General features: G+C 40.2%; 8 protein-coding genes across 8 annotated transcripts in view; 4 read left to right on the top strand and 4 right to left on the bottom strand.

The window, feature by feature from the left end:
• The first annotated feature begins 9,946 nt into the window (after positions 1 to 9,946).
• Positions 9,947 to 80,737, top strand: homer2 (homer scaffold protein 2). The gene is made up of 11 exons (XM_072465202.1): positions 9,947 to 10,036; positions 10,126 to 10,311; positions 32,396 to 32,552; positions 45,624 to 45,755; positions 47,658 to 47,750; positions 49,704 to 49,781; positions 55,983 to 56,119; positions 60,133 to 60,289; positions 62,617 to 62,727; positions 69,329 to 69,409; positions 78,813 to 80,737. Exons 2-11 carry the CDS (start codon positions 10,307 to 10,309, stop codon positions 78,999 to 79,001), a joined length of 1,140 nt encoding a protein of 379 aa, XP_072321303.1. The 5' UTR covers positions 9,947 to 10,036; positions 10,126 to 10,306; the 3' UTR covers positions 79,002 to 80,737.
• An 8,189-nt stretch (positions 80,738 to 88,926) lies between these two features.
• whamm (WASP homolog associated with actin, golgi membranes and microtubules) lies at positions 88,927 to 111,378 on the bottom strand. The gene is made up of 11 exons (XM_072465089.1): positions 110,713 to 111,378; positions 108,065 to 108,238; positions 106,572 to 106,722; positions 105,255 to 105,424; positions 100,818 to 101,028; positions 100,174 to 100,355; positions 98,870 to 98,956; positions 97,948 to 98,043; positions 95,336 to 95,756; positions 91,788 to 91,930; positions 88,927 to 90,210 (listed from the first exon to the last, which is right to left on the bottom strand). The coding sequence occupies exons 1-11, from the start codon at positions 111,292 to 111,294 to the stop codon at positions 90,070 to 90,072; spliced, it is 2,358 nt and encodes a 785-aa protein (XP_072321190.1). The 5' UTR covers positions 111,295 to 111,378; the 3' UTR covers positions 88,927 to 90,069.
• Positions 111,379 to 112,066: 688 nt separating this feature from the next.
• On the top strand, positions 112,067 to 116,792 carry LOC140381058 (neutral cholesterol ester hydrolase 1-like). The gene is made up of 5 exons (XM_072465080.1): positions 112,067 to 112,260; positions 112,979 to 113,210; positions 113,611 to 113,680; positions 114,162 to 114,333; positions 116,036 to 116,792. The coding sequence occupies exons 1-5, from the start codon at positions 112,120 to 112,122 to the stop codon at positions 116,651 to 116,653; spliced, it is 1,233 nt and encodes a 410-aa protein (XP_072321181.1). The 5' UTR covers positions 112,067 to 112,119; the 3' UTR covers positions 116,654 to 116,792.
• A 1,157-nt stretch (positions 116,793 to 117,949) lies between these two features.
• LOC140381157 (fibronectin type III and SPRY domain-containing protein 2) lies at positions 117,950 to 136,766 on the top strand. The gene is made up of 13 exons (XM_072465179.1): positions 117,950 to 118,103; positions 119,100 to 119,347; positions 119,958 to 120,053; positions 120,301 to 120,534; positions 121,204 to 121,226; positions 121,299 to 121,420; positions 126,411 to 126,575; positions 127,297 to 127,431; positions 129,976 to 130,129; positions 134,287 to 134,420; positions 135,004 to 135,136; positions 135,716 to 135,892; positions 136,445 to 136,766. The coding sequence occupies exons 2-13, from the start codon at positions 119,111 to 119,113 to the stop codon at positions 136,692 to 136,694; spliced, it is 1,860 nt and encodes a 619-aa protein (XP_072321280.1). The 5' UTR covers positions 117,950 to 118,103; positions 119,100 to 119,110; the 3' UTR covers positions 136,695 to 136,766.
• Positions 136,767 to 137,636: 870 nt separating this feature from the next.
• On the bottom strand, positions 137,637 to 144,731 carry LOC140381078 (KH homology domain-containing protein 4-like). Its single transcript, XM_072465099.1, has 14 exons — positions 144,590 to 144,731; positions 143,369 to 143,564; positions 143,175 to 143,294; positions 143,015 to 143,091; positions 142,551 to 142,603; positions 142,297 to 142,478; positions 140,928 to 141,136; positions 140,697 to 140,757; positions 140,377 to 140,434; positions 139,692 to 139,924; positions 139,037 to 139,138; positions 138,476 to 138,543; positions 138,246 to 138,385; positions 137,637 to 137,881 (listed from the first exon to the last, which is right to left on the bottom strand). Exons 1-14 carry the CDS (start codon positions 144,616 to 144,618, stop codon positions 137,760 to 137,762), a joined length of 1,650 nt encoding a protein of 549 aa, XP_072321200.1. The 5' UTR covers positions 144,619 to 144,731; the 3' UTR covers positions 137,637 to 137,759.
• An 887-nt stretch (positions 144,732 to 145,618) lies between these two features.
• pde8a (phosphodiesterase 8A) lies at positions 145,619 to 259,750 on the bottom strand. Its single transcript, XM_072464962.1, has 22 exons — positions 258,730 to 259,750; positions 204,983 to 205,039; positions 197,711 to 197,901; positions 194,353 to 194,409; positions 192,114 to 192,168; positions 190,390 to 190,478; positions 189,721 to 189,799; positions 186,923 to 187,063; positions 185,687 to 185,775; positions 185,540 to 185,591; positions 185,434 to 185,470; positions 184,219 to 184,296; positions 183,245 to 183,315; positions 168,490 to 168,654; positions 164,505 to 164,553; positions 163,757 to 163,892; positions 162,105 to 162,303; positions 159,371 to 159,588; positions 156,824 to 156,956; positions 149,949 to 150,113; positions 149,746 to 149,875; positions 145,619 to 149,007 (listed from the first exon to the last, which is right to left on the bottom strand). Exons 1-22 carry the CDS (start codon positions 258,883 to 258,885, stop codon positions 148,901 to 148,903), a joined length of 2,454 nt encoding a protein of 817 aa, XP_072321063.1. The 5' UTR covers positions 258,886 to 259,750; the 3' UTR covers positions 145,619 to 148,900.
• A 14,467-nt stretch (positions 259,751 to 274,217) lies between these two features.
• On the bottom strand, positions 274,218 to 278,720 carry gatm (glycine amidinotransferase (L-arginine:glycine amidinotransferase)). The gene is made up of 9 exons (XM_072465232.1): positions 278,514 to 278,720; positions 277,607 to 277,828; positions 277,154 to 277,349; positions 276,894 to 277,084; positions 275,664 to 275,801; positions 275,253 to 275,417; positions 275,113 to 275,176; positions 274,911 to 275,027; positions 274,218 to 274,685 (listed from the first exon to the last, which is right to left on the bottom strand). The coding sequence occupies exons 1-9, from the start codon at positions 278,580 to 278,582 to the stop codon at positions 274,573 to 274,575; spliced, it is 1,275 nt and encodes a 424-aa protein (XP_072321333.1). The 5' UTR covers positions 278,583 to 278,720; the 3' UTR covers positions 274,218 to 274,572.
• A 5,251-nt stretch (positions 278,721 to 283,971) lies between these two features.
• Positions 283,972 to 288,358, top strand: part of LOC140381390 (long-chain fatty acid transport protein 2-like) — a 27,263-nt gene continuing 22,876 nt past the window's right edge. The window contains exons 1-2 of the mRNA XM_072465439.1: positions 283,972 to 284,479; positions 285,959 to 286,168. Of these exons, the coding sequence (XP_072321540.1) occupies positions 283,987 to 284,479; positions 285,959 to 286,168 (703 nt within the window). The 5' untranslated portion in view covers positions 283,972 to 283,986. The remainder of the gene's footprint in view (positions 284,480 to 285,958; positions 286,169 to 288,358) is intronic.

Below are 288,358 nucleotides of genomic sequence, written 5' to 3'. Positions count from 1 at the left end.
GGAGCAGCAGCATCACAGAGAGGGAGAGGAAGAAGCTGGACAAAGTCCAGCTCCGTCCTGGGCTGTGCTCTGGACTCGGTGCAGGAGGTGGGGGACAGAAGGGTCCTGGCTAAATTCACATCTATGCTGGGCCATGAGTGCCACCCCGTGCAGGACACTCTCTCCGCTCTGGAGAGCAGCTTCAGTGAGAGACTGATCCACCCTCGCTGTGTGAAGGAAAGGTTTCGCAGGTCTTTCCTTCCTGCTACTGACTTTATAACAAACACTGCTAGCAATGAAAACGTGCAATACTGACTTAACCATGTGCAATACCGTCATATTCATGTACAATTACTGTCGTACTCACACGCAATAATGTCACATTCATGTGCATATAACTGATGTAAGTAGTGTTTATTTTACTATTATTATTAGTATCATTTTGTCTTACGCTAGCTGTTTTTATTTTATTTCATCTTTATTTTTCCCCTCCATTCCTTATTAAGAAATCTGTCTATAGGAGTTTTTGTTTATAAGAGTTTTGTTTATGAGAGTTCTTCTATTAAGAGTGTTTTTTTTAAATTCCTATAAGTTATCTGTCCTTTTCCTCTGTATCTACCTGCGTTGCAACAATGAAATTTCCCCATGTGTGGACAATAAAGGAATATCTTATCTTACCTCCTCCATCACCATGTGGTACGCTGGAGCCACAGCCAGGGACAAACAGAGACTGCAGCACAGTGTGTGCCTCTGCTGAGAAGGTGATCGGCTGCGAACTTCCATCTCTGCAGGACCTGTAGGTCTCCAGGGCTCTAGGAAGTGCAGGTCGGATCACAGCCGACCCTTCTCACCCTGGACACGGACTATTTGAGCCACTACCCTCAGGCAGGAGGCCACTCCCCTCAGGCAGGAGGCCACTCCCCTCAGACAGGAGGCCACTCCCCTCAGGCAGGAGGCTACGGTCCATCCAGACCAGAACCTCCCGCCACAAGAACAGTTTCTTTCCCTCTACCGTTGGACTCATGAACACTTCTTAAACACTGTCACTTTAACCATAATCTAATCACTCACTGCACTGTTCACTTTCTGCACTACATCTGTATATCTGTACAACTGTAAATTTGTGGACATATTAAGCCTATTTTTTATCTTTTTTTTTCTTCTATTTTTTTTTTTTTAGTTTATTGTTATGACCAATTCACTGTTATTGTTTTATTGTTTTGTGTCGCATCAAACCACCAAGACAAGTTCCTATGTTTTTTAATTTTGTTCATTGACACAGTATGCATTTTCAGAATTATGATTCTAATTCTGAAAATGCATACTTTATGTTTTGATTTATTTTTGTGTAAAATCTTTCGCTCACTTCCTCCCTGTTGGTCTAGTGCTGTGTCGGGCCTGTGTCCCGTTCGCGTCGATGTGATGTGACAGCTTTGAGACAGCCTTCCCCCGGACATGTCCTTGATAGTGAACTCATGCGTCACGATGCGTCTGAGCGTGCACAATGCACTCACACACACACAAAAGCGCCGGCAGCTTCTTCTGACCTACATCTGCGCAGAGGAGGAGCGAGAGGAGCGAGAGGAGAGGGGTGCGTGACTGGGGTTGACCTGGGACAGTGGACCCCAGAGGACAGTGTTACAGAGTTTTCAATCTGCTGTTTTTGAGGAATAAAATTGTCAAAAGCTGGACCGTAAAATGCAATAAAATGTTCTTTGATTTTGCCAGTGAGGGTCATTTTATATCTAATTATTATAATAATCAGAGCATTATCATGTCAATTCAACCTTTTATCAAACAAACATGAAATATCAGTCAAATGAATCACAAAAGTGCTTCAAACATTGCTTCAAACGTTTTGATCAAAATACATTGCATTTTAATCAGCTTTTTAGTAGCATTTAAACAATAGACTTGATATTCAAATGTTGCATACCTTCAAAACAACACTCAAAGTGAGGGGCCAACTAATACCCATAGGGTCCAGATTCTGATGCTACGCCCCTGCTATGGTGGCCTCTCGACTCTTGGCTTATGTTGAGCTCAAACAAGATTTTGGAGCATTGGATGAATGTGAATGAAGCCAGTGACATTACATTAACTTAAATGTGTTGAAATATAAGGCCCTAGTCCCAAAACTCCGAACTTTGAATGTATGGGCTTTCATTGATGAGGTGATCCATGCTGAAAGAGGAGTCAGAAAGTTTGTGGAAGTTTGTGTTTTATCCTTACGTACACTTTTACTTAGAAGTTCTTGTAAAGCTTTATAAATGAGACGTCACCCCAGATCTTAAAGGAGAAACCTGGAGGGAGACACAATTCCACAGTAGGGTTAGTGTAAGGAGCAATGCAAGCTTCTTTCTGTGATTACAAGCATTCAATCACATTTTACAGGGGCCGTCTCTGGACATGGATTAGTCACGTCGACAGTGGGAGGAAGTGGCTATTTTGTTTCTGTCAGAGGTGCATTTAAATCCTGTTGTTGATGATGTATCAAACCTGAGAAATCTACCACCACCTACTCACAAAGACATACATCAACATAACTAAACCTTCAGAGTGGTGCTTAAACCATGAAAATCATGACTAGACCAATCATCTCATTCCTATCAGCTATCATGACCCCAAAGCTTTCAATCATGGTTTGCATTAATACACTCTCCCACTCACTGTTAATGATCATGTATGTCGGCTACAATATTCAGATTTCTTCATAGTTTTGTTCTTCAGTCTTTAATATGGATGTGGTGGGCGGCTAGTCTCAAACTGCTGAAAGTGGGCAGCGATGAATCACCAGCACTTTCACTGGGTCTGAAATGCCCTGTTTTATACCTGTGTCGCATCAATGTGCAAACCCAGCCATTCAAAAGGGTTTTAGTTTTTCAGCTCAAGGAACAGATTTTATTGCTTGGCCCCAGCTCTAAAACGAGACACAACATAATCTGTGTGGATTTGCACTGGATTTAGAAAAAAAAACAAATCAACACTAGACAGTAGCATGGGTGTTCCATCAGTTTTCAAATCAATGTCTAATATCTACAAATCTGTATTTATTTAAAGGTGCAATATGTAACTTTTCTGGTGGTTGGTGCTGCTTGTCTTCATGGAATGTTCCTCAGTAAGGCATTAAACTGACAGTATCTACCTTGAATTTATGTAATTACGGGTGTTTTTGTGGCTCAAAAACCATGCATTCTTACGATGAGAGTGGCAACTTCTCCGCAGATCTGACCTGTAATGTGGCCGGCAAGTTTAATGCCATATACTGGAACATTCCTGTTTATTCTAGCACATTAAATATACAATATTGTTTGGGATAGATTAACTGCCATCAACCCAATCAGTGTAACAATAATCCCTTCAGGCTGTACTGATACTCTCCATAACTGCACATCTGGTAAAGCCTACACATAATCCTGAAAATGTCCTTTATCCAACGCTTTATCCAACTACTGATCAAAAAGTCACTCAATGTTCAGTTTATATTCTTGGCATCAGATTATGGCTCATAAAGACCAGGGTTGAAAATGTAAAAAATCTGCCTTGTTCCATATTGTTAATCAACAGCCTGTTGACAGTCTCTTTATTGACAATATTATCATATCAACAATAGGATTTTTGATGTGATAAGTATGTAAAATGATGACTACCGTACATTACAATTTAATTTAATTTGACAAAAAAGGGAAACTACATTTATCCTGGAGGTTATTCAGCTCAGAAGAAGACTGATAATTGTGCAAAGGAGGAAGCCCGCTAAGCCATTTAATTATTTATGCATGTCATTAATACATTATTGCTACACGTTTCATTGGCCACAGAAGACCTACGCCCCTTTTTATCTCTGTATGTGGGTTTCAAATGTCACAACACTCTGTAACCTCTACAGGGTTTCATTGAAATGAGGAGCAAGTAAAGTGCATTACTCTTTAATGGTGGTCAAAAAGAAGCTGGACAAGCCATCATTTTTGTTTTTTACATGATCAAGCACGTATGAATGACTACTGGTATATGGTTCAAAAAGGGACTTCCAAATATTAAATTAAAGGTAACTCGTGACATTTTTACTCCCAAAAATGTTATAATATGCTTTTTTATGTTTGTTTTATGGTTGAACAAACATATAGACTACACGTTGCTCATTAAATAGAGGGGAGATACAATACAGGGAGATTTTTATACTAAAAAACTTAAAATGAAAGCTGAAATGAAAGTTTTACTGAGGTTAGACCAGACTCTACTCTAGCAATGTTCAAAACTAGGTTCTAAACAGTTCTATTTAGTTGTGCTTATGACTGATAATTCATGTTTTTATTTGTTTGTATTGTAATTTTATATTGTACTGTGATTTTAATACACAAGATTATTCTGTAAAGCACTTTGTATCACTTCATGTACCAATTGTTCTGAAGAAATACATTTTGCTCACTTGCCAGAGGCTACAAATAATTGAATTTGTTTAGTGAACAAACATAATACATTCGATCATATTGGATAAACATATGCAAAGAAAAGACTACACAATCGGTGCCTGAGGATTTGACACTCTAACCCGCTCTCTTGACGAATTCTGGCATCTTTTCTGTGGAGTTGTTGCTATTTCTGGACTTTGGCTGAGACTGGGTGAACAGTTGATTTGGGCCCGAGCCGTGCAATCAGCTGTGATGATAAGCAGCAGCTGAGGCGCGCGTGGGGGTGGCACTTGGCAGGACGGCGAGAGACACGGGCATTGGAGCTGTAATCAGTGTAAATTAGAAGAAGTCCTCACCACTGACTGTTGTGTCAAGGCTCATTCAAACAAAGATGAAAGAAGTATGAGAGTCTGAAATTTAGATAATTGCTTGCCTTTCTAGTGTATATTGACTGTAAATAAGCAAGATAGGAATGACTTATCATCGTATCATATTAGATGTTGAAGTCATGCAATAAAAAAACAAACGTTTAAGAAAATATGTGTTTATTGAGTTCATTACTACATTATGACAGAAAAATACAGTCATCTTCTGTTATTTCATTGCCTGCGATGTTTGTAAAATTGTTGAGGAAAACAATAACACCACAGTAGTGCTTTTACATGTTAGAATTACATGATATTATACGAGAAACAAGGGCGTATAGTATTGGAGTCTGTACGTTGGGATGTTCGTTTTTTTTCCAGTAGCATTAACATTCCTACACAAGTAACAAATAATTTCAGTGCAGTCGTGTTTCCTATAAAGGTGGTTTTAAATGGTGATGAGAAAAATGAATGGTATATTTTGCCCAACAAGAAACACTAAACTAGCTTTTTGGAGTAACAAGTCATGACTCCATCAGGTTTTCTCAACCTGAAACGCAGGACCCATTTCTTTTATATTTTAGTTTGGATGTCACCATTAGACATGGTAGTTTGGCAAAATAAATGAAAATACAGCAGAAAAGATGGTGCAGTTCTACACGGCCATCATTGCCACACCCAGGGACAAACAGACTACAGCGCATTGTGTGCTCTGCTGAGAAGGTGATCGGCTGCGAACTTCCATCTCTGCAGGACGGATCACAGCCGACCCTTCTCACCCTGGACACGGACTATTTGAGCCTCTCCCCTCAGGCAGGAAGCTACGGTCCATCCGGACCCAAACCTCCCGCCATAAGAACAGTTTATTTCCCTCTGCTGTTGGACTCATTTCAAAGCTATTCCTATCTTATAGTAAATTTAAATTGTTTTTCTTCAATTCATGCCCCACTTATATATGTTGTTTTATGTTATTTTTGTATGTTGCGCCCAATCACCAAAGCAAGTTCCTATGTTTGTGAATTAATTTCATTGACAATGGCAATAAACCTTTTCTGATTCTGATTTATTTTTCCCACCACCAACACTGACTGAGAATAAAACAAAATTTCAGAAGACGCTTCATAAATCATGATCAGGTTGAATGAGTTAATAACAAAAAGGAGAATGCACAGTAAATACTAAATTAGTACAACATTTTTGCTCATGAAACAATACACGATTCAACTGTTGCACAGTGCGCTTTATCTATCTGTAATACGAGTTTAAAGTCCTTATATAAATACTGACGCACGCAACCTGAGATCTTAGTAGCGGTCGTATTGTGGCCTCTGGCTGTAACCCTGACTGGAGCCCTGAGAGTGGGACTGATGCCCTCCGCGGTACGCCCTGTCTTGGTCCCTGTCCCAGGACCTCTCTCCGCCTCTATGGGGCGATCGGTCTCTGTTTCGGTCTTGATCCCTGCCATAGGACCTGTCTCTGTCCCGATCGTGCCAGTGCTGCTGACCGCGATGCTCGCCTCTCGAGCCGCGGTCATCGCCGTAATCTCTGCTTCCGCCCCAACCACGACTCCCATACCCCCGGCGGTCCTGATATCTAAAAAACAAGACAAACATTTAACATTTGAATTAGATACAACATGAAAGAACAGACACTGTCATTTTGAGCTCCTTGTCCTTTTAAGAATCATGGCAAATTTGAGTATTAAGGATGTCACAATATCAACTTTTATTGTTAAGATAACACTTTTGCGATTGTTCATGATTGCCAACACCATGTCCTCCGGTCACATCATCATTCAAAATGTTTGATTGTATTTGACAAAATAACGTGATAAAAACAGACTAATAAAATATATTTTAGATTTAGCCTTACTTACCTAAATTTAAGGGAGTGTCTGCAGAGCCGCGGCGCGCGGCAGAAAAAGCCATGTTATTTTTGTGCCGGCTGCGCGCCGCGGCTCCTGAAACTGCGCCGCTATTTGACCGCGTTTTAGCGCCGTTTTAGACTGCGCAGGGTTAAGGTTAGTGTTAAGGTTAGTGTTAAGGTTAGTGTTAAGGTTAGTGTTAGCCATGAGGCTATAAGGGAAATCCCGCGGTCCCTGAAACTGCACGGCCATTTGACCGCGCCGCGGCTCTCCAGCCACGGCCTAAATATAAATGTCTTGCTTCAAAAATGGTCACAAATAAAAATGTTAAGTGACCAGAATAATCACAATTATCTACAGTATATTATTACAGTATATATATCTTAAATTACTTCTGTTTTTCTGATGGCTCTTGAGTGTGTGAAAATCACCATTTCAAAAGTTTTAATTATCATTTTGAAGCCCCAGACAGAACATAAATATGTCAGTAGGGCTGATTGACTAACTAACAAAAAATTATTTTAATAGTCGACTAGTCAGCAATTACTGATTAGTGGATTTGTAAAACCAGTATGTCTATTGTAATGTTACACTGAAATTTTAAAATACAATTTGAACCAAATTGGTTGATAAATGTGATGAATATGTAAAAAGAAAGCTTCTAAGCTCGACAGTACTAATGTCATATGTATGGAGTGTTTCAATGTTTGTATTTCTGTCTCCACTAATCTGCTAATGGCACTACAGGGGAAAAGCCTGCACAACTCTGGCACATTTACATGTTGAATTAACACATATGGATGAATGTGCACTGTCCAATATTAATAGAATATTTACGATCAAACAGAATTTAAATTTTTCCATTTTGAATTTATAATCCCACCATCTTTGTGAGGAGTATTTTTTATCAATAACAGTTGGAAATATTTGAAGTCAACTGGTCATGATTATTCTGATCAGAAAACTTAGCGTTAATTGTTGCAGCTCAATTTGAACTTGTTGAACCCTTTCAGAGAGCAGCACACAGATCCTTTCACCTGAGCCCACAAGCTGTTGGTGTGTAAATGATTCAGGAGACGCACCTGTTGTCTCTGCCTCTGTTGTGTCCTCCTCCACGGCCCCTCCAGTTCTCCACCATGGGGGGCGGATCGGGCGGTCTTTTCAAGTACTCCTGGTACTCGTGGTCCTCTGAGGTAAACCTGTGGGCGAACATCTCCTCGTAGTCCCCAAACTCCTCCGTTGTCTGAGCCTTCTCTGTGGTTTCAGCCATGCTATGACAACACTTTGATTAGACTTGTTACATTACCAACACCTACTTTTCACGACAATCCATGTGCCGTCGTGAAACATATTCATGTGCAATTACTGTCGTGATCACATGCAATAGTATTTATGTATTTATTTTTATCTTTATTATTTTTTCCACTCCATCCCTTGTTGGGTTTTGTCTATGGGAGTTTTTGTTTATAGGAGATCTTCTACTGAAAGTATTTTTTCAAACTTCCTATAAGTGATCTGTTCTTTTCTTCTGTATCTACCTGTGTTGCACCAATGAAATTTCCCCATGTGGGACAATAAAGGAATATCTTATCTTATCTTACTTCAGACTAGACTTTACGTTACACAATTGAATCGGTCACGTGACTGCATAAAGCATAGGCTTTGTGACGTTAAATGTAATACTATCATGATCACTGAGACGTACGGAGACGTACGAAGACGTTAATGGCGCATGGAACAGTTCAATGTGGAACTTCCATGATCATTTGCTTGACAAACACGAATTAATGGTTCTTTACTCTTTTTCTCAGGCGTGGTGCCATCTCCCTTTCTTTCTTTCTTCCCCTTTTACGATACAACGTAAAACACATACAACAACACGAATATTCCGATCAGCGTTTGTCGATTTGTTGTTTATTTCAGACAAACAAAGTTCCCCTATTAGTTTACATCCAGAGTTTGTCTGTAAACTCTATTTACTCTAATGTATTACGCAGTCACTCAATGATGAATGAATGAGCAGCTCTTTCATGTGAGATCTACAACACGAGAAACTGTTAAAATTATACATAAAGCTAAATCAGACTCTAATAAACAACATCACAAGTAAAAAAAGCCACAACACCGCAAACGACGACGAAATTTTACCTGGATTTGACGTAAGAAATATAAATTTACGACCTCAAACGCAAACTATAACTGCACACACTGCTCGTCCGTCGACGGAAATGGTCCCCTGGAAACACGTTAGATAGTTTTAAGGTTCCTAGTAACGCACACTTCACAGACCTGGACCCTGGAAAATACTATTATAACATATTATCTTGATGATTAATTATTGTTCCAACTATTAACTAATAAAAGACATGAATTAAACGGGCACTATGACGAGGCTGTTGTTTTTCCTCGAATGTTCACAAAATGGCAAAAAACTCCAATCTCCATGGAGACAAGAAGGTAACTGGTGACTCCACCAATAATATAACTACCAAAGTAGCAGTTCATCGTCTAATCACATGTAATTGAATAAATACTTTAAAGAAAATGATGTGGCTCATTGCATGCAAAGCAATAATCATGAGACAACCACCAGAAAACTCACATTACACCTTTAAATTAGTTTGGCATTGTTGGACCCCCGTTGCTATGGATACATTCAGTCCATTATATTTACCAGACTAAATCAAAACAGAATTTCATTAATGTAGGTGATGCTTATTATTATGGCTGTAACTAGACAAGAAGTCAACTAGTTAGCAATTAATTTCCCAATAAATAGACTAGTAAAACGACTATTATTGTATATTCGATTAAAAAGTATATGTATTTTTAAGTAGGTAGAAAAATTACATTTATTACATTTATTTATTTTATGTCACTATTGGTTTGCGTTTTAGAGTCTGCAGAGTCAAGATAATGATTATGATGATCAAAACACGAATACAATCATTTTAATAGGCAATTAGTCATGATGATTATTTAAATTAATCGTTGCAGTCGTACTGCATAAACAGGTCGCAGACGCCGAGATAAAATGCCACTGCAAAACCCACATGACCCAAAGTGTGGGTGGCTTGTGGGTACAACAGATGAAGTGTGCGTGAGCGGATGAAGTGTGCAGCGTGAGCAGATGAACCGTGTGTGAGCAGATGCCGCGTGCGTGAAGCGTGCGTGAGCAGATGCCGCGTGCGTGAGCAGATGCCGCGTGCGTGAAGCGTGCGTGAAGCGTGCGTGAGCAGGTGGAAGCCGCTCCGTGTCGCCACCGTCTCATTTGACTCGGCGCAGCTCCATCGGGAGGATCGAAACTCCACCGCTCCGACCGCGAGGAGGAGGAGGACTTGACAGGCGCAGATCAACTTCAATTCTCTGCGACTGAAGAATATCGCGGATCATCTCATTCCATCAGTTCCGCGCAGGTGCTCAAACTTCTTGGCAACGCGGTGAATCTAGTTTTTTTTGGGGGGGTAACGAAGTGATCTCACGTTACACACTTGTCTGTCGGCAGCAAGCGGAGCGAGACCCGGGGAAACGCCGCCTGCCGCACCGGGAATAAGTCACTGGAGATCTGAGATAAGAACCACGCGCGGACTTTGCTTTGTGACAGTTTCCAACAGTCGGACTCGGTCTTCTCTTCCGCGGCGTTTTCTTCTTCTTCTTCTAAGGAGTTGTTCCTGAAGTCCGCGGCCATGGGGTGAGTCTGGAGACACCTGCACTGGGGGAAATGTGTCCAAAATGCCTCCTCAAATCTGCTCATTTGACGCACAATATTCTCATTCATTCCGCTGTTTCCCCCACGGTTTGCTTGCTTTGTTGCACGAGCAGAGGATCTCCCCCCAATATAGCCTGTCCTATTTATGGATCACAGGCATATTGAGGAATTTTCTAGGATTTCTCATTGACTTTCTAATGGTACTAACACCAGGCAAACTATATTCACCAGCTTTCCATTTTAATTCAGTCATTTATGCATTTTTATGACACCTACTTGTCATAGTCAATATATCAGTCGTCCTCCTTCCACACTTCTGGCATTGTTTTGTCCACATGCCTACTGGGGACAGCACATTATTTTGCCTCCATGCCTGGTGTGAGTGTCCAGTGGCTCATTGTCACTGTTATGCAATCAGTATAAAAACCTATACACATCTTGTTTGTTGTGGAGACATTTCCGGGCCGTGTTCTGTCTAACCAATGCAAAACCCACATTTTTTCCTTCCACAACCAACTCTATAATAAACCAAGAAGACTCTTTAAGTGCCACGCCAAGCTGCAGACTTGCCAAATAAACATGAACTTGTGAGAACATGGCAGTAATATGAATAGGTGCAGTCATTCAGTGCAAACCCTCTAGTTTCCATGTGCTGCATTTTTTCCAACCGGTGTAACAAACCAGTCTAACAGTGTGGACTCGTCTAGAAATGGGCAGAGTGGTGGAGCAGGTTTGAAGAGGGAAAGAGAGTGAATGTGTTGTATGTATGAGTTTGTGTGGCCAAGCAGCAAGAGCAGGGCAAGGTCACACCTACAGCAATGGCATGGCGACGGGCTTGTTTCTAGTTTCAGTCCACGCCGGTTTTTAGTTTCACTTGAAAGTTGGCCACGCAATGCACACACTTAATTTATAGTGCCCCAGTTTGAAATGTATTCCAACATTGTTCAGTAAAGAATTTATAGACTTTTATTTAGAACGTAATTGTCCCAGAAAGGAGCACTCGTGGACAGTGTTTATAATCATATATATATATATTTTACATTTAGGTTTGTTTGGTTTGAAGTAGCTTAAGTATTGAGCTTTTATTGAACTTCAATGTTGATTTTGACAAGAAAATGACCAAAATGATTTTATAGTTTTAGTGAAGTTTTAGTCCAATCATTATTTTAGTTTCAGATTCAAACAAATGCCTGAATTCATAGTAGTTAGTCAACCAAAAAGGAATGACATAGGACAGTCCCAAAACAAGTGCTAGTGCTACAGTTTATCCAACATTTTGCATTTCCTTGTGACACATTTTTCCAACAGAATTCTTTCCAAACATGTGACTTTGTGGTTCTCCATTGAGCTGAACATAATATATTTTCCCATTCTTCGTTTGTCAAAAAAAAATTACCCTTATTTCCCATTTAAGTTTTTCGTGCTTTGGAAAGTTCATGGACATTTTTCTTGTTGACATGTTCTTTGCTTCAATTCATTCCACAGTTTCATTTTTTATAACCGATGCCCACGATTTGAACCGTTTCGAAGTGTCAAAGTGCAGATGTTTTGCTTTGTTGGTTATATTTTAGCAAGTAAACACATGATTCATTAAACAAGTCTATGTCCTCTGTCAGTTACACAGCAAACCGATCGTTATGCGACCCGCCGGCTCTAAGTGACCAGTCAGTCGTGAGCGGTGACTATAATTTCCTTTCTCGTTGTCTATGAGTTGACATCCTGACCCACAGCGGCTCCGCTCCGATCCTGCATTTCCCTCTGAGACTAATTGAAAAAGGGATTCGGTGAAGCCACAAGTTTAGAGCCAGAGTTTTGATTTGAATCCCTCTGCGTCGTCCAACAGTATTATTTGTCCTCCTTTGGGATTTAGATGTGATTAAGTGTGAAGTTGAGCGTCTATTTTAATAAATTGTTGTTGTCCGTTTATTCGCAGTTGTGTGGTTTTGAAATTAGTGCTACTTTGGTTGGAGGCGAAGCGTGTTCTAGATCAGATTACATTTGAATTGTGTGTGTGTCTTTGCAATGCTCTCTATTGTGGCTGTAGTCGACTTTCTTAGTGAAAGACATGGGGGTGTGATGTTGCCAGAAGCTTGAGAAAATATTAGAATCTCAAGCAAAAAAATACCATGTACAGGGAAATACGAGTAGATAGCATCTTCATGAGTAAAAATACAGATTACTGTATGTCCAGTTGCTCTCAAAAACCCAGAAGTCACATGATTTTTGCCAAATTTGACACAGATGAAGCTGAAATGAAGCCGTTTGAGGAGCACATTTATGGACTACATAGTGTTTTCAACAAATACAATGGATTTACACATTTTCCACGTAATTTTCATGAATTTACAGCTCAATTTCAGTAATAAAAATGTATTTTTTCAATTATTAGATTACTAAATTAGTTGACTAATAAAGAATTTGGTCTAAGACACTACTGCCCAATTAATCAACAACTAAAGAACCAACTCTATATACTAGAATAGTATTAACAAGACCACAGCATAACTTAAAAATGAAAGAACTAATAAAGTGCACCTTTGCCCCTTATATGGTATTGAGCATTTTCATAACTGACACAAAGACTCGCTCTCTTTGTCTTTTGTCAGGAGGTTTCATTAAAGTGGGATTAAATACAAATTAACTTTACTTTCTTTCTGTGTTCTAGTCCTGTACATGTCTTGTACACCATCTGTGTACAAGACATTTCAATAGCCCTCTCTGGGTTTCCTAGTCCTGTTTTTGTTTTTAAAGTGCAAGTTGACTTCCTCCTCCCTCACATTCCTGTAGGGCTGGGCGACATCTTTTGGATTATCCCACTGACGATATTTTGTCAATCCAACCGAAATGTTTTAAAACGTGTCTTTAAATGTATTAGTTGAAGTTTAATTATTGTACAAATGTGAAAATAAATCACAAAAATGCCCTTTTACAACATCATATATACATTTTAATTTCTGTTTTCTTTTTGTAGCTTTTTTTTACTATAAATAATATACTCAATATTTCCTCTTCGAGGCATTGCTCAGTTTAACCTCTTGTTTGGACTGTGGCGGTGGCAAAGTTAAGGTGTTTATTTAGTCCCACTTTAATCCAGTGTAAAACATGAGCTAAATTGGAACACAAACCGCTGCATTGTGCTCTAGTATAGTCCGCTTCATTGCAGCTATTATTGCTTGCATATGGGAAAAATATGCTGATAATCAAAGTAAACTTCACCGTTAACTCCGTAAAAAGCGAAGAAATTGGTTTGTATGGACTTGACCACTTGTATTGATTTTTCAAGAGGCTTCATTACCTCCTCAGATCTGTATCTTCTGTCCTTTGTGCTCATAATCGCCCCTCTTGCCACTTTCACACTGATTGCTGAAGCAGCTACAGTGCGGCATGCTGGGAGAGAGTCTAACACAGGGATCTATGGAGCTTAATCCAGGCTGACTGGGGCTGGAGCGCTGAGGGCTTAGGGCTCATTGATTAGCCCAGTGACATGTGACAGGGCAGTGGCACACTTAGCTGCCCGCAGACCAGTACCAGGGCGTTTAAGCCTTTCCTCATATAATTATGTGGTTTTTTGGACTGTCCCAACAACGATTGTCGGACGATATTATGCCAAGTGTGTTAAAACGTCTTTAAACGTATTAGTTGTGGTAATCACAAAAAAGTAAGTTTACAACCTAACTTTTTTCAGTTTATTTTTTTTAATCAGTACTTTTTTTTGCTTTTTAAATTTTGTTTTTACATGATATACTCCATATTAAAACGTTGCATATTTTCAAAAGTACATTCAAAATATTACATTAAAATGTATTGCCCACCTCAATCTCATAGAAACTTGTAAGTATTTAAAATATTTTTTTATTCATTGATGAGTAAATTGACTTAATGTTCAATAAATAATGCTCTGGAACAATATTTTATGCGGCTCAATATTTATATATTTGTCTGTGGGAAATGTTTTGTATTTATTTTTGTACAGCTGTAAATGGTTCAATTAGTTATATACTACACTAACTTCGTCCTATTGAAAGGTTTGATTCAGGGCCACATTGAATCATGATTACAATTATTGTTCCAATCACTAAACATGTAATTCAAAATGTTTTAGACTTTGAAATGATATAGTGTGGAAAGTTAACTTTTCAGTTTTACCCCAAAAATCCTCATTAAGATTTTTCCCTTTTATAATTCGATGCACTAAAGCGGGACATGGGCACTGATATTTGTAAATGTATAATATTTTTCGGTCAATCGATAATGACAAATGTAAAATTGCATTGTTGCCTTTTAACACTGTATTGTACACGGTATTTTTTGACGTAATGGAAACTGGCAGGACCTTTTTTAAGCCCGTCCTGAGCGGGGCTTGTAAAGGTGAAAGAGGGGCGTTCAGGCAGGTTTAAAAACCAAGGACAGACCGGAGCCAGTGGGACGTCCCAGCAGCAGATGGAGCAGACCTGGGAGCCCATCTGCCCCTTCAGCACCTCGCCCTTATGGCCACACCTCTCAGATTAACGTGGGTTTAGGACTAAATCTGAATGCTTGATGTAAAAACGCTATTTGAGATGTTGAATTGAAATGAATTAATGATGGTGTTATTTGAAATCCCACAACAAAGATAAAGCTGTAGCTGAGATCCATTTGATCAATTCGTGACAAATAAAAAGTAGATTTACTGTAATAGAAGAGATTTAAATGGAAATAAACCGGGATTAAATCAGGACTAATTAGGAGTTAACCAGGACCAACTCACAAGTCAGGACTAATACGGGTACTAAATACTGGCACTAAATCAAGTCTACAGACAAGTGCCTCTGACAGGTTGACACACTAAACCAAAATGCAGTTAAGATAAATATATATTTAAATGTTTAGGTTTATACTTTTACTTCCTGGTTGTAACTGATGACATCACACCAGGAAATTACCCAGCAACCACTCGCCAAAACTCATCAAATGCCACGCTTTTTTTATTTGACGAATAAGATTATGTGAGCACCTTTTATTTTGTTGAATTAATGTTAAAGGTCAAAAAAGGTGTTTATTTTGTGTAGAATATCATGCATAAAAATGATGAGTGTCCCTAGTGTGATGTCACTTCATATAATTTTCTACAGATTTTTCAACTTTCCTCCACAAATAGTTTTATACCAATCTAGTAGCTATTATCTATCTTTACAATGGGTATAAATAACAAAATGAAGTCACAATCATAGAAACATACGCACTTTAAACTTGGACTAAAACATGTGATTAAAGCTGTGTTTATAAGGCTGAATTAGATTATTACAGAGCACGTTTATTTTGTCTGTGTGACGTTTAAGTCCCTCAGAAAAAGGAGCATAGTATCATTCCAATATGTTTCCATAAATGTCACTTATTTCCCATTTCCAGTGTGGACTGTGTTTTGCACTTGACTCTGTTCTCGCTGAAGTTGCTGGTTTGAATCTGCTCATGTGTGAATGTGTAATTATCTACTAACATAATGTGTGATGAGCTGTGATGACCGATAATAATGGTAATTAATTATCAAGTGGATTAATGGATTTGTTAAACTGTCGCATTAAACATTTCACGATCGAGCTAAATATTTAAATTACAATGGCCCCACATTAAATGCTCCAGATACTACGTCTTCAGAATTGTTGTCATTTTAAAGTGTATTTAATTTTAGCTTTTAGTCTTTTTTTTTGGCCTCTTAGCAAACCTGAGCGTCATTTCTTACACCAGATGCCCTTCCTCCCGATGTGGCTCTCTACAGTCTGGTAAATTGCTGATTATTGGATGACAAAGACAGACCGGATGCAGAGAAACAGATTAGTGTTGCTAACTTGGAAAATACTTGATTCTCCAAACCGATTTCGATACCATGATGAGGATTTAAAATGCTCTTATTTAGTCAACGTTTAACACAATAGACCAAACATTTTGACCACAAAATAATAATAGTGTATGTGCCTTGTCATGATGGTTACTAAATCGACTTATTCTTCAATAAATAACTGCTGGATCAACACTTTTGGAGCTCAATATCATGTGTGCAGCTGTAAAGGGTTGAATTAGTTCCTTCTAAACTAAATAAGTGTTTCATTTGCCATTTGTTTTTTATATTACCGTAATACTATACATTTAGAAAAGGATTTTCCGGGATTCTCCTGCTTTTGAGTCGTGACAGTGGCAGTATTATAGTTTATCATGATATTTTGTAGCAATATCTTGTGCTTTGTTCTCATGATATAATAATGTTACTTCTGCTGAAGTTCAAGATCATTCTAAAACTGTTTTGGAAAGGCTTTTTTTCAGTTTTGTTTATGTATACTTGTTCAAATGACTATCTAGTTTATTTTTGACAACCCTTGATTAGACTTTTACACAGGGCTCATTTCTAATTGTCGAGCATTCAGCTTGTTGAGGCGGCGAGGTGGCTGTAGCAGTAAGATGATCGACTCCCAGAGCGGAGTTTGTATGTTTCTCCATCTAATATTCTGAATCGTGACAATTTTTCATTCAATCTATTGCCCAAAAAATACCTAAAATATGTGTTTTGTCAGTCACAAACTGGAGGAACAGTAACATGTTAGGCCGGGAATGAGAGAAAATTAACAATTTCACATTTTTTATGTGAATAATTATTAAATCGTGATGTTTTGTCTCACAATAATCGTAACTTGACATTGTGACATCCATAGTCCTGACCAAGCCAAACTCAAGATCTGGAGAGAGGTTCCTGGGCGCTGCACTGCTCCTGACAAATTGAAGTATGGGTCAAATGCAGAAAATAAAGTTAACCTCAACCCAGTCCTCAGTCAGTAAAAGCATGTGGTTTGGAGCAGAGTTCAGACTTTGGAGGAATAAAATTATTAAAAGCCTGTAACATTTATTTTCCGGAAAACAATGTTTAACGCCATTTTATTTTGTTTTAATAAGACAAAGTAAAAGCCAAAATTATGATTGATCAATATAAGGAAATACAATTGTGGTTAATTTTCTAATTGTATCACCCACTCACCTTTTTTGTGGTGAGAAATGCAGAAGAAATTCATGCAGTCTTAGCTTCACATTGTTTCAAAGGAAAGCCTGTGCATTATTCCACTCTTGCACATTTTATGCCCCACAGGAAACATGAAATCTCAGGTGGTGTGCGTGCAATGAGGTCCTCGTGCGGGATCTACGCTTTCTAGCAAACCTAATACTCAGCTCACTCGTCAGTGGAACCGGCACTTAACCTGACTCCAGCTCACATGCGACTCCAACTCAGTATGACATTAAGATCTGGTGTGTGTGTGTGTGTTGTAATTTAGTCTACAGTTTAATTTATATTTCAAGAGGGTTTTTGCATGACTTTCTATCTGACTGGCTTGAGACATTTTGCAAATTCTGTTGTTGATTGTGAGATAGGGCCAGATACGTAAGCAACAAGGGGTCAGTTCAGGAATCCAGAATTGTTGGATTTAGTGAATTTGTAAAAGATTGTATTTGGCTCAATCTATATAGTATTTCCACCCTAAAATCCACTGTTCAAGTCCTAATCCCGGCTAAATTGATAGACGTCAGTGCTGTTGATTCTTCAAGTATTTTAATGTCTATTATGGTTCTGTACTTGGACTGTGTTGCATTTTATTTTATTATATTGTCTTTCTTCCATTTTGTATCTTAAATGTATTTAACAGACACACATTATACATTATTTCTGTATTGTTATTGGCTTTTAAATGTGCTCTTGACCTACTTAACTTTGGCATGTCATGTTTTAAAACCTAAAATAAACGTATGCATACAGTTGGTGTTAGCACTCCATCTACTGGCTGCAGAAAGAACTACCATGTGGAAAGAAGCGGGTAGCTTGCAACCACATTTATACATTTATAGATGCAGAAAATTGTAATGAATGGGATTTTCAGAAAAGAGTGTTTCATGAGTGTTCAGAATGGATCCGAGCGAGACGACCTTGTAAACAGGATTCATGAAACGAGTGTTACTTAAGATGAATAAAGTTGGAGGTTTTTATAGAGGGCACAATCTTATGTAAAAAGTAAAATTGACAAAAGTGTATTTCAATATTCTAGGTATGCAATTAGATTAAAAAAAAAACTATATTTGTATGATTCTGCTGCTACTAAAATGCTCTTGATTGTGGGACAAATGTCTTATATTTGTCTATTGAAGCTAGAATAAGGAAGCTGCTGGCAGTTTCATGCTTCAATAGAAGTCTATAATGTCAAAAATTTAAATTGCCTTTTTTTATTCTGTCAAAGTATTAAATCGCCACCTTTTCTTATCACATCTGAAGTCCATTGTATCTGTATTGTGTGGAGCGATGTCGGAGAAAAGTGCGGGCGCCTGCTGCCAGATTCCATTATCGGCAGCGTGTGACGTGGGCTCCGTGACGCCTTTTCAACAGAATTATACCCACTGTACGTGTCAAAGCTCTTATGTAATGGCAAATGAAGCAGCACTGATTATCCACGACACGCGCCTTACGCACTCGACAGGCTGCAGACAGGAGGCGTGGTGGGAGAGCGGAGGAGTCTTACATGACCTTTTTTAAATGCAAACTAGGGCTGCACGATATGGGGAGAACGTTATTGTGATGAATGTTGTATTAACGGTTCGCATTTTAAACGTGTCCAGGAGGATTCACAAAAAGACTGAGCACCAGGCCTAAAAACTGACATGACAAACGAAAAGAATCACATGTATTTAAGAAAACTGACTATTTTGTTGTGTTGTTACTTAAATAACTGCAGTTTTTGTGATCTGCTGATTGCGTCTATTCAAATTGCCTAATGTCTATTTGATTTGTCATCAATCTTGTAGCACAAACGTCTAGGTTTAAGCACAATAATGTTATCTCAAGGCACTTAAGGAAACTACCTTTTTGCGAGCACTTGAAGGTTGAGAAGAAAACATATAAAAACATCCTCAGGCACAGGAAAACACAAGGATCAACTGGTTTAAAGTACTAGAAATAAGGACAGGAAAGGTTTTTATTAACATTTGAAACAATCAAGTGGCTGTGGGTTATGATCTCTAGATACAAATGGTAAACAAAAGTAATAGTAGTGTAACAGGTAGGGCTGGGTTGAAAAAAATAAATTTTCCGATTTCTAATCGATTCGCATATTAATGACCGATTATCGATTCGTACGTCCAAAGATCGATTAAAATTTTTTTTTATTATTATTATTTTTATTTTTTTGGAAAAATGCTCAACGTTTCCATTTTATACTTCCAGTTTCAGTACTGGCAGTGTGTGAGCAGTTTTAAAATAAAAATGCTTTTGGTAGCAACCGCTTTTGGGTGAATTCTTAATTATTTTCAAGCATAATAATAATGCACTGGTTAGTTTCCCAGTAGAATCCACTGTTGCAGATGTAGTCACCTCAATGATGTCCTCCATTTATTGTCCTGGATAATCTTTCTTGAAGGTAGATTGACCCTTAACCTTCATCAGTCTTCCAGCCATCAGTAACTACCAATACTTGTAAGATTTGCTGTTTAATATTGATATAATACTAGTTTTAATATGTTGCTTCTCTACACAGTCATGAAGTGAAGGAAACGGTTCAAATACATTTTTCATTTTTAATAACATTAAAGGTGGTATGGACGATTTTTTTCAGCAAATTTTATCATATTTCCTCGTGGCGTGGATAAATCATTTGTCCTGCCACGTATCAATCATAAAACGCACCTACCGCTCACCTGCAGCCGCGTCAGGCTCGTCCCCACGTTTCCGCGTGCCTAAGCGCATGGATCTATCATAATATAGTTCCCTCAGTGTACGGGGCAAAATGAAGACGGAGAAAGACAGTTCGAGCTGACGCAGAAGTGGACAGAAATCTACGGGAGACGAGTGATGCGATGTGATCCGTCGCGCTAATAAACAAACGCACGTGTGTGTTGTATCAGTCCGCACGGGGGAGTGGCATGAGCACTTCAACCTGCGTTCTCAAATCGTCCATACCGCCTTTAACCCCCGGATCGAATCGAAATCGGATCGAATCGGAAATCAGATCGAAATCGGAGCGAATCGGATGGAATCTGAGAAAATCGGAAAAAAACTATTTTGAAACGTAAAAATCGGAATCGATTCTTGAAATTTGAATCGAAACCCAGCTCTAGTAACAGGGTTGTTTTTGCCCTGTTGTCTCTGCTAACTATAATAACTAATCTGCTGAATATAAATAGTTACTAATACCTGAGAGTTGGTTGTCTGTCAGTGTCAGCCACTGTCACTACCGGTAATTGGCTCTTCGGTTCTCCTGCTTTCACTCGTAAAATAAAGTGGAGGCAGATTATTGAAGGGAAATCATTTTTCAAGTTAAAACAGTCGGATGTTAAGATTCAAGAAGTTGTTTTTGCGTAATTGCCACGAGGTAACACGGTTTGGAGGAATTGCTGGCAAAGTAAATGGTTTGATCTAGGGCTGTGCAATTAATCAAGCTTGTGATTTAAAAGAGCCGTGCTGATTGGCTACTAGAAATATTCAGTGATCAGCTCTTTTAAATCAAGACGTCCACAGCCAGTGGAGGAAATCTGATGAATAGAAAGTAACATATGTCATGCACTGTCCCTACCACCAACAAGTAAACACATTTGTGATCAAAAATATTTTCTATTATTATTGTGTACCAGTAAATAACAATCATTCAGTTACATTTCATCTTGGATTTAAGGTGCGTTCATGGGAACTAAACTGAAACTAACTGTTCAAAACCAGGACTAAACCAGGACTAACCCAGGACTAACCCAGGACTAACCCAAGACTAACCCAAGACTAACCCAAGACTAACCCAGGACTAACCCAGGACTAACCCAGGACTAACCCAGGACTAACCCAAGACTAACCCAAGACTAACCCAAGACTAACCCAAGACTAACCCAAGACTAACCCAAGACTAACCCAAGACTAAACCAGGACTAGAACAGCATTAAACCAGGACTAAACCAAGACTAAACCAAGACTAAACCAAGACTAAACCAAGACTAAACCAAGACTAACCCAGGACTAACCCAAGACTAACCCAAGACTAAACCAAGACTAAACCAAGACTAAACCAGGACTAGAACAGCATTAAACCAGGACTAACCCAGGACTAACCCAGGACTAACCCAGGACTAACCCAGGACTAACCCAGGACTAACCCAGGACTAACCCAGGACTAGAACAGGACTAGAACAGGACTAGAACAGGACTAGAACAGGACTAGAACAGGACTAGAACAGGACTAGAACCAGGACTAAACCAAGACTAAACCAAGACTAAACCAAGACTAAACCAAGACTAAACCAAGACTAAACCAGGACTAAACCAGGACTAAACCAGGACTAAACCAGGACTAAACCAGGACTAAACCAGGACTAAACCAGGACTAAACCAGGACTAAACCAGGACTAGAACAGGACTAGAACAGGACTAGAACAGGACTAGAACAGGACTAGAACAGGACTAGAACAGGACTAGAACAGGACTAGAACAGGACTAGAACAGGACTAGAACAGGACTAGAACCAGGACTAGAACCAGGACTAGAACCAGGACTAGAACCAGGACTAGAACCAGGACTAGAACAGGACTAGAACAGGTCCAAGAAAAAACAGTGAATGTGTAACTAACTATATAGTTTATTGCATTCATTCTATTTGTGTTTTTTTCTAATGTCTCATTATCACGTTCGCTCTGCACTTTGAGCTTCTCATAACTTTAACATAACAAAGTAGATTTATACTTCAGTGAATTGACATGCAAAAGGTGTCGTAAGAAAACCAACCACAAAACTTCTGAACACGAAAACTGCTGACGCCAGTGAATCTATTGCTGCCATATTTTGTCCAGAATAACACCCAGGCTGAGTTGTTTTAGGCCTGTGGGGCTTTGTAGAGAGAATCATGCCTCTGAACAGGCCACTGACCTTCTGCGTCCCCCTGGCACAGAGCTGGAGTGTGCAGGGCTAATGAAGAGATCCTATTATGGAGACACACACTCATTCATAACACTGCCCCGGGCGGCACTCTCGGATGTGGTAGAGATGTACAGTTTGTTCAGTCCCGCTCTCTCCTCTTGTGTATTAGGGATTCTGTACGAGCTGAGCATTTTATCCTCTGTTACGGCGGATGTGGGAGCTTCAACTAATCTTAACTGGTTTCACCTTGTGTTTCCGAGCGATCAAATTCTAGCACTTTTGCCATAGCGATGAACAACTCAAAGTAAAATGTTATATATCATTTGAATCATAGAAATGTATAGATGTAAAATGATCTTGCTCAGACCCTAATTCACATACAGTTTAATGGTGCAGCCAATGCTTCATAATATTTATGTCATTCATCTGCTCTCCACACGAGTAACATGTAAAACGGCAAGATCAGAGGGCTCTAGACGCTTACATAAACACAACAACTCTCAGCTTAGATTAGTCAAATGCCACTTTTACACATGAATTATTATCTAAAATAAACCCCCAAAGGGTCACACAGTCAACAATGCCTTTTAACAAGACTTTGGCATCTCGTAAATGTGAGTCGAGGGGTTGATTCCTGCCCAAACACTTTGGTTTGTGTTTGTTGTGGGCCACTGCGAACGGTTGCAAGGAAACAATAGACTGTCCGTCCTGCGAGGTTTAAAACGATAGACATTTTCAACACAAACTAATATCACAGCTGAAGCTCAAGATCATTCTAAAACTAAAACTGTTCTGGAAAGGCCAAATTTTGTTCTGGTTATGATTTTTCTCTATGATACGTGTCTAGTTTCAATACTAGTTTCAGAATCGATTAGTTTCAGATTTTCGATACCTTTTGACAAACCCTAGTTTAAAGGTCAAATAATGCCTTCGGTTGAACGTCATATTTCTAGAATGGATACGCTCCTGTCGCCACAAGACAAATGTCATGAACTCAACGTGACTGAAGTGTCTTGCTGAATTAATGTCCACTTGCATCATATCTGATCCTGGACCCGACGGATTCTTATTTCTTCTGTTTGTAGACGTCTTTTGGAATATTCTAAACCGTGTCGGTAATCGCGTTACACAACATTTGCCTCCTTCCCTCTTGAATCTGTGTGGCGGGTTCAGTCTCGGTAACGTGATGTTCACTTCCGTAAGAACGACAGGAATGCGGCGTCGCAGCTGAAGAGGCGGTTTTGCGATTGATAGATCACCTCCGGCGTGATGTTGAACTCTTCTCACGACAATGCTCAGTTTATTAGTTTAGCGTTCGCACCGTCCTCGTGGTAGAGCTGATTGAGACGGATGGATTTGTTTAGAGGGAATGAGCCTGCGGAGGATTCCTGAACTCTGGAATGTGAACCAGGCAGTTTTCCCACTCGTCTGCCTGAGGGATCAACCTGCTCTCGCCGTGTTGCAATCGAAAGTTAATCGATGAACAGATTTAACCGTGTCCTTTCAGAGCATGCGTTGTTTGAGATGCTTGTGACGATGTTTAATGCCACCCACAGTAACACAAGTACACGTACTTGGCGGTGCGTTGTTGCAAAGGTAGTTTTATTGAAGTATTTGCGGTAAAAGTGCAAACGTGTTCATTTTATGGTTTTGTTCAAGACTTGAACCTCATCTAAGACATTTACAGACGCATTTCAGGACATTCTTGTTGCTTTGTTAAAATATCGTATTAATACTGTCATCAATAAAATGCAAAAAAGAAAAAAATCACCATTTTATTGGGACCAAATCACACTTTCGACTTCATCACGTTACATGAAGAAATGTATCGTAATAGCTGTTTTGTAAATACGCAAAATTAGAATATTCTGTGTGAGAATTAAAACTGTGAAAAAAAACTGTGAAAAAGACAGAACGCTGAAGGGTAAAGTGTCACTTTTCGGGTTCTTTTTAATGTCCTTTTACAATTTGCGAGTTGAACCTGAACAAAGATATATAAAGACACATTTTGCACATTAAAAACAAAACTACCGAATCACGATGTGTCGATTTGACCAAAATGGCAGAATGTCACAGGAATGAGATCACGATTCGATTATTATCACCATTTGGCCCAGCCCTGGTTTTGACTGAAAGTATTGTCCATGAAATGTTACTACTACTGCAACTGAAACATCTTTACTACTTATTTAGTCATGTGTGAATGTGCAGAAAGTAAAAGAGGAGTCCTCCTTTTTTGGAAGTTGTAGTCGACTTTCTTGCAGTTTTCACACTGAGCTCTTTGGGGAAAAGCTTTGTGGGTTGCAGGGGATTCGCTGCATTGCAGTGTTTGTGGTTTTCCAAGTAAAAACTGTTAACAGATGGTATGTTGTTTGTTGTATGCTTACAATACACCCATTAATACAACTACTACAAAATGAAATGAACCCCGTTTACATAAACAAGCACAGCATTGCATTATTTAATTTGACACATTTTCTGTACTTTTAATTGTGCACATTAAGTCTGTTTTGCTTTTCCTGTAGTTTTTGTAATACCAGTTTAATTATTGAAGCAAAAGACAAAAAAAATAACTCTTTGAACCTTTTATGAACAACTCTCTTTGCTGTTCATTGTAATTGTAATTTATGCAAACATGTATTACAAGTACCATTCAAATTCTAACTCAAATTAAGTACTAATGAATAGTCACAATACTCTGTGCTGATTACGATAAAACAATGATAATGTCTTCTTAATGTCGTCTAATTTTGCCACTAGTATCAAATCTAGATACACTTTGGAGCAAGTATCGATACAGAGTACAGTATCGATACTTGCTCCAAAGTGTATCTAGATTTGATACTAGTTTTTGTATTATTGATTAGTGTCTGATACTTAATACTTTTGATAACTGAACTACAACCTTAACGTTAAGTAGTAAAAAGTAAAATTGGAGTGGCAGTTGGCTTAACATTCGCCATTGAACCAGAGGGTGGCCAGTTCGATTCCTGTCCCTGCGTTTAAGCCACTTCACCTTCATTACAATTTGACATAAACGTTTCCAGATGTGAATATCAAAGTTATCAGAGTTCCACGTGGTAAACCTGGATGACACCATTTCAAATTTTAGTCCAAAGATTAATGTGAGAAACATAAACGATTTAACAATTATTCTCAATTATTAGGATCACGACCAAAACAAGAGTCATTTTCTTTCTTTCTTGTTTTCTTACCACATTATAGCTCCTCAGTAACTCCTGCTTTATGAAATCACATTTTATGTACAATCAATTTGACATATACAACAAAATAAAAAAGTACTTCACATTTCACTTCACTTTTTGAGGAAAAGACTGCGCAGAAAGGACTTCATTTTGCCTCTAAAATCGTCCCATTTCTTTATATTGAAGTAAAACAGGCCCAATTTAGTTGTTGAAAATGTTCATATTTTATAAGTTGAATTAAACAAACTTTTTTTCTTCTTCTAAAAATCACCATTATAGATGAACCAAATCATCTTGACATCCCTAGTGGTAAAACTGGTTTGAATTCACTATCGTAAATCTCAGAAATAATTCACTCAACCCATTATTACCCTCCCTTTTTCTGTCATCGCGCCATCATCCTGCAGACTGATGGATGTTTACACACACACAGCAAACCCTCTTCCAGCTCTCAGCGAGTCTTTGAAGGTGTGCATGACTCCCACTGGCCTCGGGAGATCGCACAAACCCAAACCTGTGAATTATTTAGCGTCTTTGCTCTACAGTCGCCGGGACAAAGCCTGGCAATTGACACGCCACCCAAAATATTCCCCAAATGCCATCTACTCTTATCCCCCGAAGCATCAATCAAACTAATGCGTTTCATCGGTCCAAAGGCGATTGTGTGGCGTTTCCAGTGGCCTTTCGCGGCTGCTGTAAAGGTTGTGCAGATAAGCGCCGCTCTGATCGCTTTAATGGCTCGTGTTGTTCCCAAAAGCAGATGACGAACGAGATTAGGATTATAAAATGGACAGTGAATTTGTGAGGCTTTGATTTCAGTGTAATCCACAGGAGAATAAGCGCTTTATTAACTTTTGAGGACAAACCAGCGTGTGAAATGTTGTTCATTTGCACAGGTGAATTTGCAGAAAACTGTATGAAATGAGACCAATTTTGATATAATACCTGAGAAAATAAAGAACATTTGTGAACTTTACTATGACTTCACTTAACTGTACTGCAGGCAATTACTGTGTGCTGGAATTGGCTGATAATATCCCTAAAAAAGGACTGTTTGCCTGAGAAAATCACATAAGAAGGACAGAGTTGGACGTGTCCTTAGAATTATATTAATTTTCATTGGAATTAAACAACAATTTTTAAAATAATGCACAAAATGGGACAATTATTCAGAACTTAATACGCTCTAATTCCTCTTTTTTTATTGTTTTTAAATTGTTATTGTTTCTCTGATGCAACTCCCTTATTTTCTACTTGTTTCGTTTTTTTAGAGGTTTTATTAATTTGTTCCCTGTTGTTGTTGTGTTGTTGTTTTTGTTGATATATAAGTAAATTACAACACATAGTAAAATTACAATGTATGTGTATAAAAGGACGTTGAAATTGTTTTATCACCGTGGCGCCGAAGTCCTTTTTATTTATGACACTATCCTTTATTTCACCACTTTCTATTGTTAAATAATAGTGATATTGACAAAAATTGGGATTATGGCCATCACGATTCACTACACTTCAGAAATGTGTTAAAATGTACTTGTAAATGTCGTGGTTGAGGTTTGAGTATCACACAAACGTGAATGGACCATAACATGATAAATATCACCTTTAGGGATGTCACGATGTTGCATTTTAATGCTGCAATCACGATATAACGATTATTCCCGATTATTCATAAATAACAAAATAATTTAATTTTCTTTTATTCTAACACCCATAGGTTCGAGACCAGTTTATAAAAATCTAACTTTCTAAATGCAGAACTAAAGTTATTATTATTATATAAACAGCCAAATTAAACGCACTTTACATTTTCCTTCTAAAATGGTAAGTTTTTAGTTCTTACAATTACATTGTCACAACATCACAACATCGCACAACTCCAAAACAGCAATTGCTGTATTATTATTTTTGATGCATCTGCCACCTCATAAATAAAATGAAATATAGAAAAGTAAAATAAAACAACACATTGGATAAAACCCTTAGTTTCTCACACTCTGCTCACCCTCTCGTCTGCTCCTATTTTCTCTCCCTCGTGAACATTACAGTTAATTACTTCTCGTCTCGTGAAGATGTCGGTCTCCTGTGCTCACCTTTTATAATGAAACTGCCGCAGCTGCCCAGGTCTAAAGCCGCGTGGAACATTTTAAGTGATTTTTACACCTTTGAAATCCTTCCTTTGCTGTAGAGCTGATGTGATTGGAGTCTTCCTCTGTGAATTTCTAATGTGATATTATCTCTACTTGGTGTTGCAACAGTTTTGAAGGTAATAAAAACAATCAAATTAGTAACTCTGCTTTTGCAATGCTTTTTTTTGCATTGGAAAGTTATTAAAAATTGCATATTGTTTCGGGAGTAGTTACATTTATGACTTTGGAGAATGCAGTAGAGTGAAAGTCATTGTCTGCCCACGTCTTTGTCACAGCAGTGGTAAATGTATGTCGCAGAATTAAAAAAATAAAGTATGAACTACAATCAGCTTAAAGTTAAGATTAACAATTTGGGAAAAATATCCGATGTTGATATTTACCACTAAACTACAGAGTTTGCAGGTTTGAATGCAGAATAAAACGTGATATTTTAGTGTTTGCAGAGGAAATTATGGCACTTTCAAGTTGCTTCTTTGATTCGATTGGGATCTGGCTGCTCTAGTTGAAAGTTCTACCTCTTTTACCGCTCATATTGTGGCGTCACTGTTTCCCCCGGCATAACCACTGGTCTTAGTATTAGAATATCAGTATTAAAATATTTCTACTACTTGGGCTGTAGTCGACTAAAGATGTACGTGCTCTGCGCATTGATTAGTTGAGAAAAAGGGCCAAAGTGTGGGCTGCATGGCCTAAACTGCACTCAAAAGACTGTAAAGTCACAGGATTTTGTGCAACAATAAAATTGCATAGAAAAGTATTAGTGAAAGTATTAGTAAACATATTCATGTGGAAAATAAATCCACAGTGTACTCCCAAATCCTTATAATCCCTGTAAAATAATAATTGACTGATTACCAGTAATCGACTACAACTGAGACCTAGAGCTCAAGTACTTACTCCTACTTTGAGGATACTATTATTATTGCTAAGGTAAATTCTTGTAATTTATCCTTCCACTAATGTATTTTCCAATGTCATCGTCGTCTTGTCCACATTCTGCGCTCTTTCCAAAGAAATCTCCTCTTAGTTTTCTGTTTTAATATCAAAATGTAGGTAATATTGTGAATGTCGTTTGAAAGATTTGAATATCGAGTCTATTTTAATTGAAAAAAATGCTATAAAATGAGGAAAAAGTACAAAAAAGTGATCAAATTAGGGTTTAAAGACGATATTTCTGCCATTTTGTGATTTATTTCACATTTGTCTGATAATTAAACCTCAACAAATACATTTTTTTGAGTTTTTTTTAACACATTTCTGCCCGACTTACATAATATGGTAAGACTATCGTTATAGTCCAAAAACCCGTTGATACATACAGTTTTTTCCCCCTCTAGTTTGAGTATTTATGCCGACATTGAAGCCGTGGACATGACTGCACTCGTGTGTTTAGCCCGTCGCACACACTCGCTTGTTTGACACTGTTGTCTGAAGTGCATGTTTATCTCAGATGTTTGGGGAATGTTTCCATTAGCTAACAGACCTCCCCGTGTTTTAGCGCCACCTACAGCCGAAAAGGGCTCGCGAGTACGTGCTAATGGCTGCAGGATGTTTTGTGGATTTGGGGTTTGCGTTACATTGTCACCTGTCCGTCTGTGCGGGGGTCCTTGGCGGTTTGAATGCTCTTGTCACGTTATGTAGGACTTTATTGTTTTGTAATGATGTAATGATTATAGAAAAAGGGAAAATCCAACTGAAGAACTTGAGTGTATCGGCTATATTCCCAACCACACTCCAAGAAAGGTGGGCAAAGAACGAAATCGAATGTCGAATAGGGCTGCAACTAAAGATCGTTTTGTTAATCCATTAGTTTAGCGATTTGTTGTTTAGAATGCAAAATCACGTGATGAAAAGGGTTTTTACTAAATTGGACACAGATGAAGCTGAAGTGAAGCCGTTTAAGGACTAGACTAAACTAAACTAGACTAAAGTGTGTTTTCATCAAATACACTCAATTTACACAATTCCCACATAATTTTCACGGAAATACGTCATTAAACTTCTTTTCTCAGGTCATGCCATGTTTTGGACAATTAATTGATCAATAAATTAGTTGACTTGATTACCAGGTACTTGCTATTAATCGATTAACTTCTTGCATCCCTAATCTAATTTTTTTATTTTTTATGGAGGATCCATGTAACAATGCGATATGAGGTCAATCCAACATAAATGATTTAAAACATGTCTTTTAAATGTTTTAGTTCAAGTTTAAATATCAGACAAATGTGAAATGTGTCAAAAATGAATCACAAAACTGCAGAAATATCACTTTTTTAATAATAATCTGCTCTTTTTGTCGATTTTTCACTATAAACAATACTCTACATTAAAGTGTTGCATATCCTCAAAACAACACTCACGATATTATCTGAATTTCTAAATATATATTGCCCACGTCTAATTGCTGACCAGTAGCAAAAGAAGACCGCATGTGTCCGTGTTGTCAATAGTGTTAAAAACGCTGAATAACAATATCATAATCTCCACTGTGTCCAATCACAATTTGATTTCATATCCTCATCACCCTCCCAATAATCTAAAATAAGCTTTAGGGAATGAGACTGACTAGAGATGCTCCAAGATGATGATCCAGAGGAATTAGCTGGATCTATTTTTGCTTCAAAGATCTTGGTTCCTCTGATTATTCTGTTTGGGCCCATACATACTGTAGATGTTAATGTTTCTATCGCTAAGCTGTCCTGTTGTCATGCTGATCACGATTTAGATTTCCTCACGATTCACGTAAACTCTGTATCTTCATATTGCCTTCAAGAGGTAACCAAAGTTCTTCTGAAACATCACACTTTATTGCACTTGGTTAATCCACCTTTCACTCACTCGGGGCATTGCTGAGCCTGACCAATAGGGGGAGTGGGTGGGAAAAGAGGGTATCGCTTGAGCATTGAGCTAATGTCAAGAGCTAATCACACTGGTTATTCTATCAAAATAACATATCGTCACAGGAATAAGTGACACAACACATTTGGGTCAGTTACGTCATATACATTATTCTTTTCAGTATCTATTGATATCTGGTCTCGATATACTTAAAGCCAAGATATTGATATGGGTATCGGACTTATTTCGACACAATTTATAATTTATATTTATTTATTAATACAGAAAGAAAAGAAACAAAATGAGAGAAACGCCTTTTTGTTCATACCCTGTTAAATATAAAAAATACAAATAAAACAAAAAGAAACGCATGATACCCCAATAAAATGAAACATCCAATAAAACAATCAATAAAACACCTCAAAATATAACAAAAAATCATGAAAAACAAGAGCACTGGTTCTGTGGGTCTCTTGAGTTCATTACAAGGCATAAAAACATTTAATTTAAAGAGTCCAGTTCACAGTTTTGTCCTCCCAGTTTGATGTGTATTTTTGCAGTCAGTTTCTCAGTTTCCCCCCCCCCCCGGGCCCCTCTCCATTTGCCACAGGGCTATAGAATGTCGTCATGTGATCCGATACCAGCTCGGACGCCTGCTGCAGTGTTTGGCCCGGGTTATGTTGAAAAAGCACAGAGCACAAGTCAAGCAAAGTGGGCAGCAGTTGAATAAAAGAATTAGGGGAGACCAGGGTGGGCAATGTTCAGCAGATACTTTCCAAATCCAACAGGAAAGTAATAAAATGTGACCGCAAATGTCTTGAAGTTGAATCATAATCATGTGCAATACTGTCATAATCATGTGCAATAGTGTCATAATCATTTGCAATACTGTCATAATCATGTGCAATACTGTCATAATAATGTGCAGTACTGTCATAATCATGTGCAGTACTGTTATAATCATGTACAGTACTGTCATAATAATGTGCAGTACTGTCATAATCATGTGCAATAGTGTCATAATCATGTGCAGTACTGTTATAATCATGTACAGTACTGTTATAATCATGTACAGTACTGTTATAATCATGTACAGTACTGTCATAATCATGTGCAGTACTGTCATAATCATGTGCAATAGTGTCATAATCATGTGCAATAGTGTCATAATCATGTGCAGTACTGTCATAATCATGTGCAGTACTGTTATAATCATGTGCAGTACTGTTATAATCATGTACAGTACTGTCATAATCATGTGCAGTACTGTCATAATCATGTACAATAGTGTCATAATCATGTGCAGTGCTGTCATAATCATGTGCAGTACTGTCACAATCATGTGCAGTACTGTCACAATCATGTGCAGTACTGTCATAATCATGTGCAGTACTGTCATAATCATGTGCAGTACTGTCATAATCATGTGCAGTACTGTCATAATCATGTGCAGTACTGTCATAATCATGTGCAGTACTGTCATAATCATGTGCAATACATGATGTGAATCATCCTGGTGCAACATTTTCTGTCCATATAACAGTTATGAATAAGAGTGTTATTTTTATTAAGAGTATAGAGTTGTTGTTTTTTTTACAATTTATCTGTTTTTAAAAATACATATACTTCTGTTCCTAATCTGTTTCTGTGCCTAATCTGTGTTGCAACACTGGAATTTCCCCATTGTGGGACAAATAAAAGTTATCTTATCTTATCTTAATGGACCATAAATGTAACCATAAACATGTAGAAAAAGACTAGACATTTAGTTCTCTCTTTGAGGTTGTTTTTTATAGTTATCCACACTTTTCATATACACCTCACGCCTCTAAGAGAGACTTCAGGTTTGGTTACAATCCTCTAAAATTGGGTGCACGGACTGAAAAGATAAAAACAAAGACGCTAAAAAATAGACGGTTGTGATTTTGATTGCATGTCTTCTGATCGCTTGCGTGTCGTTTCCCCCCCAGGGAGCAGCCGATCTACACGACCCGAGCCCACGTCTTCCAGATCGACCCCACCACCAAAAAGAACTGGGTCCCTGCGAGCAAACAGGCCGTGACCGCCTCCTACTTCTACGACTGCACCAGGAACAGCTACCGCATCATCAGCGTCGACGGCTCCAAGGTACCTGCATCCCACGGCGTGTTGATTATTATTTATTGTTCTAGCGTTTCTGTCTCCTTGCATGACCATTTTCCAGGCTGCGTTGACATGGAGCAAAGGATCATGGTCTTTGTAGTTTTCTTTGCTGATTTTCGGATTCACACATGGATTTTGTTGAATAATTCGCTATTTTGGAGTGTCCTGGGCAAACTTCACTTCCAAAAACGGACCAGAACTGTCACCATGACCAAAATCTAAAATACTTATACCACATTTGTTTTGCTAAAAGTACATGGTGTGCTTACTTTTCAACAAAAAACATTCGCTGCAACTCACAGAAGGTTTTGATGATGATTTAGACTCATCCGTGCATCAAATGTATCCAACAGGAACAGAACTCGATGCAGCTGGATTTACTTAGTTTGAAAGCCGATGTTTTGCTGCTTTTGTGAGACTTTTGCTATTGTAGTTCGTCCAATGCGTCTCTTAGAAAAACACATGGGCTCATCTCGTCATAATGCTCTAAAAACACATTGGGTCATCTCGTCATAATGCTCTAAAAACACATTGGCTCATCTCGTCATAATGCTCTAAAAACACATTGGATCATCGTCATAATGCTCTAAAAACACATTGGGTCATCTCGTCATAATGCTCTAAAAACACATTGGCTCATCTCGTCATAATGCTCTAAAAACACATTGGATCATCGTCATAATGCTCTAAAAACACATTGGCTCATCTCGTCATAATGCTCTAAAAACACATTGGATCATCTCGTCATAATGCTCTAAAAACACATTGGCTCATCTCGTCATAATGCTCTAAAAACACATTGGCTCATCTCGTCATAATGCTCTAAAAACACATTGGATCATCTCGTCATAATGCTCTAAAAACACATTGGATCATCTCGTCATAATGCTCTAAAAACACATTGGATCATCTCGTCATAATGCTCTAAAAACACATTGGCTCATCTCGTCATAATGCTCTAAAACACATTGGCTCATCTCGCCATAATGCTCTAAAAACACATTGGATCATCTTGTCATAATGCTCTAAAAACACATTGGCTCATCTCGTCATAATGCTCTAAAAACACATTGGATCATCTCGTCATAATGCTCTAAAAACACATTGGATCATCTCGTCATAATGCTCTAAAAACACATTGGCTCATCTCGTCATAATGTTCTAAAAACACATTGGATCATCTCGTCATAATGCTCTAAAACACATTGGATCATCTCGTCATAATGCTCTAAAAACACATTGGCTCATCTCGTCATAATGCTCTAAAAACACATTGGCTCATCTCGTCATAATGCTCTAAAAACAAATGGGCTCATCTCGCCATAATGCTCTAAAAACACATTGGATCATCTTGTCATAATGCTCTAAAAACACATTGGCTCATCTCGTCATAATGCTCTAAAAACACATTGGATCATCTCGTCATAATGCTCTAAAAACACATTGGATCATCTCGTCATAATGCTCTAAAAACACATTGGCTCATCTCGTCATAATGCTCTAAAAACACATTGGCTCATCTCGTCATAATGTTCTAAAAACACATTGGATCATCTCGTCATAATGCTCTAAAACACATTGGATCATCTCGTCATAATGCTCTAAAAACACATTGGCTCATCTCGTCATAATGCTCTAAAAACACATTGGATCATCTCGTCATAATGCTCTAAAAACACATTGGATCATCTCGTCATAATGCTCTAAAACACATTGGCTCATCTCGTCATAATGCTCTAAAACACATTGGATCATCTCGTCATAATGCTCTAAAACACATTGGATCATCTCGTCATAATGCTCTAAACACACTTTGATGTCTGATATCTCCCGTGCTTTTTTGACAAGTGCTTTTTCTGACAAGTTTAGTTTAATTGGCTTTGGTTGACACATTTCAAACACTTTTTTTATTGCATCTTTCCTAACACTCAGACTAACAGGAAGTGACTAAAGAAGTACTTTGGACTAAGCCATTAATAAGCTTATTGATTTGTTTAAGAAGCTCTCATAGTCCACGCTTGTTCTTTAACGACTTTAAAACAAGTACTAAACCAAGACTACTTCTAAAACAGCTTGAAATTAGCATAAAACACTGTTGCAGATTTATTTTCAAACATCAGCTGCTTGAGCGCTGGACTTGAGTGACTCTGATATTGACAATCATTTCTGCCCTGATTATAGTTGACCCACTTCCCTGCCTCTAACGCTGAGGACATATTTGGGTGAACAGTTCTGGAGGTGTCTGATTAGTGCTGATTGTGATGGTATTTGTCAGAGCGACGAGGGCAGTTCTTCGCGCGTGCGTGGGACGGCAGCTCGCGGCGGACTCGCTGTTTCCATGGAGATGTGTGGACTCTTTTACAGCGAGTCGCGGCTGTTTGAACAGTTTGATCTGCTTCGTACCAGTAAGCGCAGAAACTGCCACCGGGTTTAGACAAAGCCGTGCGCCGTGACTTCTGTTGTCATGGTGTTCGATTGCAGGAAAGGCTAAAGTTCTGTTCAGAGCGATGGTGATGCCGTTCAAAACACAAAGCAAATCCACTTTTTTAATCACATTTTCAAAACTAAATGGTACTAAAATGGAAAAAGTGTCTGTCTTAGATAAGTGAATAAGGGCTTGAATTAATTGGTATCTATCTTGATTGGAGCATAGAAATGTGCTAATGGAACAAGCATAGACTGTATTGTTTTACTAAAAATATGCAAATTAAATCACTTGAAATTAGAAAAAAATGCTCCTGCTCTTTGGTATTGATATTGGAAAATCATAATTTTATAAAGATAAAATCAAAAGTCGAATATTCTCACATAAGGATTAATATTAAGCACTTTTTAATACCGGATCTTGTTTTTTTTCCAGTGTTTATATGTTCTAAAAGTAAAGTTTTGCTCCAAAATCAGAATCAGAAAAAGGTTTATTGCCATTGTCCGTGAATAAAAACAAGACTCACAAACTAGGAACTTTCTTCGATGAAAAGGTGCAACATGAAACAACAATAATATAATAGCAAAATATAAAAAAATATATAATAATGATAATAAGGCAAGTTAACTAAATAAGATAAAACATTTAAAACAAGAGTTTAAAAGCTCAATGTGGGCCAACGAACTATAGGTGGTACATTTAGCTTAATTTCTAAATCTCTAATCAACAAAACTTTAACATAAATATCTTTAATTTTTATCAACATTTACCAATAATGAAATAAAACACCCCCATCAAGACAATAGCCCGGTCCTTTATTGTTAATAACATGCTCTCCATGGATTTCAGAGTGATGAGACATTGGACTGTTGCTATAGCAAGGAACTGTTTAAAACTAAAAATATTACCGGTAATCATCAAAATGTTGCATGTAACAGGAAGTTGAAACGCACAAATAGCAATTGCACAGGTTTGTGTGTACATTTTATTATTATGTATTATTATAATGTTGGTTACAGAGTAGAGAAGGACTTTGCATGTTTTAGTGTCTATCATCATCAAAACACTTGACTAAGGACAAATATCAACACTTGGATAGCTGTGCACTGGACTGACAGACACCGAGTTAATAGGAATTATATATTATGTAATTTATGGAAAATAATCTAAATCTGCCCTATATATCCTATTGGCTTTAGGATGCTCTGGATTCTAAAAAAATGGCATCGAACATAAAAAACCTCTATAAAAACTTCTCTAGAGATTTATACTTCTAATTTTCTAATAGGTTTTCATACGTTTTTGTCCGACTTGACTTGATTTAGTTGCGGCACAAAAATGGTTCCCATCACAAAAACGCCTAAATGTCATAAATCAAATTCTTCCCTGGCTGCGGTGCAATAACGAATCATGTGTCCAACAAATCAGATTAAACAAAAGCTGAATCCGGCCTTCTCCTCTTCAGTGTGCGTTTTTCTCCTGTGGCTGTTGTTAGTGAGAAGTGCTGAACATCACAAAAGCCTTGAGTCGCATGGAATAGGCGTTAATGTAATCCTGTGTGTGTGTGTGTGTGTGTGTCTGTGTGTGTCTGTGTGTGTCTGTGTGTGTCTGTGTGTGTCTGTGTGTGTCTGTGTGTCTGTGTGTCTGTGTGTCTGTGTGTCTGTGTCTCTGTGTCTCTGTGTCTCTGTGTCTCTGTGTCTCTGTGTCTGGTGTCTGGTGTGTCTGTCTTGTGTGTGTCTGTCTTGTGTGTGTCTGTCTTGTGTGTGTCTGTCTTGTGTGTGTCTGTCTTGTGTGTGTCTGTCTTGTGTGTGTGTCTTGTGTCTTGTGTTTGTCTTGTGTGTGTCTTGTGTCTTGTGTTTGTCTTGTGTGTGTCTTGTGTCTTGTGTTTGTCTTGTGTGTGTCTTGTGTCTTGTGTTTGTCTTGTGTGTGTCTTGTGTCTTGTGTTTGTCTTGTGTGTGTCTGGTGTCTTGTGTTTGTCTTGTGTGTGTCTGGTGTCTTGTGTTTGTCTTGTGTGTGTCTGGTGTCTTGTGTTTGTCTTGTGTGTGTCTGGTGTCTTGTGTTTGTCTTGTGTGTGTCTGGTGTCTTGTGTTTGTCTTGTGTGTGTCTGGTGTCTTGTGTTTGTCTTGTGTGTGTCTGGTGTCTTGTGTTTGTCTTGTGTGTGTCTGGTGTCTTGTGTTTGTCTTGTGTCTTGTGTTTGTCTTGTGTGTCTGGTGTCTGTGTGTGTCGTGTGTCTTGTGTTTGTCTTGTGTGTCTGGTGTCTGTGTGTGTCGTGTGTCTTGTGTGTGTGTCTGGTGTCTGTGTGTGTCGTGTGTCTGTGTGTGTCTGGTGTCTGTCTGTGTGTGTCTGGTGTCTGTGTCTGTGTCTGTGTTTGTCTTGTGTCTTGTGTGTGTGTCTGTGTGTGTGTGTGTGTGTCGCCAGCTCACGTCGGCCCAGAATTTGACCATGTCACGATGAAGGCGTGTGCTCCGCGTCTGTCACATTCAACACAGCATAACGTGATGATAAAAGACGACAGTATAAAGTAGTGACGTGAAGATTTTGCGGTTAATCGGTCACATTGTACTAGAAATAGCTAAAAAAGGCAGCAATAATGAGTGATTTCAGTTCAATGTATTCACCGAAAGTAACAAGCTGCATGTAAAGTACTTCATTTGGCAGTTTATGAGACAATTACTTTTTTTTCAACCACGATATTGATCCAACACCAACAAACTGTACAAACACATTCATCCAAAGTGAACGGCCCATTTGGTCCAATGTCTGTCAAACTGGTCCATGTTCATCATTTTTTGTAAATGAGTCTGATATTTTCTACGCAAAATAAAAGCGCTTTTCTATGTTTCCACGTGATATTTTTCTAGTTCTGATAAAGCACCATATCATTTTAAAACTGTTCAGGAAAAGTCAAATTTTGTCCTGTTTATGTCGCTCTTTAGTATCAACACTTGTTTTTACGTCATTTCGATACCGGTTTAAGCATCGATTAGTATCTGATTTTCGATACTTTTGACAAACCCACAGTTTACAGCACAAAATCTGGCCTCGTCTCGTTCTCGTGGACCCGATCTCGCCTCACGGAGCTTTCTCTCAACTTTCCTCTAAAGTCAGTTGATCTAATAGGTCAGAGTTAAACCTGTAAATGTTGCTTTTCAAACTGACCACTGCGCGCTTGCTCTAGCGGCACTTTGCTCCGCGGGTCGCACTCGGTCTGCTCGGACGTAAAGTGAGCTGCTCCACTCGCTCACTCTGACGCCGCAGATTCCTCCGACTCGTAATGTAGATCCTCCCAGTCTCCCACCGAGGATTTGCAGTTTGTCCTGGGACTTAGACCGTCTACAGCTGCTACTGTCACTCCTCCTCCCCACACAGTCTTCTCTTCTTTCACGCCTCCCCCCTACACAGTCTCCTCTTCTTTCACGCCTCCTCCCCACACAGTCTCCTCTTCTTTCACTCCTCCTCCCCACACAGTCTCCTCTTCTTTCGCTCCTCCCCACACAGTCTCCTCTTCTTTCACGCCTCCTCCCCACACAGTCTCCTCTTCTTTCACTCCTCCCCCCTACACAGTCTCCTCTTCTTTCACGCCTCCTCCCCACACAGTCTCCTCTTCTTTCACTCCTCCTCCCCACACAGTCTCCTCTTCTTTCGCTCCTCCCCACACAGTCTCCTCTTCTTTCACTCCTCCTCCCCACACAGTCTCCTCTTCTTTCGCTCCTCCCCCTACACAGTCTCCTCTTCTTTCACTCCTCCTCCCCACACAGTCTCCTCTTCTTTCACTCCTCCTACCCACACAGTCTCCTCTTCTTTCACTCCTCCCCCTACACAGTCTCCTCTTCTTTCACTCCTCCTCTCCACACAGTCTCCTCTTCTTTCACTCCTCCCCACACAGTCTCTCTTCTTTCACTCCTCCTCCCTACACAGTCTCCTCTTCTTTCACTCCTCCTCCCCACACAGTCTCCTCTTCTTTCACTCCTCCTCCCCACACAGTCTCCTCTTCTTTCTCTCCTCCTCCCCACACAGTCTCCTCTTCTTTCACTCCTCCTCCCCACACAGTCTCCTCTTCTTTCTCTCCTCCTCCCCACACAGTCTCCTCTTCTTTCACTCCTCCTCCCCACACAGTCTCCTCTTCTTTCGCTCCTCCTCCCCACACAGTCTCCTCTTCTTTCACTCCTCCTCCCCACACATTCTCCTCTTCTTTCACGCCTCCTCCTCACACAGTCTCCTCTTCTTTCACGCCTCCTCCTCACAGTCTCCTCTTCTTTCGCTCCTCCTCCCCACAGTCTCCTCTTCTTTCGCTCCTCCTCCCCACACAGTCTCCTCTTCTTTCACGCCTCCTCCTCACACAGTCTCCTCTTCTTTCGCTCCTCCTCCCCACACAGTCTCCTCTTCTTTCGCTCCTCCTCCCCACACAGTCTTCTCTTCTTTCACTCCTCCTCCCTACACAGTCTCCTCTTCTTTCACTCCTCCTCCCCACACAGTCTCCTTTTCTTTCACTCCTCCTCCCCACACAGTCTCCTCTTCTTTCACTCCTCCTCCCCACACAGTCTCCTTTTCTTTCACTCCTCCTCCCCACACAGTCTCCTCTTCTTTCACTCCTCCTCCCCACACAGTCTCCTCTTCTTTCACTCCTCCTCCCCACACAGTCTCCTCTTCTTTCACTCCTCCTCCCCACACAGTCTCCTCTTCTTTCACTCCTCCTCCCCACACAGTCTCCTCTTCTTTCGCTCCTCCTCCCCACACAGTCTCCTCTTCTTTCACTCCTCCTCCCTACACAGTCTCCTTTTCTTTCACTCCTCCTCCCAACAAAGTCTCCTCTTCTCCTCTGTCACTCCTCTTCCCACATGGTCTCTCTTCTACCCTTTCACTCACCTCTCACTCCTGTCGCCCTTTCTCCTTTACCTCCACCTTTCTCTTGGCCTCTCTCCTCTGCCTCTCTCCCTCTCTCTCCCCCGCTCTTCTATCCCTCCCTCTCTTCTCTCTCCATTCTCTCCCTCTCTCTCCTCTGCCTCCCTCTCTATCTCTCCCGCTCTTCCATCTCTCCCGCTCTTCTCTCTCTTCTCTTCCTCTGCCTCTCCTCTCTCCCCTTCCCTCGCTCCCCCTCGCTCCCTCCCTCCCTCCCTCCCCCTCGCTCCCTCCTTCAGCCTGTCACTTAGTCATGCAGCAGTGGAGGCGTTCGCTCGGCCCACATACTCACCAGGCCTCGGAGCTTGCACTCGTCGTGACTTCTACATCAGGTGTCTGTGACAGAGTGAGACGTCCTTTTATCAGACGGACCCATAATCGTCTCTAAAGACAAAGTGCATGGACTATTTCACAATAACATGTAAAAGACAGTTTGTCTCCAGTTTTTGTAATGATGCCAACATAAATCCATTAGTACGGACGGAAGAGTTATTTTTGAGATGTTTTGACCCGGTCATTAGCGACCACAGTTAAGCTGTCAATACTCCTCTGTGTGGATTTGCTTTACCTCTTTGTATTCTTAAATGATTATATGCATGTATAAAATATTTTTGAGGTATGAAATATAATGCATACAGATTTTTACTTGCCTAACCAGGAGTGTTCAAAAATACAACTCTGAGTCAGTTAATAATGATGAAACGCATCCATAACATCAGTGAAAACAAGTGTTTACAACTGCAAACTTCACTTAACAAAATAGTCTAGTATTTTAGGCATAATATTGTCTAACTGTTTTGTTACAATCAGCTTCATTTTTCATTTTCAATTTATTTTGTCTTACAGGGAAAACCCAATGAGAAAAGTTCTCTTTTTCATGGGTAAAACGCAACGCAAAATAAACAACAACAAACGGGGTACTAAAACACATGAGATACAATTATATAAAACAAGAGCACTGGCACTGCAGGTAGTCCTTGACCCGCTCTTTAAAATCATTAAAAGGCATAAAATGATTTAATTTAAAGAGTCTGTGTTTTGTTCCACAGAGAGGAAGCAAAGTTTTTCCTGTCTCTGTATTGACACAATGGGATTATAAAATAAAAATGTCCTGAGACTTCAAACAGTGAATACTTGAACTAATGTGCAAAAAACTTGAAAAATAATAAGGCAAAATGCCAAAATGCCTTATATACAAACTAAAGGCAGTGCTTTTCTCTTTCATCCAATGATCGCCATTCTACTTTAGAGTATAATTCACAGTAGTGAGTTCTGTGTCCTTCTCCTGTAATGAACCTTAGAGCTGAACCTTAGAGCTGAACCTTAGAGCTGAACCTTAGAGCTGAACCTCAGAGCTGAACCTCAGAGCTGAACCTTAGAGCTGAGCCTTAGAGCTGAGCCTTAGAGCTGAGCCTTAGAGCTGAGCCTTAGAGCTGAACCTTAGAGCTGAACCTTAGAGCTGAGCCTTAGAGCTGAACCTTAGAGCTGAACCTTAGAGCTGAGCCTTAGAGCTGAACCTTAGAGCTGAGCCTTAGAGCTGAGCCTTAGAGCTGAGCCTTAGAGCTGAGCCTTAGAGCTGAGCCTTAGAGCTGAACCTTAGAGCTGAACCTTAGAGCTGAACCCTTAGAGCTGAACCTCAGAGCTGAACCTTAGAGCTGAACCTTAGAGCTGAACCTCAGAGCTGAACCCTTAGAGCTGAACCTCAGAGCTGAGCCTTAGAGCTGAGCCTTAGAGCTGAGCCTTAGAGCTGAACCCTTAGAGCTGAACCTCAGAGCTGAGCCTTAGAGCTGAGCCTTTGAGCTGAACCTTAGAGCTGAACCTCAGAGCTGAACCTTAGAGCTGAACCGTAGAGCTGAACCTTACAGCTGAATGATAAACCGAGTTCAGAGGTTTTAACACTGTTGATGTAGAATGCTTGTATATCATTTGTAACGGGGTACTTGTTCAATCATATTACCATCAAGCGTAAGAATTGATTTCTTTTTAGGGTCACTAGAGTGTCCTTTGGAGAACCGCATACATTTTGTTTTATTTGAATTCATTAATCAAATCAAATCAATTTATTTTTGTAAGGCCCAAAATCACAACAACAGTTGCCTCTGAGGGCCACAGGGAGAAATGAATCAACAATGTCTGTGGTGGCGAGGGACGATGTCCCAGGGTCCTCCGTCCTTAGACTCTCCTTCTCGGCCAGGAAAAACTACAAAAAAAACCTCTTTGGGAAAAAAGCGTAGAAACCTGGAGGAGTTCCAGTGAAGGAGAGATCCGACTCTCACAGACGGACAGACGGACACGAGGGAGACTGGAGCTGGACCCACTCTTCAGGCAGATGAGGGACCGACTGAGTTGAGCTGGACCCACTCTTCAGGCAGATGAGGGACCGTCTGAGTCGAGCTGGACCCACTCTTCAGGCAGATGAGGGACCGTCTGAGTCGAGCTGGACCCACTCTTCAGGCAGATGAGGGACCGTCGGAGGCGAGCTGGACCCACTCTTCAGGCAGATGAGGGACCGTCTGAGGCGAACTGGACCCACTCTTCAGGCAGATGAGGGACCGTCTGAGGCGAACTGGACCCACTCTTCAGGCAGATGAGGGGCCGTCGGGGGCGACAAATCAACACAGTTTTGTTGGATGGAGGGAAAATCCTCTTGAATATTATGAATCAATTGAGCACAAGAAAATGCCTTATCATACAGAATCGCATCATCTGCATACAAGTGGATGCTACTGTGTCTTATATTATGTCCAATTGAGTTTATATACATTGTAAACAACAGTGGTCCAAGGACAGAGCCTTGAGGAATTCCTTTATTAAGGGAAGAAAATAGCAGAAACGGCTTGAGCTCTATTTGTGAGGTAATCTGAAACATTTTTTAAGAATTTGTGTCAAACTCCATAGCATCCAGACAATCCAAGAGAATACAATGATCTACTGACTCAAAGGCCTTTGACAAAGCAATAAACACAGCTGCACATTCTTCATGATTCTCCAATGCTATAGCAATATCTTCACTTGTTATAACCTTGAACATGTACTATAAAATCATGTCATGAAAATACTTCTGCCTTTACCTGTCCTCATTGCACAGCCACTGCACAGATCCTCTCTGCAGAGCTCATTAAAGTTGCACATTATTGAAACACTTTTTTGGTGTGAGAAGAGAAGCTGTTTAATATTTTACCATAAAGATAAAGACATCTGCCCAGACTGCCCTTTTAGACAATCGGATCGTTTTTTTTTTTTTTCTGATGACGCAAAGTGGAACATAACAACAGCGGCTAGAGAACAGTATAGTGCTGCAGAGTGTGATAAACAAAGGGAATAAAGCTGCTCGATTATGGCGAAATAACCTGCAGAGAAAGTAGAGCTCATATTTCAAGTCACTTCTTTGGTAATACCGTCAGAAAAAACAAACCTCCATTTGTTTTAGGTCTTGTTGTTAATTTGAACTAATCTAAGTAATAAAGCAAATATTTTTTGTGTCACTGTTGGAAACTGTGACTTTTTAATTTTCACGTGTAAAAATACTCAACATTTTTACTGAATTCACCCTCTGTAGATTAGAAATGTGTCTTTGCCCCAGGTTTTGAGGCAGAACAATCGCAAATATGACTCTGAACAGGAGGAAATTCATTGTATTTTTGATTACAACGTTTTCATAATTGAATGGTGTAATAATTGCACCGCTTTGGATGGACACAAATGCTGCAATTTTTGAAGTGCCATTGTTTCCTACACAAACAACAACATATGTTATTCTGCACAAAAGCTGCATGTTAGATTCCTGCAAACATGTTTGTTTGTTTTTTTGTTTGTTTGTAGGTTTGAATGCGTTTTGTGAACTTTGAACAGAATTCTATAACAAAACACAAATCTAATCACAAAACTTGTAGGAAAAATCCCAATATTTTGTCCGAATTGCACAGCGCAAGCTGTAAGTTATTTTTCTTCCTAAACTCGTCATCTGTTATCTTTTTTTTTTAATACAGTATATTTCTCTTAATAAGGTTGATGACACAATTCGGAAGGCAAAATAATTATGTATATATTACGGTTTAATCCTAAAAAAACATTATTACTCATTAAATTATACATTTTCTTTCCTGTTTCTGTGCTTTACATTGGCCATACGATACATGAAAAGAAAAGCGCTTTGGGTGCCTTGAAGATGCAAAAGCTTTATGTAAATACAATGTAATAATAATAATGATCATAATAATCATTACACAATCCTTATCTGTGCATTGACTGTTGGATGTGTTTCTGTGAAAGGACATGAGTCTGTCTCTAAACGCAGACTAAAACTGCTGCGACTGTAATTACTCTGCCTGCTTTGTTCTTAATTGTCTGTAATTTACATCCGCACTTGCCCTGTGTTTTCTGTGATCGGATTGTGCTCCGTCTCACATGTATCTGCTATAGTTTAGCCGCTCATTTAGACGTTCTACCGTACAACCTGTCTAAATTTACTGTTGACGTTGCTATTGGCTAATGCTAAAGCTACATATTTAGACCGTGGCAAATGTCGATGGCAGCACATGCCCTGAATAGTTACAACAGGTGAGCGTCCTGCAGCGGAGACATGGCATCTGAGCGCTCTAGGTCAGTGGGGCTCTCTCTGCAGTGGCAATGAAAGATTATTATTATCATAATGGATTGATTCCGGTTTTCATTTTGAAATAAATGATAAACCGAATCAAATGTCAAGTTTAAGAAGCAGCTGTTGGAGTTTATGTACTAGATTGATCCAATTTAAGGTCTTAATTATAGACTTTGCCTATGATGTGGTAGTGATTTCCATACATATTTACACAATGCAATAATAAGGCTGTAACAAGTTAGTTTTAACTAAGTGATTACTGAACTATTCATCAACTAATTTAGTGATCAAATAACTGTTAACTGGTCTATACATGGGTTCAAAAACATGCCATGAGCTGATAAAATAAGTTTTATGACTCAAATTGAGCCGCAATTCCATGAAAATTATGTTTATTGATGTGTAAATTGATTTATTTGATGAAAACACTCTTTTGTCCATAAATGTGCTCCACCAGGATCCTCAAACGGCTTCACTTCAGCTTCATCTGTGGCAAATTTTGTACAAATATTTTCATCACGTGACTTATGCGTTCTAATCAACAACGGAGAATAAAGGCTAGACTAATCGATTAACAAAAGGATCATTAGTTCATATTAAATGTCAGCAGTTGTGAGACGCGCTCCTGAAGTCATCACGCTGTGCAATTTGGATGCTAGGAATGCAAATCTGTTTAAAATGAATTAGTTCAGAAAATAAAATGAATAAAATAAATAAAATAAATAAAATGAATAAAATGAATAAAATGAATAAAATGAATGAATTAAATAGAATTAAATAGAATTAAATAGAATTAAATAGAATTAAATAATAAAAAGGGCAAAAAGGAAAACAAAATCTTAGTCTAAATCACATCTCGTGGACCTATCATATCACTCTTGTGGGATTTATGTTTCAATCCACCCCTAATTTCTAAACTTCATCACTAAAAAACAAGGTGCATTTGATTCGATTTTCGTGTTGTAGGTGGGCCTGTCACTATAACGAATGTTGATATGCAATATATTGTACATTTCCAGAATACAGAAGAACAATGAGATGTGTTTTCAAGTGATAACAAAGCCACAACATGATATGCTTATGTTAAAATATATATATATATATAAACTTATCTCCCCGTCTGTGTCTGCAGGTGATCATCAACAGCACCATCACTCCCAACATGACCTTCACAAAGACCTCGCAGAAGTTCGGGCAGTGGGCGGACAGTCGAGCCAACACTGTGTTCGGACTGGGCTTTTCCTCCGAGCAGCAGCTGTCCAAGGTCAGACCAGGACCAGGACCAGGACCAGCACCAGATCACACTTTCACTTTCACACATCAGGTTTCACTTTCAAAATGTAGTTTGGGATTAAGTGACTCAAACTCAAATATCTGACCACATTTATCTCACAGTTCATCTAGTTCAGGCATTTGGAGACTCATCATTCTAATGCCACACAGTTGAACATTCCAGGCAAAGCAATAACATCTCCATGGAGACAAATATTTGGCAATCCCTGTATCAGAAAGATTACATAGTGCACCTTTAATCAATTCACTTTATTAGATCTTTTTAATGCATATTAAGGGAACACTTTAGAATAAGGCATTAGAGGATGTCAGGATTGTTAGGTTAATCGATAATCGTGATTATTCATGTCACAATAATCAGTAAGAACCGAAAATTAATAATCAAGGCAATTTTTTTTAGAAACAAAATTAAGTTTTTTTTAGTTCACTCAATCATCCAAAAAATGGACTTAAAGGTTGAATGGACGATTTCTTGGCCCAAATCTGAGTCTCATTTCCTCGTGGCGTGGACGGCCGATTAGTCCTGCCACGTATCAGTCATAAAACACACCTACTGCTCACCTGCAGCCGCGTGCGGCTCGTCCCTCGAGAGCAGCACGGTTCAGCGTGTCTACGTGCATTGATCTATCATAATATAGTTCCCTCAGTGTACGGGACAAAATTAGGACGGAGATAGACTGTTCGAGTTGATTCATAAAAGACGGAAATCTACGGGAGACGAGAGATGCGATGCGATCCATCGCGCTAATAAACAAACGCACAGCTTTTTATCAAATGTATCAAAAATGTTAAATGTCACTGTTGTTTGGTCACAGTCTCAATAATCGTTGTAATGTTTGTTTTTTCCCCAATAATTGTAAAACTAAAATGTTATATTGTGACATCCCTATAAGGCATAGATACAAAGCATTTATTAATGTTTAGTAATAAATGACTAATACATTAACAAAAATGCCTCATTCTGAAGTTACTCCCATATTTAGAAAATCATCAAACTTATAAATTAATTGATAAAAAAAGTGGAAGTGTGAGTGAGGTTTGTCAAAGATTATCTTGTGTTTCCTGGTCTCTGTTCATATGTCATAGATGCAGTACATTGACTGATTGATGAACCTTATTAATCCAAAGCTCATTTGTACAATCAGCGGAAAAAAACACCCCATTAATTCATCCACGCTGATTAAAAGTGGAAAAACTTTGTGCATGAATCAGTCATATTTGCAGCAGTATTTGTTGTTATCGTGAAGTACAGAAAAGTGTTGATTTCCCATGCAAAAATTACTAAAAATACATCCAATGTATTTTTAAAATGTACTAACATTTTAAGTTTATTCTGTACTGTATAATTAGTTAAGTCGGAGTGGAACAGAAGCAATAGATGAAATAATAATATAGTAACAAGGAGTTTTCAGTGTATTTTATTACAAAACTCATTTGTATCAGTATCGTATCAATATCTCAATACTTCCCATTGTATTACTTGGTATCGGATCGAGGAAATAAATCACTGGTATCGCCCATAATGACTAATCGTTATGACTTATCATCTTATAAAGCAATTATCATCTTATAATGTATTGAGTTTAAAGTGTTTTTCCAATAGTTGAGCAGTTTTACACAGTTCCCATTTGCAATTAAAAATATATCTACCCAGTGTGGTACTAATAAAGTCTTTTTCCAATCTAACTTGTATCTCCATTTCTACTTGTGTTCGACTGTAAATGACACCATCAGGCTTGGATATCACACAAACACGCAAATCAAAACTCTAAACCCTCTTCCTTTCTTATCAGATAATTACATTTACAAAACTCAACACAATTTTCTCTCGCAAACTAATCCTTGTACTTTTATTTCTTTTTTGCATTTTCAGTTTGCCGAGAAATTTCAGGAGGTAAAAGAGGCCGCCAAACTCGCCCGTGAAAAGTCTCAGGAGAAAGGGGAAACGATGAGCAATCACTCGCAGGTAAAAGGATATCTGAATCAAGTCTGTTTGTTGTGTGTGATTGAAGGGCCGCTCAGGTTCTCTGCGGTGGTAAATTGAACAGGCCAAAGGACAAAGCACAATGTGTTTCTGTGGTTGGATAAATGTGGCAGAAATAATGGACTTTGTCACTGATAAATGTCCAGGTCAAACATTTGTGGATTTTCCTTTTGGATGTTTCAAATGAAAATACTAATCTAATGCTAATCATACTTCTGGCAGCTGGGAAAAAGGCACAAAAAATGGATGACACAAACCGCGATGACGATTAAGGACTGGACTGACGCCTTAACTGACATATGGACAATGTAAAAACAAAACCTCAAATACAGACTCCACATGAAAAGGGATGAATTTGACACAAACTGGACTAAAGACGTGCTGGCCCCTGTACAAGGTGTATCCCGCCTAAGGCCCAAAGTCAGTGGCGACCCCAAACGGGAACAAATGGTAGAAAATGAGTGAATGAAAAAATAAGATAAAAAGAAATAAACTAAAAAAGAAAGAAAATCAAATCTAATTCACATTGTTGTTCCAGCAGTCATAATGATCAAATAAATAAATAAATAAATAAAGTAATAAATAAAGTAATAATTATATAAAAAAATATAGTCCAAAAAAAATAACAATTGTCACCTTTTTAGAAGCAAAATTAAGTCTCTTGAATGATTAAAAGTGTCATTGTACAATAGAAATAATCTACTCCACTCCTTAAACATTCGTTGGTTGCAGCCCTACAGACTGTACCGGGTAAATTTACTGCTTTAATGTGTAGTCTGTGTTATAATGTGGCATGTTCAAGGGCCCGTTCACAGCTCTGTGGTGCAGCGTTTGAAGATGCCACACAATCGAAACCAAAAATCCCGGCTCCTGTCCCCAGTGCAGAGTATTACATCATCTCCTCTCTCAAAATATCCACTGTTTATAGGCTTCTGTTGCAGTTTTCACAACATTAGCGGCACAGCGGGGAAGGTGAGCGTTTAAGTGTTTCTGTGTTGCTCTGTTTCTCGCGTAAGTGCCAAATGCGAGTCGGCGTTTTCAGGAATCCAACCACAGACTCTCATGAAGTGCAGTGCAATATGTGGTTTGTACAGAACAGACGTCGCTGCTGGGGCGGATCCGCGCTGAGGCCGAAGTCTCTTATGACTCGCCGATCTTTGAGAGACTAGTGATATAGCATCGAGGGATGTCATGGTATCAAATGTTAATGTTACGATTGTTGTGAGAAAAAACATCAGGATTCAACGATCAGTCATGATTATTGAGACTGTGACCAAACAACAGTAAAATCATTTTATTTTTATTTATTTAAGTTTTTTGTGCCTGTAGGGGTTATTGACTGGAAAGTATAAAGTGAAATGGGAGATGAAGAGAAGGGAGGACATGCAAAAAGTAGAGTCTGGAATCAAACTCGCGACACTGTGGCCGGCTGCACTTGTTGTATCCTGTATAACAAGCTGAGGAATAAATTGGTAATAACAAATAATACCTCTTATTTTTCTTTTTTTCAAAATTTTCTTTAAAAAACAAAGAAAATGCAAAACAAACAAGAACCGGACCAGAGAAAATCAAATTTAGGATTTTAGGAAAAAATAAGGCATCTAAAGAAAAAAAGTTTTAGGCACACAACATTCTAATACAAATCTTATTTAATTCAGTTTCTTTCAAATTTGTCCGTTTCCAGGTCGAGTCCGAATGTGATTTTTTTTTCCCGTGTCAGTATGCGTCGGTCCAGTCTTTTATCGTTGGTGCAGTTTGTGTCATGCATTTTTTTGTGATGGTCTTTTTTCCAGCTGCCAGAAGTATGTTCCAAGGGTATCCATTTACTGTGTCCATGGCAGGGGTTTTAGGCCCAAATACATCATTCTGAAATTGAACTGGATGGTGGTGTCTGCATTGCCTTTTTAATTTCTGTTCAATATTTTTGTACAACAGGACACTCCCACTCCCAGAACACATGACAATGATGTACCTCCCGGCGACCACAGTTTCTCCAACATTCAGCCCCTCACTGTGAGTAATGAGCACTTTGACATGTACATACATTTTCCCTCTCCTTATCCTCTTTTTCCCATTTAGTTAATGTACTGTATTTAGAAGATTGGCTGTTCAGGTCATAAGGCATTTATATACTTTAGATATTATTTCCCTTGAAAGTTGATTGTTTTGCCTTAATTAAGAGTTTGATCAAAGGGATATAATAATCTTTGCTTTGTTCTATTTCTTGATTATAATAACTTCTTATCTGAAAATACCTATAAACTTCCTGTTTCTCTAAACCAAAGGATTCATTCAACATATCAAAGCTTTTCATTTGAGTTTATTTTACAATCTGGTTTTATGCCTTTTGTTCTCCAAATCTTAAATCTCAGGTCGGTGCTGTTTGACTTAAAGCTTTGGTCTTAAGCCAACAAGCTTAAGATTTTAACATCTTTGTTTAATTTGTATGTATAAGTGACTCATTTATCATCTGCCAGCAGGGCCTGTACAGGGACCCCCGGCACCACACTACACTCACACCAGTACAACAATCATAATAGAAAACTATACAAATATCTGTGTATAGCTCTGGATTTCATCCGTATAACTTCATATAACTTTTATCACTTCAGTCCTTCAAAATCACTGTAATTAGAGCTTCAGTTGTTATGAGAGTTGCACAGGATAAAGTCAGAAAGATGGTTTTATCTTGGTGACATTGCAGAGTAATGAAGTGAAAAGGCTCTGGTGCTACCTCAGCTCACAGGGAGAGCTGTGACTGCTGTTGGCGCAGCTTGAATTCTCATGTCAAACACAGGCATTTGCAATAAACACGGCTGCTGTTTGTGTGTTTTTAAAATGTGAAATGCATCTAATTCATTGCTAAGTCTATTATTTAGGTAAAGAACACTGTTGCTACGTGCTATTATTGAAATAACAGTTTTGATAGGTCATTTTTTTATAGTAGAAAAAGCTTCAGTTGTAGTCATCTGGACTCAGTTTGAAAAAATAGACGTTTCGACTCTCATCCAAGAGTCATTGTCAATAAAAGAATTTAGATCGAGAACTCCGATATTAATACTGTTCTGTGGTAAGACCCGCCCATTGGGAGGAGCCTTCCTGAAGTAGAAAGAGTTGTTTGTTTCAACAGAAACTCCCCCCTTGTATCTACCGAGCCTATTCAGAATCTTAATGGGCTATTAGAATCCTCTTTGTCTTTGTGAGACCCTGGCTCAACCACCCTGAGTACCTGATTAGCATCTAAATGTCCTGGTCCTGGTCTTCTACCTTTCCAGGGGTTCAGTAACCCATTATAAATAACAGGAAGATTAAACCTTAGCCCTCCATTTCTGTTTAAAGAAGGTCTTTCTTTTTTAACAAAAATAGCTTCCTTGACTCCTCTTTCAAACCATCTTTTCTCCCTGCTTAAAACCTTCACCTCACCGTCTTCAAACGAGTGATTAGAGGCTTCAAGATGGAGATGCACGGCACTCTGTGGTCCTGAACTTGTATTTCTTCTGTGCTGATAGAGCCTCTTGTGTAGAGGCTGTTTTGTCTCACCTATGTAACGTTCTTTACAGCTTTCTTCACTGCATTGGATCGAATAAACTACATTGCTCTGTTTTTGAGTCGGCAACTTGTCCTTTGGGTGAACCAGTTTTGTCTTAAAGTGTTTCCTGGTTTAAAATAAACAGGGACTTCGTGTTGTCTAAAAATTCTCTGCAGTTTTTCCGACAGGCCAGACACATAAGGGATAGAAACACCCTTCCTTCTCTGTTCAGTTTCCCTTTTGTCCTGCTTCTTGGTTCTCTTCACTCTGTTGAGAGCCCAAGCGGGGTAACCACAGGCTGAGAGGGCATTACGGACATGTTTTTCCTCTTTCTTCTTGCCCTCTGAGCTGGTGGGCACACCTTGAGCTCTGTGTTGTAAGGTTCTGATCACCCCCAGCTTGTGCTGTAGTGGGTGGTTGGAACCAAAGAGCAGATACTGGTCCGTGTGTGTAGGTTTCCTATATACTTCTATTTGGAGTTTCCCGTCCTCTCCTCTGATCGTGGAACAATCAAGAAAGGCCAAGCGATTCTCCTTAGCGTCTTCTCTTGTAAACCTGATATGTGGGTCCACAGCATTGATGTGATCAGAGAAGGTTTCCAGCTCTTGTTTCTTAATTGTTACAAAAGTATCATCGACATAGCGGAGCCACAGTTTTGGGGCTATGCCTGAGAATGAGGACAGTGCCTTCTTCTCAAAGTGCTCCATGTACAGGTTGGCCACTATGGGAACTAACTCTAAGAAACAAGAGCTGGAAACCTTCTCTGATCACATCAATGCTGTGGACCCACATATCAGGTTTACAAGAGAAGACGCTAAGGAGAATCGCTTGGCCTTTCTTGATTGTTCCACGATCAGAGGAGAGGACGGGAAACTCCAAATAGACGTATATAGGAAACCTACACACACGGACCAGTATCTGCTCTTTGGTTCCAACCACCCACTACAGCACAAGCTGGGTGTGATCAGAACCTTACAACACAGAGCTCAAGGTGTGCCCACCAGCTCAGAGGGCAAGAAGAAAGAGGAAAAACATGTCCGAAATGCCCTCTCAGCCTGTGGTTACCCCGCTTGGGCTCTCAACAGAGTGAAGAGAACCAAGAAGCAGGACAAAAGGGAAACTGAACAGAGAAGGAAGGGTGTTTCTATCCCTTATGTGTCTGGCCTCTCGGAAAAACTGCAGAGAATTTTAAGACAACACGAAGTCCCTGTTTATTTTAAACCAGGCAACACTTTAAGACAAAAACTGGTTCACCCAAAGGACAAGTTGCCGACTCAAAAACAGAGCAATGTAGTTTATTCGATCCAATGCGGTGAAGAAAGCTGTAAAGAACGGTACATAGGTGAGACAAAACAGCCTCTACACAAGAGGCTTTATCAGCACAGAAGAAATACAAGTTCAGGACCACAGAGTGCCGTGCATCTCCATCTTGAAGCCTCTAATCACTCGTTTGAAGACGGTGAGGTGAAGGTTTTAAGCAGGGAGAAAAGATGGTTTGAAAGAGGAGTTAAGGAAGCTATTTTTGTTAAAAAAGAAAGACCTTCTTTAAACAGAAATGGAGGGCTAAGGTTTAATCTTCCTGTTATTTATAATGGGTTACTGAACCCCTGGAAAGGTAGAGGACCAGGACCAGGACATTTAGATGCTAATCAGGTTCTCAGGGTGGTTGAGCCAGGGTCTCACAAAGACAAAGAGGATTCTAATAGCCCATTAAGATTCTGAATAGGCTAGCTCGGTAGATACAAGGGGGGAGTTTCTGTTGAAACAAACAACTCTTTCTACTTCAGGAAGGCTCCTCCCAATGTGCGGGTCTTACCACAGAACAGTATTAATATCGGAGTTCTCGATCTAAATTCTTTTATTGACAATGACTCTTGGATGAGAGTCGAAACGTCTAATTTTTCAAACTGAGTCCAGATGACTACAACTGAAGCTTTTTCTACTATGGAACACGCCTGGACGAATGAGGGATTACACCGACATTTTTTATAGTGTTTTTTATAAGTTATCTGTTTTTTATTATTACCTTATACCCCTGTACCTACTCTGTTTTGCAACACTGGAATTTCCCCATCGTGGGACAAATAAAGGTTATCTTATCTTATTTTCAACTTCAAAATCAACCTTTTTCTTTTTTTATGCTGCGGGTGTATCTAATTTGTGCATGTCTTAGCATTCATGTCTTTATCCATTTCAAACCGTTTTTTTATTCTATAGCTACTGTTATAGTTATTATTGTCAGTTATTCATTCAAATTTTCTTTAGAATCCATTGTTTCAGGGAACAGGATGGGGGAATTTACCGAAAAAAAGACAGTAAATTCTGGTTATTATGTTGCCATACGTAACAGTACACCTTTAAAAATACACACAGTTTGATAAATATTTGAAAATCAACCTTGCAGAGAGCGGAGTGAACGTGCTTGGAGGCTTTACCCCCTGACAGCGTCTCACACCTCTGTCTAAAAGTGTCCAAATTCAGCTGTGGGTGCATGAAACAGTAGGAGCCTTTCAAACTGAGCCCCGGTGACATGACTGCGCTCCCAGCGAGACGAGAAAAGTACAGGCTCCACTGCTCTTCTGTCAGAGACGGCACCTTAAAGTGAGCCGCAGTTTAGTGTCAGAGAGAAGGCGATGTGACTGTTTTAAACTTGCTTTTTGCCTTAAAGGTGGAGGTGGATGTTTTGGTGCTTTGCCTGGAACGTCCCGCAGTATTTGCCTTGTTTAGTCGATTAATCGGTCAATGGAGTCTTGTTCAATACACATTTTTGTTGTCGATTAGCGCTCTGGCCTTCCATCGTGGGTTTGATTCCCGGGCCAGCGTCACATGATCCCTCTGGGTGGAGTCTGCGTGTCTTCCCCGTGTTACTGTGGGTTCTCGCTGCGCTCTCCGAAATTGGCCCCAGAGAATTAATGTGAGAGTGAATGTTTGTCTGTTTGTGCTGCGACGAGCTGGCCCCTGTGTGTACCCCGCCTAAGGCCCAAAGTCACCCGCGACCCCTTACAGGAACAAGCAGTAGGAAATAAATGAAAAAGGATTGTAAGGATTTATATGGATCACAGCAGAAAGTAGAAGACTTTGAGTGAGTTAGTTTGAGATTTAGGAGTTAATCGTTTTCTAGTAGTTTTCTGTGTACGTAATGTAACTGCGTGAACTCCTCTGATCGCACAGCGCAGCAGCGCAGCGTAGTTCTGTTCATAATGAGTTTTGAGAGCTTCTGTCAGTACTGGGGCTGCAGGTGACTGATAAATGGTCACATTTACATATCGCTTTTCTACCTTCAAGGCTCTCAAAGTGCTTTACATCAAGTCACCTTTTCACACACCAGTGTACGCCGACACTGGGGGCAAGGCGAGTTAAGTGTCTTGCCCAAGAACACAACGGCTCTACCAGGATTTTAATGTCGGGAGCTTCGGATCAGAAGACGAGCACTTTGCCACTGAGCTACTGCCGCCTTTATGATCCTTGTTCCTTGTTCGATTTAGAGTCTACTAAGACATGCCTCGTTGTCTGATTAGTTGACTAAAGGGAAACAGAAGCATGGAACTGGCAAAAACTCTCAAAACGTTTCAGTATTTTTTACAGAAAAGCAGTAGTAAACAATGTATTTGTATGTAGGCCATACCCTCTGCTTTCTGCTGCTATCACATATCAATATTATCTGAACTAAATTAAACTGATCGTAGTCAACTAACACATCACCGTTAATCATAATCGACTAATAAACAAAATCCTTAATCTCTACATGAGGAAAAGCTGCATGGTGCGCCTGTAATTAAGTAGTTCAAAGTGGATTGTATTGCCTAATTTAAAGTAATTCATTTTATTTTGTTAGACCTCTGCAGTGCCAGTGCCAGTGTATTATTATATTTAGTCTGGTTCTGGGGGAGAGTGTTGCGCCTGCGGAAGAGAATACGATTAAAAAACTGCAATATCATTATCTCATCAGCAGATTCATTACAGTGGAGAACCCTGAAGAGGGAAGAATTAAGGATAAAACTGATGTAATGCTCAACTTGTAAATGATTCGTACAGATTTGCTGCTGTTCAAATCATTCACGTTCTGCACGTACACATGGACTTTAATAAAGGAGCAACGTGACAGTATTTTATTTACCGTGCGTGCGTTTTCTTTGACTTGTGAAGATTGGTTGTTATTTTTATAGAAGAAAGATGAGATTTGAGCTAGATTGGTCGAATAAGTACCATATTTTCCGGACTATAAGTTGCACCTTTTTTCACAGTTATGGCCGGGGTGCGACCTATATTTATACTTATATACTTATACTTAAACTCCGGAGCGACTTATATGTGATATTATTTGTAACCGCAAACCGCATTTCATACTCAAGTGCGACTTATATATGCATTTTTTGGCTGGTGCGACTTATACTCCGGAAATTACGGTAACTCTGAAGACCCATTAATTTATTTATTCATTTTAGCTCATGCTTTTTAACAATATTGTGCTTAAAGTGTTTACTATTCTATGTGCATGTCCCAGATGAGGAGGAGGAGTCAAGGCAGTTTTGTACAGAAAATCCGCTTTTTATGTCGAATGAACTAAACTCGAAACGCAATTGACTCAAAAAAGCCACAGTGTTTAAAAGTGGTTTAGTGATTTCTCCTCAGTCCGAGAGGTCGTGACCCGCGTTCACTCCGGTCTCGTGTTTTTCCACCTGCAGGAGTCCGGCCAAGACACGCCCCCAAAAACGCAGCCGTCCAGCATCAACGGCACAGATGACGAGAAGATCTCCTACGGACCAGAGGCGGCGGTGCTGAAGACGGAGAACGACCGGCTCAAGAGCGCAGTGGAGCAGAGGTTTGAGCGCTTTCTGTCCCCTGTCAATCACAACATATTCAGAGACATTTTGTTGGATTTTTGAGGTTGAACAACAACTTTTCTCTTTTCACAAATCGTTTTATTTATACGATTACTGTTATTATGAGAAACTTTGCTCAAAATAAACATTAATTCATTCACTTTTATGTTAATAATAAAATTAAATATCTCCATACTTCTTGACATTCTTTTAGATTGTCCTTGTTCTTCCTTTAAATGTTATTTTCAAATTTAAATTTGATATATTATTATTATTATTATTATTGCTCAAAAAAAGGAAGTTGGTCAATATTAGGGCGGCACAATATTGTTAATTATTGCGAAATGACTGTCGAGTACTGCGATAGCAATATTATTGTGACATTTGACTTTTGACAATAATTTCAGCTTTTTTAACCCAATTAATGCCTTAAATTAGTCAAACTTTGTCAAAACAAAAGCTTAACATTGACCAAACCAAGGCTAATTTAGGACTTACAATCAATACAATCTGCCTTTTAATTTAAAAACAAACAATCATAATTTTAAAGCGTTCTCTCCTACTCCAACAATGTTAGTTATATCTTTTTATACATCCGCACAAATATGCATCTCATAAATTATTGTGAAATTATTCTAAAGAATGTTGTAAAGAATGTTATAGTCCCTTGGTGTTATTGCAATATTCAATTTGCTGCGATTATTTTTTTATTGCATCGCATTATTACAATATCGATATTTTTACGATATATTGTGCAGCCCGGGTAAACTATATAATGTTTGTAATAAATTCAAATAATAATGATCAAAAAATACTAAAATAACACTAAAAACAGAAATAATTAGTTCATTATTATACTCTTCATGTCTTGACACAGTAGTTGCTCTGTTTGGCTGAACAATTGTAATAATGCGGATGCTGCGCGTGTAAAATGGTAATAATGAACTGACAGCCGTGGCTCCAGATGTCTCTAATCACCGCCGTGTTCACGTCAGATCCATTTAGGCTTTAGTTCAGAGGAGGGACATGTCCTGAGGTTTGCAAGTGTGCAGCAATTAACCGACTTTTTAAAACGTCTGTTTCCAAAATGGGGAAGACTGTAACGACATGCACATATATTATGGACTTCAGCCGTAATAACAGAGATGCTTCTGGAACAATGGCTTGGATCGGCTCACCCTTTGACCACAAAAGGCTCAGGATTTTGATTACATCTTTTAATCTTTAAGGATGAATGTCGGTGCTTTTCTAACTGTGGTTTGCGGGTTCAAGTGTTTGCGGAAGATTAAGTCAATTTAATCTGCAGTTTTCTCTTCTTCTCAACTAATAAAGCGATTCTGAAGTCCTTTTAGACCTCTCTTTGATAGTTTGGACCTACAATAGTCCTGTTTTAGACCTGGTTCAGATCTGGTGAGGGCCAGATATCTTCTTGGGTGGCATTTGTTTATTTACTTTGACCTTATCTAGGGCCATGTGCTCCAGGCAATTATATATATTTTTTCTTTCTCATATTGAACAATCTCAATTTTTGTGTTATTCAATTTCATTTTGTCTTGGTTAAAAACAAAAAGAACAGTGTCTTTCGATCTTAATTTCCTGAGCAGAAACAACAGAGACATTTAATCATTGCCGTTTAACACAAAACTGTCAAATTTCTTCCTTTAAAGTCTAAATTCTGCTCTAAACCACATGTTTTACCGACAGACGATTCAAAAGAGCCAATCATTTACGATTTAGAAAAGACTGATTTGTTTAATTGCTGAGCCGACGCTGTGGAAATAAACAACCATAATTAGACTGATAGGAATTTGTTTTATGAATATTGCCATAACAGGAAATGTATATTTAATTATATGTGATAAACGCTAAATTCCACTCTCTTGGATCCGCCCTCCCAATGTCTTAGAAAACATGCACTAAAAAATTGTCAATGTACAGTATGTCTGCCCCTTTAATAGTTGCTAAAATGGGCAATAACTGTGTGACTTTTTAAAATATATTGATCAATCATCATTTTAGATTTTTTTTTTTTCCGTTTTAATTTATTAAAACCAAATAAAAGCTCATAACATACACATAGAGACTTTTGCTGTCCGTATCAACGGTAAAAAAAAAAAAGGTTACTACTCTGATGCTACATGTTATACGGCCACAAGACTGATTCATATAGTAATGAACAAATAAAAATAGTCTGCAATAGTCTGTAAAAATTGGATTAATCTCACAGCTAAAAATACATAAATAATTGGATAAAAAGAGCTAAAGTTTGATAAATCCATGCTTTTTCTGAGTCCATTTTGAGAAGCGCCTCTTTAACACCACGGCATTTGTAGGTACAAGGTCCATCAAGATGATCATAATAAAGTGGCTGAGAGGTGAGCGTTTCCAAAGCCAGTCTCTCTCGACTGAATGCCCAGAGTAGCAGTGTTCAGATCAGCCATGCATAAAGTACAGCGCATACTAAATGTGCAACCTTCACAGCACTAAACCGATGTGACGGATTCAAGGTATGCGCTTTTCTCTTTTCAAACCAGTTGTGACTCCTCCTGACACTGCAGTTACAGGCTCACTCTGAGGGATTTTTGCAGCGAAAAGATTATTAGAATTGTGTGAAAACGTGATTACTCGCAGCAGTTTTTGCAGTTTTTAAATTGTCCAGAAATCTGATAATATTCAGATTAGCACAAACGAATGAAATAGTGCCAGTATGTGTCGGCACTAATATCTCAAGAAAAGCCTGCAAATTAGATTATTTTTTTCTTAATTTGACTCTGATAAAGCTAAATTTAAGCTGCTTGAGGACGTCTTGATCCAATAAACTATAAGTCTATCATGAAAACACAAAATTTTTCACATTTCTTGTGTCATTTCGGGATATTTACTGCTCCGTCTGAGTACAAAGCCTCTTCTTTCAGCACATGGCGTCTGTTGGAGTCTGTGTATGGACTGGAGCAGTAGAATGTGACGTCATCTATAATAAATCAAAACTTTGTTCATTTATTCTCGTTTTATTGAACAAAAAGGACAGTATTTTCAGTACAAACATTGGTTTTATACTCAATGATTATGCTGATTTATTAAATGTGTCATCAGTTTAATGTAATGTAATCGGGTTGTAGCCTGGTGGTAAATACAGGGAAATGCAGCACATGTTGAGGCCGCCATTACAGCAGGGGAGAAACCGCGCTAATGAATGGCAACGAGCCTGAAATTTAGCTTTTGGAGTTTATTGTCATGAAGTTAAGCTGTAAATGATAGAACATCTTAAAAACTTAACAGATTCAACATTAACGACCGTCACGGGTCACGGAGGGTTAAGATTGTGGATATTGTGTTCTAAATCTACAAAATCTCATTCATTTTCCACCTTCTAATGTCGTCAAAAAGTGTCTCTGGAGATGTTTGTGAGAAATACACGTTATCATAAAACCCTCTATACACAACGTTCACTGATATCGATAATTAAAATGACGTGATCTTAATAAAATGGAGACAACACAACGTGAGGTTTTTGAACAGACCGGCGAGACTCTCAGTTCAACAAACACATGAAAATTGCGTTGATTTGGGCTTTTTTTTATTTTTATTTTAACGGTTCAAAATCCGTATTAAGATTGTGTATTAGCGACTGTGTTAATCATTGATCTGTTAATTAAGCAAGAGAGCGAGAAGTTTGAAGAGAAATGGTCACAAATGCCTTTTAAAAACAGAGTTAGCGTAATTGACTGTTTAATCAAATCACAAAGTATCATTGAATAAATGATTTTGCAGAGGTAGATTTGTAGCTTCATTAATGAGCGCCTTGACTCACTACAGTCCGTTTAGTGGCAGAAATCCACTCCTCTCATCAATCTGGAGCTTTAGCAATCCAGTAAAATGCTCTGGTTTTCTTCTGCCCTTGATAATACGTCCGTCCCGAAGCGCATTAAAAAGAATCCGTAAACCACAGAACAACCAAACCTAAAGCATAAAAGCTACTCAAGATAACCAAGATACTCTTTGTATCTTACAGCAACACCAACGCCAAGAAATGGGAGACGGAGCTTCAGACTTTGAGGGACAGTAACGCTCGACTGGTGGACTCGCTCCAGGAATCATCGGCGAATGTGGAGAGTTGGAAGAAACAGCTGTCGACCTGCAAAGAGGAGAGCGACGCGCTCAGGAGCAAGGTAACAACAGATCGGACTTACATACACGTGTGCTGTGCAGGGACTGGTAAATAATCACATTCACGAGGAAAAGATTGAGTTCTAGTCTTGCCAGATAAATTGTATTAGAGGATTTAGAACTTTCAGAACGATGCAAAATCAACTTTTAAGAGCGTTTTGACCGTTTTATAATTGTTTTCCCTTCTCATATAGAGTGATTCATGCATGTTTGAGTCCATATTTTATTCTCCTGTAATCAAGATGCCATTAGGGATGTCAAGATTATTCGGATAATCCATAATAATCGTGATTATTCGGGGCACAGTAACACCGTAACATCTAAAACATAATAATCGCAAGAATCGTAACCGGCAAAAATAAGTAATTTCAGTCAAATCTTACCGCCAATAGTTGTACAATTGTAAGGTTTCTTCTCCCTGTAATCGTGACACTAGAATCGTGGTGTGAGAAGACCAAACGACAACATAACCATCCACATGTGTCGTATAGAACACAGCAGACAAAAGCACGCCGAGTCGTCCTCTTTGAACGTCTTCACCCGTTATAAGTCTTTGAAAATGATGGCATCAAAACATCTCTGGGTGACATTGGTGATCACACGATTATGGTCAAGATTCAGCTTTGTAAACGCCAACCAAACCAGTGTAAACCTTGAAAAATATAATCTGGTATAACTGAGCAAACAATAAAAACAAGGACTGCCGTTTTAACGCTCTGAAATACCTTTTCTCTCCTTTGCGTCTTCTTCCAACACCTCAACTTCAAGGATATGTATTCGTTTGCCGTTTAATCAGACAATCCATCCATCCAAAACCATCTAATTAGTTCCGGAGTGTTTCTGCATCTTATTCTCACACAGCGAAATGCGACGGACCCACAGCATTTATTATTCCACCTCCAGCACCTGCAGGACAAATTGTATTCTGAGCTGGCTTATAATTACACCTATAATTCCACTTCCACGGAAACCTGTAAAAGCAAATTCCTACACCAATGCTCATACACCCTAATATAAGGTTTCTGTAACGTGCTTTTGGCATATTTTAAACGACGTACTGTAAATACTGTAAATACTCGAGCCCGTTCTTTTAAAAGCTTGTCAGAAAAAACATCTGCGTTCTTTCACCATTCTCTCTACAGCGCTAATGGAGAGTCTCTTTCACTAATGTATGATTTAATCTCGTTGCACCTGCCGCTCGGGCTCTCAAACAGGGAAGCAAAAGTACTTAACACTGCACAAAGCAACGGGTAAATGGTAAAACTGATGACTACAGCCATCAGTCACTTCTACCTTTTTTACAGTGTCTTGAGAAGAAAAAGAAATTACATCATGTTTTTTTTTAACGCTACATTTACATCTCCAACTGTGTTAAGTGTGCACTTTTCTTGTTTTCTTTTTCGCCCAATCGTTTACGTCACTCGCCAGATTTTGCGTGTCGTGGGATGAATGTGGTTTGGCATGGAAATGAGCGTGATTTTCATGTCGCGAGCTCGGATTTCTACCGTCTGCAGCCGCACGAACCGCACGAATCGCACGAACCGCACGCACTATAAATACTGGCGACGTTTTCTCTGCGAGGAAGTGCGTTTCAAGCTTGAGAACGTGTGTCTCTCAAGGTATTCAAGGCAGTAGAAATATCTAGAACGATGGAAGGAATTCTTTGGATACATTTGGAAAGTACTTTTGGACAATTTTAAAAAACAATGGGCAAAAAATGACTGTTATTTAGGACCTAATATGCTCTAACGCTTCTTTTTTTTGGATGCCACTCCCTTATTTTCTCATTTTATTCCTTCACGTAACTTTTTTCTTGTGTTTTTTTATTATAATTTTTATTTTAGTTGTTGGTGTTCCGTTGTTTTTGTTGTTTTATATCCAAAACAACTTAAATTAATAAAAAATAGACATTATCACCGTATTTTCCGGAGTATAAGCCTCGCCAAAAAAATGCATAATAGAGATTTTTTCTTCTCTATTATACATTTAAGTCGCACTAGATTATGTAAGATCACAAATAAGTCGCTCCGCAGTATAAGTATATAAGTATAAATATAAGTCGCACCCTGGCCAAAACTATGAAAAAGGTACGACTTATAGTCCGGAAAATACGGTACATAGATGTTTATGCCAGCTGCTTTTATAGCCTCATTCTCTCTGCGCGGGATGTTTTTTCCTTCATATTTGTCGTTACGTAAAACTAAAATTAAAGCCTGCCTCAAGGCCGTCTCCCACATCTTACTCGACAATGACAATGTTGTGCACAAGCTTGTATTATGTGCGTAACCCGTTCACATTTCCTCTCTCGTTCCGTTCTTGTGGTTTGCAGATTGCTGAACTGGAAGTCCAGTGCAACGAGGCCGGGCAGGAGAAGCAGAAGAATGCTCAGCTGAGCGCCCGGGTCAAGGAACTGGAGACGGAGCTGCAGGACAAAGAGATCGTGAGTCACAAAAGCGTTCGAATCAGAGCACCTTCAGAAAGTCGTTATTTTCTGTATTTCGATCAGCGGTGGCTTGTTCTCCGCGACCATCACTGGAGAAACGTTTGGAAGACAATTTACTTCTCAGAGAGGTTTTCTGATACTGTGTTTTGACTTCTCTGCGAGTGATCTTCAGTTTGAGTCAAAGTTTTGGTTTCTCTTTCCAGTGCGAGTCTTTAGAGACAAAAGCTTTATGTGAACGGATTTAAATGTTTCAAACTCTAACTTCTAACTTACCTTCTTTTTAATACCAGTTGTTTTGCATTAATCAATTGAATTACTTATTTATTGTATTTCTTTAATGGATTTAAAGTAATGCACATTTATTCTTGTGTTTCAACCAACTGTAAAAAGTGATGACAACTGGCTACTTAAATCTGATGTTTTGGCTAAATCAAAGCTACGGAACATGTTACTCCATAAATGAAATATTTGTCAGAAAAAGATCATCTATACTTGAAATCACTTTTACAATTGCATGTGAATTGGTCTAATAACACTTAAGTTTAAACATTCGGACTTCAATGCAACAGAAAGTGCCCTTTTTCAACAACAAAAGATGAAATAAAACATCAAATTTCAGCATAAAATACTGCCAGACTTGAGAAGAGTTCACTGCATTTTCCCAAGCGCATATGAGCGGAGCACGTGAAAGAGCTAAATCGAACATAGTAAAGCATTTGAGACGTCAACCTGGGGAAGTTATGATTATAAACCATAAATAGGTTTTAGAACAAATTGTAAAGAGTAAAGTCACTGGCATAAGAAGAAAATGTGAATAGTAGTTTAAAAGTACATAATAAATGTAAATTTAAATACATTTTATTTCCAAATTGTTGCGTTCTCATGTAGTCAAATACTTTTTACCCATCATTTGAGTAAGATTACTTGAGTGTAATACATAATTCTTGCTTGTGTACACGTTTTGTCTTCTCTATCCACCTCTTTTATATCATAGGAAACTTGTTTTACACTAAGCAGTAACGTAAATCAGGCTAATGCCATTTTATCTTGGTGCGGGTTGTTCTTATGTTATGTAATTTTATTGACCAAAGGTGTCCCAGTGGGAAATACTGCATCTTTCCTTAACCAGAAGCAAACTTATTGTTAAATATATAAACAATGGAATCGTCTCTTCTGTAGTGTAGGTGGTACGAGCTCTGAATAAGAAAAGCTGAGGGACATTTTAGATCTTTCCTTGGCTTTATCTGCAGCGCGGTCAAGACTTTTGCCTTTAAAAGGGATGATTCACTGCCGTCCCTTAAAGAAATCTAATTCAGTCCCTCATTCGTCATCGTCTGAAGTTACTGATCAGATCTCGGACAGAGCATCAGGGCTTTACCTCCGAGTCCCACAGGAAGTTATTACAGCGCGTAATACTTTCCAAGTTCTGGGGAAGTCTGACTCCAGACTTTGTTTCTATAGCGCTGTGCGGCGGTTAGTTTGTGTTCATGTGCAAGTCGCAGGTTATTTGCACAACCAGATCTTTTTGGACAATTTTCAGTCCGTCTTATGCGTTAAAATAAAGTTTAGTCAATTGAAGAAGGGATTGCTTGATATTTTTGGCATAAAGTATATTGCTGATTACTTTAAATGACGTTTGTCTTTTTGCAAATTAACTTTTCACAGGAGGGAACTACCACTGCAATATAAATAAACTGTTCTTACTGTAATTTACACTTTTTTTTCCCAACAACTATGGGTTGTTTGGGGATCAAATAAAAAAGTCCACTCAGAGATATTGTGCCCTTTTACATTGCACATTTACCTGAAATAATTTTCTTCCTATCGACCAATAAAAAAAGCTTTCAAAATAATGACATTTCTCCCTCTTTATTACTTTATTACCTATTGATTACACACAAAGATCTTAATTATATCCAATGGTTCTACAGCTGCAGCTAACGATCATTTCCTCATTTAATCTGGTGCTTACTCTCTTTTGATCAATTGATTAGTTGTTTATTAAAGTGCAAAAAGCCAGCGAAGAGAGATTTTTACCTATTCGACCGAGATCAAGCTAATGCGATGTCACCTGAGAACATTTTCCAGTATATTTACAACCAAATTTCTCTGCGTGAGTCATAAAAACTCTCTTCAACTAAATCTCTTGACAATTTATTCAATAATCAATTAGTTGTGATTAATCGATGAACTTGTTTCAGCTCTAAACGGTTCAGTCAGTTCTTATTGGTGGATTTATTAAAACTGTGGCATTCTAAACGCTATTAAAGGCCTGTATTATTCACTGCTGTTTGTGCAGATGCAATTAGTCCCGTTTGGTTAAGTCCCTTGTTTTATAATTTGGTGTAGTCCACGGCTCGTCCCGACAGCGCTCAGGCCAAAGCGTGTGTCCGTGTCTAAAGAGGATGAGCTCCGTCACTGTGCTTCTGTCAGGCTGTTTTAAATGCCTCATGAGACTGAATAACCCTCGTCTGCGCTTTACGAGACGGACTGAACTAAACTACCACATCACACTGTTTAGTTGCGCAAAGTCCTCCAAAAATGTCAAAAATAGGCACCTGTCTTGGAGACGGGTGAGATTATTTAAATACATTTTTAACGAATAAAGATTGAACTATGGTGACTGAAGATTTCTAAATAGAGAATGTGAATAAAGTGTATTCTAGATGAAAATGAGTCTGTACTGTCCATTTAACGATTACAAATATAAAAAAAGGTTTTCATACTTGATTATTCCCATGAACCGTTGCAGCCTGTTTATTAGTTCTAATAACATAAGATTAAGTTGTCACCTTGTGTCCAAAAATAAGCAAATACAAAAAAATGTTCCTGATGAAAACGTAGTCCTGGTTTGGTCCTGGTTTAGTCCTGGTTTGGTCTTTGTTTGGTACTGGTTCAGTCCTGGTTCGATCCTGGTTCGGTCCTGGTTTAGTCCTGGCTCGGTCCTGGTTTAGTCCTGGTTCGGTCCTGGCTCGGTCCTGGTTTAGTCCTGGCTCGGTCCTGGTTTAGTCCTGGTTTAGTCCTGGCTCGGTCCTGGTTTAGTCCTGGCTCGGTCCTGGTTTAGTCCTGGTTCGATCCTGGTTCGATCCTGGTTCGATCCTGGTTCGGTCCTGGTTCGGTCCTGGTTCGGTCCTGGTTCGGTCCTGGTTCGGTCCTGGTTTAGTCCTGGTTTAGTCCTGGCTCGGTCCTGGTTTGGTCCTGGTTCGGTCCTGGTTCGGTCCTGGTTCGGTCCTGGCTCGGTCCTGGTTTAGTCCTGGTTTAGTCCTGGCTCGGTCCTGGTTTAGTCCTGGTTCGGTCCTGGTTTAGTCCTGGTTTGGTCCTGGTTCGGTCCTGGCTCGGTCCTGGTTCGGTCCTGGTTCGGTCCTGGTTCGGTCCTGGTTCGGTCCTGGTTCGGTCCTGGCTCGGTCCTGGTTTAGTCCTGGTTTAGTCCTGGTTCGGTCCTGGTTTAGTCCTGGCTCGGTCCTGGTTTAGTCCTGGTTTGGTCCTGGTTCGGTCCTGGCTCGGTCCTGGTTCGGTCCTGGTTCGGTCCTGGTTCGGTCCTGGTTCGGTCCTGGTTCGGTCCTGGCTCGGTCCTGGTTTAGTCCTGGCTCGGTCCTGGTTTAGTCCTGGTTCGGTCCTGGTTTAGTTCTGGCTCGGTCCTGGTTTAGTCCTGGTTCGGTCCTGGTTCGGTCCTGGCTCGGTCCTGGCTCGGTCCTGGTTCGGTCCTGGTTCGGTCCTGGTTCGGTCCTGGTTCGGTCCTGGTTTAGTCCTGGTTCGGTCCTGGTTCGGTCCTGGCTCGGTCCTGGCTCGGTCCTGGTTCGGTCCTGGTTCGGTCCTGGTTCGGTCCTGGCTCGGTCCTGGTTTAGTCCTGGTTTAGTCCTGGTTTGGTCCTGGTTTGGTCCTGGTTCGGTCCTGGATCGGTCCTGGCTCGGTCCTGGTTTGGTCCTGGTTCGGTCCTGGTTCGGTCCTGGTTCGGTCCTGGTTCGATCCTGGCTCGGTCCTGGCTCGGTCCTGGCTCGGTCCTGGTTCGGTCCTGGCTCGGTCCTGGCTCGGTCCTGGTTTAGTCCTGGTTTGGTCCTGGTTCGGTCCTGGTTCGGTCCTGGCTCGGTCCTGGTTTGGTCCTGGTTTGGTCCTGGCTCGGTCCTGGCTCGGTCCTGGCTCGGTCCTGGCTCGGTCCTGGCTCGGTCCTGGCTCGGTCCTGGCTCGGTCCTGGCTGTAGAGCGTCTCATATATTAGTGATCTAAAAATAACCCATTGCTGGTGTTTTAAGTGGACTGTAGTGTGAATTATCGACCTGCTCCATAAAGACCCACTCCTGAGGTTTGAGTCTGAGGCAGGAGTTGGCTCCAGGCAGCTTCTTTACCCAATAAATCTTATGACTAAAATGAACAAAAAAGAGTGTGAGGTAATAAAAGATCATAATGGGCCTGCCATGGAAAAGATTGATGCGCGATAAAAGATGAAGTCACATTGTGTTACTGTTGATCGTTGAACACTTAAGACTTCAGCCCAAAATGTTATTGCTCTTAAACCCCTGAAAAAACACGGACCCTTCCTCTGAGGGGGCTCGTCTTTCCACAGACCTGACATGTGAAGTGTCTGCCACCTGCTTGTCTCCATGGAGATGTTTTTCCATTTCCTTTGCCTCAAACATGCCACATAAAACTCACATCTCACATCTCAATGGAGAATGTTCCAGAGTTCAGATTTCACACTGTGTCTCCATGGAGTCATGCGGGGAATGTTACGCGGTGCTGCTTTAAATACGAATGCCACGATATCAAATGTTTGTTTTACAATTATAGATCTCGATGGAAGTGCAAGCACTTTCCCGTTCATTAACTGTGCAAAAGCAACTCATTCGAAGCCACTAACATCTTCTGCTCATTTATTTATCTTAACTTAAGATTCTTAATATTTATGATGTTAATATCTATCAGATTTGTATATTTATGTATCAATCATTTTCCCAAACGTGTCTCAAGAGCTCAGTTTTGTCTGTGATTTAGACGCTGTAAATTGTGAAGCCAATTTTTACATTTGGTTTATGAAAACAAATGTCTGAGGTATGGTATTTTTTTTAATGATATGTGATTTTATCTATGCACAGCTACAATGATATGTTCATTTTATATATTCTGTAGGTGGATGCTTTCTGTGTGGGTGGACAACACAATCTTGAACTATATATCACAATTTGACCATTATTCACGATTATTGACGCCATGTAACAGTGAAAACCTTTATAAAAGATAATGTGACAGCAACACTTTACATTTAGGTTTGCTTTTTCATGTGTAGAGCCAATTAAAATGACTTATTTTATAACCTTTAACACCATTTATTGTCAATCAAGCACAAAGAATAAACTTATTTCAAGACTCTACACCAACGCTGTCACTGAGAGTTATTGCAGAAATGACATAACGGGAAAGGAAGTCGGCCATGACACCTTCAGTGACTCATTCTTCCAAGAAACATGTGAAAAACAGTGTTATTGTGGCTCCACTCTGGACCTTGACGACAAATAGCCAACGCTAAGAGGAAATGTTGTCATATTTGAAGTGACAAAAAGCGGGAAAGGTGTGAAAAATAAATGAAAAAGGTGAACTCTTCCATTGAAATCCAAATTCCAAACAAAATGACAGACATTACGGCGTCTCCACCGATGTGTCTCCACCGATGTGTCGGCGAAAGCGATGAAACGAAAGATTGTAGCGCGCTCGCTTCGTCCAGAAGCAAAACGATCCTCAAGGAAACTGTCAAAACGTGGCAAAAATGATACTAAAATGCAGGATTCTATAAAGTGCACCAAACTGTGACACTGGCAATGTTCACACCTCAAATCTGATCGTTACCTGATTTCTGGAGTCATCAGATTATTTAAAAGTCCCATTTAGTTACATCTGATTTGTTTCTGATTGTTCAAACCTGGGCAGGTCTAGACAAATATTGGCAAACTAACGTGTTAAAGTAAAAAATGAAGGTGAAATAGTTTTAAAATGTATGTTATTCTTGTGCTGTTGAGCTGTGTAATGCTACATGTTCATATTTCAGTCTTTTCTCAAATGTTAATGCTCTTGCAAGTGAATCCTACTGTTGAAACATCAAATTTGAATGAATTCTGAGATTGTTTTCAGAAAAAAATGCTCTAAAATCATTAAGATTATTGAAATATCATATAAACAATGGCATTTGAGTATAACATTTGATTATATAGAGCTTTTTGGACACTCAAAGGTGATTTATTTCTGACTGTTCAAACCTCTGAAAAAATGAAACCAAATTTAATAAAAAATTATGAAGAAAAAAACAAGGGCAAAGTAATGTGACAAAGAAGTGTACTTTGACTTCCAAATATCAACCAACCAATCAAAATGTGTTTTATATAGAACCATGTGTACGAAACGCAATTCAAAGAGTTTTAGAGACAGTAAAATACATTCAAATGCTCAGTTATTCTAAAAATCCACAAATGAGCTTGATGATCAAATAGATTACTGTGTTTTCTGATTATTCTAGTGATCATATTTGTCCTCTGTCCCTGTAAACGTCCCCACTGTGACATAATGCTTGTACGTGTGTGACAGTTGGTGTTGCTTGTGTGTTTGTGTTTCAGGAGCTGGAGAACCTGAGGAAACAGGCGGAGATCATCCCAAAGCTGATGGCCGAGTGCGAAGACGTCAGCACCAAACTACAGGTAACGACCTGCACAAACGCGGCGCCTTGACTGTTCTGTACGTACAATACGAGGCGCACACGTGACGCATTCAGCTCTGACTCCCCTGAGGTAACCACGACAACCCGTCTCCTCCTCTCACTCGTCTGAAGCGAATGACAACCCGTGAATGATGCCTTCACAGTGGAAAACAAGATGCTTTTCGGGCTTAAGTCTAAAGAATAAAGTCTAAAGAATAAGATAAGATATTCCTTTATTGTCCCACATGGGGAAAGTTCATTGATGCAACGCAGGTAGATACAGAGGAAAAGAACAGATCACTTATAGGAAGTTTGAATAAAGTAGATGGCGGTAAATGCACCTTTGCAGTTGGTTGTCGGCCGCCATTAAAAGCAACAACAACAACAAATGTATTTTCCTCATAATGATCATTCTCGATTCAACTTTTTTCCATCTCATTTAAAACAGCTGGACTTCAGGTACAGAGAACAGATCCAGAATCACTACTTTTTATCTTGTGTTGATGGGACAATGGGATCCACATTTAAAGTTTTGAATTCATTTATGTGCGATATTTTAAGCCTACCGTATTTTCCGGACTATAAGTTGCACCAGCCAATAAATGCATAATAGAGAAGAACATATATAAGTCGCACTGGAGTATGAAATGCAGTTGCAAGTGTGAAAATAACAAATAATATCACATAAGTCGCTCCGGAGTATAAGTATATAAGTATAAATATAAGTCGCACCCCGGCCAAAACTATGAAAAAAGACTTATAGTCCAGAAAATATGCTAATTAAGTGCACTATACCACTATCAGCAGAAAAAATGTGCAGTGTTCTTGCTTTAAATCAGGTCTTCACTCATAAATGGTGAGAATACAGCTGTTTGCTTTCCATAACTTGGATAAGAATAAGATACAGAGGGAGGCGTGAGGGTTAGACTGGACTTACAGTAAAACCTTGTGAAACACGAGGAGACTAAAGAGTGATTTCTCTTTAGAACCAGGTCTTCAGAACCACAGGCTGTCACTGCCACAGCATCGTACACCTGTCCACTGAAATGTGCACATTTTCATCTTTCATTTTTTGGCACAGTCCTTATTTCCACTTTTTAAATACATTATTTATTTTATTTTAGGTCCTCTACAACCATCTGTGAACATATTTACAGCTGAGGGAATGATGTTTTGAAGTAACAGTTCTCTTACTTGAGTAAAAGTTTTGGTTAATCTTCCCCCTGTGAGTTTATAGTGACAAAAGCTTTATTTAACAACAATAAGTATTTTGAATATTTGTGCCTCTTACACCTGTCTTCAGATTATTTTTTTGTAATTGTGTCTATTCTTTGGAAATACCAGAATCAGTGCATTTTTCACGGTTTCATTTGCGCTTTACACTCTAACTCATATATCTGATTTTAAATACGTGCATGTCATGTTACTGTCCTTCAGCACTCAAGTACTTTTTACTTCTACTTAATATTACTTTAATGTAATGTTACAGTTCCTTGACCACACATTTGCCCTTGTAAAAACACGCACGTGCACGTTGTAGAACATAAGACGGCTAAACACGCGCTGGCTGCAGATATCACGATGTTTTCTCCGTCTCCTCCTGGTCACGCGGCAGCACAGCGTCGCGTGGCTGCTCATTGTGCTCACGCCAGCTCCTGATAAAGGTCCTTCTCTGCGGCCATGTGCTGATTACTGCCTCTTTGAAAATATATGAGGCGCAGCAGCCGCACCAGCGCTGTGTCCAGGCTTATTAGTGCTGCAACGCTCGTGATGACAGAAGCCGCTTTCACAGAGTACAAATAAATGCACACATCGCCCACAGTGTGTAGGCTAATAACACAACGGGGGAGCGAGTATGAAAGGACAGAGATGCCTTAGGTCTCAGATTGGTTTGTACAAGTCGTTATATTACATCATGTTTTTACACACCGATTTATTTCAGCTTTTGTGTTGCTCAATCAAAAGAACTGAGACTAGATATTTTTACTAGACACATCTGTTATATAATGTGGTACCACTTTATAATAACTACACCTTTTTAGCCTTAATAAATAGTAGTGTATTGAGAATGATTTAGGCTTAGTAACTGTTTAATAAAGAGGTTATTTAAGTAGTTACTAAGCCTGGTAATTCTTAATATACTGCTTGTGCTTTATTAAGTGTAGTTATTATTAAGTGTTACCTATATTTTAAACTTTGTATGTTCAAAATCCCACACAAACTGCTACTTCACGTTTCTTGTTACAAATCTCTATAAATTAGTCTCCAAATGTTTTCCAAGTTGCTGAGATGTCTTTTTTAACTTGTAAAAACTGAAAATGTATTTGTAAATATGATATTAGCATATTTGTTAGATCTAATAATAAAAATGATATGTAATTTGTGACTCAAAGTTCAAACGCTCAAATGCCAGATATTTTAGCAGTAGTAGAAATGCATTAATAGAGAATATTGTGGTACTATTTATTTCTTTATGTATTTATTATTATTATTATTATTATTATTATCATCATTATTATCATTATCATTATCATCATTATGTATTCCCTCCAAAGTATAAAAATATATTTTACTTTTTGTTTCTTAACTGTTCAAAAAGTGATACTTAAACATCACTACTCACAAGTAAATAAGGCAAAAATGTATAACTCTTTATTACAACTACACTTTTATAGGCCTAGTAAAGCATGGACAAAGACTCACTAAAGTATCTAAAATCACATACTTATTGATACAACAACTAGTATTCAAACATTTTCCCAAATAGTTTTAGAATGACATTGAGCTTCATCAGAACTAGTATAAGACCACATGGTAACATAAATAAAGCACTATTATTTTATGTTAAAATTGTGTTGAACATGTTTAGTTTTCTTGTTATTGTGGTATCAATATAAAGTATCGAGCCTTAGTCGAGTCTGAAATGTTCGTATCCTGACAACACAAATAGTTTAATTAAGAATGATTCAGGATTAGTGTCATTAATACCCTTAATCCATACCTTTTTAATGAAGTTATGAATCCAGAATCATTCATGTGCTCATTATGAATTAAGTCTTCGTTTGTGCTTTATGGTTTAGCTATTCCAGATTGTCACCAGTTAATTCATATAAAATAATATACACTATAGTAGTAAATAAACCCTGGCTTCGGTCCGGTCTGGGTGTTTGTGTTTCTACAGTTTGGAGTGTGGGTTTTGACTGGACCAGTTGGTGTTTGTATCACATCACGACTCAACACAACAAAACTGTTCAATCTGGCATTTCACATAATTAATCAAATAATCTGAACAGAAAAGTGGCATGAACACACATGGCATTATTATTGAGTTATTCATTGATTTTAGGAGTCACAATAGTCAGATGATGTGTCAATCCAAAAGAAATGTGTTCAAATATGTTACTTTTTAGTGCTGTGTAATATGAAATACCTTATATCCTTTTATGGACGTTTACAACATGTTTTTCATTATAAACTTGATATACACATTGTTCATATCGTCAAAACAACATTCACCATATTATCCAAATGTATAATGATGATGTATGGCCCACCTCTAATCGCAGTTATCAATTCAAAACACAATAATATACTGTGTGAATGGTCAAAAGTTCCTAAAATGGCACCTTTAAACGGGAAGCTGAAACCCATGTGACGACAAGTTTGAGTCAGTGCGTTTCTGTGTAATCCAGCTGGAAGTATGATACAATTTTATGCATCACATTAGCTCAACGCACAAACACTGTCAAATGTCTTTTCCCCGCCCCCTCTTCTCTTATTGGTCGGCCCCCTGAGTGACAGGTGAATGCTCTTCTTAAAGTGCATACGACAAAACGTACTGAACATGATGATATTGAGGATCAAACCAACCCAGTTTGACCATTGTGACGACGTTTGTAATTGTACTTCCTGGTTGGACGTGACGCATGTAATTCCACAGCTGTTACCTGGCAACCGTACTGTAAACAAGGACAAACATCCATATGGATTACACAATAGTTATGATTTGACAAGTAATAATACCTTTATTTTGTTTAATTCAAGTTTAAGTTGTAATGTTGTTTATTGATGACGTCACAGAGGGATTCTGTTTTAGGACTCGGTTCTACTTCCTGTCATTTTTAACTTTTATTTTTCTCGAAGTACCACTTGACTGATTTAAAACTATGATAAATATTTACCACGAGTTGTATCCCATCATACCAAGTCAAAATGATAAAAACATGAGAACCTTTCGCGTGCACTTTAAAGTAATGTACAAGAACCACGATTGGATTTAAATCATCACCACAACAGTCCAACCCACTTTCTACCACAAACATAAAAATACATCTAAAACACAACACAGCTCGACACGATACACACAACTGTGTACACACAACTGTGTATCATGGGGTTAAAATGTGTTTCTAAACTCAACCTGAAGCTCCGGCTGCTGCGATGACTGGACTGTGTTTGTGCCAGACTCTGACGCTCGGCCCTGACTCACACAAGCTGCCACACACCGACGAGCCAACCGCACAACTCCAGTTTACACGAGCCAACCGCACAACTCCAGTTTACACGAGCCAACCGCACAACTCCAGTTTACACGAGCCAACCGCACAACTCCAGTTTACACGAGCCAACCGCACAACTCCAGTTTACACGAGCCAACCGCACAACTCCAGTTTACACGAGCCAACCGCACAACTCCAGTTTACACGAGCCAACCGCACAACTCCAGTTTACACGAGCCAACCGCACAACTCCAGTTTACACGAGCCAACCGCACAACTCCAGTTTACACGAGCCAACCGCACAACTCCAGTTTACACGAGCCAACCGCACAACTCCAGTTTACACGAGCCAACCGCACAACTCCAGTTTACACGAGCCAACCGCACAACTCCAGTTTACACGAGCCAACCGCACAACTCCAGTTTACACGAGCCAACCGCACAACTCCAGTTTACACGAGCCAACCGCACAACTCCAGTTTACACGAGCCAACCGCACAACTCCAGTTTACACGAGCCAACCGCACAACTCCAGTTTACACGAGCCAACCGCACAACTCCAGTTTACACGAGCCAACCGCACAACTCCAGTTTACACGAGCCAACCGCACAACTCCAGTTTACACGAGCCAACCGCACAACTCCAGTTTACACGAGCCAACCGCACAACTCCAGTTTACACGAGCCAACCGCACAACTCCAGTTTACACGAGCCAACCGCACAACTCCAGTTTACACGAGCCAACCGCACAACTCCAGTTTACACGAGCCAACCGCACAACTCCAGTTTACACGAGCCAACCGCACAACTCCAGTTTACACGAGCCAACCGCACAACTCCAGTTTACACGAGCCAACCGCACAACTCCAGTTTACACGAGCCAACCGCACAACTCCAGTTCAAACGCCTGAACTCGGGAGCGCTCTCCTTTCCGTTGACTATAATAGAACTGGTTTCATCAAGGTGGAAAAGCTTTAAATAGGAAAACATAAATGTATAATGAATAACAGGAGTATTCACTTTAGGGCAATTACTAAATTAATGACAAATAACTGTCGATGCTGTAATTATTTATGCTCTAAATTCCTTGATGTTTCTAAATCCAAGTGAAATCGCAATTTGAAAGGACTGCAATTATTTAGTATCACATCATTTTCTTTACAATCAACAAATTATCCAGTAGTAGTAGTAGTAGTAATAGTGGTAGTAATACTAGTAAAACATGTTCCTAAATGCTTGGGATGGTTGTATTAGTTTAGTGGTTTAGATTTCAGCTTCCTCCCAAATGTTAATGCTCCTAAAATGTCAATTTCAAATCATAATTCCATTTCCTGTTAGAAAAATGTCAGTTGCAATTAGATCTTTTTCCAAACTCGTTGAGCCCCACCAACAACACCACATCGTGTTTCCGTGGCTACAAACATGTTCTGAAATGCATGCGGTTTTATTAATTCAGTTTATCTTCTCTCAAACGTTAATGTCACTGGACGTCTTAAAAACGAGAACTCTGCGACCTGAATCTCCACTTGTAAAACATAAATGGCTAATGATATATTTCAGAAACAGTTTGATTTGACTTTGACTCAAACGCGGCTGTAGTTTAGTCCTGATGTGAACCCGCTTTGGTCTTGAACTGATTTATTTACACGTGTTATATCGAAGTTGGTAATTTGTTACGCAATTGTGGAAAAAAACAGGGTATTCACTGGTAACTTGGCAGAAGCAGTTTGTTGGCTCCGGCGCTGGTGCAGAAGTGCTGCCAGCTCCAGCAGTGACTCATCTAATGTGCCTTTTGTCTGAGCTTTATAGATATTTAACTGCATTATTATCACTTATGTCACTGAGCATTGTCTCCTTTACCATGTCTTTGCTATAGAGGGAAAGGGCCTTAATCATCCATATTCTCATCATTTACATAAGAAGAAATACAAATATATATATATATTCGCCGTTCAGTCAAAGATGATCAGATTGTCAGAAGGAGGAAGTCTCAGATAAAAGGGATTCATAGTTATCACAAAGAATATTCACGATTATTTATTTTGTATTTCTTGAGCGGGTTTAGAACATCTTTTCAGTCGACAAAGTGAAGCAGGGTGAACCGCTAACGAGGGATGTCACGTTTTGTCATTTGATTTAACGATTATTAGCGATTTATTAATATCACGACCAAAACAACAATGGACTTAACATTTTCTTTGCCTCTGAACACGTCACCACTGCTCAGTATGTGACCTGCTTTATGAAATTAAACTTTCTGTATGATTGGTTTGACATAAACTGCAAGATTAAACAAGCACTTTACTTTTTTGTGGAAAGACTGAGCAAAAAGGACCCATTTCTATTAATTAAACTAAAAAAATACATAATTTAGTTTTTAAAAATTCTCACTTTTCTATAAATTGAATTAAAAATATAACTAATATAACTATAATTTGTTTCTCTGTGTGTTATAATGTGTGTGGTGATGGTCACTCTATTTATACTCGCTCCACATGGCTCAGGGTGGGTCAGGTTCAGAGTCAGCTGGACTCTCTTTTAGCTCCTGTTTTAATTCCTCTGCTGCAGCTTTAACGTGTCACTTGTGTCGCCGCCGTGTCTCGCTGTAAGACGCTCTTTCGGGTTTCCATTCCTTCTATTTAGTTGCAAATTAACTTTTAACTCTTAGCTTGATGTCTTTTTACAATGCGTTTTATACAACCAGCCTTAAAGGTGCATTTATTTGTACAAAGAAAGGAAACGGTTGCTTCAGTTGCCTTTAATTGTTTATAGGCTCTCACATTGTACTGTATATGTTCTTATTCTACAGTATTTAAGTATTTTATAATTAACTAAGCCCATTAAGCATAGAAAGAAGTATTTCTCAGTTTGTGCGTTAGAGTTAGAGCCAGAAAATGAGTCTTAAAACAGTTTTCCCAGACTCCTACACAATCATTTAAAGGTCCCATAACATGCAAAATCGACTTTTCAGAGCTTTTAACCTTCTTACATTGCTATTTGTGCTTCATATATGTACCCAGAGGTTTTTTTGATTGATTCCCGCAGTGTTTAGCTCTAGTACAGACTATCTCCTTTCCACGAATCTCCAAACTGACGGGGGGTGTCTACAAGCACGCGTCATTATCCCCCCTCACCCCCCCTCCCTGAGACTACGTCACGGGTTGGGCGGGGGAGCCAGATCGCTCTTCACAAGGGTGGGGGCGAATATCAAACCAAGCCGTCTGCATTTCCGGGTTGGTGAGGGGGTCCAAGGTCTGTGTGATATTTCTTAACTATTATGTTAAGGGTGTTGCACAACCCTTATTATTATCAATTATACACTTAGGATAGACTACGAAACGTGAAAAAAAGCATGTTATGGCACCTTTAAACATGACAAATGATATAATAAAAGTAGAGCATTCTGGTTGATCTTTTCTTCTTTTCTTTACAGATAATTTATATATACTCCTAAAAATGCATTTTGATTTACTCTTTGTTTATCCAAATGAGTTTTGTGATCCAGTTTTTACTTCTTCTCATACAGTCTGGTTTTACAGTTTTGACTGGTTTCCTGGTTTAAAAGCTCATTATTTTCTTGCGTTGAAAACATTCTCTCTTCTCCGACATGAAAAGGACCACGACAAACATTTCTACAAAAGGTTACGGCAGATTGAAGGAAGCGGCGGGCGACGGTCTCCAGCGGCGACGACGGTGTCAATGATATGAATTATGCAGCAGCGGTTCAAATGCATGATTAAGACGCCTCAATAATTAAGAGCGCTGTTGTGAAAATGTACAAGTGACCTTTGTATTCATGAGCGTAGAGTCGACGGGTGAAACTTGAACAGGTTGAACTGATCATTGCAAAGAAGCTTGAGCAGAAGTAAAGAAAGAATCTCAACATTTCCTCAATAACTAATGAAAGCAAAAATATGTTGAGACCTTTGTGCTGTGTCAAGATAAGATAAGATATTAATTTATTGTCCACACATGGGGAAATTCCGGTGTTACAACGCAGTAGATACAGGGGAAAGGACAGATAACTAACTAAAAAGACACTCTTAATAGAAGAACTCTTATAAACAAAACTCCTCTCATATCTTAATATGGAATGGAGGGGGGGAAAAAAATAAAAAATGAATAAAATAAAAAGATAAAAATAAAATAATAATAAAATAAAGTAAATAATAATAAAATAAAGTACAGAAAAAATAGCTAGCATAAGACTAAATAATACTAATGGTAAGTAAACACTCTTATTTACATCAGTTGTATTGCACATGAATATGGCCTTAATTGTGAGTACGACAGTAATTGCACATGAATATGACGGTATTGCACATGGTTAAGTCAGTATTGCACATGAATATGATGATATTGCACATGGTTAAGTCAGTATTGCACATGAATATGACGGTATTGCACATGGTTAAGTCAGTATTGCACATGAATATGATGGTATTGCACATGTTTAAGTCAGTATTGCACATGAATATGACGTATTGCACATGGTTAAATCAGTATTGCACATGAATATGACGTATTGCACATGGTTAAGTCAGTATTGCACATGAATATGACGATATTGCACATGGTTAAGACAGTATTGCACATGAATGACGGTATTGCATCTGGTTAAGTCAGTATCGCACATGAATATGACGGTATTGCACATGGTTAAGTCAGTCAAGTATCAGGGCGAGCAGTGTTTGTTATACAGTCTGACAGCAGCAGGAAGGAAAGACCTGTGTCAATAGTGATTCATCAATTTACCTTTTAGTGAGTGACTTTATTTGTATCAAACATATTCATTTTCAATTGGACAAAGCTATTTTCTCTTAAAGAACCAGCCCTCTCTTCAACTGAGCACCTGTTTTTGCTCATCTTTTTAAAAAACTCTGTGTTTTCTTGTGTGTTTTTAGGCGGCGGAGTTGAAGAACAAGGAGCTGGAGGGCCGGGTGGACGTCCTGTCGCTGGACATCAACGAGAGCCAACAGAAACAGGGCAACATGAAGGGAGAGCTCAAGAAGTTCATGGACATCCTGGACGGGAAGATCGACGAACTGCACGAATTCAGACAGGGCCTGTCCAAGTTGGGCGTGGACAACTAACCGAGCGCGCTCCACTTACACAGCAATAACTACTGCGAGGAGACGTTCCGGGGCAGAAACGCGCGGCGCTGCTCCCCCTGCAGGCGACTACAGCGACCGCGGCTGCTAACAACAACACTGTACGAGGGGAAAAGGCTGCACGCGGGCTTTTTCCCACGTCGCTTACTATTACGTGGTGGTGGTGGTGGGTTTCTTACTGTTCATTTCTGGCTGGTCTCGCCGTAGATTCTCACTTTAACAAGGGGTCTAACAAAAGGTTACAACGCGAACCAGTGTCGTCCAATCGGTGCGGCCCCTTCGAGAGCTGGTCCGGCCCCCCTTTTTTTGTCGCCCCCTTGTCAATCTCAGGTGTGTTGATAATACATTATATGCACATAAATAGATCTAGAAACGTCGAAATGGCCATCACACCAAGTGCCTGTGAGTAGGAACTATTTCTACTTGGTAAGAAAATCTGGCCAAGAGTTTTGCCATAATTTAAAAGCAAATATCTCCCAAGTTATCCCGCAAATATAAGGCACAAACCACTTCTTTTTTTTTTGGGGGGGGGAGATACGATTTAATTTTGTTGTAATTTCGACTAGCCATCCAAAAATGATACAATTCTGAGTCCTGTGATTGTTGTGTAGACTTTGTGTGCGACTGTGTTGGAAGTATTTGTGAACTCGGATGATGATGATGAACTCGACTAAAGCGGTTTTCATTGTATTTCTTTTCTCCGGTGGTGGTTTGAATTTGGACTACGGGAATGTGTTGCTGCTGCTGCTGCTGCTGCTCCTTGGGAATCATGGGCACGTTCGAAAGACTCTGAGAAACTATTGATTTTGTGTTATTTTTTTGACATGTTTATTTATTTTGGTGGCTTTCTCTTACCTGCTGTTTCTATCACTGTACAAAAGGTTTATACCAAATGGAGGAGTGAAGGGAACCGATCAATGTACCGACTTGGGTTTACTCAAAATGTGGTCTCCTTTGAAATAAACTGTATTCCCGTGCGGCTCGGAAGTCAAAGTGGGTGAAATGACGACGTGTTTTTGAATAGAATTTGTAAATTTCACTATTGTCACTGCAAATCTTCCACCTTCTCGTCAATGAATAGTTATTTGTCATTAGATCTGACACCAGACGCTCTTCCTCTCGCCTCGACGTGGTTAAACTAAAACTGTTGCTTGAATGTCTGTAACCTGCTGCTGCACACTGACAATCTGATTTAATTCATATTTTAAACTATGAATAACATGTCACTCAAACGCTCAAATCACATGTAATTACTGTTTTTGGACATTTGGAGGTTGCATTGGGTCAAGATCCAAACGTGTGTCACCAAAAATATGCCGTGTTTGACATGAATGTGATGAACCAAACTCGCTGGAAATGCAACGATCGATAAAATAATTCAGACTTGTGTGTGTTATGAAGGTTAGTGTCAGTTAAGACAAAGATTTGAATGACCAAACAGCAATACAAGACAACGATTGATCCCAGTTTCTTCACTCCAGAACAACAACTTTCCATTTATTGTATTAGATTATAAAACGGTCCTTTATAAAGCCACTACATTTGAGTAAATCCCAGCCAAACGTTTGTGAAAGGCGTATTTCCTGTTTGAATCTTTGTTTTGGTTTTGTCTCGAAATATCAAAGAAGGGACTTTTCTTGTTTTTGTCGCTTGTTTTGAGCCTGAATTTCCTTTGAACAAATGCCTCCTGTGCACTTCTGTGTGTCCTCAGTATTGTACGATAACGCTGTCAAAACTATAGTTTAATAATTATCTTCTCGTCTCGTCTTTTTCTTCCTGTAAAATCCTATCTCGACCGGCTGTAGCTCTGGAGAGATTTGGGAGGGTTGAGAGTTATATAACCAACAGGAAAGAGCCTTGAATATGAGATTATAAAACAAACCTTTAGTGCTGTTCATCTGTTTTCAGCAAAGAAGAGAAACTGATACAAATCTTTATCTTTATCTTTATGTGCATAAAGGTTTGGAGCAGAAGAAGCACACGTTTATGGCCTTCTTCTGCACGGTTTTCTGACGCCCATGTTTCCCACAAAAAATAAAAACATGCCAAAAACAAGTAAACGATACAATTTTTGTATTTTTACCACTGAACACGGTGATCAAATGACAAATGTTTAACTATTGACACTTCATGAATTAGTTCTTGTTTCACAATTGTTTTTAATCAGCTTGAAAAATAGAATGTGTTTTTAATAATGGATAATGATAGTGATAAAAAACACCTGAATCTCAAAAAGTCTAATGTGTTGAAACCATGGATCTACTATATTATCTGCTGAAAACTGATTTTTATGAACATATTCACCAACACAGACAAATGTGGCCATGCAATCACCAGTTCTCAAAATATAATGCCATAATGTCACTCAATTTGAACAAGTCTAGTTTATTTTTGTCTACAGTCAACTCCCCATGGTCACAAAATGAAAATAAAAATGTGAAAAGAGCATTCCCGCTGTAGGAGCAACACCGACAACACAGAGTACCGTATTCTCCGGAGTATAAGTCGCACCAGCCAAAAAATGCATAATAGAGAAGAAAAAAACATGTACAAGTTGCACTGGAGTATGAAATGCGGTTGCAAGTGTGAAAATAACAAATAACATCACATATAAGTCGCTCCGAAGTGTAAGTATATAAGTATAAGTCGCACCCCGGTCAAAATTATAGTCTATTTATAGTCCGGAAAATACAGAAACGGGCGACTTTCAAAGCCTCTTCAACGGCTTTAACTGAAAGGTTCTGCAGTGAGGCATTAAACTTGTCACGGAGACTAACACATGACGCCACCAGGCCCAGTTACAGGTCAGATCTGTGGAGAATGCATGTTTTTCCAAGTTGTTGTTTTTTCTTTGCAAAACACATAAATGCAAGATGGATTTGTACAATGCCATTCCTGTGGAACATACAAAGCCTGCAAAGTAAAGCAACCTCATCTCCATGGAGACAGGAGATGAGGTTGCAGGGTACAGAAAGGCTACACGGAGCACCTTTTCGAGATGGATTTGCAGAATTGTAGATCCTGGACCGCCTGAGCTGAGGACAAAGCCTCAAGATAAGAAGTCAAGACTCAAGATGAGAACTAACATCCTGCTTTGTTTGTGCTGTAGGCGACTTCGTCATGTTTATTTAGAGACTTTCTGACCTCAGGATCCAACAAACATAATGCAGTTTTCCAGAAATGTTTTACTAATATCTGAGACAGTCACAAGAGTTTGAATTATTTCCCTGATGTTGAGAAAAATCATGGTAAGAATGCTGTTTTGCCCAGGTTGGTTGGTTAAACAGTAAAAGGTAAAGAGCTTGAGACCAAATAACAAAAGCTTTTGGCAATATCGGCCGTGTTAAACATCTGAAAAACTGAAAAGCAGCATAATCTCAATTTATACAGCACTTTGAACAGGAAAACAAACCTAAAAGCATAAAAATGTGTATCACCATCAGCTCAAAGGTATAAACTAACAATTGAAGCCCTAAGAATTGCATTTCATATATATATATATTTTTTTAATTATGAATTTTCTCCATTTATTTAGAAAAGCTCGGCAAAATGTTAGAACCATTTCCCACACAGCATGCTGCTTGGTGTGTTTGTGAAGGACAACATTTGTAATTAAAAAGATATCCACCTCCTGCTCTGGTCCAATCAGATCGCAGCATGTCGTCACCCGGGAAACGCAGTTAAACCACTAAGATTTGCAGTTCACATGTTTAATTTGGACTGAGGGTCGTTGGGTCAAAGCCGCAGACCAATTAAACCAATCCAATAACAAACTGGCATTGTTTTTTATTAGCAAAGACTTAAAATTTTGATTAGGCAATTAAAACACTTTGAATACGTCGCTAAATAAAGAGTGTAACATGCCATGAAATTTAAACCACGCCTTGAAAATGAATCACTGGCTGGTTGAGTTTACACTAAGAGCTTATACACAAAAGAATATTACATATTCCAAATATTAAGTAGTAGTATTATTTCATTATTATAACGACAATAAAACAGAGCAACAATTAACATAACAATTATTTATTTGATCTATTATTAATGACAATAAAATATAACAATAATTAACAAAACTATTATTATTATTTATTGATTTTATTGATTTTTTTCTTAGTTCTTCTTATGTTTTTAATGACCACCTGCTTTTTCTGACCACCATCTGTCTCCTTATAGAGTATTGTTTCTGTATATTATTTGTACATGGATTGTTCCACAGTATGGCATTAGTTCAGTACTCTGGGACTTGGGTCATAACAAATAAATACTCTAATAAAAAGTCAATTTCAAATTATTTTTCGTGGAGCACGCTGGCCTATTAGAAGTGTATCAGTATTAAAGTAGTTTTTAATATTGCTCATCCATTAAATACAGGCCTTGATCACGGACTGTTTGCTTTGTGAAGATGTTGCACTGTTCATGACTCATGTGTTTCAGTCAAAAAAACGGATGATTCACTCTGTCAAACTGCAATAATCAGCTATTGTTTTTTTTCTTTTGTGTTTACAGTTCAAACAAGTCTTCGGAAAATAAAAAACAGCAAAATGCTAGAAATTATGAGGTGAAAATGCATTCTTTAACAGACGTGGATGATACCAAATGCCTTCAAATAATAAAGATATGCAGAACAATAGGCAACAATTTGAAGCAAACCTGACTGAGAAGAAAATAGTCTAAAGAAATGGAAAGTCAATAACCTATTGCTGGTGTTTACTGTCATTACCGTTATTTTGTGAGTCGTTAATTGACTTGGTGTATTGTTTCTTGCATTGTGAGGTTATAACAGATGCCCTTCCACACTCGACTGCTCCTATATCTGGACTGGGAGTTTTGGAATTGGAACTTCAACTTATTCCTGCATCAAATCTCAGAAGAAAAAAAAAGGTGCCATCTCTCCTCCGTCGTGTATCAGTCTCGTGAACTGATTTGACACCGAGTATGAAGTGTTCACGTCTCAGTTTAATGTGTGCAGCGTATCCAGGGCTTTCCTGGGTTCTTCGCCGGTGGAACTCGCGGCGCTGCGGGCGATGAGTGGGCGAACCGCTCAGACTAACATCATTACAGAGAGTGTGGCGGCTGCGGGCTCCGGTCTGACACACAACACACACACTGATACACACACACACACACACACACACACACACACACACTGACACACACACGTTTTACATTGCTAGAGCTCGGAAACTGATCCCATTCTTGAAGTGCACGTGAAAGGTTCTTATGTGTTTTCTATATTCATTTGTTTGCTGGGTTGGCTCCTGTGATAAATGTCTATCACATTTTTTTTATTTTTTATTTTTCCCACGTCAGTCCAAATGCAATTTGTGACAAAAAGTTGAAAGATGACTAAAGTTCTACAAATCCCTCTGTCTGTGTCATCAATAAGTGACACACCATTGAGACAATTTAAACGCAACTGACACATTTTTATTTCACCCTGGAGAGACTCAGACACAGAAAACGGGAAAGATAGTTTAGCAAGCTTTATTGCAAAGGTTATTTGGCGCTCAGACCCCGGCGGAAGACCTAGCGATTATAGGCACTCCATAATTTATTTGTATTAGATGTCTCCCCCAGAGGCCTGGAGACTGGTGGTGGTAGATCTGGTGAGAGGGTAGAGAGGATGATTAGGATGAGAGGGATGCAGAGGAGGAGGAGGGGAGGTGGTGGGTCGCGGTACGGTCTGAAGCGGCCGAGCAAACTGCATGAGGGTTTAAATGAGACCGGCTGTGCGCTGATTGGGAGCAGAGGAGGTGCCGCGCCACGGGGAGGAGTGACTTGGGTGCGTTGATTGAGGATGTGGAGCATGTGCGGTGGCGATGACGCGGGAGTCCCCTGTCCTTACACCCTCCTTCTCGACCAGGAAAAACTACAAAAACCTCCACGCGAAAATTATTTAGAAACCTGGGGGAGCTCTGTATGAAGGAGGGATCTGGCTCTCACAGACGGACAGGCGGACGCCCTCTTGAGTGTGATGATGGAGCTGGGGAGAGGCGTCCCTCCATGGTGGCTGACGCAGATCAAGTTAGGTCTTCCAGGTGAACTTACGCAGGCAAAAATGAACAAAATAACAAAATAAAAGGTGTCTTCAGGTGATATTGCCTGTCAATTCATATAACCATTGTAATTTGTGTGGTTTTGGGCCCTGTTCACAGTACTGTTGCTAGGTAATGCTTCCTACCTCTATGTCCAACCAGGAAGTAACATTATAAACCTCAACACAATAGTCATGTTGGGGAAAAAATGCTAAGTAAAATCTTAAATATAAAAATCACGTTGTTTTAGAGGAATGTGTAGTTTAACCTGTCTAATCCAATTTATGTGTAACCAGAATTTTTATATAAAGCAATATCTATAACTTCTCCTGAAATTTCTAAACCAGATGTTGATACAAAGGAAAAGGTTCGATAATCAATTCACATTTGTTTCCCACAATGATAATAAGAAAATGCTCTTTTTACTGTTTCCCCCTTTCTTTATTTACAGATACAAAACAGTAACAATAGTAGAACAACAAGAACAAGAAAACGCAAATCTGTTTACAGTAGTGTATTGTCAATTATAGCTAGTACATGTTCTTATTTTAATTATGCTGATGTCCCAAAATCCTCCAGAACATCCTTAACGATACACATTTTAAAATTCAAATACTAGGCCTACATACAATTTCACCTTCTTCTAAGATCTGAAGCCATTCCAAGTATTCCGTATTCCAAATATTATTCGGTGAGTGCTTGGAACCCAAAACACTATAACAAAAAAATAAAATATGTAGTGGGCGTCTAATAAATATGAAGTAGTGGCTTTTGTAACTATGATAAGTTAAATAGTCTGCTTTAGTTTAGTTTTCGGGATCGGTTTCTCGGTGGAGCAACTGATTACAGAGTGAGAAAGGGCATCTGGCATGATAAAAACTTCTTTAGAATGTAAAGATGGTGTGTTGACCCTCAGAGAAAACCCTTCGTCTTTGTAAAGCTGGTATTCTTGCACATTACGAGGCGTTTTTAGATGCAGAGATGCAGCATTTCTGATGGTAAAACAGCATTTACTTCTGCAGCTTTGGTCTCTCTCTTCTGTCCGGTAGAGCCCAGGTATTTCTCACCGGGGGCGCGTGGGCGGACTTGATCTGAACCGTCGTCCACCCGCGTGAGATCCCCGTTTCCATGACAACAGGGAGCCTCGTGCAGCTTGTCGTGGCCCGCAGTCTGTGTGTGGGAGAGAACTAAACATCACAAAGATCTGCACCAAAAAAAAAAAACGAGTTCCTGTGAGGTAATTCTTCGATCGACGATAGGATTGAAATGGGTTTAAAGGTGCACTATGTAACTTTTCTGATGGAGGAATGCACTTCTCGTCTTCATGGATCTGCTATTATTTGCGTGGAATGTTCGACGCTCAGAAATGAATAAGGCATTACAGACAATCTTTGACACTACGATCGAATCAGACTTTAGATCCATGTATTTGGGTCTCAGAACCCCTGCCATGGACATTGGGAATGGATACCTCTGGAGGATACTTTTAGAGGCATCAAAAGGCCATCGGCGGAAAAAGGCCATCACAAAAAAATGGATGACACAAACTGCACCAACAATAAAGGACTGGACCGAAATCATAATGGACTTACGGAAAATGGAAAAAATCACACATGGACTGAACTTGGAAATGGACAAATTCGACATAAACTGGACGAAATAGATTAGCTACATTATGGATCAGGTGTGCTCTAACCTTGTATTTTATTTTCATTTGGATGCATTATTCTAAAAACGGTAATCTCAAACAATACACATTTTGTATTTTCTCTTATTTTTATTTTTATTTATTTATTTTCTTCTTCTTCTTTCTCTTCTTTTTTCCCCCTCTCTCTTGACAATGTCACTGGACTGTATCTTTATTTACACACAAGTTTTGATTGGTCTGTGTTTATTCTTTCAATAAAAAAATAATAATAAAAAAAAAAGAAATGTTCGACCCTGCAGCATTAAACGTGTGGATAATGAGAGGGCAATGGCACGAGGTCAGCTCTGTGGAGAGGCGAGCCCGCTCAGAGTAACGCCGCAGATTTATACTTGGATACGGGGCGGGTTCAGTATGTATTTTGTCTAAAGTATTATATAACAATCGATGCTAAAACTACACTATCTAATGCACATACACTCTCCAAACACACAACCCAGTCACTCAGCTCTGACGTTATAGACTGTTGTCCTTGTCTCTATTTGTCTAATGTCTGTCTTTTCTTAGTACCCGAGTTATGAATTAGTCAAGGCAAAAAAAAGTTGGTAACTACTGCTGCATAGTTGGTGTTCAGACTATTGTAGATTTGTTCAGTGGATTTATTCTGCCTCGTTAGTGTGGACGATTAAAAACTTTAATCGAAAAAACAAGACAAAACAAAAAACACCACATGAAAGTATAATTTTCTATCATTTATTCAGCAAAAAACACCATTTGAAACTTACTACGAGCTTCCATCCATTTTGAGTCCTTTCTAGTCATTAAATTATTTCAGTATAAAACATGATTGTCTTAATTTAGACCTTAATTAGAGTTAAGTGGCTGTTTTAAAGGTTTTTGCCATCATGGACAGTTAATTGTGATGCACGAGAAATAATAATAAAGCTGATTAAAAGTACATTTTATATATTCTTTTGTAAACTTACTTTACACGTTACACTGGGGTTTCACCTCTTGTATTAAGTTATATGTCTAAAAGTTGGACTAAACGTTTGAGATTAAAATAAAAACGTGTCTGCAAATTAAGTTTCAAATCGTGATCAATCAAATAAATGAATATATTGTGCATGTTCATGTTACTGGAATCCCAAATATTGTTCAAAATACAACAAAATGTGAGTTAAAATGTAAGTTCTCATGTTGGAATTAATGTACAAACTGTTTTAAGTTTACAGTAAATTAAATAAGGACAATATCATCATCACAGCCACAGGACATCATCGTAAATTACCTTGATATTTCAGAAAAGGGTTTTTTAATTGGTTTTATTCAGAGTTTGAGCAACAGAACGGAGAGAAAAAGAGCCACATTGAAATGGCTTGAAAAGCGTGTTACCAACAGCGACATATTCCAGGTGATATTTATAACGTCCGGGGTAATCACTGCCTCCTGGAAACTGCAGCGTCTCGAAGGCGTTTGTGAATCCCAAATGTGGTTTTGTCAACAGAAACGTCCAAAAGAAGAAGCCACAAAAGTTGATTCCAGCAATATTCATCCAAAACACAAAAATATGCTTCATGACAATAGTATTCATCTCATCTCTGGCACTTATTTCCATTTACAACTCATTTCTGAAACTTTACCCGTCGTTAAATGTCATCAAAACATTGAATTTTAGTTTTTAATTGCATTTTTTGGACTGAAAATGAGCTCTGATTGGACGTCAGCTACTGCATTCAGTCTTTTCAGTTTGATTTCTTTTTGTGCGTCGCCCAAAACGACCTCGCCTCGCAGGGCTTCATAAAATCAAACAATGAAACAGTCTTTGCTGGTTTGCTTGGTCTTTCAATTTTTTGGATGGGGAAAATGAATGGGAAATTGACTCAAAATCTATAAAAAGGTGTGAAAATGAATCTGAAACATGCACATAATGTAAAAAACTAATCTTCCAGTGACAGTTGTGACTCCGGACCAAGCTTCTGGCTCAATAATAAGTATTTCTTATCCATCTTTCACAATTCCCTTTAAACTCTGGGTTAAAACGTTCACAATACAAGTCATAACCTTTCTCAGTGCTGGATTCAGTGCTCTTCATCTCACTTTCAATAATCAAACAACAAAAGCAGTGCATTCGACAAACCAAAGCTAAAATGAGGAGTTCATTTGCAAAATCGGATATGGCCGTTTTGAAAATGTGTCACAAAATGCTTTTCTTCTTCTGATACAATCTTCTACACTTACTTTTAATAACTTAAGTTGTAAGGACTTGCTCTAGAACAGATGGAACCTTATATTTATTGCACTAAAACAGATTTGGCTTTTGAAAACACTGTTGGACAAAGAGCACTGTAAAGCTTTTCCCTAATTAGACTCATCTGTTTTTGCAAATGAACTCTAAGAAACACACTAACATAATCGGATGCATTTCAGCTCTAATATAACAGATTTAGCAAAGAAAAATGACACAATGTAGACAACGTAATTCGTAGTTATTCAATGATGTGAAATAAAAGTGAAAGGGATCATTGTAAATTCTTAAGGTAATGGGATAGTTCAGTATTTTGTAAGGCATAGATTATTCATGTTCAAGTCTTTTTCTGACGCATGAATAAATACAGCAGTGACAAAACAAAGGCACTAACACAAAGATTTTACACACGTTTCTGGCTCTCGGAAACTGGGTTTGATAAAAATGATTTAAATAATGACTGAACATGTAAATGTGTTTTTTAAAGGGGACATATTATGTAAAAGTACTTTTTAAGTGATAATTCAACCTTTAATAAACACATTTACACCCAGTTTTAACATGTATTTTGACAGTATTGTTCTGCATTTGAGGCTTCAGTGCTCAGAATATGTCAGTTTTCACCTACCCCCTATCACCGCCCGCTTCTCCGTACTCACTTGTGATTATATATATATATATACACATCGGTATACAGTATATGTTTTTAAAACAGACTGCAGGGCTAGAAATTGTCAAATGAAATTTCACTGCAAAGATCTCTATTCTACCATTTCGAACAGGAAGTGAACGGACTTGTTACTATTATTAAGCCCTTTGAGATTAATATTTAGGTTTATAGCAAACGAAATTTTAAATTAGGACCTAAACTCATAATATTAAATACCAAAAAAATTCAAGAGTTCAATAACTAAACTAAACTAATCACAAAAAAGAAAAAGCGTCCAGGTAACAACATTTAACCATCACTTTCCTGGGCCTGGACGACTGAGAATTACACAGACACACTTTTAATACTGAACTATCCCTAAACAGTTTCCCTAGAATTATGACATTTTTTGCACTAGTTTTGTGACGTGGTCATGGCACTGTTGGTTCTCGTTGGGAGCCGGCCCGTCTTCAGCTGTCCCAGTCTCCGCTCTGGGCCTCCTCCTCGTCCGAATCGGATGAAACCTTCTTCATTCTCAACATGGCGGCCTTTATGCTCCTCTCCAGGTCATTGTCCGCACTGCCCTGGCCCTCGGAGCGACTGGAAACCATCTGAAACCACCCAACATAACAAGAGAAATGTCTAAACCATGATTTGTTTGAAAGACGTGGATGGATAATTGCAATGTTTGGTAATGCAGAGCGATGAGGGTCGGTTGCATCAGAATTTGTGAATAGAAATACTGAATGCCCTGGAATCGTGTTTAAAGTCATTCAGCTCAGAGTGAATGAAATTAAATAGTTTATATCAAAGTATTCGCTGTGCTTGATGCTCACAAACGCATGCCAGTCCCATGCGTTTGTGCTTTAGCCGTTAGCATTAGCTAAGATAGCTTAGATAACTGGTGTGTAAAACTGTCCTCTGAACGACTTTAAATTGAGATTTCTGACGTGTGCTTCTGTGAACAATGTTACTGGTGAGGAGACTGGATAAATGACATGAATATTATAACATGAACATTTTATATACGTACTTTACAACAAGGTTTGGCTTCACCATTTGTTTTGTGAAGGAGTAACTTTGGTTTAGCATCGGCCAAATGAGACGAAGATGAATGTATGTGAGTCCAAAGAGATAATATTTAGTTTTAAATTGTTAATTGCTATGGCAACAGTCATGTAAATCCTTTATGTTTTGACCTTTTAAAGTACAAGTTCAGTTGTGGTTTATAACAGGAAAAGAGCTAGTTTAGACCTGGTGTGGTCCTGGTTTAATCCTGGTTTAGACCTGGTTCAGACCTGGTTTAATCCTGGTTTAGACCTGGTTCAGACCTGGTTTAGTCCTGGTTTAGTCCTGGTTTAGACCTGGTTTAGACCTGGTTCAGACCTGGTTTAGTCCTGGTTTAGACCTGGTTCAGACCTGGTTTAGACCTGGTTCAGACCTGGTTTAGACCTGGTTTAGTCCTGGTTTAGTCCTGGTTTAGACCTGGTTTAGACCTGGTTCAGACCTGGTTTAGTCCTGGTTTAGACCTGGTTCAGACCTGGTTTAGACCTGGTTCAGACCTGGTTTAGACCTGGTTTAGACCTGGTTAAGACCTGGTTCAGACCTGGTTCAGACCTGGTTCAGTCCTGGTTTAGACCTGGTTTAGACCTGGTTCAGACCTGGTTTAGACCTGGTTCAGGCCTGGTTCAGTCCTGGTTTAGACCTGGTTTAGACCTGGTTTAGACCTGGTTTAGACCTGGTTTAGACCTGGTTCAGACCTGGTTCAGACCTGGTTTAGACCTGGTTTAGACCTGGTTAAGACCTGGTTTAGTCCTGGTTTAGTCCTGGTTTAGACCTGGTTTAGACCTGGTTTAGACCTGGTTTAGACCTGGTTTAGACCTGGTTCAGACCTGGTTCAGACCTGGTTTAGACCTGGTTTAGACCTGGTTAAGACCTGGTTTAGTCCTGGTTTAGTCCTGGTTTAGACCTGGTTTAGTCCTGGTTTCTTGTTTCGTCTTTGGATTTACAGTAAAAATAGTAGAACAATATTGAGACAATGAAATTTCCCCATGTGAGACAATAAAGGAATATCTTATCTTATCTTATAATGTTGTCAGAAGAGATAAAGATTAGTCAAAAAGGCTTTATTATTACAGCTTTTATAAACAACAGTATATGTTAAGTTCAACGGTGCAGTGATACACACCTTCTTCAGAGTCACCCCTTGTCGAATAGCTGACATCAGGTTGGTCCTCAGGTCACCCGCAGGGGGCGCTGTCCTGGGAGCAGGGGCTTTTCTGAGCTGGATCTGCCCTCGCTGCAGTGATGCCAAAACCTCATCCATGGTGCCTAAACACACAAAGATCGTCCTGATACAGCAATATGGGGCAATACTACAGATAAATGAACAATAGTAAAGAGCAAAACATGATTTAGCACACTTTAGGCACTGTACCTGATTTTTACTGTCAGACCTCGTTCATTTGACTGGAATAGTGTAAATAACAGTTTTATGTCATCCAAAATGTATTCCTTTCTTTCCCAGTGCATTCTGTGTTCCTAATTATTCATCACAAAGAGTTTATACGTTTTGCTGTCATGCTACTACTACTACTGCTACTGCTACTGCTACTGCTACTGCTACTGCTACTACTGCTACTGCTACTGCTACTGCTGCTGCTGCTGCTGCTGCTGCTGCTGCTGCTGCTGCTGCTGCTGCTGCTGCTGCTGCTGCTGCTGCTGCTACCACATTAACTGTGCCGTTTATGTTCTCTAACAATAAACGGTTTAATAATAGTTGCAGCCTGCACACAGCGGTCTCAATTTGACCCTGAGAGTTGCAAAACCATTTTTACTCAGCTACATGGACATTAATCAGCTATCAGTAAGCTATCAGCTTACTTCTCCCACTAGACCACAATGTAACAGAGCCAAATCAAGATGTTACAAAAAACAATACAACTCTAATGGTCTGTCTGTCAAATAAAAGATTTTTGTTTTTTTCATGCCAACGTTGCCCACGACTTGGCTGCGGTTTTGTCATTTATTCACACGTTCCAATGGGTTTTAATGGGAATAAAACAAATGAAAATATTCTTAATCATTCTGGCAGCCGTCACGAACAGACTGTGAAGAGTTGTGTGTTCAGACATTCGAGATGTTACGTAAATGCTTAATAGACCTAATGATTAAGTTGAAATGGAAACAAAAAGCCTATTTGTGCATCTCTGTTGTGGTTGGTTTGTCCTTTTTTGGCGTTGATTAAATAATTGTGGAACGCAATTAAAAGTGCTATAAATTAAATGTTTTACATGGATTTGAAGGGGCGCTGAGTAATATTTCTGGCAATATTTATTCAACGCATAAATAAGCCTCTTAATAACTATGCTCAAATTCATGCAAATTTGTTGAAGTCATGCCTCCACCTGGGAGCGGTGCTGCAGGCTCATCACACACATATCAAGTGAGGTTTGAACCTGTGACCTCTTGATTCACGGGCAGATGCTGTACCACCACACCAGGCTCTACAAACTCCTGGCACAGGAGGAGGCATGAGTTCAGAAGGCCACATGTCATTATCATACAGTAAGTGACCTGGAGTTCTGGTGTTCAAAAGTGGAATTAATGGAGTTCAGAGTTGACATTGTTTTTACATAGTGCACATTTAAGGACTCATTTAGAAGTAAAACGTGATATTGTTTTTAATTTTCCATGGTAGGCTTTTATTTCTACATGTTTTTGAGATATTTGAGAAAGTTTAAAATATTATTTCAATGGTTCATGGGTTTTTAAGTGAAGAAAGATGATTCATTTCAATGGAACCAATCTCATTTACCTAAATGACTCTGAATAGCCCAAAGTCCTTAAAAAGCTTGTCTTGACTATTTAAAGAAGAACTAAGTAAAATGTTTACCTTATTGAACGTGTTTTTAAGTCCCTGTAATGGTTAAATATCAGTGGTGGGCCGTCAGGGCCAGCAAGGCCTTCTCTGCTGGCCTAAACATCATCAGAAAAATGTATTTTAAAAAAATATATAGGAGGAAGGTCCTATGGGCGGGTCTTTGCAGAACCTAAGAACTAGGAAACTGAATTTGATAGACGGATTAATTTGCGCACTACTAAGCTGTTTTTTCAACCCACAATGGCGGAAGGAGGAAAAGATATCGATTTGGTCGAGGATATAATTATGGTGGATGGATTTCCGCAGACGCCACCCCACTGCCCCCTCACCAGTGAACATCCAGGGACGGGACATTGAGAGAGTGGACTCATACAAGTACCTGGGTGTTCATCTGAACCACAAACTGGACTGGACTCATAACACGGACGCACTGTACAGGAAGAGCCAGAGTCGGCTCTACCTCCTGAGGAGACTCAGGTCTTTTGGAGTGACAGGGCCACTCCTGAAGACCTTCTACGACTCTGTGGTGGCATCAGCCCTCCTGTATGGTGTGGCCTGCTGGAGCAGCAGCATCACAGAGAGGGAGAGGAAGAAGCTGGACAGAGTCATCAAGAAGTCCAGCTCCGTCCTGGGCTGTGCTCTGGACTCGGTGCAGGAGGTGGGGGACAGGAGGGTCCTGGCTAGATTCACATCTATGCTGGACCATGAGTGTCGCCCCCTGCAGGACACTCTCTCCGCTCTGGAGAGCAGCTTCAGTGAGAGACTGATCCACCCTCGATGTGTGAGGGAAAGGTTCCGTAGGTCTTTCCTTCCTGCTGCTGTCAGACTTTATAACAAAAACTGTTAGTACTGAACACTCGCAATACTGACCTAACCTAATACTGATGTGCAATTCTGTCATATGTGCAATTGCTGTTGGAATTCATGTGCAATTCATGTGCAACCTATGTGCTGTCGTGACACATATTCATGTGCAATTACTGTCGTGATCACATGCAATGGTATTTATGTATTTATTTATTTATTTGTCTATGGGAGTTTTTATTTATTTATAGGAGATCTTCTACTGAAAGTGTTTTTCAGACTTCCTATAAGTGATCTGTTCTTCTGTATCTACCTCTGTATCTACCTGCGTTGCACTAATGAAATTTCCCCATGTGGGACAATAAAGGAATATCTTATCTTATCTTATCTTAATTATAACGCCTTTCTCAAGACGCCGACGCTGCAAAGGCTGTCACAGGCGGATTTGTTCGCCACGGAGCGCTATCAATGGCTCACAGGCTCCGAGAAGCACTGCAAACTGTACGGCTGGAAATGCCTATTAGCAAGTGATCAATTTAGTCAACAAGACTCCAAAGTACGGCTTGGCACTTACAAGCAATGGTGCTTTGGAAAACATTTGGGGACGAGTGGATCTACAGCTAAACGAACATGCGCGCAGTGCAACAGAGCTGCACAATGAAAAGGTAGAAGGAAGAAAAATAGGGAAATATTGAACTTAGTTGGTGGATTAATTCAGGTGGGACTGTGTAGGACCTCACTGAAGGCCCAGGTCCCAGGCCCACGCCGCCACTGTTAAATATATATTTTGGGGGCATTTGAAGTGTGCGTCGCCTCCTGCTGTCTGAAACCCAGCCTTGCAACAAGAAAACCCTCCTGAGAAACCCTGGCTCTTTTTTATATTTGGCAATGTGTAGTGTTTTTGTATGTGATTATACTGTTTTATTATTATAAAAAAATAAAAACAAGAAAGAAATGGTGTCTGTTCTGACAATATATTTCCACAAGTGACCTGCAGTGGGAGCTCTATCTCCAGAGTTACTTAGACAATGATAAAGATTGCTCCTTACCTATATTCTGTTTCAGTGTGTTTTTGGCTGGAAACGGTGGTTCTCGCATCTCACTCAGTGGTTGGGGTTCATCCTCTCTTGGGGCAGTTTTTAGGACACCACTAGGGGGCAGTGGAGGAGGAGGTGGTGGAGGTGGTGGTGGTGGAGGGGGCGGGGGAGGAGGAGGGCAGGCTGGGGGTGCCATGCGCGGTCCAGTGAAGATCTGAACAGGGATATCTTTGGGTTTTTGTGGCTCCTTCTTGGTCTTGGTGGTCTTTCTGAATTTGGGGGTGGGACGGGCTGGAGGGACGGCGTCTAAGGTTGGATCCAGGCTGAGGATGGAAAGGGGCTGAGGGTCCTGAGGAGAAGAAGCAGAGGAGGAGGAGGAGGAGGAGAAGGTCTTGGACTGGGACGACTTCAAAATGTACTGCCCCGGTCGCTTCTGGAACGAGAAAGAAATGTAGATGACTTTAGCGTGGCCAGATGACAAGAACAACATGAATATCGCATCATTTTGGAATTTATTTATGTCATTTGTGGACGATGCATCAGGAATTTCAGGTTGCATCAGGTTCATGTTTCACACAGAATGTGAACGGATCATAAAATGAACCACAAAAGTGCAGAAATATCACTTTGTACCGTGCTCTGGAGATGACACGTTTATGCCTCTTGTTGAGGTCATTTTTTATCTGTTTTAATTATATGCTCAATATTCTAATTCTGCATACCTCCAAAATAACAATTGTGATAAATTGTGATATTATCTGACCATCTTTCAATATATTTCCCACTTCTAATTGCTGTTACTATGAATGATTTGTCCCTGCAAAGCTTCTGTAGTTTATGGATAAGATGAAATGTGGAGTTTGTAAATTTTTTTTTAAAAGGCCAACATTTCAATAGTGTTCATTTCAAAGATGCACTATGTAACTTATGTAATTGTCTTCATGGAATTGCTTAGCCTGGGATGTTCCAACATATTTACAGTACAGTGTGTTGCATTTATTCAGTCACAGATGTTTTGTTGTTGTTGTTGTTGTTGTTGTTGCCTTACATTTTAAGGCAACAACAAAAAAAACATCTGGCGTAAAACATCTTGAAACATCTTGGATCTGACTGTGAGTGGGGTCACCTCTCCAGTAACAAAGACAAGTTACACAGTAGAGCTCATGCCATTTTATATTTGATTTTATATGTTTTTTATGATTATAGTCTTTATTGGACAGGGCAGTGCCGCGAAATGGAGGTGAGAGCAGAGAGTACATTCAGCAAAGCCGGAAATCCGAGACTAGCATGTGTGCTGTTGCTTAGACCATTAAGCCACCTGGCAGCACGCAACTTTAGGTGTAAATGTCGGGTCTAATCCATGTTTTGTAGCTAATGATGCTTTTAGTAGTAGATCAAAAAAAAAATGAAAAAAAAAAATGATTGTGCCATTGAGGCTATTAAAGGGAAATTTAGAATCAAAATCAGAAAAAGGTTTATTGCCAGTGAATAAGAACAAGATTCACAAACTAGAAACTTTCTTCAGTGATAAGGTGCAACATGAACATTCTGCACTTTTATCATTTATCATACTTAAAGATACAATTATACTTTATGCAAATGTCAGGATAATACAGCATTCTTCTTCTCACAAAGTACAAACAGAAACACATCAAATTCCCACACACGACATGAGCATGATTTTAATTGTTCTTACACAAGTCGTCGTGTTTGTGGTGGGTTTAAGTGCGATGGTTTAAAGTAAATCATAAAAAACAATACCGCTGGCACAAGATGAAAAAAAAACAGCTTTCATTTCCAAAAAGCTTTTTCTAAATCTCAGTGCATTTCCATGATAACCGCGCCGCTGCTGCATCAATGAACAAGCACAAATTTACACACAACTGAAACAGGGACACTCTGATCAAGCTGAAAATCTGCTCTGAGTGTTGCATAAACTCCTGTGAACACATTTCTGTCAATATTTGAGCAGTAAATGGCTTATATATACTTTTTTTTAACACATAATCAACCAAATAAAGGCTGAAACATGGTGACTGAAGGCTCCTAGATAAAGAATATTTACAAATGCTGTGTGTTATTGATGAAACTCAGAAACCGTTTATTCTTTTATGTGTTTTAGACTCTGTAAAGTCCAGATAATGATTATGTGACGATAATCAAAATAATAGGGCTGTAATCCTTTAGTCATTTGGTTAGTCAATTACTATTTTCAGATTTCAACAGCAGAAAGGAGAAAATGTGGTGCGAGTTAAAGCTGAAGGTTTTGGAGTGAATCATGAGTTTAATCTAACTTGTATCAATAATGTATAAGTACACAGTTTACTTTTCTGTATGAAGAATGTTTGTCATTTGAGATGCAGTTTGTGTCAGATACATGGAGCAGATAGTCACTTTTAGTTGACTAATCAGTGATTTATTTGGATTATATATGTCTATCAGTGCTTAAACAAAAGAACAAAAAAACAGACCAAACCAGACTGTCTAGAATTTTTTTTTTTGTTAGGGATTAATCCACAAACCGTATTAAAACTATTATGGCCTTAAAGTGCAGCGTGTTTCATGTGGAAAGCCCCAGTAATGAAAGTCATATTTTAACAGATAAACTGGAAGTGCGACTTTACCTCTCTGAAGGAACGCAACCGGCTGAGCGTCTTCTCCCTCTCCTGATCCACCCACTCCTTCCTCTGCTGCTCCTCCTCCTTCCTCCTCTCTCGCTTCTGCACACACACACGCACACACGCACACGCGCAGACACACAGACACACAGACACACACACACACAGAGAGACACACACAAAAACTGGGATCAGCTGAGAATCTTACCATCAAACCACTACATGAAGATGTATAGTGGCAGTAAGAAGTTAGAGATGCAACAACACTAAGTATTACTCAAGTACATCTTGTTCCGACACTACTGAGAAGCAGTTACAGATGCCAAAACCATCTTGTTGATTTATAGCTTTAGCAGTGATAAAAATAGTAGTAATCGTATAAGTAGTATAAGCAGTCGCAGTAGTAGTAGTAATAGCAGAAGTAATATTAGCAGATATTAGAATTCGTAGTAGTAGTAGTAGTTATAGTAGTGGTAATAGCAGTAGGAACAGTAGTAGTAACAGTAATTGTAACAGCAGTAGTGATAGTAGTAGTAATAGCAGCAGTAATAGTAGTAGTATTAGTAGTAGTAGTAGTAGTAGCAGTATTTGTAGAAGCAGATGTAACAGTAATAGTAGTAGTAATAGTAGTAGTAGTAATAGTAGTAGTAATAGTAGCAGTATTTGTAGAAGCAGATGTAGCAGTAATAGTAGTAGTAATAGTAGTGATAGTAGTAGTAATAGCAGCAGTAATAGTAGTAGTATTCGTAGTAGTAGTAGCAGTATTTGTAGAAGCAGATGTAACAGTAATAGTAGTAGTAATAGTAGTAGTAGTAATAGTAGTAGTAGTAATAGTAGTAGTAATAGTAGTAGTAATAGTAGCAGTATTTGTAGAAGCAGATGTAGCAGTAATAGTAGTAGTAATAGTAGTAGTACATAAGGCTCATACCAGATGGACGTGATGGTGCTGGGTGAAGACTTTGTTGCTTTGTTCAGCCGCTGACTGTTTGTGCTCATGAGCTTCCACACACTGGTCCTGAACACAGACATCATGACACGCAGAGGCATTAGCACCTTTTACAGTTACAGGCTTCACTTGACAGTTTACCTGAAGATGTGGTCTTTGGTCTAAGTTATAGACATTTATATTAAAAGGATAACACTTTATAATAAGGACACTTTAAGAAGAACACTCAACCTTAAAGTATGAACAAAGACTTCATTCATAATGAACAAATGAAGCACATGTATTATTACTAGATGGATCTTCTCCGTTCATTTGAATCAGTAAAGAGTTTGAATCAGCCAAGAGGAAAATCAGCAGACGCCAACTTGGACCGCCTGAAATTAAATCACTGAACTCTAAAAATACATCTGTGCAGTGGAGAAAGTAAAAAACATTAGCAAGAGGAAGAAGAGAAAAGGTCTTTCTGATTTGATTATCTCAGATGAAATTAAGACGTGAGCCATGATACCTGCTTACCATTTTGTGGCTTGTTTACAATTCACTTGTCTTAAAAGTTTTTCCAGATTAGCTGAACGTAAAGAAGAGAGAGGAGTTTTTTCAAGTTCAGTTCTGGTTTGATAATGAACTTTGGCCCTGTTCTAGTGCAGTTCTGGTTAAGTCATGGCTAGTCCAGGTTTAGTACCACATTTGGTCCCATTTTAGTCCTAATTTTGACGTGATGTGTCTAAATGAAACGCAAACATGAGCAGCAGTTCCAAGTATTGTAGAGAAAGTGATGGATATCGAGTCGTTTGAGGAGTTGAAAGAGAAGGTTTCCCGTTTATCGATGTAGAGCACTTCGCATCAAGAGTAAAAACTGTGTATTTCCAGCGCTTAATGCATCCGACACCAGACAAACCCAGAGCATTACACGAAGAGAGGTTCAAACGCAGTGCAGAGGCGCAGAGAGGGGAAAGAAATGGACATAAAGCAACCAATAAACCAGAAGTAATTACCTGTCCACTCTAGCTTTAGCCACGTCTCAAAAAGTGCCACAAACTCGAAATTACTAAACGTCTTTTTATGAACCGCAGGCTGACTTTTGTGTTTAAAAAGTATGATTTAGGCAAGATTTTTATTCTATTTTCACACTTTAATCTTTAGTCTTTAATCCAAACTGTGTCAACTCCAAAACGCACCGACAGAGAGATACGCCTGGTAAATTGGGGACTTTAAAATACACTTTATTATATTTGTATGTTATTGATGAATACTTCAGCTAAAACAAAAACCCAGAGCATCCGAACCTTCTTATTCCTGAGGTAGGCTCGTCGTGCACAAATGTTGCCCCTCTTGGTCTCCAGAGTTTGCAGGCGTTTCCTGAGCTGTCGGAGGGCTGGGGTCTCGCTCTGGATCCCAGTCTGAACCAGGCTCTGCAGCTCCTCCAGGTCCTCGCACACGTCGTAATACACCACCTCCTCCTTCAGCTCTGAACAGAACAGAACCGCTCAAGTCAAGCTTTCTGTGTGTAGATTTGTTTGCTTTTGACAGCTAAATCCTCCACAGAAAGTGTAAAAATATATTGTATAATCTTGCCATTTTTTGATTTGATGCAGTTTATAATCTTGAATGACATAAATTACATGTTTATCCCAGTATTATAGTGCTCTATTTCAATGTTGAATGAAAATGTACATCCTTTATACATGGAATCTTCTATTTATTGTTGGGCACTCCCTCTAGTGGTGGTGAAATTAAAGTAAACTTGTTGAGTAGTCATTGATCTTATCGTTTTGCTATCGATCTGAGAGCGAAAAGTGAAGCAGAAATGTTCACTAATGTATGTGGTCTAAAAAGTCTATTTGGACATCTCTCTATTTAATCTACATTTTACGCAAAAAAGACAGACTTAAGTAGAATAGGAGACGTCATTTAGCGGCCGTAGTGTCACCTTTGATCTGCCTCCTGACAGTGTCGATCTGGGCCATCAGCAGCTGCTCCTCGTTCTTCAGGATCTGAAACTTTGCGTCGTACAGTTCCAGTTGTGTCTCGTAAAACCTCAGCTCAAGTCGGTCCACGGAGTCTTCAGAGTCCTCGGAGTCTTCAGAGTCTGGACCGGGACCTGAGCCGGGACTGTGGGCCGGGGAGGACAGGGCCTCCATCTGAAGGGGATCAGGTTTATTATCATTAGTAGTGGGAAAAGTCTAGAGTTTTTCTTCTTATGTCCATTTTGTGCTTCTTCTTGGCCAAGTTGTTATTGGGGAAGTGAATGTTTTCTCAACTGACCTACCATGTAAATAATTAATATAAAAGGTTTTAAATAATCAGGATAAGACTAAATCATGCGTCTTCTTATTAACAATAATTTCTACTTTATTTTCTTGGTTTAATGATATTATTGACGTCCATAATCTTCCTACAAAAACATTCTTAAGGATATAATTTACATCTCTCTTTAAAACCTAAAATGACCCTGCGTGCCCCGGTTTGGGAAACAAACAGTGCAGGGAAAAATCTACACATGAAACACAATTTAATTTCAATTCATTCAATTTAATTTGTATTAGATTTAAAAAGATGTACCTTTATTTAATATGTTTACAGATATGGCCAATATTTTACAGAACAAATATTGGGTTTCTACTTTCGGTATCTACTTTTTCCATTGCTGGACAAAATGTTTAGTTTTAATATGGAGAATAAAAGAGACTATTTTAATGTTTACTATTTTAATATACAGCTACTATTTTAATGTACTAGTTGCTGTTTAGTGTATTATTATAGTGTATGATTCATGTGCTATTTTTACTAAAATTTCATTGCTAACTTCATACAAACAGGTGCGTGAATAACATTTTCAAAGCCTTTTCCTGGACTGGAGCATTCAGTTCAGAGATAATCCGATGCCCCAAAGGCCGAGCAGGAAATCTCCTCTCAAGGTCACAATGAAATGGACAAATAAAAACAAAACAACCCAAGAGCCGCTGCCCACAGGCCTCACCGGACAGCGCAAAGTCAAGGTCAGCAAGACCACAGAAATATAGAAAAGGGTTAGTTCAGGAAAATCATCGCAGGGAATCAAAGTTGCAACACAGATAAATAGAGAGATATTTAGTGCTATTAAAATGTGTCTACAAGCCCACAATATAAAACATAACAAGCCAAGAAATAATTAAATGAGCTAAAATAATCCTGCTTCTGAAAGTAGTTTGATTACAGCACTGAGCCATTAAAAAAAATGAATTGATTAATTTAGAAAGCAAAAGGGTTTGATTTTTTTTTTTTTAAACTAAATTTGACCCAGAAACAGTCAACTTGATGCAACTTAAAGACAAAATAAAAATAAATATGTAATATAAAGTTGCAACACAAGAGGGATTAAGAGACTTTTGCAACTATTCAAATGCCAACTCACCCACAATACGTTAAAAGTGTTAATTTAATCATGGCATAGAAAGACGAATTACAGTTAAACCTGCCAAAAATAATGGAGGAAATACATTATCCACCATCTTTATCTGAGTATCAAAGTTTGTTTGAAATACTTTCATTTTGACTTGTATTTCCAGTGTTAACACTGACCTGTGAATGCTCCTGCTTCTCTGATAAGTTTCCATTGTAAATTCCTATCTCCTCGTCAAAATGACAAAATATAGAACATTATTTACAAACTACTGCATCATGAACCATTCCATGTAACCATTTCACAATATGATGCAACTATTTCACTCTCCACAAATACAGTTGCTCTCAGCACATTCTTTGCTCGTTGTACAACATAAGCCTCTGAAATAAATGCCTAAAACACCTTAAATGATTTTGAGCATAAATAAACCCTACTGTTGTAAAAAATGCATCACAGTATTTCCTAACGCCAAGTCAAAGTGCACATTAGTCACACAAGCTGCTGAAAACATTGTGGTTGCCAGGTATCAAACACAATGATCATAAATTAGAGCTGAATTGGAGAGACAAAAAATAAAATAAAAAAACAAAGGACTGGACCAACATTGATTTGAAAATGGACAAATCTGACAGAATGTGGACTAAATGGGATTGATTTACATGAACCTGAATTTATTATTAAATTTTTTTAGTCAACTGTCCTTGCTCTGGGCTTGTTTCATTCCATTGTGCTAGTTTTTTATTACTTTTATACACATTTATAACCATATTAAGTTACAAATATGCTGCCTGAAAGCTTATAGATAGAGAATAAGTATAAAGAATGTGTATAAGTATAAATCATTTTATTCAGAGTCTCTTTAGTCCAGGTAACGACTGTTAAAATTGTTATTTTTTGTAGCCGATAAAGTCACAAAACACGATTGTTCCGATTCATTGTTGCAGCACTTTTGGCAGTTAATAAATGCACAACACAAACCAAACTGACATGAACACAGCTGCACATGGTCATAATGTTTGGCCTGATCTGTGTTAAAACTAAATATCTGTATTTTATCTCCAGAGACAGGAGCTGGACTGACCAGAGTTTGCTGATCTTATTACAAACACATCTGGCACGCGCTGATTTGCCTGAATTCTTAATCGTGACTTTATGGAGCTTAGCGGGATGAATAATTTAGCTCCCAACAGTATCCAGGTGAAGAGACACTGATCTGCTTAAAAAGATGCACAACGCGCCCTTCTCTTCTGCAGCAAAACGCCAAAATAACACTGGAACAAAGTGAGTTTGAATATGTATTCGTTCTGTATGGCCCATAGTTTGCCTCAGGTGAATACTGCTTTTGTTTCCTTGGGCAAGACACTTAACCCGCCTCGCCCCCCGTGTCAGTGTACAACAGGTGTGTGAATGTGTGTGTGAGTGTGTGACTGGTTCCTTGATGTAAAGCACGTTGCCTTGTAGGTAGAAAAGTACTGTATAAATTTGAAAGAGAAGTAATTTAAACAGGGGATTTATACATATATCAAAAAGAAAATAAGAGTGAGACTGGAATACCAAGCAGTCCCTGTTTTATGCTTTTGATAGGGGCAAGTTCGTAAAGTTTAATTATCTACAACAAAATATATAAAAGGCAACAAAATACATAAAACAACCAAAATACATAAATGGCTAAATGAAAAATGAGTGCCTCTTACAGGTCGGATGACTAATTGAACTAAAATGCAGTTAAGATAAATATATTTTGAATTTAGTAAAAAAATATATAAAATGTTATCACAGAATAGCACATCTTTTAGGTTTATAATTTCACTTCCTGTTTGTAATTGATGACATCACACTAGGGAAATTACCCAGCAAACACTGGACAAAAACATCTAATGTAACAATTATTTTAATTTGACAAATAACAAATATATAAGAGCGACTTTGTTTTGTTGAATTAATGTTTAGAGGGTGAAAAAAAGTTGTTTATTTGTGTAATATCTGCATATTGGTCATATCCCTGGTGTAATTTCACTTCCTGTCATTTTCTACAGATTTCTCAAAATTTTCTCCACAGATGCCTAATTGTTTGTTTCAAAGCTATAATTTATATATATAACAGGTATAAATACACCAAATAAAGTCAAAATTTGAAAGTCATATGTACTTTAAGTCCAATTCATTAAGACTGACCACAAACGAAACAAGCACCAAATAAAAGCAGATTCAGAATGGGTGATATTGACAAAAATGCGCATAATTATGTTTGAGATATAAAGAGGATTTTTACGGCAATCCACCAGAATGTACTAAAAAAGTGTCAGTAAATGTCGTGGTTGAGGTCCAAGTACTGCATAAAAGAGTGAAAGAGCTGTCAAATTAAACACAAAAGTGCCGACATATCTCTAAAGTAAACTGCAAGTTCAGCAGAATATAGTTCAAATCTTTGTCTTTTGTCATTCAGTCAAGCTAGTCCTGGTTTGGTCCCAATTTAGGCCTAATTTAGGTTTGGTCCTGATTTAGCTCCAGGTTTAGGACCTCATGTTTGGAGGGAATTCTGTTGGCAAAATGTGTCACGTTTTTTCATAACACCATGTGCCCATTATTCACAAGGAAAAGCGGACTGTTGGAGAAACTGTGGCACAAGGAGGCAAACCACCATCACGTGTTTTGGGGCTGTCCTGTCACTCAAAGATACTGGACTGAAATTAACAAGGCACCGCAGACTCTTTTTGACACTGCCATCCCATTACATTTTAGAACTTGGGCCTCAGAACTCCTGCCATGGACACAATACGCGTAAAGAAAGAAATAGAAATGAAATAGATGACACAAACATCACTAATGATTAAGGACTGGACTGACAGTGACAAATTTGATAAACGTTGGACTTAAATGAAGGAGTTTTTATGCCGTGATTTTATTTTGATCTGTTATGTCATATTATTTGTGATTTTGTTTGTTTGTATATTTGTTTAAGTGCTCATCTCTCTCACAAACCTTCTCCCTGATGCTGTCCTTCTTGCGGTTGAGGCACATCTCCATCGCCCTCATGTGCTGCAGAGTCTCTTTGGCCAAAAGGAAGCGCAGTTTCTCCAGGCGAGGGGCGACACAGGCCCAGGCCGCCGCCCCGAAACGAGACTTGTCCTCCTCCATCTGCTTCACCATCCCTGCAGAGAGGCGCAGAACAGATTACACTTACACAATACTGTTTTCTGTAATATGCCACATGGATCAATGAAAGAAGAACCTAACATGCAAGTAAAGGTCAATCCAACATCTATTTGTAATCCTCATGCAAAGGAAATATGATACGTTCACTTTCTGCACTACATGTACATTGTGTGTACATAGTAAGCCTATTTTTATGTTTTATCTTATAGTATTTTGATCCTATAGCAGATTGTTTGTTTTTCTTTTAGACTTATATAGGTTGTTTCATCTTTGTCTTTTCTGATTCTGATAAATAAATGAAAAAGAGCGATATAAATGCACTTTTTCTTGATTAATTAAATGATTCTTGAAATGTTTCATATCTTTATGTTTTTTTCTTTCTAAAAATTCCTATAAATAAAGTTACTATTTTTGTCAATATCGTCCACAAGATCGCACACAAAAGTCCAAAATACTTGCTAAAACAGGTAGTGGTCCATGTATGTCATGTTTTTTTACAAACAGTAAATAAGTTAATAGTGTAAAAGTGATCCAGAGAGAATAGATTTAACTAAGCTCATTTGCATTATGCAAGACTTTACAAAACCCTCGTTCTCAAAATGCAAAAGATTAGGCATTCCTGGTGTGGAATCCACTAGACTCACTGTTGAATCCGAGTGAAACACACCATGATTTTATCTGAAAGTTACTTTACTTGTTGTTGGATGATTACAAAAGTATCACAAAACACATCCCTGTATCAATAAAGGATAGAAGTCTGTGCCGTACTGACATTTTACAGTACAATACAGCCCTATTGACCCGATTACATTATTTGAATTTGTTTCTTGCACCCCTCCTTCACATAATGACTTCACTTTACATTTTTGTGGTTGTGGTTTGTGTCTGATTACATTAACTTAAATTTGATATTCGGTCCAAACTCTTGTGAAATATACTCCCCAAATACTTCATTACACTTCAGTCAAATACTTCATTACACTTCAGTCAAATACTTCATTACACTTCAGTAATGAGTTGGGTAACTCGTTTTACTGCATAATTGTCCAAAAAAAGGGGGGGAAACGAGCAGAGCAATAGAGTCGAGTGTGTTTTCCTCAAGACTTCAGACACAAAACAAACAAACTAGTCATACACACGTACCCGCTAACGCTTTGGAAGTCTGAGCGAAGTAGTTGACAGTGATGTCTTGTATTGAAGCCACGGCGTTGTCGGCTTTAGCTCTCCACTCCTCCGCCTCTTTCTGCAGCTCTGCGATCCTTTTGGGGCCCAACTCTTCAAACTCCAACGATTTCTGTAATGAAACAATTAGCAAAGAAGCAATTATTTAGGTACTAGAAGCGGCGAAACAGCTCGATATCCCTGTCTGCGTATGTTTGTCTGTTGTGTATGCGACGTTCTAATCCTGTAGTTTACACATTCTGAAATGTGGTTATTCTGGTTAAGCAGTTAATTGTTCAGTGTTCAATGGACGTGCTTAAATGTTAAATGTTAAATATAATGGAAATCGTTTAGCTGTAGGTAGTAATTTAACATTTTATTTATTTCTGGTGAAATACAAGGATAGCATCAGTAAAGCCTGTGTGTCATCCATGTTATCTAGGACTGTTGTGGTGAACTATTCAAAGTTAGTTATGTGCAAATAACTGTGGCTTTCAAAAGCTCTCGTACTAAACAAAGAAAAGACTGGTTTATGATTCTCTGCGGCGTGATTTTAACTGTATATATCCAAATAAGTCTGTCACAACATTATTATAGCGAGTAATTGCTCAATTATGAGAGCAGCTGAACTATATTTTTGGGGCCACAAAATGTATTGTGTGCATTTTTAGAGGGGAAAAATGTCTTATGTTTATCTATGACTCATTATAGATGCTAACAGTGTTTCATTACAATAGTCATTTATTGAAGCTCTTGTTTTATTTGGCGATATATTTCATTTAGATAAGCAGTCATAGTGTTATTCAAACTGGCATGAAGTAGATTCAATATGTAACCAATCTATAATAAGCACTAACAAAGAAAATTAGGTTTAGTTAGAATAAAGGACAAAACTATATTAGGACAAACACTTAACTTTCTGTTTTACTTCAGAAGTGAGATGTATTTTTTTCCATATTTGTATTGAGAATAAAATACATACTGTTCCATTAGTGCAAGTCTAACGTACAGAAGTACATTATTACTTCATGAGTACTTCATTACAGTTAGTTAGGTGCTGTTTGATGCTGCCAATTTGCTCAAAGTTACGTAAGTGACATTTTAAAACCTGAACATTTGTGGATTGGCTTGATTTTGATTTTGTATTTTTTAAATGTGAACTGGACTCATTTAAGTTTAGGTGTCACTAAAACATGATACAATTAATGAAAAGAGCAGGTGTAAATAATGTCTGTGTCACAGTGTATGACTCTGATTTGGCCTTAGTGTTTTTTGTGCCTTTTCTGGTTAAAACTTTTGCACCAACGAGCAATAACATTAAATACTGTAGCTGTGTGTTGAGTTTGAAAGCATTATTGATACAGACTTAAAAATAAAGAGCGCAGTTTGTTTTTCTTGCACTATTGAGCTGCAGCGACCGAGCGATTTCCCTCCTGAACCTATGAAGTTCGTCTGAGTCTCAGTAACGCTTTTACCAGAATCTCCATCTTGCAGAGGCAGGCCAGCTCCCTCATGTCTCTGAACGGCTGCAGCAGGAACTGGAAGAAGGTTGTTGCCACGGTGACCAGGTCATGGTAGGCGTCGTCCTCCTGCTGGTAAACGTCGAGCAGCGCCACCATTCGGTCTGCGGTGCTGTGACGCTGGAGCGACTGCGGGGGGGAAACGGAAACGAGATCATTTAGGGTTTGTGGGATATTTAGAGCCCAGGATGTTACTAAAGACATTAAACTTTGAATAAAATAGGGCAAAGTAAAGTCTGTGGATGTCTAAAGTAGGAAATGTTTATTTACTATCAGTACAGACCCAGAGGTGACTCTAAATTGGCCCTAGTGAATGAATGTGAGAGTGAACTGTCTGTATGTCTCTGTGTTGGCCCTGCGACGAGTTGGCCACTGTCCAGGGTGTACCCCGCCTAAGGCCCGAAGTCACTGGGATAGGCTGCAGTCACCCGCGACCCCGAAAAGGGAACAAGCGGTAGAAAATGGATGGATGGACAGACCCAGAAACATGAGTGATATTTAATATATAAACTTATCAAGCAAAACTTAAACAAAGCTACTTAAGCTCAGTAGCTTTTCTTTTCTTTGCTTTTGGGTTATTGTGTTAATGGCATGAAGTTGTTTCAATATTATTTATGTTATCATTTATTGTGATATTCTCTGTAAAAAATAAATTGTGATTCATTATTTAATAAGCCTACATAGAGAGCTTTTGACTATTCTAGCCGCTTATGTCACATAAGCTTAATTCACAATGGTTGATTTTTATAAAGCTAGTGACTTAGAGCAAAGGAAATCTATTACACAAAGTGAAGGAGGGAGAAACAAGCACTTCTCTGTTGTTTTGGTCATGTTTCCATTGTAGGACGTTTGGTAAGGTACAATTTTATAACCGATTATTACCAATTTTGTTAAAATTTTCAGCTTGATAAGACGCAACAAGCAGCATCACTAACTCATTGAACATCAATCATAAAGTGGCTTGTGCCTCGCACCTAAAATCTGTGATGAGGAAGGAGTGAGGCCGGAGTGAGACTGTAGTGAGGCAGGAGTGAGGCAGGAGTGAGACAGGAATGAGGCAGGAGTGAGGCAGGAGTGAGGCCGGAGTGAGGTAGGAGTGAGGCAGGAGTGAGCAGGAGTGAGGCAGGAGTGAGACTGTAGTGAGGCAGGAGTGAGGCAGGAGTGAGGCCGGAGTGAGGCTGTAGTGAGGCCGGAGTGAGGCTGTAGTGAGTTAGGAGTGAGGCCGGAGTGAGGCCGGAGTGAGGCCGGAGTGAGGCCGGAGTGAGGCCGGAGTGAGGTAGGAGTGAGGTAGGAGTGAGGCAGGATTGAGGCAGGAGTGAGGCCGGAGTGAGACTGTAGTGAGGCAGGAGTGAGGCCGGAGTGAGGTAGGAGTGAGGCAGGAGTGAGGCAGGAGTGAGACTGTAGTGAGGCAGGAGTGAGGCCCCGGAGTGAGGCTGTAGTGAGTTAGGAGTGAGGCTGTAGTGAGGTAGGAGTGAGGTAGGAGTGAGGCAGGAGTGAGGCCGGAGTGAGGCCGGAGTGAGGCCGGAGTGAGGCCGGAGTGAGGTAGGAGTGAGGCAGGAGTGAGGCCGGAGTGAGGCCGGAGTGAGACTGTAGTGAGGCAGGAGTGAGGCAGGAGTGAGGCCGGAGTGAGGCCGGAGTGAGGCCGTAGTGAGGCAGGAGTGAGGCAGGAGTGAGGCCGGAGTGAGGCCGGAGTGAGGCCGGAGTGAGGCCGGAGTGAGGCCGGAGTGAGACTGTAGTGAGGCAGGAGTGAGGCTGTAGTGAGGCCGGAGTGAGGCTGTAGTGAGGCCGGAGTGAGGCTGTAGTGAGGCCGGAGTGAGGCTGTAGTGAGTTAGGAGTGAGGCTGTAGTGAGGTAGGAGTGAGGCAGGAGTGATGCAGGAGTGAGGTAGGAGTGAGGCAGGAGTGAGGCACATTGCACAGACCATTTTATGGATTACCTGCTGCTCATTGTTGTCACTTTGCCTCTGATGAAAATGCGTTTGAAGCTTCCTCTGGTCTGTGCAATATATTTACTGTGCAATGTCTCTGTCAGGTAAGCACCCGATATAATAATTATAATCATAATGATTCTTGGTAAGAGCTTCTGACATCCACACCATATATTATTGACAGACGTTGATTAATTCTCACTGGATTAATAGTTGTACTGAGGAAATTATTGCAGAATACATACTGTCTCACCCGCCTCTGTCTCACCCGCCTCTGTCTCACCCGCCTCTGTCTCACCCGCCTCTGTCTCACCCGCCTCTGTCTCACCCGCCTCTGTCTCACCCGCCTCTGTCTCACCCGCCCCTGTCTCACCCGCCCCTGTCTCACCCGCCTGTCTCACCCACTTCTGTCTCACCCGCCCTTGTCTCACCCGTCCCTGTCTCACCCGTCCCTGTCTCACCTGTCCCTGTCTCACCTGTCCCTGTTTCACCTGTCCCTGTTTCACCTTTACCTGTTTCGCCTGTCCCTGTCTCACCCGCCTCTGTCTCACCTGTCCCCCATCACACCTGTCCCGGTCTCCCCTGTCCCTGTCGCTCCCTCCCGCCCCTGTCTCACGTGCCCCTGTCTCACCTGTCCCTGTCTGTCCCGCCCTTGTCTCACCCGTCCCCTGTCTCACCTGTCGCAGGTCACTTTTGGCTCGGGACATCTCCTCTTGCATGCTCTTCTTCTTAAACTCCTGCAGATTTTCAAAGTAATCGTCCACATCTTGTTCGTTTTGTGAGAAGAGTGTGTCCAGGACTATTTTCCGTCCACACACATCGATGGCGGTGCTCAAATACTTCTCCAGTTTCCTACAAGGAGCATCAAAGTCTCTCTCCTCATTGTCCTCGTCTCCTGGACTCGCCCTGCGGTTCAGGAAGAGCAAATCCCAAATATTACCTTCTTCAAACTCAGACAGATCGGGGAAAGAGTTGCCCAAAACGTCTGCCACGCACGTAAACTGTTGGTGTATGTTTTTTAAGTCGTTTACAGAGAAAAGCCCAGCCCAGCTCAGCGGACAGTCCTCTGACACTTCGGTTTTGCGTCTCTGTCTCTGTAAAGTCCGATTGTGACAAGTGACAGCGAACTTGCCCTCGATCACGCTCCACTGCACGATAAAACCGAGCTTAAATGTCTCGGTTTCCTCAAATATGTTGCTTTTCACCGCCACCCATCCCTCCAAGCTGTCCAGGCGCTCACATTCAACGTTATTCATCATAAAAACATCTGATTTGTCACCGCGGAGGAGAAAGCGCTGCTCTGTTTACAATGTCCGCCATTTGCATGACGTATGGCGCGTTCATGGACGACGTTGCAGTGGGAAATAACACCACCTCAATGACATTGACACAGATTTGTTCTGTATTTCCTACATCTATCCTATCTTTAAAATGTAAGTACACTCAACTCATGATACAAAATCATAATATGTGTTTTAACAACATAATCAAACCTGTAAAAATATGTATATGGCATGGATATTCAATGTTTTGTATAATCTGAAAATCAATTTCTATTTTCTGTGAAGGCGCCACAATGACAGCTCCCTGGGTTCAACTTTAACCTTCAAATCACATGGTTGGGAATTTCCCATATCTTTACATGGATAAAGCATGGATATAAAGCATGGATATAAACTTAATATCCATGCTTTATATTATAAAGCATGGATATAAAGCATGGATATAAAACATGGATATAAAGCATGGATATAAAACATGGATATAAAACATGGATATAAAACATGATCTGCGTCTAATACCAAAATAAAACGAATCAATACATGATCCTCCCTCTAACCATACATTTCTAGTTTAGCTTAAACATATAACAAATATTTTTCTATTATTATATTGTTACATAATAAATGACATGGATGCAGTTACTTAAAAAAAACAAAAACATAATTGCTTTTGTTTTTTTACTCACTATAAACGGAACTTCCTCTTCCCACTCAATGCTGCGTCAGTGCGTCTGTGGACGTCACAGTGCAACTTACTGATGCGCTGCAGGCTTAAAAAAACAATTACGATTATTTGCCATTATGAGACCATTTTCTGTAGTTTTGTCTTTGTTATTAACAGCATCGTTGGCTTATTACGTCTACACACCTTTACCTGATGGAGTCCAAGAGCCATGGAAGCTCGTGCTGTTGGCCGCAACTATCAGAACTGTTTCGAATTTTGTAAGAATAACAACATCTATGTTCAAATAAACCTCTTTATGCATCAGATTTGATTGAATATGTCATTAGACAGTTCGAGCATGTTAAATGTAAATGACCTTAGTCAAAATCCAATCCAAAACTATTAAGTTATTCAAAAGCTGTGGACTTTGGCTTTATGCAGGTGAATGATTAAAATATATTGTCAACTACCAGTTCTAGAAAGAAACAAAGATAATGTGTTTTATATACATACATTTTACCAAGAAAAGTGTTTTAGAACCTTTTGTTTTTTGAGATTAGATATATAGATAAGATTAGATTTAACTTCTACCTACAACTGACCAGGGACTAATGTTGATGTCTGTTTAGATATTATTAGATGGATTAGATATTTTTTGTAAAGTGCATTTGACCAAAAATATATTACAGAATGAAAAAACAAAAATCCAAAAACGCTTTCGGTAAGTCTGTAGGTGTAAGTTAGTGTTCTTATTTCTTATTTCTTATTTAAAGTTCAAGCTCTTTTGCCTAATCAGAATAGTTTTTGATCCTCAAAGGCACAGTCATTATTCAGTTGTTCAATAAATAAGACACAATAGAAACACAATACCAATCATATATAAAAGCTATAATAAACCTGGACAATAATATAGAATTAAAAAGAGAGAGGAGGAGTTATTGCTTCGACTAAAGGATATTATATTAACATTTTAGGTTGTGTCTTGTTTGTGCACAGGCGGCTCTGAAGCACCGCCTCGGCCTTGGCCACTACGTCAGCTCCATCCGACAGTTCAGAGAGACCCTCCTGGAGTCTGACGCGGATGAAGAGTTCGTCCCCGCAGTTAAAGTGAGCGATGTGACTTTCTCTGGCGTCCCGCTGCGAGTGTATGAAGCGTCAGGGGGAGAGGGAAGTCTGAGGAGGGGGCTGGTGTACTTCCATGGAGGAGGATGGGCTTTTGGCAGTGCAAGTAAGTGAAAAGAGGTGTAAAGGAGTGTGTGATTACGCTCAGTGCGGGACCTGAAGGCCAAAGTTGTACAAAAAAATCGATCCCTAGATTCTAAAACATCAAAATTAGACATAAAGTTGGACCTTTTCTTGATCTATGTCAGAACTAGTATAAATAATCTATTAATACTTGACAAACTACCACTATTATGTGTTGAAAATTACACTCTACTGTATAAAAAGTATTGTGCTTTCAACATCTTACTATCGTGACATCCCTAACAGAAACAATCCCCCAATATGGATTATTTTTCAGGTTTATTATTTATTAGTTGATTAGTTGACTTTGAGCATGCAAACAAAATGTACCATTAAACAGTTTACTTCCAGATTATTGTTGTAATCTCTCTTTGTTTGGTCAGAGAAAGGTTCATACGACAAAGTCACCAGGATCGTGTCTGCGGAGCTCAATGCTGTGGTGGTCTCTGTGGAGTGAGTGTTAACAGTAGCAATACACTTATGAGACATCCGTGTTTTACTGTGTACATACATGAATGATTACTAGCGTACATGCTCGCTGATAGGACTATAGCCCTTCTTTTTGTGGGGTTTGAAAGGGTTCATCACAACAGCAGAAAAGAGAAGGAATGGAGTGAGTTATCTTGAGATTTGGGAGAGAATTGTAAATTTAATCTTCTTTTTTACAGGTAGTTTTTCCCGTAGTAATCTTTGTAATTTGTGTGATCTTGAATTTGTTGTAGTTTAACAGTCCTGTCAGTGCACTTTGGGTACACTGTCATTGTGCAATATTCACTTGTAAAATTGTTACGTGAACATTTAACTTGTAAATATGTTACTATGTTGTGATGTTAATATAAGGGTTTTTTCCCAGGGGTTTAGTTGATAAAACGACAGATGTATTGTAATTTAATCCGACTATGATACAGATCGTTTGCTGTTTGTCTGCTTTTAGATATCGTCTTTACCCAGAAGTGCAGTTCCCAGAGCCGTACTTGGACTGCCTCGCTGCAGCAAAGTACTTCCTGTCCGCGGAGGTATTGTCCAAATACTCGGTGGACCCGGAGCGAGTGGGCGTGTCCGGAGACAGCGCCGGGGGGAACCTGGCCGCGGCAGTGGCTCAGGAGGTGCATCAAACTAAATGATGATCATGTTTAATTGTGACTTTCAAAATCTGTAATGTGAGAAAAAGGAAAACTCACTGATCATTACTTTTACCCCTCATCTTCATCAAATATTATAGACCGCGTGAAAGTATTTGTGTGATGTCATCTGAAACCCAATAAATGGCACGTAGATTAGTGTTATTATTATAATTGTGAGAAGATCCATCCATCCATCCATCTTCTGCCGCTTTATCCGGGGCCAGGTCGCGGGGACAGCACTCTGAGCAGGGACTCCCAGACTTCCTCCTCCCCAGACACTTCCTCTAACTCCTCCGGGGGGATCCCGAGGCGTTCCCAGGCCAGCCGAAAGACATAGTCTCTCCAGCGTGTCCTGGGTCTTCCCCGGGGCCTCTTCGCGGTGGGACATGCCTGAAACACCTCCCGAGGGAGGCGCCCAGGAGGCATCCGGAACAGATGCCCGAGCCACCTCAGCTGGCTCCTCTCGACGTGGAGGAGCAGCGGCTCTACTCCGAGCTCCCCCTGTGTGGCCGAGCTCCTCACCTTATCTCTAAGGGAGCGCCCAGCCACACGGCGGAGGAAACTCATTTCGACCGCTTGTATCCGCGATTTTGATTTTTGATTTTCGGTCACTACCCAAAGCTCATGACCATAGGTGAGGGTAGGAACGTAGACCGACCGGTAAATAGAGAGCTTTGCCTTTCGGCTCAGCTCCCTCTTCACCACAACGGTCCGATGCAGCGACTGCATCACTGCAGCCGCTGCACCGATCCGCCTGTCGATCTCACGCTCCATCCTTCCCTCACTCGTGAACAAGACCCCGAGATACTTGAACTCCTCCACTTGGGGCAAGGACACCCCACCCACCTGGAGAGGGCAAGCCACCTTTTTCCGGTCAAGAACCATGGCCTCGGATTTGGAGGTGCTGATTCTCATCCCAGCCGCTTCACACTCGGCTGCAAACCGTCCCAGTGCATGTTGCAGGTCCGGGTTTGATGGAGCAATCAGGACAACATCGTCTGCAAACAGCAGAGATGAGATCCTGTGGTCCCCAAACCCTCCGACCCCTGACTGCGCCTAGAAATTCTGTCCATAAAAATTATGAACAGAACCGGTGACAAAGGGCAGCCCTGGCGGAGTCCAACATGCACTGGGAACAGGTCTGACTTACTGCCTGTGAGAAGATACATCACCATTTTATAGTTATTCTCAATCGTTAAACCCACGTCCTTTTAAACCAACGGTCTCATTGAGCTTCATGAAATCAAACTTTCTGAATGAAAACGTAATGTTACTGTGACATTAACAGTATGTCACAGTAACATTTATTTTACATTTAGATTTTGAAACCACTTAACTATGCCAATTCAAAAACGTTGTACAATTACACGTAACTTTCAAATCTTGTCCTTCCTACGAGCAGATTTGTTAATTTCATGACATGTTATATTTTTTCTGCTATATAATTATAATCTATGACACGCAGATTATGATTTCACATTTTGTTCATTTTAAACCACAATATTGACTTAAATGTCGTGAGGTCTTTTGACTTCCATCGTCCCATCGACACTGACTTTAGATACAGTTCAGGTTAGTGAGTTTCTAAAATGTGTCCCAAAATGGCTACACACAAGATTACTAAAACGTGCAGGAATCGATTCAAAATAGGCTATTTTGTACAACATGTCTGTTTTAATCGCAGATCTCCCAAGACTCCAGCGTGACCGTGAAGTTCAGTGTCCAGGCTTTGATTTACCCTGCACTTCAGGCCCTGGACTTCAGCACGCCCTCTGCCCTCCAAAACCACAACGTGCCCGTCCTGTACCGCTCGTCCCTGGTGCAGTTCTGGATGCAGTATCTCGGAGTGGAACTGTCTTTGAGGGAACCCTTTTCATCCAACCAGCACAGTTCCCTTCAGCAGCCTCTCCTCACCCCGGAGTTAAGAGCACGATTCGACTGGACTCTGCTCCTTCCTCCAGAGCGTCGGAAGAACCACAGGCCGGTCGTCGCGGACCAAGGGTTGGAGGGGATTTTGGAGACGGTCCTGGCTCTGTTGGACGTCCGCGCTTCCCCTCTTCTGGCTCGGTCGGAGGTGTTGTCCAAGTGTCCGAAGGCGTACATTTTGACGTGCGAGTTCGACGTGTTGAGAGACGACGGTTTGATGTACGCGCGGCGGTTACGGGACGCTGGAGTCCAGGTCACGAGTGCGCACTATGAATGCTTTCACGGATGCTTCAGTCTGCTGTTCTGGCCCGTGGAGTTTGACGTGGGGAAGACAGCGCTCGCAAACTACATCGACTGGCTACGGGACAGTTTGTAGGAGGCTGGATCAAAAAAGGCCTTCTGCTCAACTTTTAGTATTATTTACTGTCACCTTTTTGTCCGTTTCTCCTGCAAAAGCACCACAGCAGCTTGTGTGGGGAAGGACCAAGCTGCAAGTTAACAATTGTTCACAATTATTGACATTAAATCATTCATTCATTTGTATTCACATTGTCTAATACAAAATAAAGAAATACAAATGTCTCAAGGTTGTGACCAGCTTAATGAAATCAAACTTCCTGCATGAAAAAGTAACGTTTTTGAAGTAAGTGTTTAGTTCTTCTTTTGTGACTGACATAATCTATTACAATTATAAATGAACCAAATAACCTTACATCCCCAGTTGGGCCATAGTGACTTAACTGGATATGTGTCTTATCCAATAACAATAATCAAATCACAGTGTTGTACAAAAAGTGAGTTGACTTATCTGTCAAATTAAACACACAAGAGCAGAAGTATCTCCTTTACTATAGTCATTATGTTTAATATTCTAATTCATGTTTAACACAATGTCTCTGGAAGATGATATATTGTGCACCTCGAACAGTTTTAAGTGTATTTGTTCTGTTAAGAAGATAGAGACACAGCTTTCTGTTATAATATTAATACTATGTTATCCTTCATGTTATGTGGTCGCTCTTTTCTAGTAATCATAATTAGATCATTATTAGTTTTTTTTTACATTTAGGTCATTGTAAATTGCAATATCAATCTTAAACGACTTAAACAGTTGCATTAACTTCCTGTTCAAAAGTTCAGAGCTGATTCCCTGCTCGTGGCATTTCACCGTAACAAACAGCAGCTTCTCAATCACACAGTTTATAGTTTTGCAAAATTTTTAAGCATTTCCGTATCACCTGGGTTACCTGATTGTTGAAGCGAGCACAGAGGCGTGGTATAAACATGGAAGTATGTAGAGCCACTGGTGTAATACAGCTGCAAAGGGTCAATACAGCATTACTCACACATCACTCCTTAAATATAGGAGCAATTTAGAAGTTAGAATAATTAAAACAAAGGCCTCTGTGCAGCTTGACAGGAGGACGCGTCAGGTTTTAGGTTCAGCTGCAGCCCAAGCATCACAGCAAGCACGAATCGCTCAAAATACCTCTAATCGAGCTCGATGATGAGGGAAATCTACTAGAACGTTAAAAGTCAATTTCCCCCCCTGTATAATATCTCTTTTAACCAATAGACAGAGACAAAAAATGAAATGAGTTCAAACTTTGCTCCAAAAGCTTTAAAAGTAAAGCAATCTGTGCGTTTCCCCAGAGTGTGTCCCCTGCAGGCTCCTGTAGTGGGACATGCCTGTGGACATACGAGCTGCAGCTGGTGGTCTTCTATTTCTGTCGCCTGAAAAGCTGCTCTGCTTTGGGCCGGACTCTGGACACTCTCAGATTCTGCTAATGATTTGGGAAATGATGGTTTCCCCCTGAATGAACCAGGTAAATGTTTATAATGTTTAATGTATGTCACGCCGCGTCGTTACAGGAGCCACAGCCGTAGTACATTACATAGTTATAACACTGTAAGTACTTTCTTATAACGTTTGTTTACTTGTTCATGTTTGACCAAGTAATTCCTTTGGTGACGTTTACAACAGTAAGTAAGATTTTAACTCGTTCAATCTTTGCTTGTTTGTTAATGTTTTCAAACCAAAAGTCTTAGTAATAACAGTTAAATCTGATATTTGTGTTTTCTTCCTGTATTTGCCGTTTTATGCAGACCCCACACTTTAATGTCCTGCATGCATTTTGCAGTTTGTAATGTTTTAATACCGTACATAATGTTAACGTTTTCTTAATCATAGCTTATTTAAGGCAAGACACTGCAGGTGAATTGGGAAAAATCTTGAATGTAGATTTATCATGTCATCTATAAATAAGGCATTTTTTTATGAGTAAAAAATGCGGAAATTGAACCTAAATAAACCTGAAAAGTGAGTCAAGTTTAAATGTATTGCTTCATTTTGTTGACATTTTTTATTAGATTAGATTTTGGAGCAACTAGATTGATGTAAAATCTTTAATTCCGACAATTTTTTTTGTTAAAACTTGAATAAATCAGGCTTGGACATAGATATCATCAAATCAGTCTGTACAATCTATCAAATAGTACAAGATTGTAATGTTTGGCGTGTGGCCTTTTGAAATCACAATGTCCCTTATAAACCGATGGATGCAAGTGGATTTAATGAACATTGGTACAGATTTTTGGACAATTTTGGTCTTTTCAGGTCCAATGCTGAAAGAGCTAATGCCAAAGTTTTGCCCGTGCAGTGTCTCCTTAACACAGTATTCCAAATGACCAATCCTAACCTATAAACTGTACAAAACATACAAACGCTCTCCTTTTTAAAAATCGTGTTCACGTATTAACTTGCTTAATCCACTATTTAATCCGTGGATGTCACAGCGTGCACTGACGTCTCTCTGCTTCAGTCGTCCTCCTCATGGACCTGTTCGAGATCATTGGGGGGCGACTGGACGTGATTGAGGAAGAGTCGGAGCAGCCGGACTTCAGCCGAGAGTGCAGCCACATGGAGGGTCTGGGGCAGGACCGAGGCCCGGCCCAGGGGCAGAAGGGGCCCACGCAGCGCTTTTCTGTGGACACCAACGACTCGCTGCGGTTTGAAGCCTGCGACACTCCATCTCCCACCGGGCAGGACGACGTGTTCGGAGCCACAGAGGTGAGGTCTGGAAAAGGGATCCACAAAACGGTTCTGGTTCTGTGGTAGAGGTGGGAGATGCTGACAAAAACAAATATATCACAGTGAGATGATAAAATGTCAATTCAACAGAAAAACGTGTCTTTTAACGTGTCAGTAGAGGTTTAATCATCAGATAAATGTGAAGTGTCTGTCAAATTAGTCACAAATGTGCATAAATATCACTTTATACCTTTATTTGAAACATATTTTTATATTTGATCAACTCTTTTTGTAGCATTTTTTTTTTACTATAAACCATATACATATACGGTACTCGATATTTAAATGTTGCATACTTTCACATTATTATCTAAAATGTCTTTATTGCCCATCTCTATGTCATAGTTGTTGTTTTGAAAGATTTTAGAAATTGCAATTTATATATACCGTCTATAACAAAAATAAATATGTTAAAAGAGCTGATTAAATATAAAAATCAACATAAACTTTGATTGTAATCATCCAAACTACGGTATACTGTGATATCTCTGCACTTTTGTAGTTATTTATGTGTATTTGACTGTCTGTACAGTAATTTCCAAAGACTGTGTTGTGTCTCTCTCATTTTTGGACTTATTTATTTTCGCAGAATGAAAACGGCGTGATCCGTAACAAACTTCAGGAGAAAGTGTCCGAGATGGAGAACTTTGCCGGACATTTGGAGGAAATCTTTCTCACTGTGGAGGTACATTTTGTGTCCAAGCCAGGAAAATACAAAACAAAACACTGAATAAAATGGAAAAAAAAAGACTTTTATCTCTCTTATCTATTCAAATCAGTCTGTATTTTCTAGATACGAGGTGAATGGTGCCCACATTTGTTCAAAAATGTCCAGGTCCTCATCTCAAACATGAGCAAAATGAATTCAGACTGCAAGAAAACGTAGGTGCGTGTTGTTATAATGCCACTAACTAGTATAAATGTTACTTCAGGAGAATTTTGGCCGCCGGGAGCAGCACTTGGAGCAGCATTACAACGACGTTCTGCAGACTTTGTCCCAGCGATACGACGATCGAGGGGCCGCACTGCAGGAGGAGAAGAAGTCCAAACTGGAGTCTCTGTACGGGCAGCTTCTGGAGTGCGGCCGCGCCCTTGACTCGTCCAAAGAGCTGATCGAGAGCGCGCAGGAAGTGCACCGCTGCCACGACAAGAGGCTGTTCCTCAAGGTCTGTGTGGTCACTGTGCGGAGAGGAACATAAACTGGATCTCTTAACATTGTATGGGGCAGTGGTGGAAAGTAAATGTAGTGTAATTTTAGGTTAGTACATTTTACAGTGGATAGTTTATACCAGGGGTGTCAAACTCATTTTGGGCCGCGGGCCGAACATAACGTAAAACATAAAACAATAAAAAATATAAGAAATAAATAGCTTTATATAGCCTCTGTGTTTTATTCACAGGTGCATGGAAAAGTTTGATTTTCTTCGTAAATTTCTTGTGGGGGGCTTTTATTCAGGAGTGCTATATAGCCCAAAAAAAACGGTATTTAGACCAATAATGTGTTTTGAGTGACACATGATATGATACAGTTTACTTACACTACGCAGCCAATCATAGCATTGATAGTGCATATGTGCCCTGCCCATACGCACCATGCAGGTCAGCTAATGCAGTACAGCTTCAAATAGGCCTGATATTTATAGTCCTCAAATACTAGGCCTTTGTGTATTTTAAAGTTGGTTTAACGAACGAACTAACTAACATTTTCGGATCATAAGCCACTGCTAAACGGCCTTTTTCTATACATTTTAATATTTCCAATAGTTCTAAAGATTTGACTATTGTGATTATGATAATTTAAATTGTGTTTTTATCTGTTTTGGGTACTGTGACAGATGGTTGTACCCACAATCAACAGGTAAATATCTCAAATGTACAAATATTTAAACCATTTTTTAGACCCCATAAAAGCCTGATTGGTGTTGCTCAGGATCGAGGCGTTTGCTAAAGACGACATCGACCTGAATCTGTCCACGTCGCTGGAGTTCAACACGCCACTCTCAGATCTGTCTGATGTCAAGACCATGATGGACTCCATCAACGTCGTCCCAGGTTTGACCCACGTTTCACTTTCAACCTGTTTCATCAGCAAAGAGCATCGTTGTGAAGACAAAAGATATGCTGGATAAATTATTGATAGTTTCCTAATGCCCAGGTTTTTGTTAAACTTTTGTTAACTGCACACAATTGTTAGGTGTAGAAGAAAATGTATGAAAAGAAAGCATTCATATACGACGTAGTGTTTCCCCCTTAACAGAGGAGACTATGATGTCCCCAATAGTCTGAAAACAGGCTGAAAAATACAAAAAGAAATGTGTAAAATAAATGATGTTAGTATTACAATAAACATATGAAAGTAAGTATATTTAATCTGTAACCAGTCCCTTCTGACTCTGCAAAAGTTACAGCTGGGCCAGTAATGGAATATTACACATAAATACTGCATGTTATAGTCAGCACTAATTAAAAGTAAATATTGGAGAAAGCAAAAGTAAAGTGACATTTCAGCTCCATAATAAATTAACCATTTCTGTTGAATAAATCTTTAGACATTTAGAAACCCAAACATGACTTTATAGGAACACTACGTAACTTTTCTAGTGTTGGGTTCACCACTTTATTTGTCTGTTCCACTGTTTGGCATTATGGCATCTATCTCCATGGAGACAAGCAGGTAGCACCACCCAGCCAAGTAACAGGTCAGATCTGTGAAGAGGCGCGTCCGCTTACAATAATAATGTGTGTTTTTAAGCAAAATAAACATCTGGTATTGAATAAATGCAGGATAATCAAATCAAATCAATTTATTTTTGTAAGGCCCAAAATCACAACAACAGTTGCCTCTGAGGGCCACAGGGAGAAATAAATCAACAATGTCTGTGGTGGCGATGAAGTCAGACAATGTCTGTGGTGGCGAGGGACGATGTCCCAGGGTCCTCTGTCCTTAGACTCTCCTTCTCGGCCAGGAAAAACTACAAAAAAAACCTCTTTGGGAAAAAAGCGTAGAAACCTGGAGGAGTTCCAGTGAAGGAGAGATCCGACTCTCACAGACGGACAGACGGACACGAGGAGACTGGAGCTGGACCCACTCTTCAGGCAGAAGAGGGACCATCTGAGTCGAGCTGGACCCACTCTTCAGGCAGATGAGGGACCGTCGGAGGCGAACTGGACCCACTCTTCAGGCAGATGAGGGACCGTCGGAGGCGAGCTGGACCCACTCTTCAGGCAGATGAGGGACCGTCGGAGGCGAGCTGGACCCACTCTTCAGGCAGATGAGGGACCGTCTGAGGCGAACTGGACCCACTCTTCAGGCAGATGAGGGACCGTCGGAGTCGAGCTGGACCCACTCTTCAGGCAGAAGAGGGACCGTCTGAGGCGAGCTGGACCCACTCTTCAGGCAGATGAGGGACCGTCGGAGGCGAACTGGACCCACTCTTCAGGAAGATGAGGGACCGTCGGAGGCGAGCTGGACCCACTTTTCAGGCAGAAGAGGGACCGTCGGAGGCGAGCTGGACCCACTCCTCAGGCAGATGAGGGACCGTCGGAGGCGAGCTGGGCCCACTCTTCAGGCAGATGAGGGACCGTCGGAGTCGAGCTGGACCCACTCTTCAGGCAGATGAGGGACCGTCCACACAGGGCAGGGACCACTTCACCAGGGGAGGGGCATCTGGGTCCACAGGTCCTCAGGAGTGAAAGAAAGAAAAAGAAGGCGGTGAACAGTTTGCAAGTGGAATCAAAAAATAAATATTGTTTGATAGCATAAGTAGTCAGAAGAAGAGGATAGTGCTCAAGCTGTCATACTTCCCCCAGCATAGTTACTCCTAGGGCAGCGTAGCTGAAGCTGTGGGTTTATGTTTCTGTTCCTAACTACTCTGACCATAAGCGATTTCGAAGAGGAACGTTTTAAGCCTGGACTTAAATGAAGAGACTGTGTCAGCATATTTAACATGGGTCGGGAGCTGATTCCATAACACAGGAGCTTGGTAGCTAAACGCTCTACCTCCTACAGTACTTTTAGAGACTCTTGGGACCACCAGAAGGCCGGCATTCTGAGAGCGAAGAGCTCTGTTTGGATGATATGGTTCTATAGCATCTTTGAGGTAGGATGGGGCCATGTCATTTATGGCTTTGTAGGTCAAGAGTAGAATTTTAAATTTGATTCTAAACTCGACAGGGAGCCAGTGAAGAGACTTCAGCACTGGCGTAATGTGCTCTCTTCTTTTTGTTCCTGTTAGTAATCTTGCTGCTGCATTTTGAACCAGTTGAAAGCTTTTTATGGAGCTTTTAGGACACGCTGCGAGCAGGGAGTTACAGTAGTCTAATCTAGTCGTTACAAATGCATGGATACGTTTTTCGGCATCACTTTTAGGCAGGATTCTTCTGATTTTGGCGATGTTGCGCAAATGGAAATAGGCTGTTTTACAAGCTTGATTTATATGAGCTTTAAATGAGAGCTCCTGGTCAAATAAGACTCCAAGGTTTCTTACAGTAGAACTGGAGGCTACACTGACATTGTCCAGTGTGACTATCTGCTCAGATAAAGCATCTCGTAGATGCTTAGGGCCAAGGACAATGACCTCGGTTTTTTCAGGGTTAAGAAGCAGGTAGTTTAGTGTCATCCAGGTTTTTATCTCCTTCACACAAGTACTAAGTCTGTCTACTTGATCGCTCTGATCAGGTTTCATTGATAAATACAGCTGAGTGTCATCTGCATAGCAGTGGAAGTTAATGCCATGCTTTCTGATAATGTTGCCTAATGGTAGCATATAAAGAGTAAACAGAATTGGACCGAGTACCGAACCCTGTGGCACACCGTAAATTACTTTAGAGCTTGGTGAGGAGCTCTGGTTTACATTAACAAATTGGAACCTATCAGATAGATAGGATTTAAACCAGCTGAGGGCTGTTCCTCCAACACCTACATCACATTCTAACCTCTGCAGTAGAATGTTGTGGTCGATGGTGTCAAACGCTGCGCTGAGGTCCAACAGAACCAGGATTGAGACCAGTCCATCGTCAGCGGCTAATAACAAATCATTTGTGACTTTAACTAGTGCAGTTTCAGTGCTGTGGTGGGCTCTGAACCCTGACTGGAAAACTTCAAATAAGTTATTGTCCTGCAGGTGGCGACAAAGCTGTTTTGCTACAACTTTTTCAAGGATTTTAGAGACGAAGGGAAGATTTTAAATAGGTCTGTAGTTTACCAATAGGTCGGGATCTAGATTAGGCTTTTTCAGAAGAGGTTTAATGACTGCATGTTTGAAGGACTGTGGAACATAGCCACTTTCGAGTGAAGTATTTATTATATTAAGAATAGGGTCTATAATTAGGGGGAGAATGTCTTTGAGGAGTCTGCTTGGAATGGGGTCTAGGACACAAGTTGAGCTTTTAGAGGACATAATGGCTGAAGTTATCTCTGCTTGATCAACAGCTGTGAACCTTTCTAAGTTTACAGGTGGATTTATATGGGACGTTAGATTTACAGCTTGGGCTAGTTCAGGGCTAATAGCGGGGGTAATTTCATCTAATTTATCTCTGATTGTTTTTATTTTATTGTTAAAAAATAGGAGGAAATCATCAGAGCTGAGTGTAGCTGGGATTGAGGGCTCTACTGCACTGTGACAGTTTGTTAGCCTAGCTACAGTGCTGAAAAGGAATTTAGTGTTACTTTTGTTGACTTCTATTAGATTTGAATAATATCTGGTTTGGGCCTTACGCAGAGCCTGCTTATAGGACAGCAGGCAACTTTTCCATGCTTTTAGGGATTCTTCGGTGTGAGAGCGACGAAATAATCCCTCTAACTTTCTAACTCTTTGTTTATGTGAACGCAGTTCTTGGTTGTACCATGGGGAGGCGCGCTTTGGCCTAATGACCTTCTGTTTTAACGGCGCGACAACGTCAAGAGCAGACTTCAGAGAATTCATGGTCAAGTCGACACATTGATCACTTAAACTGGGACTAAAACTGTTCTCAGCAGGATCACATGACATGTCACTGAATATTGGCTCTATTATTTCTTTGAATTTTGAGATAGATTTTTCAGATATTGTCCTTTTCATTATAACTTTATTTTGTGGGACTGGATGATCTTTAAGAATAAACTGAAAGGTAATTAGGAAATGATCTGACAATATAGGGTTTTGAGGGAGGACAATGAGGTCACTAATCTCTGTTCCATACGTTAGGACAAGATCCAGAGTGTTCTTGTGAGTGTGAGTCGGTTTATTTACATTCTGAGTGAAACCAATGCTGTCTAACAAGGCGCTGAAGGCATTACTGAGAGCGTCATCACTCATGTTCACGTGGATATTAAAGTCTCCAGCTATAACTATTTTATCCCAGGCTAACACTAAGTTTGATATAAAGTCAGAAAACTCTGTTAAAAACTCTGAGTAGGGACCAGGCTTTTCTTACCTACAGCAGCTGGCATGTTGTTGTTTGAAAGCAGTAGAAACATTTAGTGAGATGTTCAGAACCGCTAAACCAGCCGTCATTTTATGTGTTTGTTATATTGCACTGGTTTGTTTTAACGGCAATTGTTTCAAGTTTTTACTTGAAACAATTGATAAGTTTAATACCATATTGTGGAACCTCCATGGAAACAATTAGGTTACATGATGTACCTTTAAATACACAGATCGACACCATGGCCTCAAAGTATTACTGACAATTGTGAAATTAAGTTGGACTTGTCGATGTGGCAAAATGATTCATCAAGTTTTTGTCCTTTTTGCTGGTTTACAATTTTTCTATTTTATTTTTTACTTTCAAAAACTTTCAGTATTCATTTATAAACATTAACACAGACATTGCATTTCATAATTTGCCATTTTAAACACAAAATAAACACATTTCTTCCTTTTACTGACAGAGGACTGGGTGTGGACCGCTCCATTAAAAAGATCTAAGCTGAACAGTGAGGATGAGAGACGACTGAATCTTGATTAATAGCACACTGTCATGATTCTTATGACTAATAATCAACAATCTAGAATGTTAACAGATGATATTAGCACGTTTCCATGTTCCGTTGTGATTTCAGCTCCGTCTGCCCCGGTCATAAACCCTCAGAGTCCAAACTCGGCCTCTCAGACGTCTCTTCACGTTTGCTGGAGCCTGTTTTCGGACGACACAGTGGAATACTACGAGCTTTACTATCGCCCGGTTCTGGAGGATTGCCCCCCGTCAGACTCTTCTGCCCCCCCAGGTAACACCGCCCAAAATCAGAAAATATATTATTAAATAGTGATAAGTGAGATTTATGAATTTAAGTATTCTGGTGGGACATTTTACTTAGAGAAAAGGTAATTCCCAAAACTTCTATCTTTTATTGTAATGCGGATACTACTATTTACATATAATGTGCTTCATTAGAAACATTAAGAAACATTAAGTAGTTGTATTGTTTTCCTTTTTAAAGCCCCAGTACGTAGGTTTTTAGCAAAAATAATGGACAAAAATTTCAAGAATGCACTAAAAACATTGAAGAAAATGCGTCCTTTCTGACTTGCATTTCCACAAACCTGACTCGTACTTGTCCTGGAGGAGCCCTGCCTTGCTCGTTTCCATGGAAATATTGTTCCTTTGGATATAATATTCCACAGTATGGCATGAAATGTATCAATCTCAATGGAGAATGTTCCGAAGTCTGTTTTTTCTATTTCCATGGAATCCTGCAGATGATTTTCCGCTTTCAGAAACTTAAATACTGTTACTTTTTCTTATTTTTTTTCTCCTATGTTTTAGTTGTTTTATACAGAAACACTGTATATATATATATACAGTGTTTCTGTATAAAACAACTAAAACATAGGCATACACAGCTCATGCACAAATGCATTTCCTCCATTATGTTTCCATTATGTTTGCACTCTCCAGTTAAACATTTGCACAAAAGGATGTTTTGTGTATGTTTGCTGTGTTGTCAGTGAGTCAGGTGAAAGTGAAGGAGACTCACTGCACCGTGTCGGAGCTGCTGCCCAACGCTCAGTACGAACTCTGGGTCACAGCAACCAACACCACCGGCATCAGCCCCGCCAGCGAGAAAGCCCTCTACATGACCGGTACGGAGCCTTCGGCACGCTAACAACACACGCCTGTTACACTGGAAGAAGTCACATTTGCAATAACATGTACTATATTTTCAAATGACTGAAGTGAATTCTAGAGATTGACTGATTTCATGTATGACTGATGCCATTATGTTCAAATCCAGAGGTGCTGATGGCCAAAAAGTTCTGCCAACATTTTTGAGCCGATTTGGATAATTCCCCCCAAAACATATTATTTGAATTATTTGAATTATTTCTTATTTCTTTTAATATATAGAACAAAAGAGAACAGCACACTGACCATGACACAGAGAGGAAGCAAAAAAATCAAAAGCATTACAAGACCAATTAAACCAAATGATATAAAATTAAATCACGGCACACATTGTCCAACATAAAGGTCACTGGCATTACCACAACAATGGAATATGAGAGAATGTTCATTGATAATAGTGATGATGATTGATGGATGGAGGAGAGTTGGCCGGGTAGAGACTCAGGATGGGGGCTCCAGAACCCCCCCTCCGTAGATGCTGATGTGTTAAGGTGAAGATGATGGAGACATGGGGTGGGAGGGTGGGGTCGAGAGAGCAGAGACAACCAGAGATGCTGGGACAGGCCTGTATAAATAGGGCTTCTGGGTAATTAGAGGTGTGGTTAAGGAGTGGAGGAGTGGTTGCAGGAGTAGGCGGTTGAGGCGTGGTCCACCTCCTGAACCCCAGTCAATGATTAACAATCATTAACATCATATTTACTTCTAAAATTTGCCAAAAATAAAGCTTTTCCATTTTCCCGCCAGTTTTCTAGTCTCTATTATAATGTCCCGTCCTTGATTGATGATTTTGTGCCATCCATTTTTTTGTGATGGCCTTTTATGCTGCGACCTCAAGTATGTTCCGGAGATATTCATTTAGTGTGTCCATTGCAGGGGTTTTGAGGCCCACATATATAGTTCTGAAATCAAAGTGACGATTGTGTCGAGGTGCGTCGAGTTGTGTCTCTCTGAATGTCACTTTAAGAAAAGTCACATGACCAACACATCTACTGTGTTATTTTGTGATGCTTGTGTCAGAAGCTAAAGCGTGAGAGACTCAAGTCTGTCTCTGTTTGTTTTGTGGTTCACTGATGATAAATGTTTACCGGTTCTTCTCCGAGGGATCATTAACCTCTGTAAGTTCTATATTTTGCTATAATAAATTTTGAGTTACTTATTCTATCACAGCCTACTTTATTGTACAATAGGCTGTTGATTTAATTACTAAGATTGAGTTTCCTTCTCACTAAGTGATCGCTTTGTTGATCCTCGGAACATATTCTGATTCAATGTTGTGTTAAGCGTCTGCTTATCTTTATAGACCAGCAGATGTCACAATAGAGGACACAACATAGTGTCACTACTGTGACAACACAGTATTGGAAATGTGTAACACACTCCTTGGCATGTCATCTACCCATCACTAATTGCTTTGTTAATCTCAGTCCAATATTTCTGAGCAACAGCACAACAAATGGCCGTCCTGGCAACCACAGTTTCTCCAGAGCTTAGCATTGTATAGGGTCATGTTTAGTTTAGATTATTCTGCATCTTGTTTTTTCATTACTATTTCCTGTGTGGTCAGATCATTAATGTTGCCTCTTATCTTTTTAATTTCCTGTAGCACTTGAATAATCTTATTCTTGGCGTGTTCTATCTCCAAGAGATGTAGTTTGTCTTATTTACGTTCTTCTGCCTTTGTTTCTTGGGAAATGGCTATAATTTTACCTCTCAAAACTGCTTTAGCAGCATCGTAGAGGATGGACGGGGAGAGGATGGGCGGGGAAGTTTCACCACAGGCATTCTCCTCCACATAAGTCTCAATGTCGTTTAGCATTTTTTTTCTTGAACAAAGGGTCAATAACAGACTGAGGTCGTTTTTCCTCCGAGTCTCCAATGATGTGAATAAGAGCACAGTCACTAAGGTCTATGGTTCCTTCTAGAACACCACTAGATCGTATGTGGATTAGACAAATGTGTGTCTTAGCGAGCACCGGGTTCATCTCCAGATATCAATTTGCCATATACTTTCATCAATTTTCTGAATTGTTATTTCTCTTTTATCCAGTGCTTTTTGAGTTTGATCCAATGTGGGCTGAACATGACGGTTCCATGAAATTATTACTAACTTAACTAAAGTTGTTACTTATCACTGCTCTGAGTTATAAATGTATAAAACTAAAACTATTTTCATAGATTTTTTCAAAGTTTTCCACAGCCCTGTTTTACTTCTAGCTTGGAACAGAGCAGTAAAATCACATTTATTGCAAAACCATCACATTTAGGTGTTAAGTCGGTCGGCTAGATTTTTTTAGATTTTCCTACTGCTGATTTTTGAGTCATTTAATATCAAGAAAGAAAATCCATCATGATCCATAAACCAGCATTTTGGTTTGTTTGAAAGAGTCGCCAAATTATATGATAGTTATAAGTTAAAGTAAAATAAAACAAATCTTTCTTTGTTATATTATACATTGTTTTTTTTTATGATGTCAGTAACATCATGATTCCCTGTCCCGCAGTGCCGTCTCCTCCCGTCCTGAATAGTCGGAGCTACATGAGCTGCCCCGAGGCAGCTCTGATCCGCTGGGAGTCGGGCAACACAAACCCAGTCGACTCGTACACCGTGGAGATCAGCGAAGTGACCAGCGACGGAGCGGAGGGCGACATCAAGGAGTAAGATGAAGTCGAAGCCTTAGTCCTGACTCTGGCACCAGCAGGAGGCCGGTCCATGTTTAGTCCTGACTCTAGCACCAGCAGGAGGCCGGTCCATGTTTAGTCCTGACTCTGGGCACCAGCAGGAGGCCGGTCCATGTTTAGTCCTGACTCTGGCACCAGCAGGAGGCCGGTCCATGTTTAGTCCTGACTCTGGCACCAGCAGGAGGCCGGTCCATGTTTAGTCCTGACTCTGGGCACCAGCAGGAGGCCGGTCCATGTTTAGTCCTGACTCTGGCACCAGCAGGAGGCCGGTCCATGTTTAGTCCTGACTCTGGCACCAGCAGGAGGCCGGTCCATGTTTAGTCCTGACTCTGGCACCAGCAGGAGGCCGGTCCATGTTTAGTCCTGACTCTGGGCACCAGCAGGAGGCCGGTCCATGTTTAGTCCTGACTCTGGCACCAGCAGGAGGCCGGTCCATGTTTAGTCCTGACTCTGGCACCAGCAGGAGGCCGGTCCATGTTTAGTCCTGACTCTGGGCACCAGCAGGAGGCCGGTCCATGTTTAGTCCTGACTCTGGCACCAGCAGGAGGCCGGTCCATGTTTAGTCCTGACTCTGGCACCAGCAGGAGGCCGGTCCATGTTTAGTCCTGACTCTGGGCACCAGCAGGAGGCCGGTCCATGTTTAGTCCTGACTCTGGCACCAGCAGGAGGCCGGTCCATGTTTAGTCCTGACTCTGGCACCAGCAGGAGGCCGGTCGAGGCCGGTCCATGTTTAGTCCTGACTCTGGGCACCAGCAGGAGGCCGGTCCATGTTTAGTCCTGACTCTGGGCACCAGCAGGAGGCCGGTCCATGTTTAGTCCTGACTCTGGCACCAGCAGGAGGCCGGTCCATGTTTAGTCCTGACTCTGGCACCAGCAGGAGGCCGGTCCATGTTTAGTCCTGACTCTGGGCACCAGCAGGAGGCCGGTCCATGTTTAGTCCTGACTCTGGCACCAGCAGGAGGCCGGTCCATGTTTAGTCCTGACTCTGGCACCAGCAGGAGGCCGGTCCATGTTTAGTCCTGACTCTGGCACCAGCAGGAGGCCGGTCCATGTTTAGTCCTGACTCTTGGCACCAGCAGGAGGCCGGTCCATGTTTAGTCCTGACTCTGGCACCAGCAGGAGGCCGGTCCATGTTTAGTCCTGACTCTGGCACCAGCAGGAGGCCGGTCCATGTTTAGTCCTGACTCTGGCACCAGCAGGAGGCCGGTCCATGTTTAGTCCTGACTCTGGCACCAGCAGGAGGCCGGTCCATGTTTAGTCCTGACTCTGGCACCAGCAGGAGGCCGGTCCATGTTTAGTCCTGACTCTGGGCACCAGCAGGAGGCCGGTCCATGTTTAGTCCTGACTCTGGCACCAGCAGGAGGCCGGTCCATGTTTAGTCCTGACTCTGGGCACCAGCAGGAGGCCGGTCCATGTTTAGTCCTGACTCTGGGCACCAGCAGGAGGCCGGTCCATGTTTAGTCCTGACTCTGGCACCAGCAGGAGGCCGGTCCATGTTTAGTCCTGACTCTGGCACCAGCAGGAGGCCGGTCCATGTTTAGTCCTGACTCTGGGCACCAGCATGAGGCCGGTCCATGTTTAGTCCTGACTCTGGTACCAGCAGGAGGCCGGTCCATGTTTAGTCCTGACTCTGGCACCAGCAGGAGGCCGGTCCATGTTTAGTCCTGACTCTGGGCACCAGCAGGAGGCCGGTCCATGTTTAGTCCTGACTCTGGGCACCAGCAGGAGGCTGGTCCATGTTTAGTCCTGACTCTGGGCACCAGCAGGAGGCCGGTCCATGTTTAGTCCTGACTCTGGCACCAGCATGAGGCCGGTCCATGTTTAGTCCTGACTCTGGGCACCAGCATGAGGCCGGTCCATGTTTAGTCCTGACTCTGGCACCAGCAGGAGGCCGGTCCCTGAGGTCCTCAGAGTCCGAGATGGTTCATATGGCACTAACATATCCAAGATGTACTTTGGTGCTAGGCCATGGAGAGACTTGTACACAAGCAGAGCTGCTTTAAAGTCTATTCTCTGAGCCACAGGAGCCAGTGCAGAGACCTGAGAACAGGACTAATGTGATCATACTTCCTGGTTCTGGTCAGGACCCGAGCAGCAGCGTTCTGGATGTACTGCAGCTGTTTTACAGCTCGTTTGGAGAGACCAGTGAGCAGGCCGTTACAGTAGTCTAATCTACTGGAGACAAACACATGGATAAGTCTCTCTAAATCTGGTTTTGACACTATATTTTTTTATTTTGGCAATGTTTTTTAGATGGTAAAAAGCTGCTGATGTTATTGATTTGATGTGGCTGTTGAAGTTCAAGTCTGAGTCCATTATTACCCCCAGATTTCTAACTTGGTTTGTAGGTTTTAGAGCGAGACTCTGGAGGTGACCGCTAACACTTTCTCTTTGTTTCTGTGGGCCAAAAACGATGATTTCAGTCTTGTCTGAGTTCAGCTGGAGAAAGTTGTTTTGCATCCACACACTGATCTGTTGGATGCAGTGACAGAGTGAATCCTCTGGTCCATATTCACCTGCCGACAGTGAAACATAGATCTGACTCATCTGCATAATTGTGACACATTTTCACTGCGTATCAGCTGACCTAACGGCAGCATGTAGAGGTTGAACAGATTTGTGAGGCACATTTTATAGTCGCCCAGGAACATTTGAGATGAGACTGAAACATGAAGAATCAAATGCATCTCAGAACATCTAAATAACATGTTCGAAAAGGTCATAAATAATCACACAAATTACTTAAAATAATACTAAAACAGACAATAGTGAGTATCTAGTCATCATGTGAGATTAAATTGTCATTAAAGTGTCAAAAAAGTAAATATCAATAATAATTGTTTGTGGACACGGCAATAACTGTAAATGTGAACAACAAATAATTATATTGCTGTCAGTTTTAAATAATTTCCAACTGTTTTGTCATTTCTTTTTGTGCCCTAAGGGAGGAACTGCACTGTATTCATAATGATTCCCTCATTTTGTTTTGGTACGAGCTGTGAACATGAGTTTGTTGGAGCGCTGACAGTTCCAGAGCTGCTGATTCAAGACACACTTTGTCCCAGAAAATCTATTTTTAGCTCCAGCTCCTGCAGCAACATTCAACACAGCGGCGAACGTTGTCCTTGTCGCAGGAAATTAGGGTTGAATAAATCTGGGTTCGTTAGTCAGAGACGTTCTGTAATACGTGGGCTTTAGGCAAATCGGTAAGAAATGCAGAAAAGTGTTGCAATAAAAAGTACTGGATGAGCAGGTAAAAGGCTGGTCAGTAGAATTAACATGTCAGTCATTAAAATAAGTACATTTTATAAAGACAAGGCCAAATTGTTATAATAGTGTACTGTCAATTGGAAATATGTACTGGAGATGTGTACTCTAATAACTGTAATTAAAAGTACAGTTACATGGCTCAAAATGTGCTCTGTTTTGAACTAAAATATTATTCTTTTCATGCAATTTCTGTAGCGTTTGTGATCAGTCTTTTACACAAAACTTGAGTTATTGAAGTGTTCAAAGCGTAATGTGCGTTTTGTGAGTCTGAAATGAGCAGATATTTCAGGGAGATTTGGACAGATGAGATTTACTGTTTTCATATGATGTTAAGATAAGATAAGATAAGAGAACCTTTATTTCTCCCACAGGACATTCCAGTGTTGCAACACAGATTGGGCACAGAAGCACAGATTAGGAACAGAAGTGGAATAATAAAAAACTATAACTTCCTTTTAAAAATATACTTAAATCTGGTTTAAGTATAATTAAATGTAGCTAATTGCTATCACATGCTAGAATTGTGCTGAATTACAAGTACATGTTTAAAAATGCACACAATAAAGTACAATTTCCTCCCAAAAATCTACTCAATTACAGTAACATGAGTATTTGTGATTACTTTTACTTCCCCCTTAGAAATATCTGATCCAGAAACTGTCCACTAGAGGCAATTAAAGGCGATGCACCCAGTTTTACATTTACCACTGTCCATGGGATTTATTTGACTATAGCAAGTCAAAACATAGACATACAAATAAATAAATAGTATTTTGTTTAGAATTGTGACTCATCCTGGCAATGGCCCTAATTCCATGCCACTCTTTTCCATATTGACAGTCCTCTTTGTTGTTGGTTTGCAGGTCGATCGTGGCCGTTCCCTCCTGTCAGTGTCTGGTGCAGCTGCAGCCGGGACTGTCCTACGTGATCTCAGTGCGAGCCGTGAACATCGGGGGCCCGAGTGAGAGGAGCGAGGGCCTCACGGTCCACACCACGGGTAACATGCCACATACTGTTACAGTGAATGAACTGGCACCAATGTTTGGTCACGTGTAAGACTCTTGTAAATAAATGATTGTGTTTCTAAAAGGGGAATATTAATGAGAATTAAAACTGAATTATTTGTATGATCTAATTTAATTACAACTATAACATTGTAGATTATAGCAGAAGTTACACTAGCCAGTCACAACTTGCAAATTAGATCTTGTTTTTAACTGTAAATGTACCTGCCTCATTAAGTAAAACGTAATAATATCCAATAATAATAATACGTTTTTATAGCTAAAACAAACGACCATAAAATGCAACACAAACCTTAAACGTATAATACATCCAACTGAGAAAAAGTGAAAGTTCAAACACAGAAATAAAAAAGCAAGTCAATAAAAGTGTGTTTTCAGATTTAAAACAGATGGAGCAAGCCTCTTCTCCTCAGGCAGGACGTCCCAAAGCCGAGGAGCCAACGACTCGAACACTCTTTTGTCCGGAGCCTCGACTTTGGATCTCTTTCTCCAAAACCGTTACTACTGTGAAATGACATGTTCAAAAAGTCCCTTGTGTGTGATTGTCCCGGACAGGCACGTACTTCAGCCTCCTGGAGGACTCGTCTCATCACTGTCTGTACTTCTCCGAGGACATGCTCACCATCAGTTACGGATACGACGACCTGCCCATCAGCGCCATGGCCTTCGACGACATCGGCTTCACCAGGTACAATTATCTTATCACTTATTCAGCCAAACCTTTGTTCAATATCCAGTTTTAAATCTGTCGGAGCAAGTTGTGTTTTATTTAATTCAGGCATATTTGAGACATATTCAGTCCCACCACATGACGTCATCCAGTGGTGAAGTGATTTTCTAGTCATTTCAGCCTGATTTTGACTGCATCGCTCTCGCCAGCAGGTAGAGTCCTTGTACTCTCTGTTGGAAACATCTTCCTCATCTTTTCCACACGTAAACATGATTGAGTTGTTGAACTCAATCAAAACTGAACAAAACTGTGCAATTAATCCACTTTTAACCGAGAGCACAATTTGGTCCAGAGCCAATCCTGTCAGCAACAGCACATTTTAATTTGTGTTGTTGTGTTGAACTGATTAAAAGTCTAGATTGTTCTGAAAATGCGCGTTGAAAGACATTGTGATTGCTCAGCCCTTGTAGAGTTTATAGACTTTGAAAAGGCAATTAAAAAAAAAAAAATTATATAAAAAAAAAAAGGTGTGTCGTTTCAAAAGGTGAACGCAAAGCTTGTATTGTTTTGTATTCATTGCTTGTGTTTGTGCTGCAGGTGCGTGGCTGTCCTGGGAGACCTGATCCCCGTCAGAGGGCGTCACTATTGGGAGGTGGAGCTCGACGACGGGACCGAGTACCGAGTGGGCGTGGCTTATGAAGACACCGACCGGGACTCGTATCTAGGAGCCAACAACACGTCCTGGTGCATGAGGCACATCCTCACGCCGACACGGTAACGTTCACATGTTTACACTTTCAAGCATATTTAGACTCGTTAAGGGGAATTAAAATGACGTAATTAAAGCTTCTTTTTTTCTTTTACATACGTTTTATTTCATAATTCTCAGATTCATTGTTGTATTTAGATTGAATCGGACATGTATGAGAAATCCTGTATTGTCCTGCATTTGTGGCTGCTCAGAAAATGGCCGCTTTCACCTACCCCCTAGCTCCTCCTCCAATATCCCTATACTTGTTTGTGAATCAATTCAATTAGTCAAATATGTCTACAGTCGGTTTAGTCTTAACTGGGCTCTGCTTTTTGTTTGAAACATCTGAGCTGCAAAATGTAGGACACAGCGGTTTATTAACATATAATTCGCACTGTTGTTCCATCCACACTGTATTTATTTTGTCATTTTTATTCCTCAAACATATTTTATGCATGACTTTATTTCATCAGTTTATATTTTACTGCATTATTCGCTTTATGTTGCACCAAATGTGTTCAAAGCCATTGGGCTACACAGCAGTTTAGGTTCATTTCCCTTCATTTATTCTGTAGACACAAATATGAGTTTCTTCACAACGGTTGGAGTCCGGACTTGAGGATCACGGTGAACCCAGTCCGGATCGGGGTGGTCCTGGATTACGACCTCGGGAGCTTGTCTTTCTACAACGTGGACCTGAAGCAGCATCTTCACACCTTTCAGTGTCACTTCAGGAACTTTGTGCATCCGTGCTTCGGCCTGGACAACCCCGGAGAGCTCAGCGTTCACAACGGCATCCAGAGCCCAAAGTTCACCTTCACATGAGGTTAATGTTACTGCTGGACTTAATGATCTGTTTTTTTAATTAATAAGAAAATAAATCACTTTGAGACATTTGCTGAGGTGAGTCATGATTCTGATATGAAGTGAGATAAAATAAAAGGTGAATGAATGCGTCTGGTGTTGCATGTGAAGAGCGGTGATGGGAGAAAGGGAAAAGCTCACTACTTTAGGCCGACATGTTTGAACCCTGCGCTCGTTTGTCTGAATAATTTAAAATGTTTTAGTAATTTGAGAACATCACATTTGCCCGTTTTAAATCTAATAAACATAATTTTAAGTGATTAGTGTGGTCTCCCATCCTAAAACTAACCGGGCCCATCCCTGCTTAGCTCCAGAGGTCGGGGATCGAGTTGAGCACCAAAAGAAGTTATGTCAAGACATGGTTTTCATATTTTTATTCCATGGGAACAGACATGCATCATTTTCCAAGATTAGAAAAAGGATTCAATTTTGAGAAACTCCACTAAACCCAAGCTTCAAGAGTCAAGGACAGTGTGGGGGAAATTAAAACTAAACTGACCTACAATCTTTAACATCAGAAGAAGCAGCAAACGGGTCAGAAGAATAAAAAATTAAAAAGGAAAATATTTTAAAGACTTTCGTACACAAAGGTTCAAATCAATTCTAGACAAATGACATGTTTATACAAGTTAAACTCCCTGTATCCTGGTGGAAAATAGTACAAATGTAACACTGTTTTCTTTGTCCCACAATGGGGAAATTCCAGTGTTGCAACAGACAGAAGCACCTAGACAAGAACTGTAGCTCCAAGTTATATTTAGTTCACGTAATTAACAATTTTTCATTTTTTTGCTGCTTTAATAATGGAAAGAAATACTATATTAAAAACTAAACTGATCAAATTGATTGACTTACCAGTTTAAGGAATGACCAGTCAAATACTTCCCCTCACAAAATACTGACTCTGAATGATGTGGGCGTTTATTTTCATGTATTTAACAGCGCACTTATACAAAAACGAACTCTTCCTTTAGTGTGTTCAGAGATTGTGGCGGACATAAGCCTGAAGGTCCTGCACGAGGAGGGTCACGTCTTACTGCTCTGCGTCTTCTCCTCCTCTTCATCGGAGGAGTCGGCTCCGTACGGCACCAGACCAGAAGCATCCGCTGACACTTTACTTTTCTTTTTCTGGATTTCCTCTTCATCGCCTGTCGGACAAACACAAAAAGAGAGACAAGAGAGAGAGAAGAGAGAAGAGATGCCCATTGAAGAGGCCAAAGTTAGCAGCGGGATCGGGTTGGATTTCCGTCACGGCCATCCGCAAACGGGACATCAGCAGCGCAGCGCCGGGACGACGGGGCAGCGGCCGGGACACATGTGGAGAGAGAGAACAGAGGAGACAAAAAAGAACATATACAAGAGCAGAGCGTTAGTAAGTTGTGGCGATTCGGGTGGATTTACACAGCTCTCCACTGCCACCGAGAGGACGGAGGCGACATTTTTCACCAACGCCACTCAAAAGATGGAGCTACTGCATGTTGGGATTGACGCAAAAATCAAAACGACGCATACCCGCTGGAGCAGAGGCGGGCGGAGCGGCTGCAGGGGCGTCGCCGTCTCTTGTTCGTTTGCGCTGAAGGGTCGGAAGAAGAGGAGGAGGAGGCGGGGCCGGGGCGGTGAACACGGGCGGAGGCGGCGGTGGCATCAGGAGACTAAACGAAGCAAAAGTGATGAGTGAACATCAAGCGACGGCGCACAGGGAATAGTGGGGCGCACGGGGAATACTGCGGCGCGTTACTGACCGTTCCACTACTTTCCCCCCCACCGCTTTGGAAACGGGAGCCGGTCGCTCGGGGGTCTTTGTGACGGGCTGAGGAAACAAAGACACGTGAATAAATGTGTAACTGTCTCGGAGACTCAAAGTTTACGGATCCACGAGGGAAATTACCCATGACAATATAATGAAGATAAAAGTGGTCTTAACAGGAGTCTATACTAAACCTTTTCATTAGTGGCACTGATTAGACCGGTTTATATAGTCGCACGTGACTCGCACATTTTACTTACACAAATACTGTAGCAGAACATGTCAGTTTAAACAATTAAGATGCACCAACGCCAATGACGCTGTAATCATAGATCTGCCTCTGCGTAAAACAGGGCCATGTTGACTCGTTTAAATGAAAATAAGCATCCGTTTCCTGTAATGACCATCAGACTCTCAAACATGGCTCTTTACATGTCAAAAGGTCAACGCCCCCTACTCCTTGTTATTGTGAACAAACGTGTGTAGATGGTTTAATGGTTAAAACTGAGCTCAGGAGCCAGTAGGACTCAAGAGTTTCCTGCAGTGTCCCTCTGACCTGCTCAAGCTTTGGCCCCTGCAGAGGCGGCGGTTTGGGACGTCCCGAGTCTGGCACGTTCACAGAAGCTTCAGCCTCCACTTTCTCTGCGACACCGGGAACCTTACGACAAACGCAAAGGAGAGATTCAAAACAAGTTATAGACCATTAGAAAGATACGCATTTGTTTTTTCCAAAAAGGTAAAATTGTAAATAAGAATTGCTAAGGTTACAGAGGTATATCAATGTTTTATAAGTGATTTAACAGTGTTTCTTATGTCTGACAGCTTATGAGTAGATTAGGGCTGAACGAGTGGGGAAAAATATCTAATTGTGACTCTGTTCAAAGCTCACTTTAAAACATGACCGGGCCAAAACGAAATAAAAATTGTCAAACAATTAAAGTATAACATTTAGATAATGTTTGTGCAGCCCTTTAGTACAGAGTTAGCCGTTTTATGCAGAATAAGATGACATATTTTGTTTTTGGAGGAAATGATAGTACTTAACACATCAGTCTTTGCTAATTGTGATTTAATTTTGATTGCAATAAATCTTTCAGCCTTAGCTTAGACGTTATTGCCCAGAGGGGGAAATCCTTTTCCACAAACGGTTTGTTTGACAGATACACAAAGAGAAAGAAAAGGATCCCGGCAATAGAGTGCACTCATGTTACCTGGGCGACGTAGGGCTGAGGCGGCCTGGGACACATCGGATACTGAACCATAGCCTGAGGAGATGGAGGGGTGGTCGACAGGTTAGATTGACTTGGGGCAGCGCTCGCATTACTCCAGTAACCCACTGGGTACGCCGCTGGGTATGCGCCCGCATACCCATTGGCTGGGTAGTTATACCAGGATCCCTGGTTAGAGCAATTGCTATTAGGAGGATATCCATGACTTGCAAATGCTGAAAGGAAATGGAAGGTCGAGTTAATGTCTACATTTGGTGCATTAATGGCTTGTCTTCTTGACTTACTACTTAGCAATACTTAAAAATATAAATCTTGACATTTAAACATATAACAAAGATGAGACATAATAGTATTTATTGGCTAATATTAATAGTTTCTGGACAGAGTACACAACTTTTACTTACCTTGACCTAGTAATTTGAATGCAAAACCATTCTATGGCAAACGATTAGATTTTTTTAAATATTAGGAATCACTTCAAATCACATTTTAATACGTTAAACTTTTATTTGTATATTATTTAAGTCTTTATTTATAAAAATATAACCCCATAAAGGTTTTGCATGTGAACCCGTAGGATTTTATTTAAACATTTTTGAGAAAACAGTCACAATTTGAGGCGACAATAACTCATCACATTCAGTTACAGACACACAACAGAACTCACCTGGGGCAGGACCCGGCACTGGGAATGCTGCACTCACTCGGGCGTGTTCAGCTCTCACCTAGAAAAACAGAACAATTGAGCTGATGCCAAACTAAATATTGACTCTACAATTTCACATGTTAATTATTGGAAGTGAAGTGTGGGAGAGGGCAGATCACTTTCAATCAGGTCTAGAGATCAAGAGGTTTACACTCTCTATTTACTTTTGGAGGCGTGCATCAGTGAAAACTACACAGTTTATTAGCGTCACCTTCTTAAACCTCCAACCTAACATTTATTATATTACAAGCAGTTTGCAGTTTAGGTTAGTATTAACTAACCGTCCCCAGCAGGTTTTCTGTGAGCTTCTTGGCCGACTCCAGTCCTTCTGCATTTGGATGACTAAACACAAACAAATCATTAATAATATTGAAATGATAGTACCCCGCCTAAGGCCCGAAGTCACTGGGATATGCTCCAGTCACCCGTGACCCCGAAAGGGAACAAGCGGTAGAAAATGGATGAAACGATAGTGGAAAGTGGGAGAGAGATTTGAAGAACAAAACATTTACCTGATGTAGACATAAAGTGGCTCGAATGACTCGCGTTTTGAAGCTTGTTCGATGTATCCAGAGCCTTTCCCTCTGAGGAACACTCGCGCCCCAGTTTCACTTTGGATGTGACCCAGGTAAGCCCCCGAGGGTCCCTCCACTTTCTCCTTCACACTGAACGGAGGCAACGCATGGTCCAGACCTACAAATATTTTTGTGTGGACAAAACTCTGAAAAATAGGAGGCAGTGGCAATGTATTACAATAAAACGTTTGAATTAAGGTTTTTAACTTGGTCAAGAGACTTTCATTTTTTCATTTCAGACTCTGGAAAACAAGTTTAAGAACATGTTTTGTCAGCAGACAGTTATCTTTAGTTCAGTTCTCGCACACCAAAGATGTTCTCTCTGCTGTGTACTCTGGGAGGTGGGTATCAGTGAAGAAACATGCTCTTTTTCAACTTCACTTTCTTAACCTACATTCATTATTAGTCATATTAAGTGGATTCATTATTTTTTGAAACTGGGATATCAGATTTTATTCTTGTAAATGATTAAATGTCATATACATAATAAAATAAGCACTAAACGAGCCGTGTTGTGCCACTATACAACTCTGAGGTTACATTTCCTTTTCTTTGCCAACTGAAAACGCCGTTCTAAAAAGGCCAAATCTCAAAGACATAAGCCCCTTGAATAGTAGAGAATTGCTAGGAAAGGGTTTGTAGGAGCTAGTAGTTAGACTGATTTTAACCATATTATTAAACTTGGACTCTCCGTGATAGTTAAACATTTATTTTTGGGGTGTTTGAAGTGTCTCTCGTCCGGGCAAAAACCTGCCTTGCAACATTTGCGACCATCAACTCGAAAACAACTCGGCTGAAAAACCCTGGCTCTTTTCTATAGCTGGCAACGTGCCGTGTCTTATTATGATAAAGATAGAAAGCTTGTTCTCTGACAATGTATTTTCACAAAGAAACTGCAGGGGGAGCTCCGTCATAAAAGTTACTTAGGTCTGGTTCAAATATCTACTGTACTTTTTTGGGGACTTTAAGCCGCTACTTTCCCCCCACTTTTTGAACCCTGCGGTCATTACAACGGTGCGTCTAATTTAGAGATTTTTACTGGCCGCCAGAACCCCGGTTCAAAAGACGCATCGTTACTGCATTAATCTCTGTGTAAATATCCCATGTTACAACATGGGCACCTGCGGTTTGTGGAGGTGTCATATAAATGTACAATTTATTTTTTCTTTGTAAATTTTGTTTGCACGGCTTTTATTCAGGAGCGCTGTATAGCCCGAAAAGTACGGTACTTCCTCCTTGCGGTTTGAAAATTAGACACCTAATTTTTAATAACCTCATGTGGCCAAATCATTCAGTATATTCTTACCCCTATGTGAGGCGCTGCAGGCCGATGTCCCATGACAGGCAGTGGGACTGTTGGAGAAACTACAGGGCGTGAAGGCTGAGGGTACAGAGTCAAAGGAGGCACCACAGGAGGCGGTATTCCAGACGCAGCGGACGTCCGCAACACTTCCTCTGCAATAATCTGCTGTATTTTCACCACCGCTTCTACAGAGCCACAAAATAAAGGGTATAAGTTGAAGTAAGTTTCAATCTTTTTATGATTAAATGATTACTTACTATTGACTTGTTCCTGCGTTTTCCCTTGGACTTGTAAATACAGAGGTCTTTGCCTGAAAACAGACATAAACGTGAGTAAAATAGTTCTTGAGGCGGGAGTTAGAGAAAATTAATAATATTGTTCTGGAGAAAAGCAACATTCAAATATTGTGTATATCATTTATATTTATTTAGACAATTAAAATCACCTCAAAAAGAGAATCTCCCAAATAATGGTATTACGTGAAACTTTTTGAGGTTAATTTTATGGTCCAACCACATTTTGTGCAACACTTGAACCTCAAAAAAGACATTTACAGAAACATTTCACATTTCCGATATATTAAAAATATCATGTGGATATTGTTATGGCTAATGAAAAAAAGGGGAAATAATTAAATGGAGATATATCTATTTTGTGTCAATATTGCCCAACCATAGCTTCTAAGTGACCAAAAAATACGTATAAAGTAAATCCCTCATACCCTGCTACTTTGCCCTTCTCTGCATCTGCCATGTAGTGTCCTTTGGTTGTGACAACTGCTCCACTGAACTGCCGAATCTGCAAAGACAACAAAACACTTAACGAAACTGCTAAGATAAAATGAACCCCAACACCTAAAAATAGTAAAGTAAATCACATACCTCCTCTTGGGTTTTGCCTTTGGTCAGAAGGTCTCTGCTATTTATAGGAACGTCATTGATGTCCACTTCTGTGACCACCATTTCCTCAACAACAGCAGGCACTGAGACAACTTGAGGCTTCTGAAGTAACAAAAACACATTAAACATTGATTCCAAATGAGGAGAATTGAATTAATGAACAATGATAGAAGCACCTTTGCCAATAAGGGTGGAGGGGTCATGAGTTTTCCTTTCGCCATCAACATTGCATTTATTTTAGCGGCCATGGCAGCTGCCTTCTCTACCCCCCCAGCAGAGGCTCCATCTCCCATTTGTGCGGCGGGTGATAGGGTGTTAGAAGTAACATTATTGATACTCTGAGCAGTCTTGTCCCACCGACTGTTTAGGCACCTGGAACAACAAACACCACATAAATGTTAATACATCATCATAATAGACCCTTTAAATGACATGTTATCTGCGTGAAGGACACTAGAGGTGAAGAGTAGCAAGTCATAAAACATTGTCAATAATTAACTGACATCAAGTTAGGGTAGAATGCCGTTAGTGTGCTTGTCTCTTTTCTTTTTCAAGAAATGTATTTTTGATTATGAATAGAAGGAGCACTTTGTGATAAATTATATATTAAATAACGCAAAAACATTAGCGTCAACCCTTCTGGAAATATTTGTCGAGTAAAAACAAAGTACTTACCTATTTCTAAATAATAGTTAAACATACTACATTCGTAATGTTTCTTAACTAGACTTTGATTTCACTCATATGCAATTAAACAATTAAAAAAGTTTCTCCATTGAAATTATATTATACACTTTTACATACACTATCTGTTTGCACACATAAGGGTCTATTCTATTAAAATGTAAACTGTATTAGTGTAGTGCATTTGTAAGCAGAGGAAGTAACCCAAGGCCAATTCTTTCCAACCAAAGGTGTTCTGTCCGCTCTTTACTGTAGGAGGTGGGTATCAGCGAAACAACATGGTCTTTATTTGCCTCACTTTCTTAACCTCCATTGAAACAAACCAGTTACAAATGTTGCACAAAGAAAACAAGTTTAAATTGTTTTATTTAGTTTTGCCAAAAGTAAATTACAAAAATATCAGTAGGCGAGGGTTGAACAAAGTTAGCTTTAGGTAGTCCGGTTAGTTAGCAGGTTTGCCTACGTTAGCTTGAGGTTTAAGTTCACATTTTACGCGTTAATAATTCACAAATGCTTGAACGCTTGTGACGCTGTAATCGCGTTTAGTGGCAGCATATTTAATTTTGGACTTAACTGTTCTTTTTTATCAGTCTGCCTACAAAGCTAAACTGTGCGGCTATGTTAGCAGCTAACGCTAACTAGCTTTGCACATAGCATAATTTGATGGTTAGGCTTCATTTTCAAGTCTGCAACAATAAAAGAACAGTACTCACGGCGTTTGACCCGTCATCCCCCAAGACATAGCACCACGCCACAAGAACTATATGATACAAGTTGTTTAGAAGCTTTTTCTAGTAAATAAATCGATGAACGAAGTGCACGATGGGCTGCATCCGGTTAATCTGAAGAGCGGAAGTGACGTATGAGCTGCGTTTTTGTTACGTGTTCGTCATGCTGTGTAAAATAAATCTTTATTATTTGTGTTCACCGATAAAACGGGAGAATCAATCCGTAAATTGATTTGATATGGTAACAGTTAAGTATCTTCAAAAAATAAAAAAATAAATAAACGCAATAGCCTTGAGTAGCAGACATGTAGCAGAGAGGGCCTTACACTGTAGTTATGTAATATATGCAATTTACAAGTGCACTTTTTTGCCAAATAACCATCATGCCATTCTACTTGCAACAATGCAATCACAATTATAAAATGGATTAGCCATTTTTTTAGTATAGAAGGTTAATGCACTTTATAAATGTTTTGTTTATTTTTATTTCCTTTTTTTTTTTTTAGATGTGCTGTTTGCTGTCAATGTGGGACAGATGTTTAAGAAAAGAAAAACATGTTTGGAAATTGACCAAGTTCTTATCTTTAAATGCCTTTAAAACCAGGTCGACTGCCTCAATAATATGCAATTGTTTTTTTTTTTTCATAACCTGTGCTTCTTTGCATTATTTTATTAGTGTTTGAGTGTATGTTGTAACTGTATAATTTTAAATCTCAATAGGACTCTGGTTAAAATAATAGGTCACGTGGATAATAACAACAAAACTAAATAATGGCATTGGTTGCAAGAAAATATTATTTATACCTTATAGAAAATGTGTCAGGCTATATGCCCATTTGAAAGTACAGTTTGATGTTTTTCCTTGAGCTGAAGGCAGAATTGTGCTTACTCTGGACATTACTGTAAATCCTGGTGTAGATAATCAGAAGCTTCCCTTTACTTAAAAAAAGCAAATACAAATCTAATACAACGTGATGAAGAGTCAAAGACACAAAGCACAAATAACAGCAGACGTATAATTGACATTATTTTAATCGTCATTGAATAGTTTCTAATTTTTCCGTGCCTTCAGACCAAGATGTGAATCAGAAGAAGGAACAAACAGATCCCCTGATTGAGTGTATACAGTTCTGTCATAGGAGAGAAATAAAGATATAATATAACTATGGTCTTCTTGTTTGCCACCCTTTGCTTAGCTGTAATGGCATTTATATACTGTTTAAAGAGGAAATAATCTTAATAAGCAACAATCTTTAACATATATTAGTATCCTAATCTGAAACCAACCTCCGACTCTAACAAAAAGATGCTCCCTAGCTCTGTGCATAAAGATGTTGGCTCACAATTTTAACTGAATGAAATTATCAAAAGGAGGCCTCGATAACAGTGATAGACAACATCTGAAATCCACTCTCTGGACCATATCGCTCTCTGGATACCAAAGTAAACAGATCGCTAAAATGGTTGATCTCACTCTGCTGCAAATCCAGTGTAAAATGCATTGCCTATATAAAAATATTGATATTTACTTGATCATAACCTTTGGACTAATAAAAACTCCAGATGTCCTTTGCGGTTGCACAGTGGGATGTAGTGTATAAATATTGTATAAAATAAGGCAGTCTTTTCAGTAGGATAAACCAGATACAAAAAATTCTGGGAGAAAAAAAGTCCAAAATGTTTTTTTGTTTTTTTTTCCTTTTCTTCTTCTTCACATATCTTTCTTCTTGCTGTTGTTCAAATGTCAAGAAGGTTCATTGACAGCTTTAAACCAAAAAGTCATAAGGGATTGTTGCAACTATGATAATGCACACACCATCCATTCTCACACACACGCACAGACACACGCGCACGCACAGACACACACGCACGCACAGACACACGCGCACGCACAGACACACGCGCACGCACAGACACACGCGCACGCACAGACACACACGCACGCACAGACACACACGCACGCACACAGACACACACGCACGCACAGACACACGCGCACGCACAGACACACGCGCACGCACAGACACACGCGCACGCACAGACACACGCGCACGCACAGACACGCACGCACGCACAGACACGCACGCACACAGACACACACGCACGCACACAGACACACACGCACGCACGCACAGACACACACGCACGCACACAGACACGCACGCACGCACAGACACGCACGCACGCACAGACACACACGCACGCACAGACACACACGCACAGACACACACGCACGCACAGACACACACGCACGCACGCACGCACAGACACACACGCACGCACGCACAGACACACACGCACGCACAGACACACACGCACAGACACACACGCACGCACAGACACACACGCACGCACACAGACACACACGCACGCACAGACACACACGCACGCACGCACGCACAGACACACACGCACGCACGCACAGACACACACGCACGCACAGACACACACGCACAGACACACACGCACGCACAGACACACACGCACGCACACAGACACACACGCACGCACAGACACACACGCACGCAGACACACACGCACGCACAGACACACACGCACGCACAGACATACACGCACACACAGACACACACGCACGCACGCACAGACACACACGCACACACACACACACGCACAGACACACACGCACGCAGACACACACGCACGCACAGACACACACGCACAGACACACACGCACAGACACACACGCACACACACACACGCACAGACACACACGCACGCACAGACACACACACACGCACACAGACACACACGCATGCACGCACAGACACACACGCACAGACATACACGCACACACAGACACACACGCACGCACGCACAGACACACACGCACACACACACACACGCACAGACACACACGCACGCAGACACACACGCACGCACAGACACACACGCACAGACACACACGCACAGACACACACGCACACACACACACGCACAGACACACACGCACGCACAGACACACACACACGCACACAGACACACACGCATGCACGCACAGACACACACACAGACACACACGCACGCACAGACACACACGCACACAGACACACACGCACGCACAGACATACACGCACACACAGACACACACGCACGCACAGACACACACGCACACACACACACACGCGCACAGACACACACGCACGCACAGACACACACGCACAGACACACACGCACGCACAGACACACACGCACGCACACACACGCACAGACACAGACAAACACACACACACACTGACAAACACACAAACACACACACACACGCACAAACACACACACGCACAAACTCCTGATTTAACACAAAGAAAGAAAGAGAAAACAGCTTATTTCCAACACAACCTCCTGTATCCTCAGGCGAATCACTGAGACGCTTCCACTGTTGTTACAGTGCAATAGAAAAGTGTCCGTTCAAACTTTGAGTGTATTTTGAAAAGAAAACGATAATATGGCAATGCTCTGTTTTAATAATAATAATTCTTACTTTTACATTTTCCATAATTAACTTTGGCTTTGTGTGTCTTTTATTAAATGGAAACTAAATATCTACAAAAATGAACAACTCATCTGTAACCTACGATTGCGTGTCTCTTCGCAGTGGCCTAAACAATATTAGTGGCTCACGCAGTCGAAAGAGACGCGCAGCTGTTTTGTGGAGTCACAGCTACGTTTTGTACGCTTTGGGAAAGGACACCCAAATATTGCCAAAACCGATACAAAAACAACAAAAAAAGGAGTGTTCGTTTTTTCCGTTCAGGGGCAGTCTGGCGTTCTTTTTTTCTTTTGAATCTGTTTTTTTTCAACCACAAGAGTAACCTGAGTGCATTCACACCCACTCGGCATCCGTCTCCCCACTGTAAACAGTTCTGCTCTAGGCGGGAGAGTCCGTGGGGGGGAAGAGAGGATGGAGGCTTTGTCCCAAAAAAAAAAAAAGGCCAATATGAAGGGACCCTCGCCCAGTCACCAGCTACAAATGCCTATAGAAGCAGGCGTAGTCTTATTAAGGATTCAATGTGTCCAAGTTTGCACTGTCCCACGTATATATTTGTCCTTCCGTGTTTGCCATGTGGACGGAGATACAGTACTGCTACAAAGGCAGGAGCGTGGAGGCGAGGTGGCCCGGCTTTTGGCTGGCGAGGGCCGGGGAGGGGGAGAGAAACGCCCCTCCCTCGCGCTCTCTATCCATCTCCCACTCTCTCTCCCTCCCCCCCTCTCTCGCTCTCACGGCGGGACGGGACCCCAGAGGAGCGCTGTCCGGTCTGAAGACGTCGCGGACAGGTCCTACTCCGGAGGCGGTCGCAGGCTGTGTAGCTTCCTCTCGTCCAGCCCTTTCCAGTACTTGAAGTTGTTGTCCAAGTGCTGCATGAGGTTCGGGAGGTCTGCGAAAGCTGAACAAAGGAACACGTGTTTAGGTTTCCCCTTCATCGTCTTTTTCAATTAGAGAATACTTCAGTGCACGTTTGCGTCTTTTGCTTTGTGGGCGTAATCCTGATGGAGGAAAAACACTGGCAAAGGATAACATGTATATTCTGTGTACCAAATATTCAAGTATAATGCTAACGTTAACATGAATAAACTATATTTAAAATGTCATAAAAACATGTTTTTATGTATTGATTGACATTAGTCTCTGTGGAGGGCTAAGACAACACTTCTGGGGTTAATTCTCCAAGTAAAAGCATCACTTACAATCCGTTCATTCATAATCAATAGACAGCAGATGGTTCAAATTCAATCATATAGAAAATAACGCACACAAGCCTAGGTTCCTCTCGTTTGACAATTTTGGTAATGTTTTTAAAAATATACTGTTAACAAGGGCCAAAGTGTAAATATATGACGACACATTTTATTTAGTTAATTCATGTAAAACGATCAGAAAAATATGTTCCTTGTGCATAAATTGTCTCTGAATTTTGGATGATGATTTTGGATTATTTCTAGAAGTCAGCGCTACTAAAAAACAACATTTCTTCACAAACTGCTCTTTGGTCGTCGCAAAACTATGGTATATATTTATCAAATCCACCGAACTAAGCAATAATTACAAAACACATTCAAACCTGTCATATGCACTTTATATCCGTTACGGGAAACAAAGCCTACAAGCTCCAAACTCGACTCACCATCCCACGCGTCAAACATGTCTGTGATGAAGTAGTCTATGAAGGAAATCTGGGACTTCGGGATGCTACAGGTGTTTCTGTCGAACACCGGCATGACCACCGGCAAACCCTGTCTCTTTTCCTCATCAGTCTGGCAAACGATAAGAACAAAGGTTTGACAAAATCTCTCATCACGGGACACACTCAAAAGTATCTCTCGTCACCTGTGCAAAATACTCTTCTGAGATGCGGCCGGCCCACTCGATGCAGAGCTCCTGCGGTCGACAGGGGTTGGAAATGTCCGCACACTTGATCAACATCCGCTTGACCAGAATGCGGTTCTCTGGAGACGTCAGGACACTTTTCACAGACTCCTCGTCGTTATTGCCCTGGAATCATCAGAAAAAAGTGAGGTATGGACAAAGTATACTTATTATTTAGCAAGATTTGAAGTGGAATGTGAGTTCGGTCTCCCAGTTTTGTATGAAGACACTTTTTGAGTGTCTTTACAGTTTTGAATGACTTCTGAATGGCAGTCAAAACCTATTCTACCGCGGACTAAATGAGGGATTTAGTCCAAGAGGCTGTTTTTCCTACTTGTGTTTGGGCCTCAAAACTCCTGCCCTGGACACTGAATGGATACCTTTGGACCAAACTCTTGGCAGTGGGGAAAAAGGCCAACAATCAAGGACTGGACCGACATGTGACTGAAATTCACAAAATGGAAAGGACCGCGTTCTGACTTCATTTGGAGATGGACAAATTTGAAGGACTTTGGACATAATATGCTTTCATTTTCCTTTGATGCCTTTTATCATATTTTTTTTTGTTATCAGTTTTGTTTCCTGCTCTATCTGGTCGTGTTCCGTTCTTCTTTTGTGTTTCTGTGTCCTATGTTTTATATTTAAAAACTGAAATATATATTAATTGAAGGCGCTGTTTGAGCCTCAATTAATCAGTCTTTAGTTGACCAAGAATGTCTTTACTTGATTACTGCTCTAGTTTCTTTGTGTGCAATATTGGGCAGAGATTTTCCTGATGGGCTTGTGGACAACCTCAGCACTTTTGTAGTAATTTTAGGTTTCAGGCGAATGATTCTTTCCTGATTTAAAGGAATCATGTGCCCGATTCCTTTTGAATGGGATAACTTTCCCCCATACAAAAGATGTGATCATTTGATTTGAATTATAGGCACGTGTCTTAGCTTAAAAATCACGAGTATAGTATAATTTAAGATTTATGGAAGCTGAATTAATCAGAAATATCCTTAGAAACAAGTCTTTGTAATCCCTCATTCGTCCAGGAGTGATCCATTGTAGAAACTCTTAGTATCCGAGTTCTCAGACTAGATCTGTAGATTGAGAATGACTCTTGGATGGGACTCAAAATGTCTTGTTTTTCTTAAACTGTGTCCAGATGATACAACTAAAGCTTTTTCTACAACTATCAGAAATTTAAGCTATGTCATAAATAAATAAGAGCCTTTTATGTGTAACTTGTTTTATAATCATGTTATTCATAAACACAAGAACTACAACAATAGAAAAGCATTAATTAAAAAAGGAAAGATGACATGGCCAAAATACAGCGAGGAGGATCTGCCAAGGTCACGCAGATTGTTTTAGTTGGGGACGGCGCGATAAGTCACATGACGCATGAAAAGATAAACACACATTCTTTTCCAAGCGCCACTGTTTCTGAGATAACGTCACTCCTTCCAAATATTATGGCTAAGCATGGAGGAGCTAAACAGCTGATTGTGCACGTGGGTGCAGTGGACATGCGGCGGGAACAGACTGAAGTTTTGAAAAAAGACTTCTTGAAGTTATTCGACGTGCTTGATAAAATGGAAATCAAAACTTTCATAAGTGGACCTCTTCCAAACATCGACAAGAGGATAAACAAGTTTAGCCGGCTTCTTCAGCTGAACACATGGCTGTCCAAAGAGTGCTCCCCGAGAGGACTACACTACATTGAGAAATTCTATCTATTCTGGAAACGAGAGGACCTGTTTAAGAGAAATGGCCCCCACCTATGCAGAGGTGGAGTGAGGGTGCTGACAGAGAACCTGCTCCACGCTCTGAGGCATTGGACTGGGCCTGGACAGGGTCCTGAGCAGATAGTTAGAGAAGAGAGGAATGAGAGAAGAATTCCTGCTCCATCAGCCAGAGACCGAGCCAATGTTTCAACATCAAAAGCACCACAACCTCAGCCTCCACCAAAGGATTCATCAGCAGCTGCTCCACCACCACCAGCAAAGGATTCAGCTCCAGCTGCTCCACATTCACCTCCACCGCCTCCAGCAAAGGAACAATCTTCAAAGGTCTTGGACCCATCTGTGACAAGCCCAACAACATCCCTGTCATCGCCCCTGCCTTCACACCAGCCCTGGGTTCCCCCTGCAACATCTACTCCCACTAAAGATTCATCATTCTCCTTCTCATCTCCACTCTCACTCATGGGCCTTCCCAGCCATTTTGAAAGTCTGATCAAATCAGGCATTAAGATGGCTCCACTCACGCCCAATATAGCAAGGGCTATGCCGACTACACCAACAAAAGCCCCACCACCCATCCCCCCTCGCCTCTCACCTGGTCCCAAACTTTCCTTGGCTACAAAAGCCCCACCACCCATCCAACCTCGCCTTTTACCTGGTATCTCCCATAGCTAGGATGCACTGGGTCTCAGCGTTGCCGGGACTTATTGTCACATTAAAAATCAAACCAACCCGGGGCCCTATGTAAAAAGAGCCCCCCCTAGTGCTATTTCTGTAGTCACATCATCACACAGATGGAAAAACAAAATGCGAGTCAGGCCCAATCTGAGAAATGTGATTCATATTCCCTGTGAAAAGATAAAGCCCAGTCTCACTGAAACTAGTCTGAAACTTGCTGTGCTAAATGTCAGATCCTTATGTAACAAATCTCTCTTAATTAATAATTTTATTTCTTCTTATAATCTTGATTTTATGTTTTTAACTGAAACATGGCTTGACAAAAACACAGGAAATGTAGTTCTGATAGAATCTGCTCCACCCAACTTTAAGTTTGAATCTGAAACACGAGAAAACAAAAAAGGGGGTGGAGTCTGTGCTGTCTTTAGAGATGAAATAATTACCCGCAGGTTGTCTTTTGGGGTGTTTTCATCATTTGAGTATGTATCCTTTAAAATGGAGCTAAAACGGTCTCCATCCATTCTCTTCATTGTTTTATACAAGCCCCCCCAGCACTGCCAACGTTTTATTGATGATTTTACTGAGATGCTTTCAGTCATATGCACAGACTTTGATGGTTTGGTCATTACAGGTGATTTCAATGTGCATGTTGATAATATTTGTGACAGAAACGCTAAAGAGCTTGATGCTGTCCTTGAAACCTTCAGTCTTACTCAGCATGTGAGAGGCCCCACCCACAGCAAAGGACACACTCTAGATCTCATAATTACAAAGGGGGTAAATATTTCAAATGTTAATGTGATCGATGTTGCTCTGTCTGATCATTTCTGTGTCTTCTTTGACCTGTCTGTTTCTCCCCAACCTCCGGTTGGTCCTGCAGTTGTTCAGAGGAGACACATAAGTGATGGCACAGGTGCGCTGTTTATGGAAATGATACACTTTGAAAATGTCTCATGTTCTAATGTAAATGATTTGTTGAACTCTGTTACATCTAGTGTTTTGAATGTTCTGGACACCATCGCCCCTATAAAGGCTAAAATGGTTAAAAATAAGCAGAAGGCGCCGTGGAGAAATGATGATTCGGTCAGGGCACAGAAAAGGGAGTGCCGCAGGGCCGAACGGAAATGGCGCAAGTCAAAGCTCCAGGTTCAAAAAGAGAATTACAAAGAAAAGCTGAACATGTACAACCTAATCTTATGTAGGACTAGGGAAAGATATTTTTCTGAAATAATTGGAAGCTGCAGTAACAACTCGCGTGTCCTGTTTGCCACAGTAAACAGATTAACAAACCCTCCAGCTCAGCTGCCGTTAGAACTCATTTCCACATCCAAGTGTAATGAGTTTGCATTATTCTTTAATGACAAAGTTCAGGGCATTAAAAATGCTATAAATCCCACAATGCAAAAAATTACCCTAAAACCACCAAGACACTTAGAGCTAACTCACTTTGCACCAGTAACTGACAAAACTGTCCATGAGATCATCACCAGTCTGAGTTCATCTACATGCTGCCTTGATGTGTTACCCACCAGATTTCTAAAGTCTGTGCTGAACAGTTTGTTAGCACCATTCACTCACATAGTTAACATGTCGCTTCAATCTGGAACATTCCCAATGTCTTTGAAAACTGCGGTCATAAAGCCTCTCCTAAAGAAGAGCAGTCTTGATGCCGCAGTACTGAGTCATTACCGGCCCATCTCTAATCTGCCATTTTTGGGCAAAGTCCTTGAAAAGGTTGTTTACCAACAGCTCACAGATTTCCTCTTAATAAACAACTCATTTGATGTTTTTCAGTCAGGTTTTAGACCTCATCACAGCACTGAGACTGCTCTTGTCAAGGTGACAAATGACATCCGCCTGAACACTGACACGGGCAAAGCCTCAGTCTTAATTCTGTTAGATCTGAGTGCTGCTTTCACTGTCGATCATGGGATCCTCTTACAGAGACTAGAGGACTGGGTGGGCATCACTGGCACTGCCCTAAACTGGTTAAGGTCCTATCTGGAAGACAGGAAGTACTTTGTTGAAATTGGTAGCTGTGTCTCAGACCACATGACCCTGACCTGTGGAGTGCCCCAAGGGTCAGTCCTGGGTCCCCTTCTGTTCAACCTCTACATGCTGCCGTTAGGTCAGTTGATACGCAGTGAAAATGTGTCCTATCACAATTATGCAGACGACACTCAGATCTATGTTTCACTATCGGCAGGTGACTATGGACCAGTAGATTCACTCTGTCACTGCATCCAACAGATCAGTGTGTGGATGCAAAACAACTTTCTCCAGCTGAACTCAGACAAGACTGAAATAATCGTTTTTGGCCCACAGAAACAAAGAGAAAGTGTTAGCGGTCACCTCCAGAGTCTCGCTCTAAAACCTACAAACCAAATTAGAAATCTGGGGGTAATAATGGACTCAGACTTGAACTTTAATAGCCACGTCAAATCAATAACATCAGCAGCTTTTTACCATCTAAAAAACATTGCCAAAATCAAAAATATAGTGTCAAAACCAGATTTAGAGAGACTTATCCATGCGTTTGTCTCCAGTAGATTAGACTACTGTAACGGCCTGCTCACTGGCCTCTCCAAACGAGCTGTAAAACAGCTGCAGTACATCCAGAACGCTGCTGCTCGGGTCCTGACTAGAACCAGGAAGTATGATCACATTAGTCCTGTTCTCAGGTCTCTGCACTGGCTCCCTGTGGCTCAGAGAATAGACTTTAAAGCAGCTCTGCTTGTGTACAAGTCTCTCCATGGCCTAGCACCAAAGTACATCTTGGATATGTTAGTGCCATATGAACCATCTCGGACTCTGAGGACCTCAGGGACCGGCCTCCTGCTGGTGCCAGAGTCAGGACTAAACATGGGGAATCTGCGTTTCAGTTTTATGCAGCTAAAATCTGGAACAGTCTTCCTGAAGATGTGAGACAGGCTTCTACTCTGACAATGTTAAAATCTAAGCTAAAAACAGTTTTGTTTAGCTGCGCATATGACTGAAAGGATTTTTTCTTTGCACTCTTCTCTTTTGTTTGTGATTTTATTAGTTTAGAAAATCAGTTGGATTGATAATTTTTAATTTAGTTAATTTTATTGTATTTCTGTTTCTGTAATTTCTTTGTGATTTGAATGCATTTTTCCTGCTGTGAAGCACTTTGAATTGCCTTGTGTATGAAATGTGCTCTACAAATAAACTTGCCTTGCCTTGCCTTGCCTTAATTAGACAGAACGCAACATTTTATTACACATTTCTTAACCAGAAGTTCTCCACTAACTGGTGTTTGAGGAAATGTGATTACTACGTTCATTGACTGATGGTTTTAAAAGGAATAATATATATTTAAGAGCCTGTGTTGGGATGCCTCACACAGATGAGAAAGATGGTACAGAGTTGTAAAATTCGCAGGTCCCAAAGACACGAGGCGAGTCACGAGTCTCAGCTCCTCAGGACAAAAAAATACTGCAGTTTCCAGAGCTCTCCACGGACCAAGAAGCGCTCTGAAGAGTCGACGAGACCGACACTCCACAACTAAACTGGACTAAACTGGACTAAACTGGACTAAACTGGACTAAACTGCACAAGTCACTCACAGAACCAACCAGCTCTGTTTCTTATTGCACATTTTTCTATTATAAATATACAACAGTTCTTCCAATTAGGCACGGGCTACACAAAGTTACATTCATATTCTACAATAAGAGAAACAAAATATCCAAACAAAAAAAATCTATAACTGTTGAACTTGCAGCATCATTTGTTTGGGATTGGCTCTACAAACTTGCCAGAATTATAAGTGGCCGTACCAACTTTACAATGCCTGATCTTTGGTGTTGTTTATTTATGTCGATAGTAAAGACATTGAACTGTGCAGCAGTTTTTGTTCCACGTGGATAGGCCCAAGAATGACCAAAACATATATATATATATATATATATATATATAAGTCTGCAATTTGTCAATCAAACAGCAAATTCTCATCAAAAATTTAACTATTAAGATGGTAGAGTATTGAGAATTCACATAAACACAACCTATTTATTGCTTATGAGGAAGGAAAGGTGAAAGCGTGAGGATATACCTGGCCACCGGTGTTATTTTGGTGAAAGTTGAGGGGGAAAACATTTTTTAATATCGACTATATTGTCTGTAACTAAAACTATTAGAAATTCCAGCAAAAAGAGATGATTAGACGTTTCTGTTCAATTTCTTTTGACTGCTATTTCCCAAACAAAGGTATATAAAGTGACATCCCTGCCCTTTTCAACTTAATTTCCTGGTTCAAGTCATTTACAGGCACATTTGAACACGTTCCAGATGAATTGTGAAAATATCGTCTGAATTTTGTGATTGAAAAAACCCAACAAATATCCTGATATTCCTTTATCTTACTAACCTAATGTGAATAATTAAAATGATATTGTCGCTCACCCCGTTCTCCTCCAGAGCAGCTAGTGGCTTGTTGATGCTGTTGACGAACTTGTTGACGTGTTCAAAGTGCTTGGTCATCTCCGTCGCCAGCACCATGTCGATGATCGCCTGCCGCAGCGTCCGGTACTCGTTTCTGTGAGAGAGAAACAGGACCAAACGATGACCGAAGCACGAGTGTAAGTGCAGTAAACGAAGGTAGAAATGTGTATTGGATGATTGGAAGTCTCGTAATCGGAGGGTTGTCGGTTCAATTCCAGCTCCAGCTTGTGGATACAGAAAACACAGAGCCTTTTTCAGTTTAGTTCAGAATATGGTTCAGTTTGGTTTTGGGTGTAGCTGCCTTATTTTTAAATTGACTTGAAAAAAGAAAATAAATCTCTGGTTTTGTCTTGTTTGTTTTTGTTGTTTTATGTTTTTATTTAAAAAAAAAAAAAAAAAAAAGAGAAAAAGTAATGAACACAAAATTAAACTAGCACTAAAAAAAGACAAAAACAGAAGAAAACAAAAACAAAACAAAAGAAGGCTCCGAAATTATGATAAATTAGGGCCGTTGCCATAGCAATAAAAAAGATTAAAACAAAATATTATAATTTTTGAAGGGGAAAAAGTCCTCAAAATGTTGCACACAGTGTAACAGGAAGCTGAAACTCATAGATAAATATTTTTAGGCCCATTAGACAGTTTGTTTTAAGTTTGTTTTTAGTGTAATTAGTATCACATATGTTGTAATGTTCCACTGTATGGCAATAAAGTTGTTTATATCCATGGAGATAAGCAGGTGACGCCACCAGGCCAAGTTACTGGTCAGATCTGTGCAGAGGTGAACCCGTTCACAGTAAGAATTCAGTTTTATTTCAAACATCTGTAATTGAATAAAAGCAAGATAGACAATTTAATGCCCTACTGTGCAACATTCCAGACAAACCAGGCAGGTCGAAAGGTTAGATAAATCCCCGTAAACAATGAGTATTTTTAAATGTATTTTCTTATGATTGAATGTAAGCAAGAATCTTTACCAATACATAATTCAAACTAAATAAAAACATAATGTACAGAGCCAGATTAAACTACTTGTACAAACAGACTTCTTCCACGGTGCATTAATGACTTGTTATGTGCTTTTATTGCGTGCTGTTGTTGCTGTGACAGTGTGAATGAATGGGGGCTTTGTCTGGGCCTCAGAGGAACCGGTGCATGTGAGACACTCCGCTTTGGGCTCCAATCACATTACTGAGCCGCGGCCATCAACAAACACACAGAGCGGCTTGTATCAGGGCACGCTCGGCCACGGCTTGTCTGCACCCATCAAGGTGAAGCTCCAAACGCCACGCCTTCTTAAACAGACACAAGACTCCAGGATTGGAAATGCGCTCGAACATGAGCCGCACTCGAGTTCTCGTTGTTGAATCTCGCCAGCGTTTTCCTTCTCGACTTTTATCTAGTCTGAGGTAGAGAGCGATGTAGAATCCAGAGTGGTGGCCGATATGTAGGGCACACTGTGTTTAGATAATTTTCCCCAAAACTGAAGAATTACTGCCTATACTTTGTACTGCTCCACATAATAAAAGCTAAACATTAAACTATAGACATTATTTTCTGACATCCACAGCCCACAACTAACAAATAAATGAGCAGTGTGGTCATGTTAACGTATTTAAGTGTTCAAATTAAGTGTTATAATAAAGCTTCATGTCTTTGATTTGACCAAATATCAACCGGTAATGGAGATTAAAAGTAGACCGCTGATACGGTAAAAAGTGGAATATTGGTCTGATATATCGGCGAACAGATAAATCAATCCGTCTCCAGGTTGAAGTCTTGAATTTTACAGTTTAGGAAATTCTTGTAACATGCTTTTTGTAATAGTTTTTTTTGTAATATAAACTGTACGTGCATTTTCATTTCACAGCACCCTTGTCAAAAGTGGGGGGGTTTTGGCGTTTTTTTGGCTTTTTTGTTTTTTTTTACAAATGCTTTACAAGTAAACTGTTTTTTAACTTTATTTTTCTGTTACTTATAAAATTATTAAGAAGATCTGAGAGCATGATATTTTAATAAAAAATCTCTCTTTGCCAAACAACCACTTGACCAAGTTTCTTTGGTGCATCGATCCAGCTCCCTCGACATGAGTTCTTAATACCATAATAATATGCTTAAAAATATCATTTATACACAAATTCCAGTCAACTTACAAGAGCAAAACGTTGTAAAATAAAATGAAGGTACCACATGGAAATATTTAATGGGTTGAAGTTGGTAAAATGTCTGTTGAGATACGACTGGTGCTGGTGAGTCACTATTTTGGGAGGCCTTTATGCAATAATATCAAGCATCTCATTTGTAGCAGTCCAATACACATGAGTGACAATATATTTTGTTGCTTGCTAAGGAAATTATATCACCAAAATAATGGCAGTCTGTGTGATCCGGCAGTTCCACCGTTCATGCGTTTTCAGTTTGAGCACTTCATTATAGGTCAGGAAAACGGAACCATTTTCAACAGCGCCGTCGTAACGTGAAGATTTATTTGCATTTATGCTGTCGTACCTCTCGATGTTCTTGAAAATATTGCACTTGTCGTCTCGTGTGGTGATCTGAAAAGCGAGCGCGGCGTGGTGACTCTCCAGCACGGCCGTGTCGTTGTACAGGATGGCGAGCTCGGAGCCGGCGTTGCACAGGAAGCTGTTGGTGCGTCCCGGGTGGTCCACGTCGTGAACCGTAGCAGCGATCAGGGCGGCCACCTCGTCGATGGGGTCCAGGCTTTGCTGTCGTAGGGGAACAGTTACGATTACGCACAGATACTTTCCAGACCGGTACGATTATCTACTGTATGTTCTCGAGGTATTGCCAGGTGAAAAAATATCAGATTCATGGTTTGAAGTCACCATTTTGAACTGTCCTGAACTTTTTCACCCAAAAAAAAAAATCAACATTGCAAACATTTTGAGAAGCAGACACAGTGGCATTGGCATGAACAATATTTACTGCATTAAATACCACTTTCCCCCCTAAATTCTGTGTGTGAGTTGATAATATTTCAGTAGGTAGTCTATTTTCAACCAAAGAAGTGTGCCGTGACTAAAAAAAAAGATGAAAAACATGGATCTATATGATAATAATGCAAAAATATAAATAGTAATACATATTTTAATTTCTGACTCATTATGCAGAAGCTACTAATGTGCTCCATCTAATCTCTAAAAACTGGGACAGTGCACATTAATGTATGTTATAAGGAATGTAAATGTATGCAAATTTGCCAAAAGGCCTTTTAAAAACTAAAATAAATAAACAAAACAAGGTATAAAAAAGTCATATTATATATTTTGATGATTATTGCTCTCTTTTTTATACAAGCACAATCTTCTCGTCGGCCTTGTGGATCTTACATTAGTTTTTGTAACTTTTAACAATGTAATATGCATCATGTTTTAGTGCTAATCTACATGGTCATTATACCCTCTCAATATGTAAGTAAGCCCTGAACAAACAAAACAAACAACTGTATCCTCTTTTTTACCATCTTGTCGAAAATGTTTTGTTGGCATTTTATTTTGATATTCTGTGTTTTTTGTTTGTTTAATCTGTATTTTGTGCTCATGGAAAAAAGTGTTTCTTATCTAGTTTTCACTCTATAATTAAACAATAAATACAAACTGAACTAAATACAATGACAGCACAAATAGTGAACGTAATAAAAACTTGCAAGGCCAAAACTGTGAACCGTTTCTTGTTTTTTTTTAATCGTTTTTAGTTATCTGTTTTAGAGTATTTAATTATGTTTTAGAGTATTTAATTATTTTTTTCATTTTTTTATTCTTATTTTAAGAGCAATGATAGAGCTCATGGTTTTCAGAGCAGAACTTTGTAAAATGTGCTAGATAAAGTTGATCGGATCAAAATCTCGACTTTCCACCGTTATCCGATTATTTATTTCTTCAATTTGTGGACCATGATGCAAAAGAAATCACCCAAAACACATCTACGCCAACTCTTTCTAGGAGTTCTTCTTTCTAGGTAAACACTGATGTCATGTTTCCTGGTGATGTGAGCGTGTCATGCTCCGGTTAAGCCAATGAGAGGTCACTCAACCGAGGTCAGAAATAGACAGTTAAATCGCCTTATCCTGGTCCTGAGCCACTGACACAGTAAAACCTGGCACTGAACAATGTGAGACATGCAACAGAGAACCACAGTGAAGCTCAGGTGAAGATGTGCACAAGCAACAGAGTCTTCGGACGCAAAAAGTCTCATCTTACTCAAAAAGTCTCTTATACTCTACAGATGTATTAATTTACCTACTTCTTCATTTACTTTGTATTTAATGCTTTAAGACGTGGTGATTCTCACACCTACATTGAGTACACTGCACTAATGTTCAAAAATCCTTGCAGTTTTGTGCAATTAAAAGAGAATATCTTACTTAAAAAAGGTATAATCATACTGTAATTATACAACTTAATCAGAAACAGAATTAAAAGTACTTTTATTGATAACGAAGAGGAAAGTGTAAATAAGACAGCAGAACAATAGTGTTATCGAAAACAAAGTAAAGAAACTAAAGTTAAATGTCTGTATCCCAGGAAGAATAGAAGTATTATTGTCAGCTGAACCCCTGGGGAAGATATTTACATTTAACTTATAAAACTATAGGTTAAGGTGCCCTCACATCATATTTGCATATTTACATACTACATAGTAAATCACAAGGTGTTTCAGTTGCACCTTATTAAAGTTTTAACAATGCGTATGGTGTTTTTTATGATTTTGACTTTATTTGATTGTTTTAAATATAAATTATGATGTTTTACAATGATCAATCAGCTATTTGTGGAGAAAATAGCAGGAAGTGGCATGACACCAGAGACACTCATTCCATCCAAGTTTATGCATCATTTATGACCCTCTAAACAATAATAAAACACAAATATAGGAGCTCTAATGGATTTTTATTTGTCAAAGTAAAAACATTGTGACATTTGATGAGTTCTGGCTCAGAGGCTGCTGGGCATTTCTCTGTGTCAAATGTATTATTATATTTTTAGGTTATTCTGGGCTAACATGTTTGTTTAACAAAATGTGAAATATATTTATCTTAACTGCATTTTAGTTCAATGAGTGGTCCAACCTGTCATAGGCCCTTGATGTTAAACCTTTAAACTACTTATTTTTGTCACGTTTACAGGAAAATTGAACGGGGGGAAGAGAACTGTTTAGCCTTTTTACCGTGGACCTCCAGGACATCCAGACATAATATGATATCAAACATTGCCAGCCTCACCTTGACCCGCTCCTTGCAGAGGAAGTATGCGGTTGCGTGCAGGACGTCGGCGGCGTGTGAGGAGTTGTGGTAGGAGTTGGTGGAGTGGTAGTTGGCCTCGATCAGCTGTAACCACGAGCGCAGCGTGGCCTCGGGGCAGTTCAGGAACTCGCACACCCCGAAGCGAGAGAAGATCTTCAGCCCCAAGTACGTCAGCGGCCTGCGAGAGGAGAAACGTCACTGATTAGAGCACATGCGGTCCAAGTGAAAGATGAAACTAACTGCTTTGCAAGAAAAATAACGTCTTCGTTTATTCACAAAAAAATAAATTGAAGATTCACATTCATGCTTTCCATCGATAAGTTTGTATCAGATTGGGTCTTAAAGGTGCATAGAGTACGTTTTCTTGTCCTTGATTATGTTATTGCTTTGCCTAGAAGGTTCCACAGTATGGCATTATCCAGCTTGAGTTTAGACAATTAAATGTTTTTTTTTAATTGCCCAAAAACAAATTTCCCAGTAAAAAAAAAAAAAACGCACACAAACACTGGTCTGATGCAGTAAAGCCGGCACCATTTGTTAAACTCACTCAAATCTAAAATAAAACTATTGTATTCGTACAATTGCCACATCCAGTTTCAGTGCAGTCAACATCTATAAATAACAGAACACGGATGCATTTTAATAGCATAATCTTGTGGAATATAGTAAGTAGGACTGTGCAAAGTGGTGTAATTGAGTAACCAAGATGACTGACATTAACGCTTAAGTGCATTAAATGTACATAAGGGCGTTTCCCTGAAAGGTTAACCTGTTCACAGATTGTACCTTTCAAGAGTACATTTACAACAGTTTATTTCTGTGAGATACGTCGCCTACTTTCATTCAATCTGTTTGTTCTTTTTTTTTTCAATAATTGCAAAAAAAGTTGCATTTCTACAATAACATCTACAATACAATACGTTCCCATCACCACAATATCCCAATAAACATTATACCTTCATAAGATAACATGATAACATCTGTACGATATGGAAACACCCAACCTAAAAGCGTTCTCTTTTTACCTCCATCAAGCGCATAAATGTTCACATCCTTTACTGTCATACTGTATTTTCCGGATTATAAGTGGTGCGACTTATACTCCAGAGCGACTTATATGTGATATTATTCATTATTTTCACTATGGCAACCACAAGAGGGCGCTCTGGGCTCTAAGTGACGCAGAAGAAGAATCTGCACTTCCTCTTCCTCTGGAGTTTGTGGAGTTGTTTAGAAGTGACACAGAGGAAGAAGAATTCAATGGATTTAGTGATTTGGGGTAAAACTGATGCTTTGGTAAACTTGTTAGCATGTTCTTTATGCTATAGTTATCTGAATAACTGTTCATATGTTACGTTAACATACAAGACACTTACCACAGTTCTGTCTGTGCCTCATGTAGCTGAAGGTGTTAGCGTTAGCATACGTACACCTATTCACCATGTTCTCTCATCTGTTATAATTTTCAATTCTATTTCAAAATTAAATGTCTGTTCTTGGTCTTGGATTTTATCAAATAAATTTCCCCAAATACGGTAATTCAAAAGGCTTCACTTTTTGCCCGATCAGTGTAAAACAAAGTGACGTCACGGCGTCGTCTGCTGGGGTCGTGTTGAGCGCCGCGGCCGTACCGTTTCATAGTCGCTGCTTCCAGGTTGACGATATCAAAGTCCCATGAGTCCTCGTTTTCCATGGTCTGTGCGATCCGGGGCGGGATGTCGTTCAGGGACAGGGGCGTGGTCAGGTGACTGGGGAGGTGGTGAGGCTCTGAATCCAACAGACAGAAGGATTAAATAACATGCCCAGGTGACGCGTAATGACAAAAAGTGACATTTACAGTGACAGGTGAACTATGCAACACCTAATCCTAACCCACAGTGTGCCATTAAACATATCTATCGCCACGGAGACAAGCAGGTAACGCCACCAGACCAAGTTACAGGTCAGAACTGTGGAGAGGCGAGCCCGCTTACAAAAAGAATGCATGTTTTTAAGGTGTTTTAAGGTATACACTTTTAATAGCCTTAAAAAAACATGAACACAGACTTAATTCATGATGAAAATAATGTTTATTCAGGCTTAATTATTCTCCTAATGCCAAACCATAACTATTTAATTAAATAGTAACCAAGCCTGTATCATTCTTAATAAACAAAACAAAACAATATTTATTATAAATTTAAACGTTAGTGCACCTTACTAAATACAAACATTGGTACAAAAAGTAGTCCAGACACATTTTTATTGGAAAAAAGATGCCTGGACCAGGGTATAGTTGTGGGCCTAACACTTTAGAAGTAACTTTGTAAATAGATTGCACTAGTTTATTCGGTGCACTTAAGATGTTTTGATTAGCAGGATTATTGTGAAAAGACTTACGTTTGGAGGCGAGGATGTATTCATTTCCAGACAATCTTCGAAGGCCATCCTAAGAGAGAAAGAAGTCATTTATGACAAAGAGGAAAACAACTGACAAAGAATAGAATCTACAAAATAAGTATGGCATTGCTTTTAAAACAAGTTACATTCAAGGACAACAACTGTATACACTTGGTAAAAAAATAATTGTTACAAATTTAGGTAAAAAGAAAATAGAAAATGAATACAATTTGAGTTAGGGTCGGAGTGGCTTTTAATTGAACCCAAAATATGTATGAATTCATGTATTTTATTGGACAATTTGAGTGGGGAAGGAAAAAATACCATACTAAAAACAAAATAAAAACAAAGAAAATTATACGGCAAAATAAAAATAATCTGTAAAGTTGTAAAAATGTTGTGCAGTTTAGTCAAACAACAAACAAATAGCATTTTCTCTCTCTGTCTCCTTGTATGTCCCAAAAGGGAGTGGAAGGAAGCGTAAAAACTATTATTTAATCCAACTTTAGTACAAAGAAATGCAGGAGAATTAGCACAGACAATATAGATAATTGTCTTTCCACTAATCAGGCTTTTATCTGACTGTTTTCTGAAGACTCTGCAGCACAATCGAGTAAGTCAGAACTCAAGAATATGAATCAAAAGCCCAGAGAATCTGAAAAACTACTGAGAATCTTTGCTGCACCATTGAAATAACCCTCTGTCTTGCCCTGGCAGACGCACGGATTCTTGGGTGTGTGTCGCGGATTGAAATGTTTACTTGACAATTGAAAAAGGAAACGGAGTGTCTCATCTTTGACCCGAGCATTGTCTCGCGGTGACGCTACGACTATTTTTTCTTTTCTTCCCAGAATCAGCCCGACTAACTCAGCGTTTCAACCAGCGACGACGACAACCCACAGCGAGACAGGTGCAGGTCCCAAAGCTCATGACAAACTGTGTAAGTAGCAAAACCTGCTCATTGGAAGTGAGTTATTGGATTATTATTTCTAAAACAAGTCCAGGCTTTAGTTGTTTTCACAGTCACGCAGTGCTCTATCATGACCCCAGTAGATGTTGTGTGCATGTTTCTGATTCACATATTGTAACACTTAAAGCTCATATGACAGCTTCTCATCTTTTTCTAATTATTATGACGTTGTTTGGTAGTTTAGACCTTGTGGTAAATATTTATCATAGTTGTACATCAGTGAATTTGCAGTTTGTGAAAAAAAAAGACAAATAAAAGTGGAAAATTACAGGAAGTAGAGCAGAGTTCTACAACAGAATGCTCCCACCTCTGTGATGTCATCAAAAAGCGCCATTCCATGAAATATGCCAAAAAAAAAAAGAAAAAGAAACTGTGCAGACAACTTGCACCTTTGACAGTTTAAACAATCTTTTCACAAAATAAAGGTGTTTTCAGGTGTAATTATTTATATATTGTATGAAGCTTGTTTACAGTTTGGTTGTGGAATTACCTGAACCTATATCATAATTGCTGGCCATGTCAAACCAGGAAGTGTCATTATAAACTTCACCAAAATTGCCAAATTGGAGAAAAACAGTAGTTAGTAGAAATTAAATAATTCATTTTCTACCGCTTGTTCCCTTCAGGGGTCGCGGGTGACTGGAGCCTGTCCCAGTGACATCAGGCCTTAGTTTGTAGATATGATTAACAATATTGCTTCAACTAATCTTTACTTCTTAATTGGGCATGGGCTGCTGCGTAGAGGAAACTTCAAAAGCTTGACTTAATTTATATAACAGTTAGGACTTAACAAATAAAATACAAGACAACACCATTGTTTTGTTAAATGAACATTTAAACTGAAAGAAAAATATGTTCCTTGTGCATAAATTGTCATAAATTGTGCATTACGCTACTTCCGGCGATGTTCGACTTTCTTGACAAACTGCCACTTGATGTATAAAACTATGAAAGTGGTAAATATTGTTACAGGCAATATCCCACCAAACAAAGTAATAATTAGAAAACACATGAAAATCTGTAATATATTGTATGCACTTACCGACTATACCTACTTTTGCATTTTTTTCAGTTATTGACAAATACAGTTGATCGTGGTAAAGTCCTGAGTTTGGTCCTCTCGGTTACACTTTATGTAGAAGCCAAAAGCGAGTTTAGAGTCTCTTTTTGGTCCTGCTAAAGTCTCATCACTCCTCTAAAGCTGCTCAGTTCATCTGATCGAGCCAACACATTTGACAGGGATGTGTGAACGTTTAGGAGTCAGTTTAGTCAAAGATTCAGGCCGGGTTCAGTCCAGGTTCAGTCCAAGTTTAGTCCAAGTTTAGTCCAGGTTTAGTCCAGGTTTAGTCCAGGTTTAGTCCAGGTTTAGTCCAGGTTTAGTCCAGGTTTAGTCCAGGTTTAGTCCAGGTTTAGTCCAGGTTTAGTCTTGGTTTCGTGAGTACAGCAGGTCTGTTAATCTAATAACAAGAACACAATCCAATCTCGACCTGATTCAGTCTCAGGGTGCGTTCAAACTTGCACCAACACCATATCAAAACTGTGACTTAACTAGTACTAAACCTGGAACTAAACCTGGACAAGGCCAGGACTAAACCAGGACTAAACTAGGACTAAACCAGGACCAAATCCAGTCAACCTCAGTATTAAACTTGGCTCAAACTGGGAGCAAACAAGTGCAAGTTTGAACGCGCCCAATTTAGTCCCGATTTCAGCCTGGTTTAATTTAGGAAGCGCAGTATTTGTATGACATGGGTTTTGGAGGCGGGGCAGTTCTGACGTAGGAGGAGGACAAGAGGAGGGAGACGGGGGACAGGGTGGGCCGGGCTTTCCTCTCCAGCAGCAGCAGCAGCAGCAGCAGCAGCAGCAGCAGCAGCAGCAGCAGCAGCAGCAGCAGCACAAAGGACAATCCAACACTTCCTCCGGGGCCTCTGCCAGGACTGCCAACTTGGCTCTGGCTCAGCCTCTGTCTGTGTCTGTCGCTCTCACAACGATACGAAACAGCCACAAAAGTATTCAAACGGCTCCGCCTCATAAAAGCCCCTCGCTCCATCGCCAAAAGGACAATTTGAGAAGATATCAGTGGAGTTCAAGTGCCTGTACGTGACGTTTAATTCTCCTTTTAATTCAGGATAAACAAACGTTACAGGATAAAGTTACATAAGCAGCCTCATCTCTAAAAATAAAAACGATAAAATAAAATGAATAATAGATGGAAGGAGAACATTTTATCCAACGGGAGAGCTTTGTGGATATGAAAATCAGGATCAAAAGTAATTTTATTCATCTCGACCTGCAGCCGACTAGTAAAAGAAATGGAGTTCTCAAAATGACACTAAAATTAAATATCACAGTAAGAATAAATAACTGCCAGGCTCTTTAAACTGTAAACATCTTAAACAACTACATAAATGGTTTAAACTAATCAAAATCAAACAATCAATCAGGTTTTTTTTCCTTTTTTTATGCTTCTTTGCCTCGTCTCTAAAGCGCTTTGCCTTGACATCATTTCAGTAAAACCAAGGCTTTTTGAAGGTGTAGTAATTATGATATATTTTGTATTTTTGCAACCCTTGTGTAACATTTCAGTGCCGTATATAAGACAGATTGATAAACTTTGTCCCACCAGAGAAGTTAGAGAGAGACCTTTAAAGCATCGTCTTAGCAACATCACGATTTAACTAGATCACGGTTACTGACATCATGACCAAACAGTGACATCTTTTACTGTCCTTCATTCCTGTTGTCACAAACACGCCACTATTTGCCAAGTTCTTAACCGACTTTATGATATATAACTTTCTGAAGGACAAAATAAAGTGAATGCAACAAAGATGGTCAGATTAACAGCACTTTTGGACAATAGATTGAATTAAAATGGTCACGATTATTATGTTTTAGTTCTTATAACGATCTTATTGTGACCAGAACACAGATTAACACCTCGCTCTCCCGTGGTATTAAGTATTTTAAACCCTCTAGTGTCTGCAAGTTTCAGTAGTTGTGGTGGTGCGTTACCGTCATGAGCCCGCCCACGAGGTCGTTGGTGTGGGGGTCCTCGTCCTTGGTTCCCAGCTGAGGCGAGTACAGCTCCGTGGTCCTGAGGATCTCCAGAACCCGGTCCAGAGCCTCGGCCACTGGCATCGGACTGCTCTCCTGCGCCGCGTTTATGATGTTTATCACCTGAAACAGCAAACATCAGGGAGGAAAAAAAGACATTAGCGTGTTTCCCCCATTAACAGAGGAGACTATGGTGGTCTGAAGATCTCACAATGATCTTAAAACAACCTGGAATAAACATTGGCATGACAAAATCACACTTTGTTTTCTTGTTAAAAAAAATACTATATTGATAGAACAAGATTGCTTAATCTAGGTATTTACTGTATACTCCAAAAATTGCTTGGATTGTGCTCCCGAAAATGAAATCCATGAGAATCACTGCATTAACTTTTATTAATACTGCTAAAATACATTATTCATTTATAAATTTCTATTTTACTCTCATCATACATTTTTTTTTAAATGTCATGAAAATAGTTAAAAGTGTAAAACTGTATGTTTTTTCTGTTGGAGGGTTTGCTACATAGTACAGCATTAAACTAATCACTTTTTAAAGTATTCTTTAGCAATTCAAAATTACAAGATGAATATGTTTAATGCTGTACTATGGAACATTCCAGGAAAAGCAGTAATTTTTTTACGGAGAGAGGCGAGCGGCAGACACCCGGCAGAAAAGTTCTAAATTGAAAGTAACAAAAAATATAGCCGCAAGCGGCAATGATCGGCCCTCGCTACGCCGCCGCCACGCCGCAAGAGGAGGGGGCGCTAACGCGCCCCAATTGTCCTTTTATTACGCCTACTGCTGAATCTGTGACGCTGTCACATCTTCTCCCCTTTGTTTTACCATCAAAAAGCTATTTTATTTTGAATTCTTGGCAAAATGTGCGGCTTTGGCGCACAGACACCGTGACTCTTAGAATAAAAATGTGGATAACTTTTGACGGTCCACCCCTGAAGATGAGTCTCACCAAATTTCAGGTTAATAGGGCTGACGCCCTAAGAGGAGTTTGTGAAAGTCTAAAGTGTAAACATGTTCTGGCGATTTCCCCATTGGAATAACATGGAATGTTTCGGTCATCGTTACGGCAACGCCATAACAATTATGACATGGGTCTCATTGACTTTTTTGATGGGGATTCTAAAATTGAGTTGTGTGTCAAATTTCATATAATTTCGCAAAACTAAATATTTAACCTCCATATAAAATCTGTAGGGGGCGCTGTGGCTCCAAATTAATTTATTTCACTTCAAGTAGGTTTAGGGCAAAGAGTTTAACAACTGATTCTAATTTGACGCAATTCGGACTTTATCTGCGCAAACGGCAGAAATGTTAAATTTGGGAGATTTCTGAAATTCTTGCTACAGTTTGCGGCTTCGCCGCACAGAGACCGTGACAGGTATCAATGTAATTTGGATAACTTTTGATGTCCCACTCCTCAGTAGCATTTTCACCAAATTTCAGCTTTTTAGGGCCAACGCCCTGGGAGGAGTTTGTAAAAGTACGACGTTTGGAAAAACTCCGAAGTCATGTTTAGCCATTTTTGAAGCAATATGGCCGACATTTGGTTGGGCGGACGGCGTTGCCGTAATAATATTTTTTACTTCTCTTGTCACCATCTACCTCTGCGCCAAATTTCATGATTCTACGATCAGATTTTTTTTGGGTCATTTCCCATCTCTCAATGCATTTTTGGTACATTTGGGGGCGCTGACGCGCCAATTTTTTTATTTTAGAAAAGGGAAATAGCCAGAATGTAGAGAGGCACGATTTTTAGAGGTGTGCAATTTTTTGTAACTCTTCGTCAATGTTCACTGGGTGAGAAATAGGGGGGTTGGTCCCGAGAAGAAAGAAGAAAGAAGAAAGAAAGAATATTAAAGCCGCAAGCGGCATCCAACGGCCCTCGCGGGCCGCTGGCCTTACGACTCTGCGCTTTTGACTTGATAAAGATGGCGCCCTTATTGTGTGTTGAATTAAAAAAAGAACTTGACAGACGGCGACACATTGGACATGGCCAATCCAGTGCAAATGAACACAAGTGTCAGTCAAATGTGCTGCTCCGCCGCACAGAGACCGTGACACTTGGAATAAAAATATGGATAACTTTTGATGCCGCGCTTGTGTAGATGATATTCCCCAAAGTAAAGCTTGATCGGGCTATTGCCCACGGAGGAGTTTGTTAAAGTGTGAAGCATAAAAATGTGGTCATTTTAGAGATTTAGCTGTTTTCCCATTTGTGACATCTATTTTCGGGTCCGCCACACAAAGACTGTAGCACTTAGAATATAAATATGGATAACTTTTGATGCCCCGCTTGTGTAGAGTAGATGATATTTCCCAAAGTAAAGCTTGATCGGGCTATTGCCCACGGAGGAGTTTGTTAAAGTGTGAAGCATAAATGTGAACATTTCAAAGATTTGGCGTTTCCCATTTGTGACAGTATATTTGCAGCTCCACGGCACAGAGACCGTACCACTTAAAATCAAAATATGACTAACTTTTGATGCCCTGTTTGTGTAGATGATTTTCCCCAAATATGAGCTTGATCGGGCAATTGCCCTAGGAGGAGTTTGTTAAAGTGTGAAGCGTAAAAATGTGGTCATTTTAGAGATTTCACTGTTTTCCCATTTCTGACATATATTTGCGGGTCCGCCACACAGAGACCGTAGCACTTAGAATCAAAATATGGATAAGTTTTGATGCCCCGCTTGTGTAGATGATATTCTCCAAATATGAACTTGATCGGGCTTTTGCCCTAGAAGGAGTTTGTTAAAGTGTGAAGCGTAAAAATGTGGTGATTTGAGCGATTCTGCGATTTTCCCATAAGGATAACATGGGATGTTTCTGTCATCGCTACGGTTACGCCGTACAAAATATGACTTTGGCTCTCATACTTTTATGATCAGGATGGCAAATTAGAATTTTGTTCAAAATATCATGTCATTTGGAAAAACTTTATTGTTTATAGGCCACTCTGAAGGCCAAATAGTCAGAATTCTGGGAAACGTTTGCGGCTCCGTCGCACAGAGACCGTAAAAGCTATCCTTAAAATTTGGATAACTTTAGATGCTCCACTTGTCTAGAGGACGTACACCGATTTTGAGGTCGGTGGGGAAAACGCACTAGAAGGAGTTCGTTAAAGTGTGAAACAGAAAAATGTGGATATTCGAGAGATTTAGCGGTTTTCCCATAGGGATAACATGGGAGGTTTATGTCATCGCTACGACTACGCCGTAAAAATTAAGGCATTTGTCTGTTTGGCTTTTTTAATCGGGACGCCAAAATAGAATTTTGGGTAAAGTTTAGAAAATTTTGGTAAAACAAATTTTTGACCTTCAATGTTAATTTAAAGGTCACTCTGTAGGGGACGCTATCGCGCCCATTTCAATTTTGTCATCATAAACTGGTCCAAACTAGAAAGTTGAACAACTGATTCAATTTTGGTCCTAATCGGACTTGTTTTGATCAAATGGGAACAATTTTTTAGATCTGCAATATCCCAAAATAAGTTGTCCAACTTTGCGGCTGCGCCGCACACAGACCGTAAAAGGTATCTCAAAAAATTGGATAACTTTAGATGCCCCACTTGTCCAGAGGACGTCCGCCGATTTTGAAGTCGGTGGGCAAAACGCCCTAGGAGGAGTTTGTCAAAGTTTGACGTGAACAAAATGGCTAACACAGCGTGGTTTCATTTTCAAAGGAAGATGGAGGCCATAGGGTAAGTCTGGGGGCGTGGCCACAATAATATTTGTTTTTTGTCCTCACAAGAGGAATGCGTGTTCCGAATTTCGTAGCTTTACGACAAAGTTGACCTCGGGGCGTCTCCCATAGGCGCAATGTATTTTGACTTTTGTCGGTGGCGCTGTCGCGCCATTTTTTTAGGAAAAAAAAAATGGCCCAGAAAAAACAACATTTTTCGCCGATTCTGAATTTTGGGCAAAGTTTGGTGAGTTTTTGAGCATGTTCAGGGGGTCAAATTAGAGTTCAAAGCGATGAAGAACAAGAAAAATTCAAGCCGCAAGCGGCATCCAACGGCCCTCGCGGGCCGCCGGCCTTCCAACTCTGCGCTTTCGACTTGATAAAGATGGCGCCCTTATTGTGTTGAATTAAAAAAGAACTTGACAGACAGCGACACATTGGACATGGCCAATCCAGTGCAAATGAACACAAATGTCTGTCAAATGTGCGGGTCCGCCGCACAGAGACCTTAGCACTTGGAATATAAATATGGATAACTTTTGATGCCCCGCTTGTGTAGATTATTTTCCCCAAATATGAGCTTGATCGAGCTATTGCCCACAGAGGAGTTTGTTAAAGTGTGAAGCGTAAATGTGAACATTTCAGAGATTTCACTGTTTTCCCATTTCTGACATATATTTGCGGGTCCGCCACACAGAGACCGTAGCACTTAGAATCAAAATATGGATAAGTTTTGATGCCCCGCTTGTGTAGATGATATTCTCCAAATATGAGTTTGATCGGACAATCGCCCTAGGAGGAGTTCGTTAAAGTGTGAAGCGTAAAAATGTGGTGATTTGAGCGATTCTACGATTTTCCCATAAGGATAACATGGGATGTTTCTGTCATCGCTACGGTTACGCCGTACAAAATATGACTTTGGCTCTCATACTTTTATGATCAGGATGGCAAATTAGAATTTTGTTCAAAATATCATGTCATTTGGAAAAACTCTATTGTTTATAGGCCACTCTGAAGGCCAAATAGTCAGAATTCTGGGAAATGTTTGCGGCTCCGTCGCACAGAGACCGTAAAAGTTATCCTTAAAATTTGGATAACTTTAGATACACCACTTGTCTAGAGGACGTACACCGATTTTGAGGTCGGTGGGCAAAACGCACTAGGAGGGGTTCGTTAAAGTGTGAAAGATAAAAATGTGGATATTTGAGAGATTTTGCGGTTTTCCCATAGGGATAACATGGGAGGTTTATGTCATCGCTACGACTACGCCGTAAAAATTAAGGCATTTGTCTGATTGGCTTTTTTGATCGGGACGCCAAAATTGAATTTTGGGTAAAGTTTAGAAAATTTTGGTAAAACTCATTTTTGACCTTCAATGTTAATTTAAAGGTCACTCTGTAGGGGGCGCTATCGCGCCCATTTCAATTTTGTCATCATAAACTGGTCCAAACTAGAAAGTTGAACAACTGATTCAATTTTGGTCCTAATCGGACTTGTTTTGATCAAATGGGAACAATTTTTTAGATCTGCAATATCCCAAAATAAGTTGTCCAACTTTGCGGCTGCGCCGCACACAGACCGTAAAAGGTATCTCAAAAAATTGGATAACTTTAGATGCCCCACTTGTCCAGAGGACGTCCGCCGATTTTGAAGTCGGTGGGCAAAACGCCCTAGGAGGAGTTTGTCAAAGTTTGACGTGAACAAAATGGCTAACACAGCGTGGTTTCATTTTCAAAGGAAGATGGAGGCCATAGGGTAAGTGGGCGAGCGCTTTGCGCTCGATTTCGTGCGCACTACGTGCGCACTTTCGCAGCCGTGCTTCGCACGGCCTTACGAGATTAATAGGCCTCTCGCCAGCTTGTGGCGCTCGGGCCTAAATATAGCCGTAAGCGGCAATGATCGGCCCTCGCCACGCCGCCGCCACGCCGCCGCCACGCCGCAAGAGGAGCCCCAATTGTCCTTTTATTACGCCTACTGCTGAATCTGTGACGCTGTCACATCTTCTCCCCTTTGTTTTACCATCAAAAAGCTATTTTATTTTGAATTCTTGGCAAAATGTGCGGCTTTGCCGCACAGACACCGTGACTCTTTGAATGAAAATGTGGATAACTTTTGATGGTCTTGAAGATGAGTCTCACCAAATTTCAGGTTAATAGGGCTGACGCCCTGGGAGGAGTTTGTGAAAGTCTAAAGTGTAAACATGAAAGGTTTCGGTCATCGTTACGGCAACGCCATAACAATTATGACATGAGTCATTGACTTTTTTGATGGGGATGCTAAAATTGAGTTGTGTGTCAAATTTCATATAATTTCGCAAAACTAAACATTTAACCTCCATATAAAATCTGTAGGGGGCGCTGTGGCGCCAAATGAATTTATTTCACTTCAAGTAGGTTTAGGGCAAAGAGTTTAACAACTGATTCTAATTTGACGCAATTCGGACTTTATCTGCGCAAACGGCAGAAATTTTAAATATGGGAGATTTCTGAAATTCTAGCTACAGTTTGCGGCTTCGCCGCTCAGAGACCGTGAGAGGTATCAATGTAATTTGGATAACTTTTGATGTCCCACTCCTCAGTAGCATTTTCACCAAATTTCAGCTTTTTAGGGCCAACGCCCTGGGAGGAGTTCGTAAAAGTACGACGTTTGGAAAAACTCCGAAGTCATGTTTAGCCATTTTTGAAGCAATATGGCCGACATTTGGTTGGGCGGACGGCATTGCCGTAATAATATTTTTTACTTCTCTTGTCACCATCTACCTCTGCGCCAAATTTCATGATTCTACGATCAGATTTTTTTTGGGTCATTTCCCATCTCTCAATGCATTTTTGGTACATTTGGTGGCGCTGACGCGCCAATTTTTTTTATTTTAGAAATGGGGAAATAGCCAGAATGTAGAGAGGCACGATTTTTAGAGGTGTGCAAATTTTTGTGACTTTTCGTCAATGTTCACTGGGTGAAAAATAGGGGGGTTGGTCCCGAGAAGAAGAAAGAAAGAAAGAAAGAAAGAATAATATTCCGATGCGAAAACAATGTTTCCCATTTTTCAAATATCATAAACTATACATTTTCGGAAAGCGCTCGCGCTTTCCTACCTCATGGTGTGGGTCCCTGGTCACTGACGGGTACTTTCGATAATTTTGAGTGGGCTCCGCCCACTTTGTGTTTTTGGCCCTCTATACAGTAATAATGTTCAATTTTTGCATTACATGCTTATATGCACGGAACATGCAAGAGATGGGGAACGTATTCGTGAGCTACTTAGCGCAAATGAGTGCTTTATATGGGGATGACGACCGCTTCGCGGTCGTCATCCCAATGTAAAGTGCTCGTTTAGTGCGAACTTTTGCACGGGCTTCGCCCGTTTACAACGGTAATGTTCCATTTTCCTACAACTAATTAGTATGCACGGGGCGTGCATGAGTGGAGGAGTGCGTTAGTGAGTGTTTGGAAGTGGGCGAGCGCTTCGCGCTCGATTTCGTGCGCACTACGTGCGCACTTTCGCAGCCGTGCTTCGCACGGCCTTACGAGATTAATAGGCCTCTCGCCAGCTTGTGGCGCTCGGGCCTAAATATAGCCGCAAGCGGCAATGATCGGCCCTCGCCACGCCGCCGCCACGCCGCAAGAGGAGGGGGCGCTAACGCGCCCCAATTGTCCTTTTATTACGCCTACTGCTGAATCTGTGACGCTGTCACATCTTCTCCCCTTTGTTTTACCATCAAAAAGCAATTTTATTTTGAATTCTTGGCAAAATGTGCGGCTTTGCCGCACAGACACCGTGACTCTTTGAATGAAAATGTGGATAACTTTTGATGGTCTTGAAGATGAGTCTCACCAAATTTCAGGTTAATAGGGCTGACGCCCTGGGAGGAGTTTGTGAAAGTCTAAAGTGTAAACATGTTCTGGCGATTTCCCCATTGGAATAACATGAAAGGTTTCGGTCATCGTTACGGCAACGCCATAACAATTATGACATGAGTCATTGACTTTTTTGATGGGGATGCTAAAATTGAGTTGTGTGTCAAATTTCATATAATTTCGCAAAACTAAACATTTAACCTCCATATAAAATCTGTAGGGGGCGCTGTGGCGCCAAATGAATTTATTTCACTTCAAGTAGGTTTAGGGCAAAGAGTTTAACAACTGATTCTAATTTGACGCAATTCGGACTTTATCTGCGCAAACGGCAGAAATTTTAAATATGGGAGATTTCTGAAATTCTAGCTACAGTTTGCGGCTTCGCCGCACAGAGACCGTGAGAGGTATCAATGTAATTTGGATAACTTTTGATGTCCCACTCCTCAGTAGCATTTTCACCAAATTTCAGCTTTTTAGGGCCAACGCCCTGGGAGGAGTTCGTAAAAGTACGACGTTTGGAAAAACTCCGAAGTCATGTTTAGCCATTTTTGAAGCAATATGGCCGACATTTGGTTGGGCGGACGGCGTTGCCGTAATAATATTTTTTACTTCTCTTGTCACCATCTACCTCTGCGCCAAATTTCATGATTCTACGATCAGATTTTTTTTGGGTCATTTCCCATCTCTCAATGCATTTTTGGTACATTTGGGGGCGCTGACGCGCCAATTTTTTTAATTTTAGAAAAGGGAAATAGCCAGAATGTAGAGAGGCACGATTTTTAGAGGTGTGCAAATTTTTGTGACTTTTCGTCAATGTTCACTGGGTGAAAAATAGGGGGGTTGGTCCCGAGAAGAAGAAAGAAAGAAAGAAAGAAAGAATAATATTCCGATGCGAAAACAATGTTTCCCATTTTTCAAATATCATAAACTATACATTTTCGGAAAGCGCTCGCGCTTTCCTACCTCATGGTGTGGGTCCCTGGTCACTGACGGGTACTTTCGATAATTTTGAGTGGGCTCCGCCCACTTTGTGTTTTTGGCCCTCTATACAGTAATAATGTTCAATTTTTGCATTACATGCTTATATGCACGGAACATGCAAGAGATGGGGAACGTATTCGTGAGCTACTTAGCGCAAATGAGTGCTTTATATGGGGATGACGACCGCTTCGCGGTCGTCATCCCAATGTAAAGTGCTCGTTTAGTGCGAACTTTTGCACGGGCTTCGCCCGTTTACAACGGTAATGTTCCATTTTCCTACAACTAATTAGTATGCACGGGGCGTGCATGAGTGGAGGAGTGCGTTAGTGAGTGTTTGGAAGTGGGCGAGCGCTTCGCGCTCGATTTCGTGCGCACTACGTGCGCACTTTCGCAGCCGTGCTTCGCACGGCCTTACGAGATTAATAGGCCTCTCGCCAGCTTGTGGCGCTCGGGCCTAAATATAGCCGCAAGCGGCAATGATCGGCCCTCGCCACGCCGCCGCCACGCCGCAAGAGGAGGGGGCGCTAACGCGCCCCAATTGTCCTTTTATTACGCCTACTGCTGAATCTGTGACGCTGTCACATCTTCTCCCCTTTGTTTTACCATCAAAAAGCAATTTTATTTTGAATTCTTGGCAAAATGTGCGGCTTTGCCGCACAGACACCGTGACTCTTTGAATGAAAATGTGGATAACTTTTGATGGTCTTGAAGATGAGTCTCACCAAATTTCAGGTTAATAGGGCTGACGCCCTGGGAGGAGTTTGTGAAAGTCTAAAGTGTAAACATGTTCTGGCGATTTCCCCATTGGAATAACATGAAAGGTTTCGGTCATCGTTACGGCAACGCCATAACAATTATGACATGAGTCATTGACTTTTTTGATGGGGATGCTAAAATTGAGTTGTGTGTCAAATTTCATATAATTTCGCAAAACTAAACATTTAACCTCCATATAAAATCTGTAGGGGGCGCTGTGGCGCCAAATGAATTTATTTCACTTCAAGTAGGTTTAGGGCAAAGAGTTTAACAACTGATTCTAATTTGACGCAATTCGGACTTTATCTGCGCAAACGGCAGAAATTTTAAATATGGGAGATTTCTGAAATTCTAGCTACAGTTTGCGGCTTCGCCGCACAGAGACCGTGAGAGGTATCAATGTAATTTGGATAACTTTTGATGTCCCACTCCTCAGTAGCATTTTCACCAAATTTCAGCTTTTTAGGGCCAACGCCCTGGGAGGAGTTCGTAAAAGTACGACGTTTGGAAAAACTCCGAAGTCATGTTTAGCCATTTTTGAAGCAATATGGCCGACATTTGGTTGGGCGGACGGCGTTGCCGTAATAATATTTTTTACTTCTCTTGTCACCATCTACCTCTGCGCCAAATTTCATGATTCTACGATCAGATTTTTTTTGGGTCATTTCCCATCTCTCAATGCATTTTTGGTACATTTGGGGGCGCTGACGCGCCAATTTTTTTAATTTTAGAAAAGGGAAATAGCCAGAATGTAGAGAGGCACGATTTTTAGAGGTGTGCAAATTTTTGTGACTTTTCGTCAATGTTCACTGGGTGAAAAATAGGGGGGTTGGTCCCGAGAAGAAGAAGAAGAAGAAGAAAGAAAGAAAGAATAATATTCCGATGCGAAAACAATGTTTCCCATTTTTCAAATATCATAAACTATACATTTTCGGAAAGCGCTCGCGCTTTCCTACCTCATGGTGTGGGTCCCTGGTCACTGACGGGTACTTTCGATAATTTTGAGTGGGCTCCGCCCACTTTGTGTTTTTGGCCCTCTATACAGTAATAATGTTCAATTTTTGCCTTACATGCTTATATGCACGGAACATGCAAGAGATGGGGAACGTATTCGTGAGCTACTTAGCGCAAATGAGTGCTTTATATGGGGATGACGACCGCTTCGCGGTCGTCATCTCAATGTAAAGTGCTCGTTTAGTGCGCACTTTTGCACAGGCTTCACCCGTTTACAACGGTAATGTTCCATTTTCCTACTACTAATTAGTATGCACGGGGCGTGCATGAGTGAAGGAGTGCGTTAGTGAGTGTTTGGAAGTGGGCGAGCGCTTCGCGCTCGATTTCGTGCGCACTACGTGCGCACTTTCGCAGCCGTGCTTCGCACGGCCTTACGAGATTAATAGGCCTCTCGCCAGCTTGTGGCGCTCGGGCCTAATAAAAATAATAATATTTTTAGCAAAAACAATATAGCCGTTTCCACTATAACAACAAATTATACATCGTTTGAAAGCTCTAAGCCTTCCCGATGCCGCCATGGGGTGGAATCATCATTACGAGCGCTTACGCGCTCGTCACTCCCTATTCCGTCGGGATGCCCCGCCCACTCCCCATAGACTTCCATTGATTTGAGAAGATACAAGCATGGCCCATGCCTGCGGCATGGATTCTCGCGTACGGGACGATGCCAGGAGGGTTTTTGGAGGAATGCAGCGCTTCGCGCTGCTGTTGTCAACAATGAGTAGCCCATTCACTAATTGTTGACTATTTCTGTCATAGCAGGAGTAAGTATGCATGATCCATGACTTCGGCATGGGCTAGTTCACTGTACTTGCCAGGGGCGACGGGGTACCAAACATGCGGGCTGCGCCCGCATGTTTGGTCAGACAGTTGCAACGCTGCCGAAGGCAGCGTTGCAGGAGCAATAGGCCCTCCGCCCTGCTGGGGCTCGGGCCTAAATATTCCGATGCGAAAACAATGTTTCCCATTTTTCAAATATCATAAACTATACATTTTCGGAAAGCGCTCGCGCTTTCCTACCTCATGGTGTGGGTCCCTGGTCACTGACGGGTACTTTCGTTAATTTTGAGTGGGCTCTGCCCACTTTGTGTTTTTGGCCCTCTATACAGTAATAATGTTAATTTTTTGCATTACATGCTTATATGCACGGAACATGCAAGAGATGGGGAACGTATTCGTGAGGTACTTAGCGCAAATGAGTGCTTTATATGGGGATGACGACCGCGAAGCGGTCGTCATCTCAATGTAAAGTGCTCGTTTAGTGCGCACTTTTGCACAGGCTTCACCCGTTTACAACGGTAATGTTCCATTTTCCTACTACTAATTAGTATGCACGGGGCGTGCATGAGTGAAGGAGTGCGTTAGTGAGTGTTTGGAAGTGGGCGAGCGCTTCGCGCTCGATTTCGTGCGCACTACGTGCGCACTTTCGCAGCCGTGCTTCGCACGGCCTTACGAGATTAATAGGCCTCTCGCCAGCTTGTGGCGCTCGGGCCTAATAATAAAGTAAATGTTAGAAAGAAGCATTAAATGAAATATCTGCTCAAAGTGAATTAGCTTAATTCGGTAATCAATTTGTCCAAATTGGCTATAAACACAGTGTTTTTGGTGCATATTATAATAAACTGTCATGTTTACAGTAGGTTGAATGTCTCGACGGTGCGCAGCGATCCAGTGTCTACAACAGCGAGGTCAGCAGGTGCGAGCTCGTTTCTATCGGGCTTTTATTCTGAAGGAAGTGATGCCTTCAGGGACTCCAAAGTCAGATGATACGAGAGAGACAGTGCAGCGTGTCATATGATCCGCCCCAGGGACTTTCTGTTTCCGACTCGCGACAAGATAAGGCAGCAAAGCCAGTGGAGCAATTATAGCACACGTTTCAGTAATTTATTACCATTTTTTTAGAGCTATTTTGCAAGTAAATGTGTTAAATTGCACTTAATAGTTCAGAAATCTGTATGCAATGAAAGCAGCGTTTCCAATTAAAACTGAAATAATAGTGTTTTTATGGATTTATTGTAAAAACAAAACTTGAATGTGTTTGAGTATATTAATGTAAACAAATACAATTAAAATGCAAACTGTCATCACAACTCTGGTGTAAAGAGGCTGGACTGGGATGGTGCCAGTCCTTATATGGTGATAGTGTTTGAACCAATGACCAAGTGTGGCATTCAAAAGCACCTCCTCCTGTGTGGGACATAACAGGGAAAGAAAGAAGTGAGCAATAACTTTGTTTGATTTCCCGTTTTTCCAAAATTAAAAAGAAATATAATAAATAAATAAAATATAATATTGAAATGCAGCCTCAGAGCGTTGTTTCTTTATGTAAATCACCTTTTCTTTGTTTTTGAGTAACATGGAGAGCTCGCCTTCATCACCGGGTTGCCTGGACTAAACCCAGACTAAGAACACATCTAAACTGGACTTGTGATGCATAAAGAGGAAAGGCAGCAGCAGAGCCACAGGAGCAGGAGATGCTGCAGATGCTGCAATGAGGACCTGCATTAAGGCCAATTCATACTTCATAAGCAGCAAGAATTCGTGCACCTCGGGCTGAAAGAAGAAAATCACGTCATGATGTAAATTGTTCTCACAGTCTTTGTTCTGCAGTTCTCACAGCTGGTTCTTGACGCATCAGCTGAGCGTATCTCTGTAATTGTGATTGTCATAAAACATGAAGCATTTTGAAGCTTAAAATACAGAGAACACCGTCTCCTGTCTCCACAGTCTCTCTGTGTGTGAGCTGGTTTACCTGCTTCCTGGTCATCTGACCAATTAGAAAAACAGACTGGGACAAGGATTTTGGTTGAATGTGATGTGAATGTGAATGGAAATGATGTTCCTCTCTGAGCTGAGCACATGGGTCTGTACGGTTCAGTCTGGTCCAGACCGCAGAGTAGCAAGTGTCCAACGCAGGTGCTGCAATGTTTACATGAGTGGAAGAAAAATACCCACGTAAAATTGGACTGTATTAATTATTCTATAACTTATAATTTGTGCCATTTATGCCTATGAAGGTTGCTTTATTCTGATTATCTCGTCCATATGGGGAGAGTAACATGACTCCAGTGCACTAGTTTTGAGGTTTATTAGTTATGATTCTGGCCATTCACAGAATGCACCAGACCACGCCCTCAAGTTGCTTTACTCCACTTCATATTTTGGCATAATCACGCCTCTTGTTTAGAGCTCCACCCCCTGCGCTGTCATCAATTGCGCCGACTGCAAGATGTGACGAAAAGAGCTCTGCTGCGGCCATGATAATGGCACCTCCGGGGGCAAAGTATGGCCCATTATGTTGTTTTGAGGGAACTACAAAGACCATGATCCTTTGCTCCATTTCAGCGCAGGCAACATGAAAACGTACTGCTATTTAGAACTTTCACATTTCAATACTTTGGACTGTGACGGTGGTGATTCGTACCGAAGGCTGGTCGAGTCGTTTAGAAAGGACAAAAAAAAAGTTACACATTCTTTTAAGCCACGAGTGACATTTGGACACCGTCACACCCGTACCCGTACACTGACTATGACATTTAAATCGTGTGAATCTTTCCCCTGTTGTGGTATGTGTGGCATTTGGAAGCTCTGCAGCTGCACGAGCTCCGGGCAGAAGGCGGTTTTATCACCACAGACTGGATTGGTCATGGGACAGAGAGTGAGAGTGTGAGAGAAGAAGAAGGCTCATTTGAAAATGTAGGTGCTGTAAATTCAAAGTGGTGAGGAGATTATAGCCAGAATATGAAAATTATAGGAGTGAGTGCAAGTTTTGTTGGAGAAGAAATGCAAATGTTATCAGGGGAAAGGGCAGCTAATGTCAATCTGATCTCACTTTCACTCCCATTTTAGTTGAACACTGCAAATGATGATATTCCCTCATGATTAAATAAATAATAATATTTCAACGAATGAAAAGAAAAAGTTAAATATTGTAAGCCTTACTAAATAAAAGCACATTTTGCAATAGAGATTCAGTTGTTCCTAATTGTTAATGATCAGCTTGAGTCATTTTAAATCGAGAAATTCAGAACCAAAAGCACAAGGTTTGGAGCAAAATTTAGACTTTGGAGGAAGTAATTTGACTATTTCTGTGTTGATTTACAACAATGAAAGTAAATCCACACAGAAATAGTCAAATTACTTCCTCCAAAGTCAAAATTTCGCTCCAAATTGCAATTGAAAGACATGCCATTTGTTTTTAATAAGACAAAATAAAACTGATGAAAAAACAAAAAAAATCCTGATTACTCTTTTTGTTCAACAGTATTTATTGTTCTGCCCTGTTTTGCACCACTGAAAATTCACTGAACATTCACTAAACAGCATAAATGAGCTGTTATTTTCTAAACTGATGTAGATGTAGCACTTCTTTGCACGCGTTAAGGACGGGAGAGTGAAACACACCTTTGTGATCGGAGCTTCGATGGTCATGGAGTGGATTCGGGCCATTGAGGAGTGTCTTCGCTGCGAGCTCCCTGCAACAACACAACATATATCTTCAGTGGGTCGTGTTTAAGTTGAAGCGTTTCACATTTTAATTTCATACTGACATTTCACCGTAGCAAGCAGCATCTTTTCACGTTTGCGTTTTTAAATGGCTAAAAGTGACATTTTTTAACCCGTTTTTTAAACCAGAAACATGTTATTTTTAATCTCCGAATAGATACATAATCCGTGTATTGGTTTTGTGAGTTCAAATGTTAAATTAAATAAGATAAGATAAGATAAGATATTCCTTTATTGTCCCACATGGGGAAATTTCATTGGTGCAACGCAGGTAGATACAGAGGTAGATACAGAAGAACGAATAAACAGTTAGATTTTGTGATCTTTGTACATCTTATCTTGCTAAAACAAATGCTCCCATGGATTCTTCAACCCAAAAACATGACTTTGTAAATATATTAAGTGGAGAAAACCAATATATTTTGTTTTTTAGACTCACAGTCACATATTTAACTCTGTAAATTGGTTCATGCGCAATCAAAACTAAAGTTTTTACACCATATCACTATTTATTTATGTATTTATTCTTAGGACTTTATTAGCATTCACTCTAAAAAAAATGAAACGTTGACCCAATTTAAATATATTACATCACCATTTGAGGACAATTCATTATGTTAAATAAACATAGGCCTAAATTTCCAAAAGATCTCATCAAACAAATCAATAAAAGTGACACAATATAATTAACATTTTTATCGTCGTTGAGCGCGTTTCTTCGCACAATGTCACTCGAGTTCAAATCTGTTTACACAAGTTGCCCCTCGTTAGCCGCTAATGACGGGCCCACAGACATCCAATCAACGCCTAATGACCCAGGGGACGATCGGCGGGAGTCATTTTTCCGGGCTTTTTTGTCCCTTCCGTCTCACCGTCGCTCCCCCGTGACGTGGTGGATCTGACGTCCAGAGAGCCTTTCCGCCGGTCTTTGTGCTTGCTGGATTGAATGTCTGGGGGAAGAGATTGCCTTACGTTAGCCACAGGAAAAACATAAAAGCGCGAGATCACTGACACGGGGGTCGAAAAGAGTTCAGCGCACGTTAGCAGAGGTTTACGCTGGGGAAAAGGGTCAAACGTGTTCGTTACAGGAGAGAGGTCAACGCTGAATTTATCCAACCGGCTTGAATGAATCAGACGAGTACTTTTGTTCTGAGTGGTATTGGATTCACACCATGTTGGATTTTATCAATATTTCTGAGGGGACAATTTATTTTAGAATCTGTAAGAAAGTGTGTCAACTATAACGGTTTAAAAGGACGAAGAGACTAATGTATTTGCTTGAAAGAAAATTATATTGAAATTCAAAATTGGGGAAAAGTAAAAGTACACTTGTCAAAACTACTAAAATATTTACTATATTACATTTGAATTGTAGTTTGTACTTCTGGTTCAAACTATGGCCCAACTTATAACTTATTTATTGGAAAGAAATAAACAGCAAAATATCAAAACGATGATTATAATGTATAGATAATAATAATAATACTACAATATTAACATTATTATTGAGGATATTTTAGTAATAAGAGCAGTTTTTTCAAAGTCTGGTATAGAGATACAACATCAACTTTTTCATTTATCTGCCAACACTTTTTTTAATTGTTTTGTCTTTTTTTTTTTTCTTCATAAAGTCAAGTTTGGTCAGAGCAAGATAAAGAGCAACTCAACAAAAGCCCCAGATAAAGCACATCGGGACATGGTGTTCATTTGTTTAAGAAATTGGGTCATGATTAAGGAAAGCAGATGTTTGGCTCAGAATCTCCTGAATATTTACTGTGTTTCCAAAATACTGCTGTTAAACTTGATCTGTGAACAGTAGAATTTAAGCTTGATTGCACAACCAGATCTCAAACATGGGTCTAAACGTTATGAACTTGGCCAAAGGCTTAAATGAGACTTGCAGAATTAAGTGATTCAATTAAAAATAACTTGCACTGAATTCTTCCTGTCAGTTCAAGATGTATTTTGGGGCTGATGGCTGAATGTGTTTTTTGTTTGTTAATCTCCTTCAGAACGTGTGACCTCATCCATACCACAGAAGGAAGAACATTTGGAAATGGGCTCTGCTTGTGTGTGTGGACTCTCACCTGTTTGAGACTCTGCCTGCACACTGGTCTTTTCACTCTGGTCAAAGAAAAACACTTGATTGTTACACTGTTCTTTATTTATGAATGTTTCTTAAATGAGACGCACCTTATTATTATCATTTAAAGGCCTGTTGATAGACACATAGTGTCTGATTTTACTGCAATGAAAAGAGACACGTTATTGAAAGTCATCATGGTTTAATTATTGAATTATTCCAGTTACTGGTCTGCACAGGGGTCAGAGGTCACTCACCCTCCCTGTCCAATCACAGGAGTGATCTTCACATTTTGTTGAATGCTGTCTCCATTCTTCTTTTTGGCATAGTAAATCCCCTGCCACTCCTGCAGCACAAACACACGGTTCAGTCTCAGAGCAAAGGACATGAAGTACAGAAAACCCCACTGTGTGAAAGCTTTGTGTTACATTCTCATTTATCTCTTCACTTCTAACACACAGAACGTGGTTAAGAAAATCCCCTTCCAAACATAGCCTGGTGATTCAGAGCACATGAATGCATAGGACTGAGGCCTATAGTTTGTTCCTATAATCTCCTGGCAGTGTCCACACACAGGACGCTCAGCAGCCTTTAAAACCGGAGAGCGCTCCTGGGGTCTGCCGTTTCATGTCCCTATCGCATTGACGTAGAGGCGCTTAAAGCGGCAAGTCCTGCTGGGCCCGTCCCGCTGGCACCTGTCTGCATCTGACCTTTAGGATCTGTGCAGTGAGACTAGACTGGCTCCTCACGGCCATTACTCAAATACAAGTGGTCAGACCATCAGCGGGCTCAGGCTGCACCACAATTCAAACTATATTATTTTGAAAGCTGTATTTGATTTTGGCAGTGTTCTCTCTGGGTCACATGCTGTTACTATACCCCATCCTCTCTACAAACTTCATGTTCCCTTTAAAACCCACATAGTCACAATCCCCCCTCTGTCCAAAAAGGATTATTTTAGCACTCCACTAGTCTGCGATTATTCCGTTTAGTCGACTGGTCAAACAACATATTTATATTGTACATTGAGCCTTTTTGAACACATTAAATTTACATTCAATATTTGTGTGTGCGTTTTACAGTCTGTAGAGTCCATTATTAAAATACATCTATGAATATTCTTTATAATCGTCACAATCAGTTGATTAATCAGTCCAAACCAATTTAGCCTCTGAATTTACTGCCAAAACCTGATTCGATGTAGTCATTCCTCATCCTTCAAACCCACTCTCACCAAGAACAAGAAGAACACGACATCTTCAACGTTTTTCAAATAATAAGTACATGTGGATACACCTATATACCTACAGCTCAGAAATGGTTAACCTCACGTGCATTTAGCCCTCTCACATATGTATTCCACAAAAAAAAATTAAGCAGTAATTGGATATGGGGTTTACAGGTAAAACGTCCAAAATAAGCGGACACAAATATGAAAATGACATATTTACTCACGTTCAAACACGTGTGGAGTGGACGGCCCGGTTCCTTACCTTGCCTTTGCGTATGCAGGAGTTTATCGTTTCAAGGAGATCAGGCTTATTCTTCTCACTTTTAGGCACTTCTATGATTTCTTTTCCTATCAACTCGCCCTGTTGGTAGCCCATGATGGACTCGTAGGCCGGGTTCACGTACTGCAAAAGAGAAAGAAAACGTATAAAATACTTGAATCATTCATTAGGGATGGGACAAAACAAAAGGTTCGGCCCTGTAGTTTGTAAAGCAAGAGCTACAATGAGAGCAGAAGTATCAAAATACATAAATACAACATTGTGGGGCCAAAATTATGAACTGAATTACACAATATATCTATCTTATTCTATGATTTCTTTGTTATTTTGTTTGAAGTAGTGGAGCCTGGACTTCAGTCTATTAATGACACATCTGAAATTATCTGGAATTTGTTTTTCCTGTAAAATTATATTGCAATTTCACGATTATTCACATCACAACCAAAGCAACAATAAAATCCAACATTTTCTTCCCTTCTTTATCGCTCCTAACATGAAGTCAAACTTTCTGAATGATTCATTTGACATAAACGGCAAACATTTGAGAGAAAAGAACATAATTTTGCTTCTAAATTCGTCACATTTCTTTCAGTTGAACTAAAAAATACCAAATTTAGTTAGAAAATTAACACTTTTCTACAAATTTGAATTTTAAAAACATAATTTCGTTCCTAAAAATGTCCTGATTATAATTTGTTTGGCTTTACTGCAGCCCGAGGATTTCTCCAGACCTGAGACAAGATCTTGGCCTTTATTGACTATATTATTAGGGAGTGTCTACAGAGCCGCGGCGCGCGGACGAAACTGCCATGTTATTTTGTGCCGCGGCTCCTGAAACTGCTGAGCTATTTGACCGCGCCGTTTTAGACCGCGCCGAGTTAAGGTCAGGGTCAGGGTCAGGGTCAGGGTTAAGGTTAGGGTTAAGGTTAGGGTTAGCCATGAGGCTATATGGCAGTGCCGCGGTTCCTGAAACTGCTGGGCCCTTTGACTGCGCCGCGGCTCTGCAGCCACGGCCATATTATTATGTTATATATTTTATTGAGATTATAAAAGGACACTCTTCATGCCACACCCTTTCATAAAACAAATTAAATAATATGTACAGTATGTATCAGTGATCCCAGGCCGGGAGCCAGGCAACGGGAATCAGTAGTTCAAATAAACCTCTCTACACTAAATTATTGACGTCAATGTGCAAACTAATGTACACAACAAAGTACTGTAATGGCTGTAAACTAATGTACACAACAAAGTACTGTAAGGGCTGTAAACTAATGTACACAACAAACTACTGTAAGGGCTGTAAACTAATGTACACAACAAAGTACTGTAATGGCTGTAAACTAATGTACACAACAAAGTACTGTAATGGCTGTAAACTAATGTACACAACAAAGTACTGTAATGGCTGTAAACTAATGTACACAACAAAGTACTGTAATGGCTGTAAACTAATGTACACAACAAAGTACTGTAATGGCTGTAAACTAATGTACACAACAAACTACTGTAAGGGCTGTAAACTAATGTACACAACAAAGTACTGTAAGGGCTGTAAACTAATGTACACAACAAAGTACTGTAATGGCTGTAAACTAATGTACACAACAAAGTACTGTAATGGCTGTAAACTAATGTACACAACAAAGTACTGTAATGGCTGTAAACTAATGTACACAACAAACTACTGTAAGGGCTGTAAACTAATGTACACAACAAACTACTGTAAGGGCTGTAAACTAATGTACACAACAAACTACTGTAAGGGCTGTAAACTAATGTACACAACAAAGTACTGTAAGGGCTGTAAACTAATGTACACAACAAAGTACTGTAATGGCTGTAAACTAATGTACACAACAAAGTACTGTAATGGCTGTAAACTAATGTACACAACAAAGTACTGTAATGGCTGTAAACTAATGTATTGTATTTTGTATTTAAGTATACAGTACTTTATAGTCAGATTATAGACATATTTAATAGCTACGCCTCACTCCCCTCAAGTCAACCAATCAATGCAAAGTCTTAAGTCTTTGCTCTACACGAAAGGCATTAAAAATGATCTGATTAAAACAAAAACCTCATGTTTCAAGGCAGATAAGTTTGATGCGGTTGCTGACGTAGGAAATGAGATGGCAGGAGGAAAGAGGGCGACGCCCAAACACCAGCTAGAACAAGTAAGATCTAAAGAGAGGCATCTCCTTTAAGTCAAATACATATATACAGTTATATATACAGTTATATATACTGTCACCGAGCTTTGTAATCCACAGAAGGCTCCATTCAGAACTCGGATCACAAGACGTGAGCGTGCACACAACAGACACACAACAGACACACAACAGACACACAACAGACACACAACAGACACACAACAGGCACACAACAGGCACAACAGAGACACGCACAGCAGAGACGCACAGACAGAGAGAGACAGAGAGAGACACAGAGAGACAGAGAGAGACAGAGAGAGACAGAGAGAGACAGAGAGAGACAGAGACACAGAGACACACAGAGAGACAGAGAGACAGAGACAGAGAGACACAGACACAGAGAGACACAGAGACACAGAGACAGAGAGAGACAGACACACAGAGAGACAGAGAGAGACGGAGAGACACAGAAAAACACAGAGACACAGAGAGACATACAGAGACACAGCGAGACAGAGAGACAGACACACAGAGAGACACAGACACAGAGAGACACACAGAGGCGCGCACGCGCGCACACACACACACACGCACAATAATGTGTGTAAAGTGTTTTAAAGGGACCTGAATGATTTGATCCTCAGAGGAGATCTCGATGGCCTCTTGGCTCTGTTCCAGCGCTGTGAAGAGAGCGTTCCCAGCCCTGAGCAGGACAAGGACACGTGTGTTATTCCTCTGGACATGTTTTACACTCACATGGTACAAGGCTCTCCAACGTCATGAAACACGTCATTATTAAACACATTATTGGTATCGTGAGCCGTGAGACTGAATCAAATGACGATACTTCTACCCGAACCATTCAAGTGTTTCATTGGCCGTTTCCAATGATACTATGAAATGATTTGCTACTTGGAATGCCGCTCCCCTTTTGAAAAAAACTAATCTACAATCACAAAATGTCATGTGATGGTTGGTAGTACTCTACTTTTTGAAGAAATTACACTTTTCAGATGTCATACTTTTAGTTAAGTCATATATTTGTCTCTTACTGAAGTAAAAGTTTTCTCTTCCCACCGTGAGTCAACAACTTTAAATTATTTTCCTTATGATTTAGACTCTTGTGGTCCGTCCTTTGAAAATAAATAACAGAATGTTTTTGTCTTCAAATTACTTTTACTTCAAATCATAAATCCTGTTACATTACTCTTCCTAGTAGTAGTTTCTCCAAATACTTTCTACTCTTACTTGGAGCACTTTGTACCGTTACTTCAGATTTCCAGCCGCACTTACCTTAGTTTGAACTGCGCCCGAACCTCGCCGTGCTCCAACTGCAGCAGCTCGTTATAGCAGCCCATCATATTGGCATTTTCCACGAATCTCTGGGGTCAAAGGGCAATGACAACAGCAGTGAGACGGAGGGCACTCTTATTGGAGGACTGTGTTTTTGAAGTAGTGTGGGGTCCCGTGGGGTAAACGTGGCGATAAATGAACAATTTGGAGCTGTTTTTGGGGGGATGATCATGGTAGAGGTGGGAAGTACATCAACATTTAGATAATATTGTGAATGTTGTTTTGAAGATTTGCTAAATTTGTGAAAACATTTGAAAAATGCGACAAAAAGAGCAGACTTCATTTTTATTTTTAAATAAAATATGTAGGGTGATATTCCTGCACTTTTGTGATTCATTTTACAGATATTTCTAAAAAAAAAAATTCTGATAATTAATGTAAGGTCTGATTTCTCAGATTTTCATTTTTGTCAGACTATCAGGAGTTTAACAACAATTCTTAAAAACAAGCAGAAACGTCATTATTATAAGTGGAATTGTGATAATAACCGAACATTTTATAGTTAATTTAATTCTGTTTGTTTGGGCTTTGTGTGTGATTGACAGTGTCAGGATGAAGGAAAATACCTTTGTTTTTACATTTAACCTGAATTTATTTAATATTTCAAAGTTCCAGACTATAAAAGATGCTAATATTAAAGCCATTTAAACACACTTTCAGCTGTTGCTTTGTGCAAGAGGGACTGGGTTGTTCCTTACACTAAATATGGGCCAGGGATTATAGGGACTTAGTTCTTGGTACTGTTATGTGTGAAAACACCTATTATGGCAAGCAATCCATTACAAATAAGTGCAAACGCCTGTAATTGTCTTATTGAGGTTAAAGTATGGCACAAAACGTGAATGAACTATAAAATAAACAACTAATGTGAAGAAATATAAACATCACTGTATAGGTTTTTTGAAAGATGCATTTTTATTCTCAATCAGTTCTTTTCGTGGTATTTCAAAAAGTGTTTTTACTACAGACAATTTACATCATATTCTACGTTTTGCATCCCTCCAAAACAATAACCACAACATTATCACTTTCCTTATTGAACGTCCAAACATTACTGTGAAGAACTGCATTTGTTTATGGTTTCAAATAAAGACAGTGAAATACGTTTAGTTCAAACCACTATTGCCAATTTATATTCTTCTCCTGTAAAAGTGTCGGCTCAGCACTTGTGATATATCAACACATTCTAATGGCTGATCTTTTCAACAGATGTCAAATGTCACGGTCATAATCTCACATCAAACTTTTGTGAATCGTCAGAAACATTCTCGCTATTGAATAAATTAATCATAATCAAACACCAGGCCCCAAGTGTCACGAGCAGCGAAGATGAATAATAGAACAACAGACAAAACCCAAGCTAAAAATAACTGCTATTTTTAGGCTTTCTTGATCCTCGTCCTGGTTTGGTCATAATAATAGAGTTTTCGTGTTTCATTTTGAAGGTGAAACCGCCGCCGCCGCCGTCGCCGCCGCGCGGAACAGACCGGGTCCATTCAATCTTTGTTTTGGGGTTTAGCCCAAATGTGTTGGCAAAGCTTTGTTCTGTGTTATTAATAGACACTACCTGGATTTAACTCTAATGTGAGTAAAAGATGATCCCTCCAAAAGTTAGCTCCTGTCCAAAACGCCAAAGATGCATAATAAAAGAGGACGCTGCTCACCCTGTTGAAGCCAGCATTGATGAGGGGCATCACAGAAGCTTCCTCCCGGTCCGGCCTGAAGAGGAAACATGATAAAACTGCATTCAGAGCATTAAGAGCCATCAAAAGGAGCTCGAATATGAAAGACATTCCCTGCAAAAGCCCCACTATTACGACCGCACACACTTAAGTCGTCTGTCTTTTGTCGTAGTCGAGGGTTTCTCAGTCGATCACATTTTTCATCAGTCGACTTCATTATTTATTGAGATAATAAGGATTCGTGCGGGACAAGAGCAGGATATGAAAGGCTGGAGTTAGATGAAGATCAGTGCGAGAAGGTTTTTAATTTCAGCGACATTTTTATATAAATACACACTTTTTTGTGTAAATAGTTGTTATTGCTTGAACTCCTGTGCGGTTATTGTCTCGAGAGTGCAGTTTGGGTCAGATCATAGAGACGGCCAAATGTTTTGAGCGCTTTTGCCAGTTTAAGGCCCCTTTAGTCGACTAATCGATCGACAAGGTGTTTCTTCAGTCGACCGAGAATCGACTACAGCCCTAAAAACACAGACGTAGCAAACGGGAAAAAAGTGAAACGTTTAGATTAAGGCACATTTTATTGTCCCTGAACGGAAAGGCAGGATTAAACTGTCCAGTCCAAACTAGAGCGACCTCACTCCCTTCTCCTTTCTGCTGTGGTCTCATTAAATCCGTGGAACTCCAATAAAAAAACAAGTCGACTATTAAAAAATGTAGTTGATGAATTGGTCTTTGTGTTGAGCAAACGACTACAGTCCCACTAAACAGATAATATAGTATGAAGATGGGGATTTCAAAAACAGTTAGTAATTGATAATGAAGATTATTCAGGTAGCACTATTTTCAAGGATTTTCAAAGAAAAAAATACATTTAAAAAATGAAATAAATGTAAAGTTCTGTTTTATCTTGCTTTTTATGTCACATTAATTTTACTTTATCATTTAGAAAGTTTGATTTAATAAAGCTGCAATGGAAAGTATTAGACATTAAACAGTAACGAAGGCTTTCACTGTTGTTCTGGCCTCGGTGACAATAATCATAAATAATTGTTTATTTGTGCAGTGTTTTCTAAAAATAATTGTAAACTTGAATATTGTGACATTTGCAGTTTTAAATTACATTATTATAAAAAAACACAATCATCAAAATGAACTGTGACTTGCAGAGGTCACAGGTTATGCCATTGTAATTAGATTTTATCATTTATTATCAGAATCATTTTCATTGTGTTTATACCAACTTTTAGTTTTTATTTAATATATTTTCTGTCCAATGACACGTGCAGTAAGGCAACAGGGATTTGTTTAAAGGGAGTGTCTGCAGAGCCGCGGCGCGCGGCCGAAAAAGCCATGTTATTTTTGTGCCGGCCGCGCGCCGCGGCTCCTGAAACTGCGCCGCTATTTGACCGTGTTTTAGCGACGTTTTAGACCGCGCCGGGTTAAGGTTAGGGTTAGGGTTAAGGTTAAGGTTAGGGTTAAGGTTAGGGTTAAGTTTAGGGTTAAGTTTAGGGTTAAGGTTAAGTTTAGGGTTAAGGTTAAGGTTAGGGTTAAGGTCAAGTTTAGGGTTAAGGTCAAGTTTAGGGTTAAGGTTAGGGTTAGGGTTAGTTTAGGGTTAGGGTTAGGGTTAAGGTTAGGGTTAAGGTTAGGGTTAAGGTTAGGGTTAGGGTTAAGTTTAGGGTTAAGGTTAGGGTTAAGTTTAGGGTTAAGGTTAAGGTTAAGGTTAGGGTTAGGGTTAAGTTTAGGGTTAAGGTTAGGGTTAAGTTTAGGGTTAAGGTTAAGGTTAGGGTTAAGGTCAAGTTTAGGGTTAAGGTTAGGGTTAGGGTTAGGGTTAGGGTTAGGGTTAAGGTTAGGGTTAAGGTTAGGGTTAAGGTTAGGGTTAAGTTTAGGGTTAAGGTTAAGTTTAGGGTTAAGGTTAGGGTTAAGGTCAAGTTTAGGGTTAAGGTTAGGGTTAGTTTAGGGTTAGGTTTAGGGTTAGGGTTAGGGTTAACCATGAGGCAATAACGGGCAATAAGGGAGATGCCGCGGTCCCTGAAACTCGCGGCTCTCCAGCCACGGCCTTGTTTAAAATAGTCACTGCATATCTAATAATTCACACACACATTTAGCGGTAATCTATCACTTTGGATACGACATAAATATACATAAATATACATAAATGCACACAGATAAAATACAGTTAGTTTAAGTAACATTTGAACTACTTTGAGCAGCGCGTACATACCTTTTCACAACAGCGACTATCACAGTGTTTTCTGAAGAGACGACCGATCTAATTGACCTAAAAACAAACAGAAAAACAACATTTATACAGTTATCGAAGTGAGCGACAGGAGGAAAAACCATTTGCATCAATCATTATGCACATTCTATATTTTACATTTACACAGTTCTAGGTCAGTTCAAAGAATAACTCTAACTTATGCCTGACGGTATGGATTTTAAACTTTGCAGAGTAAGACATTCAAAGTAAATCCAATTGAAAATAAAAATAATTGGGACGAATCCAGAGTTAGAGTCTATTTTAGGAGGTGGGCAATTATTTAATCCCGAGGGCCACATTAGAATCCAGGCATGAGGCAAAGGCCGGAGCAACAGAAGCTCAAGACAAAATGTCTCATTATTATTTCATTCAATCTTTATTAAGGAAACATGTTTGTAAGACAATAAAAAAGAGAAAGCTAAAATAATTATAATCCCATAGTATGCGGGGGCCGGATTAAAACAGGCAAAGGGCTGGTTTAGTGGGACCAGGGCTGTATCGACAATCTGATTCTAATCAATACTAAAAATAATATTGAAACTAGAAACTCATTTGAACAAGTATCGATAGTAAAATATCTCAAACAGAAAGAGAATGATCATGAGCTTTATCAGAAATAGTATAAAACCACATGGGAACATAAAGATAGAACTATTACTTGGTGTTGAAAATGACAAAAGAGCATTTTAAATTACAATTGGTTTTGTGTATCGTGGTTGTACCCAAGTATCAAGATAGTTATTAAATTTGTGTATCGTGACAACACTGAATGAGACTAAACTTGCTCTAATCCAAGACTAAACCGGTTAAAACCCTCCATAGGACTAAACGTGGTCTAACTAAACCAGGACCAAGCAGTACAAATAAGAAAAAGTACACTCCCACAACAAGCTCCCGTTTCACACACACTGTACACGTAACCCTGTCTGCAAACGTCCTAGTCGCAGGCAGACTGAGCCCCGTGGTGCAGCTCCGCCACTGGGCCCAATCCCCTGAAAGAATGCAGTGAGAGGAGCCACTCATGGAGCTGTGGTTTGGAGCCATAAAGGGCCTTTAGTTCGGCCCGCGGTGCCTGTGCGGGTACAAGCAACATATGGATCGTCCAAAATGAATAGGGTTAAGATCCACGCGCCGGGCCGTCCCAAATGAATGTGTGTGTGTGTTTTTGGTTTGGGCACAGGCTAAAGATAGAGGAGTGTAGGGGACAGGCTGCTCATTTCTCATACACACGACTGAAGCGAAGGATCAGGATCAGGAGAGAGAGAGAGAGTGGGAAAGAGCTGGACTTTCCCTCCACGAGCAAAGGCGAGTAATGTTGTTGAGGCAGAAAAAACTGTATGTATTTATGTTTGCACACTTTCAGACAATGTACAGTTCTCAGTCACAAGATTTGCATTACCGATGGTGGAATGAAAAGGATCGTTTATCGGGACGAAAAGGGAAGACAAAGAGATGTGACCATATTAAAAGACAAGAACGAAAAAGACTTTATATGTAGTTTTGCTTTTTTGAATTAAAGACAAGTACAATTATTGCTACAGATGATTTTAGCTGATTTTTAGCTCTTAATGATTCGATTTGTGGCCTGAAAAATCATGATTATCAATTGACATAATAACCTTGACGACACAATAAAAATGTGTGCGACATTTTGTAAAATCTGAACAAATATATTTCTCTTTTTATCCCCAGAATGAGCAGAAACAAGCTTCTAACCCGTGTCGTCCTCCTCTAGAACGTTGTTGTCAATATTAATATCCATTTTGATCTATTTCAAACTATCAGCAACTTTAGTCATTTGTGATATAACTGTTTCTCGTGATTATTTTGGCACAAACTTTTCAATATTGTGCCCTGCCTATTGTGGTTCAAGAGAGTCTACCCCGCTTCACATCTGAATGACAAAATAATGTTTAAATGCTGGAGATGATTTATTCATTTATGACGACTACGTGTTGCTTCAGGTTTAGTTTTTTTAAATCCAGTATTAATCCGAAGTGGTTGTAGTGGAGCCATTTGTATATCATGGGCTGTGAAGTAACCAAATACATGAACCGAAGACAAATATTGTTATATTATATTTAGGTTATAGTATAATCACAAGAACTAAACAATTATAATCGACAATCGTAGGCAGCAACAATGAGTCATTTTAGTTCAATCTTTCCTCTAAAATAGTCAATCTCAGCTGTAAAGTACGCTACTATTTTTGTCTGTCCGTTTATGTGACAGTATCATTACTTTTTCATTCAGAAAGTTGGATTTCCTAAAGCTAGACTTGTGAAATATAGCAAATTATGGATTATACCTTTGTTTAATCAGAGTGAATAATCGTAAAATCATGATCTCACAATAATTGTAGCACTGAAATTTGATATTATGACATCCTTAGTAACTGTATTCCAGTTACTCTTTCATTTGGTGGTATTCAGAATACTCAAGTAGAAGTACAAAGTAGTAACCCAAATAATTGCTCAAGTAAAAGTTAAAAAGTATTTTGAGAAACGACTAGAGTTATAATCAGATTTATGGGTTATGGGTCAGACAAAACATGAAATAATGCACAGATTCAGACATTTCCACAGAAAAAGACACAGAACGATCAAAACAAATCATATGTGGAGTCAAAGTGTAAGAAACTCAAATGTTTTATGAATGAATTAAGATGATCTTGTGGTGCGACAAAAAGCATAAAGCAGTATTCTGTAACCAAATACATGTTCCAAAGTATTCTTACCATCTGTTTGTATTGTATATCATGTGTTACAACTATGTATTGGACTTGAAGTGCACATGACGGATCTGACTTCACATTTCACTCAAAAAGTAGTGAAGGATTTACTTCAAATGTGGCCTATTTTCCCACGAGTTTGACAATGTTGGTGAAGTTTACAGTGTTACTTCCTGGTTGGACATGAGCAGCGGTTACAGTTACCTAGCAACCATAATGTAAATGTAACAGGCCTAAATGTACAGATGCAGGTTAATTACTCAATGATTTGACAAATAATAATAATACCTAAAAACACCTTTATTTTGCCGAGTGATTGTTAAACTGTCTAAAAAAGAAAAAGTCAGTTGTTAAATTGTCCCTGCATTTTTTTTTTTATGCAACGTTGCTTTTATAATTCATTTCTGTTTTTCTGTAATATTTAACTTTTATTTTTACATTTTTCTTCACAAACTGCCACATAACCGGTTAGTAACAAAACCAGAACCTGTCAAATGCTCAAATAAATGAAGGCGTTCTTATTTTACCCATAAAAACAAATAAATAACTCAATAAGGTATCCATAGGTTGCCAATAAGAGTCTCTCACCGGCACAGTGCTTCTGCATCGAAGTGTCTGGAATGTCTGTGGTCGAGGATGACGAGGTCGTGGTGTTTCTCCACGAAACATTCGAGCGCCGACTCCGCCGTCCGCGCCAAACTGAAGCGAAAGCCCGCCTTCTCACACGCCCAGCAGAAGCCATTACTCTGACTGTCCTCTTTGGCAAAAACTAAAAGTACCTGCAACACACAGAGACAGAGGTGTTCAGAGTAATAACAACACATTTCTGTAAACGGTCAAAGCGAGGCAAGTGGTATTGTAGGATCTAAACCACAAGGGCAACTAAACATCTTTATTTTGGCCTCAACTTGGACTGAACCAAACTAGTGTTACATCCACCATATATTTTACATCCTGTTAACAATTTTTCAAAGTAAAGAATGGGTTGAAGTTGAAATGGTGGACATTCTTGTAACAATCTTCTGGGTTGTTTCAAATGAGCAAAGCTACTAAACCCAAACCTGCAACATTACAAAAAAGTAGTTCTTTAAGAAAAAGAAAAAAAGAGATGGCTATATGATCAAGGACTGGACTGTACAAATACAAATACAAATACAAATACGGAAAAGAGGAAAGAATTTGCAGTTAATTTGGAACAGGATTAATTTGACAGATTCTGGACCATTAATGTTACCACTATGTTAAGATGTCTGTGCCTTTTGTTTGTATGTTTTCTCTCTCTCTGTGTCATGTTTCTTATTTTGTTCTTGTTCATTTACATACAAATTGAAAAAAATAAAACCCAAAAGCATTGGAACAAGGATGTTGTGGGTTTGATTCAAAATGTTTACAAAAGTAAGAATAAAGTTAGGTGACTGTAAAATAATGTTACTCAAGTAGAAGTACAAAGTAGTGATCTAAATAATTAAGTAAGTAAAAGTGAAGTATTTGGAGAAACGACAAGATTTAAAAAGGGATTTATAATGGGATTTAGGGGTTACGGGTCAGACAAAACAAAAAAAAAACACACAAAATTACCAAAACAATTCATTAATATTGACAGAATGAAGCTTTTGTCACTTTAGACGTACTCACAGCTGGAAAAGTAACAAAAACATTTACTAAAGTAACAGTACTGTAAATTCAAACCAAATATTACTCCAGTAGAATCTGAAAACTTCTCTAATAAGTACACATTTCTTTAAAAAGTTACTCAAGTAATGTAAATGTGTAAATGATGATTCTTACAGTGACTCGCCTCTCCACAGAACTGTACCTTGGCTCTTGGTGCCACCTGATTGTCTCCATTGGGATATACGTACATACAAGTTTAATGCCATACAATGGCACTCAAAGCAATAACATCTCCATGGAGACAAGCAGGTGGTGGACCCAAAGGCCTGGCGTGATATGCTGCTACAAATATAAATTATACTAAAACTACTTTATGCCACTGACACAAAAACAATAAACTCATAAAATCCCAGAGTTTAAATCTACAGTGTCATAAAACTGGATCAGCGAAAAACAAATAGCAGAATGAGACAATAACCAGCCAGAAGTTAACGGAACTTTTATTGAACCCTCTACAGTGCAAATCTTAATATCACAATAACAAAATTCTCCCAACTATTGCAAAGAAAATAAATATAGAGCATCAAAATATATTAGTTTCACTGCCTTCTTAATTATAGTAAGTAACCTTGGTGGGCAATACATAGACATTTACATAATATCATGAAGGTTGTTTTGAAGATATGCAAAATTAGAATGCGACAAAAAAGCTGAAATGTTTTTTTTTAAAAAGTTGCGTTTAAAACTTTGAAATAAGAGTATAAAGTGATATCTCTGCACTTTTGTGAATCATTTGACAGGCTTTTCACTTTTGTTTGCTAATTAAGTGTAAAGATATGTTTTAACACATATCTGTTGAACCTAATATCGCTGGAATATCGATACGATATCGATATCACCCATCATAATCGTGACAGACTTATTCACCAGAAATGTAAACAAAAATGTTTAGGGTAAAATGAAGTCTATTATTTTGCCTTCTGCACCTTCTCCATCTGTTGAAACCACGACAAACGATCCGATTACCTCCACATCCGCTTCAGCCATTTAATCCTGCTCTAAAATGATCTATGACACAGCTCGTGACGCTCGCACTGGCTGATTTTTTTATTTTTTCTTTCCATTTTTTCCCTCTTCAGCTCGGCGTCGCACAGTGCGCTCTCTCAGCCTGCATACTTTCATATAGGCCGTGTGCTGCTTGCGTAAATACCAAAGCAGGGATTTTTAGGCCCGCCTCCAACAGCACAGCGGCACTGAGGTTAGATTCATGAGTCACCCTCTCTCACAAACGTCATCCCCGCTCCTGGCAGTTCCCTCGGATGAACGTGAAGAAGGAGAAGTTTGTTCTGCACACAGCGGTTTGCATCACACCTGTAAAATCGAATTAGCCAAGACTTTGTTGAGAAAAGTGCAGCTTCTGTCCCGGCCACAATAAGGAGACAGAGGATGGGTTGTTTTAAAATAGTGCTCATAATTCAATTTGACTGGAGTTAATTGGACAAAGAAGCAAGCTCTGTGTTGTAAAAGAACTTGCTGACCCCAACCCAAGGCAGTGAGGTTGTCCTGAATTTATTCAAATTGATAGTGTCTAGACTAGAGTTGGATCTTCTAATTTGGGAGTAAATGCTGTTTTTTTCCCCCATAAAACCAGAAATATCTTCCTCACTTGATGACAGGGTTAGAAGACCAGCTCGAGACGAGAGACAACCTGATAAAACAGTAGTTCAATGTATTGGGCCACTATGTTTTAGCATATCAGACTTAATTCTCCATCACAAGCCGATATTTAGTTTGGACCGACGTGCTGCCTTAAAAAAAAAAAAAAAAAAAAGCTTTATTTTAACACAGTAATGCGAAGAGAGAACTACACAAAACGTGACTACACCGCTCTTTTATCCAGTTTGTAGTAAAACCGGCTTGAGGAGTTTGTCTTGAAGTCAAATTATATAATTTGGGAAATAATCAATAATGGTCCTAAAAATACTCCTCTGGACAGTTAAGTTGACCCCCACTGTAGGCCCCATTTCACATCAATACTGACTGGAGCGGTTATTGCTTTGTCTGTATTATAAAAAACACAAATAACCTGAAAGTAGTGGTTGGCAAAAATTGACAAAAAAATATCATCTCGATATTTTATTTATATATTAGTAATGATATTCAGACGCAGGAATGTGCTAAAATGTGTCCATGTTGAGAGTATAGACTGCAAAAGAGTCATTTTATACCCTTGTTTGAGAGATTATCACACGTTCCTGTCTCTTTTCTCTGCCATTTTTAATAGTTTCAATTATAGACTCAATATTCTATTTTGAAAATCTCCAAAAACAACCACTGCGATATTATCCATTTATATTTGCCCCAGATGCTTGAAAAACATTCTAACTGTGAGCATTGTCGTCTCTTTACAGATCTGACCTGTAACTTGGCAACTTGGTAACACAAAATAATCATTCACGAAGAGAGATCAATTTCCATCCAAGTCGTATACATAGTATTATGTTTACCCAATTTACCAAAATACTTCCTCTTTCCACTATAATAGCTTTAATTTTGACAAACTGCATTGCTAGGTGTAAAAACGACAAGATCTTTATCAGCACGACTCAAGCATCAAAGCAGAACAGGCTAAACCGTTACAGTGCACGTAAACCAACAAGCTTAACCCGCATCTGAACATTTCCCTTACGCGTGTCAAAGTGTCATAAATATGTCGTCTGTGAGAGCTGCTTATGTTCAGTTCGCTCAGAGAATCAGGTCAGAATTCCACATTGGGATGTTGGTAGAAGAGTCAACATTCCTGCCGAGGTGGAGGAACTGCATGAGCATAAAGGCCGAGATAAAACTTTTATGATATGCCAGGCCAGGACACGGATATGATAAAGATGAACATATATTTAATCCTCCAAGAAGGACATTTTAAAACCGACTGATTTTGTTAGTCAGATTAGGGGACGGAAATGTTATCTCTTGAAATGCGTTAATTGAAGGTGAAAGTGCTTTTTTTTTTTTTACTTAACAGCCTTGATTTAATTATGTTTTTTTTGGCAATGTTAAGCTTTTGTTTTGACAAAGTCTGGCTACAGTAAATCAAGGCATGCACATTATAGTCTCAATATCACTGAAATATCGCAATGAAATCGATGTAGCAGTAAATAACAGCCGTATCACAATCTTTTCTATACTAATACTGCGCAGCCATTTTTTCTTTATGATAAACAATACACCTAGAATAAACATTTTGCATATCTTCAAATCAACATTTACAACATTATTATTCAATATATTCCTCACCTCCAATTCAGATTAAAAAGCACTTAATCTTGCATAAGCATTTGAGCGACGTAAAGCCAAAGTAACAGGAAGCACATCATTAGGTGTTAGCGCAGGTCAAAGTGCAGCTCTAAACTGTACAATGCCCCATTCAAGGCAGTAAATGTCCAGTCGCTCTATGGACCCTCGGTGGCCTTTGTCCGTCAAGTGTATTGTCCATTATGTGACGTTCTGGTGACAAATGTTTGGCCCCGTTTCCGTGACAACCCAAGGCTTCAATGAACAATACATCCATCAGGAATTTTAACCATGATAAATTACTTGGGTTAAAATTGTTACCTCGTGTTACTGTAGATTTGATTAACACAAATAACATCAAAACTGTTACCTTATGTTACTGTAGATCTGAGTAACACGAACAACATTAAAACTGTTACCTTATGTTACTGTAGATCTGAGTAACATGAACAACATCAAAACTGTTACCTTATGTTACCGTAGATCTGAGTAACATGAACAACATCAAAACTGTTACCTTATGTTACCGTAGATCTGAGTAACATGAACAACATCAAAACTGTTACCTTATGTTACTGTAGATCTGAGTAACATGAACAACATCAAAACTGTTACCTTATGTTACCGTAGATCTGAGTAACACGAACAACATTAAAACTGTTACCTTATGTTACTGTAGATCTGAGTAACATGAACAACATCAAAACTGTTACCTTATGTTACTGTAGATCTGAGTAACATGAACAACATCAAAACTGTTACCTTATGTTACTGTAGATCTGAGTAACATGAACAACATCAAAACTGTTACCTTATGTTACCGTAGATCTGAGTAACACGAACAACATTAAAACTGTTACCTTATGTTACTGTAGATCTGAGTAACATGAACAACATCAAAACTGTTACCTTATGTTACTGTAGATCTGAGTAACATGAACAACATCAAAACTGTTACCTTATGTTACCGTAGATCTGAGTAACATGAACAACATCAAAACTGTTACCTTATGTTACCGTAGATCTGAGTAACACGAACAACATCAAAACTGTTACCTTATGTTACCGTAGATCTGAGTAACATGAACAACATCAAAACTGTTACCTTATGTTACTGTAGATCTGAGTAACATGAACAACATCAAAACTGTTACCTTATGTTACCGTAGATCTGAGTAACACGAACAACATCAAAACTGTTACCTTATGTTACCGTAGATCTGAGTAACATGAACAACATCAAAACTGTTACCTTATGTTACCGTAGATCTGAGTAACATGAACAACATCAAAACTGTTACCTTATGTTACCGTAGATCTGAGTAACACGAACAACATCAAAACTGTTACCTTATGTTACTGTAGATCTGAGTAACATGAACAACATCAAAACTGTTACCTTATGTTACCGTAGATCTGAGTAACATGAACAACATCAAAACTGTTACCTTATGTTACCGTAGATCTGAGTAACACGAACAACATCAAAACTGTTACCTTATGTTACCGTAGATCTGAGTAACATGAACAACATCAAAACTGTTACCTTATGTTACTGTAGATCTGAGTAACATGAACAACATCAAAACTGTTACCTTATGTTACCGTAGATCTGAGTAACACGAACAACATCAAAACTGTTACCTTATGTTACCGTAGATCTGAGTAACATGAACAACATCAAAACTGTTACCTTATGTTACCGTAGATCTGAGTAACATGAACAACATCAAAACTGTTACCTTATGTTACCGTAGATCTGAGTAACACGAACAACATCAAAACTGTTACCTTATGTTACCGTAGATCTGAGTAACATGAACAACATCAAAACTGTTACCTTATGTTACTGTAGATCTGAGTAACATGAACAACATCAAAACTGTTACCTTATGTTACCGTAGATCTGAGTAACATGAACAACATCAAAACTGTTACCTTATGTTACTGTAGATCTGAGTAACATGAACAACATCAAAACTGTTACCTTATGTTACCGTAGATCTGAGTAACACGAACAACATCAAAACTGTTACCTTGGTAGCTGTGTCTCAGACCACATGACCCTGACCTGTGGGGTGCCCCAAGGGTCAGTCCTGGGACCCCTTCTGTTCAACCTCTACATGCTGCCGTTAGGTCAGTTGATACATAGTGAAAATGTGTCCTATCACAATTATGCAGACGAGTCAGATCTATGTTTCACTGTCGGCAGGTGAATATGGACCAGAGGATTCACCCTGTCACTGCATCCAACAGATAACTGCAATCATGTTTTTTTGAAATCATTGTCTTTGGCCCACAGAAACAAAGACAAAGTGTTAGCGTCACCTACAGAGTCTTGTTCTAAAACCTACGAATCAAGTTAGAAATCTGGGGGTAATAATGGACTCACAGAGGGATTCTGTTTTAGAACTCAGCTCTACTTCCGTTCTCTTCTTTCTTATTTTTCATTTCTTTCTTTTTCAGAAGTCCCTGATGTAAAAGAATTGTAACCTGACCATTATACTTACTACTATACTATACTGCTGAATTATAATTATTCATAAAAAAGATGTATTATTATAATTATTTTAAATGTCTTCACAAACTGCATGGAAGTAAAACTATGAAAAATAAACTATGATGAATAAACTAGAAAAACAGAAACCTGTCATATACAATTAAGCACATCCCTTTAATAACCTTTAATACATTCAATATTGTTTAGGATCAGGTCAGGATTGAAACTGGGTCAAAACGTTGTTGTTGTTGTTGTTGTTGTTGTTGCATTTGTACAAGTGCAAAAAGTGAAACCCCAAGTCCTCAACTGTAAACACGAGCTGCTGACATATTAAAAACCACAGCTTCCTCTTGACAAACCAGAACCTGACCGCTAAAATCTATCCAGCGGCTCTCCCTAATGCACACGAGCCAGAAACAAGCATCTATTATTCATGTGTTTGCACAAGTTCTTACCTGAAGTGGGTCTTTAAATAACTTCATTGGCCCAAATTGCACCTCTGTTAATGTGGTCTGAAAAAGAAGAGACATATGTGCAACGTTTAGGAACAAAGTGTGAAAATACAGAGCACAACCTTTTCTGCAAGACCTTAAAATGACAGAGAAAAAAGTAACAATACACGAGTTTTACAATTTAAAACAAAAAAAACTGTTAAATAGACACTCAGATCCTAATCAATACTAAAACTTGTATCAAAATGATATTAATTTGAAGTATCAATCCTGTAATAAATTACATAAATGGGGCCACGTTGGACCTTTAATATTAAACTCAAACGTCTAACAGTAAATAAACTACAATTATCGCTTTGTGATGAAGAGTACAGTCTATTCTCTGTTTTATTATGATTTGTATTGAAATTGGCTTTGAATATTGAACATTTTCCTTAGTATCCAAATAGAGTAAAATTATTGTATTGTGAAAACACTAGCCTGGATTTTTCTTTGTGTTTTTATAACATATAAATTATGCATTGAATCTCCCAAAAACTTATGTTGTTGGATGTAAGATAAGTATTTGTGACAGAAAGACACAGAAATAGCTTATTAGCTCCCCTAATAATTGCGGCGTCACTGGGCAAGACACTTTACCCGACTGTGACTGTAGTTTGATTAATGCATGGCGTTTTATTCAATAATGTTTTTCAAAAGTTTGTTCTAAAGTTCTAAAGTTTATAATCTACCAACTTAAATAAACTGGGCCTCTGTGTTAAAATCAGTTCAAACATACACTGAATAAAATGCACTTCATTGTAATACTATGAACGTATTTAAAATGTAAATGAAAAATGATTTAAAGTTAAAATAATCGCGATTATGTTTTGATGATCGTTATTATCTGGACTACACAAACTTGACACACATCAGAAAAGACCTACAACAAAGACACAGGCTTTATTAACACAACCTAAACCGCAGTGACTCTGTGTCGTTTCCAAAACTGTCTAAAAACCAGAAAGACCAGGCTGTTTCTTGGAACAAACTTGGAGCAAAGCCTAAACGATACAAAGATAACGTGAAGTCGCCTAAAATACAGCTCACCAACAGATTTTTACCACTTTCAGAGATGGAATTAAATGAAAAAAGGAAAGATGACGTGGCCAAAATACAGCGAGGAGGATCTGTGCCAGGAGCCAAGGTCACGAAGATTGTTTTAGTTGGGGACGGCGCGATAAGTCACGTGACGCATGAAAAGATAAACACACATTCCTTTCCAAGCGCCACTGTTTCTGAGATAACGTCACTCCTTCCAAATATTATGGCTAAGCATGGAGGAGCTAAACAGCTGATTGTGCACGTGGGTGCAGTGGACATGCGGCGGGAACAGACTGAAGTTTTGAAAAAAGACTTCTTGAAGTTATTCGACGTGCTTGATAAAATGGAAATCAAAACATTCATAAGTGGACCTCTTCCAAACATCGACAGGAGGATAAACAAGTTTAGCCGGCTTCTTCAGCTGAACACATGGCTGTCCAAAGAGTGTTCCCCGAGAGGACTACACTACATTGAGAACTTCTATCTATTCTGGAAACGAGAGGACCTGTTTAAGAGAAATGGCCCCCACCTATGCAGAGGTGGAGTGAGGGTGCTGACAGAGAACCTGCTCCACGCTCTGAGGCATTGGACTGGGCCTGGACAGGGTCCTGAGCAGATAGTTAGAGAAGAGAGGAATGAGAGAAGAATTCCTGCTCCATCAGCCAGAGACCGAGCCAATGTTTCAACATCAAAAGCACCACAACCTCAGCCTCCACCAAAGGATTCATCAGCAGCTGCTCCACCACCACCAGCAAAGGATTCAGCTCCAGCTGCTCCGCATTCACCTCCATCGCCTCCAGCAAAGGAACAATCTTCAAAGGCCTTGGACCCATCTGTGACAAGCCCAACAACATCCCTGTCATCGCCCCTGCCTTCACACCAGCCCTGGGTTCCCCCTGCAACATCTACTCCCACTAAAGATTCATCATTCTCCTTCTCATCTCCACTCTCACCCATGGGCCTTCCCAGCCATTTTGAAAGTCTGATCAAATCAGGCATTAAGATGGCTCCACTCACGCCCAATATAGCAAGGGCTATGTCTTCCCTGCACAAGCCGACTACACCAACAAAAGCCCCACCACCCATCCCCCCTCGCCTCTCACCTGGTCCCAAACTCTCCTTGGCTACAAAAGCCCCACCACCCATCCAACCTCGCCTTTCACCTGGTATCTCCCATAGCTAGGATGCACTGGGTCTCAGCGTTGCCGGGACTTATTGTCACATTAAAAATCAAACCAACCCGGGGCCCTATGTAAAAAGAGCCCCCCCCTAGTGCTATTTCTGTAGTCACATCATCACAGAGATGGAAAAACAAAATGCGAGTCAGGCCCAATCTGAGAAATGTGATTCATATTCCCTGTGAAAAGATAAAGCCCAGTCTCACTGAAACTAGTCTGAAACTTGCTGTGCTAAATGTCAGATCCTTATGTAACAAATCTCTCTTAATTAATAATTTTATTTCTTCTTATAATCTTGATTTTATGTTTTTAACTGAAACATGGCTTGACAAAAACACAGGAAATGTAGTTCTGATAGAATCTGCTCCACCCAACTCTAAGTTTGAATCTGAAACACGAGAAAACAAAAAAGGGGGTGGAGTCTGTGCTGTCTTTAGAGATGAAATAATTACCCGCAGGTTGTCTTTTGGGGTGTTTTCATCATTTGAGTATGTATCCTTTAAAATGGAGCTAAAACGGTCTCCATCCATTCTCTTCATTGTTTTATACAAGCCTCCCCAGCACTGCCAAAGTTTTATTGATGATTTTACTGAGATGCTTTCAGTCATATGCACAGACTTTGATGGTTTGGTCATTACAGGTGATTTCAATGTGCATGTTGATAATATTTGTGACAGAAACGCTAAAGAGCTTGATGCTGTCCTTGAAACCTTCAGTCTTACTCAGCATGTGAGAGGCCCCACCCACAGCAAAGGACACACTCTAGATCTCATAATTACAAAGGGGGTAAATATTTCAAATGTTAATGTGATCGATGTTGCTCTGTCTGATCATTTCTGTGTCTTCTTTGACCTGTCTGTTTCTCCCAAACCTCCGGTTGGTCCTGCAGTTGTTCAGAGGAGACACATAAGTGATGGCACAGGTGCACTGTTTATGGAAATGATAAACTTTGAAAATGTCTCATGTTCTAATGTAAATGATTTGTTGAACTCTGTTACATCTAGTGTTTTGAATGTTCTGGACACCATCGCCCCTATAAAGGCTAAAATGGTTAAAAATAAGCAGAAGGCGCCGTGGAGAAATGATGATTTGGTCAGGGCACAGAAAAGGGAGTGCCGCAGGGCCGAACAGAAATGGCGCAAGTCAAAGCTCCAGGTTCAAAAAGAGATTTACAAAGAAAAGCTGAACATGTAGAACCTAATCTTATGTAGAACTAGGGAAAGATATTTTTCTGAAATAATTGGAAGCTGCAGTAACAACTCGTGTGTCCTGTTTGCCACAGTAAACAGATTAACAAACCCTCCAGCTCAGCTGCTGTTAGAACTCATTTCCACATCCAAGTGTAATGAGTTTGCATTATTCTTTAATGACAAAGGTCAGGGCATTAAAAATGCTATAAATCCCACAATGCAAAAAATTACCCTAAAACCACCAAGACACTTAGAGCTAACTCACTTTGCACCAGTAACTGACAAAACTGTCCATGAGATCATCACCAGTCTGAGTTCATCTACATGCTGCCTTGATGTGTTACCCACCAAATTTCTAAAGTCTGTGCTGAACAGTTTGTTAGCACCATTCACTCACATAGTTAACATGTCGCTTCAATCTGGAACATTCCCAATGTCTTTGAAAACTGCGGTCATAAAGCCTCTCCTAAAGAAGAGCAGTCTTGATGCCGCAGTACTAAGTCATTACCGGCCCATCTCTAATCTACCATTTTGGGGCAAAGTCCTTGAAAAGGTTGTTTACCAACAGCTCACAGATTTCCTCTTAATAAACAACTCATTTGATGTTTTTCAGTCAGGTTTTAGACCTCATCACAGCACTGAGACTGCTCTTGTCAAGGTGACAAATGACATCCGCCTGAACACTGACACGGGCAAAGCCTCAGTCTTAATTCTGTTAGATCTGAGTGCTGCTTTTGACACTGTCGATCATGGGATCCTCTTACAGAGACTAGAGGACTGGGTGGGCATCACTGGCACTGCCCTAAACTGGTTAAGGTCCTATCTGGAAGACAGGAAGTACTTTGTTGAAATTGGTAGCTGTGTCTCAGACCACATGACCCTGACCTGTGGAGTGCCCCAAGGGTCAGTCCTGGGTCCCCTTCTGTTCAACCTCTACATGCTGCCGTTGGGTCAGTTGATACGCAGTGAAAATGTGTCCTATCACAATTATGCAGACGACACTCAGATCTATGTTTCACTATCGGCAGGTGACTATGGACCAGTAGATTCACTCTGTCACTGCATCCAACCGATCAGTGTGTGGATGCAAAACAACTTTCTCCAGCTGAACTCAGACAAGACTGAAATAATTGTTTTTGGCCCACAGAAACAAAGAGAAAGTGTTAGCGGTCACCTCCAGAGTCTCGCTCTAAAACCTACAAACCAAATTAGAAATCTGGGGGTAATAATGGACTCAGACTTGAACTTTAATAGCCACGTCAAATCAATAACATCAGCAGCTTTTTACCATCTAAAAAACATTGCCAAAATCAAAAATATACTGTCAAAACCAGATTTAGAGAGACTTATCCACGCGTTTGTCTCCAGTAGATTAGACTACTGTAACGGCCTGCTCACTGGTCTCTCCAAACGAGCTGTAAAACAGCTGCAGTACATCCAGAACGCTGCTGCTCGGGTCCTGACCAGAACCAGGAAGTATCATCACATTAGTCCTGTTCTCAGGTCTCTGCACTGGCTCCCTGTGGCTCAGAGAATAGACTTTAAAGCAGCTCTGCTTGTGTACAAGTCTCTCCATGGCCTAGCACCAAAGTACATCTTGGATACGTTAGTGCCATATGAACCATCTCGGACTCTGAGGACCTCAGGGACCGGCCTCCTGCTGGTGCCCAGAGTCAGGACAAAACATGGGGAATCTGCGTTTCAGTTTTATGCAGCTAAAATCTGGAACAGTCTTCCTGAAGATGTGAGACAGGCTTCTACTCTGACAATGTTCAAATCTAAGCTAAAAACAGTTTTGTTTAGCTGCGCATATGACTGAAAGGATTTTTTCTTTGCACTCTTCTCTTTTGTTTGTGATTTTATTAGTTTAGAAAATCAGTTGGATTGATAATTTTTAATTTAGTTAATTTTATTGTATTTCTGTAATTTCTTTGTGATTTCAATGCATTTTTCCTGTTGTGTGAAGCACTTTGAATTGCCTTGTGTATGAAATGTGCTCTACAAATAAACTTGCCTTGCCTTTATTAAACCAAAATGTCAAAAAATAATTGATTAACATTTTTATCATTATACACTAACACTTAATACATGTAAATATTCTTTATCTTGAAGCCTTCACTCACCATAGTTCAACCTCTATTTGGTAAAAAGAATGCAACAGATATCTCTGTAGGCTCCAGTAGTATCCTTTGACTAGTCGACTAATAAAATAATACCCTATTTTCTGGACTTTAAGTCGCACCTTTTTTTAAATAGTTTTGGCCGGGGTGCGAATTATACTTATATTTATACTTATATACTTCAGAGCGACTTATATGTGATATTATTTGTTATTTACACATTTCATACTCCAGTGCAACTTGTATATGTTTTTTTCTTCTCCATTATGCGTTTTTTGGCTGGTGCGACTTATAGTCCGGAAAATACGGTAAACGCTGACTAGTCAACTTCTATTATTCTAGTTTATTTATTTGAGCAATGACAGAACTATGAACGCAACTATGAATGCAATGTATTTATTTATTTGTTTATTTTTATCCTTATCATTTTTTCCCCTCCATCCCTTGTTGGGTTTTGTCTATGGGAGTTTTTGTTTATAGGAGATCTTCTACTGAGAGTGTTTTTCAAACTTCCTATAAGTGATCTGTTCTTTTCTTCTGTATCTACCTCTATCTACCTGAGTTTCACCAATGAAATTTCCCCATGTGGGACAATAAAGGATTATCTTATCTTATCTTAAGAGTACATAGAAGTTCCCTTCATGCACAGTCACCAGTGCAACACACTTCATCCTCTCATAAGGCATTTTATTTAGTGCTTAATAATAGTGATGAATAATAATAGTAAAGTACATTCTCGTTTGTGGCTGTTCAAGATGAAATAAACATTCACAATTTAGTTTTCCGTTTATGGATGAACAAAATAAAAAAGTAGGAAAAAACTATTTTTTGTTTTTGTTTATGGTCAATCAAATCAAAGTCAACTCCATTAATAGTTACACTTCATCTATAGTTCCCTGAATTGTCTCAATAATTCATCCTGTGCTATAAGACCAGCTCAGCGTTTGTCTCCATGGAAACGAGCCCCACACGGACGCCATCCCAAAAGATTCCTGCTCCGTGTAAACACTTCACACGTGAGGGGAAACAGGAGTCTGCAAACCCATGTAAATCTATTCATCATGCTGATCATTTAAAGGTGCACAGTGTAACTTTTCTGGTAAAGAACAAAGGTTATTGCTTTGCCTGGAACGTCCCAAAGTATGGCATTTAAACTCGTGTATCTTCGTGGAGACAAGCAGAAAAATGTGTTTTTGGAGTATGTTTTTAGTCAACTGTGAATAAATAAGACAATGCCATTCTGTGGAACATCACTCAGAGTTGGTAGAGAAGCCAAAGTTTGTACTCAAGTGAGAGCAACGTTTCTTCAAAGAAATATGACTACTAAAGTTTGTCTAGACGCAAGATAGGATTTATAGTTTGAAGTTGATTTAATTCGAAGGACAAAACATAAGGGCTGTATTCGTCTACAGAAATGCTTGGCAAGCGCTGGCAAAGCCCTCAATATGAAGTACCTCTACAATCTGACCAAATATTTGACCTAAACTGGACTCAAAACGCCACAAGCTCACAGTATTTCATTCAAAAATAACTATTTGTACAGTTGAAGTACCAGTCAACAAGGTATTCGCAAGTAAAAAACTCCCAAATCCTTATAATGACAGTAAAAGTTTTTGCACTTGTAGATTGAGTCACGGTGGTAAGAGCAACCACAAGTTTTACTCAAGAGACTGATGAAGCCTGGAAGACCAAACTCCACCCAATCTACGTCCTCTGCTACACCAGGGCTCACCCGCTCTCCAGCCTCAATCAAACGTGCCCGAGTTACTCCTCCCTCTGGCACCTTCTCTGCTCCAATCAGCACACAGCCTGCCCCATTTTAACCCTCATGCAGTCAGCTCGGCCGCATCAGTCTGTCCTGCGTCATTTCTTATCTACTCCCAGGTGCTTCATATTCTTGTCCCTGATCCTTCGCCCCATCTCTCCTCGAATACATGCCAACATTCAACGAGTTCAGGGCGTGTCCTTCAACTCTCCCCGTCAACAACGCAATGGCGGCCTAGCATCCCTGGTCTTTCTAATTTGTAATTATGTCCTTGTTGTTTTCGAGCATCAGTTACAATTAGGGCCAGGGGGGAGACTTCTAATACAATTATATTATGGAGACGCCATAATCGCAATGTCTCCTGCCAGGGTCTGAGCGCCAAATAACCCACGTAATAAAGCTGGCTAAACGGTTCTTTCTTTGATGTCTCTCCAGAGTGAAATGTATGTATGTCCCTTAAGTTACAATTATAATGTAATACGATATATCATTTGTACTTTTTATGATTGTGTCAAAATGCAGTGACGTCTTTAGCTTAATTGTTCTACTCTTGCTCTGCTTCTACAAATCTGTCAAAAAAAATAATTAAAAACGGTCTTGGACTCAAAGCAAGTGCAATATTTGCCACAACAAAGCAACAAACATTCAACAGCAGCAAAACACAATTAAAATGAATTCTTAAGTACATTTCACGATGCATTATGAGGCCAAAAATCTGAATAAAGGAAGGCATTCAAGGAAAATATAAAGTACAAATTAAAGCTCTGAAACGTTTTTCCACTGCATATTTTTTGCGACTAAAACAGTTCTTGTCGATTTTGTTTTTGAATTGCACTTGAAGCACTTTGGTCAGTTATTGCCTACATTTATTTACAGGTCTTGGGAATATTAATGTTGGATTGTAAATAAGTAAGAAAATTGTATTTATATTTCAAACTTTTCACAGACACAATCACAAAGTCTGTTACAAAGAGCTGGTGCAGCAAAAAGTATAGCAACAATGAGAAAATAAGACCCAAAGCTTGTTTTTGGGACCACGACCATAGAAAAGTTGAAAGATATTGTACAATTTCATACAAGGAATAGAAATGTTTGTGTCATATTTAGTTCATATTGTGTAATTTTCTGCAATTGGATCTCTTGACAGGATAAAGACATAACTTTTCTTTCAAACACAGAACATAAACATGGCTCCGTCCTTGTTGCAGGTGTAGTTCCTTGTCCCTCCTGGCCTTGGATGAATCAGAGTTGCAGTTTTAGCGTGGAGCGAACACGAGGCTGGCAGAGGCCCAAAGACAAACAAAACTGTAGAGTGAGTGAAGACGCGCCGCCGTCAAAGCATCTGCACCGCCGTAATGCACACAAGCATTTTAAACTAATATCAGTCCCACTTATTCTCCAGGGTAAGTATTGGAAGTTTATTTCAGGGTTTTAATTGCAAAGCTTTTTTCCCCCGTTCCTTTTTTAACTCTGTCAAAAGTTAAGTAAACAACAATAGGAATATATTTTTTCATAATGTTGAAGGATATGCTTTTTTTGGTTTTATTGTTCAATCATGTTTTGAGCGTCTTGTGCGTCTTTTTAGCGCGTCTTGTGAGTGCGTCTTTTTAGCGCGTCTTGTGAGTGCGTCTTTTTAGCGTGTCTTGTGAGTGCGTCTTTTTAACGTGTCTTGTGCGTCTTTTTAGCGTGTCTTGTGAGTGTGTCTTTTTAGCGTGCCTTGTGAGTGCGTCTTTTTAGCGTGTCTTGTGCGTCTTTTTAGCGTGTCTTGTGAGTGTGTCTTTTTAGCGTATCTTGTGAGTGCGTCTTGTGCGTCTTTTTAGCGTGTCTTGTGAGAGCGTCTTTTTAGCGTGTCTTGTGAGTGCGTCTTGTGCGTCTTTTTAGCGTGTCTTGTGAGTGCGTCTTTTTAGCGTGTCTTGTGAGTGCGTCTTTTTAGCGTATCTTGTGAGTGCGTCTTGTGCGTCTTTTTAGCGTGTCTTGTGAGAGCGTCTTTTTAGCGTGTCTTGTGAGTGCGTCTTGTGCGTCTTTTTAGCGCGTCTTGTGAGTGCGTCTTTTTAGCGTGTCTTGTGAGTGCGTCTTTTTTAGCGTGTCTTGTGAGTGCGTCTTTTTAGCGTGTCTTGTGAGTGCGTCTTGTGCGTCTTTTTAGCGTGTCTTGTGAGTGCGTCTTGTGCGTCTTTTTAGCGTGTCTTGTGAGTGCGTCTTTTTAGCGTGTCTTGTGAGTGCGTCTTTTTAGCGTGTCTTGTGAGTGCGTCTTTTTAGCGTGTCTTGTGAGTGCGTCTTTTTAGCGTGTCTTGTGAGTGCGTCTTTTTAGCGTGTCTCGTGAGTGCGTCTTTTTAGCGTGTCTTGCGCGTCTTGGCGTCTGGAGCGTCTCGTGCGTCTTCTGCGTGTGGACGTCTGCTATGGCCGACGCTCACTGAACACACCTCGCGTATTTACATAGAGCTCTGTATCTGACCCCACATCCTGCCCCTCAGTGTCCGGTGGCGCTCTACAAATCTTCACTTCTCCTCCTTCAGGTTGAGCCGCCTCTGCCTCGCTAAGCACGCGGCGACGAAGCCTTAGCGGCCAAGTGAAAAACAGGAAATTGAATGACATTGTTCGTTGGGCCCACGTCAGCACGGAACAGATAGAAGGAGTAAACTACTTCCTCCAGCGCCACAGCTGTGAATCCTGGGATACTTGAGCGTGGGCAAAGTACTGCAGTGGTTTTAAAGCTGCGACCAAACGACACCGACACGACAAGACACAAAACCACCACCTAAACTATCTACTAACTACGCAAACTACACTTCAATATATTGAAATATCCTGAATTAAAGATAGGCAAAATGTGAATATTTAGTATATCGTTTTAGTGAAAATAGGTACAAAAAGAGCTACTTAAATATAAACATTTTAAAAGTTAGGTTTGCATTCATCAAAATAACAAAATTAATATAAATTCCATAATATCTGTGGAATTACCATCAAAACAATAACAATAATAATGAAGTCATGATGTTTCTTACTAAGTCCAAATGTATGCGTTTTGGTTTTGGTTTAGTCTCTGGTACTTATTTTTACACAGTTTGATAAGTAAATTAAGACATGTACATTTTAGTTATAAGTTAAAAAAAATAGCAAGCAATAATTATATATATTTATAGTTTATTATTTATTCATTATATTTTATTTGTCCTCATATAAGTGGTAATCTTTGAATTATGAAAGCGCTAAGACGACATAATAACTGTGGAACTACTTAAAAGTGATGATTTAAAATTATTTACGTATATTTATACCAGATTTAGGTATATTTTTAAGAAAGTTGTCTACTTCTGTTCCTAATCTGTGTTGCAACACTGCAATTTCCCTATCGTGGGACAAATAAAGGTTTTCTTATCTCATCTTAAAATACTAAAATAATGAGAATGAGAATAAAAATAATGAGAACAAATACACACATACAAGAACAATCCGACATGTAACTAAGACTTTCAAAAACATTTGTTATATTTGAATGATTTTGCAGGTGGTCATGATAAGAAACATTTAAATAATTAAACAGCAAACATGTTTCCTTCATGTTTAAATGTGTTTGTGTCTGAATTTAAATGAGTCTATTGTTGTTCTGTGTAAATGGGCAGCAAATGTGGAATAAAAAACATCACGCAAGTCTTCACAGGTGGCTTTTGCTTGTCTTTTTAATATAATGAATTGTTTTTTTTTTATGGTTCAAGAGAAAAACAGTCCGAGATGCAGCAGGTGTGGGAGGAAAATAAAGTATAAACAGAATGATAAACGTCTTTCCACCGTGTGCGTGGATCTTTCTGCTGCATTTGCAATGTGTTAAAAGAGACCACATTACATTTTCTGTTTATGATCTATTAGCACTTGCCACAAATTATGAACACGCACATGTTGGCGTCTGACAAAAAGTCTATCAGCTGAGGTTAAAGAATAAAACAAATAAAAAGGTTCAGCATAAGCCATTTCATTTTCATATCCTATTATTTTCCTCAGGTGCAGTTGTTGACAATGGTGAGTGAAAGCTTCATTGACCAATTACAAACCGCAAAAGGAGGAAGTGTCATGTATTCAACCACTTGTGTTTTTCTTCTAATCAGACAGATGTTCCTGGTGTCTCTGATCAGTGTGCTGTGTCTCTTATGAGCTGTTGTTCCGTCTCCGTTGGGTGGTCTCAGGAGACGTGAGTCCCAGGTGTGAGCCAAGGGAAACACCCCCTCGTCTCTGTTGATGGTCCGGGCGCCCCACTTCCTGATTTCAATAGCCTCGCGTATCCATCGAGACGAGAGAGCATTTACTTTGGCTCACACACTGATCAGAGTCTGTCTTCTAATCTCCTCTTTTCCTGTTAGTTCTGCTGCCACAAGTATCCGTATATTGTGTCAATTGTTGGAGTTTTACATCCGAGATAATTGTTTTAAAGTACAATAAAGTCTTGGTGTGAATACAAAATTAACAAGAATATATCATAACTCCTATAGACAAAACCTCCCATTTCTCAACAAGGGATGGAGGGGAAAAAATAATAAAGTTAAAAAAAAAAATAATAATAATAATAATAATAAATAAATGCAATGGTATTTATTTATTTATTTTTATCTTTATTATTTTTCCCCTCCATCACTTGTTGGGTAATGGGAAGTTTTGTCTATGGGAGTTTTTGTTTATAGGAGATCTTCTATTAAGAGTGTTTTTTAAACTTCCTATAAGTGATCTGTTCTTTTCCTCTGTATCTACCTGTGTTGCAACAATGAAATTTCCCCATGTGTGGACAATAAAGGAATATCTTATCTTATCTTATCATCCACAGCATTGAGAGATCATTTCACCCAAGATCCTATAAATCAGGGGGAAATAGCCAAACCCACAATAACCATACGCTGTTCAATAAAAACTCCGGGTGCATATTCAGGGCAGACAGTCCTGGTTTGGACCTGGTTCCAGCCGGTCTAAAAGGCAGAGAGACAAGAGTCAGATCAGTCTCTCAGATCACTAGCCTCAGAGCTGCGCCTCAAACAGAATAATTCACTTTCATCTGCACCCATTCAACGCCTGCAGCTAACACCGGTGTTTAAAACATCAATAATGGTCTGCACAACTCCTGCTACACATTCAAAAAGTTATTTAAGGTCACATTTCACCACACTACGCTACTTTACGTTGACCCTAAAACGTCAATACGAACGTTATAATAACCACATCATCGACTGCACAGTGAAAATGCAGCGCTCGTGAGACTGAAATGCATTGTTTTGTTGCAATGGTAAAGTGTAAATGCACAGGCCAAAACATATACCATGATCATTTGCTGGAAAAAATGCACATCATTAACGCCCATGCCTGAACACGATATTGGAAATTATTGCAATATGGCTGTTGCGATATTGACAATTTTGCGACACTTGAACGTGCTTTTTGACACAATAATTTAAGTTGTATGAAGACAAAAATGTAATGTCAAACTGTATCAAAATAAAAACTTGACCGTGACAAAACCGAGACTAAATAAGGAAAATCATGTATACAATCTGCATTTTTCAACTATTTCCTTTAATAAACTGTAGATTTGGTTGGTGTTATTATGATGTATTTTGTTTGGTGCAATATCGATATATATTGTGCAGCCCTGGATTAACCTTGTTTAGTTTTCGGTTGTTGTTGTTGTAGCTTTATTTGGCCGGACAGAAGTGGAAATAACGGTGAAAATTGACAGGGAATTGACCTTACGACGCTGAGGCTGGCATAATGCTGCATTCATGTGATCACGGAAACTCAGAATTCAAGTCAGAATTTCAACTCAGGAACTCAGGAAATGTTGGGTTACGAGCAACTGTTAAGATGTTGGAGGAAAGCATGGAGACAAATGGTGATTTTGTGGTTCTACTGCAGAATAAAACCTATTCAAACAAGAATTCAGACATAATTAATGAAGTTATCAGCAGTGCAGCTTTGCAAAAACGTCTTAAATCACTTATTTATCAGCAATTTACCGACAAGAAACAACACAACTGTCACATAATTCTCCTCTCACAATATTTTCCAAAGAATCAGCAAAGATAAAGCTACACAAATCTATGTTATTGTCACTGTTGCACAAGCGTCTTTCAGGAACGCTCCGATTTTGTGAAGTCAGGATGAAAACAAATCCTAAACCGCTACTAAACCACTGTAACAATATAAGGCTGCTCGATTATTCCAAAAATTATAAATCGGTCGTTTATTTAGCTCAATTGGAATCTTGATTATTCCAAACTTCTAAATTCACCTACAAAGAAAGTATTGACCAATAGTTTTAGTTTTCAAAGACGCTGCAGATCAGTTCAGAGCAAGAATTCCGAATCCCTCTTATTATTGCAATTTTATTTTAAACGGCAATGAATTATAATACACAATTATGAGTCTTTGATACATTTGGATTGACTTTATGTGCGTGTAAAATATTAGAGCTTCTAAAACAATAATTATGTGAAGCAACAGTCCAAAAATCTACACTCTTTAGTAAACAAAACACAAAAACACTGACGTTTTAGCAGCGTTCTCTACCGTTTCTGCTCCTTTTCCTTTACAGTTTCAGCGCAATGGCAGTTCATTTGCAGCATTGTGCTCCGAAAGAGTGGAGCTTTTTCCTCAGAACAGAAAGAGAGATTGAAATAGACACCGTGTATGTTTATGTCGGTCTAAATCACACTACAGTGAGACATATTAAAGTGAGCACGGTTGATTGGTTCAGCCTCTCCACATCTTGACGCTGCACACAGTCATCCAGGCAGAAGACTTTAGTTGAGTCATTGTCGGCACTCGGGAAAACTAGGCCACTCTGTTTTTCTACCACAATTTCTCTGCACAACCCTCTTTTCGACTGTGAAACAAATAAACACAATAGAATTCAAACTTGAAATACAAAAGTAGCAATTATTCAGCGAATACAGTATTGTATTTCAGTAACTACTTTAAGTAGATTTGTTTTACATGCCTTTTTTTTTTTACCATAGTTTTATTTTACTATTATTATTCATTGTTTCATGTTGCTAGAGGGAATTTAATTTACAACCAAAATTGTGATTTTTTTTGCTCTTATCGCAATTTTCAATGCACTTATTTTGTCTTATTAAAACAAATAATATTGGTTTTAAACATTATTTTCTGAACATAAGACACTTTTAATTGCCTTTTAACAAACTAACTAAATAACTCAATGTATATGTATTTCTCCCATGCAAGTAGGGATGGTACAATAAACAATAATATCGGTAATTGTAATAAAAAAAGAAGACAATAAATGTTAGTGCTACATTATGAATAATCGTGATAATCGCTAACAAAGATAATCACCATTTTACCACCAGATTGTGCCTAAAAAGAAGCCACTCATCCTTGATGTTCTCTCCTGGATTATTCTTGTTTTCACAATTTTATTATAGTTGTTTAAAACACAGAACATATTCATAATCATTGACGTCTTGAGTACTTTATGTTTAAACTCATTTGAATTGATTTCCGTAACTTTATTAAACCTGCAGCAATAGTAATAAAAGAAAGGTTACTTGAGGAAGATAGTAGTTTATATGCAAAAATGGTGATTACCGTATTTTCCGGACTATAAGTCGCACCGGAGTATAAATCGCACAAGCCAAAAAATGCATAATAGAGAAGAAAAAAACATATATAAGCTGCACTGGAGTATGAAATGCAGTTGCAAGTGTGAGAATAACAAATAATATCACATATAAGTCACTCCGGAGTATAAGTATATAAGTATAAATATAAGTATAAGCCAAAACTATGAAAAAAGGTGCGATTTATAGTCCAGAAAATACTGTAAACTCATAATTCACCATATCTTAAACTCATTCCATACATCTCCTTTAGATCTCCATGATGTCTCAAATAAATTAACTAAATCCAATAACAAGTCGACTAATACAAACTTTGGTCAACCAAGACTGATTAATAACAACTAAAACCTTTTTATTTTATCGTGAATATCAAAATCGCTGCACTCCGGCTATAAACCTAAGCTGATCCTTTAACCATTAATTACACTGCCATATTTGAATCTTTCTTAAATATTAAAGCTCCTGGTGCAGTACAAACTCAAAATCACCGTGAAACTCAAAATCACCGCGAACTGAAGCTTTAAAATATTGCAACTCTAATCAACATTCAGGTCCCCCAGAGATGGTTCAGCCCTCGGACTGAACGCGAACATAAAACAGGGACGTCGAGACCAAAGACGCGGCCGCCGTTCCTTCGGATCGGACGTAAATGTGGACGGATGTATTTTTAAGTGAACCCATAAAGATGCGGGACGACAAGCAGAGCGCGGCGGCCAGATGACGTGGGGCACAGTGGAAGCTCTGTGACGCATCGGCGCTGACATGATCGCAAATGACAAGACGAGTTACTGTAAACGGCCCGAGCATTTCCATACAACGACCGGAGCTTCAGACACTTCCAGGCGACGTTTGTGAGCCCAGAACGTGCACGACGGGCTGAGAATCGGTCCGATGCAGAGGATGAATGGGAAAATAAACATCAACTCTGCCATCATTTTCCACACGTTTGCTGCAAATGTTGTGTTACGCATGACACATCTCGACTGACACATTCTTCGGGCAAAAATGTCAGAAATTGTCACTATGGCCAAGGGCTGGGTCGCGACAAATTTAGCATCGTGAGATTGATTTCCTGCTTTGATAGTTTGCCAAAAGTCACCCTTCCTTCACATTCCTGAGTCTTCATGTCTTATAAAGTGTACTGGACAAAACAATAATACGATATGAAACCAATCTGACACTAAATCAGAGAAGAAAGTCAGAGTAATTCATCCAGGAGTGAAAGGTTTTTGAAAGGTCATTTACCTTTAATTGAACGTGCTTGTTCTAACTTGTTCTGAGAAAAGTGTCAGTTATGAACGTAACCAAAGAGCAATGTTTCTCTCTTTGTGTTATTGTTTTATCCTGATGACGTAATGTTGGACAAGATATAGTGCAATCAAATTTTAAAATCGCAATTTGAGTTGGAGCAATTATCAAATCACAAATGCTGCAATAATAATAATAGTCTGAAAAAAAACGTGCTGTGCCTGTATTTTAGACCAGGCGTTACCAAACTTTTCAGGCCAGGACCCCCACAGCAAGTTTAAAATAGATGTTTGTAATAATTTAAAGTTTCAAACCAGTTCAAATTGGGTTTAATTGCATTTTATTTTGCTATTTTTTTGCGTAATCTACTCCAATTTCACTAAAACTGAAAAAAACTGTTTTCAATTAATAAAAGAGATTAAACACAGTGTTCATTACATCTTGAAATCATCTCATGACCCCCTGCACATGCTTCATGACCCAGCCCCCACTGCTTTACACCTCAAAGATGTGAAATGTATTATTATCAGTTCATATTTCAGTTTTCTCTCACATGTTAAAGCTCCATGTTTTTTTTTGCAATGTGCACTTTCGTTGTAGCATCTGAACAAAATGCTACGACAAAAATCTCATCACAATCGCAAAAATCCTGCCAACAGCACTAATTGTTCGTGTAACAATCACAAAATAACTGCAAAGCCCCATCTTATAAGCGGGGGAACTTATCCACAGTACAAACCATGTTCTTGAAACAAATTTAACTTGTAAAAGGCGTTATTCCCCCACACCAGCTTTGACCCGTGGCGCATTCGTGTAAAGCCTTAACAAGTGCGTGTCTAAGTCGTCCGTAATCAGCCCTGTGCCTGGAGAGAGCGAGCACATTCAGTCTCATTGTTTTTCATGCTTCCAGAGAACGCCCTGACCTTTATTCTGTCTGCAGTGACATCTCTCCTACCTCACCAGATAGTGCGGAAACTCGAGCGCACACAACGCACACACACACACACACACACACACACACAACACACACACACAGGCACAGACACACAACTCGCAGGAGACACGGCTCGTCCTGGTATTCGGTCCCACACAGCCCTCGGTGACGTCCAAGGCCTCAAAAAATACAGAGTTTGCAGAAAAAGGATCTGGTTATTTTATCCTGGGTGACCTCGCCGTTTCCCATGGGTAAAGCACACTTACATTGTGAACGCACTGGAGCTTCAGGAAGGATAAGAAGGACTGCGAATGAAGACGAAAGTAAACAGAACGAGGCCAATATAGGATCTTCAGCTCGGGCTTGAATGTGTGAAATGTGCCGTTCACTACTAGTTACTCGCAATAGGAAAAATGCAAACTCGATTTCGATACTAAATACCAACTTTTGATACCACAATGATGACAAAAAACTACTTTTTTTTTTTTTTTTTTTTACAATAAACTCATTTTCAACACAAAATAAAAGTACTTGTTACCATTTTGTCTTATTCTAGTTCTGATAACGCTCAAGAACATTCTAAAAAAAGTGCTCAAACTGTAGCTGGACATAGTTTGTTGACTCGTGGTACTAGAATTTAGTTGTTTAGCTGATGTTATATTTGAAGTAGTTTCACAGCAGTTTGCACGTTGTGGTTGTTTCTTGTATAAAACTAGTATTAAAACCAGCATTGGTAAAAATTCACATCAGTAAATCACAAACAGAACAGTTTTAGAATGATCTTGAGCGTATTCAGCGTGTTCTGTTTGTGATTTATTTGCTTGTTTGTGATTTTTTACTTGTTTTAATACTAATTTTATACAAGAAACAACCACAACGTGCAAACTGCTGTGAAACTACTTCAAATATAACATCAGCTAAACAACTAAATTCTAGTACCACGAGTCAACAAACTATGTCCAGCTACAGTTCGAGCACTTTTGCTTGCGCTAGTCGCCGTGGTAACAGTTTAGTTTCACAACACTATAGACTTTACTGAAGATTCAAAGTAAAAGAATTACACAATGATGAATGTTTCTCTAAAAAGGTTAGACGTTACGTAAATTTACTGGTGGAAGATTGTCGACCTGTTTTGTCTCTGTGTGGGTGTTACTGCTTTGTCTGGAATGTTCCACACTATGACATCAAACTTATATTTTACATTTATTGAATTACAGGTGTTTTTTATTGCGGGAAACAAATGCCATACTGTGGAACATACCAAGCTCCTCCCTTCAGACAAATATAAAGGCAGTAACTCACCAGTTCTTACCAAAGGAACTGAAGAAGCTACTTGGATGTGTCTTAAAGCTTTTGTCCAGTTTTCTTAACAACTTTACCAACTTATAAGTCATTTGACAGACAAAGTTCTATAGAGAAATAAATGCTTATATATTGGACTAAAGCAGTTACTTCCCCTTGCTTCCTGCCACACATTTGTTGGGTTGGACGTACACACTCCCCACACAGGGGCATTGCACACATGTCTCTGTATCTGTCGCTGTAATAAAAGCTGTGTATACATTTAGCATAAACAAGCAGGGCCGGCGCCACAGAGAGTTGGTGCCGTCCGCAGTGGCCCTGGTGTGAATGTGATCCTGCGTCACTGAGCCAAAGTGAGAGAGAGGGTGAAGGGGGGGGGGGGGGGGGGAGAGACTCAAACTGGGACGGTCCACAGGGACAAAACAAGTCCAAGTCATTAGCAGAGGGCACACGCTGGCACCAGGTTAGAACAGGACGAGGAAAATGAGTTTAGAGGCTAATGAGATGACTTCTTAAAAGAATATAACACACGTCTATGATTCACATTTCCCATTGTCAAATTTGTAATGTAAAATGTTATTAATCCTAACCCAACTAACTATAACCTTTACTACCATGTAGTTACATGGTCTTACATATTGTCATGTCCACTAAAAACGCCATTTTGGTTTGCATTTTATTATGGCCAGTATACATTTTACACTTGGCCTTGGCTATGTCATAAAAGAAAACAATCTATATTATACTTTAAAAATCTATATTTTGAGTGACATGAAATGTTTCCTTAATAGCCGTGTAAAGCCTCAAATGTTGTGTATTGTAAAGGGAGCGTATGGAGCCTCTCACTGTTTTAAACTTCCAGCTGAGCCTGTGTGGCCAGAGCTTTTACCTGCAGATGGAGGACACATTCAAGTGTTTGTCCTTCTCAGTTTATGTTCAGCTCCTTCTCCTCCAGAACTCCAGTCTCACTGAGCTGCAGAGGCTGCACTAGCACTGACTCATGATTGGTGAAGGTGCTGAGCTTTAGGCAGTGACCATCAGATCAGAGAGAGAGAGGACAAAGCAGACGTTTAAACTTAGACATTGGAACTGACAATGTCCAGTGTTTTAGGAATAAAACAATATTTAATTTGAACATTCTGGGGACACAATTGTACAGTATTGTTCACTTTATATGGTCAAAACTACACGGTTAGAATATTCAGGAAAAGGGTTGATTGTGGAGAGGAGCGCTTCACCTTCAGGTGTTTGAATCTGATCCAGATTACTGTGAAATCCTGGTAAGACCTGGACAATCCTAAGCCATCAGGCCGTGGGCTGACTAAGCCTCCTCCGCTGCTCTGAAGCAACGCTTTCACTGGAGCGAACCAACAATACACCAGGATCTCCTCCTTAAACACATCACAGCCAGACTGCACTGCCACTGCAGGGACTTCTACATGCAACATACAGGAGAGCATGTTCTTTCCATTTATGTTCAAGACATTTCACACCCACTAATATAACAACTGTATATAAGCTGCAGCTATTTGTCATCTAATTTTGCCCTTATGCAGGGATCCGATTAGAGACTTAGTAGATGAGGAAGGGCATTAAACTCAAGTCATAATGTGAAAGTGCAAATTACACAATAGGAGCAAGATGCTACTTTTTAACACTCCATGTTTGAGTGCACTTGAGCGCACATGTATAACAGTACATTTAAAACAAAGCATTATCTTTTAAACTGCCAGCATCAAAATGACCCAAAATCTTGCACCAAATCAAAACACATCTAACCAACATTCCTCTAAAGCCTTGCTCCCTGTGGCTTTGGCGACTACTGTACACACACGACACGAGCAAAGTCTGTTCTCACTTCCCGGTCAGTTCAAAGGTCAAGTCAGCGAGCGGACAGGCTAAAGGAGCTAAACGTGTCTACAGCACTTACGCTAATCTTACCGGGAACCCGTCCATGCACGTCCTCCCTGACGCCGAACGCACAGACGGCACAGGTCATCTGCCAACTTCAGATCTGTGTACAATTAATGAGCGCGGTGCCCTGTGGCTTGAAGACGGGATTAGGGTTAGCGATACGCCCAGAGAAGCCGAGCGCCGATCCCCCTCCGCTGCAACGCGTCCACACGGATTGAGTTGGCAGTGAATGCGGTCAGTGATTATCAAACCCTTTAACTTAGCAAGCCGCACACAATAGAACACATCTCAGAATGCAATTACAATTTTAACAATCTGAGCTCAAATCAGCTCAAATTCAGCATTAAAAAAAACTTGACAAAATGCTTTTTCATATTTTTTTTTTACTTTTTTGAAAGAATTTTGTGATTTCCCCAAAAGAGTATATTTTGTATTTATTTATTTGTATAGTAATATGTTATCATTTTTCTTCATCATTTTTCTATGTATTTATTTGTATGTTTATTTGTTTGTTTGTGTCATACACCATGCCAGCATCCCTCCACAGAGAATGGCACAAACAACCAACAAAGAAAACATTCATCATTATTACTGGCATGAACAAAAGGAACAGAAAGAAGATCAATCCTATAAGTCCTGCTCCTTTCACAGATCATTCAAATAAAATAAATCAAAATAGAGTCATCCATCATTCCCCTTCTCTACCAAGTCACCAACAAACCATTCAGAACAGTATTCTCTCATGGGTTACACTTCTTTAACTTCATTATTTACACAGTCCATCATTATTTTCTGTTTGTATTTTATTTTTTAAACATTGTGTAACGTCTATAGTCCTTATTCAACACGTTCCAAAGCTTGACTCCATAACAGAGACTCACTGCTGTTCAACGTCAGAAACAAAAGTAAAAAGACTTTGTACAGATTCTGGTAGAGTTCTTTTTTTGGCTCTTCACAAAACTAATAATATCTTAAGATCAACCAAATCTTTAAACTTTGATTCGACTTAACAAACAAATGATTAATTTGTGCTCTAAATCCTTTTTATTGATTATTTGTATTGCTTTTTTTTGGGGCAGGGCAAGAAAACTGCAGTTAATAATCAAGTCTTTTATTTCCTGTTAATCTAGGTCAAATGTATTGTAAAAAATATTTAACAACAAATCAATTAAACAAAAGAAAACAACCACTAATTTAATCAATTAGCAAAATAAATTTACTCCAGTAAAACTTAAGAGTAATAGTAAAATGTAATCAAATGTATTAAGGGCCTAACAACTATAACCAAGGACTAAATCAGTTTGACACCAGGTCTAAACCAGGACTTGCGGCTGAGGGATTTGGCAAAAGTAAAAATAAATATTTACCCCTCAAATTTTGATTCAATTGTATTAATATTTGCCATTAAAAATAATAAATATGTCTCGATTAAACAGCTTAAAGTGTGTTTTTGTGTCAGGCCTAATTAAAGTGGGACATATTGATATAGAAAACATACCGCTAAACGATAATATTGAAACAACTTGAAGCCAGCGACACAATAAACAAAGGCGGGATAATCACATAAACCTTTTCTAAACGCAAGATATTAAAATAAGAATATGAGCTGCAATAAATAAAGCGCAGAATGAAACACTGCAGTAAGTTAGTATCATTCATGAGCTGTTGTGGGTGTTTATCTAGCGCTCAAATGTGTATGAACTATAAAAAGTTATGACAAAGTTCCCCGTCTAACCACAAGTGACCGGGGACGTGGACCACAGCTTGACAAACCCTGCATTGGGCAAAGGCCGGACTCTCCTGCACCTGCTAAAACAGGAGCTATGATGTCAGCGCGGCATGAGGGATCAGCCAGCCGCCAACTCACAAGAAACTGCACAGAAACACACACAAACAACTGCACACAGAGAGACACAGAGAGGCACACACACACACACACACACAAACAACTGCACACAGAGAGACACAGAGAGGCACACACACACACACACACAAACAACTGCACACAGAGAGAGAGACACAGAGAGAGAGACTCAGAGACACAGACACAGAGACACAGACACAGAGACACAGACACACAGAGACACAGAGACACAGACACAGAGACAGAGACAGAGACACACAGAGACACACAGAGACACACACAGACACACACAGACACACACAGACACACACAGACACAAACAGACACACACAGACACACACAGACACACACAGACACACACAGACAGTATAAGTATATAAGTATAAATATAAGTATAAGTCGCACCCCGTCCCAAACTATGAAAAAAGGTGCAACTTACAGTCTGGAAAATATAGTATTTCAGTCATCAAATTGTAGTCTTACAATTACTGTGAGAAGAAACGTCACAATTTAACGATTATTCAAGACTGATCAATGACAATGACCAAACAGTCAAGAACTTAATTTCCCATCATTCAAATTCCTCTATTCTGTGCCCAGCTTTATGAAATCAAACTTTCTGCTAAAGTAAAGTGAACTAAATACAGCACTTTTCACGTAAAGCAACATAATTGGACATTATCTTAAGCAACAAAACTCAGATCTACCAATGCAGTGGGGTCTTTCCTCTTGATCTTAGTGACCACTGTCCTGTGAGGTGTGTGCGGACACAAAACAAATCAATTAGAACTGTTAAAAAGGTCCTGAACAAGCATTTCTGTCTGATGTGTACTGTAGTGACATTGGTTTGCCACTAGTATTCCAGAACCAACACAGCACTGGACTTCTTCATGAACATGTTTAATGATATAACTGATAAACACGCCCCTATTTAAAGAGTCAGGGTCAAAAATAAGATTAATCCTCGGTTCTGTCCAGACATTGCAGTATTATCTCGAGAGCGTGACAGAGCCTGGGCTGAAGCCAGGGCGACCAAATCAACTGCAGATTGGCAGCAGTTTTGTCATAAGCACAAATAATATGGTTCCACATATTTTCTCTATTTTTGACGCTGTTGCTCCATCGTCCATAATCTGCAGAAAGTGATTTGCAGATTACCTCACAAATAGAGCTCAAGCCGTTTCTGCTCAAGGCTTCAATCTGAATTTTATTATCTTCAAAAAAGTCCCCAAGGGTCTGTTCTTGGACCACTTATTTACAATTTATATAAACTGAATTGTACATAATCTAAAACATTGTAGCATGCACTTATATGCAGATGATGCGATTCTATTCACTAGGGCGCCTTCTGCTGCACAAGTGATTCTGTGCTCATTTAAAATGGTTAATTAATTCAAGTCAAATCTATTTTTACGCTCGATGGTAATGTTATTGTTAATCCAGGCTACATTTCTCTCAGTTCTAGATTATGGTGATATTATATCTATACATTCTACAGCAACAGTCTAAAACCTCTGAACTTAGTTTATCATTCAGCTCTAGTTTTAATAAATCAAATAAATAAAACTAAATATAAACAGTTTTAAATGAGTTTTACTTTTCAAAGTATAGATTAAACTTGATTTGCTTTTAAAATTCAATTCAACACCCTCGAGGGACGAAATGATCATGAATATATTTTTTGCTCAGATTTTAATATATTATTATTTTACTTCATTATTAATGCAACCAACAGCCATTTTGTCCATTGATTTTTTAGACAATGAAATGAAACTAACCACCGAACACACCTGAAAGAAAAATAATAAAACCGTCAATAAAAATCAAGTTGTACAAGTTCCGAGACATGGCACAATGAGACAACAATGCAGACACTACAAAAGTAATTTAACTCCAATTTAACTCCATGCCAAGAGCTTAATAACAATACAAAATAATGCGTCAGAGCCATAAATCAAACAGCTTCAATGACAACCATTACATCACTGCAGTCCATTTGTGTAACGTCCAAACCAGGTCCGAACCAGGTCCGAACCAGGTCCGAACCAGGTCCGAACCAGGTCCGAACCAGGTCCGAACCAGGTTCGAACCAGGTTCGAACCAGGTCCGAACCAGGTTCAAACCAGGTCCAAACCAGGTCTAAACCAGGTCTAAACCAGGTCTGAACCAGGTCTAAACCAGGTCTGAACCGGGTCTGAACCAGGTCCGAACCAGGACTAAACCAGGACAAAACCAGGTCGAAACCACGACTAAACCACGACTAAACCAGGACCAAAGCAGATCTAAACCAGGACTAAACCAGGTCCAAAGCAGATCTAAACCAGGACTAAACCAGGTCCAAACCAGGACCAAACCAGGACCAAACCAGGACCAAACCAGGACCAAACCAGGACCAAACCAGGACTAAACCAGGACTAAACCAGGACTAAACCAGGACTAAACCAGGACTACTGGGAATACTAACAATATTTCAACAAATCCCCCTCCTCAAACTCAAACTGTCCCTTCCTGCACGGTTGCCCAGTCCCCTCAGTCTGAAGTTAGTCCATTGTAAAGGATTAGTATTCGACAGTGATTGACAGCGGAGCAATGACGCCACAGCAGACTCCAGGAGACAAATCAAAGAATGGCGTCGAGCAGGTTTAACACGTTCACCACCAAATAAATGACACAAGTGCGTCAATGCTTGCCACTGGAATGCGCCAACTATTAATTAGGCCGGGGCAAGTGCCTTCATTGAGAAAACAGAGCACCACAATTATGTTAAATGAGACGCGTTTCTTTTAAGTCTCTCCTTTGTGGATTCTGCACCAGCGAGGGCTTCCCACACGCAAACTGCAGCGCTGATGCTACAGGAACAGCATGTGTTGTTAAATAGTGTTTGTGAATGAAAAGGTGACAAGAAGATTCTAGCTTTTGTTGAATCTGGGAAGTGAGTTTTGTGTGTTTGAGCGTCGATTCAAACAACAAAAATTGAAAAATCATTGAGGTGCACTGCGTTTCCTTTCTGGAGACAGGTCCGCTCCCTGCTCGTCTCCATGGAGATGAGGAATGTTCCACAGTATGGCGAGAAACTGACCATCTTACGTTTAATAATTTTAATGACAGGTGTTTTTATTGTTCAAATATTCAATGAAAAACTTGAGTGGGGCCCAGTTCACCACAGATCTAACTTGTAACTTGGACTAGTAGAAAACTAACTAAAATGGACTATAGGGGTATAAACTGGAGACCAAAGCCGGAACTAGACCAGGACTAGACCAAGACTAAACTTAGAGTGAAAGAGGATAAACCCAGGTCAACATTAGGCCTGTCACAATACTTAAAGCAACATGCAACTCTTTTAACTCCATGGAAAGAAAGAGTGAAAACAACACTCCGTGGAATATTATAGCTAAAGGAACAACATTTCCATGGAAACAAGCAGGAGGCGGCTCTTCCAGGCCAAGTAAGAGTCAATTTTATGGCGATGCAAGCCCTCTCACAGGAAGGACACAGATATAGATGTTTTTAGTGCAATAAACCCATGAAAAATGAAAATAAATGCATGTTCCTTCAAGTAGATCATTTGCATCAATAAAGTCATAGATATATAATTATTCTACCCTCTACAACTCCCATGTCACAACAAAATAAGACATTTTACTATTAGTGCAACTAAAATATATGAGGCTAAATGATGTCCGTATGGTAATTATCATGACAGGCCTTGTACCAAAACAAGACTCGTGTGAACAAAACAGTCCAGGTTCATATGGTCAAAATGTAATAAAAAAAACATATTCCCTTTCATTAGTCTGAGGCCCAAAACGTGTGTTGTAAACATGTTGCAGCGCCTCTGGCCTCACGCTCGTCCTTGCCTTCTCATTCTGATGCAGCTGTGGTCGTGCCCTCCCAAAAAGAAAGAGGGTACAGAGAACATCCTGGGAGCAGAGCCGGAACACACTTTCCACAGGGCATTTGCGTCACTGCCGTATCTATTAAAGCAGAGGACGCAGGCTGGCTGGCTCTGGTGCTGAGCAGGTGAATGAGCATGCTTTACTACAGCGCCGCTCGCACAAATCCACTCAGGACAGCCCATCTTTGCCACTAAAGACTGGAAAATGAAGTCGAGGGCCCGTGGTGCAGCGCAAAGACTCCTCTGATCCTTTGCCAAACTCAGCGTTTTATAAAAAGAACAGGAACAAGTCTTTCTGGAAATGGTGTTTACATGACTAGAACATTAAACTAGAATAAGATGAGACAAAAATTAGATCTGATTTTGAAGAAAAATCCCATAAACAAAACACGGGGACATGTGTTCGAGGAGTAACTTTTGTATTAAGGAGAAAAGGTACAATAAATTCTAAAATAACTCGCTTTCTTGTTTTGTCTTTGCCACATTAGTTTATGTGTGATTTCACTTGTTGAGATCTGCAAAAGGTGTGAACAATCAGATGAAATCACATTAGTTGTAACGGTTTATGAGACATTTCAATAATCTGATAACTGCAGAAATCAGATCATGGTCAGATGTTTGCTATACATGTACACAACTGTGACCAAAGAGAAAGATGTGTAGCTACTGTGGAAATAAAGTCAAGAGGCTGTTGTATTAACAGCATTTGGAAATGGTGAAATGCATTTATTTAAAGATGCACTATGTAACATTTCTGGTGGGCGCAGGCCAAAGTAAAATGATTATTTTATTATGTCCATCCGTCAAATGGAGCAGTTTAAAATATCAAGCAGCTCAAGGCATTGTTATAATCCAAGTAAAAGTACGGTACATTTTTGAAATTCAGATGCCGCATAAGTTTATGGCTTTGTGTCAAAGCTGATGTGTTTGATGATGAATGGAGTAGGAAACATTTGTAGTTTGCATTGCACAGTTTACGACCTTGATGTGCAGGCGTGTGACACACGACGTGTACAAATAGTACAGAGTTCGTCTTTAGCTGTCTTTTGGTCGATTAATCAGTGGATGTTTTTTTAATCAATCCAACTTTTTATAGTCAACCGATTATTTTACAAGGATTTTAGGGATTTATCTGACCACAGCAGAAAGGAGACGTTTTGGAGTGACTAGAGCAGCCTTTTCATTTAAGAGGTGGTTTACTATTACTTTTATGAATATATAGACGTTTTCGTGAAAGTTGGTGAGTTTTTTTTATCTTTTAGTTGAGGACATGTCTTCAGTCGACCCGAGAATTTCTTAGTCCTAATAAATGGACTAGAATAGATCTTTAAAATGACCTTTATAACTTTATTAACTGTTAGCAAGCAATATCGTGTTCTCACAATGCCATTATGGACAAAATGTCGATACCAAAGGAAAAGGCCTGATAGTAAATGCCAATTTTGATTCCACAATTCAAGACTCTTTTTGAAAAACACGATGTGAGCCGGATTATAACTTCTTTCTCTCCATGTGGTCCAAAGAACATAGTGAGCAGGATGTGTTTAGTAACAGTTAATTATATTTATCACCTAATTGTAATTGCAATTAGGTAATTGTGCGGCCTTTGTCTGCACCGATAATGATCAGAATTATTCACAATTGCTGATCCATTTATTGCGTCTACAGAATGGCAGAGTTGTCACCTACACTCATGTTTGCCGATTGTCGATTATTTTTTTAAAAAATCGACTAGTTGCGATTATCTATAAATAACCAATTACAATTACAACCATTACCATATTTGCAATGGTTGTAATCGTGGTTACTTTTGAAAACAGCTTGGGAGCCAAAAGTGAACGATAAGCCCAGTAAAATGTGGTCTTATTATGTACAGAAACAGCTGTAGTTTAAACCTCGACAAACATGTTCTGAAATGTGACTCTTGTATTCGCTCAGTTCATTTCCAGTCAAATGTCGCTCATGTGAACCTGGTTAAAAATATTGCAAATCTGTTCACATTCTTAATTCGACAAAAACATTGCAATTAGGCAGGCTATTTTGGAGAGCTGTTCCATTGGGAAGAGTGCATTTACATAATATCACATACTGGCCGTATGATATGTGTCTTATGAGGCCGGGACCTGGAGGCGCAGATCAACAAACTGGCACTATTTTAAAAAACAATGGACGTGTTTTATTTCAGCTGCAAACTCAAGACAGGAGTGCATTGTCAGCTTTGTTCAGAACATAAACACTAATGTGCACTGGATTTAACTGTAATACGACACGCTGGAAGTACATGTACTGCTGAGAGTTGGTTCCAAGCTTGTCCAAGTCCGAAACTTTCTTTTCTCCATCGAGGTGTTGTCGTTTTGTCTGAAATGGTCCACAATTTGACATAAAACGTCCAAATATCCAAGTATTAGCAACTGTTTTTGGCAATAAATAGAATAAATGAAGGATAGAGAAGTTTGTTAATGCCATACTGTGGATTGTGGAACATTCCAGGCAAAGCAAAAAGGTTTCCAAGCGGCAGAAGCAGGTGACGGACCACAAAAGTCACGTGTTGGGTTGTTAAGTGTCATCTTTTTATACGGGTAGATTGTCACGTGGTCAGATCATTTATATATTGCCCACCCATGGTTCTACGTTAATCCTACGTCAATAGTTATGTGAACAGGGACTGATTTATTGTTTTCACGACATAAAAAATTGCAGGAAGCATGGATCTGTTTTTGCGTGATCTAGTTGCTAATAAACAAATGTAAACTCCAAGGAAACATGCATCAACTGCCCAGATTATGAGTATTAAATCAGTTTTTTAGATTATTTTTGAGTTTGTCAGTTCAGATTTATAACATTCATAAGACACTATCTGCGTCGACTTCCCGGTGTGATGTTTGTTGGCAAAAAACATACGTAGCTCGCCCGAATAGTCGTTTTGAAAAGGTTAAAGCGCTTCTTCGAAAGAGAAACAGAAATAGTAGATTTTACTCGTCATCATCATCAAAATTAGGCCTTTTACATCTTTTAAATGTTCATTAACAGTTTAAAATTACAAGTATTTATCAGCTTAAATAGTTTATATTCCAATTTGATCAAACTAATTTCAACACAATATTATATTTAATGGTACAATTACTGTGAGCTAAAACAACACAACAATTGTTCAAGTTTGTGACCAGCTCTCAACAAATCAAACTTTCTCAATGACAAAATAAAGCAACTGTGACAAAAGAAAAGAGACAGATAAAAAGTATGTTATATTTCGTATTGTTTTGGACTGCAGTTTGAACTGAAAATACCTCATTTTGCTTCTTAAATTGACACAATTATTAATATTTTTTTATTTTTACGACTATATTGTGACCAGAATAATCACAATTACTGACAAACTTAATCATCTCGACATCCCTCGTCCCAAGTACGGCTACGGCAGCAACTTCATGACAATTTGAAAAAAAGTCCAACGAACAAACCCGACACTCTTAATGCGTTTCGATGTAGATTTGAGACACAAAGCCGAACATAAGACGTGACGCTTTCTGTGCCCCTCGCTCTCGACCCATTCACACAGTCAAGGTCAATCTCACACTACGGTAATTGGATATCAACCTACTTTTTCCCCTATACATTAAATAGAGTAGCGTTTCTATCTAAATCCCCGTGTAGTACATGAGACTGAAGCGTGAACACCTGCCACATCCACACCACACCTGGATTACAGATCTAATCATCTAATCCATTTATAAGGTGCAATTAATCTGCCTCAACCCACTATTTAAACAGGACTTTGGATGGACAGTTTATCTCTGATGTGCATATGCTAGTCATTTAATCATATTGCTTATCATTATAAAGTTACTCTGACACGAAGACACTTAACAAAATTGGTTTACAGCTTAAAATAGCACGGAATCATGTCATAACACGACTAGATTTGACTTTGATTGTACTTTGATTGTATTGGCCAACTTACTTATTCATCTCTTTTTAAACACTCTCGGATGCTATATGGTCATTAAAAGTCCTTTAAAGTGCATTAATCGGACAACTTATAGCAACAAAAGCATCAATTGATGTAAAAATGAGACCTCTGTGTGATGTAATTGGCCAACTTACTTATTTCTCGCTTTTTAAACACCCTCGGATGCTAGATAGTCATTAAAAGTCCTTCAATGTGCATTAATCGGACAACTTATAGCAATAAAAGCATCAATTGAAGTAAAAATGAGACAGCTGTGTGACGTCTGCGTCCGATTCCAAATCGCTTCATCGTCCGAGAACCAGGAAGTCGCCTAACGCTGGTGCGCAGTTAGCACGCCGCTCTGGGTTGAGATGTGCAAAATTAGAATATCGAGTGCATCATCTGTAATTAAAACTATTAAAAATTACCTCAATTATTAATAACTTTTTTAATGAACCAATCAGTATTCTCTGGCCCCGCCCTTGTCCTTGTAAATCTGTTTTTCCTTTTTTCCCCTCTTTTTTCTTTATAGTCTCTTTCTTTTCTTCATCTTTTCTTTCTTTCAGTTTAAATTTGTTGGACACTCAGATATTTCTGCCCTTTTGCGATTAATTGGATGGTCCATTTATGTTTTGTGCTCAGTATGAACCTACGGCAAGACATTTACAGGCACATTTTGCACGTTCTTGTTACTTTGGCAAAATATTGTCTTAACATTGTTATCATAAAATCCCCCCAAAAAAATCTACATATTCACTTTTGTCAACATCGTCCACTAGAAATCCTTATTTACAAAGAATATAAGCTCAAACGCTGCTCAAATATTCCCCACTGGAGCAAATAGAATGCGATAAATACTGAGCGATAAGTCAATATAGTAATCATTGTGACAGGCCTGGTGGAGTTGTCTTTAATAAAAGGATGTTGGTCCAGGCCGTTTGAGCAGCAGAAAACACTGACGTCAGTAAGTGGCACGGCGCCAGCGTTGGTGCCATGCTCAGGGCCATAAAGAACCATTGTAGAAGTCTAACATGACGCACTGATAAGCTGCACAGCCATCGCTACATCACATCCACAGCTGTTTGGACAAAGACAGCAGAGCGTTTACCACAGAGGACGGCCCACGGCGCTGGAGAAGCTTCAGAAAGGCTCAGCAATTTGGGAAGAATATTTAAATCTGTGGAAAATATTGCAGTTTTGTACATAGTTAGGCCCGAGCGCCACAAGCTGGCGATAGGCCTATTAATCTCGTAAGGCCGTGCGAAGCACGGCTGCGAAAGTGCACACGTAGTGCGCACGAAATCGAGCGCGGAGCGCTCGCCCACCTCCAAACACTCACTAACGCACTCCTTCACTCATGCACGCCCCGTGCATACTAATTAGTAGTAGGAAAATGGAACATTACCGTTGTAAACGGGCGAAGCCCGTGCAAAAGTGCGCACTAAACGAGCACTTTACATTGAGATGACGACCGCGAAGCGGTCGTCATCCCCATATAAAGCACTCATTTGCGCTAAGTACCTCACGAATACGTTCCCCATCTCTTGCATGTTCCGTGCATATAAGCATGTAATGCAAAAAATGAACATTATTACTGTATAGAGGGCCAAAAACACAAAGTGCCCCGTCGCCCCTGGCAAGTACAGTGAACTAGCCCATGCCGAAGGCATGGATCATGCATACTTACTCCTGCTATGACAGAAATAGTCAACAATTAGTGAATGGGCGTAGCCCATTCACTAATTGTTGACAACAGCAGCGCGAAGCGCTGCATTCCTCCAAAACCCTCCTGGCATCGTCCCGTACGCGAGAATCCATGCCGCAGGCATGGGCCATGCTTGTATCTGCTCAAATCAATGGAAGTCTATGGGGAGTGGGCGGGGCATCCCGACGGAATAGGGAGTGACGAGCGCGTAAGCGCTCGTAATGATGATTCCACCCCATGGCGGCATGGGGAAGGCTTAGAGCTTTCAAACGATGTATAATTTGTTGTTATAGTGGAAACGGCTATATTGTTTTTGCTAAAAATATTATTATTTTTATTATTTTTCTTGTTCTTCTTCAGCGCTTTGATCTCTAATTTGACCCCCTGAACATGCTCAAAAACTCACCAAACTTTGCCCAAAATTCAGAATCGGCGAAAAATTTTATTTTTTCTGGGCCTTTTTTTTTTTCGTTAAAAAATGGCGCGACAGCGCCACCGACAAAAGTCAAAATACATTGCGCCTATGGGAGACGCCCCGAGGTCAACTTTGTCGTAAAGCTACGAAATTCGGGACACGCATTCCTCTCGTGAGGACAAAAAACAAATATTATTGTGGCCACGCCCCCAGACTTACCCTATGGCCGCCATCTTCCTTTGAAAATGAAAACACGCTGTGTTAGCCATTTTGTTCACGTCAAACTTTGACGAACTCCTCCTAGGGCGTTTTGCCCACCGACTTCAAAATCGGCGTACGTCCTCTGGACAAGTGGGGCATCTAAAGTTATTCAATTTTTTGAGATACCTTTACCGGTCTGTGTGCGGCGCAGCCGCAAAGTTGGACAACTTATTTTGGAATATTGCAGATCTAAAAATTGCTCCCATTTGATCAAAACCAGTCCGATTAGGACCAAATTTTAATCAGTTGTTAAACTTTCTAGTTTGGACCAGTTTATGATGACAAAATTGAAATGGGCGCGATAGCGCCCCCTACAGAGTGACCTTTAAATTAACATTGAAGGTCAAAAATTAGTTTTACCAAAATTGTCTAAACTTTACCCAAAATTCTATTTTGCCGTCCCGATCACAAAAGCCAATCACAAAAATGCCTAAATTTTTACGGCGTAGTCGTAGCGATGACAGAAACCTCCCATGTTATCCCTATGGGAAAACCGCAAAATCTCTCAAATTACCACATTTTTATGTTTTACACTTTAACGAACTCCTCCTAGTGCGTTTTGCCCACCAACCTCAAAATCGGTGTACGTCCTCTAGACAAGTGGGGCATCTAAAGTTATCCAAATTTTAAGGATAACATTTACGGTCTCTGTGCGACGGAGCCGTAAACGTTTCCCAGAATTCTGACTATTTGGCCTTCAGAGTGGCCTATAAACAATATAGTTTTTCCAAATGACATGATATTTTGAACAAAATTCTAATTTGCCATCCTGATCATAAAAGTATGAGAGCCAAAGTCATATTTTGTACGGCGTAACCGTAGCGATGACAGAAACATCCCATGTTATCCTTATGGAAAAATCGCAGAATCGCTCAAATCACCACATTTTTACGCTTCACACTTTAATGAACTCCTCCTAGGGCGATTGTCCGATCAAACTCATGTTTGGGGAAAATCATCTACACAAACGGGGCATCAAAAGTTATCCATATTTTGATTTTAAGTGCTACGGTCTCTGTGCCGTGGAGCTGCAAATATACTGTCACAAATGGGGAAACACCAAATCTTTGAAATGTTCACATTTACGCTTCACACTTTAACAAACTCCTCCGTGAGCAATAGCTCAATCAAGCTTTACTTTGGGAAATATCATCTACACAAGCGCGGCATCAAAAGTTATCCATATTTATATTCTAAGTGCTACGGTCTCTGTGCGGCGGCGCAGCAAATTTGACTGACACTTCCTCTGGACAAGTGGGGCATCTAAAGTTATCCAAATTTTTGGTATACCTTTTACGCTCTGTGTGCGGCGCAGCCGCAAAGTTGGACCACTTATTGCTAATCTAAAAATTGCTCCCATTTGATCAAAACAAGTCCGATTAGGACCATATTTGAATCAGTTGTTAAACTTTCTAGTTTGGACCAGTTTATGATGACAAAATTGAAATGGGCGCGATAGCGCCCCCTACAGAGTGACCTTTAAATTAACATTGAAGGTCAAAAATTAGTTTTACCAAAATGTTCTAAACTTTATCCAAAATTCTATTTTGCCGTCCCGATCAAAAAAGCCAATCAGACAAATGCCTTAATTTTTACGGCGTAGTCGTAGCGATGACAGAAACCTCCCATGTTATCCCTATGGGAAAACCACAAAATCTCTCAAATTACCACATTTTTATGTTTCACACTTTAACGAAGTCCTCCTAGTGCGTTTTGCCCACCAACCTCAAAATCGGTGTACGTCTTCTAGACAAATGGGGCATCTAAAGTTATCCAAATTTTAAGGATAACTTTTACGGTCTTTGTGCGACGGAGCCGCAAACGTTTCCCAGAATTCTGACTATTTGGCCTTCAGAGTGGCCTATAAACAAGAGTTTTTCCAAATGACATGATATTTTGCACAAAATTCTAATTTGCCATCCTGATCATTAAAGTATGAGAGCCAAAGTCATATTTTGTACGGCGTAACCGTAGCGATGACAGAAACATCCCATGTTATCCTTATGGGAAAATCGCAAAATCGCTCAAATCACCACATTTTTACGCTTCACACTTTAACAAACTCCTCCTAGGGCGATTGGCCGATCAAACTCATATTTGGGGAAAATCATCTACACAAGCGGGGCATCAAAAGTTATCCATATTTATATTCTAAGTGTTACGGTCTCTGTGCGGCGGAGCAGCAAATTTGACTGACACTTGTGTTCATTTGCACTGGATTGGCCATGTCCAATGTGTCGCCGTCTGTCAAGTTCTTTTTTAATTCAACACACAATAAGGGCGCCATCTTTATCAAGTCGAAAGCGCAGAGTCGGAAGGCCGGCGGCCGTTGGATGCCGCTTGCGGCTTTAATTTTTCTTGTTCTTCTGCTTTTTGATCTCTAATTTGACCCCCTGAACATGCTCAAAAACTCACCAAACTTTGCCCAAAATTCAGAATCGGCGAAAAATTGGATTTTTTCTGGGCCATTTTTTTTTTTTCGTTAAAAAATGGCGCGACAGCGCCACCGACAAAAGTCAAAATACATTGCGCCTATGGGAGACGCCCCGAGGTCAACTTTGGCGTAAAGCTACGAAATTCGGGACACGCATTCCTCTCGTGAGGACAAAGAAAAAAAATCATTGTAGCCACGCCCCCAGACTTACCCTATGGCCGCCATCTTCCTTTGAAAATGAAAACACGCTGTGTTAGCCATTTTGTTCACGTCAAACTTTGACGAACTCCTCCTAGGGCGTTTTGCCCACCAACTTCAAAATCGGCGTACGTCCTCTGGACAAGTGGGGCATCTAAAGTTATCCAATTTTTGGAGATACCTTTTACGGTCTGTGTGCGGCGCAGCCGCAAAGTTGGACAACTTATTTTGGAATATTGCAGGTCTAAAAATTGCTCCCATTTGATCAAAACCAGTCCGATTATGACCAAATTTGAATCAGTTGTTCAACTTTCTAGTTTGGACCAGTTTATGATGACAAAATTTAAATGGGCGCGATAGCGCCCCCTACAGAGTGACCTTTAAATTAACATTGAAGGTCAAAAATTTGTTTGACCAAAATGTTCTAAACTTTACCCAAAATTCTATTTTGGCGTCCCGATCAAAAAAGCCAATCAGACAAATGCCTTAATTTTTACGGCGTAGTCGTAGCGATGACATAAACGTCCCATGTTATCCCTATGGGAATACCGCTAAATCTCTCGAATATCAACATTTTTCTGTTTCACACTTTAACGAACTCCTCCTAGTGCGTTTTGCCCACCAACCCCAAAATCGCTGTACGTCCTCTAGACAAGTGGGGCATCTAAAGTTATCCACATTTTAAGGATAGCTTTTACGGTCTCTGCGCGACGGAGCCGCAAACGTTTCCCAGAATTCTGACTATTTGGCCTTCAGAGTGGCCTATAAACAAGAGTTTTTCCAAATGACATGACATTTTGCACACAATTCTCATTTGCCATTCCCAAAATAAAATTATGGGAGCCAAAGTCATATTTGGTAAAGCGTAGCCGTAGCGATGACAGAAACATCCCATGTTATCCCTATGGGGAAACCGCAAAATCTCTAAAATGACCACATTTTTACACTTCACACTTTAACAAACTCCTCCTAGGGCGATTATCCGATCAAGTTCATATTTGGGGAGAATCATCTACACAAGCGGGGCATCAAAAGTTATCCATATTTTTATTCCAAGTGTCACGGTCTCTGTGCGGCGGACCCGCACATTTGACCGTCAAGTTCTTTTTTAATCCAACACAATAAGGGCGCCATCTTTATCAAGTCGAAAGCGCAGAGTCGGAAGGCCGGCGGCCCGCGAGGGCCGTTGGATGCCGCTTGCGGCTTTAATTTTTCTTGTTCTTCATCGCTTTGAACTCTAATTTGACCCCCTGAACATGCTCAAAAACTCACCAAACTTTGCCCAAAATTCAGAATCGGCGAAAAATTTTGTTTTTTCTGGGCCATTTTTTTTTTCCTAAAAAAATGGCGCGACAGCGCCACCGACAAAAGTCAAAATACATTGCGCCTATGGGAGACGCCCCGAGGTCAACTTTGTCATAAAGCTACGAAATTCGGAACACGCATTCCTCTTGTGAGGACAAAAAACAAATATTATTGTGGCCACGCCCCCAGACTTACCCTATGGCCGCCATCTTCCTTTGAAAATGAAAACACGCTGTGTTAGCCATTTTGTTCACGTCAAACTTTGACGAACTCCTCCTAGGGCGTTTTGCCCACCGACTTCAAAATCGGCGGACGTCCTCTGGACAAGTGGGGCATCTAAAGTTATCCAATTTTTTGAGATACCTTTTACGGTCTGTGTGCGGCGCAGCCGCAAAGTTGGACAACTTATTTTGGGATATTGCAGATCTAAAAATTGTTCCCATTTGATCAAAACAAGTCCGATTAGGACCAAATTTGAATCAGTTGTTAAACTTTCTAGTTTGGACCAGTTTATGATGACAAAATTGAAATGGGCGCGATAGCGCCCCCTACAGAGTGACCTTTAAATTAACATTGAAGGTCAAAAATTAGTTTTACCAAAATTTTCTAAACTTTACCCAAAATTCTATTTTGGCGTCCCGATCAAAAAAGCCAATCAGACAAATGCCTTAATTTTTACGGCGTAGTCGTAGCGATGACATAAACCTCCCATGTTATCCCTATGGGAAAACCGCTAAATCTCTCGAATATCCACATTTTTCTGTTTCACACTTTAACGAACTCCTTCTAGTGCGTTTTGCCCACCGACCTCAAAATCGGTGTACGTCCTCTAGACAAGTGGGGCATCTAAAGTTATCCAAATTTTAAGGATAGCTTTTACGGTCTCTGTGCGACGGAGCCGCAAACGTTTCCCAGAATTCTGACTATTTGGCCTTCAGAGTGGCCTATAAACAATAGAGTTTTTCCAAATGACATGATATTTTGCACAAAATTCTAATTTGCCATCCTGATCATTAAAGTATGAGAGCCAAAGTCATATTTTGTACGGCGTAACCGTAGCGATGACAGAAACATCCCATGTTATCCTTATGGGAAAATCGTAGAATCGGTCAAATCACCACATTTTTACGCTTCACACTTTAACGAACTCCTCCTAGGGCGATTGTCCGATCAAGTTCATATTTGGAGAATATCATCTACACAAGCGGGGCATCAAAACGTATCCATATTTTGATTCTAAGTGCTACGGTCTCTGTGTGGCGGACCCGCAAATATATGTCAGAAATGGGAAAACAGTGAAATCTCTAAAATGACCACATTTTTACGCTTCACACTTTAACGAACTCCTCCTAGTGCGATTGCCCGATCAAGCTCATATTTGGGGAAAATCATCTACACAAGCGGGGCATCAAAAGTTTGTCATATTTTGATTTTAAGTGGTACGGTCTCTGTGCCGTGGAGCTGCAAATATACTGTCACAAATGGGAAAACACCAAATCTTTGAAATGTTCAAATTTATGCTTCACACTTTAACAAACTCCTCCGTGGGCAATAGCCCGATCAAGCTTTACTTTGGGAAATATCATCTACACAAGCGGGGCATCAAAAGTTATCCATATTTATATTCTAAGTGCTACGGTCTCTGTGCGGCGGCGCAGCAAATTTGACTGACACTTGATTTGCACTGGATTGGCCATGTCCAATGTGTCCCCGTCTGTCAAGTTCTTTTTTAATTCAACAAACAATAAGGGCGCCATCTTTATCAAGTCGAAAGCGCAGAGTCGGAAGGCCGGCGGCCCGCGAGGGCCGTTGGATGCCGCTTGCGGCTTTAATATTCTTTCTTCTTTCTTCTTCTCGGGACCAACCCCCCTATTTTTCACCCAGTGAACATTGACGAAAAGTCACAAAAATTTGCACACCTCTAAAAATCGTGCCTCTCTACATTCTGGCTATTTCCCTTTTCTAAAACAAAAAAAATTGGCGCGTCAGCGCCCCCAAATGTACCAAAAATGCATTGAGAGATGGGAAATGACCCAAAAAAAATCTGATCGTAGAATCATGAAATTTGGCGCCGAGGTAGATGGTGACAAGAGAAGTAAAAAATATTATTACGGCAACGCCGTCCGCCCAACCAAATGTCGGCCATATTGCTTCAAAAATGGCTAAACATGACTTCGGAGTTTTTCCAAACGTCGTACTTTTACGAACTCCTCCCAGGGCGTTGGCCCTAAAAAGCTGAAATTTGGTGAAAATGCCACTGAGGAGTGGGACATCAAAAGTTATCCAAATTACATTGATACCTCTCACGGTCTCTGTGCGGCGAAGCCGCAAACTGTAGCTAGAATTTCAGAAATCTCCCATATTTAAAATTTCTGCCGTTTGCGCAGATAAAGTCCGAATTGCGTCAAATTAGAATCAGTTGTTAAACTCTTTGCCCTAAACCTACTTGAAGTGAAATAAATTCATTTGGCGCCACAGCGCCCCCTACAGATTTTATATGGAGGTTAGATGTTTAGTTTTGCGAAATTATATGAAATTTGACACACAACTCAATTTTGGCATCCCCATCAAAAAAGTCAATGAGACCCATGTCATAATTGTTATGGCGTTGCCTTAACGATGACCGAAACCTTTCATGTTATTCCAATGGGGAAATCGCCAGAACATGTTTACACTTTAGACTTTCACAAACTCCTCCCAGGGCGTTAGACATATTAACCTGAAATTTGGTGAGACTCATCTTCAGGACCATCAAAAGTTATCCACATTTTCATTCAAAGAGTCACGGTGTCTGTGCGGCAAAGCCGCACATTTTGCCAAGAATTCAAAATAAAAAAGCTTTTTGATGGTAAAACAAAGGGGAGAAGATGTGACAGCGTCACAGATTCAGCAGTAGGCGTAATAAAAGGACAATTGGGGCGCGTTAGCGCCCCCTCCTCTTGCGGCGTGGCGGCGGTGTGGCGGCGGCGTGGCGAGGGCCGATCATTGCCGCTTGCGGCTATATTTGCGATGTTGTTGTTGTTTTAAGTACAGTACAGTTTACAGTGAGCATTGGCTTATTTGTGAGCGCAATGAAATATCTGTATATCAGGGCTATTAAACAATATTTTACTGAGGGCGTGGACCACTTCTGACACCGCAAGAACTGCTGTGAAAAATACAATAGGAATTAAAGCCGCAAGCGGCATCCAACGGCCCTCGCGGGCCGCCGGCCTTCCGACTCTGCTCTCTGCATTTTACAGAGTTGGCGCTAACGTAATTGTCTAAGAACTAAGACAGCGACACATTGGACATGTACAATGCTGTGCTTAACCAGTGCAAATGAACACAAATGTTGGTCAAATGTGCAGCTCCAGCGCACAGAGACCGTGACACTTGGAATAAAAATATGGATAACTTTTGATGCTCCGCTTGTGTAGATTATTTTCCCCAAATATGAACTTGATCGAGCTATTGCCCACAAAGGAGTTCATTAAAGTGTGAAGCGTAAATGTGAACATTTCAAGGATTTGGCGTTTTTCCCATTTGTGACATATATTTGCGGCTCTACCGCACAGAGACCGTAGCACTTAGAATCAAACTATGAATAACTTTTGATGCCCCGCTTGTGTAGATGATATTCTCCAAATATGAACTTGATCGGGTAATCGCCCTAGGAGGAGTTTGTTAAAGTGTGAAGTGTAAAAATGTGGTCATTTGAGAGATTTTGCGGTTTCCCCATAGGGATAACATGGGATGTTTCTGTCATCGCTACGGCTACGCTTTACCAAATATGACTTTGGCTCCCATACTTTTATTTTGGGGATGGCAAATGAGAATTGTGTGCAAAATGTCATGTCATTTGGAAAAACTCTTGTTTATAGGCCACTCTGAAGGCCAAATAGTCCAAATTCTGCGAAAAGTTTGCGGCTCAGCTGCACAGAGACCGTAAATGTTATCCATAAAATTTGAATAACTTTAGATGCCCCACTTGTCTAGAGGAGGTACACCGATTTTGAGATTGGTGAGCCAAACGCACTAGGAGGAGTTTGTTAAAGTGTGAAGCGTAAATGTGAACATTTCAAGGATTTGGCGTTTTTCCCATTTGTGACAGTATATTTGCAGCTCCACGGCACAGAGACCGTAGCACTTAAAATCAAAATATTGATAACTTTTGATGCCCCATTTGTGTAGATGATTTCCCCAAATATGAGCTTGATCGGGCAATCGGCCTAGGAGGAGTTGGTGAAAGTGTGAAGCATGAAAATGTGGTCATTTTAGAGATTTCGCTGTTTTCCCATTTCTGACATATATTTGCGGGTCCGCCACACAGAGACCGTAGCACTTAGAATCAAAATATGGATACCTTTTGATGGCCCGCTTGTGTAGATGATTTTCCCCAAATATGAGCTTGATCGGACAATCGCCCTAGGAGGAGTTTGTTAAAGTGTGAAGTGTAAAAATGTGGTGATTTGAGCGATTCTACGATTTTCCCATAAGGATAACATGGGATGTTTCTGTCAACGCTACGGTTACGCCGTACAAAATATGACTTTGGCTCTCATACTTGTATGATCAGGATGGCAAATTAGAATTTAGTGCAAAATGTCATGTCATTTGGAAAAACTCTATTGTTTATAGGCCACTCTGAAGGCCAAATAGTCAGAATTCTGGGAAACGTTTGCGGCTCCGTCGCACAGAGACCGTAAAAGTTATCCTTAAAATTTGGATGAGGTTGGTGGGCAAAACGCACTAGGAGGAGTTCGTTGAAGTGTAAAACATAAAAATGTGGTAATTTGAGAGATTTTGCGGTTTTCCCATAGGGATAACATGGGAGGTTTCTGTCATCGCTACGACTACGCCGTAAAAATTTAGGCATTTTTGTGATTGGCTTTTGTGATCGGGACGGCAAAATAGAATTTTGGGTAAAGTTTAGAACATTTTGGTAAAACTAATTTTTGACCTTCAATGTTAATTTAAAGGTCACTCTGTAGGGGGCGCTATCGCGGCCATTTCAATTTTGTCAGCCTAAACTGGTCCAAACTAGAAAGTTTAACAACTGATTAAAATTTGGTCCTAATCGGACTGGTTTTGATCAAATGGGAGCAATTTTTAGATCTGCAATATTCCAAAATAAGTTGTCCAACTTTGCGGCTGCGCCGCACACAGACCGTGAAAGGTATCTCAAAAAATTGAATAACTTTAGATGCCCCACTTGTCCAGAGGACGTACGCCGATTTTGAAGTCGGTGGGCAAAACGCCCTAGGAGGAGTTCGTCAAAGTTTGACGTGAACAAAATGACTAACACAGCGTATTTTCATTTTCAAAGGAAGATGGCGGCCATAGGGTAAGTCTGGGGGCGTGGCCACAATGATTTTTTTTGTTCGTCCTCACAAGAGGAATGCGTGTCCCGAATTTCGTAGCTTTACGCCAAAGTTGACCTCGGGGCGTCTCCCATAGGCGCAATGTATTTTGACTTTTGTCGTGGCGCTGTCGCGCCATTTTTTAACGAAAAAAAAAATGGCCCAGAAAAAATAAAATTTTTCGCCGATTCTGAATTTTGGGCAAAGTTTGGTGAGTTTTTGAGCATGTTCAGGGGGTCAAATTAGAGATCAAAGCGCTGAAGAAGAACAAGAAAAATAATAATAAAAATAATAATAATATTTTTAGCAAAAACAATATAGCCGTTTCCACTATAACAACAAATTATACATCGTTTGAAAGCTCTAAGCCTTCCCGATGCCGCCATGGGGTGGAATCATCATTACGAGCGCTTACGCGCTCGTCACTCCCTATTCCGTCGGGATGCCCCGCCCACTCCCCATAGACTTCCATTGATTTGAGCAGATACAAGCATGGCCCATGCCTTCGGCATGGATTCTCGCATACGGGACGATGCCAGGAGGGTTTTTGAAGGAATTCAGCGCTTCGCGCTGCTGTTGTCAACAATTAGTGAATGGGCTATGCCCATTCACTAATTGTTGACTATTTCTGTCATAGCAGGAGTAAGTATGCATGATCCATGCCTTCGGCATGGGCTAGTTCACTGTACTTGCCAGGGGCAACGGGGCACCAAACATGCGGGCTGCGCCCGCATGTTTGGTAAGACAGTTGCAACGCTGCCTTCGGCAGCGTTGCGGGAGCAATAGGCCCTCCGCCCTGCTGGGGCTCGGGCCTAAAAACACTGCTCTTCCAATTCAGCACTGAACCAGAACTAAACTAGGACTTAACCAGGACTAAATTTGGGATTTTGGTCGCGGGTCGGGATGTCAAGTGTATTTTAATCAATGCTTTTAATTTTTCAGGTCACACTATTATCATAAGTACTAAACATTTATAATCCTAAGAATTGTAGGCAGCAACAATGAGTAATTTCAGTTCAATATAAACTCCAAAATAGTCAATTTTTGTAGTTTAGACATGTAAAGTTTTTTCTCACAACAATCTTTACACTGAAATTTGATATCATGCCTGATCTGTTCTCACCTGATTTTCAGGGTTCTGAAGCATGTTTTGAAACTATTACATGCAAAATATTCCATAAATGAGCTAAAGTCAAATTTGTTTTGGCCCAGTGCACATATATTGCAAAAGCATCTATTTGGGTGAAAATGAGTCCACAGTGCTGTATCGAATTGAAAGCGTTTTATTCTCAGAGAAGCAGGAAGTTAGCATGCTAATGTTTGTTAGCTTTACCCAGGACAGCTGAGACTCACCAAAGGGTTTATAAATTCATTATGATGAATATTTAGGATGTTGGGAAGGTGTTAGATAAGTGAGATTAAATACTTCTGTTTTTCAAGTCAGTAAAAATCTGGAACAGTGCCTTTAAGTTTAGGCCTGAAATATATGAACTGCTAAACCAATACCAAATCCAAACGTGTATCTAGGTCTAAAAATTGTCTAAACCAGGTCCAAAATTAGACTAAACCATGGATAATAGTTCTGAATATTGACTAACCCAAAAACGTTAATATAATGTGTCTCAAAATAAAACAAATACTCAAACTGCAGAGGTGTCACAGGTTGAGAAAGACTAATACTGTATGCTACATTTACCAAAATATAACGAATTAATAAAACACATCCAACTTTGGTAAATATGTCACGACATGTTACGCATATTGAAGACGTAAGTGTGACTGATAATGGCTGCCTGCTGCCACAAGATAAACACACTGAGCCTTACTTTAAAGCATGATTACACACGCACAAGAGATGAATACAGTTATTTAAAATGCATTGGCAAAAGGGTTAAATGTACTCAAATATTCCCATTAAAGCATATGTATTCCCATTTTACTTAAGCATAACCAATTTCAATGTATTGGTTCAAACTGTCTTGACAAAATAATAATAGTCACAATTATGTGGGTAATAGTTTATATAAATGATGTACCTTCAAAAGTTAACCTGGAGATGTCCAGTGTATTACCATTACTATAATTTTGAGCTGAAAATTACATTCTCTGGAATAAATATCTCTCTTGTTTAGTTCACAATGATCTGAGAGGATTTATTAACAAACGCCAACCACAACATAACATAAAACGATCTTTACACATAATTAACCATATACAGAAACAACAAAACAAAGCCGTAATAATAAGTCTGGATGCTGAGAAAGCTTTTGTCACTGTTAGCTGGCCCCATCTATTTAAAGTGCGAACCAAATTTAAAATAGAGGATTTAATAAGAAAAAATATTGGGGCCCTCTAAGGATGGTCCAATATCAATCAAAATGTGCGGTCACTTGACAAACTCACTGACCTTGGAAAGAGGGGTGAGGCAGGATTGGGCTTGGTCCCCTCTATTGTTTGCCTTGTACCAGTACTTGGAACTATTGGCTCAATATATTAGACAATCTGAAACAATTTATGGCGTTTCAATTGACGGGACAGAGCATAACATTACCTGCTACGCAGATGATTTCCTACTATATCTGATCAAGCCAGAATTTCCATATCTAATCTGATTCATTTCCTCAACGATATTGGTCCAAAGTCTGGATACAAATTGAAAGTACAAAAAAACCCTCTGCCCCTTTGAAAGACTTACCCATTTAAATGTCAAACGGAATCCCTCAAATACTTAAGAGTGGTCCTCCATAAAGAACTATCAACAATTTTAGAGAAAAACTATACTCCTCTTTTCTCCACTAATACCTAAGTCTAAGTCAAGGGACTGAAACTATAAAATTGAATGTTTTGCCCAGATTTCTCTGTCTATTTCAGACTCTCCCGATTACCCTCCCCTGCCAGCTGTTTGATGAGTGGAATAGAGCAATCTCAGGATTTGTGTGTCAAGACAAGAAACCTCGTATTTAAAACTACAATTATCAAAAGAAAAAGGAGGCCGGAGTTTGTTTTGTCTTAAAAGTGACTTTATTTCAGCTCAAATCAGAGCGTTGCTATACTGGTGTGACCCAGAATATGAAGCTCAATGGAAAAATATTGAGATTAATGTTGTGCCGGTTGTTCCTGTACAGGCCGCACTGGCACATGACAAACAGTTGAGTCATTTAGAAGAAGTTAAGAATCCACTGGTGAGAACTGCCCTTACAACATGGAAGGAGCTAATCAATACATACAAAGTGAACAAAGACCAAGGTTTTCTACCAAATAGATCTGAGCTGAGATTCAAAGTGTGGATTATAAAAAGGTATAGAAGTCTTTTACCAGATTAACCAAAAAATTAAACAAAGTAATGACCATTATAACCCTCTGATTGAAATTATTATTATTAAGGCTCATCAATCGGAACTTACGAGGGGAATAATATCTAAACTATATCAATGCATTATTAACCTGGACGACTACTTCTCTATTGAATATAACAAAAACAGATGGAAAAGAGAATGTCATATTGTTCTGACGGACGAGGAGTGGGAAGTTGTTTTGTGTTGTTCTGTGGAGAACCACAAAATCACACATCTGGAGGGAATTGTCTTGGAAAAATCGCGTTTTTTCATAACACCATGTCAAAGTGCCCATTACTCACAAGGAAATGCTGACTGTTGGAGATACAGACTGTATTTGACTTTACGTCACATCAGATTTCAGAACTATGTACTTGGGCCTCAGAACTCCTGCCATGGACACAATACGCTAATATCTTTGGAATATCATTTTGGCAGCAGGAAAAAGGGCCATCACAAGGAAATGGATGATACAAACCCCCTGACGATCAAGGACTGGACTGACATTATAACAGACATTAGACATATGGAGAAAATGACTTTCAGACTTGACCTGAAACGGACACATTTGAACAACTTTGGGCGAGGTGGGATGTTTATGTGGACTTGGTATGACGCAACTTTATTTATGTTTAACCATATGGTGCCATTAATATTATTTCTGTTTTATTATTGCTTTCTTTTGCTCTTAAGTTGTGCCCCCAGCTGTTGTGTTTTGTGTGTCTGAATAATTAAAAACTTGGAAAGAAAAAAAAAAGAAAATTGTAATCTGTTGTAGAATCGATTAACCTAATAATCATGATATCCTTACATGTTTTAAAATATATTTGTGCACAATTTTGGCCATTAATTTACACCCTAAAAATGCAGGCAGTGAAAAAAGAGCTGTGTATTGAAAAGCAGGCATCGTTTAAGTTGGAAAAAAATATGGAAAGAAATCTTATGGTACCCAGCCCTAGTGACAAGTTTCAATAAACCCATACTGTAAACAAGGGCCAAAATCTACATAAACTACACAATAATTATGATTTGACGAATAATAACACATTTACTTTGTTAAATGATTGTTTAAATTGTCAGAATTGTCTCTGTATTTTCAATAGAATCTCACTAAATGATGACAGAGGGATTCTTTATTAGAAATCACCTCTACTTCCTGTCATTTTCAACTTTTATTTCTTAATTTCTCAACACAAACTGACCACTTGACTGATAAAGTAAAACTATATCAAACATTTACGACTGGTTCCATCCCAACAAACGTGTACTTGTCACTTTAAATGTCAGCGTTTACATCAGTACCAGGCTGCGTGCGAAGTTATCCCACAAACATGTCAGCCCTGAGAGAGTTTACGGCTTCGAGTTTAGGTTTGGAGGAGAGGTGCTACTTGATTTCCTTGAGAGTTTGGGTTCAGACAGGAACAGTGAAGGCCAGATAAACAGCCGTGTTTTGTGGAGGGGGCAATGTCTCTTCAAAGCCGTTACACTCAGACATGCAGCGCTCTATCACGGGACCTTGTACTGAGCCTTATCTACACACCGCACTCCAGATGGACACATACCCTTGACAGAAATACACACCCGCTCCTCTAATGGGACGATTCTCACACCACGATGATCGGTCAAGTTATAAAGTTATACAAACGCGTGATACTAAAAACGTACACAAAACGGTTCGAGTTTGGCCGACAAAATTCTTAATGAATCTTTGAACTGACAATTTCTGATTCAATAACTTTTACTTTTTTAAAGAATATTCAACAACAACAACAACAACAATAACAAAAAACAACAACAACAACAGGCTGTTGGGCTTTGTACTCTGCACTTTCGACTTGATAAAGACGCGAACGGAGATGGAGATTTGGCGGGGACATGGAAGGTTTCTGTCATTGCTGTCATTTCCCCCTTGAGATAACATAGGAGGTTTCTGTTATGGCTATGGCTATGTCGTAGGAAATATGGCACAGATTTATTGGCTTTTTTGATCGGGATGCCAAAGTAGAATTGGGTGCAACATTTTCTAACATTTTCACTCTGTGGGGGACACTATCGCGCCATTTGTTTTTTCACAATGAGCAGGTCCAGACTATGAAAGTTTAACAACCCATTCAAATTTGGGAAAAATTGGACATAGAGCAATTGGGAAATGTTTCAATTTGTGGGACAAATTTGCAGATGCGTTGCACAGACACTGTATGACATATCATCATTTGTTTATAACTTTTGATGCCCCACTCCATTTGAGCCGGATCGGAATAACGCCCAAGGAGACATAATAAAGTGTGAAGCAAATAACTGAACATTTCAGAGATTTGCCCATTAGGATAACATTGGCTCTTTCTCTCATGCTAAAAAATATGGCATGAATCTGATGGGCTTTTTGGATCAGGACGCCAAAATTGAATTTTGGGCAAAGAAATAAAATAAAATCTCTCAACGTAAGTATAAATGTCACTCTGCAGGGGGCACTATCGCGCCCATTTCCATTTTTTCACAATGAACAGGTCAAAGCAAAACTTGTATGTTGCACCTTAATGCAGAAGCAAGCTTATAGTTTGACAGACAAAGGCAATAAAACATTTCTCATTCTGAAATGTAATGTGGTGTCATTATTAAAAACGAGACAGCGGTTTAGTTCGTGCCATTTAATACACAAATAAAACTAGACAGCCCTAAGAATACTGAGAAAAAGTATGAATTAAATTACATTATTTCACCTTTGATGTTGTTACTACTGAACTAGTCCAACAACGTATTTTTCTCACCTACAGATAAAATGTAGTCTAAAATCAATATATCTCGGAAACGTAAAGACTAAATCTGAATGAATGTATATTGTACTTTCTACCAGCGTTTCCCACGTCTTCAACACTTGCGACGGGATTTGGTTTTCTTGAATAATAATAGTAATAATACTAATAAACTGAGGTTGTATTGCCAGCTGTGTAAATTAAGATGATTTATTATGCTTCGGGGAATGACGCTTAAATTCACAACAACTCCAAACGCTGGAGAAAAGAAAACAAACCATATATTAACTCCAACTACTTCATGCGCGGAGAGACCTTTCATTATGGAGCGTACGCAGGGGTTATTGTTACTTTAAGACAAACATGTACAAGACCCTCACATAAGAACGTTCATATATTTAGGATATGCAGACATAGTCAAGAGAGAATTGTTAATGCCTTTACGTCGTAGCACTTTGCCAATACTTTCAAAACACTCATCATTCTGGACTTTCTAAGCATTTGTTTTCATGCATTATTGAATGTGTCAATATTGTTATCGCGATACTGAAATTTCAAACACGATTGAGGCGTATACTCGATTTTTTATTCTATATTAAAAATGCTCTTTTAGGTCAAACTTTTAGTCAATAGACGAACATATTCAACACAAACTTATAGTAAATTTTTTATTAAACATAAATTAGGGCTAAACTATGGCTAAACTAGGGCTAAACTAGGGCTAAACTAGGGCTAAACCAGGGCTACACCAGGGCTACACCAGGGCTACACCAGGGCTAAACCAGGACTACACTAGGGCTAAACCAGGACTACACTAGGGCTAAACCAGGACTAAACCAGGACTAAACCAGGACTAAACCAGGACTAAACCAGGACTAAACCAGGACTACACTAGGGCTAAACCAGGACTACACTAGGGCTAAACCAGGACTAAACCAGGACTAAACCAGGACTAAACCAGGACTAAACCAGGACTAAACCAGGACTAAACCAGGACTACACTAGGGCTAAACCAGGACTAAACCAGGACTACACTAGGGCTAAACCAGGACTACACTAGGGCTAAACCAGGACTAAACCAGGACTAAACCAGGACTAAACCAGGACTAAACCAGGACTAAACCAGGACTACACTAGGGCTAAACCAGGACTAAACCAGGACTAAACTAGGGCTACACTAGGGCTAAACCAGGACTACACTAGGGCTAAACCAGGACTACACTAGGGCTAAACCAGGACTACACTAGGACTAAACCAGGACTACACTAGTCCTAGTATCGTCTTAGTTAAGATTATACTAAGACTAAGTTTAATCCTAGTTAAATCTAAACTAGGACTTGGTCACACCGATGTTATTTTTCGAGGACGTACAGTCAAAGGTCTTGTGATGTTATATCGGCCTCACCCTGAGGCTAATTTTACATAACCGTTCCCTCTTAACTAGAATGACTGTGAAAACTGACTCGATGCTTTGCTTTGTAACTACAGATCTTTATCTTATTTAATTAAGATTATTCATCTTTATTTAATTCATGTCATCAGTGACGTCGGAAAAATCTGTAAAATCTGCCAAAGTCAAATTTAATTGAAAGTTTAGTCCTGGTTTAGGCCTCGTTACATCTAGGTTTTGTACAGTTTATTCTTATTTTTTTTCTCCATCTTGTAGCTCTAGTTTTGCAGCGTTTCAGATCTCAGTTATTCCTTGGTTTATTTATGGTTTAGTTCTGATTAAGACCTGATTTAGTCCTGGTTTAGACTTGGATTAGGGTTTTAACTTATTAAATACAGATTTGGCACAAGTTCATTCACAGTGTATTCCTGCCATGTAGCTCCAGTTTAAAGTAGTGAAATACAGTTGAACATTTCATGCAATTGTAGGTATTTTCTGTATCTAATAGTCAAGTTAATTTACTTTATTGACAAAACATGTAATTATGCCTAAGATTAGTAGCAGTAGTAGTAGTAATATTGGTTGCATAACAGCATTTTCCAATTAACTACTAAACGACTGAAATTACAAAAGTAACGTGAAAATGTCCATGATTTTGCTGCATTTAAGCCTTCTACGGCAGCTGGGAGGAGCCAAAACAGTAAAAAAAAAAAAATGGCCACATCTGCCTTTGCATCTGCCGCTCGCTGTCAAAAGACCTTCCGTTAAAGCCCCGGGAGGTGGTGGTCTCTGAATCACACGGCCAATGAAAACGCTCGGAAAAGATTCTGCAGAAGAAATGTTGTGTTCAGAAAACCACCAATCAATATTAGATACTCGAATACTTAAATGGAGTATAAGACGTCACCACATTTGTGACACAAAATGCACACAAACGATGATAAAAGTGTTGAAGTTCAATCGATAACATTTCAGTTCAAAGTAAAGTCCCAAAAAAAACACACTGAATAAATGGATTTGTCTAAAAAATCCAGTTAACTCACTTTGTGTCTTCTACTTTGTCCTTAAAAAATCCCAATAAAATAATAAAAGTGCTGGTCAACTAAGACACCATCGACCGATTAATCGACTAAACGACCATACGCTTACAGCCCCAGACAGTTGTGTTTATGATACTGCGATACACCATTTAAATACTAAAGAATATACTCTTTTCATCACATCACATCATTTTCATCACAAAATAGCTCAAGATTATTCTAAAACAGGTCAAGGTTTATGATTTTGTTTGTCGTTGGAAGGATACATGTTCAAATGTGTGTAGTTGATGGTTTTAGCCTCATTAGCATCTCATTTTTTGATACTTTAATACTCAACCTTGGACAGACGTTTAAACGACAAGGCCGAACGATAATCCTGACGCAATAATACACTTTAAAGAGCGATAAATTGCTTCAGAAAATGACATTACACAATAACCCCCCGAGCAGGAAAATGCCAGTAAACCCTATTATAAATGTACACTGCCTTTGACAAACAATAAACCACACAATGAAACACACACAAATAAGCAAAGAAACTTATACACACGATAAATACTGTAATACTAGCCTCATAAAATGTCTACATCTGGACAATATTTACAAAATTAAGACGTTCGAAATGTCTTGTGTACTTTTTTCCCCCACAATCTCAATACAGTTGGACATAAATGTTATACCACAGATGTTTGTTTTACTGTGGCCGGCGTCAGTGGAATTAAACTGAAAATCGAAATTAAATCATAATAACACTGTCCGTTTTAGGGTTGAGACTAAATATTGAGTATTAACATTGTGGGCTGCTGCGACATATATATTGTGATGAGTATTCATTGGTCGTAGATTTTACATAATTATTGTCAAATAGATTTCTGACAGAGCTTCATTTGTGTCACTTGTTTAGAGAAAAGTAAATGCATGACAAATTTGCAGTTTTTTTTTGTGGTTAAACCAATGAAACGGTACGTCGCAGAATGCAATATTATCGCGTTGTGAGCCGTGCATTGTGTAAAAAAAAATTATTTCTACTCAATCTACAATCTGTGGCATATTTTACAGTGTAACAAATCACGAGGAACCCCGCAAAAGTCCTTTTACCAGGATATCGCCCAAAACAAACAAAACAATCATGAGTTGACACCATGTCTACTCTTTAACGTCTCAAAATATCAATCCTAATTCATGTAGAAATTGTAAATCTAAAGGGAAAATGTCTAAGTTGTAACTGGGGATGTCAAGATTATTAGGTTAATCGGTAATGGTGATTTTTCAGGTCACAAAATAATCTTAAGAACCAAAAAAATAACAATCAGGACAAGTTTAGAAGCAAAATGAAGTATTTGTAACTTCAATCTATCGTCTAAAAAATAGACCTAAATATAAATCACTTTTTTATCTTACTGTTTTTGTCATATTTCACTATATTTTGTCATTCAAACTGTTCAAATGTATAAATAACAGCGACTCAAACTTCAAAACTGTCCTGCACCCACAGATGTCTGGGCTCTTTCAACTTCCAACTGCTGCTTTTACCACAAATAAATTCCATTTCATGAACATTGTCACGTCCGTTAGGTTTAAACTTTAATGCCAAGTCGTCTGTTGTGTGAATGTTCAGTGAATAACAAACAAAATGTATAGCTTCTGTCCCAACTCTGACATTTTGAACAATTTCTGACACGCCGATTACTACGCACTGTCCCAATTCAAATAAATAAATGTTAAAAAACAATACGAGTGTGTGCCTGCTCTCTGCGACGCCCCGCCCGCCGCCACCGTCCCGTTCCAAACCACTTCCTCTGCGTCGCGAGGCTATAAATGACTGTGTTCAGCTCGAATAGATCCACGAGCGCTGCAACAACCCGGACATCAGGCCAAAACTGACACGTACGGTTGTTCCGAACAGACATAACACAGCGTTTTAGAGGCGCAGTCGTGACCTTTTGACCTCAGTCTGATGCTGGGTTCGTCAGAAAAGAAAAGGGAAGTTCGTTTGTACAAGTGACTGTGGGTTTGCCTGTGTGAGAGTTGTGACCGTTGCCGCGTTGTCGTTTTTGGTTTTGACGAAACTCGAAGCACTTGGAAGTAAGACGTGCTCCAGTGCGCGAGAGGAACTCACCGGGAAACGATGAGAATTTAAAACACACTGTAAGGTCTGAATGGACGAAACGGGTCGGAAGGAACGGGTCATTTTACTCTTGAAAATGCAGAGTAGACACACAAATACCGGTCACTACGAGGCCTCTCTTTGTGAGGTTTTATATTGGATAAACCTGATGCGTTTACCCTTCTCTCAGGACTGAATGACACGCTCTTCAGCCTCTTTTACAACAGTGCATGAACAATAGGTGTAACGTGACAAAGTAAAGTATAAAAAGAAAGAATTTCAAACTGTAAGTCTTATGTTTTTGCCCGTTAATTAAAAATATGCCCTTAAATAGCTTATATTCTATCTTTACATTTGATTGTGACTACACTTTGTCGCCACCTGCACGTTACAATATCCCACAGCGGCTGTAACAAGTGTTTTTCTCAGTTATTTCAGTCGTACGCCGTCTAAAACCAACTAAAAGATAGACCATTTTAGATGCGGTTTAACTTGAACAAACGATAAACGACAATGTACAGTAAATCACACTGTAAAAGGCTATTGTACGTTGTTAAGAATGTTTCACTACTTTATTTAAAAGTCAAAAGCTGGGCACAAGTGGAAAGTTTAGCTTACTCCTCCTCGGCTTTGGGCCCTTTGGGAAAGAGAATAACCTCCTCTGCTATTGAAATAAATGAACAAAAAAGGTCAGTTTTTCCTGGTTCAATCTTATGCCAACTAAAAACAACTACAATGACAGCTCGTTTTCTATGCAGCTTAACTCGAAATAACCTGGCAATTTACATAAATCCAACTGTAAAGGCGTTTGTGCACGGTTAAGAACGTCTACTCTGCTGGACCCAAATCTGGGCAACTGCACATTTGACATTTTCACTGCAACATGAAAGTATGAAAGCAGAAAGTTGAGTTCACTCCTCCGCTTTAGGCCCTTCAGAAAACAGAGAAACACAGCAGAAAAGAAGAAGAGTCTCTTATTATGACTAAACTTACAGACTCACAAGTCATTTTCATCCAAACAAAACAACTAAAACACCACTAAAACCTATATTAGATGCTGTTTAACACGAATAAATCGAATTGTATGAGTCCGTGCCGGCTCTGCTCCACTCACTTTCACATTTCCCCTGCAACATGAACGTAGAAAAGTAGAAAGAAAGTTAAGTTTACACTCCTCTGCTTTTTGGGGGGGGCCCCTACACGAAGAGAACAACCCACTCCCCATTCGAGTAGACGTAGGGGAGCGCGCAGGCCCGTGAGTGAACACATTTACAGGGGCTTATAGCAGTGGCAGAGACGTGCAGGAGCGTGGTGCGTGAACCGTGCGTAAAACCGTGCGGTAAACCGTGCGTAAACCGTGCGTAAAACCGTGCCACTTGTTGTGCAGTGCAGGGGCCTCACCTTGCCGCTGGGGGGTTTGAGGGGCAGTAATCCCGAGGCAGGATTTCCTTGATGCTGAGTGGTGTTAGTCTGCTGGGGCGAGTGGGAATCCTCGGACTCTTTTCCACTGTGGTAGACCACCCTATCAGAGATATGAATACTTGAAGCACAGCCCATGCTTCAACCCACTTCAGATGATATATGGTTTGTTTTGTTTTGTTTGTTCTGTTCTGTTCCAAGTTAATATCTTTTGAGGCTGCTCCGTGTCCTCTTAAGTCCGTGAAGGTCCACTTTAGTTCCCTAAGCCTTCATTTTTGACCAGTTATAAATAAACAACACAGAAAGGTAAGTATCATCTAGGCCACAGCAACGCCAGTTGTTGCTCTGCTCCAGGAGAAGGCATGAATATAGGTTAATGTACTTGTTCCCTCGCTTCGGGGGGTCTTCAGTCCAAGCAGGGGTCCTTCACGCACTCGGCTCCTTCAGCTGGATGAGGTTAGAGCTCTTCTGCGTAAACCACATGACCATTTTTCACTCAACTTCACTGTGATCAAGAGTGCGGCCTGTGCGCGCCGTGGAGCCCCCCTCCCTCCAGCCTGCGCCAGCTCTCAAGCAACACTTTCATCCATTTTTACTGTCCACTGTCTCATTTGTCCTTCGCCACCCGGGAGCTATCCAAAAACATGTCTCCTTCTCCTCCACCTTCTTCTCCTTCTCCTCCTTCTTCTCTCAGCGTCACGTCAGAAATCTGGTTAGCCACTCACGCGCGCAACACGGGCCATAAAGAAGCGGTTCTCACGACACTTTGCGGTCCATCATCAACAGGCTGGAATATCCTCGGCGTACTGTCACAGAGCAGCGGCCCCGGCGCGACGCACGGCCGGCCAAACTCTCCATGTATCGGGTCACAATCGGCGGCGGCGGAGGGGCACGCGGGGAGGTCCAGGCGCGCGGCTCGCTGTCTCCATTCAGGCTTCCCGTCCGTCGCTGCTGCCCGGTGAACGAGGATGATCCGCCACATATAAAGAGGAACGGCACAGACGCGAGCGCGGCTTGTTGTTACCGGGGGCTCATGTCGCGGCGGCGGCGAGGAGAGTCCCGAGCGCGGGGCGGCTGCTGCTGTCAGACGGGGAGAGTACGCGAAGGTGCCACCTCTGGAGAATGCAACGGCTCCGAGCTAAATGTTTCTGCACACACACACACACGCACGCACGCACGCACACGCACGCACACGCACGCACACGCACACGCACGCACACACATGAACACACACGCGCGCGCGAACACACAGAAAAACAGAAGAGGCTCGCGCGCGGTATCCACAAGTTTCGCGTGTGAAACCGGTCGAGGTTGATGAAGCCGTGTAGCGAGCGAGGTCGAGGCGGATTGTAGCTACATTCTGCTGATTTGAGGTCTGTCTTTTGCCTGCCTTCTCCGGCGTTTGCCCTTCCAATTCTTCAGGACTGCTTGACAGCGGCACATCCAATAAAAGCACCCGTAAGGATTGACCTACAGCCTTTACTGACGTCAATGCAAATGAGCGCGCGCGGGCCAATCAGCGTCGAGCTCTCCGGTGAAGGGGGCGGGACCTGGCGCGGCGGGGGAACTTTGAAAAAAGCCCCGAAAACTGCGCCGAGAGACAGGAGGGGGGGAGGGGGGCGTCCGCCGGGCTCCTCCGGGGTTTTAAAGGCAGAAGGGGCTCGAGGCAGAGGCGCGTGGGGAGAGAGAGGGGTTTGAACCAGAACGACATTAAGTTGAACGCGCGGATTTGAAGAAGATTTTGAGATATTGTTACTCAACGGGGATTCACATGAGATGAAGTCACATGGGGCAGTCTGAGTGAAACTAAAGTAACCAAGGTTAATAAATAAAAAAAAATCCTCCCTGTGATTTTCAACAAAGCTGTAGGCAGGTAGAATAAGTCTCATTTTAAATCTCTAGTCAAAACCTTTTTATCTGAATGTCTAAATAGCCAGGAATCAAACTTGTATGTATTTATTAACATGTTTTACATTTCCATTTTACTTATTATACAAGGACCACAATGGAAATAAGTGCTTGCGCTTTTTGTGTTATCCTGGCTTTTTAAATTGTATCTACATGTGATTTTATATATATATATATATATATATATATATATATATATATATATATATATATATATATGTATATATATATATATATATATATATATATGTTTACACCCATTTGTTTATGTATTACATGTTCATGCACTTTATGGCAAATAAATCAAATCGAAAGAGTGTAAATAATAGCCATAAAAGATAGATTATTTATTTCTAATGTTTTTCTGATGTTTCTATTATATCAAAGTTAATGTTACTCCTGTTTTTTGGCTTTATATGAACCATTTAATGTTTAGTATTTAGGTTTTCGAATGAATGTGCTTGTTTTTGATTAAAATGATAGAACTTCTGTCATTATTATTAATTTGTCTTATGTTATCTTATTTTTACTTTATTGTTTCCCCTCTCTATTCCTTATCAAGAATATGAGAGGTTATGTCTATAGGAGTTTTGTATAAGAGTTTTTCAATTAAGAATGTTTTTTAAAGCTTCCTATAAGTTATCTGTTCTTTTCTTCTGTATCTACTTGCGTTGCAACCACAAAATTTCCCCATTGTGTGGACAAATAAAGTCTTATCTTATTCAAAACGCTCTGAATCAAACAAATCCTGGTTTGGTTGAGCTGCCCTGGGACACACTGGCAGAGATGTGGCTGCCATTCTGTGTCTTCAGCCTATAAACACCTCCGGTCACGATGTGTTGATGTGTACAAAGATACAGCAAACTGTGATGAGCACCAAACCTCTGGGTGACTACAAGCGTTTCACGTGCTGTGGGGATCAGAACGTCCTCATCAAACTGCACTTTAAGCCATAATTTGTGTTGAATGCCTCTTGTGTGTTATCGAGCCCGTCACATGATCCATCTTCAGTCTGATGTCTTTAAACTCCTTTAGGCAGACGAGCTGGTGTCGTATGGTCAGGTTTATAAAACAGTTTGTGCTGCTACGTTAAGAATCATGTTTAGAATACATAATTGAACATTATATTGTAAAACCTAAGAATATAGATTTTCAAGTTTTACAATAGTTTACAGAACCCAGTTATTATTGTGTCATAAGTTCAATTTAGTTTAGTCTTTATTTGTCAGGGACCATGTACAAAGTCTTTCATCTTCAAAAGAAAAGATGATCTGCACCAGATTTAGCTGCTACTTTCCATCTGCAGTCCCTGGGCAGTTTTATAACATCTGTTGTATAATGTTTGTGAAGTTCAAATACAAAAAAAAAAGTCTTTTCTGTCCCTTGTAAACACACAAACAAAATGACACATCCACAGCCTTATTTTCTTTAAAAACTTTAAATACTTTGGTCTGATGTCAGTTAACCATTAAAAACATCATTGTACTTCACTTTAGTCTTTATCAATCATTCGATATATGTCACATCTTCAGCCCAAACCAAGTCATGTGAAATAACGTGTCCTCAAACTTCAGAGTAAGAGAAAGTCAGAAGTGGAGCTGAACTAATCCTGATCACTGATATACTATAGCCACATGGGGGCGCTAGAGGGCTGCTTTCATAACACCAACACTTATTTAACCTCACTTTGTGTAATCCAGCTCTAGAAACAAAGCCCCATTTCTTAAAGCTGGGTACGGAACCCGAAAAACAATGTTAAAACTGTCTCTTAGCTCTCACAAACCCTTTGGCGCATCACTATTTCATCATTTGATCATTTTGACCACTATTTTTCAGACAGAAAGGTGAAGCAGGGTGGACCACTCCGACACAGCCAATCAGCTCTCGTCCCTAAGAGTCAAACACAAGAGCTAAGAGTCTGTTGTAACGGAACTGTAACTGCAACAGAAGAGTCAACTGGCAACTTAAAGAAGATAAACATGAGGTTGAAGGTCATTTATTTCAGAAACAGAAAATGGAAGGAGGAAAAACAATGATGTAAAAAAACAGAGGGTAGTTTCAGACTGTTCAATGCTCAAGCCTCAGTGAAAAAGGATCAAACCTTTGCTTTTAATTATCATTATAAGAACACAAAGGAGTCGCAGCGGCTGCTCCAGCTGGTTGATCCCGTTTGGATTTCACAAGCTTTCAACCCGTGACTTCAGCGAAAGTCCAAACGCAAACTTACCCCAGGGTGCGTGAAGAATCCTTCTTAAAAAACAACTAGTACTTTGATAGTATTTTTCATTTTACATTTACTTTTACTCACCCATTTTGTAGTAGGACTTGTAATGAGTACAATTTTGGTCATTTGAGTACAGATTTTCAGTCTTTCCACCACCTGCCACTATTATCAGTAAATGTTTCATAGGGGCCAGTCCTGACAAAAGGCTCAAACTTATGAAGCCAAGAAGTGTTCATATATTTAATCAGTGGCCCTTATAGAAAGAGTGCTGATGATCATCATAATTTCACCCCTGTAATATATTTTACAGTGTAACAATACTCTAACTGCAGTATGAGTTTAGGTTACTCTTCTCAGTATTCTGTTATGTTATATGTTACCTTTGTGTCCCTTGCGCTGGTCATTCAGATCTGATTTAGTTTTTCTCATTATTGTGTCGACCCTTCAAATGTATTAACTTCAAATTATAATGTGATGTTACGTCCAGACAATATTTTTAAAAAAATCTATACCACTATGCGTTTCTTCTACTTGAGTGTAATTATTTTATACAAACTGTACTGTTACAACTACCGAACGATGTTGCTGACACAGATGATACTAACAAATGAACTAACACAAACACATTCATAAAGACGGTAGAGTTGTATAGATAAGACATGATTTAATTACAAGTCTTGAGATGGGGTAAATAAAGTAAATCTTTAGCAAAAGCAAATCTTTTCCTTCTTGGGTGTATATAGTTCAAAGGCAAGTTGTGTGTTTGGCTAAAAAATAGAGAACGGACTTTTTAAAGAAACAAATGTATAATAATAAATACAAATATAGCCGCAAGCGGCAATGATCGGCCCTCGCCACGCCGCCGCCACGCCGCCGCCACGCCGCCGCCACGCCGCAAGAGGAGCCCCAATTGTCCTTTTATTACGCCTACTGCTGAATCTGTGACGCTGTCACATCTTCTCCCCTTTGTTTTACCATCAAAAAGCTATTTTATTTTGAATTCTTGGCAAAATGTGCGGCTTTGCCGCACAGACACCGTGACTCTTTGAATGAAAATGTGGATAACTTTTGATGGTCTTGAAGATGAGTCTCACCAAATTTCAGGTTAATAGGGCTGACGCCCTGGGAGGAGTTTGTGAAAGTCTAAAGTGTAAACATGAAAGGTTTCGGTCATCGTTACGGCAACGCCATAACAATTATGACATGAGTCATTGACTTTTTTGATGGGGATGCTAAAATTGAGTTGTGTGTCAAATTTCATATAATTTCGCAAAACTAAACATTTAACCTCCATATAAAATCTGTAGGGGGCGCTGTGGCGCCAAATGAATTTATTTCACTTCAAGTAGGTTTAGGGCAAAGAGTTTAACAACTGATTCTAATTTGACGCAATTCGGACTTTATCTGCGCAAACGGCAGAAATTTTAAATATGGGAGATTTCTGAAATTCTAGCTACAGTTTGCGGCTTCGCCGCTCAGAGACCGTGAGAGGTATCAATGTAATTTGGATAACTTTTGATGTCCCACTCCTCAGTAGCATTTTCACCAAATTTCAGCTTTTTAGGGCCAACGCCCTGGGAGGAGTTCGTAAAAGTACGACGTTTGGAAAAACTCCGAAGTCATGTTTAGCCATTTTTGAAGCAATATGGCCGACATTTGGTTGGGCGGACGGCATTGCCGTAATAATATTTTTTACTTCTCTTGTCACCATCTACCTCTGCGCCAAATTTCATGATTCTACGATCAGATTTTTTTTGGGTCATTTCCCATCTCTCAATGCATTTTTGGTACATTTGGTGGCGCTGACGCGCCAATTTTTTTTATTTTAGAAAAGGGAAATAGCCAGAATGTAGAGAGGCACGATTTTTAGAGGTGTGCAAATTTTTGTGACTTTTCGTCAATGTTCACTGGGTGAAAAATAGGGGGGTTGGTCCCGAGAAGAAGAAAGAAAGAAAGAAAGAAAGAAAGAATAATATTCCGATGCGAAAACAATGTTTCCCATTTTTCAAATATCATAAACTATACATTTTCGGAAAGCGCTCGCGCTTTCCTACCTCATGGTGTGGGTCCCTGGTCACTGACGGGTACTTTCGATAATTTTGAGTGGGCTCCGCCCACTTTGTGTTTTTGGCCCTCTATACAGTAATAATGTTCAATTTTTGCATTACATGCTTATATGCACGGAACATGCAAGAGATGGGGAACGTATTCGTGAGCTACTTAGCGCAAATGAGTGCTTTATATGGGGATGACGACCGCGAAGCGGTCGTCATCCCAATGTAAAGTGCTCGTTTAGTGCGAACTTTTGCACGGGCTTCCCCCGTTTACAACGGTAATGTTCCATTTTCCTACAACTAATTAGTATGCACGGGGCGTGCATGAGTGGAGGAGTGCGTTAGTGAGTGTTTGGAAGTGGGCGAGCGCTTCGCGCTCGATTTCGTGCGCACTACGTGCGCACTTTCGCAGCCGTGCTTCGCACGGCCTTACGAGATTAATAGGCCTCTCGCCAGCTTGTGGCGCTCGGGCCTAATTTAAATAAAAAAGAACAGATTCATTGGAAAACTGCCGGTTAGATCAAGTTAAACGTTTGGTGCCACCTTGTGGTTTGGGCCCTCTGCACGCGCTTGCTCGTGAAATTAAACTGTTGTGCTGTGTCAACGTCTTTATTTTTATTTAGTTTCATAATATGTCCAGATGAAGACTGGCTCTAACACCTTTTCCACAGATGAGGGGGTTCATCCAGTAGTTTGATTATTAAAATGTCCTCAATCGTGCTGAATTGGAAAATGACGTCATATTAAATATTTAATCTAAATAAATGTCAATACATATGGATTGTACTCACGGTGCGAACGCTTACATACATTATTTGAGTAAAAAAGAGTAAACTGTATGTTTTACACGTATGCAATGTAGATAAGTGACCACTAGATGGGAGTAGACAATAATAATCGAAAGTGGTTAATGCTCATCTTTCCAACGTTTTCTCGTCATTTGGTGCAATGACAATTACGTGAGGAGTAAATTGAGCAATAAAACAATCTCACAATATAATGCAGCCTTTTCATGGGTTCCAGCTTCCTGTTAATAGGTGATACTTTGAGGACCTTTGCCCATTTTTTAAACTGGTAATTGCTATGGCGACGGTACTAGATTTTTTAACCCATGGACAACATCAGTCTGAGCATTTATTAACATTGTTAGAACAATATTACACGCTTTGCAACAGATTTACAGTAAACCATGTGAACATTTGAAGTTGGTGAAGATGTAACTTTTGCTCACCTGATCACCTGTTCAACTGATCCCCACGTAGAGACCGAGGCTGAAACTCTCCAAACCTGTAGTGAGGACCTCTAAGAAGTGGACCAATGACGCAGTGGAGGAGCTACGTGCGTGTTTGGACATTACAGACTGGGAGGTTTTCAGAGCTGCCACAGATAGTTTGGATGAGTACATGGACACTGTGACGTCATACATTCGATTCTGCGAGGACAGCATTATACCATCACACACACCAAAGTCACCTTCAACAATGACAAACCCTGGTTCACACCCAAACTGAGGCAGTTAAGGCAGCAAAAGGAGGCAACGCACAGGGCCGGTGATAAAGAGCGCTATAAAGATGCAAAATACGGATTAAACAGAGAGGTGTCGAGATCCAGATCCCAGTACAATAAGCATCTGAAGCAGCAGTTCTACAACAACAACCCGTCTTTGTGTGGAGTGGGCTCCGGCTTCTCATCAACTACAAGCCCAGAGCCCCTCACGTTGCAGACGACCAAAAACTGCCAGATTTGACTCCCCCCCTCCCTGGAGTCATTGCATATCCCAACCTGCTTCAAGTCGTTCACCATTGTCCCTGTCCCAAAGAAGCCCCGGACCACTGGACTTAATGACTACAGACCTTTGGTGCTGACGTCTGTTGTCATGAAGTCATTTGAACACCTAGTCCTCCACCCTGCTGGACCCTCTGCTGGACCCTCTGCTGGACCCCCTGCTGGACCCCCTGCTGGACCCTCTGCTGGACCCCCTGCTGGACCCTCTGCTGGACCCCCTGATGGACCCTCTGCTGGACCCTCTGCTGGACCCCTGCTGGACCCCCTGCTGGACCCCCTGCTGGACCCTCTGCTGGACCCCCTGATGGACCCCCTGTTGGAACCTCTGCTGGACCCTCTGCTGGACCCCCTGCTGGACCCTCTGCTGGACCCTCTGCTGGACCCCCTGCTGGACCCTCTGCTAGACCCCCTGCTTGACCCTCTGCTGGACCCTCTGCTGGACCCCCTGCTGGACCCTCTGCTGGACCCCCTGCTGGACCCTCTGCTGGACCCCCTGCAGTTCGCTTACAGAGCCAACAGGTCTGTGGACGACGCCATCAGCCTGGCACTCCACTTCATCTTGCAGCATTTGGACTCACTGGGAACCTTTGCCAGGATTCTATTTGTGGACGTTTTTACGACACTCTCTGGGCAGCGAGTTACAGTAGTCTAATCTAAATTTGTCTAGTTTCAGCGATAACATGCAGATGAAAGTTTATATGCGCTTTGAATGAGAGCTCCTGGTCAAATAAGGCCACACTGACACTGTCCATTGTGACTATCTGTTAAGATAAAGCGTCTCGCAGACGTTTAGGGCCCGGATCAATGACCTTGTTTTTTTCAGGGTTAAAAAACAATTAATTAAGTCTTATCCAGGTTTTTATATCCTTCACACAAGCACTAAGTCTGTCTACTTGATCGCTCTGGTCAAGTTTCATTGATAAATACAGCTGAGTGTCATCTGCATAGCAGTGGAAGTTGATGTCATACTTTCTGATAATGTTACCTAACGGCAGCATATGAAGAGTAAACAGAACTGGACCGAGTACTGAACCCTGTGGCAAACCGTCCCTTTAGAACAAGGTGAGGAGCTCTTGTCTACATTAAATAACCTGGTACCTATCAGATAAATAGGATTTAAACCAGCTGAGGGCTGTCCCTCCGACACCTACATCACATTCTAACCTCTGCAGTAGAATGTTGTGGTCAATGGTGTCAAACGCTGCGCTGAGGTCCAACAGGACCAGGATTGAGACCAGTCCATCTTCAGCAGCTAATAACAAATCATTTGTGACTTTAATTAGGATTTATTGATTTGGTGAGCTCTGAACCCTGACTGGAAAACGTATAATCAATCATTTGTCTTGTAGGTGGTGACAAAGCTACAGTGCAAGTAATGTGTTATTAGAGTCTAAACTAAGTCTACAAAAGACTATTCCAGGTCTGTATGAAGAAGACTCGGGACATGAGCGTCTTACGTCTAGAAGCACGTTTATTCCAATACCAGGAAGTCCCAACAACCTAGATGCAATGCATTCTGGGAACAGTAGTCTACCGCTACACCTCCTCCTTTTAGCTAAAGGTATGCTCTTTAAAGTAAACACCAACATTTCAAATAAACATAAATATACAGCATATTTTAGCATAAGCATTTCTTTTCACATTAGTATTGAACATAGCTGTATTTTACCTTAACATGTATCTTTAGAACAACATTTTATGGGAACATTAGAATCTTTACAAATTCAGTCTCTCAGGAGGTCTCACCAGACGACCTGAACTAGTAATAGTCCCTGTCGGTCTGAGGTGCCTTCTGTTTCTCCTCAGGAAACCCCTGTCAGTCTCTACCACATACGATCTGGGAGCATTGGCTGGTCTAACTAAAGATCCAGTGGTTTCCTCAGTGGTAATCCACACTTTCTGTCCAGATGATAGTTTTGGGAGTGATCTGGCATGGTGTCTACGGTTGTAATGTTTAGCCTGCTCACGTCTCCTTTCCTCATCTGTAAAAAAGTCTTTAAATCCTGCCATGTAGGATCCAGCCTGGTTGTGTGTTGAGGTAGAGTGGTGCGCAGGTTTCTTCCCATGAGCAGCTGCGCTGGCGAGAACCCATGTTCCAGTGGAGTGGCCCTGTAAGCCAGCAGCGCTCTGCTGTAGTCACTGTCCTTTTTCCACAAGTCTGAGTCAGAGGTCTGCCTCTCCATTTGCTTGGGGGTATCTGGGGCAGCTCGTAACATGTGTGAATTGATACTCTTTTGCAAACTGTCTGAACTGCTCTGACGAAAACTGCGACCCATTATCTGAAAACACAGTCTCTGAAACTCCGTGTCTTGCAAAAGTCTCTTTGACAGCTTTAATAGTAACTTCTGCTGTTGTGTGTTTGAGTTCAACTATTTCAATGTATCTGGAGAAAAAGTCAACAAGAAGAAGACACTGCTTCTTTGACCATTCAAACAGATCCACGCCGACCTTCTGCCAGGGGCGGTCAGGAACAAGTGTTGGCAACAGAGGTTCACGATTCTGTAACCTGTGTTTCTGACATGTTTCACAATCTTCCACCATTTGACCTATTTGTGCTGAGATGCCAGGCCACCAAACGGACTGTTTTGCTCTGGCCCTGCACTTTGAAATGCCCTGATGTCCTTCATGCAGACGTTGTATAATATCCGCTCTCATTCAAGGTGGTATCACAAGTCTCTCCCCTTTCATGAGAAGACCCTGAGCTACGTGAAAGTCCATTCTGTGTTGCCAGACCCCTTTTACTTCTGGATCTAGTTTACATTTTTCTGGCCACTCTGTCAAACAATAGTCAGTTACTTTTTTACACAGTTCGTCTACTTCCTGTGCTGCCTTTAGCTCCACCAACCTTTTTTCTGTGGCTGGGATTTGAGACACTACACAGTCCTCTTTCTCCAACTGGAGGTCACTTAATGACAGCAGACCCGCCAGAGGAGCTCGTGACAGGGCATCAGCGGTGACAAGGTTTTTTCCAGGCACATGGACAATGTTGAATGAGAATTGTAGCAGCCTGAGGCAGAATCTCAGGATGCGTGGAGGTAGGTCATCCAGGCCTCTTGTGCTCAGAAGAGGGACCAAAGGCTTGTGGTCCGTAATCAGTGTGAACTGTAGTCCCATGAGGTAAGAAGAAAGTCTTTCAGATTCCCATGTTGCAGCGAGTGCCTCCTTTTCTATTTGGGCATAGCGTCTCTCTGTGTCGGTTAGTCCTCTTGAAATGTAGGTCACCAGCCGCCACGAACCGTCCGACTGTTTCTGAGAGAGTACAGCTCCAATACCGTATGGCGATGCATCCGCAGCTACTCTTGTGTCTGCATTATTGGAGTACTGAGCGAGCACTTCCGGAGAACTTAAGATTTGCTTTTATCGTCTGAAACGCCGTTTCCTCCGGCTGTGCCCAAATCCACTCGTTTCTCTCTTTCTGCCGCTCCTTAAGCGGTGTGCTGACTGTGGCTAACTGCTGCATGAACTTGGCAAGATAGTTAGTCATGCCCAAGAGACGGCGCACGTCCTCCACACTTTGGGGCTGTGGCAGCTGCTGGATTGCTTTTACCTTGTCTGGATCCGCCTCGATGCCTTTTGCAGAAACTTTGTGTCCCACAAAAATGATTTCACTTTTTGCAAACTCACACTTCTCGTTAAGTGTGAGACCTTCTTTTTGAAACTTTTTAAGCACACATGCAGTCTCTGGTCGTGCTCCCGTCTGTCTCTGCCATACACCATCACATCGTCGGCATTACAGATCACACCATCAAAGTCCTCCAGCATCTGTGACATTCTCCTTTGGAAATGTTCAGGTGCTGATGCTATGCCGAAGGGAAGTCTATTGAAATGAAACCTCCCAAAAGATGTAATGAAAGTTGTGAGAGGCCTTGACTCTGGCGTGAGAGGCATTTGCCAAAATCTGGAACGAGCATCGAGCTTTGTAAACACTTTAGCGTCTTTCATCATAGCTAATGTTTGATCCACTGCTGGGAGAATGTAACGTTCCCTTTTTACTACTGTGTTCAGGGGTGTGAGGTCCACACATATTCTGGGGGGCTTCTTTGCCGGTCTAGGAATCACTACAATGCCTGAACACCACTCAGTTGGCTCAGTTACTTTTGAAATAACTCCCATTTCTTCCATTCTGAGCAGCTCTGTTCTAACTGCATCTCTGAGGGGAAGGGGGACACGTCGCGGGGCAGACAGGGCCACAGGTATGGCACCCTGCTCTAGCTCTATGTGATACGGTTCTTTCATCTTGCCTAAACCCTTAAACACATCGGGGTAAGCTGATCTGAAATCTGTCTCAGTTTTGCTGACTGTGTCTACTCTGTACACCAGTCCTAAAGCCTCACATGCTGGTCTACTTAACAATGGCTGTACTAGACCTGACACCAGATAGACATCTTGTGACGTAGTGCGCCCTTTTACTACCAACTGCGCCCCAAAGCAGCCTCTAACTTTAAGAGGGTAACTGCCTGGCCCTAGTAGTTTCTTTGTAGGCTTCTGCAGCTTTCCGTCCCTGTCTGACCTATACAGTCTCTCTGAAATAGATGTAACATCTGCCACTGTGTCAAGTTTAAACTCAACATTTTCCCCATTTAACTTGACCTTTTGAACCCAGGGTTCTGACCTGTTTGTTCCTATTTCCCCTAAGAACACAAGCTCTTCACTATCTGTATTACTTAGATTTTCAGTTACTTCACGTAAACCTGCTGCTTCACTACTACGACAAGCTACCGCAAAACTTTTTTCTGACATTTACGACACTGTGCATCTTTAGCTGGGCAGTCTTTCCATGAGTGCTTATTCTTTCGTCCACAGCGACTACACTCTTTTTCAATTGGCTTGGTTATATTTTGTTCCTTCTTCTGCCATGTCTGAGACTTGCCTCTTTTAATATTTGTTTGTATAATGTCCATGTTCAGTGCTTTTTCTTCTGCAACGCTGCTCTATAAAATTGTCTGCTGTTTCTTTACAGTTTCACTCTGCCTGACCTTCTGAATCACTTTGGCAAGTGTTAAAGGTGCCATAACATGCTTTTTTTCACGTTTCGTAGTCTATCCTAAGTGTATAATTGATAATAATAAGGGTTGTGCAACACCCTTAACATAATAGTTAAGAAATATCACCCAGACCTTGGACCCCCTCACCAACCCGGAAATGCAAACGACTTGGTTTGATATTCGCCCCCACCCTTGCGAAGAGCGGTCTGGCTCCCCCGCCCAACCCGTGACGTAGTCTCAGAGCGTTTGTGCCCCGCCCACCCGTGACGTAGTGAATGCCCCACAGCTGTGTGCTGTGTGCTTATGTCCATCGCGCTCTTATTTCCTGTTTTTTCGGTAACGGATAGAACTTCTCTCCGTTTATTTTCCCGGTTGCTGCATCAACTGCCACATAAACCTTCAACATTGTGATAATAGTAAAGAGTGCGATATCATTAATGACGTTTTGGGCCTCTTTGAGCCGTGTTTCGTCGTAAAATCGAAGCAGAAAAACTCCGGGGCTTGTATGGTGAGACGAGTCTGGAGCAGCGCGGAGCCGGGGGAAAGGGGGCGGGAGGCGGCAGGCGGGAGGGGGGAGGGGGGTGGAGAGGGGGAGGGGGGATGATGACGCGTGCCTGTGGTTATGACGCGGTCTTGCCCCACCGCCCGTCAGTTTGGAGATTTGCGGAAAGGAGATAGTCTGTACTATAGCTAAAAACTGCGGGAATCAATCAAAAAAACACTCTGGGTACATATATGAAGCACACATAGCAATGTAAGAAGGTTAAAAGCTCTGAAAAGTAGATTTTGCATGTTATGGGACCTTTAATTCTGAGTCCATTTGTAATTGCTCTGACAATCTTTTATCTCTTATGCCAACTACAACTCTGTCCCTTATAAGTTCCTCTTTAAGCATTCCAAATCCACAATTTTCTGAAAGTTTGTGTACAGCTGTGATGAAAGATTCTGCCCTCTCACCATCTTGTTGACGTCTGGAGTTGAATTGCGCTCTTTCAAAAACGACGTTGTGTTTTCCCACATAATGTTGATCAAAAGCTGCTTTGACCGCAGCATAGTCCTTTTTGTTATCATCACTCAGTGGTAAAACAGCCAAAAGCCAAAACGTCGTCAGCTGCATCTCCCATTGCATACAGGAGTGAATTCACCTGATTTTCCTCTGGTTTGCTGTCGAGGGCTGTTGCAATACGAAACCTTTCAAAACGTCTGATCCACTTTGGCCAATCTGTAGGCCATGAAAAATCAAATGTCTCTGGGGGAGTTATTTGTACAGTGGATCTCTCTTTGTGAATCCCTGGCGTCGTCGCGTTCAGGATCTGAGTTTTCTGATGCACCGTCGCTCTGCATTTCTTCCTCCGCCGACATGTGGATGGGGCTGCGCGCGCACACACCTGTTGGTTCGTGCTGGTGACTGCTTTCGCCTGCACAACGGTCATTTTTCGCTCTAAAAACTGCCGAAAACTTCTTCCGCAAGTTATCCGCACAGTGCTGCTCCGAAAACGCCGCAGACTGAAAGTTCGCCACTTCTGACACCATGTATGAAGAAGACTCGGGACACGAGCGTCTTACGTCTTGAAGCAAGTTTATTCCAATACCAGGAAGTCCCAACAACCTAGATGCAATGCATTCTGGGAACAGTAGTCTACCGCTACAAGGTCTATATCAGGACTAAACCAGGTCTTAAAGTAAGAAATTACTAAAAGAAGAAATGTGAACAAAATAAAGTAAACTGAAGTTCAAACAGTTTGAGAAAAACACAAATAACATCTCCATGGATACTAGATGGTACCGGTCCCTCCAGAAAAGTTACACGGTGTACCTTTAATGACTTTAGGCTCTGTAAAACTAAAACTGGCATATGGAACTTTCCATAATCCTGCTGGAGCCTCTCGACATATCTCCAGGTTAATGTTTAGAGGAACATTAGAGACTAAGCTGCGTTTATCAGCCATGTGCTGCTCTGCAGGTGAGAGAGGCCACCACTGCCCCTCAGCTCCTCAACCACACCAGTTTTATGACAAACGAACAAACAATCCAGGCCAGGAATGTTTAATAACACTTTTTATTTCTTCCATTTATTCACAATGCTTCATACAAAACACGACTGCTAGCATTGTAAAAGTGAAAAGCAGGTTAAGACTTTGGATGCATCACAGGAATTTCTGCACTTTTACATCAGCAACAAACTCTTTATTCTGATGCCATAGAAGCAGCCAAGCAGTGAGAATGTAGCATGTTACTGGCTCAGATTCGCGTTAGAAGATAACAACAGAGGCAAAAGGTGTACAATATCGGATATGGACCTCTTCTCAAATATATATATAAAAGAAAAAAAACAATGTTAGTGGGAAAATCCAATATATAAAATATAAACAGGCAATCTTTACAACGTATATACCAGCGATAAGAAATAATTATTATAGTTTTAATGACCTACAACGTCTATACATGTTCAAAATTAAAAAAAAATGTTTGGAAAAATGTCTGTGTTGGATGAGGAGCCAGCGGTCCCTTATAGTGGTGAAATTCACATACCAAATTGTACCTTATCCTCGGAGTTAGTGCTTCCAGATGTGTCTGCCTTTAGTAGTGAAGGCCAGAAATGCAGTTATTATTGAGAGGGAACGGGCTTTGTATTTTCTGATGTGAGCTAAGTGTTTTCTGTTTAAAGCTGTTTGCAAAGGCACAGTCAAATGCACCGCCGTGTCAAATCAAACCATTCAAACGTTTTGGACATAGAGACCCAATCCGGACAGAGCTACACTGAAAAACATAGTACACACGCTCTAATATCGTTTTAGATGTACAACACAAATGTCCGGACAGAGGCTGGATGTCCACAGCTCAATAAAAACTGACATTTCTGGCGCGGCTAGTGGAAGTACGACTGCAGCGTCCCACGGCGGCGCACGTCTGTGGTCCAGCAGTGGAAGCCTCCTCCGAGCGAGTTAGCGTGGCGAATGCTCACCTTAACGGTCTTTATACCTACGAAACACGATCACAGAATGTATCAATGTAGTCACTGTTATCTTTAGGTGGAGCTGCGTGACAGTCGAATGTACTGACTGCTATTCGCACACCATTTCAACATAAACTGTGTGAGGTCTGAAGTACAAGAAACTGGCTAAACAGCTTTATCAAACAACGAGTGGGGGAAATGACAAGCTTTGGGTCCAAATCAGTAACTGAAATACACTGAATACAACTTACCAAGATTTTCAAACATTTTCTGAATGGTGGTCTCATTGGCATCGACCATCACACGCTTCTCATCCAACATCAGAACATTCATTGAGAGCCATTTGGACGACATCCACAAAGGATGATCTAAAAACCAAGAAGAAAAAGGAAAATATGATATAAAAACTTGAATACTTTGCCAATGTAACAATTGCTCATTGAAGATACGAACCATCAGGAATCAAAGGTGTTGGAGGTTTCACAACAGTCCAGCCAGCCTTCTTAAACATGTCGATCTGACAGATAAAGACAAGGTCAAGAGTCCAGTGACACTAACACATTTACAGTAGATACACAGAGAGAGAACTGTACCTGGCGACATGGTCTGTCAGGGTTTGAGAGCACCAGTCCCGGCCCGATGATGTTAAAGGTGGCGTCGATGTGCATGGGGTTCGGGTCCTTAAAGGAGATCACATGCACTTTGTACTCAGGGGCCAGATGTCGACGCATCCACTCGATTCCCATGTAGTTTGTAACCTGAGCAAAACACGTTAGTATTATTATTATTACATTTGCTACCAAATTGATAGTTTTATATTAGTGTGGACATTCTCAAACTGGGAGTCTTATAATCCTGATTTAGGCTTCCACATCTGTTTTTAAATATACTTCTGGATCATACCTTCCTTTCAGTGTTGTTCCTTAACTAAAACTACACATTTTTGGATGGTCTCTGGAGAGGAAGGACTGAGAACCACTGGTGTTGAGAAGACTTGTTTGTACCTGACTCCTCTGGACAAACAGATCACGTCCCGCTCGGATGAAGTCGGCAGCGTCGAAGCAGGGCTCGTGTTCGGTGGTCACAAACTTGCCCTGGGCCGCGAGTTTGTGTCTGTCCTCCACCGTGCGGATCGGGTAATCCTACAACCAACACAAAAGAGGTCTATCTTTAACACTATACTAATTTCAATTCATCCATCCATCCATTTTCTACCGCTTGTTCCCTTTCGGGGTCGCGGGTGACTGGAGCCTATCCCAGTGACTTCGGGCCTTAGGCGGGGTACACCCTGGACAGTGGCCAACTTGTCGCAGGGTCAACACAGAGACATAGACATTACAGACAGTTCACTCTCACATTCATTCACTAGGGCCAATTTAGAGTTACCAATTTTACCTAACACATGCATGTCTTTGGACGGTGGGAGGAGCCGGAGAACCCGGAGAGAACCCACGGTAACACGGGGAGAACATGAATATTTTTGTACCGCCCAAAATCACAACAGCTGTTGTCTCGGAGTCCGACAGTGAAAAACGGATTAAACAATGTTCATAGGGACTTGGCAGTGTCCGACGGCCCCCTGTCCTTAGACAAATCTCCCAGGGTCCCCTGTCCTTAGACCCTCCTTCTCGGGCAGGAAAAACTACAAAACCTCCTTGGGAAAAACTACAAAACCTGGAGGAGTTTCACAGTGAAGGAGAGATCGGACTCCCTCAGACGAACAGGTGGACGTGAGATAAGACAGTGGAGCTGAATCAGTTCTTCCAGGCAGAATACTACATATACGCCGCTATGTGCATAACGCTATGTGTGTAACGTTGCATAAATACGTGTTCCAGTCTATTTTTGGTTTTCAGTTCAACTCGTGACCTTTTAACTTTATTATGTCCGTCTTTAAGCTTGTATAACCCAGTGCAACGGGTGCAAATGACTTTGATATCAGTATTAGTTTATTAGCCGATAAAGCTCTAATCTTGTTACACCGATTTAGAAGCTCATGAGTAATAAAATACATAAACATTTTGTTACTATTTAGTATCGATTTGATCTATCATTCTTCTACCACCGGTTTGGAAGTATAGACCACCCAAAACCTCTATGTGAACAGCCAAAGTCAAGTCATGTGCTGCCGAATCGTCCAGTGAATGTCTGTCCCCGCTCTCCACTCTCCTTTCAGCTCAAATCCATAACAATAAAACCTAAAACAAAAACAACAACATTCCTTTCAATCTCACCTGATCATACAGCTCGTCGGCCATAGTGGGTTTGGGAGCAGTGGTCCACTTGGCACCTTTGCTGAAGTACTCCTTGATCAGGGGCCTGTAGGCTCTATACTCGAAGAACCGGGCCCTCCACGCCATGGGGGCCTCGATGATCTCATTCCCCACCACAATGAGGATGTCCCTGGGCATCGCTGCATACATGCCTGCACAATTTAAACAGCCTTTAGTGATCATCATCCTCTCTCAGATGTAAACGTCCGAGTGCGTCTTACCAGCGGATGTGAAGTCTGGAGTCTTGTAAACCATGGACCAGTCGATGGGCTCGGGGCGTCTCACCGTCACTCCCTCATTATGAAGAATATTGCACATTTCTTCTACTTCAGAAACTGCTTTTTTCAAGTGGTCCGCAGGAAAAGACTGGCCTCCATATTTCTGATACCAAGGCCAGTACTTCTCATAAGTGTTTGCCTGCAGACAAACAGTGAAATACATCATAATAGTTTAGATGTTATACAATTGTCTAATTTCAAATGTAAATCTGTAAACCACTTCTGCTTTAAATGGAAAGAAATAGCCAAAAGAATATTCTTAAAATGCCCCTAAGATCCCGTATTTATCCAACCACACCAAAGAATCAGGAATGGTCAGTCATTTTTGTGTAGAACGTATTTAAATAACTGTTATGTGTAATACTAAACCATGTTGGCACAGTATTTATGACCTACTTTCACTTCCACAGTGAAGGGAGGCACTTGGGCGTTCTCGGCGCGGCCCACGATCACCTCCTCCAGCGGGTCCCACTCGTTGTGGCTGCACACGGGACTGTCCTGATGCAGGGGCTCAGTAACGTGCTCGTCCTCCAGGTGAGCATCGGCCACAGCGGCGCTGGAGGTGCTCTGCAGCGCCCTCTGCGCCCTCTGAGCCCAACCCGTCACCGCGCGCCCACACTGCAGGGTCACAACAGAGAGGAAGAGAGGTGTGATAATGGACAGGTTATTGGGGAATAATGGCCAAAACGGGCTATAAAAACATAAAGACATTTCAACAGCAAAACTCAACACTGTCCAGAAAAGAAAAAAAAAAGTGATGAGATTTGCTCTGAACCCATGCTGCGTGACCTTTTAGCCCGGTGTAAAAGTACACGTGTTGTCAAGGAGCCTTATCGTGGTTTTAGTGCGGCGCAGCGGGGTCACAAGGTTTGTGAGCGCATCTGTGCCAAACAGCTGCGCGCTGTCACTCCAGAGAGCGGCTTCTCAGCACGCCACATGCGCGTGTGACGCCAAGGTTTGCACAAATGTCCACACAATCAGTCAAAGAGCATACAAATCAGAGTTAAAAAAAAAAGTTCAACGCAACATGAACAAAGATTCAGAAGCGTGTAATGTGGATCAACTAAAATTAGTTCAAATGTTGGACACATCAAACAAAATATTTTATTGCAGTTCCATTTTCCCTGATGTCTTGGTGTTTTTAGTTGCCATAACCGTGACTAACGCAAAAAAAAGTCTGCGCATCCATTGTAAGCCTATTATTTAAAGGCTTCACTGATGATTTTGACGGCTTTCTCCTCCTGGAGTTCGATGTGACACCATTAAAATACATAAATCACCGTGAGAGATTAGAGATACCAACCATGGCTCCAATCAGATGGGCCGCCTCTGCACCCCTGCTACCTCCTCTGAGACACCTGACCCGCAGCATGGTCCGACCTTATAGTGTGTGACTGCAGACTCAAACGGCGACGTACGTCCTTTTCACGCTTTACGCACGAATGGAGAGGCTCGGCTCCTCAGCCTCACTTTATAGCTCTAGGGCTACGTGTCTCTCAGACTATTGGCTGTTTTTTTCTTGAGCAGCAACGTGACTGGAGAAATAGTCTTTCTCTGAAACCCAATACCCTACCGCAGCAAATTCTTATCAGCAGACGAGGAGCATCAGCCCAAACGAGGGGTCAAAACGCACGTATGAGAGAAAATGCCATGCCACTTGTTATACAACATTTAAGACAGATGTCATGGTTTTGTGCAAAAGAACACGTGCGCTATGTAAGATTCACGTGCAGAGTATCTTCTGTAAATAAAAGGACCCAGATAGTGCAGATATCAGACATTTTTTCTACTGCAGCACTGACCCATAGATGATATTTCTGTCTTCAAAACGCGTGCTTAAAGTACATGTCGTAGCCATTTGAATCCCATAATTTCACTGCAGGTCATCATTTTGTGTATAGGTTATTCCAGAACTTTTCAAACTTTCTCTGGCGCGACGTTGGGAGATAAAAACAAGTATCCACGCCACCCACAGCTTCTGGGACAGCGTAGAATTGGCGCGTTACTGCAGTAAATGTTTCAAGGAAAATCCCTGAACTTTCTCCTCACTGTAAATCACTTTTATCACTGCGGGTCCAGGGCCATCTCACTCACAGACTGATTTCTGCCGGTGCTGACTGTATCACTGCGTTTGTGTTTCACCTTTAACACGAGAAGCGCACAGGATCAAAGCACACGCAATCTTTCCCATTGCTTTATATCTCAAATGAGTGGTCAGCGAGTTCAAAAGTTAGAGTCAAAGAGGGGAGTGAGACGAGCCAAAGGGAACCAGGACAGAAGGGCGTGCGGCGGGACAGAGGAGAGACAAGAGAGGGACATAGGAGAGACAGAGGAGGGACAGAGGAGAGATAGAGGAGAGACAAGAGAGGGACAGAGGAGAGACAGAGGAGAGAGAGGGGAGACAGAGGAGGGACAGAGGAGAGATAGAGGAGATACAAGGGAGGGACAGAGGAGAGACAGAGGAGAGACAGGAGAGGGACAGAGGAGAGACAAGGGAGGGACAGAGGAGAGATAGAGGAGAGACAGAGGAGAGACAAGGGAGGGACAGAGGAGAGATAGAGGAGAGAGAGGGGAGGGACAGCGGAGAGACAGAGGAGAGAGAGGGGAGACGAGAGAAGGACAGAGGAGAGACAGGAGGACAGAGGAGTGACAGAGGGACAGGAGAGAGACAGAGGAGAGACAGGAGGGACAGAGGAGAGACAGAGGAGGGACAGAGGAGACAGGAGAGACATGAGGGGCAGAGGAGAGATAGAGGGACAGAGGAGAAACAGTGGCGAGAAAGGAGAGACTGAGGAGGGACAGGAGAGACATGAGGGACAGAGGAGGATTCCATAATGTCAGGCGGGTTAGGAGATAATCATGTATTGGCCATGTTTTTTGCTGTAAATGTTATTTTGTTCTGTCATTCTAGTTTGAATAGCAATCACAAACATCATTAAAGCCACGGTAGCGGCGAGTGTTGCATTACCGCCAGACTTTATTCCTCAGACTTTGTTGTATTCCTTAGAAGTTCTTCTCCCATTGCTTTGGTGGCAGAAAGAATAAAGTCTAAAGAATAAAGTCAAACGAATAAAGCCTGAATAATTAAGCCTAAAGAATAAAGCCTAAAGAATAAAGCCTAAAGAATTAAGCCTAAAGAATAAAGCCTAAAGAATAAAGCCTAAAGAATAAAGCCTAAAGAATAAAGCCTAAATAATTAAGCCTAAAGAATTAAGCCTAAAGAATAAAGCCTAAATAATAAAGCCTAAAGAATAAAGCCTAAAAAATAAAGCCTAAAGAATAAAGCCTAAAAAATAAAGTCTAAAGAATAAAGTCTAAAGAATAAAGTCTAAAGAATAATAATTCTAATGCTAACGCTAATGCTAAGACCGCGGCACGAGAGGAAATGTCCCATCAAAATAAAAGAGGAGGAGGAAGTGAAGGCATTCATTGCGCCTCTGCTGGCCAATAGTGAAAAATACACAAAATCTGTAATGCACTTTTTTCATGGCGATTATTTTCGAGGAGAATATAATCCATGAGTTTCAAACAAATCAGACAATGTTGAGTTTTTCACACAATGGTTAGGGGGCGCTATAGAGTAAATTTGTTACATGGGTATTTATTTCCACTCAGACCATAAAAACGCATTAGTGAGTGAAATATGAGCTCCGTAGATCATTTCCATTAGGCGTGACTTGTCCTTTTTTGAGGGCGTGTTACGCAGAGACCGTGAGGAATGTCAACATTTTTTTTTGAATATTTATTAAATAAATCGGAGTTTGAAAAAAAAAAGTCAAACGTGGCGGTGCCACTTTGATTCAACATGGCTGACTTCCTGTTTATCATAGAGCGATGCTGCCAGGTGTGTTTTACTCGTCAAAGGTCAGAGGTCAAAGGTCACTCTATCACTGTCCCAAGTCTCTTGTGCCTAGGCCAAAGATTAAGAGTTTCATATTTTTTCTTTTTTGAACTAGTCGGCTCTGGTGCGACGGGCGTTCTCACAACCTCCATTTTATTGGAGTTCGGGTCGAGCCGATTGTGTCTATGTCCCATGTGGGACATTCATCAATGTTAGAGGGTCAAAAATGCCCGAGTTGTGGCAAAATGACCATGCAAGAATAATGAATTGGCTCAAGCCAATTAACTAAAAAAAGTGATTTGGATTGTACTCATCGCTTGCTGTATTTTCTATATTTTTTATATTTGGGACACCAACTAAGTCCTGCATTTAGTTATATGGAGTGTATTCCAATCAAACACCGGCTTTACACTCTGGATCCACATACCTTTCTTGTATATATTCTATTTAGTATATCCCACTTATGACTGACTTAACATTTAGAGTAGCTTCAGGCTGGTCACACACAGTCAGCAACAATTCACTCAATCTAAATACGTAATTCTAGATTTCACAACGAGAAATGATGGTGCAAGTACAACGCAACAGAGAACCAAGACAAAACCAGAGGGAGGCTATATATCTGGCAAGAGGAACGTCCAGCCAATGATGTTACCGGGGAAAACCACAGTTGTTACAGCTGTCGCAGCCTTAATATAACCCACTTTCCTCTGGACAAAGGCCACGCGGGCTCTGCCAGGCTCATTTTTTGTAAACACTGGGCGGTGCTTTGGTGCAACTCACTAAGATGACCTGAAGTTGGACCCAAAGGCCAGAGGATCCTTCAGAGTCGTGTCTATTTCTATGTGTGCCTTTGTTCTGTCACACTTTACATTTTAGCCACTTATCATCCATTGTTTTATGTTGCGTCATATCACCAAAGCAAATTCCTAGTTTGTGAATTTTGTTTTTGCAATGGAAATAAACCTTTTTCTGATTCTAAATATATCGGCTCGTGGCCTCACAGTCACATGTTACAGTCAGATATGTTTATTATTTCAGAAATACTAAATTAATGATGAATCACTTTACTTTTTATAAGCAAATTTGCCCTGATGAACTGACATAGACTTTATTTTGGTAACATTCATTGGAAGAAGCGCTACATTTTGTTACTGAAGTAAAAGTACAGATGCAGGAGCCAAAAGTATAATAATATTGAAGTCATCAAATCAAATCAAATCAAATCAATTTATTTTTGTAAGGCCCAAAATCACAACAACAGTTGCCTCTGAGGGCCACAGGGAGAAATGAATCAACAATGTCTGTGGTGGCGATGGAGTCAGACAATGTCTGTGGTGGCGAGGGACGATGTCCCAGGGTCCTCTGTCCTTAGACTCTCCTTCTCGGCCAGGAAAAACTACAAAAAAAACCTCTTTGGGAAAAAAGCGTAGAAACCTGGAGGAGTTCCAGTGAAGGAGAGATCCCACTCTCACAGACGGACAGACGGACACAAGGAGACTGGAGCTGGACCCACTCTTCAGGCAGAAGAGGGACCGTCTGAGTCGAGCTGGACCCACTCTTCAGGCAGATGAGGGACCGTCTGAGTCGAGCTGGACCCACTCTTCAGGCAGAAGAGGGACCGTCTGAGTCGAGCTGGACCCACTCTTCAGGCAGATGAGGGACCGTCTGAGTCGACGGTCATAAAAAATGACTTAAAAGTAATGTATTTCACGCAGCTTTTGATATCTATTTAGAGTGAAATGTTGGATCTTCATAAGCATTTCACGCCTAGCATTTTTTTTTTATCAATATAGTTGTGTTAGCTCAGACTCAAAAGCTTTGCAAGATGTCACCATAAAATGTGCTCAAAAATAACCCCTCGCCCGATTCAGCAGGTCCCAAACTATGTGTGGGCGTGATCCCTCATTGGTCCAGGAGTGTTCCATTGTAGAAAAGGATTCAGTTGTTTCATCTGGACTTGGACTTCCAACTCGTCTCCTCTCCAGGGATTCAAAGTGTGTGTAAAGAGCGGTACATAGGAGAGACTAAACAGCCACTGCACAAGAGGCTTTATCAGCACAGAAGACACTGGAGTTCAGGACCACAGAGCGCCGTGCATCTGCATCTTAAAGCCACTAATCACTTATCGAAGACAGTGAGGTGAAGATTCTAAGCAGGGAGAAAAGATGGTTTGAAAGAGGAGTTAAAGAGGCAATCTTTGTTAAAAAAGAAAGACCATCATTAAATAGGAATAGGGGGTTAAGATTTAACCTTCCTGTTGTTTATAATGGAATTTTGAATAACTATAAGAATACAATGCACACCTCTGACCTTGAATTGATGTGTTGTTTAAGGCTTTATAAATATTTTTTTGTGAGAACTTGATAATTGTATTTTTCTTAATTTAATCTTGCCCTTTCTCACAAGCACCATTGGTTATGAGTAGACCAGCATCTCTCTGTCTCTGTAGTTTTTTAAATCACTTTTCAGTCACGGGTCACGTTAATCTTGACAACATATTAAGAACTATCCATATTTCATTTGAATAGTTCACATCTTCCAAAGCTGCATTGAAATCTGCCTTGTGTAATCTTACTTTAACATAACTTAAAGGTCATATATTATGTTCAATTGGCTTTTTGAACTCAGAAAATAGTTTTGGACTTATTAGTAATCCCGCCCACTCCAGCTGCAGATGTGCTCCTCCAAGTTTTTAAAGTCCAATCAACTTTATTTGCTGAGTTCAGGGTTCACAACATGGTCTTTAGCTTTAGTTCCATTCACACAAATGAAGCCTGAATGTGAAAATGCCTGAGGGGCGCAAAAAACAAAAGCATTTAAACTGGGAAAGTCCCGCCCCTCGAACAAAATCCCCCTTTCCCCTCATTCCCGTTCTGCAGCTCAACATTGTGCGCACTTTTTTGTGTCTTTGACCCGGTGACTTTTGGCAACGATGGACACCTTCATCTTCATCTTCACCTTCACCATCGCCGCCGCGTCCTCGATCGTCGCGCTCATCGCCGTCAAAACGTACTCGCCCTTCGCCTGGACCGACGTCAAGTACGTGTGCGAGTTCCTGCGGGTCCTGGTGCGGTTCGTGTCGCGGCGGAGGCGGACGCCCCGCTTCTTCGCCCTGGACCGCTTCTTGGAGCAAAGCGCGGCGCGTCCGGACAAGGTCTTCGTCGTCTTCGAGCACGAGCGCTTCACGTACGCGGAGGCGGACGCGCGGAGCAACCGGCTGGCGCGCGCGCTGCGGTCCCAGCGCGGGTACCGTCCCGGGGACACCGTGGCGCTCTTCATGGGGAACGAGCCCGCCTTCCTCTTCACGTGCCTGGCGCTGGCCAAGCTGGGCTCTCCCGCGGCGCTGCTCAACCACAACATCCGGAGCAAGAGCCTCCTGCACGGCTTCAGCTGCAGCGGGGCCACGGTGCTCATCGGGGCCCCAGGTGGTTTTTTGTTGTTGTTTTTTTATTGCAAAAATTCTTTATGACAAAGCATTTAGTATCTGCTAATAGTATTACCTAGTCTTGTGCTAGTTATTTTTACTTTATTTTATTCTATTTTTATTTTATTCTATTATCATTATTTTATTATTATTATCTGATTTTTATCTTCATTCTGTATTTTTATTATCTATTTTATTTTATTCCCCCCTCCATCCCCTATTAAGATAGGAGAGGAGTTTTGTTAATAAGAGTTTTTTTGTTTTGTTCATAAGAGTTCTATTAAGAGTGTGTTTTTGAAACTTCCTATAATCTGTCTTTCCTCCTGTTTCTACTGCGTTGTAACAACAAAATTTCCCCTTGCGTGGATATTAAAGGTTTATCGCTCTCTTATCTTATTTATAACAGACAATAAACAGTTAAATGGGGCATGTATAACAATTACAAATACACTTATACATCGAAAATATTTAAATACATACAGTTTTCATAAGTAGAAATAGCTTTTTGGTTTAAACTTTTGGAAATGGTGAGCAAATATGATTCATTTGTTTGAAAAGGACAAAAAAGGAAAATTGAAAATTTACAGGTATAACAATGTTGTCAGTTGGCTCTACGTCATAAAATGTGACACCTTAGTCCTAGTGCAGACCCTTTAAACTTGGCTTTAAACAAAACTTTAACAAACCTTTGAAGTTTAAAGGTTTGTTGACATGGGCAAAGTGAAGTGGGACATAATGTGATGTCAATGGAGAAATATTTAAAACATAGAATAGAAATCTGAATATCATAAAACATCAACATGGTACTTTTGGCACATACAAATCCTTCAGAGATCATATCACAGTCTGAGTTACAGTCATTTACAAATGTAGATTGTAATTGTGGTGGCTACACATTTACTTAGTTGTGGCTTGAAGGTGGTCATAAAGCACAATATAATACACTGTAATAATAAAACATCATAAAAAAATGAAAGAAACATTCCTAAATAGTTTGGCTTAATGAACACAAAGAGACAGTGAATCAGTGCCATTAAACACGAAAACATCACATTTCTTTCACCCAAATATCATTGATCATTGACAATTAGACATGATATTGATCTTGTCTTATTTGCAGTAGTGTGGCTTATTATAAAAGCTTATAAAGTCTTACAGGAAAACTTAAGACAAGGATAACTTTAAGTATTGTGTGAAGAACAAACATTACACGCAGTACAATCGCATTCTCAATACAATCTTAAATATATATTTGTTGCTCATGATAACTAACTATTGATGACTTTCAGGTCTTATAATGTGATGATATTATATAGGAATCAGTATATAATCAGTTCTATTCTTGAGTTTCTCCTGACGCATTTATTCAACCAAACCACAACATTTGCACATGAACAATAGTGTTTTTCTGCCTGCTCCTTCAGAAATAGAACATACAGTTGTTCTATCATCTAAACTCCTTCTCTTCTCTTGTCTCCAGAGCTGAGAGGAGCCGTGGAGGATGTGCTGCCCTCGCTGACCCAGCAGGGCGTGACCGTGCTTCTCATGACTGACCACTGTCCCACGCCGGGGATTGTGAGTTTTGCGGAGAAAGTGAACGCGGAGCCGGACCTTCCCCTGCCGCGCTCGCTCCGATCACACGTCACCTTTAAGAGTCCTGCAGTTTATATCTACACGTCGGGGACAACAGGTACAAGAGGAACAATGAATGTGTCACTGCAGAATTGTTTTAAAAGGACAAAGTTAAAGCCCCCAATTCAAACTGAAGCTGTTCCTGAACCTGTGGAGTTTAAACAATTGTCTGGACTCTTTCTGAAGCCAACACGCTGTAGTTTTATTGTCTGATTTACTTTAATTATAAGTGTAACAAGCGCTGCACAGAGGAAAATCAGATTTCCACTCCCGCCTAGATTTCTTTGGGAAATATAAGTGGGTTTGGTTGGAATGTACTTTGGTAGGACTGAAAATAAGATTTAGGGACTTGGAATAAGATGATTAGATTATTATTAGGCCCGAGCGCCACAAGCTGGCGAGAGGCCTATTAATCTCGTAAGGCCGTGCGAAGCACGGCTGCGAAAGTGCGGACGTAGTGCGCACGAAATCGAGCGCTCGCCCACTTCCAAACACTAACGCACTCCTTCACTCACGCACGCCCCGTGCATACTAATTAGTAGTAGGAAAATGGAACATTACCGTTGTAAACGGGCGAAGCCCGTGCAAAAGTGCGCACTAAACGAGCACTTTACAAAATTAACGAAAGTACCCGTCAGTGATCAGGGACCCACACCATGAGGTAGGAAAGCGCGAGCGCTTTCCGAAAATGTATAGTTTATGATATTTGAAAAATGGGAAACATTGTTTTCGCATCGGAATATTATTAGGCCCGAGCCCCAGCAGGGCGGAGGGCCTATTGCTCCCGCAACGCTGCCAAAGGCAGCGTTGCAACTGTCTGACCAAACATGCGGGCGCAGCCCGCATGTTTGGTACCCCGCCGCCCCTGCCAAGTACAGTGAACTAGCCCATGCCGAAGGCATGGATCATGCATACTTACTCCTGCTATGACAGAAATAGTCAACAATTAGTGAATGGGCTACTCATTGTTGACAACAGCAGCGCGAAGCGCTGCATTCCTCCAAAAACCCTCCTGGCATGGTCCCGTACGCGAGAATCCATGCCGCAGGCATGGGCCATGCTTGTATCTTCTCAAATCAATGGAAGTCTATGGGGAGTGGGCGGGGCATCCCGACGGAATAGGGAGTGACGAGCGCGTAAGCGCTCGTAATGATAATTCCACCCCATGGCGGCATGGGGAAGGCTTAGAGCTTTCAAACGATGTATAATTTGTTGTTATAGTGGAAACGGCTATATTGTTTTTGCTAAAAATATTATTATTATTAGGCCCGAGCGCCACAAGCTGGCGAGAGGCCTATTAATCTCGTAAGGCCGTGCGAAGCACGGCTGCGAAAGTGCGCACGTAGTGCGCATGAAATCGAGCGCGAAGCGCTCGCCCACTTCCAAACACTCACTAACGCACTCCTCTACTCATGCACGCCCCGTGCATACTAATTAGTAGTAGGAAAATGGAACATTACCGTTGTAAACGGGCGAAGCCCGTGCAAAAGTGCGCACTAAACGAGCACTTTACATTGAGATGACGACCGCTTCGCGGTCGTCATCCCCATATAAAGCACTCATTTGCGCTAAGTACCTCACGAATACGTTCCCCATCTCTTGCATGTTCCGTGCATATAAGCATGTAATGCAAAAATTGAACATTATTACTGTTTAGAGGGCCAAAAACACAAAGTGGGCGGAGCCCACTCAAAATTAACGAAAGTACCCGTCAGTGACCAGGGACCCACACCATGAGGTAGGAAAGCGCGAGCGCTTTCCGAAAATGTATAGTTTATGATATTTGAAAAATGGGAAACATTGTTTTCGCATCGGAATATTATTCTTTCTTCTTCTTTCTTTCTTTCTTTCTTTCTTCAAATTTGGTCCTAATCGGACTTGTTTTGATCAAATGGGAGCTATTTTTAGATCGGCAATATTCCAAAATAAGTTGTCCAACTTTGCGGCTGCGCCGCACACAGACCGTAAAAGGTATCTCAAAAAATTGAATAACTTTAGATGCCCCACTTGTCCAGAGGACGTCCGCCGATTTTGAAGTTGTTGGGCAAAACGCCCTAGGAGGAGTTCGTCAAAGTTTGACGTGAACAAAATGGCTAACACAGCGTGTTTTCATTTTCAAAGGAAGATGGCGGGCATAGGGTAAGTCTGGGGGCGTGGCTACAATAATATTTTTTTTTTGTCCTCACGAGAGGAATGCGTGTTCCGAATTTCGTAGCTTTACGACAAAGTTGACCTCGGAGCGTCTCCC

Source organism: Eucyclogobius newberryi, unplaced genomic scaffold, assembly GCF_026437365.1.
Source record: "Eucyclogobius newberryi isolate DKJ021-1_F unplaced genomic scaffold, fEucNew1.0.hap1 SCAF_5, whole genome shotgun sequence".
In the NCBI taxonomy this organism is placed as follows: Eukaryota; Metazoa; Chordata; class Actinopteri; order Gobiiformes; family Gobiidae; genus Eucyclogobius; species Eucyclogobius newberryi.
The sequence above is the reverse complement of the archived record's forward strand: the minus strand, read 5'-3'. Positions and strand labels throughout refer to the sequence as shown.

Excerpts from the sequence above, each read along its gene's own strand:
- homer2 (XM_072465202.1), top strand. Across the intron at positions 32,553-45,623 it reads TCAGCGTCGACGGCTCCAAG|GTGATCATCAACAGCACCAT; the intron begins GTACCTGCATCC and ends CTGTGTCTGCAG. Across the intron at positions 47,751-49,703 it reads CGATGAGCAATCACTCGCAG|GACACTCCCACTCCCAGAAC; the intron begins GTAAAAGGATAT and ends TTTGTACAACAG.
- whamm (XM_072465089.1), bottom strand. The coding sequence starts at position 111,294 with ATGATGAATAACGTTGAATGTGAGCGCCTGGACAGCTTGGAGGGATGG. Across the intron at positions 100,356-100,817 it reads TGTCAGGAGGCAGATCAAAG|AGCTGAAGGAGGAGGTGGTG; the intron begins GTGACACTACGG and ends TGTTCTGTTCAG. Across the intron at positions 98,044-98,869 it reads AGCACCATCACGTCCATCTG|AAGCGAGAGAGGAGGAAGGA; the intron begins GTATGAGCCTTA and ends GTGTGTGTGCAG.
- LOC140381058 (XM_072465080.1), top strand. The coding sequence starts at position 112,120 with ATGAGACCATTTTCTGTAGTTTTGTCTTTGTTATTAACAGCATCGTTG. Across the intron at positions 113,211-113,610 it reads ATGGGCTTTTGGCAGTGCAA|AGAAAGGTTCATACGACAAA; the intron begins GTAAGTGAAAAG and ends TTGTTTGGTCAG. Across the intron at positions 113,681-114,161 it reads GCTGTGGTGGTCTCTGTGGA|ATATCGTCTTTACCCAGAAG; the intron begins GTGAGTGTTAAC and ends GTCTGCTTTTAG.
- LOC140381157 (XM_072465179.1), top strand. The coding sequence starts at position 119,111 with ATGGACCTGTTCGAGATCATTGGGGGGCGACTGGACGTGATTGAGGAA. Across the intron at positions 120,054-120,300 it reads AAATCTTTCTCACTGTGGAG|GAGAATTTTGGCCGCCGGGA; the intron begins GTACATTTTGTG and ends ATGTTACTTCAG. Across the intron at positions 120,535-121,203 it reads ACAAGAGGCTGTTCCTCAAG|ATGGTTGTACCCACAATCAA; the intron begins GTCTGTGTGGTC and ends GTACTGTGACAG.
- LOC140381078 (XM_072465099.1), bottom strand. The coding sequence starts at position 144,618 with ATGTCTTGGGGGATGACGGGTCAAACGCC. Across the intron at positions 143,565-144,589 it reads GGGATGACGGGTCAAACGCC|GTGCCTAAACAGTCGGTGGG; the intron begins GTGAGTACTGTT and ends TTGTTGTTCCAG. Across the intron at positions 142,479-142,550 it reads AACGCAGGAACAAGTCAATA|AAGCGGTGGTGAAAATACAG; the intron begins GTAAGTAATCAT and ends GTGGCTCTGTAG.
- pde8a (XM_072464962.1), bottom strand. The coding sequence starts at position 258,885 with ATGGGCTGTGCTTCAAGTATTCATATCTCTGATAGGGTGGTCTACCAC. Across the intron at positions 185,776-186,922 it reads CCTGCATACGCAAAGGCAAG|GAGTGGCAGGGGATTTACTA; the intron begins GTAAGGAACCGG and ends TTTGTGCTGCAG. Across the intron at positions 185,471-185,539 it reads CTTTAAATGATAATAATAAG|AGTGAAAAGACCAGTGTGCA; the intron begins GTGCGTCTCATT and ends TTCTTTGACCAG.
- gatm (XM_072465232.1), bottom strand. The coding sequence starts at position 278,582 with ATGCTGCGGGTCAGGTGTCTCAGAGGAGGTAGCAGGGGTGCAGAGGCG. Across the intron at positions 277,085-277,153 it reads TCCAGACTTCACATCCGCTG|GCATGTATGCAGCGATGCCC; the intron begins GTAAGACGCACT and ends TAAATTGTGCAG. Across the intron at positions 275,177-275,252 it reads CTGACAGACCATGTCGCCAG|ATCGACATGTTTAAGAAGGC; the intron begins GTACAGTTCTCT and ends TTTATCTGTCAG.